Source organism: Crassostrea angulata, chromosome 4, assembly GCF_025612915.1.
Source record: "Crassostrea angulata isolate pt1a10 chromosome 4, ASM2561291v2, whole genome shotgun sequence".
NCBI lineage: Eukaryota > Metazoa > Mollusca > Bivalvia > Ostreida > Ostreidae > Magallana > Magallana angulata.
The window spans coordinates 43,325,433-43,541,654 of NC_069114.1; the positions used below are offsets into that span (position 1 = coordinate 43,325,433).

Here is a 216,222-nt window from a genome sequence, read left to right on the forward strand (position 1 = left end):
TTTATTTTTCCTGGTTATACAGGAAAATAATACTCTTCAAAACTATCTTTTACAATATACTAACACTGAATAATAAAAAGGCCCAAGTACAATATACTAACACTGAATAATAAAAAGGCTCGAGTACAATATACTAACACTGAATAATAAAAAGGCTCAAGTACAATATACTAACACTGAATAATAAAAAAGCCCAAGTACAATATACTAACACTGAATAATAAAAAGGCTCAAGTAAATGCCAGGTTTGAATATTTAGTTTTTACCCAGCGTTTCTTTTTTCAAAACGACAATGAATGCATGCATGTATGTTCTAAACCTTTCTCCCACATTGATTTATACTTATCATTTACTACATGTAATTGTCTGTTACCTTTATGAAAGAACCTTAGTTTTTCTTGGTACCTAGCCAGCAGATTGGGTTCCAAAACCTGGTGTACTGTATGTGCCGGTCAGACAGTAATGCGTGACTGAGATCAATTTGTGTGGTTGATTAATGCTAAATGAAATCAATATCTAACACTTCTATATAGCGTGTCATTTTTGTTGCGAAATTTATTAAATATACATAGGAGATGTATCATTTACTTATTCTGTAGTACCAGGGGAATATTTGCAACAAATATTACATGTACGTCTTCTGTGTATCCAAACTAAACCTATCCAAGCCAATGTCCGTATCCTCAATCATAGCTTAACCATCAGTAGTAAAGGTTTTTTTAATTCTGAAAGAATAGAAGTTAATTTTGCCTGAACGTAATAAGGGAGGGAATCCCGAGGTAAGCTGATGGTGTCAACTAACTCTCTCTCTCTCTCTCTCTCTCTCTCTCTCTCTCTCTCTCTCTCTCTCTCTCTCTCTCTCACACACACACACACACACAGCTGCCGTCTTTTTTTTTTTACTAATATCTCTCATGTATTAAATAACTGTTTTGATATCCTAGAATAGTATTACTTATTAATTATTCATAAATATCACATAAAAAATACTCTTTTTAATCGGAATTTTGCAAGAGCAAAGGTATGCAACGACAGGTAAAGAATGTTCCGTTCTACCTTATACCAAACTGGATTTTGAACTATGTTATGGATGTAGATACAAAACTAACATATCATGACAACTCATAAATTGTATTTTTACACCTTTGATAGTATGACACTTGAACGTCAATGCAGTTATACATGTACCTGTGAGTGTAAGAGATTTCAGGTGGGTGCAATCACAGGCAGATTTACCTTGATTTATATTACATCATCAAAGAAACTGTCATGTACAAATTTAGATTTTAAAGAATCTGATTTTTGTGTAAAGGCGTAGCTATTTATAAGTCTGGAGTGCAGTACTGGTAACCTTTGCTGAAATATGTGTGACGATAAGGCGTTGCATTGTTTATAAAGTACTAGTACTCACCACTACGACATTGCAGGACATAACTTGTACCAAAACAACCAGAAAACCATAAAACAATTGAAATCACATGGATGGTCATTCGTCAACAAATGTACAAAACCGGCTTAGCTACGAAAGCCGAGAAGGATCATTCGAGATTCGAGATTCGAAATACGAGATTCGAAATACGAGATTCGAGATTCGAAATTCGAGATTCAATATCTAAATTAACCAATCAAATCATGGATCTGAAACCTGTATCCTAGCAACATCAAACTGTTCTAAATAAAGATCATTCGTACATGCTCTTTCCTACAAATTAATGTCTTAATAGCTCTTATATAGTGGTTATAAAATGGTTAAATTAACATTGATGAATTAACCCCACACAGTATAAACAATTAAATTAGAAATAACACTGTTGGCTTTGCGAATCTAAGTGGTTTTGTTTGCCTTGTATGTATTTCCCCCCGAACAATTTTAACCCGAAGTGTATTCGCCCCAACTGTGTAAAAATCGGCTCGCGAAGAAAGATCTGTTTAATCTAAATGTTTTAGCTATGAAACGAAACTCAATGAAATAATCGACATGTCAAAATATAGGTTATGATAAAGATTTAAACCTTAGAAGATATAATGATTTACAACCTCAAAGACAAAAATCCAGATAAGAATAGTGTATTGTAGGGTATGGCAATGCCATTGTCGGTATGAGAGAGAGAGAGAGAGACAGAGAGAGAGAGAGAGACAGACAGACAGACAGACAGACAGACAGACGGACGGACGGACGGACAGACAGACAGACAGACACAGAGAGAGTTTTGTAGTGTCAAATTCAGTTTGATTTAGAATTTGAAATTGATTTGATTTGTTACAAGCATATATAGAGAAAAGAGAGGAGGTAGCTAGGGTAGGGCAGACCAACTAGCAAGCTTTAATTTTAACGGTGTTAGCGCACCTGTGATTTGCATCGACACTCTCTCTCTCTCTCTCTCTCTCTCTCTCTCTCTCTCTCTCTCTCTCTCTCTCTCTCTCATCACCTAGCATTTCCTTTTCCGTGAGGGGGTTTGGGGTATTTGTGATGTCTTACATTAGCTAGCGAAAATGATTAAAAAAAACATGAAATTTTCTTTAAATTGTGTGCGGATGATGTACGCCAATAATCTGTTTTCAGTATATACATTTCATGAGGGGGGGGGGGGGGGGGGGGGCTATATAGTCCTAATTAATTTGTCAGTTATTCTGTCCCCACTTTGTTTTCTCTTCGTTTTCCAGGTTTTTTTTTATTTGGCTCGGCAAATTAATATAAATCTTTCTGTGTAGCTCCATAACGATGCACTGTAGATAATTATGAGTAGTTTTACTTTTGATAAACAGGTACATATCCGTACTTGATTTTTAATTTGACTCTTATAATCGGATTTAATATTCCAATAATTATAGGGTAGGAAAGAGTAGACGGGACTTTTTTGCGCATATCCTACTGTACCATTCATTCAACACAGATATTAGCACTCATCGAGTTCGACTTGCTTTCCTTTTCTTTCATCCACTGGATTTAAAGCTATTAATTTTTTGAAAATATTTTGAATTTATGGCCTGATTATATATAAATTAGAGCTGCGCTGGTGCATATATTTACCCAAATGGACCAAAATATAACCAAATGAATCTAAAAATTTTGACAAAATTAGTTTTAAACGTACGACTCTTTTTCAATTCTAATCGGGTATGTCCTTTAGAAAAATCTTGAACCACACACATTTTAGCAAATAAAACGCCAATTGTTTCATTTTTTTAAAGGGAGGGAGGTGGTGCCGGTAAAGGACATGTATTGCTTGTGGCAGTTGTGCTATACTCTCATTTGTTATAATAGGTAATACTACATATTGATATAAAATGAAAGTTTCCAATTACACTGTACATACATGTAGCTTCTATCACGCATTTTGACCCGTGCGATAGTTTAAAACAATGTTCAAAGCATTGAATGTAATTCAACCGATCATTTTTGAAATTTAATTTTGTGGATCCCCACCTGATACGTCCGCCTTCTTGTATATTAGAATTACATGTAGGTTGACCATATGTACACATTAACTTAATCGGCTATGTAATGGGACGATAACATTTTTTATCAATGTTTTTGCAGGATATGTAACAAATAACAGCCTATTTGTGGGTTTTTGCACTGATTATTTGAGATAATTTGCCGCCATCTTTTATGCATTCCACACACCACTCACAGTTTCTTTATTTGGTGTTCTGTGTGTATGGCGACAAATTGGTAAATTTGCACCACTCGCCCCTTGTAGCTTCACCCTGATTACATTTTATCTGGCTAAGTGTAATGTAGTAGTATATTAATACACATAACTTTGTTTGCAGTGCTTATTTACATCTTTAGAGATTTACTTACAAAAAAAGTAAACATTTGTATGACTTATATGTAATTATTGTCAATTTTGGTGCGGATGGGGGGGGGGGGGGTGAGGAAACTACAGAGAAACTTAACTTGGCTGTGAAACATATGCTTTTATTCTTTCTTGTTGATATATCAATGAATGAATTATAACAAAATATATGTACAACAATTAATTTTGAAATATTCATGCACAATCAAATAAAAGGTTTTACTGTTCTCTGCACAAGAAATCGGCAATGTGAACAAATTGGCACCCTATCATCCCTACCTTTAATTGTAGAGAGTAGGTATCCTTCTATATTGAAAACAATTCCAAAAGTAAGACTCATAATAAGTTGTTTACTGAGGAAAAGGAAAAAAAATTGTATTTATTAATAATTCCGTATGATGTGATAATATCTCAATGATTTGTTTATAATCATAGTACTAGTGTATCACTGTATGCATACATAAAAACGATAAGTAATGCTTATATTTATTAGTGAAACAGGACAGATTATTTTTATTTAGATTATTTAGATACATGAACTAATCTGCATGCGGGGATCTAGAAAGGAGGGGGTCAGGGGATCTGGACCCCCTCCTCGGGAAAATTGGAGCTTATCAAATTTACATAGTAAATTTTTTAAAAATTGGCCTAGGACCCCCTACAGAAAAAATTAGGTACGCTTATGAAGTTCTCTACCATAACCGCATTTTTACACAAAAGGGGTGAATAAACCCGGGTTTTAAACTATTACTGGTGGTGAAATACCTTAGGGTTCAAACGCATCAGGTGGAAATGCACCAGGGCAAACAAAATCACTTAGATCCGCGAAGCACACTGCATTATTACTAGTCTACTTAGATATTCTGTGTAAAAGTAAATACAAATAATTATTTAGTTAGGTAGGGAAAAGTGAACATAGCATTTATTTGTATATAAGAGCATGTACGTATGATTTTTATTTAGAACAGTTTGATGTCGCTAGGATACATATTTTCAGATCCTTGATTTGATTGGTTAATTTAGATATTGAATCTCGAATTTCGAATCTCGAATCTCGTATTTCGAATCTCGTATTTCGAATCTCGAATCTCGAATGATCCTTCTCGGCTTTCGTACTTAGCTGACACGGAACCATCAACATTAAAGCGACTGCGAGAAATTGTCGTGGAATGTCGAAAATTGATTTGGATACGATGGGTAACCAAAATTTTACTGCTGGGTTTTAAGTCAAATGAAATACAATAGAACACATTTTTGTTCATATTTGATTTACATACATTAAACTTTTTCTGCTTAAATATTATTTTTTACTCAAATATTTCCTATTTTGATTATGAAACTAAGGCAACTGTGCCACAGTATATGGTCTGTATCTCTATACAAATTACGGACTTATATCGCTTCATAATACCAACAACTGAACACAAGAATAGTCATGACTGTAAATAAATGTTCAAATTAATGTCTCACGTTCACGAAATTCGGTCTGACTCTCATCTGACCCCTGTGGTAAAAATATTAAAATGTAATTATTTTCTGGAATGTGATGTAATTCTTCAAGAAGTATACCATGGCGTACCGCGTGTCATGGTTTTGACAAAGAACGACATGTTAAAAAAGGTAGACTTTTCAAATCTCACAAAAATACCAATGATATATTGCCAAGCTTCTTGTATAGGTTTGCTTTCAACTGGAATTAAAAATACAGAAAATAGATTTTCTGTAATATTATTTAAATCTTTTATACCATCAATTGTAAACATATCTATAACATATAGGATACCACTTTTAATCCACGATTCTAGGAAAAGTGGTTTTTCCTTACATTTGATAAAATTATCTAACCACAAGTTTTCGGAGAGCTGATTTCGTGATACATGTGGGGATTTACATCCATTAAAACTACAGATAATTTCTTTGTAAAATTTTGGGAATTTTTTAGAACATTTAGATCATTTAGTTTAACAATATTGCTTCTCAACAAATATTCAAAATCTATTCCGTTAACTTTCAATATGTCTTCTATATATTTTCTAAAAGAACTTTTTTTTATTTTAGAGTCTTTTGATCCATCCCGCTTTTACACTTTTTAATTTACACTCTACATCTATAAGGCCAAGACCACCTTCATTTAATGATCTTACAAGTGATTTGCGTTTAATCCTCCCTCTTACCCCATAAAAAGTTATATATAATTATATTTAGTTTTTCTATGAGTTCAATATTTGGGTTTTCCAGAACAATAGTTTAGATACTATTAGAGAATTTATAACTGTGTAACGTTAACTTTCTAATTCGCCAGGAGTCTATGATTTTTTCTAATTCTTGAAGTTTATTCAACCAATTTTTCTCATCATTAGCTTCTTTGTCATGTCCATAGAAAATTCTAAGTGATTTAACTGGATTATTTGTCATTTTAATATCATCTACATATTGTAGCGAGTTTTTCAGAGACCCCAAAAGGATACCTTCTGTTTTTTCTATTTTCAATCTTGTACCGGACATTCTTCCAAAATTTCCTTTATTTTTATGTTTTTGAATGGAAACCTACAGTCATCTGCATGTTGTACACAGAAAATTGTTTGATTAGTTTTTCATTGTTAGTTAATAACAAATGCAATTGCGTTATCATAATATCATACCTGACCAACATAATTTGTTAGAATTTATTTCGAAAGAGATACATGGTTTTATTTCTAAAAAAATTATTTGTAATATTGACGTTTGCACAAGTATTAAAAACCTTCGCTATAAAACCTACATGTAAGTAAGCTTTCTTACATTTTAGACATTTTGGTTTCTATACCTTAATCAATAAGCAACATAATTAAACTTCCTGGTGAGTTCAGGATTATTTCAGGAAGAGAAGGAGAGTCAAGTGATAAAAAATGGATCTTGAAGGAGAGTTTTTTTTATTCTAAAGACGAGGCATTTAATTATAGTTCCTTTACAAAGTACTAGTAACCAAAAGTGAACTTCTGTGGTAACTTTTACGGTAAAGGGAATGTTAAGGGCACCATAATACAGTTAAGACATAGTTTTATGAAAACTGTTACGAAAAGTGTAAAAAAAAAAATCACGGTAGAAAAACCGGCACCAAAAGAGAGTCTGTGAGTCTGCTGTAATGGCTGGGATTATGAGGGTAACGAGATGCTAGGATAGTCTCCCTACAACGACGGGAAGCAATCAGTGTGTCTTTGTTCAGTCAGTATAAACACTATTCACTGTAATTATTGTAGAATATCGTTTGAAAATAAATAGTGTGTTCTTTGTGAACTGTAGGACCTTATTTTAGCCACTACAGGACTCGCTTTGTTTCCATCACTGCGATGAAGAAACGGCAATGAAAGTGCAAGCTATGTGAATTTTAAAATTCAATATCGACAAAATGGCGATTATTGATTTTGCATAATTAACTATTTTATCTCCATTACACAGAGACATTTTTGTTAAAATCTATGAATAATTCAGCAAATGATACTTTAAATCAATTGATAAGCTACTTGCAGTTCACGTTGAATTATGGATGACTTTTTAAAAGTGCAAAAGAGAGAAATACATTGCTTTCTTCGCCAGTTTTAGGTACATTTGTAAATTATCAGTACCAAATAAAATGATAACAGTTTTCAAAATATTGGCATTAGTCTAGATTTTGCACCTCTTTTGAACCATACTTTACGTTTGAAACTAACTATTGACGTTTTAAATAGAAGTCTGAAGTACACGCGATGCATTATGTTTTTTTACTAATACAAATTTTGTCTATGTAGAGGTTGTCGTGTATAAAATCCAGACACATTTAGATTTCATTAATATCTCAAGTTATTTTTGCAAAGATATTTCTTTTTTTATCCAGTGCGAATAGGTATAGCCCAAAATACTGCATTAAAAAAATTATGTATAGCATCTAGAACCATTCCAAAAATACTTTTGCAAAACAATAGCACTTGGTCTAATATATATATGATATTCAAATAGTCTGTATTTTTGTTTAAACTGCTAGTGGAAGACTGCAATTGTGTATAAATAGCATTTGGAAATATTCCAAAATTACCTTTGCAAAAGAGTTGCACTTGGTTTCCTAATGCATAGGTTTCGAGAAAGTATTCTATTATTATGATGTACTTTTTATTACTTTCAGAGGAATGATAATCTAAAAATGAAACCTACACAAAAACGTTTTAATTTGATCATGTTAAAATACAGATACCGAAAACCACATAATTTCTCAAATAAAAATAGTCATTTTTTTCAACAGCTATACCAATTAAATGTATGGTGGATCTGAAAGTGACATCGATGGATAGAACCAACCACTAATTCACGTAGATTTTACTTCCAAATTCGAAATACAATATGGACTATTGAAAAATGTATTTGGTCAAAAGTAAATAAATAAGATATCACGTATTGAGATTTTTTTTTGGGGGGGGGGGGGTTGTTAACATTTTTATCCTCTTGATTGCGATTATCTAAAAAAAAAAAGGTAAAAAGATATTGATTTATATATGGTTTATAATCCATTTTCAATACAGTTTTTTAAAATGCATCATAGCCGTGATAATGGGGAATAAAGGAATATTTTTTTCTTATACATAATCACAAGAAATTCCAAGTTCCTGATTCCATATAACTTAAATTCCTTATTCCCTTTTTCACGCCACTTCTTATAAACAAGCAAAAATCAATACATGTATCGGTAAAATACTCTCTCCAGGGTTGCCCTTTTTTAAGTTTGTTTTTGTTTTTTGTTGTTGTTTTTTTTTTCGTTTTTAGCTCACCTGAGCTGAAAGCTCAAGTGAGCTATTCTGATCACATTTTGTCTGTCGTCCGTCTGTCTGTCCGTCCGTCTGTCTGTCCGTCTGTCCATCTGTAAACTTTTCACATTTTCAACATCTCAAGAACCACTGGGCCAATTTCAACAAAACTTGGCTCTAAGCATCCTTAGCCTAAGGGATTCAAAGTTGTGAAAATTAAGGACCACGCCCTTTTGCAAAGGGAGATAATTAGGAATTTATGAAAATTTTCGAGAAATTTTCAAAAATCTTTTTCTCATGAACCATACGATCAGGAAAGCTGAAACTTGTGTGAAAGCATCTTCAGGTAGTGTAGATACAAAGTTGTGAAAATCATGACCCCCGAGGGTAGGGTGGGGCCACAATGGGGGGTCGAAGTTTAACCTAGGAATATATAAAGTAAATCATTAAAAATCTTCTTCTCAGAAACTAATCAGCCAGCAAAGCTGAAACTTATTTGGAAGCATCCTCAGGTAGTGTAGATACAAAGTTGTGAAAATTATGACCCCCGAGGGTAGGGTGAGGCCACAATGGGGGGACGAAGTTTAACATATAGAGTAAATCTTTAAAAATCTTCTTCTCAGAAACTAATCAGCCAGGGAAGCTGAAATTTGTATGGAAGCATCCTCAGGTAGTGTAGATAGAAAATTGTGAAAATCATGACCCCCGGGGGTAGGGTGGGGCCACAATGGGGGGTTGAAGTTTAACATAGGAATATATAGAGTAAATCTTTAAAAATCTTCTCATGAACCATACGATCAGGAAAGCTGAAACTTGTGTGAAAGCATCCTCAGGTAGTGTTGATACAAAGTTGTGAAAATTATGACCCCCGCGGGTAGGGTGGGCCCACCATTGGGGATCGAAGTTTTACATAGGAATATATAGAGTAAATCGTTAAAAATCTTCTTCTCAGAAACTAATCAGCCAGCAAAGCTGAAACTTGTGTGGAAGCATCCTCAGGTAGTTTAGATACAAAGTTGTGAAGTTTAACATATAAATATATAGAGTAAATCTTTAAAAATCTTCTTCTCAGAAACTAATAAGCCAGGAAAGCTCAAACTTGTGTGAAGGCATCCTCAGGTAGTGTAGATTCAAAGTTGTGAAAATTATGACCCCCGAGGGTAGGGTGGGGCCACAATGGGGGATCGAAGTTTTACATAGGAATATGTAGAGTAAATCTTTAAAAATCTTCTTTTCAGAAACTAATCAGCCAGCAAAGCTGAAACTTGTATTGAAGCATCCTCAGGTAGTGTAGATAGAAAGTTGTGAAATTCATGACCCCCGGGGATAGGGTGGGGCCCCAATGGGGGATCGAAGTTTTACATAGGAATATATAGAGTAAATCTTCTTCTCTTAAACTTATTTTTGAGAACTGCAATACTCAACATATGATATGACTATAAAATCATCCTGTTAGAAAAGAGACTGATGATTATAAACATAAGAATATCCAGGGAAAAAATGGATTTTATTTATACAGGATATGCATGTATTATTGTACAATGTACAGGTAGTTTGTATTATGACTCCATTAAGCTGATTTTATCAAACCTATTGTTCATCACGTGAGCGATGTGGCCCATGGGCCTCTATTTTTTTTTTTTTTTTTTCTTTTTTTGTATGTTGTTTGGTTGGTTTTTTTTTTTGGGGGGGGGGGATTTTTGCTTCTTTTTTTATCTTTTACCTCTGAATTCAGACGATGGTCATTCTTTTTCTTGTTCAAATCATTAAATCATTATCCATGTGTTTAACCAAACAATAAAATGCTTCCCCGCGCTTTATTTTTAAAATAAAATAATTTTCTATATAATACATGTACTCTAGTTTTAATCCCGATATTTAATCAGCAGTCCATATTATCACATTGACACTAAATTGATTTTGTGCATTTTTTTACGATGTCATTTTAAAGTATAGTAAATAAAATGATATCTTGATCATTTTCACACAATGAGAAATATCAGAATTATTGGATTTTTCAAAATTGTTAACACTTGGCTGACTGATTTATCTGCTTAGATTGCATTAGGCAAGAAAGTGTCTATTGGCGTCTTAAAGAATACAAATACACTAAACAAAGCACCTTGTCCTATACAGTACAGCTCACGAGTATCCCGACACCCACCGTGTAAAAAACACGATGGAAAACGGTCTGTGTCGCACCGTGCACACGGTGTGACACCGTGTATGTGTATTGGAAAAATCAAGAAAAAGCACCGTGTCGCACCGTGGCCGCCTGTGTAACTCCGTGGCCACTGTGTTACTCCGTGGATATCGTTACCTGAGACGTTGATAGATATAGCGTATGCTTAGAAATAAAGAAATTATGGCTAAACAAGGGTTGAAACATATACATCCTTTTCATATTTAAAAAAAAAAAAAGTCGACTTAAGTTGCACGGACCCAGAAAGTTGTCGAGGCTGTCAACGTGAAGTTAATTTTTTGTGATCTGAAAACTCGACGTAAATGGGTACCTTTTAATTCATTTGTTCTTAAATAAATTGAAATAAATTCACCAAAAATATTTAAATTGAAATCAATTTAATTCATCTTGTTTTTTTTCTTAACACACGTGATGTTGTAACTGACGATCCTATTAAAATGTCGGGAGCTTAAACGTCTTATTTCTGTTATCTGTAAACACTTTCTGATTTATTAATTAATTTACTGCCTTACTTTAAACCAATTAAAAATGAGAAATGAAAACATTTCAGACCATGTTTTTCTAAAAACATGTGCTGTTGATGTGCTATAGTAAATAACAACCCCATATTACCGGTGACTCGAATAATTTGGACTTCAGCTATTTATGTAGCAATAAATAAACAAAAAATCACTTTTATATTATAAATTATAGATAAATGCATGTACAAACTCTTGTTAAATTATATTCAAGCATTGTACATGTATTAAAAATATACCCGCATTTCATAAAATAATTTTCAACTTTATTTCCGTATAGTTCGTAATGGCCTCGTGATTTCACATGAAAAAATCTCACTCGTGCGATGTACGGAAGCTGATCAGATACACAGCATTGTCTTTCATCTTGGGTTCTATACACAACAGGTGTTATTGTCTGTCTCGTTAGGTGTCATTGGAATTTACAACTAACTGTGTGTATATTTGGACGTCTGAACAGGTGTACTCGAGATGCCGTTATTCACACCTTTCCGCGAACACCTGTTTGGTAACTCATCACAACCCGTCGTGTGTATGGTCTGAATATATCTTACTTCTACTTTGTTAGTTCAATGATTTTTCCTAATCTCTAACAAACAAAAAAATTGTCTGTAGATATGTACACAAACAACTACACGTAAAACTATCGGCGCGTGGATCCGGGGAACAATTCAGCAACTCTATAAATGCGGGAATTTCACAAAGTATTAACTTGCGATAAGAAATTATTTACCGGGTACACATACATGTATGTCCAAAAAAAACCTGATTGATTAAAAAGATGAATGAGATAATACCGGTAACTTTTTGCAAGCATTTAGAATAAACACAACTTTACTGATGTGAAATAGCGTCGAAATTTTAACGAAAAATCTTATTACATCGTGAACTTTACAAACTTTTAGTCATTGTGTTGAAATCGTTATTAAAACCATGGATCTAAAATAAATGAATTAAATTCATACAAATAAAACTCTTATAATTCTAAAATGATTGCACAAAAGTACACAGAGAGAGAGAGAGAGAGAGAGAGAGAGAGAGAGAGAGAGAGAGAGAGATTTTACAACTTAATATTCCAACCCTCATGCATGCAGTATAAAAATGCAGAAACTTAACATTTCAAACACTGAATACTTCATTGTTAAACATTTTTTCTATTTTGCGGACTTAAAAAAACAATAGAACGACATTTTTTCCATATCATGGAAGGAGCACGTGGTCTATCTCGCGGACTGATTTGATTGACAGGGATAGCACGTGGACCCTGACTGCATATATTCTATCGCAATTTAAGGGAAAAGGGTTCAATATAATGGAAACTATAAATCTAACTTATTACACTGAATTAAAAGTAAAATGTAATTATATTAAATAATACTGGTATTCTCTCTCTCTCTCTCTCTCTCTCTCTCTCTCTCTCTCTCTCTCTCTCTCTCTCTCTCTCTCTCTCTCTCTCTCTCTCTTATATGACGATCATTAAACAATCAAACAGCAATTATTGTAATACTGAGTAGTTTCTTGGAACACAAATAATTTCTAAACTCAAGTTGCTATAATGATGAAATAAAAAATTATCAAGTACCGATCCACGGATTCTTAGCGCTATGAATATGTACCGTGCGGTACTACATGGACAAGTACATCACACATATGTATAAAAGAAAGACAATTTGAAAATATATTAGATATAAAGCTGTATAATTATATTATTTAGAGAAAGTTCATTTGTTATCAACAACCCGTTAGATTTGTTATCGTTGAATAGAGTATACGTGAGAAAAGATCACAGTTATGGTTCTATGCACTATTGAAACTGCCAAACTACAGTAACTACGATTACTACTACGTTTAAAAACGGACTGAAACAAAAACTTATGGAACCTTTTATTTGAATTTTAAAACGGAAAAGAAAGTGTTAGTGTTTTAATTGATCAAACCTTTATGTGGGCGATATCGATTTTTAATATTAACAAAAATCAACCGTGTCAATCGCATGCGTCTGAAAATTGCGTGCATAAAAATTTTATTAATTTAATAAGTTATAAATGAGCAGTATCTAGTTTAAACAGTAATTTATCTTATCTGTGACAAGGACCAGTTTATAATTTAGAAAAAACCCAGAAAGCAGCTGTTCGTTTTCAAGCATATTTTGTTTTAATTATAGAGATATGGTTTTCATAAATTAAACATGCTAATGGCTATAAGTGTCTACTGCACGAAGACATTAAAGTTAAAACCTTCACAAAAACCCTGTAATAGAATTGTTAATTGAAATTTGGTAATCAGTTTCTAGGACGGAATTGTAATAAAATGCAATGAGTATGCTAAGTACTGTAACATGATACTGTGCATGTATCTGGAACACTAACAAATGACAAATTTTTCTTTCGCGTTATTTCTAAAAGGTAAGCCACTCCATCGCAAAAGAGATATATAACCCATTGCAACGTCTTGTAGACAACTAAATGTGCCAGGTATGAAAACTTCTTCAGTTGTTTTGTTTTCCCCTCTATAGAATGTAGATAGACAATGAAAATAAGAGTAAATTTCTTGTAGTAAGCAAAACTCAGATTTTCAAACAGTTTTATATTAGTATCTGTCTGAAATCAACAGTGTTACCGTCTGAATGTAAATGATGTTATCAAATAGGTTTTATTCTCCAGTCATATAGTTCAGTTTTCAAATTTATCATAAAAATAACTGCTTAAAGCAAATAATGCACTTGTAATGTTTACACTTGCCCTTTTAGCGCATTTGATGTGGCATATACCTCATTTTTCAAAATACGTGTATATACTGTTACTAAAACCATATGACTTTTATATCAATATAAAAAACCAACACTATACACATGTATAACATTGTTCATTTAGTTTATTTTTCAATAAATATATGTACAAAACATCACATGAGTTACACCTTAGTTAAAATAACCCTTGGCGTCGTTACCAAGGCGATACTGCATTGGACATTTCATGAACTGTTGATGCAATGATATCGTTATATAAAAACTCGTAAACCATGCATACAAAAAAATGACAAAGAAATAATCAAAGAAATAATGATAAGTTACTGTTACAATAATGTTATTCGCTAGAATGAGGTGATTGTGATGCAATTCAGAGAGTGTGGTAGAATACAATACACACAGAATACAGAGGGTTTTTGTGACAGCGACATTAACGAAAGACATTAATTAACATATTACGCGTGCGTATTAGGGACCAAAAAAGTAATGTTTCACTTAAATTGGCAAAACTTATTATAAGTTCGTCCGAGGAAGGCAATTAACGCTTAAACTTTTGTCATTACAATTAATCTTTATATCAAGTATACTTCGTCTTTAAAACTGAAATTATTCGACTCAAGTTTAATTCTAATGTCTACTTCAGGATTGTATTTCTTCTTTTCCATTGCACAACATTTTCAACTAATCGCACAAAAACTGAAAAACTGTCATCCAATAGTCTTTATTAAGATTTAATGGTGGTCAATTAAAGCCCCGCCCCACTTAGGTATCTTTCTACTGGTCTTTCATAACGAGGTAAACATTTTGTGTAAACTACGATCTGAAATATAAAAAAAAATATCCATATTAAAAATGAGTAGCCTTTTTTCAATCATAAACAATTGCAGGTAATCAGAGATATGCTTCTAATTTACAAAATGACTTAAACTACATATATCATATCTTAAGCCAAAATGATCAGATGGAACTGACGGGTTTTTTTTCTTTTTCAGATTTTTGATAAGAATTAATTCTAAGACAACTTAACCAGGAGGGGTGTACAGTCGTGGTCATTATTGGACTATACTGATCTTCTTAGAAAAAGATCTTTGTATGAAGATATAGAAAAGTATTCATTTTTTAAATCCAAAAAAATAAGGGGTTTTTTCTTCACTAAATAATGTTATGGCTAAAGAAAGCACGCCTACATCTCTAAGGTAGATTTAAAGGTTAATCTGTAGACAACCAAGCCTTCTTCTATAATAAAACGTTACTAAATATTTCACATAATCTATTACTTACATCTTTTAGCTGTCCTTTGAAATTTCCATATCGCTTACAATTGGCAAACACCATGGCATCCGGTCTTTTCTGGATGATTCCTATAGATCATAAGCAAAACAGTTGTAACCTTTGGAGAGTGTCTTAATTAATTTAATGTTTGCAAAAATCAACAACAATTACTCTATTCCATAGATTTTGAAAAATGAATCAGGGTTGTATTAATTATACGAATTCTAAGAAATGTCTATTTTTTTTTAATACACTGTATGTTATAATGTACTGTATTGCCCTATAATAATCACCCCTACGACAAAGAAATTCAAAGAGACAAACAAAACGACCCCCCCCCCCTCCCCCATCCCCACAGAATAAAAAAATCAGTGATAACAATGGTCAAATACAACCAAGATTAATACTATAAGTGATCCATTCAAATAAATTCACATACATGTACATACAAAGACGTTATTATTCATTGTAACGACATGCCGTATATATAGCGTAAACAATAAATGCCACTCATGACCAACTCCCCCCCCCCCCCCCCAAAAAAAAATAACCAAAACTTCTGAGATTCTGGCGCCATTTCCTGTATCTAAAGAGAGAGACGTTTTTAGCCACTTACCTGTCAGAGGTCTAGTTTTGATTTCATTGTTCACTCGTCCTATCATTGTACCATTTTCGTACCTAAAATATACATCGTTCCATTGGGTGGGCTGCAAAAGAGATTAAATGATTACTGCAGTGACTGGAACCTTGCACTATATATAGCGTGTTCAGAATTTTAAAAATCATATCCATTATCTCGCAGTATAAATTTACCACCTGAATTAAATATCTTTATTCATACGATTCATTACTGGCAGACATTCGTAGATATGATTATATTCCATTCATTTTCAATTACTGATATACCTGTAAAAATAAATACGTACGTTAATGTCAAAGGTCATGAAACGTTGACTTTCAATTTCGTATGTCTTTAAGAAGATGGTCGTGATGTTGGAGAAGCTGTTCAGAACGATGCCATATGATGGTTCATCTTCCCCCTCACAGTTGCTGACCAGTGTGTAGGGCTCTGCTCTGGGGCCAGGCTTGGGCTTAAATTTAAAGCTGATCTGTAACTTATCCCTGTAGTCGTAACTTTGGTATCGCCAAATGTACAAACGGTTGCTTCCGTCAAAGTACGCCGTGCCATCGGCTACGTCAACACCGTAGTAATCGACCGCGGCCCCGTTACCGGAAGTGTCACGCACGCCCCCTTGGAAACTAAGAGAGATGTCTGGTGTACAGACTCCGTCCCTCATTCTGCCCGCATTATATCCAACTACAACAAAAGATGGGAATTCACAGTCTTGTTACAGAAGTTTATGGTCAAATGACAAGTAAACTTTTATTTGCACGATGATCTTATAAAAGACGGCGTTTTAAGATATATATGTGTATCATTTTATATATTACCTGGCAGCATATTGGTGCAGCCGCAAGTTGTGACGTTGTAACCGGAACCAGGAGCACAGAGCCTTTGTTCCCACTTTCCATTAAGGTATTCTTCATACGTTGTTTCGTCCATCTTTCCTGCGGCTGTAAAATGGGCTCTCATGCGGCACTGAGTTTCGTGAAAAAATGTATATTCTTTCTCGTTTCTTTGGCTCCCTGGAATTACATTGGGATCTCTATCTACTATGCCCATTGCCATATCAAGCATTTCCGCGCCTTTGTCAGCCGTTGATTTGAGGTCGATAGCGTTTCCAAACTCCTGGAAATCTAGAACACCAGCATTATCCATAGGGTCCATATTCATATTGTCAGGCACCCGGAACTGCGAGTCAACTATCGGTTGTCTTGGGATAGACATTCCCATTGAGGGGACATTTCCCATGCCAGCATCGCCAACCTGAACAGAGCCCAAATTAGAGTTGAAAATTTGATTTACTGATTTAGACTGGGTACCAGGTGCGGGTTCTACCATTCGGTTTGAGTCGAAGGAAGGTATGTTATCAGCAAAATTAGAAGGAAGCCATTCTTTAACAACTTCCGATCCAGCCAATGAAAACTGGGGGTTACTTCCTCTTTGAACTGCCGGTGGTGGATCTAGAAATCCGCCAATCTGTTCCACTGGCTCCACAGGGATCTCCATTTGTCCCATAGTATCTTGGATTGCTGGTCCCATAGATTGGTCTATCGCTGCCATTTCTTGGTTAGTTGGTCCCATAGGTTGGTTTGGGATCTCCATGGGCTGATCCAGAAATCCGATAGGTTGTTCCTGTAATCCTATGGGTTGTTCCTGTAATCCTATGGGTTGCTCGATTAGATCGACTGGTGGTTCGTTATTCAACACTTCCACCGGCCTTGGAGGAGTATCAACCATGTCCAGAAGACCCTGCTTCCTCTTCTTGGGCTTTGGCGGGGGGTTGGGGGGTAAAAGTCCTCCGGATGGATTTGGTTCCATCAGTAAAGATGGATCGTTTGCCATGTTGTCAAAATTTCCCCCTTAAAATGAAGAAGAGGGAACAAGATTAAGAAAATAAATAGATAATAAACGATAATCAAAGTATTTATAGGCAATCACTCAAAACTTGAAAATGCGATGGAATAATAAGTGCAATGTTGATAACAAGCTAGAGAATCCAACTCCATATACATGTTATATTAGACAAAATTGGTTAGTAGTTAAAACCCCGGTGATATGCGCTGGTGTTCTGAAACAAAGACTTTTCGAAACAGCTAAGGATTTTTCCTCTTTTTGTGCAAATACTAGTAATTGCTTTCAAAAAAGTCACATCTAAGGTGCAAACTGAAACAAATTATTCTCTGAAACCGTAGAATTCTAAGCAAGAATGTCTGTTCGAACGCTCCTTCAAGCTCTTTCACCACAGTGCAGTGTTACCTTGACCGGGGCCAGCAGAGCCCGGACCTTGGGTGCCAATAACGTTTATAATAGTTGATTGCGCAGTCGTAAAGTCATCATTAACTGCACATGTGTATTCCCCACTATCAGACTCGCTAATACTTGGAAATCCGATAAAATTATCGTATATAATCAAATTAGAAAAGGTCGCATCGGATATAATGTCGCCATTTTTATACCACGTGACTCTGTCTCCCACATTCCATGGGACAGGGCAAACGAGATCGTAGAGTGTGCCCGCTGGAACCTGCACAACTTGTGTGCCTTCCGGTCCTGAAACAGGGATGTGTATTGATAGCAAAGAACAGTGCAGATGTGTAACAAAATTCTAATACTAGTAATGTCTGATTCAGGTCGCTAAAACATATGGGTTATTAGTTTAATCGGGCAATGAATGAGTCTTATTTGGGTCGATGTTACAGTACAATCTCGAGGAAGTTGAAATTTGACTTAATTAAATAATACAAGTAAACAGTGTAGGTATAAAGTCAATCCTGTATTGTCTAATGACGTCATCATGGCCTGTATGGAATAGACAAGTCTAGATGTTCCAAAATTACATCACGTGTTCACTGTCGTGAGGAGGGGGTCAAAATTTCATGTCACGAATGTTTTAAATTACTCGGTAGTTAAAGAGAGAACACTGACATTGTGATTTATTTGTTATTAAAATTGAAACATACTTTATAAAATGACAAGCCTCTCATATAGCCTCTTTGTATTAAAATTCGTTAATTATTCCAGTCACATTATAAGTCGCGTTGTTATATGGCTATTTGTTAATTTTCATGTGCTAAAGTTTTGAATATTTTTTTTTAACACTTGTACATGAATTGCGTTTTAATAAGAGTGTTTTTTTTTAGATTTCTTGTTGTTTCATTGTTCTCTTGAAACCGTAGAATTCTAAGCAAGAATGTCTGTTCGAACGCTCCTTCAAGCTCTTTCACCACAGTGCAGTGTTACCTTGACCGGGGCCAGCAGAGCCCGGACCTTGGGTGCCAATAACGTTTATAATAGTTGATTGCGCAGTCGTAAAGTCATCATTAACTGCACATGTGTATTCCCCACTATCAGACTCGCTAATACTTGGAAATCCGATAAAATTATCGTATATAATCAAATTAGAAAAGGTCGCATCGGATATAATGTCGCCATTTTTATACCACGTGACTATGTCTCCCACATTCGATGGGACAGGGCAAACGAGAGCGTAGAGTGTGCCCGCTGGAACCTGCACAACTTGTGTGCCTTCCGGTCCTGAAACAGGGATGTGTATTGATAGCAAAGAACAGTGCAGATGTGTAACAAAATTCTAATACTAGTAATGTCTGATTCAGGTCGCTAAAACACATGGGTTATTAGTTTAATCGGGCAATGAATGAGTCTTATTTGGGTCGATGTTACAGTACAATCTCGAGGAAGTTGAAATTTGACTTAATTAAATAATACAAGTAAACAGTGTAGGTATAAAGTCAATCCTGTATTGTCTAATGACGTCATCATGGCCTGTATGGAATAGACAAGTCTAGATGTTCCAAAATTACATCACGTGTTCACTGTCGTGAGGAGGGGGTCAAAATTTCATGTCACGAATGTTTTAAATTACTCGGTAGTTAAAGAGAGAACACTGACATTGTGATTTATTTGTTATTAAAATTGAAACATACTTTATAAAATGACAAGCCTCTCATATAGCCTCTTTGTATTAAAATTCGTTAATTATTCCAGTCACATTATAAGTCGTGTTGTTATTTGGCTATTTGTTAATGTTCATGCGCTAAAGTTTTGAATATTTTTTTTTTAACACTTGTACATGAATTGCGTTTTAATAAGAGTGTTTTTTTTTAAAGATTTCTTGTTGTTTCATTGTTCTCTTTCATTTATTTATTGTATCAGAAAATGAAATAATATGCGTTTATCGCTCCTACAGGGAAAAAAGTGAAAAAAGAGAAGTTGTCTTATAAAGCGTTTTGTTCCTTCGGTAATGTATTGTTAAACGTGACAGGCGTTGGAGACCTTCAGTTACAGTGATTAATTGAAACCTTAGTGTTCCTAATTAGTATTATTCAAATTATGCAATTAAAATTACGGATTGATCTGAAGGTATTGTCATAAATGCAATATATCTATCGAATCAGGGGCAGATGTCTTCACTTGTCAATCGTTTTCATGTGTGTCAAAGTCTGTCAAAATTCTATAAAATGTGTCAAACTTATGAGAGAAAAAATGAATGGTTTCTGTAATAATCAAGCGAGCTATTGTTTTGCATCTCTTATTAATTACGCCGCAAGACACAGAGTGGTATTGTGGCGAAGGCAATTTGAATACATCTTTTATTTATTACATGCCCTGCCTCTTTGTCTTAAGATGTTAGAAGGTATATTGCACTCATTGTCGTTTTCCAGAAAAAAAATTATTATTCAAACTTATGAAAGTTAAGTTTGTAATTTTTCGCGACTGTCCTTAATGATTAACTGCACCTGTTCTTTCCAAGAATTAATACTCATATTTTTTTTTCACTTAAGTCTAAACAATGAAAAAATCTTTAATTTAGCACACTTAGTGAATAGCAATGCGTGAGAAACTATTTCGGTGTGTAATGCGTTTATATATGCATGTGTATGCGTGCTGCTATGTGTGTACGTGTATTTTCAAACGTATGTGTATATACACTACATGTATATATACAACTTCTTGAATACCCTTTTAAATTATCGGTTATACAGAAAGATGATATGGCCTTGAACTTTTAAAGTCAATAGGTAAAAAAATAGTGAAATAAATGTCTACTTTTTTAAAAACGCAAATCGTTCCTTGAGCTTGAAAACGTAAACATCCCACAGGGTCAAATTAAATTTGCATATATAATGAATCTTTTGAGCGGAACTGTTAACAAATTTTTAATTCAAATAGATATATTGTCAATTTTGATCATTTCTATATTATGTTTTTAATTTACATTTTGTGCAATCACAGGCGTAATGTTTCATTTTTCCCCACAGGAAATATAATATAAGAAAGTACTTTGAATAATGGCGAATCTTGTCTTGATTCTTAGTTATCTATGTATTACAATGGGGAATTGGAGATGAAAACATATAACATACAATATTATCATTTGAAGTAAGATATTAAGTATCACACAAATTTAAACCAAACAATAAATTAACAATTAATAATCAAGGATTATTCCTCGATGTAAAACGTAAATGAGTAATCAACAAATAAAGTCATACATTTTGAAAAATGACACGAGTGGCTTTTTTCCAAAAGGCCGTTTTGATTTATTATTTAGAGACTAAACATACAGTGTTAAAAAAAACCAATCTTTTACCATCAATATGAATTACGAATGAAAATATTTAACATTTTAGAACAAAAAATCATTAAAACAACTTTTTCCCTAGAAGAAAAATATTTAAAAATTTGAACCTTAGAGAACGATTACGAGCTTTAAAACTCGTCAATAATTTAAGCATTTATTGAATTACCTTGTCCATAGGAGTATGATAAAAATCCGCAAAACAGAACTAGGAGTATCCCTCGCTTCATCTTTGGTTAAAGGAGTAGAGTCCGATTCCTGAGATATTCTCCGCTGACAACAGACCTGTAGAGACGGCTCGAGTCTCTTGCGTTGTGAATGACCGACTAGCGGCCTCAAAATATAAGTAATTTAGATCGTGTCATTCTAGCAGTGACAAGGTGCTTAAAATTCAACCATAGGGCGTGTTCAGAGATTTGCATTTGAATAATATGATAACCATCTTAAAACAATGATAATTCTTTGCCGACAGCTTAATGAAGTTGATTAAGACGCATGCTAATTATTCGCTGTAATGCGTACTAAATGCGTGGTGATTGGGGTGTTCGTACGGAACATGTAACCTGTCTTTGAGGTTTCCTGTCACAGCGTCATTTCTAACTTTTTTGCAACAAATAGACAAATTGTCATCGACCTCAACAGGATTTCGATGACATGTTATAGGTATATTTACATACTGTGTAGGATAAATAAACAGATTCAAGGATGTTTGGGCCACTGCCGCCCCTATAAGAAATAGTCTTATCTTGTTTTTTTTTAATTTTATGAATGAGACAATTCTTACGTGTATTCATTAATATATTCAGCAAAAAGGAAAACAAAGAGATTGATATACGTAAAAAGAGTTTTATGAGACTAACAGTCAATATAGGTTGACGAAATGATAAAAAAGAAACAAACCCAGCATCAACAATAGATTTTGTTGTCACAGTGATTTCCGATTGCGTGTACCATAGAAAGTTACTGGCTGTATGGTCAACAAATTAACCATCAGATCTACCTTAATTCATTATACTAAATTCTAAAGTATATATGATTTGTTCAGCTATAAACTATTATTAAGTAAGGAAAAATAAATAAATTTTACATTTTAAATTCGGGTATTTTACTATATCTTTATATAGAGCTCTAAAAATAGCATTTTTCGCCATCAAAATCACGTGTGCACGGCTGTTATAATTTTGTAAATTTATATTCCTTATAATCTACAAGTTTTACACAATTTTACTCATTTTATTATTGTCTACATTGTCCGATATATTTTCCTCGTCAAATGAAATTTTCTATTCAAATAATCACTAAAGGCGGTCATAACAGACATTGATGTAAAAGTTAGAAACTATTACATAAACATGTATGTACATGTAAGTATACATGTACCTATTTTCAAACACAAGATACTCTCGTTCCACCGTTTATCGGTTTTGTACAAAACTTTTTTTAAGTTCACGAAATACATGTATTCAAACTCGGGCAAGTTTACTTAAAACTACTAAGATCGTAATTTTTTTTACAGCATAAAAATAGTTGTACAAAAACAGTCGAATTGCTAATGAAACATTGTCATGTCTGGTGAGGAAAGTTCAGTAGAGATGTTAATTTATATCGATAATATATTCGGCTCATGTTTAAAACGCGTAAATTGTTTTTCTGAAGTAAAAAAAAAAAACTACAAGAAACCTGACAGATCTCAGTTGCCATTCTAAAAGTTAAGTCATAGTTGGCATTAAAACTAATGCATTTTGTGCAAGATTTATGTCTGTCCAATACTCCCTTGCCATCAGTAAGCGTTAAATAGAAAGGTATTTTTGCTTTATATTTTATGTCTTTCGTTGAAGAGTTGCCGTAAATTCTCCGTCTATTTCCAGCTTATACTCGTCATTATCACGTTAAGGAGCCTGTCTTATGTTCCACCTATAATAATGACACTTTAACAGGCATGGCTAGGTTTACAATGGATTTATTATACATCTATTTTTCGCAACACAGATTTTTTCAACGCGGTTTAAAGTCTACATTGCCACGTATTATCGTCGACTTCTATTCACATTCGAGGATCTGGGTACACCCCTTCCCCATAAAAATAAAATGTCAATTTCCAAAGCAAAGTTACTGGAAATAGGCCTCGCACCCCTCCCTCTTCCATCATCACATTTATCCCTTAGACCCCCCCCCCCCCCCCCCCGGATCCGCGCATGTATTTTACAAAAACCAAAGGCCACAATGTAACACATATAGTCAGTCGTGCATCAACTTGCAGTAGTCATTACGTGAAACATAATGACAAAATTAAATAAATTATCATTAATAACCAACGAAAATTAAACTCAAAACCACTGAGTGTCAATACTCTTTAGCCCCGAGAGAATTAATCTGAAACAAAAAATGCGCATAATTCAATTTCACGAAACCGGCAGTAATATTAATGACAATTTTTCATTTAAATTTCATTTAAATAGTTATGCCTTGATTTAAATGATTCAGCGAACAAACTCAAAAATGCTAGTTTCTCAATGCTTTTCATATACAACAAAAGCGATATGATTTCTATTTTCCAGAAACAGTTGCAAATTTAATGTATTGCAAAAGGCTGGAGGTCTGCATTGTATGTAAAAACTCCATACAAGGTATACAACGCTGTGTTTGGTTTGCTTGTTTGGATTTTAAAAAAAGATATTTACGCAATGTAATTAACCAGTATATTAAACTTTTGAGTAAAAAATTCACCAGCGTACAGAAAATGCGCATCAAACCAGAAGTCGAATTTAATTCATACATGTACATCTAGGGAAAGTGCATACAACAAGGTCTTGTTGGCATCATAGACTTTAGTACAACATTAATATACACTAAAAAAAAAATTAAATGCCATTTCTTTTATTTCTACCCTCTTTATTCATCTTCCTTTTATCTACATGGTGGGGTAACATCATACATGTAGAATTTCATTGTATTTTTTTCTCACATTATTATCTTAAAACATTTTGTGTGACAATGCAGTCTCTAATTTAAACATATTCTATTGAATAAATTCGATAGGATTGGACAGAATCTCTGTACTAAATGAAATAATTAGGCACGGTGCCTATGATTATAAGAACTTTCCATTAATACAAATATGAGACTCGTGCACGTGGTGTGTGTACGCATATTTTGCTTAAATCTCTTCGAGAATATAACTGAAATACTGTCCCATGACGACAGTAGATATTTGGGAAGGGACTGACCGGTTGGCAACCGGATCATTATGACAATGAGCAGGTTTTACATTGTGACTAGTGGGTGGCTGGTGATCTTTTGAAATCCGGGGAAGATCAGTGATTAAAACCACCCCCTAATGAGTGTGTAAGGAGAAGGGGGTGTTTTTAATCAGACTGTTTCCAGAGGCTTGTTGAAAACCATAGTGTATATAGTTTGTACTAAATAAAGAGAACGTCATGTACCCAATACTTGTACTTGTCAATGGACTGTCCATAGAGAAGGGCATATTTTACGATCTCTCTCTCTCTCTCTCTCTCTCTCTCTCTCTCTCTCTCTCTCTCTCTCTCTCAATAAATTCCTCACACAAGGAACCACCCCCTCCATCTCAAACCGTCTATCTTGTCAACAGACCGCTTTTAAATATAATGGCAGCAACCGTTTGAACAATGACCTCCGATATACGACTTAGCGCGATTAATAAATGGGAACTATTTTAATTAATGGATTTTTTTGGCGCTATATAGAAAAAATGTCATGTACACACGCAAACAGTTTGTAAGAAAAATCCCTGGTCATAAATGGTATATATTATACATAAATCATGGTTTCTGGTTTTTTTATTAAAATGTCTGGCGATCATAAATCAGAGTTTCTCATTCCACAACTGACGTAATTAAAATGTCTTACTTTAATTGTAAATGGGTCATTCTCAAAATATGCAGCCTTTTGTGTCAGTGTCAATTTAAAGGGGGAAAAATAATGTTCTGGGGAATATATACAGTACCATTGGATTTTAGAAACTTAAACCTATATTGTTGAACAAATTAATCGACAATTTTACTGCTTAAAGTATAAAAAAAATATTATTTGTTATGAGATTTCAGTGAATTTATGCTGTCATTAAATTTTTCCAACGTCTTTACCCTACAATATCTTCAATAATATTGATGTTTTATTCCAAAAATCACCGTTAATTTTCAAAACAACATTCATATTTTAATTTCTGCTATGCTCCTTAACAAGTTCTCTTTTAAAAACAATGAATTTGATGAGATATATGCTTGTACAAAAAATTTTTGTCATTGGTGTTACAAGGCAAATTATATAAAAATATCTTAAAATACATCAAGTAAATAATATTGTACTACAGTTGTAATCCCTCAGATCATAGTGACATCATTCCCTGCTACTAAAAAGATAAATGTATCAGTGATGACATCATTGTGATAAAAAATATGGCAGAAAATGTTAGTATGCTCCGAAAAATACAATGTAAACTGTGTCAGTGGGATAACGTGCTATTTAAGGTTTTCTATTATGAAAGAACAAACAAGTTTTTCACATAAATGATGAATGTTTATCACATTATAACATAGGCTATGTAGCTTTGTGCACTATCTGTTCTCTTTGGTCATACTGCTACATTTACTATGGATACATCAGTGGTATAACGGTCAGTGGTGTAACCAAAAATTGTTGTTACACCACTGAAAAAACTGTTACACCACATGACATTATTTAATTATTTTACTTTTCCTTCCATTTCATTTATATTTTGAGCATTTTGAACAATTGTTATTTATCAATTTTACAAGTTAGACACTGTCACAATAAAGAAAGCTTGACTATTTAATTGCAATTGTGTTTTCTTAATCTGGAAAATGGGACCTGTTACACCATTGACGTTATTTGAAACACCATTGACATTTTGTATGCTTTAATTATGTTTTACTCATTTAAATACTTGATTAAAAGATAAAAGTAAAAACAAATTTATTCTAATAAAGAAATGAAATTATCCACATTCTATTTTTATTAAAAAATCAAACTTTTTAATGACTTGTAGTGTATTATAAAATATGTTATTCCACTGACATTTCACATTCCCTATTATGTTATACTAAAATCTTTCAAATTCTTAAAGGTAACAAATGCTAGCTTAGCTTCAAGAAACATATAAAAACAAAGAGGAAGTGTATACGAGTTGTATGCATAGATTTTGGAGAAAATTGGAGAAATTTCAATATTATTATCCAAAATGTATGATTGATATTAGCTGGTATAGTATTGACATGTTGTTTGTGAGATTGATGAGCCAAAGAAAGTTCGAACTCGATACAAGGTAGATAAAAGTGTGTGGATGCCAATAGTATGAAATATAACATCAAAGAATGGGTGAATTCGTGTAAAAAAACATCTACATGCCGTTTTTGTGTCAGTTGTGTAACACTGATTATAAGTGGTGTAACAGTGTATCTCTCTTCAGATTATGAAAGAATGAGGTACGAAAACTTTTATTTAAGATCAAATTTATCATGTTTTAAATGCAATCAAAAATAGAGATTAGTTTATTTTACAAAATTTAATGCGCTTATCTCTTATTTATTATCGCTAGGTCATTGGTGTAACTTTAAGTCAGTGGTAAAACATAATAATCAGTGGTGTAACAAGTACATTTTTCTCCAAATAAATTTAACTGGCAATGATACATGTATATTTGAAAACACCACTGCATTTATAGTTATGTCTTTTTTATGCTCCATTAAAAGAAAAATCCAGTTGTGTTCTTTTTAATGCTCAAATTAAAAATTTGTTGAGTAACATCAAGACTTTGTCTCAAATGTTATGTTGGTCACTATGTAAATGTGTCAAATATTTTCTGTTATCTAATTCTGATAACTTTAAATGAAGTTTGTTGATATAAACTTTATGTCCATCATTTTAAAAGAATTATTTTATTTTATTTAAGAATTTTTTCCTATACAATATGCCTGTTACACCACTGACCAAATTTTTACAGTTCATTACATTTTAGTCTAATTATCAGCTAAATGGTAGATTCCAATGTTTGCAAATTTTTAGATGTTATACTTCATTGTTTGTTAAATGTGTTTTTTGCAATCAAAGTAATTTTTTCAGCAATAATTTTCTCATGTTTTACATTTTTCAAAAGTCTGCATATTTTGATAATGACCCAAATATTTTGACGAAACACAGTTTGAGGTAGTGTTCTTCTGACATATTTTGATTTTTTGATAAAAATATACATCACAATGCATATTTTTAATGCTAAAATTAAAATTTGTCAGAAGGACAGTAGCTCACTAAACCAAGATATGCATTTTAAGATACAACGCCACAAGATGGTGTTTAATTGTTTTGTTAAATTGTTTGAATCAATCGACTTGGTTGAATATCACCACAGCTAAGTGGGTAAGGTATCGGGCTTGTGGACCGCAAATCACGAGTTCGAATCCACATTGCACCGCTTTTTCTAGTTGAATAATTTTTTTTGAAAATAATACATTTTATCCAAAATTGCATATTTTTGTTATTTGACTGATATATTTCTTAAGCATCTATATCATGTTATGATGTACATGCTGTCTTTCAGGAATCAGGTAACTTTCTGGTGATTTGAGAAACTATTTCAAGGCGCAGTGAACCACCTTGCGATACCGTCGTGTTATTGGTGCATAGTAAATTATTTTGTATAAAACATAAACAAAACCCTGCAGTTATTTCTGTGCTTTATTAATTAATCAATAAATGTAGTAAATAAAATTATTCAATATCTTACGTTACGTACTTCTTTGAACTCCTGCGCCCAAGAGCTCATCCACATCCACATCGAAGCTTGCAGTCGAAATTCAGAATATTTCTGTAATCTGTCTTGATGATTATACATGTATTAACGATTTTCGATGTTATATGATTGATTTTTCTCCAATGCAGTGGCGTTTGAAGCAAATTCAAGTGGGTGGGTGGGAGGCTATCCTAATCATCAGAAATCTTGACAAGAAAAAAAAATCCACCAAAATCTCATGAAAATCCGTGGTGGTGGTGGTGGTGTTGGGGTGGGGGGGGGGTGGGGGGGGGGGTGGTATACCTATGCCTTAAAATTTCAATATCACTATTAATATTTCAATCTTTTTTAAGGTAAATTTTATTTAAGAACAGTTTTGTTTGCTGCGAGAAAAAGTTGGGGGGGGGGGCTGAAGCCTCCCTGATGCTATATGTTCCTTTAAGTGTTAGGTCTTACTTTGCCAAAAAGAAAGGGGGATATAAATATCATACAAAATATTTATCCAAACATAAAATTAAAAATATATATAAGGAATAAGGAATCATTTTTTGAGTATATTATGAGGTGATAATTTCGGTCGGGGCGTGATCAAATCCAATAAAGCCCGAGGGCTTTATGTTAGATTTGATCATGCCCCGACCGAAATTATCACCTCATAATATTCAAAGAATGATTCCTTATTACTTATATTTATATAATTTTAAGCCATATTACGATTAAATATTTAAATATGAATAAGGAAACCCCGCTGGCGCCTCAATTTGGCGTCATTTGTATTATGGGTTATATAGTACAAAATCGATACGTAGTGTTGTCAGAGTCAAAGACACTGGAAAATGTAAATATATAATTATAATGGTTGGAATATATTTCATTGCATCGACTTTTCCTGCCTAAACAATATGAGAAATAAATTGACTGTAATTAAAAGACGCGCCGCAGTTCTTAATCAAATTAACAATTTGACAAACAAATGTGGAAAAAATCACTACAAAGAATCATTTAACTTATAGCAGATAATAAGTTAGGCGGTCCGTTATTTGATATACATTTAGATATTGTTACTGCGTTTCTGCGGGATAGTTCTTTTTTAATAGAATTAATATTATGCTTATTTTTTATGAATTAAAAGTAAATTTGCATGTAGAAATATGTGTTATGCATTTTTAAAAAAAATCATAAACATTTTGTGTTTTACTCGTAAATGAAAAATAGGTCATACTTTGTGAATTGTCGTGTTTGGCGCGTTTTTATCGAGACTATAATCTATTCGGAAAATTTCGGAGTTCTTCATTCTTTTCAAAACAATGATCGGTATGCGGGACATACTAACGACCTGAAATACTAAAGACCTGAATGTCATTAAATTTGATATACATGATATATTTGAATTTCTATGTGCCGTGTCAAGTAAAATGACTTGTTGTGTATATATATTATATTTCCATGTAAAATGTGGTAGAAATATCATGAAATGACATCCATATCAATTAGTTACGCAAAAATATGACAGAAATGAAAATTTGAATTGACTGGAACATTTCTATTTTATCACGTGGTCCCTTGAAATCATATAAACAGTAACGAACTCGATTCTTTATGATAATAGTAAAATGTTAAACTTCAAAACAAGTTGCTGAAAGTATATTAAAATTTACCATTAAAATTAGTACAACCAACTCTTATTTTCTTCTTTGTGGTGTGTGGTTATGTAAACAACCAATGATTCATACAACAATTATATTTTTTGCGGCCCTTTTGACGCTTGCGTCAATATGATTTCTTGTTTAATTAATGTTGTAAATGTTGTCTGATGTATGGCTTCGTCTAAAATGTGCAAGTCCCGCGCACCTCCTTTCCCTAAAGAGCTCTTCCGGGAACATGGTCTATTGCTATGCGTATGGTTGCACTCATCGAAGTGATAATAACAAATCGAATTGTCATTTATTTCGATTTCCAACTGATGAAAAAGTAAGAAGAAAGTGGATAGATCTCTGCAGGTATGTTGACTTGAGTTTGATTTGCAAGAAGTATAAGGCTACGCCCATTAATACACGGAGGAAATTCGAACTTATAACTAAATACATTTGTCATGTTTGTAATTTATATATACTTATATTACTACTTGAAACAAATCAGTATATTCTGCAGGTTAAGATTAATTAATCCTAAGTTCTTACAATTCCGTGTTTTTATCACATTTTTAATTCGAAATTCCTCAATGATGAATATACATGAAAGTAAACCAGAGACAGCTGAGAGACATGAATAACGTGTTATTTATGTCTCTGGTAAAACATACTGACTCAGTCACCTGTACTCATATTATCTCAGACAGCTGTTAGACTCGACCTTGAATCCATGGATATTATTTTATCAATTATCTGATTTAGACGTGCTGATCGGAAATGGAACAACGGAGACAGGATATGTAGTTGCCACTTCAAAGATGGCTGCAAGGAAAATGGTCCTACAATATTTACTTACTATAAACTAAACACTCGAAAGAGGTTTGTATACTGTCTTAATTTATCTGATTTTTCATTTGGGTGATATTAATAAAGTGACTTTCCATATTAAAAATATGACAAAATTGCAGGAAAAAGTTGAAAGAAATTGAGGCTCCAGCTTCGGTGGAAACAAGTACATGTATCACTGTTGCTGATACATGTACATCTGGTACTTGTACATATCAGTCAGACAGAAATCCAGCCCTGGACCACACCTACTTTCATCCCTGTCCATTTTTCCAGTGTGCCTCCAGGACAATTGATTTTCATTGTAAGAGTTTCAACATTTTTTTCTAGTTTCTAAATGGTAACAGAAAAAAGGAACTCTAATTTCTTCTTAACATTACTTTTACTTGTTGTTTCCATTTATATAATAGTGTTGTGTTGTGCATGTACTATGCCTAAATAGTAGTCAGGGTTTGATACATAGTGCAAGAGCCTCCGGCTCGTGCACTATGTATCAAACCCTGACTACTTTTTAGGCATAGTTCATGCACAACACAACACTATTGTTATTATTATGCCGACTGTTGAATATAGTGATGTGCTTTGCTATAAGTAGCTGTGACGTTCGAGTGTTGACAAGTTCCTAAAAATTATCACCGGAAAAGCAAGAGTTTGTTGTTTTTTTACGTCAATAATGAAGTGTTTTTGGAAAAATGAATAATTTTAATTGCTTGATGTCAGTCGTATATATCTACGTTATATATATATAAATACCACTACTTATATTAACGGCTAATTTAGCGTAGCGGTATAACGCCTTGGATTTCAAGGTGGAATGATTTTAGCGTCGTGAGTTCGGATCCCACTATCGGCGCTTGAAAGATTTTCATTGAAAACATTTGCCGTGCTCTATTTTGGCATAGTATGCTTACGCTATTATATAAATCCTTTGATACTCTGCGAAAATAGATGAGTATTGAATATATAGTGACAAACTGACAGAAGGCATAATAATATTTGTTATTTATAATTACCATCATTGTTTTTGAACAGCAAAAATAAAAGAACTAGAAGATGAGATTCAACGCTTAGAACTAGAAGTGGTCAGATTGCAGAATACTGGGCATGCAATGTCTATTGATGCCATTAAAAATGACCAAGAAAAAGTGAGAGGGAGAGAGATATTTGACAATTCAGTATTGTGCTTATATCTTTTTAATGTAATTTAATGACTGTTTATTATTATTTTAAACAAGAAATTTTAGTCTGTCCCAAGATATTTATGCTGCACATTTGGACGATTTTTTAATAAAAATACACATACCTCTGAAATAAGTGCAATTGAAATCGATGAAAGGGAAAATTTCCAAGATAATTTCATTGACACATTATTATCTTTCACTCGGAAAAATTCACAGGAACGAAAACAGATTCCTTACAGAGATTTATAATGGGGAATGTTTACATCTTATCTCCATTCGAAATACACTCGGAATACATCGTGCAATTATTCTACGTTATCATCCAGGCTTGCTGCAATACAAAATCTGCTTAGACATCACATTTTAAGCATTTTATTGAAACCTGATAAGCTAACATGGGCATTTCGACTGAGAAATCTTGGAAATTTTTCATACTTTTGAATGAACATCATTTGAATCCTGAGGTATTTATAAATATCAAGCAATTAAGCCAAATGTGAATCCAGGATATCTTGGGACAGAGTATAAATTAAACTACATGCAGCAGCATAAAATCACAGAAATATATGAATATTTTTAAAATCAACTAAATAAGAAAACTGTTGTTTAAGTTGTGTTACCAACATTCATAGTAATTTTTATCTTAATTTTAGATGCTGATGTACACATCTTTTCCATATGATGTCTTTAAAATCATTGTTGGAGCACTTCAAAGATTTCAACAAGCAGGATGGAGTGTCTCAAATGTGAGTCTGGAAAATCAGGTTCTTATAACTCTTATGAAACTACGGTTAAATTTGAGAGACCTGGACTTGGCAGACAGATTTTGTATGAGCAGGGCTACAGTCTCCAACATTGTGAACACAATCATAAGTGCAATGCATGAAATCTTTTACAAGGGTATCATGGTTAGAATGTGCATGCCCAGTAAACTTATGTACAAGGTTTCCATGCCTAAATCATTTGAAGATTTTGGATCTGCAAAAACATCCATCGATTGTACACAGACAACCAAGGATAAGCCATCAGACTTTAATCAACAGGGTGCCTCTTTCAGTAACAACAAAAGCCAGCATACTATGAAAGCTTCGACTGGTGTGAATGTGTCATCTCTTTATCCTGGATATGTGTCTGAGGCAAATATTGTTGAACATTCCCATTTTCCAGATTACCTTGCTCCAGTTGATTTAATCCCTGCTGACATAGAAGACCAAATGCCATCTGGTGTTCATATTGAAATACCTCCATTTTTGGTAAACAAGACCCATTTTACTTGGAAAGAATCTGAACTGTGTTACAAAATTGCTCGACACAGAATGCATGTTGAAAGAGAAAAAGAGGATTTTAAGAAATACCAAATCTTAAACCACATTCCAGCTAACTACCAACCATTGTCTACCAAAATAATGCAACTGTGTGCTTGTCTTGTAAATCTTCAAGCACCTTTGCTCAAAGAGATTGTTTAAAACCTTTTGTCACTGTAAGGTGAGAGGCTGTGAAACTCATGGCTGACATTTTGTCGTAGATTTTACACTTTTATTCCTTGTTAAACATTCATTTTCTGTTTTAATATAATGATTGGACTTGTATATTTCATGTTTCTTCTCACATGGCATTGAAAAAGTGAATAAAATTTTATTGTTTCATTGCGACCATGCAAGTATATATACTACAATATGTTAAATGTACACCCACACAGGTAAGACCTGTACAGGGAAATATTTTAATCTTTTAAGAGATGTGCAGCTGTAGAAACAGGGGCCCTCTTTGCCTCTTGCGAGTTGCGTTAAGCTTTAGGGACGGTGTTGTTTCAAATTCTGTAAACATATCTTTTGCAAGTTATATTTTTAATTTACTAAATGGACTGGTTTAATCCTATTTTGTTGTTGCCAAGCTAAAAACAATTGTTTACACTTAAATTAATTCAAGTTTGATTGTACATGTTTTTTTCATGTGTTACCTGCAAGATCTATTACTAGTATTCATAATTATACAAGTTCAAGGTTATCACTAACATGACTAAATAAATGTTGCACTTATCGAAAAGACCCAGCTGGAGATCCAGTTCCAGTTCATATTTATTCAATGCCAACTCTTTATATGTCCATTTTCTGCACCTTTCTTTTCTGCATATGTATGATGTACTTAATATCTGTTACCAAACAAAAAGTTTATATTAACATCTTTCTTTTTAATAATTCAGTTAATAAATTGATTATAAAAAGTTAATAAATTTCAATTAATTACTGTTAATGTTCTTAAGTACGTTAGCTAAAAGATACAGCCAAATCGTCTCCTGTGAGACTTTTGAGTCAGAGAAGGTAAATTTACTTAAAAGGGCATTGGGTGGGAACCTATCTGGTTTGTTGTTTATTTTTTGTTGACAAAAAATGTTGGTCTAGTGAATGTTATCCAAATTTAAATATACACATCATAATGATGATAAAAGTGTTGAGGTTATGTATTAATACAGTACATGTATCTCCTTCTCGCTGATACAGACCTTATTTGTACCCCGCCCAAAACTGACTAGATTGGCCTATAACTCTTATCCATGTAGAAAATTGTATTTCATGGATGGATACAATAGTACATTATTTAAGATGCTGGGAACATGTCTAAAAGTTTTCACTCGGCATCAAAACAGGTCAATAAAGGATCAACAAATTCAGAGATTTTCCTCTTCCCAAGATTAATTATTTCCTACAATGAATCATGATAAAATTTAGGTACATGTAACCCTCAACATGATTTATAAAAGAAATATTAAGGTATTCAATGTATAACAACCACATTTTGTACCTAATAAATGAATGGTCCGATATTCTTAATCATGATATCATTTTGAAGGTGTTATCACAATATAATACTCCACCAAAATTTTTTACAAAATTTTGATTATGGTCCAACTAATTATATATATATATACACCTTGAATTTTGCATTGAAGTCTATGGGCAACATATGTTTTATAAAGATATTGTAAAAAGTAACTTATAATTTGTAAAACTCTTTTGGTTAATACCTGCATGAACTGCCTCTTTATTAAAATATGAAATAAAATGAATCATTTACCGCAGATATTTTGACGAAATCAAAATTTTCTTTTTTTCATCAAGGGGAGATAACTCTTTAAAAAAATTTAAGATGCAAAATGACCAGCTCCTTACATGTTGTCTGCTATGTGAATTTGGTTCATTTCACTCTCATAGTTATCTAGCAATACATATTTAAGTATATATAGTTTAAAATGATTCCAAATTATTCAATTTCTCTTCATTATACATTGAATACTTAAGTCCCATAATCTCATTTCTCAATATCCACAAAATGTAAAGTAAAAACAAATATCAATTTAATGATAATGAATACAATGTGCATTTCAAGGGGATATAATTAGGAATTATTGATAATTTTTGAGAAATTTTCAAAAATCTTCTCACAAACCATTTGGCCAGGAAAGCAGAAACTTGTGTAGAAGCATTCTCTGATAGTGTACATTCAAAGTTGTGAAAATCATAACCCCAGGTGTTAGTGTGGGGTTACAAGGGGGGTTCAACTTTTACAAAGCAATATATAGTATAAATATTTAAAAATCTTCTTCTCAGAAACTAATCAGCCGGGAAAGCTGAAACTTGTTGTGAAGCATCCTTAGGTAGTGTTGATTTAGAGGTGTGAAAATCATGACCCCCGGGATAGGGTAGGGCCACAATGGTGGTGGTGGGGGGGGGGGGGGTTCAAACTTTAAAATTTATCTTTTCAGATAATCAGCCAGGAAAGATTAAATTTATCTAATAGCATCCTCAGGTAGTGTAGATTCAAAGATGTGAAAATCATGATCCTCAGGGGCATAGTGGGGCCACAATGGGGGTTTAACTTTTAAATAGGAATATATAGAGTAAATACTTCAAAAATCCTCCCAGAAACTAATCAGTTGGGAAAGCTGAAACTTAAGTGGAAGTATCCTCAAGTAGGATATTAATAGATTCAAGGTTTGTTTAAATCATGATCCCACAGGGTAGGATGGTGTCACAACATTGGCAGGGGAAGCAAACATTTGTACATAATAATTTAAAGAGAAAAATCTTTAAAAAAATCTTTTTCTAAAACCCTTTGCCTTCAAAAGCTGTAACTTTACTGAAAGCAACCTCAGATAATGTAGAACAAATTCTTTCAAATCAAAATCTTGAGAAGTAGGGTGGGGCTAAATTGGGGATCCAATATTACAAAGGAACATTTTAACTATACATGTATTCACAAAAACTGAAATGTTATAATATATCGTTTTACTTAGATCTATATGCAAGCATTTTGACATGACATGTTGCTGATTATATACAACTGTTTAAAATTTGACCCCTAGCCCCTAGGGGATTGTTGGGTCTCGCAGGGTTTGATTTAGGTCTATATCTTATATATTAACAATTGTTAAGGATCTTTTTGAGAATTGCAATGCTCAACCGTTGATACGACTATAAAATCATGTTAGAAATGGGATTTGATTGTAAACATGAGAATATCTTGGGTGAAAAAAAAATGATTTTTATTTATACAGGATCTACATGTATTATACTACATTGTCCAGATAGTTTGTATTATTACTACATTAAGATGGTATGGGACATCTGTCGATATTAATGTGAATTAAAGTAGATTATAATTGAAATAGTTTCACCAGTGTAGAATTAACAAATTTTACAATATTTAACCAAAAATTAGCTTAAAAAATTACTTGGAGAAAAAAAATTGTGAAACCCCCAGCGGGATTCGAACTCATGACCTACAGATTCGTAGTAAACCCTCTAAACCAGGTAATTACACTTGATTTGATTGTTTTTTTCGATAAACAATATGTCACAACATGGAAGTGTCCCATACCACCTCAAGCAGATTTTATCATACCTATTGCTCCTCAGGTTAGCCATGTGGCCCATGGGCCTCTTGTTAATTTGTCTTAAGTTACAAGGTTTACATAGTCTATCTACACTATCAATTCCCTCAAATCTACCCTCTTCGATACATAGTTTGTGTAAGGAACACCTAAAAGAAGCTTATGCCTGTTTTAAGAGGCACATGTAGCTTAGGAAAGAGAGGTAACTCTCACATGCAAGTTGTTTTTAAACATAACATTAGAAAGCACACTTTGGTGAATTTGCTTACTGTGAGTTCCATTCCTGTAGGACACAGTCTCTCATTCTTTAGTTCAATTCCGACAGAAAGACCTTTGGATCTCCAGGTCCACCACTTAACCAAACGTCCCCAAAGCAAGGTGATTTAAGACCGATTTCAGTTTATAGACCTCAGTAAGTTTCGAGTTGAACGACTGCTGCACAAACCCAAATTTTAAAAGATCTCAGAACACTCTCATGGATATCTTGAAGTTTCCATATTTAGTATTTTCAGCCAGTATTTCACTGGTTTTATGTATATGACATAAAGAGGTACTCTTCCACATTCTCCACTAGCCATTACGTTAGTAGCTTTTCTGTTTATTCCTAATATCCATATACAGAAGTCACTCTGTACAGCTTCAGTCTCTTCGTTGATATCAGTTCCCCCGACTTCTGCTCCATATGTTAGAATAGGAACAATAATACTGTCTAAAAGGTTAAAGCACACTCTAGGTTCACAGTTATTCAGGATTTTCAATGAGTGTTTTAACATATGGAATGCTTTTCGTGCCCGTAATGCAAGTGACATACAGCACATAGACAGACAGATGGAAGCCGAACGAAATGTGATCAGAAAAGCTTACTTGAGCTTTCCGCTCAGGTGAGCTAAAAGTTCATCATTTTGGTCTTCCCAGCATAAAAGGAATAACTATAATGACATCAATAATAAATTAAACAACCTGTTCAGTGTTTTACTCCTTCATTTTAGTCCTGTCAACACCATTGCAATAATAAATAGTACTAGTAAACAAACATGCAGATATGTATAGAAGCATGCAGTTTATCAAAATACATGTCTACAGATGATCAAAACCTGCCAATGTTTTACCAGTCAGGGTTGTCTCTTAAAATTGAAGAAGGAAGAAAAATATAAGTAGATGGGGGTCTGGGGGTCTTGCTTATAGCTAGATTGTGTTTGAAATGCAATAATAGCTTGGTAATTAGGGCATTAGGGGGAGGGCAATTCCCCGCTTCCCATGTCTTGGAGACAACCCTGACCAGTGGTATTGAAGTTCAAGAAGACTGGCATATAAGGCGAGCAACAAAATGTATTAGGATGAATAAAATACTAAAAAATAAAGATACAAATATATCTGATAACTCTTTTTAAAATTCTTTACAATATTTGTAATATATGTTTATCAATTTGAACTTCATAAAGTATATCCATGTATTATTTTTGTAGAAATCCAAAGATTTTTATTTCATAGAGTTGGTTTGGGCTTCATATTACATACTAATTTCAATTAACAACATGGGGCCCTTCAGCCATATTGCTAACCTGAGCAACAATAAATATAATAAAATCAGCTTCATGGAATCAAGCCCCTTTTGAAACAGGATGATGTCATGAATAGTCATACCACATATTGAGCATCGCATTTCTAAAGATCTTTAACAAATAACCCATTGTTAAGCCCAAGAATTGTTCAGGGGCCACAGTCTAAACAATTAAGAATCAATACTATGTAAAAATGTTTTCACACAAGTAATGCCACATTTAAAAACATTTAAGCTTTTGAAAATAATTTTCATATAGAATTTGAATAAATCTTTATGTAATGACTGAAATAACACAGGGGTTAGGGCCAAAGATAACTATACAGGTATGTGCTTTTTAGTTTAAGAGTTTTACCTGGTATATTGTTCACAAATAGTTATAAACAGATTCAAAATAACAAAATTAAATTTGAAATAAATCCAATTGGCATTTGTGCCATCTTATTCTCACATATTCTCGATTATCGATATCGACGATATGATAAGCACTCAGTCACAATTTAATATTACAATAACTTATAAGCAAGATACAGGGCTCACAATCCTTTGTCATGTAAACAAGGCTTGTGCCCCTTTTTTTTTTACATGGGTTCTATATACCAGTAAAAAACTTTTTCAAGCTGTTTTTCTATCTTTTAATTCATTTTAAGCATAAATAAACAGTTCCCAACGTTTAACACATTCATTTTAGGTCTAAAACTGGAATTTTCACTTCAACATTCAAATGTAAACAAAAACTTTGTTAACACTGCAAGGAACTATAAGCTAGGTAACTCACTGATAACTCAAAGAATGACACTCAAATTTTGGTTGCCAATTAAAACATGCAGATAGCTAGTACATATATAAATTAAACTACTACAATGCCCTGCAAATTAAACCTGGATCAACTGCATTAAAATAAACAATTAAATGCTTTTACTGGAATTTCATGTGGGTATGAAGATATCATATAGATGAACCAGGTAATATACATGTATATATTTAATATATATATATAAATCACATTTACATTTCAATTACATTATTTATCTTGGATTGTATCAGAAATAAAATTGATATTCAATAAGTTAATCAATGCTTTTCAAATACATTTTTAAAATTGAAGTGATGTGGATATAAATGCATGGGTAGATAATTCTTAAACTGGTTAGAACTGGATAGTATATATTTCAGTTTCATCAATTTCTATTGGAGTGATTGGAGTGGAATCCAAACCTTTTTTAGGGGACAAGAGGGGAGGTGCTATTATTACTTTCCATTCTAGAATAACTTTGTGGTGCCTGTGCCCCAGGATTTTCAACAACAAATGTACTATAACTGTTTTTGCTTTGTACTTCACTGGCAGAACTTTTTTTGGGTAACCTTTTCAAAAGTTTTCTTTTGATTTGGGCATCCTCTTTGTGTTTAATATCAATGGAGTAAAACTTTTTCTCCTGCTTATCTTTGGCGTAAGTGTATTCATGACAGCTTTGATGAACATACAAAATTGTTGTATAACATGGCAGGATTCCAGATTTCCCCTTCACAGCATCACATTTTAGCAGATTGTGGAATCTGTTCTTGTATGATTCATCCTGTGCAAGGGACCCCATGTCTACCACAATTAATATAGCAACACATGTTTTTGCCTCTTCACTGAATCCTTCTAATATGTCTAAAGAAAAAAAAAAGAGAGGGAAAAAACAAAATAAAAAACCATGGTTTTACAAAAAGGAAGAATAATCTGACTTCACATGTGAAACTAAATAGGAGTAAAGGGCACTGTTATGAATCTTAGAAGATTATATTAGTTACTTCTGAGGTAGAGTTTTTCATGTTATAATTAAGTAAAGGGGGCCGGTCGGGGGATTCCATCTGAATTCAGTTTTCTAAATGTGCATTTAAGGAAAATGTTACTTTGCTGTAGGAAAAAAAGGGCCCCCCCCCCCCCACATACACACCGGCCATTTTATTAGTTCCTTTTGAGGTAGAGTATGTCGTGTTATAATTAAGTAAAGGGGGAACCCCCCCCCCCCCCCCCCCAAGCACACACACACATACACACCCCAATGCTACTTGCTTGCCTGAAGTATAAACATAAAAGATAACTTGTTAAAAAATTTTGTTACTAATGTCAAAATACAGACATTATTCTATGAATAATTTTACATCCTTCATATAGCCCTAATTTTGGTCTGGAGGTCAAGATTTTAACACATTAAAGTGAACATAATATGAAATAGCTTAATTTTCTTCACCTTTTCTAGACTTTTTTTGGTTTTTGAGAGGAATTTATGACTCCAATTCTACTTTCAGTTTTTTTTGTTTTGTTTTATTTTTTAAGAAATCTTTCCCTTTTAAAAAGTTGCAGCCCTATATTTAAGCAATTCTGATTCACATACACCTAAGGATGTTATTTTTTGTCAAAATTGATTGAAATTGGTCCTCGATCTGTCTCTTGGGAAGACTGAAAGAAAATCTAGAAAGTTTACAGACAAATAAACAAAAATGTGTAAGACAAATGATGATCAGTATAAAAGCTACAAGAGTTAAAAGCTCAGATAAGCTTAATAAAACTTACTCTGTCCAGGTTTAACATCATGTATGGTGGCAGTAACATAATCTTCTAGCAGTTTTTCCAAGAGGGGTAACTCTTCCTTCCAATCTTCATCATTAAAGGTATAGACCATCACTTTTCTGTTCTTCTCTGCAGGAATTCAATTGTTAAAGGTATATATACATGTATTATATATGCAGTTTGAAATGAAAATTTTAATAGAAAGAAATGTTTGCATTTTTCAATTAATTAAGCTACAAAAGTTATAAACTTTCTGAAAATTATACAGTTTAAATCAAACGCATTTAAAAGTATTAAATATAAATTCTAAATAATTTATTTACTGACCAGGTCGGTCAGTAAACGCCTAACTTTGAAGTATTCATAAGCACTTGATGCGACAAGCTAATTTTAGAATGTACACAAGATGTCAACGCGATAATGTAGTTGGTCTGATAGAAGTGGAATAATGTGTTTGCATGGAGAGGAAAGAAAATAAGAAGCCAATATGCCCAAACGGTCACTTGAGTAGCATATAACCCATACACAAACTTGTCAAGGAGTCTCATACATGCATTTAATTTAGTTTCATTCTGGAGAAGAAAGATTACAAATTTGTAATATTTAGACCACCTCCTGTCTGAAATCTTTCAAAAAGGACTATGAAACCTAAAATTTTATCAAAAAACTTGTAAGATCAAAATAGAGTGCATGACCTGTTATTGAAAAGTTGCAATACTAAAATCATTTTATATGTATCAGTGATTTTAGTTAGCCAATTATTACTTTACTCTTAACAAGTCTACTTATCTAAATGGAAAGTCTATTTAGAAAGTTAAAAAAAAAACTTTTTTTATTTCAAATGATAAAAAACTAGCATAACTCTTTTGATCATACAACTTCTTTATAATTACATTATATTCAATCATTAATTACTATTAAAATATGAACAAGCAAAGCATCACGTCTTTATTTAAAAATTTACTTAAAAACTCATTCCAAACGCTTTCACAATCTCTTAACTTTGATAGACAGGTCCATTCTTACTCTTTTCCATATTTGTGAAATTACTCCTTTCTTTCATTGAAATTCTGAGAATAAAATGATAAGACAAATATATCCCCCCCCCCCTCCCCCAGCTATATCCCTTGCCTTACATGTAGGTGATATGAAATATTACTAAAGATGACAGCTCAAATGCAATGTTTTTTTCCAATTATGCATTCAGTTTTTATTCTGTGTCAGTAGACGTTTTTGAAACATTATATATATTAACACCAAGTTAACATTTTGACCACACCCTGCTATAAGAATCCCTACCCTATACATTATATGAGTGTTTTGGCCTTGCCCTAGATTCAAATCCCAACATTGGGAGACATGAAATTTAAACTTTTGATAGACAGCTTTATTTTCTTTTTTTATATGCAGTCAATTTTTATTCAGTATCAGCTGAAGTAAATAAGATGATTTTTTAAACATTATTAAATGCATTAACACAATATGACTATTTTGCCCCTGCCCTAAGTCAAAACCCATACTCCAGGAGAAATGACATGATTTTGGTTGATAGCTTTCTGGTCTTCAAAATTATTAAGTAAGTTTTTCTTACAAATGTGTGGGAGTAGAGAAGAAGATTTTTAAACATTATATGTATTAACACTACATGGCCATACATGTATCCCCCCCCCCCAAGTCCTGAACCCCTGACCCAGGGGCCATGAATTTCACAATTACACAATTTTTTGCCCACATGTGTGGAAGTAAAGAATTAGATTCTCTAAGATTTAATACATTTTCACTATATGACTATATTGGCCCCGCCCTAGGGCCTAAACCCTTGTCCCAGGAGTCATGAATTTCACAATTTTGGTAGAGGGATTCATGGACATCATAACTATGCATGTAGTTTTTAGGTCACCTGAGTCACTCAGGTGACCTATTGCAATTGGTCTTCGTCCGTCGTCGTGTGTTAACAATTTTACATTTTTAACTTCTTCTTGAAAACTACCAGGCCAATCCTTACCATTTTTGGTGTGAAGCATCTCTATGGTAAGAAGAATCTAAATTGTGAAATTCATGGCTCTACCTCCCCTGGGGTGCCACGGGTGGGGCCAAATATGCAACATTAGGGGGGGCATAGTCATTTATTCTATCATGTATGTTCATTTTAACAAAATTAGAGAGAGACCCCAAACTCTCACTGCTTTCCCAGTTGCTACATGCCTGCCTTTAAGCAATTTTTTTAATGCAAATACTGTCTGTTTGGTGAATGGAAATTATTCACTTATTTTTAATATCTGCAATGTACACTACGTGAGATACCTTTTTTGTTTTGATTCTTGTGCAAATTTTTCAAATATTCTTGGTGAAAAAGTAAATTTACATCGGCTAATTTTTATCACTTCATTCTGAAAAAAATTTATCTTGAAAAAATTCTCGTACTGTTGAATAAACTGTATGTATGTATTTTCGAGATACACTATGACGTATTTCTTATTTAATATGTTCGTGTATTCTACATTTTGCAGATTAAAGGGAAAATGGTCGTGTTTGTACCTGTGTTAATTCTACATGTAACGTTAAATTCTAAGACAAGCGTGTGTTTGTGTATTACATGATTATGATTACATGATTACATGAATGACAAGATTATCAAATGTTAATTTACACTCAAAAAATGCACACGCGTTGTTTAAATAATTATTTGCTTTGTAAGCTAATTCTGTCCTGATACATATTTTCTTTTTAAAAAAACCCAGTCAATTAAACTATCAAGGGGGGGGGTGCTTTTTTCTTTTTCTTTTTTTTGGGGGGGGGGGGGGGGGGTTAACTAAATTATTATTGAAAACTGATATATATTTAAGTATTTATAAATTTTTAAAAATTTATACAATCAAATCAAAATACTGGTTTTAGGCATATTGTGTAAACTACCAACACATACACTTTTCTCTGGCAAACTGTTTAATGATTTATCACCACAAAAATCGATCTGTATGAATATATATGAAAAATAAGAATGGTTATAGAAGGTAAGGATAACCTAACTTAAGATGTTCCTAAGTTACCGTCGAGCTACATCTTAAGACGTGTTCTAAGTTGATCTTAGGATGTTCCAAACTTTTTTCCTAAGTCATATCTTAGGAACACACTTAGCTCATATCTTAGGAAAGTTTCCTGACAGATTTTTTAGTTTTCCGCCAAAATTATGGGTTTCATAGTTCTTTTTGAAAGATTTCAGGCAGGGAGGTGGTCGTCATTACAAATTTATAATTTTTCTACTCCAGAATGAAACCTAATTAATTAAATGCATATATGAGACTCCTCAACAAGTTTGCGTATGGGTTATATGCTACTCAGGTGACCGTTAAGGCCAATTGGCCTTTTGTTTACAAATATATATGGTAGTCGAGAAGAAGATTTTCTAAGATTTAATAGATTTTTACTATATGGTTATATTGGCCCCACCATAGAGCCTGACCCAGGGGCCATGAATTTCACAATTTTGAAAGAGGGCTTCATGGACATCATTATCATGCAATTAGTTTTTAACAAATATATATGGGAGTAGAGAGGAAGATTTTCTTAGAATTAATACATTTTAGCTACATGGCCATATTGGCCCCACTCTAGAGCCTGAACCCCTGACCAAGGGGCCATGAATTTCACAATTTTGGTAGAGGGCATCATGGACATCATAACCATGCAATAAGTTTTTAACAAATATATATGGGAGTAGAGAAGAAGATTTTTGAAGATTTAATATATTTTTACTATATGGCAATATTGGCCCAACCCTAGAGCCAGAACCCCTGACCCAGGGGCCATGAATTTCACAATTCTGAAAGAGGGCTTCATGGACATCATTATCATGCAATTAGTTTTTAGCAAATATATATGGGAGTTGAGAGGAAGTTTTTCTGAGAATTAATAAATTTTTACTATATGACCATATTGGCCCCACCCTAGAGCCTGAACCCCTGACCCAGGGGTCACGAATTTCACTATTTTGGTAGAGGGCTTCATGGACATCATAACCATGCAACCATGGTTCTACAGATCTACATGCCGATAGTCTTAAGTGTAGTTGTTTGTGTACATATTGAAAGACAATGCTGAGTATCTGGTCAGCATCAGTACCGGTACATATGTAACGCACGAGTGATATTTCATTCATGTTTAATCACGACGCCATTACCAGCTACAGTAAAACATGCTTATAACTTAGTGCAAGGGACAGGTAATTTTACTTCATTATAAGCAAAAATTTGATATATCCGTCAAATTTAAAGCATATGATATAGTCGTAGGAATGAAAATCATTTCGCTGGTAGCGTCAATTCATTATAAGCCTGTTCGCTATAACTGTGTTTTACTGTATACGTGAAATACAGTTGAAAGTTATTTTATTATATGCGGATATTTTTTTAGTACATGTACAATGCTTGACTATAATTTACAAAGAATTTGTACAAATATTTATCTATAATTTATTATATGAGAGTAATTTTTTGTTTACATTGATCTCAGTGTGTAATTAAGATTAGGTTATAACTTAATGCATTACCTTTGTGTGAATTAAAGATGGAGTATTTACTCTGCAGTGTGTAATTGCACCTTTTGTAAAATACCACAATAAATACAATAACTAGTAGAATCAATGGAACAGCTAATACGATGGGCATGATTAAACTGGATCCAGATTCTGTTAGAGTATTGATCTCTGAAAAAAAGAAGAAAAAACAGTGAGCAAGCTTATTACACCATGCTCAAACATTGCTTACCAAGACTACACAGAATAATTGGCCATGTACGCATTAAACAGGCATGTAGAATAAGGGGGGACTCTCACAGCAATAATTTTTTAAAAATTTACATATGAAAAAGTATATTAACATGGAGTTGCCCCCCTTATTTTTTTAAGGGGGAGCATGTAAATTTGAAATTTGAATTGAAAAGGAGGAAATTAACAGTGAAAGTAATGCTTTATGAGTTTTGTTCTCGCCTCCCCCCTCCCTCCAATCGACGGATTAGGAATTTTAATGATTTTGAGAGGTTTTCCATTTTTTTGTTTTTTCCCTGTCAAGATTTTTTGCCCCCCTTTCAAAAATGATGCTATTTGCCTGTTAAGTATAACAAATAACTAGTGGGTTTTGTTTTTCGTACTGTAAAAAAAATAAGTTTTCCCTTCAAAGCTGGTTTGTATTAAAAGCACTGTTGTGTGTTGATGTGTCATGTCCCAATAACACATTTGCTAACTGCATGGTGTCTGTTTAGTTAAATACAGTAACTAACCTTTCTTAAAAGGAAATGCCTGAAGAATGGAAACTCGCCCACTGTCATTTACAACACATTTTACAGCTCTCCCAAAATCTTCTTCAATCAAGTTTGAAATCCGCAGTTCGCATGTTTGTTTCAATCTGTAGTTACTGTAATAAAAGATTTCTCTCAAATCCTTGTTATCAAGCCAAATAGTAATAATTCATGATTGTAAGCAAAACATGAAATTAGTGTATAATAAGATCTAAATATCTACCTGTATTAACAGTAACTGTGTAATATTAATCTATGTAATGCAACCTTGCAAAAAATAATAAATACAAACCCTGCATGTAAGTTTAAGATCAAGACACAATTTAACAAAACTGATAAATTACAATTTAGTATAGTTTTGATTTTTAAAAGAAATAAAGATAATTTTTCTATTGATCTACGTATCAAAGAAAAAATTGACCGGAAAACTTCATTAATGCGCGTAGCACATCAATAGAAAAATTATTATCTTCATTTCTTATCATTTAATAACAGTTTTTCAAATAAAAAAATGTGAAGTGTCATTGATAAAAAATGTAAATACTGTAAATGAAGCGGCGCATATGAATACAAAACAACAACAGCAGCAATATTCAAGATGGATGTGCCTTCAGCTGATGCAGAGCTATTGAGCTGAATTTAATGGATTAAACACAAATAGTGAGTTAAAATCTGAACTGGCAAAATGGAAAACAAAAGGAAAATACATGCAATAGCTTGTGATATATTATTCACTGTGCAGAAAGATTCGTTATAAAACTGGTTTTCATGTGAGATCGCTGGAATATGCAACTGGACATAACCATCTAAGGAGAGGCGAACGTGGACGAAAATAGTTGATATGTCGACAAAGAATAGTATGTATAAGCGACTTTTGTAAATGTTGTGGTAATTAGATAGCCAGTGATGTACTTATCGCAAATCTTACACAGGTGTATTCGCTGCGAGTGATAAACTGATGCGTTGAGTGACGACACTATCGGGATTGCGAGTTGCAGTTATATAAACAAGCATTTTCATTGGCCGTTTTAGTACCCGCCCACCCATACCTGCTGACGTGGTATTTGTGTCGTTTCTGCAATAATTGACTAAGAGTTCTCACAATAATCGCATCTTCTTTTTTGGTGTAAACAATTGTCAAAAACACGTTCAATCCCCAATTCATTTTTAAATATAATACATACTTCATCGAAAAATTCAAATCCTTTTAGCTGTTAAACGCATCAATTTAAGATGAGGCTATATTTATTTTGTTGTAGCTTATTCCAAAGAATTCACAACAGATACTGACAATAAATATTACATAGCCTATATTGCATTTTGTTGAACTTTGACTGATAAATATGACACACTTAGAACTACAAGTGTGCATACCAAAAAATTGAATTTTACGGCATGTAAACGTGTTCAATTTTGGACTGATCTGTGATCAACATTATTTTGTAACTCACTTAGTCTTATAAACATTCACTTTATTATATGTTCTTCGATATTCATCACACAATATTTACTTCTGATGTTGACACTGACACGCTAATCGACCTCGGATTGTATAATTCACGTGCAGATCGAGTCGCCATTTTACAGTTTTCAATGTATATATACATACCACACGTCTTCATTTGCGGAGCTGTTGACGATGTTTCAAAGATTTCAGTACATATTTATTGTAAATAAAACAGTGAAGACATCTGCTGTAAAACGTCTAATGGATTTCACGGCGTGTTAACCCGAATTTTCCCGTGGATCTACATTTTGCAATAAGTTTATTATGAGGAAAAACAGTTCAGCTCATGCGATTTTCCATATATACAGTATATGGTTCATTATGAACGCTAACGTAAAATTTATTTGTTCACTAAACAGTTTCTGGCGATTTTTTTTCACAATGAACTGAATGACATTATTCGTAAGCGAAGTACAATCTTATTCTGTGACTGATAATCTATATGCGCCGATCCCTGCTTTTAGGGAACTTTTTCTTTTTCTCTTCATTAATATTTTACACATGTACGTGAACATCTCCCCGTTTGTTATCAAATAACTCTGTACGTAAATTTTTAACTTGCTAGTACAACTTTATGAGATGTTTTCTTTCTCCGACATATCTTTCCACGTGTTAGCATCATGTTCTCAACATGCATTTGATAAATGGGCGGGTCTATATAAATGCACCAATCAGAATCTTTATTTCAAATCACAATTGAAATACACACCGATTAGAAAGTGTCATCACTCAACGCAATGCTACATCGGTCGTAGCGAATACTTTCATGTAAGATTTGCGATAAATGGTATATCTGCCACTTGGAATGCGCCAAAGGAGTTGATGCATTACTCATAGCTTTGCTTAACGATGCTTATTCTGATGACCGATCATGTAAGTGTGTAAATTTAAAAATCATCGTTACCAAATTTGAACAACAGTGTTACCGTGAAAGTGTAGAGGCCAATATGTTCGTTATAATTATTCTGGAAAAGGAACAGCGTGCCTCGCGGTAATGTTGATTGATCTCAAGCAGACGAAACCATGAGATGACACTTAATTTTCTATTTTGTAAATCAAAAAATGTGTTTTGTTTATTTTTGAAGGTTAAACTTTCAAGTTTTTATGTTTATAAAGTTGTATTTTGTTTGATGACAATAAAACACAACTTTACATTTTGTTGACAGTGTTTATTTTGGAAATTCACGTTCTATAAATAGGGTTAGATCAGAACAGTTGAGAAAAGTAGATCCGGCAAAAATTTTATTGATGCAGGTATCAAAGAAATTTTTTGACCAATCAGAAGCGCCAATATCTCATCAAATGAATAAATATTAAATGATAAGGGTATATATACTGTATACAGGGAAATATTCGCCCTTGTTGCCAGCGAGCGGATATAAAACTGGGCGAATATTATCTTTAAAGACAGGAAGAAACTGTTTGCAAGTTTAGAAGGGCTAAAATTACACGGGGCAAAAATAACCCTGTATACAGTAGATGATGTGAACATCCAGAACATCAGCAATTGATCTTGACTGGGAATCGACAAGGAAAGTGAAATAGTTCTATGGCAATTAATGTACATGTATTTACACTGCTTGATCAATGAAGCCCAATGTGGCATCAGAATGTTAGCCCCTTAGCTGAAATTATGGTGTCTGATTACTAACTTTTATAAATGTTAAAGAGACATATTTTTTAAAAATCGTAACACCATTATAAAGATTTTTATTTATTATTTTTGAAAAATCTAAGGGCATGCTTGGTCAGATTTTGAATAGAAAAATTTCAAAATCTATTTTACCATTTCTATTTTTCATAAAGCTAAATTTTAGTGGTATTCTTAACAGGTAACAAGAATTTGAAAACCAGCTGTTAGTCATAATTCAATATGTAATTAAATGGCATAAAAAAGGGAAATGGGCAGCTCTTAAAGATGTTTATCTCTAGAACTACACTGTACAAATCTACATTCAATTTGGAATAATTTTATGTGAGCTTTCTGATGCAGTGTCATTTCAAACTTGTTGAATGAATGTTGATCTTGCATAAGGAAAGAAAAATATAGAATTTCAAGTTTTACAATACCTGACTGAACATCGCACATTGTGGTTTTTAATTTCAGTTGTCATGGTAACCGAGTGATGATCACTAAAGTTGTCACATGGGAAGTGTTGAGTGCAGGTGAACGTTGCTGAACCCCCCACATCAAGGTTCATCACATTCTCTGGCTCTATTGTTCTCGAATCTTCACAATCTATAATACATTTGGTAAAAGTTGCAAACCAACATACCATAAAAGCAAAACTTTCAGCAGTAATTCAATTACGCCAAAATTTTAGCATGAAAATTTTGATCACAAGATATTGAGTACTGTAGATTCCTTATTTTGAGCAAGTTCTTAATTCCGCGATCCAACAATTTTGCATCAAATTTCATTTTTCCTAATAGTTTACATCTTTCAGAAAAATAAAAGCAAGATTTTAAAATCTGCGAGATGTGCTTCTTGCGATTTTATGTGGATATTAATTCCTCACATTTAATGACAAATTTACAGTATTGCTGTCACGGTGTGTTTTGTATGTCTAACATTATCATCTCATGTCAGACCCGTATTTGTATCATAAATGCTTCCCTGTATGGAGACACATTTTTTAGGACATTAAGTCAAGGTTGTCCAGCTGCTATATTAGGGTACAGTATGCCAGGTTTGTCTAGGTTAGCCCATGTTTTACTTATAACAATGAAGGTGGCCCAGTGAGGTCAATGGAGCAACACATTAGTTTGATTGAATGATTGACTTAAAATCTACATTTAAGTTTCATGCATTGACATTATTTGCATTAAATAAGAAATGATCAGAGGTAAAATCTTATGAAACAACTCATTCATCTACTCTATTTACATACACTAAATAGTATGTTTGAAATGTATACAAAGAATGTACTTTGAGCATGTGCCTTGAGTTTAATGTGAAAGATAATCATGTTGGTTCTGTCATTCACATTTTGTTTATTATGGTCTGGACTTCTCTCAAAAGGGAGTGAACTCTAAATAGGATTACATGGCATTACCGGTACTCAAACTCATATGAACTTAAAGATTTCAAAGTTGTGGAGTTATGAAGCTACCACCGAATCTGATTATTTAACCCACTTCAAAAAGGTAAAATCCATTGAATGAATGAATAGGAAGTCACTTCATCTTACCATACATTTTGACAGCGTAAGATCCACATATGACAGTGGATCCATTAGTATGCTGGGATAGACAAGTGTAACTGGTGCCGTCTTTGGTAACCTTTTGCCAGAGAAGTATTTCATTTCGGTTGATCAGTTTAGGGCCCCATAAATCATTAGCACTCTGGACAATTGTCACATTGGCACTGGTGTGTTTAATCCATACGAGAGTCACATTTTGATTAGAAGAGCAGCCACAGCCAAGCTCTAGTTCTTCATATTTTTTAACAGGCTTCTCTACAACATCTGAATATGAAGATTTTTATTGTTAAAATTCTAAGTTTTAGATTACAACAACCAAGCCTAATTCATAGAGTTAATTCACCATGCAACACCACTACGCCTAAGAAAATTAATGAACAAAATGTTTTAGTTAATGATCAAATAATCAGCCCACACATCTTTTAAATTCCTCCTTGATTTTAAGCATACACTGTATGCATGTGCTATATTCAATGTATATACTATATATATATTCAGTATATATAAAGACAAGAGGCCCATGGGCCACATCGCTCACCTGAGGAACAATAGGTATGATAAAATCAGCTTAATGGAGTCATAATACAAACTATCTGGACAATGTACAATAATACATGTAGATCCTATATAAAATAAAATCCATTTTCCCCCCTGGATATTCTTATGTTTATAATCATTAGTCCCTTTTCTGACATGATGATTTTATAGTCATATCACATGTTGAGTATTGCAGTTCTCAAAAAGATCCTTAACAATTGTTTATATATGGGATACAAAGCTACATCAAACTCTGAACCTTCTTGTGAGGCCGAAGAATTGTCCTGGAGCCAAATTATAAAGAATCATCTGGATGATTAGTTTCTGAGAAGAAGATTTTAAAAGATTTACTCTATATATTCCTATGTAAAACTTTGACCCCCCCCCCCCCATTGTAGCCCCACCCTACACCCGGGGGTCATAATTTTCACAACTTTGAATCTACACTACCTGAGAATGCTTCCACACAGGTTTCAGCTTTCCTGGCTTTATGGTTTTTGAGAAGAAGATTTTTAAAGATTGACTCTATATATTCATATGTAAAACTTCAACCCCCCAATGTGGCCTCACCCTACCCCGGGGGTCATGATTTTCACAACTTTGAATCTACATTACCTGAGGATGCTTCATCACAAGTTTCAGCTTTATGGTTCTTGAGAAGAAGATTTTAGAAAATTTCTCATTAATTTCTAATTATCTCCCCTTGAAAAAGGGCGTAGCCCTTAATTTTCACAATATGAATTCCCTTTGCCTAAGGATGATTTGTGCCAAGTTTGATTGAAATTGGCCCAGTAGTTCTTGAAAAGATGTTGAAAATGTGAAAAATTTACGGACAGACGGACGACAGACAAAATGTGATCAGAAAAGCTCACTTGAGCTTTCAGCTCAGGTGAGCTAAAAATATGGTTAATGCAAAATCTCCCTCTGATCAAATTAAGCAGTAAGAGAAAGTTTCTCCAACATAGCAGCTTAACTGCAGGTCTATAGCTCTCAGTCTGACAAAATTCAGATGAAGAACCTAGGAGCTACAGTTTCTCAATTGCTAGAAAGTTGCAATTTACAGTGCAAAAAAACTAGATTTAGACTGATTTATCTGATTTCAGATTACAATTTGTACAAATATTTGATTCCAAAAATTTCCTTAAACATTTTACTACAGATATCATCACTCATCTGCCTCTTCTATTCCCTTAAACATCATCCCCTGAGCCCTGTAAAGTGAAGTATGGTAGATACATGTAAAAAAGGCAACTCTCGATCTGCATGTAAAGTTAACACATTACTTCATTTTCCTAGGTCATTTAGGGTGTTTATGAGAAAGTCTAAGCAACGGCATCAGTAGTAAATTGTCTGAAAAATCAAATGGCACTAACTATTCTCACACAATTTGCAAAAAACAAGTTTATCAGTTGAAAACTAGTGTACATTTTTGTGTGCAGTAAAATTCAATTTTTTACATGTAAGGATCAAACTTTAACTCTCAGGTCGTCCATCTAATTTTTTCAGACTGGGAGCTACAGACTTGCTGCTAATAGCAGCTTTGAAAGGTTAGCAGAGATAAAGCAGGGCATGAACAAAATTTAATGAAGCACAACCAAGAGTTACAAGCAAAATTAATGCATGACCAGTGCACACATGACATCATAGAGAAAGCAAAGTCAATTGATGAACATTTTGAAGATTTACAGCTATTCAGAGCATATATTGTTTATATATTGTGTTTGACAAATATTTATAATTGAAATGAAAATAACAGTGCACATGGCTGTAATACTGGTAGTAATACATGTATTATAAAAAATTACATTTACTATGCCTGACAAAGGAAAACAAGGCTCTTGAACTAGTTTCCCCAAAAGAGAATATGTTAATGAATTGATCGAGTCACAGGGGGAAATCCCTCATTGAGTAGTAACCGGTACATTCTCAGAATTATACTGGATATGTAAGAAAATACTTAAAATCTACAACACCATTCTTATGTAGTACTTAATTAATACAATGAAAGAGCTGTTCTGTGAGTGTGTACTTCTCAGAAGTTATAACATTGATGCAATTGATGCGTTGATATACTGCAGGGTAACTAAATTCGTCCTCTATTCAAAAGTTTGGGACAGCATGTACATAAGTATGGTCATTTATAAGCACAATATACGTGGGATTAATTTTTCTGTACATAATTCACATGATTGTGTTAATCATCGTTTTTCCATCTCAAATACAAGGAAAAAAAGTATTGAAAATTTTAAAAAAAAGGATATAATTTGGACGGTATGTTACCTATTGTTTTAACAGCCACTCCTTGGTAAACAAGCCAGATGAAATACAGCCACTTTCTCATCTGCTTAGTGGTGAATGGAGCCTGTCAATTTAATGTACGAAATCTTCAACTCTGCTCGATTTTTTTTAATCACCATTTCGTTAATTGCTTCTGTTCAAAACTGTTCACTGCCACTTTCTTCACTAAAAAATATAGAAATCAATATATTGTTGTACAGTAGTATTTTGAATTACCAACATTACATATACAGGTATAACAAATGATAGGAGATTACTAAATACCTAGTAACCTTTTGCGTGGAAATTTTGACAGCTTACATTCCAACAATGACTACAATTAAAACAAGTGAAAAGCTGTCAATGTGACAGCAAAACGGGTTTTCTTTTATGTGAACTGTATCCATTATCCATGTCAACCCTAAATTGATAAACGCTACCTACTGTATCCAGTGAAAGGGAGTACCCCATATGCAATATTTTGACAAAAAAATGATTAAGTTCAAAAGCTGGTACTTTTAACATACACGCCTCTGATATACATGTATGTACAATCTGCAAAAGAACAACTTCCTATCTTGAAAACTGTAGGAGGAGTTATCCATACAATGAGGGTACCCTTTTGGCAGCCGCCAACCCGCTATTTTCACCATTTTAATAACCAGATTTTTCCGGTTACAAATCATGCTCTTAAAAGACATAATGCAATTACTAAAAATATTATTAATCTAAAAGTATTGATATTTTTTTGTATTGTTTTAGAAATTTAAGCTGCTGATCCACTGCTTTTAATCAGGGTAATTTAAATACACATGTACTATAAACTCATAAATTACACATGATACAGACATTAATGCATTTTACTGTTATTATCTAGGAAAACTTTATAATCATGCATTTTAGAGAAATGAACTTTATTTTTGTTTTAACATTTAAACACATCAAAACATTGACTAACTTCAATCAGAAGCAAAGACCATATATAAAAACATCATTGAAAATGAAAATAAGAATTATACTTATATACAAACTGTTTCTCTTGCATTTTTAATGTCTGCTTCTCACAGATACATCGCTAGGTAACACTATTTTTTTTACGACTGTGATGTGAAGAGACTTAAGTTTTTTGGACACATTCAGGCTGGATTCACTGAGAATGACCTAAATCCACACAGGAATAAGAACAAGATATATGTGAGTCAATGCTCACTAGTAATACCCCCACTCTGATGTGAAAAACACGCAAAGTCAACATTTAGCAGAAAGTTGGCATCCAATTGTTACAAAAGTGTATTCCAATGTAATAATAATGTTATAAAAATAGTGTGCTAAAATATCAATTTCAAGCATCTGCAATTTATAGTTGCTGAGAAATCTTTGACGAAAAATTTAGGCTAAAAATAAACAAAGTCGTCATGTTACAGGAAGTTGATATCCAATTGGTACAAAAATATATGTTACGATATGGCATGCCTAATCAAATAGTGTTTTAAAATTTCAAGCACCTGCAATTTATAGTTGCTGAGAAATATTGGATGAAAATTTGTTTGAAAATTTAGGCTAAAAATAAATAATTGCAATTTGTTGTCATTTAACAGGAAACTGACGTTCGATTACAAAAATATATCCTAGGAAATGGCTTGCCTAATCTAATAGTGTTTTAAAATTTCAAGCATCTGCAGTGAATAGTTGCTGAGAAAAATTTTGTTATATATGGACAACCAGATATACATGTATATATGGTGAAGAATAATACAGTGAAGTCTAAAGTTATACAATGATGAAGGAAGGAAATTTTAAGTACTTTGTTAAACATGATCAAAAATTATATACCATTTTGTTTTGACTGCTGGTAGTGGTAGTAAATAATTTTACCCCTGCTCCAAAGGAGAAGGGGGTATACTATTTTGCCCTTGTGTGTCTGTTTGTCTGTCCATCCTTCTGTCTGTCTGTCTGTCTGTCATCTTGAATTCACAAGTTGTAGCCTCCATGTTCCTCAGATGATTGTTTTAAGTTTTTACATTCATTTTTTTTAACATCCTATTGAACAAACTTTAATCTACTGTGTTTATAGGAAGGTTTATGTAAAAAGATTGATATCAAAATATTGACCAGTTGTAAATTCAAGATTTAGACCTAGATAGTGTGATTTAACAAATATGCATGTCTTACAAATGACTCAGCACTTCCATTCATATAACAAGCAATAAATGTTTGCATCATATGGTAACTTTAAATTATGACTTTTATTCCCTTGTTAGACAAAAACAAGGAATAAAATTGCTTGAGAAATACAGCAACTTTCTATTCAAAGGTCCCACTTTTATCGTATTATCAGTTGTATGCGTGGCTGCCTCATACAGTACCGACCAGACCCAACTAAACAGAAGCAGACCCAAACCAAAACCTGGATCTGCTTTTTGTGTCCACTCAGAGTCTTCTATGGCAGACCCAGAGCTCACCCCCAGCAGAACCCAGGCTGACCCAGAGCACACCCAAAGTGGACATAGAAAGCAGACCCCAAATTTAGAAGCAAACCCTTAAATTGCAATAAAAAAATTACCAAATATGTTTCTACATCTTCATGTGTATTTTAAACATACAAGGGGCTTACAGGCAGATGGGTCTGCTCCACACTTCAGTGCATAAAACAGACCCCAAGAGCTGACCCCCTGTAAACCCAGAGCATTCCCCAAGCGGACGCAAATTTTCAATAACCTTTAAAAAAATTAATAAATTAACTGTGATCCTTTATCTAACATGTCTAAAAGAGCTTGTTCTGTAAGCACAATTACAAAAAAAAAAATGAAAAAAATCAAACAGAGCTACATTATTACAACTACAATGTACTAAAGAAAAGCAGGTGTGAGATGTACGGATATTCCAATTTTTTTTTAAACAATCAACCAAGATTGCATCATTTTTTCTGAACTTCATCATCAAAAATTTACACTATACTTTGTCCCGAGTTTTTGCTTCCACCACTTTTTGCTTGATATTTCAATAATAGTAAATACCTTTGTGCTCAAGCTACGTTCATCCACTAATATGAAAAATGTCCAGATTATCTGTTTTGAAACGCCCCCTCTACCGCTTAAGGTTTCAATACACATCCCAAAATTGAAAGTCTACGGAGATTTTGCATTGCATCAGCCATTATTAAGCCCGGATGATAACGTTAAAAAATTGCACGATGTATTCTGAGTGTATTCCGAATGGAGAAAAGATGTAAACATTTCCCATTATAAATCTCTGTAAGAAAATTGTTTTCGTTCCTGTGAAATTTTATGAGTGAAAAGGGATAATTGTTCAATGAAGATATCTTGGATATATTCCTTTTCATCGATTTCAATTGTATTTCTTTCACAGGTATGTGTATTTTTATTAAAAATCATCAAAAATTGATGGAAGCAATAACTTGGGACAGACTATAGTTATGCTGTAAACTAAAAATTGCATACAATACCCCCTTAAGGGAAACAAGAGATGTTTGTGAAACACTTATGCCCCCCTCCCTTGGAAACATCAACAAAGAAAATGAACGAAAACTGAAAATAAATAGAATTTTTCTACATCCAAGGGGAAAAATGCCGAAAAATGCTCTATCACACCCAAGATCAAACATGATCTAGATATTATTTAAATAAACCTATACACCAAATTTCATATCAATATGTGCAATCTCTGCGAAGAAAATGAGCGGAAACTGCAAATCTACGTCCAAGGGCCATAACTCTGTTGAAAATTGCTCGATTGTACCCAATATTGAACTTGACCTAGATATTATCATGATTAACCTGTATATCAAACTTCATTTCAATATGTTTATCCTCTGTAAAGAAAATGAACTGCAACTGTTGGTGGACCGACCGACACACATACTGACAGACAGACAGACAGACCGACAGCAGCAAAGCAAATATGCCCTCCCTTCTTCAAACATCTTCGCTAGCCAAGGGTTTTCGGTCCACTTTGCTCTCCATAAACCCTTGGCGGATTTCATTACGAAAACTCGGTGATGTGGTGGCGCTATCTAGCGAGCAACTTGAGTTGCGCCCCTTGCATATTTACATTTTAATCGAATTAAACAACAGGTTTTTTTTATACACTATGGCATTAATACAACTTAAAAACATGTTGACTACCGAATATCGGAACATAATTAAAGATGGGACCATGGGAAAGCACGGAATGTTTTATTGGTAGTGTTTTGTAAGGATCTGTACTGGGAGTGAAAAAGTCGCCGATTTATATGAAAGCTTTCATGCCATAAAACCCGGTATCTTTGTCGTGAATAATGTGAACCAAAAAAATAAAATAAAACAGAGCTCATTGAACCTTTATAAGCAATAACCATAAGCAAGAACGAATACACTAACAGGATAGGCAACTTCTACATTCGCCATGTTTACTTCCCATGCATTCACGCGAGCCTTGACAAGTTTGCAGCACTATGTAAAATCCCAGTAAAATATATAGGTTTTTAAAGCGATCTGGTTAGACCATCGTTGGGGAGGCACTGTACTCGAGAACTTGTGCCTCAACCAGGCTTGGGGTAATGCTAAATGTAATGGTAATGCATTGCAATGCATTACATGTTTTCAAAGTAATGCTAGTAATGTGTAATGCCTCAAAATTAGCATTACAAGTAATGCTAATGTAATGCATTACTTTTTAAAATCTAGTGTAATGCTGGCATTACATGGCATTACTTTGCATTACTATGCATATTTATTCATGTTCACTTTAAAAAATGTGATGAATAAATGAATAGTTGAAATTGAATTTGATTAAATTTATTTTTAAAGAAGAAAGAAACAATTCTAATTGAGAAAAAAATGTTTTAATTGTACATGTTTTATTAAAAAAGTTTTTTTAAAATTCATTTTTGAATTGTTTATATTACTAAAGATAACAGCACAATTTCATAACATTTTTATGAGTTTTGTTATTAAGAGTTTTTAATCATTTAAACAATTTACTCCAATTAGTTTGCACTTCAATAAGAAATGTGTCAACAACACACTATGCCCCCAGGATAATCTAAGTATCAAAACAATCTATTGTTATAAGAAGTGCTAAACACCCCTAATACCATTCCCTTCGCTATGTCACAATAGAATAGGAGACAAACATGCACCTTTAAAAGCAAAATGAATGCACTGTCCATCTATGATGAAAATCAATATCACTTCCAATATTATAACCCATTTGAAAATAATCTTACTTATTTTCTCTCTCTCTCTCTCTCTCTCTCTCTCTCTCTCTCTTGTATATTAATTACACTGTACTTTAGTTTGGACTGATAGAAAATACAAGATTTATGTATTTGATTTATTATTGCACTTAATATATCCTAAGATAAAGATCGTCAAACAGTATTTTCCAGTCCAAGCTTTGACTGCTCCTACAAAACATTTATTTAGTATAGCCCGGAAGATGGATGCATTTAAAAAATGAACCCTTTGAAACTTCGATCATAAAGTGCAACAGCAATCTTTTGTCTCCAAGTGTCCTCCGTAAAAAAGAAATATAATTAAAATATATTAAGAAATATAACTGGGAAAAAATCATCTGTTTATAAATTAATAAAATTAAGTGTCCAAAATTATAAAGATTTGTGTAATCTGGGGATATATCTATATTTAGCTTTTAAAAAACGCAACATTATTTCATAAATTGTTTTTTGTTATGCATGTTATCCTGTGTCTCTATTTCATATCTGATATTGTTTCATGCCAAATGTCTATAAATATCATTTTACTTATGTAATATATTGTTCATATTGCCACAATATGATTATATATTGAGCAAATAAAGAATGACTCTTGTTTATTCATTGAATTTGAACCTGATACTGAGCATGAAGCTGTATATATGCTAAAGAGTGTTGTATATTTGAAACATTTGCAAAAACTCTTTATTATCTTTACTTTAAAAAAAAGTAATGGTAATGCATTACTTTACTCATGTAATGGTAATGTAATGCATTACTTCAAGAAAATCAAGTAATGGTAATGGTAATTTAATACCCAAATTCATGAAGTAATGGTAATGTAATGCATTACTTTACAATGTAATTCGCCCCAAGCCTGGCCTCAACTTGTTAAAAGCACCGAATGTTTTACCAAAGATCACACATGTGTTTTCTTTTAAAGTTTATATTTACAAGCACTGCAATTGGGTCAGCTACTCGCAGCTGCAGCCAATCATAAAACGGAGCTTGTCACCGAGTTTTATGGGGAGCAAAGTGGACCGAAAACCCTTGGCTGGCGAAGATGTTCTTCAAAGGGGGGCATAAAAAAAAGTCAATTGAAGTTTTAGTGTGGTAAATCACTAATCCGCATATTTAATACCCACCTGTATTGTTTGACTTTACTCTACTTTACTTTACTTGACTTTTGACCTCACTACACCTTGAAATAGTTTCTCAAACTAGCAGGAAATTATTTGATTATGATAGAAAGCATGATGCATAAGAAGTATATGTGTCAAATAGGCGAAAAAATGTGCAATTTTAGATAAACAAGAGGCCAATTGGACTTATTGGTCACCTGAGTAGCATATAACCCATACACAAACTTGTCGAGGAGTCTCATATATGCATAGACATTAACACCTTTACATCCATTTTGGCCCTGCCCTAGAGTCAAAACCCATACTCCAGGGGACATGAAAATTAAATTTTCAGTAGAGGACTTCCTGGTAAACATAATTATAAGTCAGTTTTTTTTTTTTTTATACAGATGTGTGAGAATAAAGAAGAACATTTTCAAACATTATATGCATTTACACTATATTGCCATATTGCCATATTGTCCCCCACCCCATGTCCTGAGCCCCTGACCCAGGGGCCATAAATTTCACAGTTTAGGTAGAGGAGTTAGTTGACATCATAACCATGCATTCAGTTTTTTGCCCACATGCGTGGGAGTAGAGAAGAAGATTTTCTAAGATTTAATACATTTTTACTATTTGGCCATATTGGCCTTACCCTAAAGCCTAAACCCCTGACACAGGGACCATGAATTTCACAATTTTAGTAGAGGAATTCATGGACATCATAATCATGCAATTAGTTTCTAACAAATATATATGGGAGTAGAGAAGAAGATTTTCTAAGATTTAATACATTTTTACTATATGGCCATATTGGCCCCACCCTAGAGCCTGAACCCCTGACCCAGGGGCCATGAATTTCACAGTTATAGTAGAGGGCCTCATGGACATCATAACTATGCAACAAGTTTTTTCTTCACATGTGTGGGAGTAGAGAAAAAGATTTTTGAAAATTTGGCATTTTTGCATATTTGGCCCCACATGTGGTGCCCCGGGGTGGTAGAGCCATGAATTTCACAATTTAGATTCCTCTTACCAAAGTGATGTCTCACACCAAAAATGGTAACAATCAGCCTTGTAGTTTTTAAGAAGAAGTTAAAAATGTAAATTGTTAATGCACGACGCACGTCGCACGACAACGGACGAAAACGGATAGTAATAGGTCACCTGAGTTTACTCAGGTGACCTAAAAAAATGGGGTGATAATAATATAACCCTGTAAACAGTTACATTGGTATTTTAAAGTGAGCTATATCAATGAGATCATTACAGGCTTAATCAAATTAAAAACAAATTGACACAAGAAAAAGCTTGTCATGACATCATGTGCATGCAGTTCACTTAACTTTAAACTACTTACACTCAAACTTTATGAACATGACAATGATCTATTTGGCAGATTAAAACAGCTGCGTGTTTGTGAAAAGCCGTAACAGGAAGTAAAGAAAACTTTAAGATACTTAAGATTATATGTAATATTCAAACACATGCATACACTAAAATCATGAATTTACTATAATTTAATGTAAAAGCATCAATATCTGAGTTTTTTTCAATAAACAAAATGTAATGTGGGATCCCTGCATTGCGTTCCATATATATGCAGCTATAGGCACAACTAAAATACTCATTTCCTTTCAAAATCCTTCAAGTTCTATATACTTAACTAGACGCACATCATTGTGATGATGACAATGGGTCAAGCTATAGTATCAATAAAGCATGCATGTATACACATGATAGGTGATACTGGCAAAGTTTGACATTTCTATGCGTGGTAAACTATCACAATAATTTCAGTTATCATATTGGCATGGTTGATGTGCAGTTCTTGTAAATCAAACATATGTTCGAAACTAGACATATCATTAATTCTGTTTAAACTGTAACAAGTTCCCTACTATATAAAATTGACAAATATTCATAAATTAATTTATTCATAATTAACGCTGTATCGTTAGATGGCATTAAAAAAGATTCAGTTTTATAAAAAGTTATGACACTTACCAAGATCAAAGCTAGGCCTACTGTAAATTGTTTTCTTTTCCATAGATATTCAAGTACCGTGTGCATCAGTATTCGTAAGGTCATGTGAGTTCACGCGTTGTTTTATTTTACATCGGGATCGGTGTTTGTAGGTAAAGCAGGAAGAGCGGGAAACTCGAGTTGCAGCTGCTGTCAACTCATGAAAAATGTTTTATCATCAAAGTATTTTGAACAGAAGAGGTGGAGTTTTTGGAACAGTATGGTAAAGTTATACGTTTGAAATTGCATATAGTTTTATGATTTATTTAATTTTAAATCGGGTTTTATGCTTTTAAATATCGCTTGGTCGCCATTATTTAAACAATAAAAATTAATGCTTTCTTCGGTGATTCATGCGGGATATGAAGATGGCATCAAGAAAAAATATCTAACAAGGGTTAGCCTGTTAGGTAAATTTCTTATGCAATGAATGATGGCCACCTTCCTCATGTTCAGAACACGGCATGAATCATTTAAGAAAGCATTTTATTATTTATGTTTTATAAAATTACATCTTTCTTAACAAAATAATAAATTGATTGTTATAGTCTATCCCAAGATATTTATGCTGCACATTTGGACGATTTTTGATAAAAAAAAAAAAATACACATACCTGTGAAAGAAGTTCAACTTTCTTCAATTAACTTCATTTTCATTATCATTTTTCCCTCATAAGAATTCACAGGAATGAAAACAGATTTCCTACGGAGATTCATAATGGGGAATGTTGACATCTTTTCTCCATTCGGAAGTCTTTCAGAACACCTCGCACAATTTTTCAACGTAATCATCTGGGCTGAATTATGGCTGATGCAATGCAAAATCCTCATATACATGTAATATAGACATTTTTTTTTAATCTTGGGATTTGTTCTTACTATTGAAGGAACATTGTCTGAATCAAGAGGTATTTATGAATATCAAATAATATAAGAAAATATGCGGCAAAATTATCTTGGGACAGACTATAAAATTAAGTAAAATTACTGTAAATTAGTTATTGTTAATTTACACCAGCTTCAATATCAACATTTCAAGAAACAACCAAATCGTACGTCTTCTATGGGAATTCAAGGTGGCATGGGACATCTGTCGATATTGATGTAGATTAAAGTACATTATAATTCATATTAATTGAAATACTTTCACCGGATTAGAATTTTACGATATTATACAATATTTAACCAAAAAATTGCTCTTAAAAATATTTCGAGAGGTGAAAATTGTAAAACCCTGATGGGGATTCGAACTCATGACTTACAGATTTGTAGTAAACCCTCTAACCAACTGCGCTACGCTGTTAGATGACAATATTGGGAAAGAAACTACTTAATACATAATTACTCTTTATTTTATTGTTTATTTCAATAAACAATATGTCTCAACATGGAAGAGTCTCATACAACCCTAAGTTTGACATCATCATAAATAATTCATTCATTTAAATTGTATATATATATACATAATATATAACAGGTTGGCAGCCACCATAAAAGACGAACATGTATTAAAGAGAAGAGAAGTTTCAAGAGTTGATTTATGTAAAACCTGGTATGTATGAAAGGCCAACTCCATATACATTTAAATTTGTTTGAAATTTCTGGTATTGAAACTTATGATGTGATGCAATAGGGACTGGACTCAATAATTTTGGATGGCCATGTTTCTATTCCAAGTAAATATAGTTTGAATTCATACTGATGGTAGCTTATAGTAAGAGGAGCAATATCTTTAAGTTCTTGTTTATAGAAACAAAAAATGATTGCAATTCACAGAAGGGTCTTACTTCAAGTTATTTGTAGTTAGATACCTTCTGTTCTTATTTTTAAAAAAGTACCTGTGAATTTTTTGCTGCTTAAAACACAATAGCTTCAAACTGCATGACTGTTCTTAGCAAGAAATATATGATTTTTTCTAAATACACTACTTTAGTAAATCTGATGATTGTGCATTATACAAAATTCCTTGCACAAGTTTTGTTGTAGCAAGATTTGAGGATACAGAATTGACAATAACATGTACAAGATGTATGAATTTGATATTGTTTCCTGCATTCAGTGATGACATTTTGAACTACATAATGGTGAGGAAGCAGCCCTCGGTACCAGGACGGAGTCGCCCCAGGTTCTCCCTCTACCTCTCCGCCAAACTCATGTATGGATGTGTCAAGCTGTATAGAAAACAAACACAGTACTTACTGGGTTAGTAACCATGTTTTGTAGCTTCAACATACATCTATGTGGGTTTTTCTTTAAATGTTTTCAATTTTAATATTTACCATAGTTTTGTATATTAATATAATTTTAATTAATTATAATTTTATCTGTGAGATTTGATAGAGTAATAATCATTACAAATTATTATAAAGTTTGATCAAGTACTTCATGATGTTTCTTATATAAATGATTCAAACTTTATCAATCTTTTTAATTTAAATAAAAAATTTGCAGCTAGTATGTGTCATGATTCAAAATTTGTAAATTTAACATAATACGGTACATGTATTGATTTTTCAGAGGATATATCATCGTTTCTGGTGAAAGTAAGACTGGCAGTACACGTTGGTGAAAACATTGATCTGAATGTTGCCTGCAGGTATTTCTGGTAGCTTTGAAAAAGGAAACCTTTATTGTGATCTCTTAAAAAGCTTTAGATTTCAATATGATGAGAATATAATTTCAACCAGGTCTTGTAAGGCCAAAATAAAATTATGGTTTGTTTTGAATTGCCTCCTGCCTCATTGAAATACCCCCTTCTGGTAAAAGTTCATTAGCAAAAAACTTTTTTTTTTATATGAAGATTTCTTTTTTACCAATATTTAATAATTTAACCTTCAAGTTTAAAAAAAAAATCCTCCCTCCCTCCTGCAGGTCTAGAAACTCCCAGGCAGCAATTCCAAACAGACATAGTTTTAGGATAGCCTAAGCATGTGACTATCGGGATGTTTTTGTTTGTATTTAAGGAATGAATTCAATATTTATTTGTTTTATACGATATAAAATGGTTTGGGGCAGTTTACGCTTTATAAACCGCAAAAACCATTTTATATCGTATAAAATTAATAAATATTGAATTCATTCCTTATAATTTAATTTTTTTGATGTCAATTGTTGATAAAAACAGTCATTTGATCTATGAAATGACATCAAATTGTACAAAATTCAAACGTAACGTCAGGCGGATTGATACGTTTTTGACGTTAGTCTTATTATGACGTAGGCAACATTCTTTATACGATATAAACTAAAATTTTCAACCAATCAGATAGCGTGTTACAACCAGAATTAAATTATTCACAAATGAGTTGAATGTAACCTGGAAGTCTGAGAGAGTTATACCGCATTTTGAAAAATTTATATTGTAGACCAGAACTTGTGACTATGCCCGACTTTTTGTTGATGTCATTGGAAAAACAACCATTCTATGACCCATACTTTGGCAGAATAGACTATCGAGAGGTTCATTTAAGATGATTCTGATTTGTTTCCGATGTTTTGGAAGATTTTAATTAGAATTTACTAATACATGTACTGTGGTTTCATTAACATCAGGGCATCAGTTTTCATAGATTTAAACAATAATCTTAGATTAATTAGGACAGAAAAATTCTTAGATGTTATCATTACCAATATTTTTGTCACATTTCTTACTTTGATTTCTTGGATAAACTCAACAATTATAAGCTTACAAAAATAAGTGTTTATCAAATATTGATAGATCCACAGTATTGTTTAATGCCTTTTGTTCAAAATTATTTATCATTCTTTAGCCTTTACTTGTTTGCATTTTAATCATCATCATCATCTTCAAAATCTTTTTACCAATTCAACCAAATGGCATGGAGCACTTTGAGATAGGTTTTGCCTCATTACTAAAGAAGATAATGTAAATCAAGAATTCTTAGAGTATTGCATAAGCAATAACGGCATCTGTCCCCGACATGTACTCAATTTAAAAGGAATGTTGTTTTAAAAGCTAATTTTTTTTCGAGAAATTTCAATGGAAGGTGTTTTTCTTTAAGGATACCCAATCTCAATCAGGAAAAGCAAGTCATTGAAAATTGATATCATTTTCTGTTGATCAACCTTAATAAAACTCATTATAAAGCTACACAGCAAGTTTCAAATCAATCTCCTATATCATAACCAAAAAAGGCTGGAAAATGAATTTGGGACAGAATATGACTGACAGACAAATGTAAAGACAGCGATAAAGACTAGTCCCCTCTGGTTTTACCGATAAGGGACTATCAGTGATCGAAAGTAGAGATAGGTGTATTCAAAATCTTCTCCATTGTCTTGATTATGATCAGTACATGTCTTAAAGTTTTTATTAAAATTATTGCCACTTGCAATTGTCACGTGTAGATTATTATAAGTAGCTACAATCATATACATGACATTGTTGATGAGTTGAACAATGTGACTGTATTGTTTTAATCCATGTTTGATTTACATTTCAATTTCATTAAGATTTTTTAGGTCACCTGAGTCACTCAGGTGACCTATTGCAATTGGTCTTCGTCCGTCGTCGTGCGTTAACAATTTTACAATTTTAACTTCTTCTTGAAAACTACCAGGTCAATCGTTACCATTTTTGGTGTGAAGCATCTCTATGGTAAGAAGAATCTAAATTGTGAAATTCATGGCTTTACCACCCCTGGGGTGCCACGGGCGGGGCCAAATATGCAAAAAAAGCCAAATTTTCAAAAATCTTGTTCTCTACTCCCACGCATGTGAGGAAAAAACTGGTTGCATGGTTATGATGTCCATGAAGCCCTCTATCAAAATTGTGAAATTTATGGCCCCTGGGTCAGGGGTTCTGGCTCTAGGGTGGGGCCAATATGACCATATAGTAAAAATGTTTTAAATCTTGGAAAATCTTCTTCTCTACTACCATTTATATTTTTTGAAAACTAGATGCATGATTATGATGTCCATGAGGCCCTCTACCTAAATTGTGAAATTCATGACCCCTGGGTCAGGTGTTCAGGCTCTAGGGTGGGGCCAATATGGCCAAATAGTAAAAATGTATTAAATCTTAGAAAATCTTCTTCTCTACTATCATATATATTTGTTAAAAACTAAATGCATGGTTATAATGTCCATGAATCCCTCAACCTAAATTGTGAAATTCATGACCCCTTGGTCAGGGGTTCAGGCTCTAGGGTGGGGCCAATATGGTCAAATAGTAAAAATGTATTAAATCTTAGAAAATGTTCTTCTCTACTCCCATATATACCGGTATTTGTTAAAAACTAAATGCATGGTTATGATGTCCATGAGGCCCTCTATCAAAATTGTGAAATTCATGACCCCTGGGTCAGGGGTTCAGGCTCTAGGGTGGTGCCAATAGGACCAAATAGTAAAAATGTTTTAAATCTTAGAAAATCATCTTCTCTACTCCCATATATATTTTTTGAAAACTAAATGCATGGTTATGATGTCCATGAAGCCCTCTACTTAAATTGTGAAATTCATGACCCCTCGGTCAGGGGTTCAGGCTCTAGGGTGGGGCCAATATGGCCAAATAGTAAAAATGTTTTAAATCTTAGAAAATCTTCTTCTCTACTCCCATATATATTTGTTAAAAACTAAATGCATGGTTATGATGTCCATGAGGCCCTCTACCTAAATTGTGAAATTCATGACCCATGGGTCAGGTGTTCAGGCTCTAGGGTGGGGCCAATATGGCCAAATAGTGAAAATGTTTTAAATCTTAAAAAATCTTCTTCTCTACTCCCACACATGTGGGGAAAAAACTGAATACATGGTTATGATATCCCCAATCTCCTTTACCTAAATTGTGAAATTTATGGCCCCTGGGTCAGGGGTTCATGACATGAGGAGGGGGGGGGGGCAATATAGTGTTAATGCATATAATGTTTAAAAATCTTCTTCTCTATTCTCACACATCGGTATAAAAAAAACCACTGACTAATAATTATGTTTACCGGGAAGTCCTCTACTGAAATTTTAATTTTCATGTCCCCTCAAAGATGGGTTTTGACTCTGGGGCAGGGCCAAAATGGATGTATACCGGTAGATGTTAATGCATATAATGTTAAAAAAATATTTTCTTTACTCCCACACACCTGAAAGGAAAACTGAATTCATGATTTTGTAGACCAGATCTTTTAGTTTAGTTTAGTTTCACAGTTCTTTTTGAAATGTGGTCGTCATTACAAATTTATGATTTTTCTACTCCAGTATGAAACCTAATTAATTAGATGCATAGACTCCATGACAAGTTTGTGTATGGGATTTATGCTACTCAGGTGACCGTTAAGGCCAATTGGCCTCTTGTTTTGTTTAAAGACTTAAATTGTTTATTTCAGTTTCTTTAAAAGGCTTTTTAAGTTCCTTTCCATTCAGTTTTGCTTGACACTTGCTATTGGTTCACATAACTTATAGGCAACTATTGAAGCATTGGTACGTACATGTATATGTAATATGTCACTATTCTCAATCTGATCTGAAAATCAAGATTACTAGACAGCATCATTAACTCTGTATGGATAGAAAATTTTCTTGTTAATTAAGAACTTTAAAAAAGGTTTAAAAATGAATTGATAATGAATTTATGACCCCCATTTTTTTGTATTTTCTTTGGTATTTGGATAGGAAGGTAAAGATGCAGAAGAAATTTTGGCAGAGTTATCCTCCCCTAGCAGTGACTCCAGTGTAGAGAGAATGAGACATCGTAGAGAGTCGAGTGTATCATCAACAAAACAAATACATGTGGAACCGGAACAGAGTTTCATTAGATCCGGTGAGAACTCAACTAAAACATGTATCGTTAATCAACCAACATTTACATCAACTTTATTTCACTATTTACCACATTACCCATGATACACTAGTCAATTTTTGCAATTATTAAGAGGCATTTAGAATGACAGATTTGTGGAGAGAATTTTATGCCAGACAAATAAAAATGCATTATCTCACCAGGGGCTGTGCTACACAAGCTTTGCCTATACCTCTGTCAACGCCCTATAATGTAAAAACTGAAACAATGGGCAAAATGTATCAAAAATTGATGTATTTATATAATCTTTAATCTATAAATATGATTATAAATAATTCAGTTAAAATCTTTAATACTTTTATTTATTAATTTTTACTCCAAAGTATTTTGTGGAGGAAAAAAACAAAAAATCGTATCACATGATCTAGTTTGTCAGATGTTTAAAAGTTTTGAAAAATCAGTTTCCGCATGCTTATAATTTTTTGGTGAAGTTACACAAATCAGCAGCAAGCAATGTCATACCCTTTGATAATTTTAAACTTACGCACAAGTCAAGTTGATTTTACAGGAGAAATGAATCAACAATGCCATGAGCTTGCCATGCTTGTTTTATCATGTGACTATTTTTCTTGAGATGACAGAAGTGTAAGAGAAACTTGTGTAGCACAACCTCTGATGACAGAGTGATAAAAAATAGTAAACCTCGCAAAGTTTTCTTATGTGTAAAAATACTTCACATTACTTCAATTGCATTCAAGTACTGTAACTCAAGAAAGTGGGTTTTTTTTTTAACAAGAATGTATATCTAATTGGTTATGTAGGCATGCAATCTTTAACTTATTACTAAATCAAACTTCTAAAAATTTACTAATAAGAATTAGCATTATGACAAATTCTACATCTATTCACAGCTTTAGGCTCTCCACACACTGTGTCAAGTTTGGACCAAATTACCCTAAAAGATGTGGATATTCCCAACCTGCCTCAGGTGAGCTCCGTGACCAGTGTGCAGCTTCTGTTTAACGAAAATTTCTACTTTTTAAGTACCGGTATATGGATTAATTTGCATGATTTATTTAATCATGAAAAACTCCAAGAATAGTACAAGCTCAACACACCAGATTATTGTAAAATAAATTTTATATGAGTAGTTTATATAAGCAAATAAGAATTCCTGCATAAATTATTACCTGTGAACTGACATTGAACTTGCATGGTGTATATATAGGAAGAAGTATTATCTTTTGATCAAATTTTGGCTGAAAAAAAGTGTGTGTTATACACGCGACATTACGGTAGATACTAGTAGTACCTAGTTCTAATCTATGTATTTTTATCAAATTATACCCATGTGTATCATGATCAATCTTAAGTATATTTATGATAAATATAGGTACAAAATTCATGTATTGTAATTTATTCATATTGCTAATGAAAATTTGAAGTAAACCCAAAATATGAACAAAGAAAAGTTTAATTACATGCATTTACACTATACTTATGGCATTAAAGTTGAAATGATCTTCAAATATTTTCTATCACGTAATTTTAGATTGTTGAACAGACTGAGTTACCTGCACTTGATGAGCATAACATGCAAGCTCTCCTTGATGACTCTGTCAAATTACCAGTAGATGCTGTCCCACCAAATGACAGTACACTCTTCCAACCAGATGTTTCTGTTCCTATACTAGGCAAATAGTAGGAATAAATTTAAAACTAGTTGGATTGCAAATAGATTCAATTCTTTAAGTTGGTTAAAAATTATGTACTAGTAAATCACATTTATTTTTCTGACTTGAAATCAAATTTGACTATATGGTTTTAATTTGAACTGAAAAAAGACATGAAAATATTTGGTATAAGAGAAAGTAATCTTTATCAAAGCACTAACCCAAATCTAAGGTGTAGTGGTACTTCAAACTTCTTTGGCCATCACTTATTTTGAGAACAATTTTCAAAACAATGTCAGCAGTTTTAAGTGGGAGCCTGTGGCATATTTGATTTGAGAATTACATTCTCTTAACTCTTTACAGTTACCAACAATTTTATAAAAATGATATAAAAACCTTTTTATTTCTTTAATATGAAGGAGGGGTGAGTTATTTTTGCAATGGGAAATTACCTTTAAGAAATCGCTAGATAACTTATTTCATTCCAAAGAAGATGAAACTTATTATTATATCTTATCTCTAATTTGCAGCCCTGTGAAAGGATCAGAAGCCTTCATAAATCTCTCATCCCCTTCAAAAACCTTAGATGGAGGGAAAGAATTGGAGAAAGAAATGTTGTCCCCCAAGGAAAAAACCCCTCGGGGTCAGCTTGAGGATGTACTACCCGACGCCCCACCAGCACCCCGTGATCATCGGCCAAGGTCACCAGAGGTCACCATGCTGCCCCCCACAGAAGAGGAACCCCGCAGGTCATCCAGAAAGGTAATAATGGTGTCAAGGTCATCAGCTTTTATTTTGGGGAAAGGATCTTTTTGGTCAGTCATTGTGTGTTGGTTGTAAACTTTCTTCTCATTAATATATAGGCAATCATGACTTTTGTATGAAGCTTCTGTAGGAGAAATCAATTTCTATGTACATTCATCTAATAAATTTTTGCAAAATACATTTAATTTTTTTGCTTTGATATTACTGTATGCACATGTATAGATTATTACAATTTAGGCTCATGATTGTCTTCATTATTCGAAGTTTATTTATCAATATTAATTTACTTGTGTATACTGAAATTGTATAGAATTTCTTTTTCTTTAATTATTAGAGGCGGATTGATTTGTCTCTAGAGTTAGCTCCCTTGCCTCCAAGTCCCAGCGCTAGGAAGCGACGGAGACGTCATTTAGTTGTGGATGAAAATATCATGATATCCAAAGCAGAAATGAAAAGAAATCTTCAGACAGGAAGTGACTTATGCAAACCACTTGTAAGTTTAAAGGGGCATGGTCACAATTTTGGTAAAAAACTGTGGTCAAAAATTGTTTTTTTTTAAATTTTGCTGTTTATAATGCTTCAGTAAGGCATTTTTGATAGGCAACCAAAAGAACTGTGAATGCTAATGCCCATTTCCCGCCTACATTTTACATCCAAATATTTTGGAATTTCTGTCAGATATTCAAAAACACATTTATCTACTTAAAAGTATGATCAAATCCTAATTGAATTATATCGATATAAAATTTGTAGTTAAATTATTGATTTTGAAACAAAAGTTTTGCTTATGGGGGAATTAAAAAAATTTCATTGAAATCGGTCTCTAGGAGTGAGAAAAATATTAAAATATTATTTATATGTTTATAAAAATTTAATAGTAATCACATTTCTGTTTTCCTTTATTTTCTATTATGAAATGAGCTATTTTAACCCAAAATACAAAGTAATCTCTCTGTTTGACAAAATCATTCATATTCAATGAAAATATACATAAATGTATACTTTATTATTAAAAAATAACTTTAATTAGACAACTTTCAAAAAATGACTTTTAGTTCGGTAGCTAGACAATGCTATCGTTCGCAGTCCTTTGAGTGGCATTCATTGAATTATAGTTATATATTGAGTTATAGAACTTAAAATTCTTTGCATGTTGAAGTGAAAATTTCAGTTTTAGACCTAAAATGAATGATTTAAATGTGTAGAAACTGTTTATTTGTGCTTAGAATGTATTTTTAACTGGTATATGTAAACAAAAACAGGGCACAAGCCTTGTCTACATGACAAAGAAATGTGAGCCCTTTATCTTGCTTAAGACTCATCGACTGCCACCCAACTTTCATTTGATCATTAGAACTTTAATAAGGATTGTAAATAATAAAAACCCAAAAATAGAATTTGATCAAAATTGTGACCATGTCCCTTTAAAACCATGTATGTATTATTAAGGATATACATGTATTAAGAAGATAGAAAATTAGTGGACAAGATGTGTAAAATGCCAATACACGGACGGATAAGATGCTGAAAATTTAGAATGTCAATAAATCTGATATTTTTTAAAAAAAATATTCAAAACAATATATATTTAACATATCATCGATTTTGTAACACTTAAATGAATTCAATACTTGGAATATGTTGACTCAAACAGGCATATATGTAGCAAATCCTCCAAATAGTGTTATTTTTTAAAAAGTCAAAAATAGTGTTATTTTTAGGTCACCTGAATAAACTCAGGTGACCTATTGCTATTCGTTTTCGTCCGTCGTCGTGCGTTAACAATTATACATTTTTAACTTCTTCTTAAAAACTACCAGTCCAATTGTTACCATTTTTGATGTGAGGCATCTCTATGGGAAGAGGAATCTAAATTGTGAAATTCATGGCTTTACCAACCCTGGGTCACCACAGGTGGGGCCAAATATGCAAAAAAAAAGCCAAATTTTCAAAAATCCTCTTTTTTACTCCCACACATGTGAGGAAAAAACTGGTTGCATGGTTATGATGTCCAGGAAGCCCTCTACCAAAATTGTGAAATTCATGGCCCCTGGGTCAGGGGTTCTGGCTCTGGGTTGGGGCCAATATGGCCATATAGTAAAAATGTATTAAATCTTAGAAAATCTTCTCTACTCCCATATATATTTAATAAAAACTAAAAGCATGATTATGATGTCCATGAAGCCTTCCACCAAAATTGTGAAATTCATGACCCCTGTGTCAGGGGTTCAGGCTCTAGGGTGGGGGCAATATAGTAAAAATGTATTAAATCTTAAAAAATCTTCTTCTCTACTCCTATATAAATTTGTTAAAAACTAAATGCATGATTATGATGTCCATGAAGCCCTCCACCAAAATTGTGAAATTCATGACCCCTGGGTCAGGGGTTCAGGCTCTAGGGTGGGGCCAATATGGCCATAAAGTTAAATGTATTGAATCTTAGAAAATCTTCTTCTCTACTCCCATATATATTTGTTAAAAACAAAATGCATGATTATAATGTCCATGAAGCCCTCTACCAAAATTGTGAAATTCATGACCCCTGTGTCAGGGGTTCAGGCTCTAGGGTGGGGCCAATATGGCCATATAGTAAAAATGTTTTAAATCTCTAAAAATCTTTTTCTTTACTCCCACACATGTGGACAAAAAACTGAATACATGGTTATGATGTCCACTATCTCCTCTACCAAAATTGTGAAATTCATGGCTCCTGGGTCAGGGGTTCTGGACATTGGGGGGGGGGGTGCAATGTAGTGTTAATGCATACATGTATAATGTTCAAAATCTTCTCTATTCTCACACATCTATATGAAAAACTGACTTCATAATTATGTTTACCAGGAAGTCCTCTACTAAAATTTTTAATTTCATGTCCCCTGGAGTATGGGTTTTGATTCTAGGGCAGGACCAAAATGGATGTATAGGTGTTAATGCATATAATGTTTAAAAATTATCTTCTTTGCTCCCACACACCTGAAAGGAAAGGAATTCATGATTTTGTAGACCAGATCTTTAAGTTTTTCACCAAAATTATATGTTTCATAGTTCTTTTAGACAGATTTCAGGCAGGGAGGTGGTCGTCATTACAAATTTATAATTTTTCTACTCCAGAATGAAACCTTATTAAATGCATATATGAGACTCCTCAACAAGTTTGTGTATGGGTTATATGCTACTCAGGTGACCGTTAAGGCCAATTGGCCTCTTGTTTTTTCTTATCGTTTGTTAGATATATTAAAAACTGAATATAGTTAGAAATTGTGCGTTTGCAGACTCGTAATATGTAATATTTTTTAATAGATTATTTGGAAAAAAAATAAATTTTAAATTGTATTTTACGACGAAACTGAAAGGGTATTTGGGCTATCTTATTCCCTCATCTTCTTCAAGTTTTTGATTGATAAAAATTCAGGGTATTTACGAGATGAAAAATCTTTCTTTTTAATAAAATTATTGTCTATTGTAATAACTTTAATCCCATTAAAAATGTTATATATATGCCATTTTGCCCTAATACATTGTAAGAATAAATTTTTCAAAAATTTTCTTTTGATTGAAACAGAGAGTTCCGATAATCAAAAAGTCAGACTGCACCACTCTGTTCAATCAGCCGGGGAGTCGAGGTCTGAGGTGTGGTCCCCTCCTCACCATGTGGCAGCTGAACCTGAATCTAGGACTGTGGGAGACCCAGTCTGATGTAGAGACTCCATTTTGGACCGTTCCTACTATTTCTAGTGAGTGTACTGAATATATGTACAGTATTCAGATGTTATCTTTTTAGCTCACCTGAACCGAAGGTTAAGGTGGATCTCTACACCAAATAAGTGTAGGAGATTTTTGTTGCATGCATTTGTTACCTATACTAGGCACAGTATTCAACAATAATAGACCTCAAAATACAATACACTATTTTCTAGAGAATTTTTAAAATATAAGTCTGGTTCCAGATAACCCCTTATTTATCAAATTTTTAAACATTTCTGTTTTAAAATTCTTAAGAAAGTGAAATGTTATTAAGTTTAGAAATGAAAAACAAAAAAATAATGAATGAAGTTTGTATGATTTTTATTGGAATCCACATAAATATGAAACTAAAATATAAAAAAATTCTTTTAAGGCAAACTGCTGGACAAAATCCCACAAAAACCTGAAAATATAAACAATATTCGTTGGTGAATGGGATGAAGAAAAGAAATTGAATGAAATTGAAAAATTAAAGGAAATACTTAATTATTGCAAAAATCTTGGTATGAAAGATCCTGTTTAAGAGTTGTCTTTCTTTATTTTACATGGTCTCAAATATCTTGGGATCAATTTTTTAATTAATAAAAATCACGAAGAAAAATTAAAATAGGAACAAGTCTATGCTAAATATGTAGATTTAAGATAAGTAGTGCTTATGATAATGTTTGAAGCTGAAAAATTATATTTTTGATGAATGTATTATATATATTTAAAACAAAATATTAGTAGTTAATTATATTATAAATTGCCTTTTACTTTTTTATATACAATAGCAATTATAAACAACAACCATACGCATATTAATACATACATTAGATGTCTATAGTGATACACATGCATGTGTGGAAATGAAAAACATTCTCCTTTTCAGAATTCTGTCTTTCCCTCATTTGGCTTGCAAATCCGGGCTTCCACTGCTATTGCTGCCTAGCTGTATTTATTTTAATCAAAATACAGTAGTTTAATGTCAAAGTTTCAATGAAAGTCTTTTACTGCAAATGTTTTTTTTTAATTTGGGAAGTTAAGATCAATTCAAGAGATCGCACTACGGTACTTTCGTTTTATATTCATCATACATATATAGTTTAAATGAAAATTTGACATCTGCTTACCTTTATCGATAATCCGCCACATATGTATGACCGTCTGTTGCAGATGACATGACAAAAATGTACTGCCAATAGCAGCAGAGCAGGGAAACGGTATATTATTTAGATTCCACGTTTTCCGTACAAAACAGCTGATAATCAATGTTAGTGAAAAGCTTTAAACAGGAAGAAAATTGACATATTTTCTAAGCGTTTTGGTGATTCCATTCCTATCTCATCTCCTTAGTTAGAAGAGTTCGATTAAACGGTGTATAGCTATTTTGTACCACGACATAATGTTATCAATCCGGAACACAATGGCGTTTCGAACGGAAGTCAGACATGTTTTGACGATGTAGCCTTCCACCTTAAAGTGAGCTTTTCTGATTACATTGTCATCCGTTCATCTGTCTGTCCATCCATCCAACTGTCTGTAAACATTTCACTTTTTAGCTCACCTGAGCTGAAAGCTCAAGTGAGCTATTCTGATCACATTTTGTCTGTCGTCTGTCTGTCCGTCTGTCCGTCCGTCCGTCCGTCCGTAAACTTTTCACATTTTCAACATCTTCTCAAGAACTACTAGGCCAATTTCAACCAAACTTGGCACAAATCATCCTTAGGCAAAGGGAATTCAAAGTTGTGAAAATTAAGGGTCATACCCGTTTTCAAGGGGAGATAATTAGAAATTAATGAAAAATTTCGAGAAATTTTCAAAAATCTTCTTCTCAAGAACCAGAAAGCCAGGAAAGCTGAAACTTGTGTGGAAGCATCCTCAGGTAGTGTAGATTCAAAGTTGTGAAATTCATGACCCCCGGGGGTAGGGTGGGGCCACAATGGGGGGTCGAAGTTTTACATAGGTATATATAGAGTAAATCTTTAAAAATCTTCATCTCAGAAACTAAACAGCCAGGAAAGCTGAAACTTGTGTGGAAGCATCCTCAGGTAGTGTAGATTCAAAGTTGTGAAATTCATGACCCCCGGGGGTAGGGTGGGGCCACAATGGGGGGTCGAAGTTTTACATAGGTATATATAGAGTAAATCTTTAAAAATCTTCTTCTCAGAAACTAAACAGCCAGGAAAGCTGAAACTTGTGTGGAAGCATCCTCAGGTAGTGTAGATTCAAAGTTGTGAAATTCATGACCCCCAGGGGTAGGGTGGGGCCACAATGGGGGGTCGAAGTTTTACATAGGAATATATAGAGTAAATCTTTAAAAATCTTCTTCTCAGAAACTAAACAGCCAGGAAAGCTGAAACTTGTGTGGAAGCATCTTCAGGTAGTGTAGATTTAAAGTTGTGAAATTCATGACCCCCAGGGGTAGGGTGGGGCCACAATGGGGGGTCGAAGTTTTACATAGGTATATATAGAGTAAATCTTTAAAAATCATCTGCTCAGAAACTAAACAGCCAGGAAAGCTGAAACTTGTGTGGAAGCATCCTCAGGTAGTGTAGATTCAAAATTGTGAAATTCATGACCCCCAGGGGTAGGGTGGGGCCACAATGGGGGGTCGAAGTTTTACATAGGAATATATAGAGTAAATCTTTAAAAATCTTCTTCTCAGAAACTAAACAGCCAGGAAAGCTGAAACTTGTGTGGAAGCATCCTCAGGTAGTGTAGATTCAAAGTTGTGAAATTCATGACCCCCGGGGTAGGGTGGGGCCACAATGGGGGGGTCGAAGTTTTACATAGGAATATATAGAGTAAATCTTTAAAAATCATCTGCTCAGAAACTAAACAGCCAGGAAAGCTGAAACTTGTGTGGAAGCATCCTCAGGTAGTGTAGATTCAAAATTGTGAAATTCATGACCCCCAGGGGTAGGGTGGGGCCACATTGGGGGGGGGGTGTTAAAATTTTACATAGAAATATATAGAGTAAATCTTTGAAAATCTTCTTCTCAGAAACTAATCAGCCAGGAAAGGTGAAACTGTTGTTGAAGCATCCTCAGGTAGTGTAGATTCAAAGTTGTGAAAATCATGATCCCTGGGGGTAGGGTGGGGCACAATGGGGGGTCGAAGTTTTACATAGGAATATATAGAGTAAATCTTTAAAAATCTTCTTCTCAGAAACTAATCAGCCAGGAAAGTTGAAACTTGTGTGGAAGTATCCTCAGGTAGTGTAGATTCAAAGTTGTGAAAATCATGATCCCTGGGGGTAGTGTGAGGCCACATGGGGGGGGGGGGGGGGTGTTAAAGTTTTACATAGGAATATATAAAGTAAATCTTTAAAAATCTTCTTCTCAGAAACTAATCAGCAAGATGATTCTTTATCATTGTTAAAACTTTGGCTCCAGGACAATTCTTCGGCCTCACAAGAAGGTTCAGAGTTTGATGTAGCTAAATATCCCATATATAAACAATTGTAAAGGATCTTTTTGAGAACTGCAATACTCAACATGTGATATGACTATAGAATTGAAGCAGGCAGCTATTTTTTCATTAGAATCTTTTTGTATTACTGTATTGAGTTATTGCCCTTGATTTATTGATTCTTGATTATTTTAATTAATGCATCCACTGTTAACCAATTATTGTGATGATTATTTTTATACAATAATAAATATTCAATGTATATAAGTTGTTCTGCATAAGAAGTTTTGGGTAAGGCCAGATTATTTTGTTTATTTTTGATTTCCAATTTTTAGATACTATGAATTATTTTAGGTTGGCACATATTTAGGGACAGTGTCTGTTACATTTCGATTAGCGACTGTTTGGGGTTAAACTTGAACAGGTATGGATAGATTGAGTGTGTGAACATCCTTGCTCTATCTAATCTACGTGTTTTCTAACCTTCGATACAAAGTGTGCGGTCATTCCTGCCCTGTATCGCATTAATACAAGTGTGCAGTCATATCTGATTGTATTGGTGGTGGTAGCGGCGGAGCACTAATGTATGGTCATCCATGCTGGTGTTCAGGCCTTTCTAGCGCAAGTGTGCGGCACTTGCGGCACTCCCTGCTTGCGTTAGGTTGAGCTGTTGGTGCAAGTGTGCGGTCATCCCTGCTTGCGTAAACGTTGGTACCTGTTGAGTTGCGTAGGTGTGCCGTCATCCCTGCCTGCGTAACTTTCAGAGTCCCTATATATGTGCAGGAGCGGTGATTAAAGTCTGCTCTTGTAAATATTGGCAGCAATCAGGGCTATCCGAGTTCCAAGGGGGAAAAATGGATTTTATTTATACAGGATCTACATGTATTATTGTACATTGTCCAGATTGTTTGTTTTATGACTCCATGTAGCTGACTTTATCATACCTATTGTTCCTCAGGTGAGCGATGTGGCCCATGGGCCTCTTGTTTGACTTCTTTTCTAAAACCACTGGTCCAAATTTAACCAAACTTGGTACAAATCATCCTTATGGGAAGGGGATTGTATATTATTGAAATATCGGGCAAACCATTTTTTTAAAGGGAGATAATTGTAAAACTGTAGAAATAAGTTACGTGTTTTATAAAATCTTCTTCTCAAGAACCACTGCACCAGAAATGCCAATATTTACAAAAAAGCTTGTATACATAATGAATATTCTAAATGGTTATAACTATAACCCACTAACACTGGGGCCCAACTAGGGCTTCAAAGTTGAACATAAAAAGATGTAGAAAATTTGTAAAAATCTCCTCTTTATGCAAGCATCCTAAGATAGTATTGATTCTAACTTTTTAAAATCATTAGCCCTGTAATAATCCTTGGACCCCAAGAGGGGTTTAAAGTTTTTCATAGAAATATTCACTAGTAAAAAAACTGAAAAAGAATGACACAAGGAACTGTTGTTCATGTGAGCAATGTGGCCCATGAGCTTCTTGTTTAAATGATTGTTGTCTCTGATATAGTAAAGTGACAGTGGACTAACTTGATGCTCATTTCAATAAATGGTAATATTTTCTGTAAGAAAAGGTATACTTTTTTAACAGTTATTAGCTCACCGAGACGAAGTCAGGGGGAGCTTATGCTATACCCTCGGCGTCGGTGTCGGCGTCGGCGTCCGGACCTGGTTAAAGTTTTTGTTGCAGGTCCTGTATCTAAGCTATTACATGTCCTGTCTTCACCAAACTTGCATGGATGATGCATCTGGACCTACTTATGGACTTGAAAGACTTGGATGCTGAATCTGAGTACTAAATTTCAGATGCTGGAGGAGGTTAAGGTTGTTGGACCAGGTTAAAGTTTTTGCTGCAGATACAATGTTGTATCAAATTATAATGTATCATATGATACAATATCATATTATGTTTCAAAAATGATACAGTATCATACTATCTTATACAATATAATATCATGTTTCAATGTTATTATGTATTATGTAATATGATATTGTAATATAATACTATATTGTTTTATATATTATGATATTGTATTATGTGATCAAATACAAGAACGTATAACACAATACAATGTCATATCATACGTTACGATATCATATCTCATCATTGTTTATTATGGTATTTTATTGTATTATATGATATATGTTGTAAATATGATAGGATGCAATATTTAATTTTATATTATTGTATTGATTAACATATGAACATATGATTATCATACAATTTTTTAACAGATGATATACGATATTGTGTCAAAACAGAATCCATGAATATCCAAGATCATAAAGTATGATTTTCATTTAATATGATAAAGGTGGTCTCATAAAGGTGAAGTCTCATAAGGTTGATGTCTCGTCCCGGTGACCTTGTAATCTGTGATTACCTATGTTTAGATTTATATTAATATTCTCCTTGAGAAAAAAACATTGTGTAGATTAAAGATAGAGAAATATTAAAGTTGTAAAGCTTATATAGGTGGATTTTTTCTTTACTTAATGATAGTTTATAGCTATAAGACTCATATTTAAAACTTAAAGTATATCTGATTGGTTATTTATTGAAAATCTCGTCCTCATAGCAAAGACATTTTCAGTGGTCAAACTGGGAATCAATCAATAGGGTATTTCATATGACTGCATGGTTATTATTATATTAGTTCCGGTTGGGTTTTTTTGGTCATATAGAGTGTTATTACCCATCCATTTTCAAAACTATGCAGTGCCAGATAACCATCAGGCTGGGAAGCTTGCTGTTCCTCATTCTGTTTTGGAGTTAGTATCAAAGGAGTTGAATTCATGCGTACATAACTGTTTGATGATCCTTGTTTGAAGAAAATGCATTTGTTGTTTAGATATGCACTTGTTTTTTCCTTGTTCATCATGTTTACATTTCCTCATCCAAAATGCCTTTTGAGATTCGCATATTTTATCTTTTAATTAATAACATTGTAGAAATTATGTTGCTTTGTGTTTAGCAAATTTTTTGTGAACATGAGTGCAATTAAAGACAGTTACTATACCTGACTCTATTTTAACAAAAACTTCACAAGTATGACTGAAGTTAAAACTACCGTAAATTATTTTTAAAATGGGAAAGCAAATTAATACAATTTTCATTATTCATAAGATTGATATATATAACTTTTTTAGCTCACCTGAGCCAAAGGCTCAAGTGAGCTTTTCTGATCACAATTTGTCCGTTGTCTGTCGTTGTCGTCGTAGTCGTCGTCGTTGTTGTAAACTTTTCACATTTTCATCTTCTGCTCAAGAACCGCTGGGCAGATTTTAGCCAAATTTGGCATAAAGCACCACTAGTTAAAAGGGATTCAAGTTTGTTCAAATGAAGGGCCACGCCCTCTTTAAAGGGGAGATAATTGAGAATTATTGAAAATTTGTTGGTATTTTTCAAAAATCTTCTTCTCAAAAACTATTCGACCTGAAAAGCGTTAACTTGTGTGGAGGCATCCTCAGGTAGTGTAGATTCAAGTTTGTTCAAATCATAGTCCCTGGTGGTATGGTGGGGCCACAATGGGGGAATGGATTTTTACATAGGAATATATAGAGAAAATCTTTAAAAATCTTCTTCTCAAAAACTATTAGGCCAGAAAAGCTCAAATTAAAATGGGAGCATCTTCAGATAGTCTAGATTCAAGTTTGTTCAAATCATGGTCCCCGGGGGTAGGGTGGGGCCACAATGGGGGGATCAAATTTTACATTGGAATATATAGAGAAAATCTTTAATAATCTTCTCAAAAACTATTAGGCTAGAAAAGCTCAAATTAAAGTGGAAGCATCCTCAGGTAGTGTAGATTCAAGTTTGTTCAAATCATAGTCCTTGGTGGTATGGTGGGGCCACAATGGGGGAATGGATTTTTACATAGGAATATATAGAGAAAATCTTCTTCTCAAAAACTATTAGGCCAGGAAAGCTCAAATTAAAATGGAAGCATCCTCAGGAAGTGTAGATTCAAGTTTTTTTAAATCATGGTCCCCCGGGGTAGGGTGGGGCCACAAATAGGAGGATCATGTTTTACATAGGAATATATAGAGAAAATCTTTAAAAATCTTCTTCTCAAAAACTATTAGGACAGAAAAGCTCAAATTAAAATGAAAGCATCGTCAGGTAGTGTAGATTCAAGTTTGTTCAAATCAAAGTCCCTTGGGGAAAGGTGGGGCCACAATGGGGGGATCAAGTTTTACATAGGAATATATAAAGAAAATCTTTAAAAGTCTTCTTCTCAAAAAGTATTAGGTCAGAAAGGCTCAAATGAAAATGGGAGCATCGTCAGGTAGTGTAGATTCAAGTTTGTTCAAATCATGGTCCCTGTGGGTAGGATGGGGCCACAATTGGGGGATAAATTTTTACATAGGAATATATAGAGAAAATCTTTAAAAATCTTCTTCTCAAAAACTATTAGGCTAGAAAAGCTCAAATTGGCGTGTAACCATCCTTTGATAATGTAGATTCAAGTTTGTTCAAATCATGGTCCCTGGTGGTAGGGTGGGGCCACAATGGGGGATAAATTTTTATATATAGAGAAAATCTTTAAAAGTCTTTTTCTCAAAACTATTAGGCCAGGAAAGCCCAAATTTGAGTAGAAGCATCCCCAGATCGTATAGATTCAAGTTTGTTTAAATAATAGTGCAGGGTTAGAGTGAGGCCACAATGGAAGATGAATTTTTACATAGGAAATATATAGAGAAAATCTTTAAAAATCTTCTTTTTAAAGACTATTTGGCCAGAAAAGCTTAAACTTGTGTAGAGGCATCCTCGGGTAGTGTAAATTCAAGTTTGCAAAATCACAGTCCCTTGTGGTAGGGTGGGGCGTTGATGGCGGTTTGAATTTTTACATAGGAATATAAAGAGAAAATCTTTAAAAATACTCTGGGAAAGTTTTTGGTCCAAAACTCAGTACTTAGTGTGAAAGCACAGGTTATGCAGATTTAAGATTGATGAAACCATGATTCCCTAGAGAGAAGTGGGGCCACGAAATGGGGGGGGGGGGGGGTGTATAGGAATAGAATAAAAACTTCTTACAGGTACAACAACAAAAGGGGCTTGGTATAAACCAAAAAAAAAGAGGTGGATAAAAATTGGCAGATTTTCAATTTTTTTTAGCAAGATCTACTGTACTTAGTTGTCAAGATATTTTGATACTGTAATGCTAATTTGATCAGAATTAAGGCAATTGTTGCTCAGGTGAGCGATGTGGCCCCTGGGCCTCTTGTTACCAAAATCATGATTATTTTGTAATTTAGAAAATCAATTCTACGTGATGTTACGGCCAATATAAAAAGGTATCAACACAGCAAATCATGAAATTTAATGGCAATTGAATTATAGTAAAATTAAGTTGCTTTAGTTATAACGAAGTGCCACAGACAGGTAATGGTGCCTCGTTACAAGCATAGTTTGTTATATCAGCCAAGTTTGAATTTGATTAAAATCAGATCCTCGATGCTCCCATTTATATGATTTAGCTACATATGATATGTTGCTACGTAGCAACATGTCATATAAACGGGAGCATCGAGCATCTGATTTAAATCAGATTGAGCCAAGTTTACAACATATAATATAGTCACAGAGAATGAAAACAACTTTGATGTAAGTGTCAATTCATCATAAGTGTGTTTTACTGTATATACATTTACAGTATTATGGTATTTTTTTGAAGGAGATGAAACAGCTAGTCAAAGTAAGCGCTCCAGACGAGCTCTTTTGCCTGAGCCAGAGGAACCAAGACAGGAAACACACCTGGAAATTCCAGCTGTTCCCGAGATGATGGACCTATTGCCCCCACAAGCTGATGTCTCCACCCGTGAAGATAGGATGTCCCCTGAAAAACCAAGGGCAGATATAAGTGTAGGAGTGAGTGATATATTCAATGCAGGATTTTCTAATGGTTGCTTGTATTACAGTACATTTTTAATTCTTTTTAGCTCACCTGAGTCAAAGGCTCAAGTGAGCTTTTCTGATCACAATTTGTCTGTTGTCTGTCGTTGTCGTCGTCGTTGTAAACTTTTCACATTTTCATCTTCTTCTCAAGAACCACTGGGCAGATTTTAACCAAATTTTGCACAAAGCACCACTAGGTAAAGGGGATTCAAGTTTATTCAAATGAAGTTCCACGCCCTCTTTAAAGGGGAGATAATTGAGAATTATTGAAAATTTGTTGGTATTTTTCAAAAATCTTCTTCTCAAAAATTGTACGGCCTGAAAAGCTTAAACTTGTGTGGAGGCATCATCAGGTAGTGTAGATTCAAGTTTGTTCAAATCATGGACCCCGGGGGTAGGGAGGGGCCACAAGAGGGGGATCAAGTTTTACATAGCAATATATAGAGAAAATCTTTAAAAATCTTCTTCTTAAAAACTATTAGGCCAGGAAAGCTCAACTTTGAGCGGAAGCATCCTCAGATAATGTAGATTCAAGTTTGTTCAAATCATGGTCCCCGGGGGTAGGGTGGGGCCACAATAGGGGGATCATGTTTTACATAGGAATATATAGAGAAAATCTTTAAAAATCTTCTGCTCAAAAACTATTCAATCAGAAAAGCTCAAATTGAAATGGAAGCATCCTCAGGTAATGTAGATTCAAGTTTGTTCAAATCATAATCCCTGGGGGTAGGGTGGGGCAGGGTTTGACATTAAGTTTTTTACTTACTAGACCTGTCGGGCTACCTCAGCAATTTTTCACTAGCCCTGACTCTTTTACTACTAGCCCTGACCAATTTTGACAAAAATAAACTAGAAGTAATGACAAACATAAAATATTAAATACCTGTTTCTGTTTAATTGTATTGGTTTATCTTTACCAATAATGAATCATTCAAACACTATTTAAGATTTAATTTTATTCAAACTGTACTAATACAATTAAAGGAAGTGAACATGAAAAAATTATCAAGGGCTCAAATTTATCTGTTTGATGTGTATAATGATATCTGAAAACCGTTTAGACAGAGCTTTCCTCAGTAAAAAGATATACCACTTAGAATAACTAATTCTTGCAATCCATGAGCGCTGCCATATTGTTAAAATCATTACCTCCCTGCTGGGTTATCTCTAAGCATCTAAGAGAGGGCAGCACTGATGCTGCCGTCAGTGAGACACATTGCATTTTTACACACGTTTAGTAACAGAGATAAAATGCCATCATCAAAATGTGAATGGAAACTTGGAAAGGAATGTAAAGAGCTGCAGCTATATGTCATTTTAAACAGTGTATATGGAGGAAGATTTTGGATCTCAGAATGATGCATTCCCATCAGCAGTTAATGTGACATGTAACTAGAATGGAATGTCCGTGGATCAGTGTTATTGTGACCTAATTTTCATTGCACTCGGGAATTTCTTGTTTATGAGTTTGAACATTATGTGTGCTACATAAATGAGCACACAAGGTGCATTGCACAGCATCCTGACTTTTAAAAAGTGTCTTAGTCCTGTTATTCTTAAACAGCATAAACAGAACCGGCGTACATATCATCAAGATCTTATGTATAAAAAAAACAAATCAGAAAAATTTCCAGGGCATTTAAAGTAGATCCAGTGTTCTGTGACGTCACACATTTTTGTAAAACTTTGAATTCTATAAAAATTGTGCAAGATAGTTTTATTTATTTTATGTGAATATAATCACATGGATGTAATTAGAATTATTGGTAGGTTAAAGATATTTTCGCATTTAATTTTATACTAAATTTCCAAATTTTTATATATTTTATTTATGCAAAGGGGAAATAACTCTTTTTCTGACTTTTCTCTCAGTTGTATGTCTAAATGCTATAATTTTTCTTATTCCAACGATTAATTTTAAAATATTTTTGTAATTTCAGTTTTCTGATAAAGTTGACATTAAAATTAAACAAGAAAAACAAATTTCTGCCTACAAGATTTTACCTCTAACAGAAAAAAAAATACATTTTTCTAATGCTAAAATATACTTTAGTTTATGTTTATCTGGCATCTCAAAAAGTGTGATGACATGTATATTTTTTCTAACAATTGATGACATTTAAGTCTATTAAGTCGAAATCAGTTCAGTTTTTCAACTTTCCTCAGAGAATTTTACGAGTATGGAGCTACCTTAAATAAAAAGTAACGGTAAGAAACCCCACCAAGAAAATGAAATTACAATTTTATATTAATTTAAATTGAAATCTAAAAACAGCATTTAATTTATGTAAACACTGACTGCCACATCTCCGTACAAACATCTGGAATGTGATGGTCTTATATTTCACAAATTAATTTATCTATTCATTTTTTGTACAAATCATAAATAGTTATCAGAGGTTCATTTATAGAAATGTACTAAATCCTTGTCTTCTCATGACAGTACACAAAACTTTTCTTCACATCAAGGCATATTTTTTCTTTGTAACTTTTATCAACTCTGTACATAAACACTGGCCTAGTTCCAACGTTGACCCAGTCACCAGCAGCAATGTGGCTTATCTACGTCAGAGAACAGATGCATGCTGGGGAATAATAGATTACCTCCATAAACCTTTCACTGAGAGTGTTAAATTGATAAAATCTCTTGATAGAAATAAACAAAAAGGTAACAGACCTCATTTTTAGCTCACCTGAGCTGAAAGCTCAAGTGAGCTATTCTGATCACTTTTTGTCCGTCGTCCGTCCGTCCGTCTGTCTGTCCGTCTGTAAACTTTTTACATTTTGAACTTCTTCTCTAAAACCGCTTATCCAATTTCAACCAAATTTGGCACAAAGCATCCTTATGGGAGGGCGAATATAAATTGCAGAAATAAAAGTCAGATCTGTATTCAAAGCGGAGAAAACCTTGAAACTGTAAAAAAAGGGGGGTGCATTTTTAAAAAATCTTCTTCTCAAGAACTACTGATTCCAATTCAACGTTGTTTAGCATAAATTATCCTTATGGGAAGGAAAATATAAATTGCAAAAATTAAGGTCTAAATATGTTTCAAATCTGAGTTATTACGAAAATAATAATAAAGGAAAGGCGTGTTTCAATCAGTTTAATAGCTTCGGATTCGGCATTCGGTAAAATGGGTAGACAAGACTTGGCCTGGGAAAAACAAAAGATTGGCAGTTATTAATCTGCCAATCTCATTAAAATTTCAGGATATTTGATGGACCAGTATATTTGTATTTGCTGTAAATATTGCTGCAAAATAATGCGTATTTGGAATTGACGATTGCCGATCTGCCCCGGCTTTTATTTTGCCACGGCCCAGGTTTGCGTACCCATTTTACCAAGACTCGTATTCCATACATCTAAAACGAGGTTCTTTGTTTAAAGCAGCCATGACATTATACGAAAAAGGGTCGATCTGACTATGATGAATTTGCTTGTTGTGCAACAGTTCGCGAATGAAGGGAGAGTTTTGAAACATGCAAAATGTATTTGTGCCGATTTTGTGAAGTAAATTGAGGCTAAATATTTCAATGCGTTGACAGTTTTCACACATGACGTTGGTGTTAGCTTGTTCTGATTTTCGTTTCGTTTTCATTATTTATGCTTTGTAACCTGGGAACTATCGTCTGTATTTCGTGATTTTTACGTATCAAATCAAACAGAGACTTCGGTAAATCAAACAGTTAACTGTTTACCTGCGCAAATTAAGCAAAATCTGATGTATCAAAAAAGTACTGAAATACAATTCATTCTATCGGTAATTCGGCATTATATTTTGCGTAATGGTATATTAATGCAATAGGTTTTGTTGAGATGCTCGGCATTTTCTCGAGTTTATTCAGTTTAAATAGAGTTTGATATCGCTGTCGGAAATATGTAGGTATATACATCTACATGTATATATATGATTCATTTCGAAAAAATAAATTGTGTTCTTTATTTGTTATAGTGCATGTTTCTTGTGTTTTATATAATTGTTTACAATTTCTATTTACTAACCATATTTGAGTGTTAAGCTTCGAATTATAAGCAAGATACAGAGATTTGCTCACAATTCTATGTTTGTACACAGATCTTAAAAACTAAAGATTAAAAAACAAAAAAAAATGTCAATATTTATTAAGAAAATTTTCAAAGTCTCTTCTTCCAGAAACTAACTTTAACAACTTATTGCATTGTAAATTTAACCTTTTTTAGCTCACCTGAGCCAAAGTCTTCTCAAAAACTATTAGGCCAGGAAAGCTCAAATTTGAGTGGAAGCATCCTCAGATAGTGTAGATTCAAGTTTGTTCAAATCATGGTTCCCGGGGGTAGGGTGGGGCCACAATAGGGGGGTCATGTTTTACATAAGAATATATAGACTAAAATCTTTAAAAATCTTCTCAAAAACTATTAGGCCAGAAAAGTTCAAATTGAAATGAAAGCATCCTCAGGTAGTGTAGATTCAAGTTTGTTCAAATCATGATCCCCGGGGGTAGGGCCACAATTGGGAGATCAAGTTTTACATAGGAATATATTGAGAAAATCTTTTAAAAATCTTCTTCTCAAAAATATTTGGCCAAGAAATCTCAAATTGGCATGTAACCATCCTTAGGAAGTGTAGATTCAAGTTGTTCAAATCATGGTCCCTGGGGGTAGGGCGGGGTCACAATGGGGGATGAATTTTTATAGATAGAGAAAATCTTTAAAAGTCTTCTTCTCAAAATTATTAGGCCAGGAAAGCCCAAATTTGAGTGGAAGCATCCCCAGATCGTATAGATTCAAGTTTGTTTAAATAATAGTCCAGGGGTAGGGTGAGGCCACAATTGGGGATGAATTTTTACTTAGGAACATATAGAGAAAATCTTAAAAAATCTTAAAGAATTTTTGGCCAGAAAAGCTTAAACTTGTGTAGAGGCATCCTCGGGTAGTGTAAATTCAAGTTTGCAAAATCACAGTCCCTAGTGGTAGGGCGGGACCGTGATGGCGGTTTTAATTTTTACATAGGAATATTTAGAGAAAATCTTTAAAAATATTCTGGGAAAGGTTTTGGTCCAAAACTCAGTACTTAGTGTGAAAGCACAGGTTATGCAGATTTAAGTTTGATGAAACCATGATTCCCGAGAGAAGTGGAGCCACGAAATGGGGGGGGGGGGGGGTATTTAGGTTACCTGTAGGTACAACAACAAAAGGGGCTTGGAATTTACCAAAAAATAAGAGGTGGATAAAAATTAGCAGATTTTCAATTTTATTTAGCAAGATCTACTGTACTCAGTTGTGAAGATATTTTGATACTGTAATGCTAATTTGATCAGAATTATGGCAATTGTTGCTCAGGTGAGCGATGTGGCCCCTGGGCCTCTTGTTTTAAATTTAGGCTGTTATTGGCAGGATTAATACAGATGTAACTTTCTTAAATCTCTGCAAATGACAATGAATGAAATTTAAAGTGGATTAATATTTGCTTTTTGATAAAAGTTCATTGTAACTTAATATGCAGTAAATGAAATTTTCCATTCATTGACAATTAATATATTAGCACTCGTCTAAAATTAAATTACACATTTATTGATTTCTATACTTAGTGTTATTATAATTTTAAAAACCCCCATTTAATGCCCTATAATTTGAAAAACATCCCATAGTGTCATTAAATTTCAAAAATAAGGTTGCTGTATTATGACTTGTGAAGAAATTTACTGTCTGTTTACATTAATGTAAGCAAATTAATCTTTCTGTAGCATGAGCTCTCTTCCATGGAGATCCTAAGAGATGCCTCAGTGTCAATGGAGCGAAGTCTCCTTCAAGAGGACATAACTCCTGTCCAGCTCCAATTGTCAGCCAGAAGCAAAGATGATTCTTTCTCTGACAGATCATCTTCTAGGTATAATATTTATACCCCCCGCAAACAAAGTTTGGGGGGGTATATAGGAATCACCTTGTCCGTCCGTCCGTCTGTCTGTCTGTCCGTCTGTCTGTCCGTCTGTCTGTGCAATCGTGTCCGGTCCATATCTTTCTTATGGAGAAACATTGGATGTTCTTACTTCACACAAAGATTGCTTATGACCTAAGGGTGTGTCATGACCTTGACCCAAGGTCATTCGGGCAAGGTCAAGGTCACTGGCAGAAAAAGTGCAAATTTCGTGTCCGGTCCATATCTTTCTTATGGAGAAACATAGGAAGTTCTTACTTCACACAAAGATTGCTTATGATCTAAGGGTGTGTCATGACCTTGACCCAAGGTCATTCGGGCAAGGTCAAGGTCACTGGCAGAAAAAGTGTAAAATTCGTGTCCTGTCCATATCTTTCTTATGGGGAAACATTGGAAGTTCTTACTTCACACAAAGATTGCTTATGACCTAAGGGTGTGTCATGACCTTGACCCAAGGTCATTCGGGCAAGGTCAAGGTTACTGGCAGAAAAAAATGCAAAATTCGTGTCCGGTCCATATCTTTCTTATGGGGAAACATTGGAAGTTCTTTCTTCACACAAAGATTGCTTATGATAAAAGGGTGTGTCATGACCTTGGCCCAAGGTCAATTGAGAAAGTTCAAGGTCATTGTTTCAAAAAAGCTAAATTCTGTCTGTGTCATGTCTTAATTGTATTAATGGAAATATTAGAAGCTAAAAATTAACAGTTTTCAAAAATAAAGCAGTTGTTATTTATAGAAAATGGACAGTGAAATAGATTCATCCAATATTTTCTATAATAGCAAAAATACACGCGTTATGATTTTTTTCTTAGCGGGGGGTATCAATTGTGAGCTTGCTCACAGTAACTCTAGTTCTAACAAAAATCTGACATAAAAAAGAGTAACATTACCTGTTCTTCTACCATAATTTCAAGAGCTTGGTAAAGCACATATTAAATGGCTTTTTAGCTCACCGAGACGAAGTCAGAGGGAGCTTATGCTAAACCCTCGGCGTCGGCGTCCGGACGTGGTTAAAGCTTTTGTTGCAGGTCCTGTATCTAAGCTATTACGTGTCCTATCTTTACCAAACGTGCATGGATGATGCATCTGTACCTACTTATGGACTTGAAAGACTTGGATGCTGAATCTGAATCCTAAATTTCAGATGCTGGAGGAGGTTAAGGTTGTTGGACCAGGTTGAAGTTTTTGTTGCAGGTGCCCTTTGATAGCAATATCTAAGTTACTACAGGTCTGTACTTCACCAAACTTGCATGGGTGGTGTGTCTTATGATACTGATGCACCAGACAGGCTTGAGTGCTGAATCTGAGCTATAGGTTTCAGATGCTGGAGGAGGTTAAGGTTTTTAGAGCAGGTTAAAGTTTTTGTTGCAGGTGCCCTTTGATAGCAATATCTAAGTTACTGCTGGTCCGTACTTCACCAAACTTGCATTGATGGTGTGTCTTATGATACTGATGCACCAGGAAGGCTTGGATGCTGAATCTGAGCTATAGGTTACAGATGCTGAAGGAGGTTAAGGTTTTTAGAGCTGGTTAAAGTTTTTGTTGCAGGTGCCCTCTGATGATTATATCTTAGTTACTACTTGTCCTTACTTCACCAGACTTATGATACTGATGCACCAGACAGGCTTGAATGCTGAATCTGAGCCATAGGTTTCGGATGCTGGAGGAGGTTAAGGTTTTTAGAGTTGGTTAAAGTTTTTGAAACAAGTGCCCTCTGAATGTATTTATTGAAGGTATTACAACAAGTGTTTCGATCGAACACGTGTTTACCTGGTGTTTGTTATTGAAGACTAACCAATTTGATTGGTTATTATATTTATAGAAAACCTGTTCTACAGGTATTCTCGTAAGGTACGCACGATTTGATAAAGAATTGAGTTTTAAGTCATTCGAAGGCTCTCTCTCAGTGCAAGCAGACGTTTCCCCACCCGCCCGCCCTCAAAGATAGCCATAAATGTTTAGTTTTATGAAAAATATATATATTGCTAATATGTGTTGTTTTGTTTTTGTAGATAAAAAGAACACAAGAAAATTGATTTATATACATGTAATATTTAAACTGCACTTCTGAGAGCGCTTCTGCATCTATATACGTGTTGTTATTTATTTAATGAATTATTTATGTTCGTTTGAGTGTAAACGAATAAGAACATAATGATTATATCTTAGTTATTACTTGTCCTAACTACACCAGACTTCTATGGATGTTGCGTCTAATGATACTGATGCACCTGACGGGCTTGAATGCGGAGTCTGAGCCATAGGTTTCGGATGCTGGATATGGTTAAGTTTTTTGGAACAGGTCACATGTTTAATAGATAATAGTACTATTTCAAACTTGCATAGTTGATTAAACTGTAATATGAATGAATCACAGAGGAAGCTTCAGATGCAGAGCTTGATCTCCATTCTCAAGGATGCTAAAAAATATATCTTACTTATTACAGGTCCTAACTTCACCAAACTTGAATGGATGGTGTGTCTTATGATACAGATGCACCTGACAGGCATGGATGTTGAATCTGGGCCACAGATTGCGGATGCTGGAGCAGGTTAAGGTTTTAATTTCGAGTGCCCTCTGATGATGATATCTTAGTTATTACTGGTCCGAACTTCACCAAACTTGCATGGAGATGCGTCTTATGTTAACTGATGCACCTGACAGGCTTGAATGCTGAATCTGAGCCATAGGTTTCGGATGCTGGATGAGGTTTAGTTTTTTTGGAACAGGTCACATGTTTTATAGATGATAGCTTGCATAGTTGATTTAACTATATTATAAATGAAACGCAGAGGTTGCTTCAGATGCAGAGCCAGATCTCCATTATCAAGGATGCTAAAGAAATCTCCTACCTCACTCAAACCTGCTCGATAGATAGATGTGTTTGTTGATAAATGATATAACATGATTCCTATGATATAGTATTGTATGGTATTGTTTAATATGATACAATATAATATCATATGTAATATTATAAAAGGTTATATGATACAATATGATATTGTATCAGTTTTTTTGATATTTTATGTTATGATATTGTAACATGATATCGTTATGTATAGTATTGTATATCATGATACAATATTGTATAATATTATATTGTATTATTAATTTATTATTTTATCACATGATACTATTGCAAAATATAATATTGTATCCTATGATACAATATTGTATATTCTATAATATTGTATCATACAATATTGTATAATATGATATTAGTTTCTGTAATATAGAATTATATCACATGAAATTGTATAATATGATACTGTAATATTATTACTTATTAGGTTAGTTACTGACTCACTACGGAAATATATTGGGTTGATCAATCTCATAGATGGCGAGGCGAAGCCGAGCCGTCTATGAGATTGATCAACCCAATATATTTCCGTAGTGAGTCAGTAACTAACCTAATAAGTGTTTTGTTTTCCCTAGGACTATCAGGCGACATATTTATTAACAAATAGCGATGATCTACGCAAAGCCATGTACAAGATGCCTAACATCTCGTCCAATTTAACTCATTTAAACTCTTCAGAATTTTCAATCTCACCTTTCAAATTCTCTTTAAAAATCTTTGCTTCACCCATGTTTACTTACAATGTTTTGTTGTTATTCAATTTTAAATGTTTTCTCCCTTTCCTCTGCAGAGATTTGAGCAAATTTCGACGCTGTCATTTTATTCTGCTCCAGACAAAACAATGTGACGTCAATATTCTAAGGGCAACTACTCTAATTTTAAAGAATTTCAAAGGGCAACTACTCCAAATACTTTAAGAACTTACGGCATGTGGTTTATGTATTAAATACTATGAAATGTCGAAATTAGTAAGCAGAGGGTCGACCAATGACGGCCATATTGCCTAATATTATTTCTCACAGAACAAATATAGAGATATATGAGGCAATCACGTGTTATGTTTAAACCAATGAAAGTGTGACATTTCAGTCCGAGGAAAACAATATATTATATCGTATCATACAATATTGTATAATATGATATTGGTTTATAATATGATATATTATCACATCACATGAAATTGTATTGTATGATATTATAAAATATATTATTGTATCATATGATACAATATGTATAATATGATGTTGTATTATATATTTTACTTTATCACATAATATTGTATCATTTGATATGATACAATGTTGTATCAAATTATATTGTATCATATGATACAATATCATATTATGTTTCAAAAATGATACAGTATCATACAATATCATACTATATAATACAATATAATATCATATGTTTCAATGTTATGATGTATTATGTAATATGATATTGTAATATAATATTATATTGTTTTATATATTATGATATTGTATTATGTGATCAAATACAATAACATATAACACAATAGAATGTCTTATCATACGTTACAATATCATATCTCATCATTGTTTATTATGGTATTTTGTTGTATTATATGATATATGTTGTAAATATGATAGGATGCAATATTTAATTTTATTTTATTGTATTGATTAACATATAAACATATGATTATCATACAATTTTTTAACAGATGATGTACGATATTGTGTCAAAACAGAATCCATGAATATTCAAGATCATAAAGTATGATTTTCATTTAATATGATAAAGGTGGTCTCATAAAGGTGAAGTCTCAGTGAGCTTTGTAATCTGTGATTACCTATGTTTTTGCCATATCATGAAAAAGTTGTGTGTAAGGATTGGTATATTCAGAGCAGCTACTGCTTTTTCATTGTTTGTAGCCTCATGTGGATTTATTTATTTTCAGTCGAAGGAAGAGAAGCAGGTCGCGGGGATCTATTGAGGAGGAGGTGCTGGCCCCGCCCTCGGAGCCCTCTGTATCGGACACTCTCTCCCGGATAAACCTGAATCTGTCGGTGGTCCCTGAGGAGCCGGAGATTCCTATGATGGAGACACCTGTGTCAGTTTTCTCCAAGGTCTCACAGGCAGAGAGTAGATTGATCAGGTAGTTAGACTGACACGTAGCCATTTCATTACAGAGAATTTTATAGCTTGTTATTCTTGCATTTTGATTTAATGAAAATTTGTTTGGATACAATGTTTTATTTTAGATACAATACACATATGTAGAGTAGACTCTCACGGAATTTTCTTCTGTAGTTCTGTGCATAGATTGTCATTAAATGGCAGAGTACTTGATAAATGCTTGTTGTTATGCATGTATGTTTTTGAAAATCTCAGGATATACTTTTTACTGCCTTATCAACCCTTACCCAAGTAAAGAAGAATGTCACAGAATTGAATTCTTTCAAAGCTTTTTAAATGCATGCATGTATTGTATTATTAATACATTAATCTGGATATTGTCTTTTTACAGGCTTATCAACTCTTACACAAGTGAAGTAGACTACACTACATTTGAGGAGATCTGTCCTCCACATTTATATGACAGGAAACAAGCAGCCTCCTTGTTCAACGCCTTGTTACGTAAGTATCCTAGAGAAGTACATAAGTATCCTAAAGAGAGTTACATGAGTATCCTAGAGAGTTACACGAGTATCCTAGAGTTACATGGGTATCCTAAAAGTTATGCAAGTACCCAAGAGAGTGTTACATAAGTATTCTAGAGAGTTATCCAAGTATCCTAGAGAGTTAAGTTGGTATCCTAGAGAGTTATGCAAGTACCCTAGAGAGAGTTACATAAGTATCCTAGAGAGTTGCGTAGGTATCCTCGAGAGTTACGCAAGTACCCTAGAGAGAGTTACATATGTATCCTAGAGCTATGTGAGGATCCTAGAGAGTTACATAGAACCATTTTAACAAGGCTTTGGAGTTTCAGTAGGATGTCATATCTATTTCTTGCATAAAAACAAGTTAAAAAATATACTGGTTTCAAGCAAAATGTACACTGACTGCGTAGTTTCCACTCATAAGTCAGACAAATCCTGTTAATTTCAAAGAGCCATTGCTGAATCCCAGCGATGAAATAGACATACCTACATCATATTGCCGATTGACACAACTACCCAAAGTCCAAGCTCTTGTTAAAATGGTTCTAAGTACCCTAGAGAGTTACATGGGTATCTTTGAGAGTTACATGACCTAGAGATAAGTTTCATAGATGTAACAACTTCGTGTCTGCAAATCTAATCTTCTTGATTAAAAATGTCATACTTATCCACTGTTTTTTGTTTTTTTTATATAATTATATAAATGGAAATAGCCAGGTGTATCATGCATAGCAAAATCCTATAATTATGAAAAGCAATAATCTGATATCTGACATTCAAGGAAGTTTTATTTGTTATGCATTCAAAATCACCAAAGGGCATTTACCCTATTTGTTTTTATGTAAACATGTTTTTATCATTTTTAGCTCACCTGAGCTGAAAGCTCAAGTGAGCTATTCTGATCACATTTTGTCCGTCGTCCGTCTGTCCGTCTGTCTGTCTGTCCGTCTGTAAACTTTTTACATTTTGAACTTCTTCTCTAAATCCGCTTATCCAATTTCAACCAAATTTGGCACAAAGCATCCTTATGTGAGGGCGAATATAAATTGCAAAAATAAAAGTCCGATCTGTATTCAAAGCGGAGAAAACCTTGAAACTGTAGAAAAAGGGGGGTGCATTTTTAAAAATCTTCTTCTCAAGAACTACTGATTTCAATTCAACGTAGTTTAGCATAAATTATCCTTATGGGAAGGAAAATATAAATTGCAAAAATTAAGTGCTAATTCTGTTTCAAATCTGAGTTATTACGAAAATAATAATAAAGGAAATGCGTGTTTTAATCAGTTTAATAGCTTCGGGTTCGGCATCCGGTAATCCGGCATCCGGTAAAATGGGTAGGCAAGACTTGGTCTGGGCAAAACAAAGATTGGCAGTTATTAATCTGCCAATCTCATTAAAATTTCAGGATAATTGATGGACTAGTATATTTGTATTCGCTGTAAATATTGCTGCAAAATAATGCGTATTTGGAATTGACGATTGTCGATCTGCCTTGGCTTTTATTTTGCCACGGCCCATGGTTGCATACCCATTTTACCTAGACTCGTATTCCATACTTCTAAAACGAGGTTCTTTGTTTAAAGCAGCCATGACATTATACGAAAAAGGGTCGATCTGACTATGATGAATTCGCTTGTTGTGCAACAGTTTGCCGATTGTTGCCGATTTTGTGAAGTAAATTGAGGCTAAATATTTCAATGCGTTGACAGGTTTCACACATGACGTTGGTGTTAGCTTGTTCCGATTTTCGTTTCGTTTTCATTATTTCTGCTTGTAACCTGGGAACTATCGTCTGTATTATTTCGTGATTTTTACGTATCAAATCAAACAGAGACTTTGGTAAATCAAACAGTTAACTGTTTACCTGCGCAAGTTAAGCAAAATCTGATGTATCAAAATTAGTGAAATACAATTCATTCTATCGGTAATTCGATCGGCATTATCTTTTGCGTAATGGTAGATTAATGCAATAGGTTTTGTTGCGATGCTCGGCATTTTTTCGAGTTTATTCAGTTTAAATAAAGTTTGGCATTGCTGACGGAAATATGTAGGTATATACATGTATATATATGATTCATTTCGAAAAAATAAATTGTGTTCTTTATTTGTTATAGTGCATGTTTCTTGTGTTTAATTGTTTTCAATTTCTATTTACTAACCATATTTGAGTGTTAAGCTTCAAATTATAAGCAAGATACAGAGATTTGCTCACAATTCTATGTTTGTACACAGATCTTAAAAACTAAAGATTAAAAAAGTAAAAAAAATTGTCAATATTTATTAAGAAAATTTTCAAAGTTTGTTCGTTCAGAAACCAACTTTAACATCTTATTGTATTGTAAACTTGACATTTTTTCGTCATTATTACTCTTACTGTACATGTGATCCTTCACTGTGTTTGTGTACATTTGTATAAACTGATTTTGAACCTCAAATACTAGTGAACTGGTCTTGAGTGAATAAAAGAATATAAAATCTTAGGCCATTCTTTTTTTCCATTTTAAATGCTGAATAGGAAATACCAAGTTAAAAATCATAAGCTGAATGTAATAAACTCATGTGAACAAAATATGAATCAAACCTAGGAGAACTGTGAGCTCTGTATGTTGCTTATAATTCTACAATTGACGCTGAAATTTTGGTTGAACATTAGAAAATCTCTATGAATTAGAGTATGTTAAATACTTGTACAAACAAAATAAAAGAATGATACTAGTATTCTGTATATATCTACTCTCTGGGGCCCTCTCTTTATACAATAAATAATGTGAAAATATAGGGATTTGGAAGTTAACAACTTAACAGTATACCTCTATCAAATGTTTAGTTTTATATCTTGCGTAGAAATTTCTTATTCTGGTAAAAAATAGTATTTCATGAAGGTACAATGTCAAAGATTACATGTATACAAAAAAGTGTAAAATTCGAATACTTTACAATATTTATTTTTTGTTTTTCTACCGAGGGACCATATGGCACAATGTCTTTTGAACGCCCATTGTTGCTCAGGTGAGCGATGTGGCCCCATGGGCCTCTTGTTTTTAATTGTGTCAAAACATTTGATACTTGCATGAAATTTAGATTCAATTGTAACGGATTTACCAGATACATTCTTTACTTTTGATTTAATACTCTTATTCAGATTCATGTGCCAAAGGATGTGTATATGTTGAACAACGGAATCCCTATAAAGAAATCCTCATACAAAGAGGCCATGCATTCTGAAACAGAGACTTTTTTCAAATGACTGAGAGAGCATGAAGTGGCAGTTTATTTTGAACATGGTAGTTTATTCACATGTATTTAACAGAGAGGACATGTGACTTATAAAAGTCAATGCTTTAATGTACAACAAGAAGATGAGTGCATGAGTTCTAGACCCAGACATTCTTTAATCTAGTTGTGTTCCGGTTTGAGCAGCTAGTATAATATGATATCATGTGCAGGTTAATTAATTTTTTCCCCAATGTTAGATTTCCAAAGAGTTGTTATGTTGTATTAATGTTATTCCCAGTTGGATATTGCTATCTGATATTGTTGTTAATTGTTATTAATAATTAAGGATGACGATTCTGCTTAATAGTTTTAATGGTATAACAGTACTGATCAGACCCAACCTAACACCAAAGTAAACCCCAACTAAACCCCGGGTTTACTTTGGGTTTACTTTTTGAGAATTTGGGTCCACTTTGGGTTTTCTAGGGGTTTACTTTGGGTTTACATAACAATTGCATTTGGGGTCAACTGTACGCACTGATATGTGAAGCAGACCTGAATTTAATCTTACCATCTTACTGCCTGTAATTCCTGCCCCTTGTATATTCCGAAGACACGTGTAGCATCTGCTTTCTTGGGTATACTTCTGATCAGGGCTTACTCTCTTTATCCACTCTGGGTTTACTCTGGGTCAACTCTAGTAAACCCAGAAAGTAAACCCAAGGATTAGTTGGGGTTTACTTTCTGTTAAGTTGGGTCTGATTGGTACTGTACATATGGAGAAGTTTACTGATTTGTTGTTATAACTTGTTATTATGGTTGATTCCAAAATTGTTTTAAATTATGATGTACATTTTTTGCTTTTATTTATTTATTATTTTATTGAATTCTTGATCATCTTTATCCCATAAATCTGATTGATACCAATATGTATGTTACTGTGGTTTCATTAATATTTAAAGGTATCAATTTTCGTGGATAAAGTGAAAATCACAGTTTCAAGAAAACGTAAATTCGTGGCCAATGACCCTATCAATACAAGATGTTAAAAGAAATTGCACTTCAATGAACACTTAATTTCGTGGATCAACTTGATAACGAAATCCACAAAAATTGGTATTCAATGAATATCGATGAAACCACAGTACCTTAATGTTAAGTGAAAGAATGGAGCCAATCTGACTCATGTCAGTAAGTGTTAACATATTAATAGTGTCCGTGCGTGTTAATTCAAAACCATTTGAACCCTGAATTGGAAAGGATGGATCAAATACAGATTTTGATTTACTTCAAAATTTGGAAAAAAAACTAATTTAAAATGCAAATGATGAGCTAAGAATTAAAGTTTCTGAGTTCTAAGACAGTTGATCATGTTTACATTTATATATTGGACATTGATAGTTCATAGATTTTGATGCATTGTAATCTGACTATATTCATAATTCAGATCATTTGATCTGCTTACATGGATCATATTTCAGGGATTTGAAGAAACCTGATACTAAGAAAATCAAGTCTGAATGTTCACCCTTGTACTGGCAATTTCAAAATATTTATCTACTATGCCTTGGGTTACAAATGGCCAATGTTTAGTAAAATTATGAAATCAATCCAGTGTTTTCATTAAAGAAATCGCAATAAGGTCAATCTGGATTTGGAGAGAGTTTCCACAGACTGTCAGTACACGAAGGTCTCTATTTCACAACCTCTTTGTTGGAGAGAAAGCAGCCTGTTGAGTACCTAAACCATAATCAATATTTGTTTACTTTTTCTTAATTTTCCCTCATTGCATAGCAGAATAAGTACTTTTGTAGAATTTAACTGTACATCAAAAGGCTGTCAGAACATGATCTTCTATTGGCTTACTTTAGATTCTTGTTAATCTAAGATAGCAGATACATGTAAATGGACCTTTTTTATTATAGTTTAATTAAGTATGATGTGATTAACTTCTTACATGTACCACACATGTTCTTGTTCAAATTTGTTGGTATAATTTCTTTGTTGAAAAAATAAAGTTGATTGTTGATTTTCCTAAATATTTTTTCATTGAAAACTCTGTGACTCACCTGGAATCACCTGACTAAAGGTATGAGTTGTATTTTATGATTACCTGCTGGTTGTAAGTGATATTTTTGGCCATAAGTTAACATTTTGTGAAGAACAAATTCAAATAGTTTAGCTGTAAAATTAGAAAAAATTCCCTACATCTACAGAGTTCTTCTTCGTAAGGAGGTAAATATAGCCTAAAAATGGCCAGACCACCTAGTCCTCTTAACGGCTGAGTAGAGAAGAAGTATTTTCCCTGTTTATGTTCCCTCATCGTTCTGATGCTACACACTTACCTGGCCGAGTAGTTAACGAGAAGTTGCTAATGCCTTGCGGATAAAAACATTGAAAAAAATATCAGATGATGAACATAAAGGTAGCGTCTGAAATCAATATACAGAAACAAACAGGTTTGATAGTACATAGTCAATCCTCAGTATGAGCTTGCGATTTTCTCGAACTTACCTCGAGGCTTTGAAATTAACAACGACCACGCCTGTTTTATGCATTTCTAGAGGAATAATTTCTACCTTAAATGAAATAATATTTATGAAATTGCTTTTGTTGACAAAAAACAAAATGTTTAAGGTTCTGAAATACGCAGTGATCGCTACACCCTCTATCACTTCGATTTCACCGTTAATTTCCCGATTTTATACTTCAGCTATACTCATGCCCCAAAAAGTGGGGCCAATTTGATGATAATTCAATTTTTTTATATGTAAATTTGAGAAATATGTTAGCTAAGAGTAAAAAAGTTGAAGGGGGCTCATAATGTTACGTGCTCTTATTATTTCAAACACGGACTATAGAATATGTGACGCTGCTAGACGTATTTTATCTATGTTGAGGTAATGTACAATTCTTTGATTGATTCTTCGTTCAGTCATTGACACTGCGGTCCAACAGTGAGACCCCATGGTGGGTGCAAAGTTCTAGGGTGGACCTTTCACAAATCTTTTTACGAAGAACTTTAGTGCTACAATTTGTAATTTTACAAACTGTATATTTTTATAAACTGTTTATTTTTAATTTTTAAATCCATACCCCTATTCCACCCACAGCTCATAATATCAGGTGAGCTATATAGACCATAGGCTTGGTATTTTTACTAGCATTAAATTGTATAAGTTTTTGTCATCCAAGACAGAGGAGCATGGTAAAATACAGCCATCCTATTCCATTCTGATGTGCCTTTACAAATTACATACACCTTCACCAAAACGATTCTACGGCTTATTATAAAAATAATTTTGTGATACTAGTACACGGTTTGGATGCCATCCGATGTCGCTTGCTGTGAGTATTTACAGTACAAACCCTACCTCCTCATCCCACCCAACCCGTAAAAACACGTCTTTTGATTATACAAACTGACATTTCTGGTTTACATGGAATTTCATTTTCTTTCACTTACAGTTGAAAACGATGTATTTATTTATTTATTTTTTTGGTTGTTTAGAACCACAGGATTAGGTAAAATCTGGTTGAATATCCTAAGTATACAGACACATGATCACTTCTACACGTTATACAGACTTAATGAGTAACGTAGCTTCATAAAACCCATTAGAAAACGAAATTATTCGTTTTCGATCTTGCGTTGTCTCATTTTTCGCACATCTTTCAAATTATTAGTTTCCGTCAAAGGAGTTAGATTTTAATGTTTCATAGTAGGTTTTAACATAGCCATCTAACGAACACGAAATGGAATGTTAATGGGAATAATAGAGACATTCAAATCCGTTTTAGTAACAGGGTTTGATATTTATCTTCAGTTGTATTGACGTTAGCCTAACTTCTTTTTTTTAAAATCGCATTGGAGCTTTTTCTGTACGACAATGAAATGCAAAACGTTGGTAATATGTTTTCTCTGATTCTATAACCTAATTGATGTTTAATAGAAATTGCAATACCGATGATAATATTAACATTATATTTTGCACTGAATTTCACAGTTAATTGATTTTTCTCGTAATAAAAATCGCAATCACCCTTCTTTTTAATACACAAAACGGGTTTTATTATGTAGTTAGTATATTTTTTTCCATTACGATAACGGATTAAATATATTGTCATGTACTTGTGGCACTATGTAACGTGTTATTAATACCTTTTTATAGTAGAGTATCAATATTGATCCAATTACACGTGCATCATTTGTCACGTGTGTTGTACCGGGATAATAGATACTCAGTAAGGCTGGTGACTATTATAAACGTTCTTATTAAGCACAAGAGCTTTAATCATTATTAATTGTGTAATTGATTTTAGATTTTAGACCATGATACTGTTAAACGATGATATCACTGTCTAGTAGTTGAAATACGGTTAAATAAAACAGAATTGTTATTTCTTACGACGCAGTTCTGTACAACAATCCATTAGATTTGCAATTACAAAATGGCGTACTTTGAATGCACCAAATCAATGCAGAAATCTTGCAGAGCTTCACAAATAAAAAAAAATAGAAGTCCATTCTGTTGACGCGGTTTGCGTTTGCTTTTTTTACTGATCTGAGTATAATTTAAAGCAATATGAGCTGTACTATTTAGAACTTTATTTTGCTGTAAAAACCTGCTGGTATGATAAGTCTGCATATAGCTTAAACTTTTATGATAAATAAGACTTGAAAAAAAACATTATTTTTGTCAGAAGATTTATATTCAAAGGAATATATAGCAGATCAATTTTTGTACAGGACGACAATAATTCAATTTTGCTCCATTTAAGGCTTCTCAACGGCTTTTCCCAAAAAGATATGGTAAACAGAAATTTAAAAACCATGATTATTTTTGTCATTTTAGTAGAAAATAACATTTTCGTAAAAAAAAATTTCAACATGAAAATTGCAGCTCATATTGCTATAAACGCTATTGCTGTCGATCATTGGAGATACAAACAGTTTATTACTGACAATCACAGCATAAGGCAACTCCCTTTTTTGTTGTTTTGAAGGGATCTCTTCCCATACTTATCTGATTGACATGAGCGATACATGCAATTCTATAACCAGATGCAATGCATTATTGTTTTAATTTTCCATGAAAGATTTCAGAATTCTAATTGATATAAGTCTCAATGAGTTGATTGGAACGTTTTTTAGCTCATCTGAGCCAGAAGCTCAAGTAAGTTTTTCTAATCAAAATTTGTCCGTTGTCCGTCGTCGTTGTCGATGCCCGGCGTGTCTTTATCGGAAACCTTTTACAATTTCTTCTTCTCCAGATCCACTAAGCCAATTTCAACCAAACTTGACACAAAGCACCCCTGAGGAAAGGGCTTGCAAAGTTGTTCAAATGAAGGGCCAGGTCCTAATAAAAGTTTATAGATAATGAAGATTTGTTGGTATAGTTCTCATCAAAAACCAATCGGTCAGACAAGTTTGACCTTGTGTGGAAGCATCCCCAGGTAGTGTAGATTCAAGTTTGTTGAAATCATGATCCCCGGTGGTAGAGTAGGACCACAATTTTTACGTACCGGTACTAGTAGTAATATGCATTTTTATAGAAAAATCTTCAAAAATATTCTTATATAACGCTAATGGACTAGAACAGCTGTACAATTGCTTGTGTGAAATAATCCTTAGACAGTGTAGATTCAAATGATTTAAAATCATAATCATCAGGGTTAGGTTGGAGCCCCAATGAAGATCAAATTTTACGTAAAAGTATTTATCTTTAAAAATCTTTAGCATTTTTCAAAATTTTCTTCTTAAAAACTTCAGGTATAGTGTAGATTCAAGTTTGTTCAAATTATAATCCCCGAAGGTAATGTAGGCACTTAATTGGGGTCAAATTTTTACCAAGGAATGTATAGTACAAATTGCAAAAAATCTTCTTCTCAAATACCAATAGGCCAGACAAGCTGTAACTTGTGCGGAGGCATCCTAAGATTGTACAGTTTTAAGTTTATTCATAATATGATCCCAGGGGTAAGGGTTTAAGAATTTAGAAAGAAAATTCTTCGAAAATCTTTTTCAAAATTAAATGGCCAGAAATCTGTAACTTGTGTAGAGGCATCCTTAGGTAGCGCTAATACTAGTTGGTTAAAATCATTCTACCCGAGGGTACAATTGGGGTGTAATGGACAATAGGCAGGGATGGTGTTAGTGAATTTTAACATAAATTTGATTTATCTCAAAAACTCAAATGTTATAATAAATTTATATTGTATTATATGCAAGCATCTTTGTTGATTCTCAATTGTTAGACTGTAGCTTCTGGACAATTTTGGGGCCACACAAGGGGTTCAAAGTTTGATGTAGGTTTATATTTATATGAATAGTTGATCTTTTTTTATCTACTACATCTTGATCTTCTTTCAGAACTGCAATACTCAATATGTAATATAAGTATGAAATCATTCAGTTACGAAAGAGGCTAAGTGTTAAGCATGAGATTCTTGAATAATCTGTTCATGCAGAATCTGTTTTACTACAGTGTTCAGATATTTTGTATATGACTCCATTAAATCGATTTTATCACGGCTGTCGTTACTCAGGTAAGCGATGTGGCTCATGGGCCTCTTGTTTATTTTTATCTTTGTTATTTTAATTAGCAGTCCAACACCAAAAGTACGAGTTCTCAATTGATTCTGAGACTCCAGCCCCTTCGTTATGATAAAAATCTCAACTAATACCTTATTCAATTTGAAAAATATATATATATATTTATATATATATATATATATATATATATATATATATATATATATATATATATATATATATATATATATATATATATATATATATATATATATATATATATATATATATAGTCATAGAATTTGATAAATTATTTGATATACATGTATTTACTAACACATATGATACATGAAAATATTTTCTTTGAATTTGTTTTCCGGTTTTTTTTCATGGAATATTGTTACTTTTTACTACCAAACGCCAGCTGTGAATCGTGATTTTTAGTTTGTAAGTCACTACCGGTATACGGATTAGTCGATATCCTTAACCTTTCTCAGAACACTCGAAGTTCAATGGCCGGTTGGAGGAAGTAGAGGATTGAAAATGATTTTACCGATGAGTTTCAAGCAGAACTTACAGCTGATGTATGTGACAGTTTTAGATAATCAAAGATGGCGGTGTATTATATGGTCGAAAGTATAATGCATACATACCGATATATTTTTGATATGAGAAAAAAACATAACGTCAGGTGCCTGTAAGAAATCGTTATAAATTACATTAATATCACATGATTAAAAAATCGTTTGCGCCGCGTCTTAATACACAGTCTGCACTACATAAATAAAAAAATAATACGTGTCAAACGGCGTTAAATAGTTGCGACGGTGAGGCACACCCGGGATTTGAACTATTATACCAACTGATGAAAATAAGAGGAAAAACGTCAACATTTTTATTCGTATCAATGTAAAAAAAAGAAAGAAAAAGATCATTCTTTGAATTTCGTTGGGACATAAATACAGGTAGGTTCGTGACCAACCTGTCAAGTTGCAAACTTTTAATTTTGCAGTTGGGTGGCGGTAAATATAAAATTTACAATGAGATTACTGTGGCAGTATATACAAAATTTGCAAGAAGACAACCGTGGCAGTAAATACAAAATTTACTTTACAACAAGACAACTGTCGCAGTAAAAACAAAATTTACAACAAGACAATTGTGGCAGTAAATACAAAATTTACTTTACAACAAAACAACTGTGGCAGTAAATACAAAATTTACAGCAGTAAACACAAAATTTACTTTACAACAAGACAATTGTGGCAGTAAATACAAAATTTACAACAAGACAACTCAGTTGTCTTGTTGTAAATTTTGTATTTACTGCCACAGTTGAACTGTGGCAGTAAATACAAAATTTCTTTACAAAAAGGCAACTGTGATTTACAACATGACACTCTTTGAGGCGTTACGTGTTTTTATTACTGGACCAATCCGTATTCGTATCTACATGATAATGATGGCACAGCTACCGTGGTTTCATAATTATTCGTGGGTATCAATTTTGGTGGATTCAATGACAATCACAGTTTTAAGGATACATAAATTTGGGCCAATAATCCTATCAATACAAAATGTTACTAGAAACTGCACTTCAATGAATATATATTTCTGTGGATCAAAGTAACAACGAAATCCACAAAAATTTGTATTAATTAAACGAATGTTGATGAAACAATAGTATCCCAAAACACACATAATTAGCGCTGCCTATATCGTCCATCCTCTTAATTTTCCTTCCAGTTGCCTTAGGATTTGCTGAGATGGACAGGAGATTTCTTTCATATGAAATTTTCTTTCTCAATTAGATACTTTGATGAAGCATATATAAGGCTTATCACAAGATGAAGCTCTGCCATCCAGTCGATTGAATGTAAACTGAAAGGTCTGGAAAGGTGACGAATGGGATAGCTTTGCCATTCAGTCACTTTTCAGTTTCCTTCCATTCAGAATGGCAGAGATTCATCCTATGTATTAGATATATAATTAAAACAATTTTCTAATTCATGTTGAGAAAGAGATCGAGACATGTAATTGTATAATAAGAAATAAAACTCCATGCAATGTTAAGTGAAACACGATAGTAACCATCGTACAATATTTATTTAGAGGACATATTTATACGCACCCTTTCACATCCATCAATTGACAAGATATCTTGATAATTATAACCCTTTGTGTTGCTTGCATGCCTAACGGTTTACAAAGTGTGACTAATATAAACAAACCGTTGTACATGCTTTGTCAGTCTCCTTGTCGATCACACTCACCGTCAACTAAGCACTGATGTTTTTAACATAGGTGTATTGATTTTATCTTGCAGCATCATTTAAAAGGGCGATGTCGCACGTTTCTACCCGTCTTCCTCAGATCAGGCTTTGAGAATAACATGTACAGAACGTCTTCAATGAATTTATCGGGACCCAGCCTCGCCAATGCCTCGAGCACGCTGTCTTGGTATTTCTATGCAGAGACGGGCATTCTCGGGCTCGGAAGCTTGGTAGGAATCATCGGTAACGCACTGGTCATCAAAACGGCCTGCAGAGTAGAAACAAAATTCGCCCGCCAAATCATGACCTTGTTTTTCACCCTCGCCATAAGTGACGGTATTATCTCCGGGGTTAAGATACCTCTGCTCATCTCGCTCAAATTCAAGACTCCGAGAGACGTCCTTTTGACTCTGCGATACATATTTTTTGGATTAAACGCCATTTCTCAAATAACCCTTTGGAAACACTTTTTTGTTGGGTTTCAACGGTTTATGATTATGTATAGTTTTCCGTATTATCGAAAATACTTCACGTTTTCGACTACGGTTGCCATTGTTGTGTCTTTATGGTTAGTTCTGTGGATGTTGAATATTGTCCTACCAGTTTTGGCAGGTTTGAATGTAACCTTTACTAATATTTACTTTCGGCATTATTTTGACCGTTCTACACTTGAGATTGCATTATATGAAATTATTACTCTCGGGATTATAAGTATACTTCCGGTATGTTGTACAGTATTTTGTCATATTTGGATTGTTTTCAAAATTGTGAAATCTGGTCTCACTCATTTAGAAAACATTGAAGATAGTGCTACTTTTATTAGAATCAATATAACGTCTGTATTACGAACTATTTTGCTGCTTGTTTGCGTTTCGCCATTTTTGATCACTAAAATAATTGATCCAATTCACAAATCCGTCTCGATAACTGGTTTTCTTTGGACGGAGTACTTTTTCTGCGCTCATTCAGTTCTTAGTCCATTTCTAACACTTTGTGACTCAGATTTTAAAGATTCGTCCTCTTTCAAGAAGTCCACACGAAATCGATTAAGATCCGCCGGAAGTCTGCGAAGGAGTCGGAAGTTTGCTGCCAGTATTATCACGTCCGGGGATATGAAGACGGTCAAACATACGGAATGACCGAGACTGCGGACAAAGTCCCGGGAGGGCGCTGAATGCACTGAGTTGTGCTTTGAGTCTTTGAAAAAATATTCCTATCCGAGTTCACATTCATGTAAAATGCATGAATACGGTCGGCATGGAAAGCTTGGCATGTGTATGTTCCTTAAATCAAAGATAAAATCAAAACTCCATGGTGGACTCTTCTTAAATATATCTTATTATGTATCGTCAATATACTATTGTGCCGTGTTTTTATACTTATGTACGTATGTATTTTGATGGGCGCCTACATGAAGCAGCCACCCTGTTTACCGACCAGATCGTCATGATGAAACATTCATCATTTATTCATGTAAACGTTGGCATTAGGACCGTTCATCTGTTTATGGGTTTTTTTGTGAATATCTCATATCTTTGATATCATAACAGTTTTTGGAACATGTAAAATTGGTTTATATCGTTAAATGAATATGTGAAAATAAATTATGAGGCTTGATTTACTTTTTGTTCTCTTTCTCTAGCATTACAGATACAAAGAATAGAGGTAACTACATGTATCAATTAAGTTTAAGTTTGATAGTTTAAATCCACTATATGGATAGTTTACACATGGGGGATATAAGGTTCACTAGCTTGAAAAACTAATTTGATTTTTAATGCCAGCAGTAAAAATGTAAAACTAAATTCTAGTCTGGCGCCTTTCTATCTAACTTGACCGATGCTTACTTTATTGTTCTAGGGACTTTTTGCAGAAAACTTCTTTTCTTATACAATAATTAAAGACAGGAATCGGGATCACTCCTGGCTGTTGAATCTCTGTAAGATTTAGATTATCACTCGGGTAACTTATACTTATCTATTCTTATATTTTTATTAATTAACATGAATTTTGAAAGAATTGATATAAAACACATAACACAACGATAGAATAAACTCTAACAAAAGTGCCCACTTCAAAAAAAAAAAAGAGCCTGCAGTTTTGTAAAAATTCATATACAAGCATGATACACCATTGCCTTTAGTCTGTCTCAAGTGATTGCTTCCCTCACTTTTCATACCTGTCCACGAAGTTAAATTCATATCCATAAATAGGAAGAAATTCAAGAATTTTAATGGAAAAACCATACGTTTATAACCGGAGAAATTTAAATAAATAAAAAAAAACATCTTACGAAGACTCAAAATGGGAAATGTTTATCTTTTTTTTTCCAGTCGCAAGTATTCGGGACACCTTGAATATTTTTTTAACGTTATCGCCCAGAGTACTAAATGCTGTTTGCAATGCAAAATCCCCGTATATACTTTCTATTTTTAGTAGTGTATTGAAAGCAGTATAAGGGGGTTTCAGAACAGATAGTCTGGACATTTTTCATTCTAGTAAATGAATGTACATGTGGGTTGGGCACAAAGATTTTGGACAGTTTTATTGGGATTTATATTTTCTAAACTAAAAGTTTCTGAATGCTCTTTTTTTTATTCTTAAAAAGCATTTTTTTCCCGAAGTGAAATATGCTAAAAAACTTGTCAGTAATTTATATTCAACATATTGCCATTTGAAGGACTTTTTAAACTTGCGAATAAAGTAAAATAAATCATGAATATCATACGATTTTGTGATCCGTATTTGAATACCTTGAGATTTATTATTCATTAACAAAATTCAGAGTCTTCACTAGTTAATTTGTTTTTTGTGACGTGGGCTATCCCATGTTCCCAATATGTCCAACCATGTTTGATTTTGCATGCAGATACAGCTTTTCATTTCGTGTAAATGTTGACAAGGTATGTTTAATTTCAATATCATAACTGAAAATCAGTATTTTGTGACAAGACACTCTGTGGATTGGTTGACTGATTAGTACAATCATGTAAATTTAGTTGCAGGTCTGTAGCTCCAGGTCTAAAAAAATGGATGGAAGACCTGGGAGCTACTGTTCAATGCGTGTTAATAAGTTACAATTTAAGCCATCGATGATGAAATTTCAAAATTTGTGTATGAGGAAATTCGAGGAAACTCGGTATTTTGGGTAATTTTCATTTCATATCTGTCTTTTACTAAAATACACATTACACATTATACATTTCTTTACAGTCATTGTGTGATTTTAGAGAGATTATTGTTTTGGAGTATCTTAACTTGAAGTCCTTATTATAAACTTATCATAAACTCTGCCATCATTCATTGTTGAAATAAGTCCTGAATATTAAAGGCAATTTGATTTGCTTTGAAAAAAGTGTGAAAATCATGAAAAGAAAAGTAAGTAGCACCTGTATTACATACTCTCTAATGTATCTTACCCCATTATCAAAATATTTTTTTTCTAAAAAGTGTTTCCTTGTTAATTGTAATGTTTGGAGTTTACTATAAGTGGACATTTTATGTTTTTACATTGTATTGTCCTTACAAACCTGTGTCCAATTTTGAAGGATATCCTACCAAAATTCTTTTCTTCTTTTATCTTTTAGAATTTTGACAATTTTGTTTGATTTGAAACTTCTTAATTCTTGCGATTTTTTATTAGACCATTTTCAATTTCTAGCTTGGATAATTGTTTATTGACAAAATTGCGTAATTCTAGATTACAAAAATATCTTGTTGGTTTTTCTTAAATTCATTGCGCCCTTGATCTTATCTTCTTGATCTTCTTCATTTAATTTTGTTTTTATGTGCTAAAAGAGACTTTCCCCTTATTTCCATTCATAGTATTGGATTTTATCAATGTTACAAACAAGAACAGAATATTGTTTTTTTTTTTTTGTATCAATAATCTGTGTCTGCATTGTTTGTATATACATGTACATGTATTCTTTATCAGATGGAAGAGAATTGTTAACCTTCCACACATCCTCTGCCCTGTACAAAGTCTGTAGATTTTATATGTAATACTACCGGGAAGATAGCCGTTTTTATATTCAATAGTTTGTACGAAGGGAGATAATTCACTTTGATACATGTGAAAAAAAATCTAGTCTTGCTTATTTGATTGGATTTTCCCCTCCAAGTAAATCTTTTTAATTGTGGTTTTGCACATCTACATATATCACTTGAATTTAAGGATTTCATTTGATGAATTAATGTAGACCGAGCTTTTGGATTATTTTAAAAGTTTTTATAATTCATAGAATCGAAGTTTTTATCCATAGCAATATTGAAGTCACCATCCATAATAATATAGTGGTTATTTGAAGCTGTTTCAATTTTTACCTTATATCTTTATAAAATTGTGGATTTTCTTCATTTGGTCGATATACATTTACTTGCAAGTAGTTATCATTGTCTATAGTTACATCTAACGTAACACTGTCACAATAAGTGTCTGAAAATGCGTCATAAACTTTAAATTCAAAGTTGGTTTTAAAAAATGGCCACTCCACGGGTATTTGATCTATATGAACTAAAGTAAGCTTCAAAACCCCATGGTGTTTGTATCATTCTCTTATCCTCTTGTACAAAATGTGTATCTTGCAGGGAAAAATGTTATAGTTTTTGTTATGAAGGTAGCTAAACACATCTTTCTTTTTACTGCAGGCAGTTAATACATGTAGTTAGAATTTTTAGATAATTCATACTTTTATTATCCATTGTCAAACTTCTGACTTGTGTTGTTTTCTCAGCAATCATCATAAACAGAAAAAGAAGTCTTGGATATTAATGGGGGATTTCGTTATTAAATCTACAGTTGTACTTATAGAAAAATATGATGTTAGGATACCCTAGGTGTTAGGTTATATACTCATTACACTATGGCACAGACATTTTTAAAAAAATTAAATGGATAAAGTAAGACTTGATTTCTGAAGTCAGTATTTCTTAGTTTTCAAGCAACCATTCTCAACGATCATATAAATTTACACATACAATAATTTACCAACAATGGTAGAAAACAAAGTTTCCCAATGAATATCAGTTAAATTTTGTTTCGAAAGTGTTGGATATTTATTTCGATAAAAAAAACATATGAAATTGAAAGGTTTAACACATTTTGTGTTATTCTGTCAAACTGACTATTTATTGGTCAGTTCTGGGTGCCATGGCAACGGCCTTCCAAAAAATATTCCTTTTTTTAAAGTATTCTTAAGGACATTTGTTACAGCAATGGGCAAGGAAATAATTTATGCATTCATGATATCAAAGAAATTAAAATCTCTATCTTCACAAGATGATTGCGTTCGTGAAAAGCACTTAAGATTTCTCGTAAGATATTCTCAAGTTGAAATCTTACGCAAAACCTTAAGATTTTTTGTGAAAAGGGCTACTGTTTATATATGCTTATGCTATTCCGATTGCATGGATTAAACTGTGAACAATTTATATAACTTAAAAACTTACAAATATTCTAATCACTTCACACAGCTACACCTTGATTAAACTTATCCTTTTGTCTATGTTTTAAAATAATAATAAATTGAGACGCCACTGCCATCAAATTTTTAAAAAAAAAAAACCAACAAAAACAAAAAGATAACCAAAAATTAAATAAATAATCATTAAGCACAAAGATCATATTAAGAAAATCTTTTTAAGTAATAGCTGCTCCTTTTCTAGTTTGTAGTTCTATTTGGTCTGGACAAGTTATCCCTTTAATAAGCATCTTTCATGAATTCATAATAATAATTTTTATGAGGTATCTTATTATATTAAATATTGCCGTGTATCGATATTTGAAAGGAAAGAAGAGAGCTGTTGTCCTCTTTGACTGTACCTGTTAATATTTTCAAAGGCCTGTCAACAGTGTAAAAAATCGTATTTTTCTATAGAACTTCCATTACCGTAATCCGAAATTCTTATTTTACAAATACATTCCGCGAAAATAAATGATGATGGGGTATTCTTATTGACCCTATGTAATACCGGGTAGTTTAACGCTCTGCCACCTAGGGTATACGGTTTCGTGGGATTGTTTTAGGATGATGGCCTCCACATTACCACCCCACGACTCAAGGACATGAATCACCGTGTGTTTGCGTACAGAGGATCAAATAATCTCAAAGTAACCGCCTTACCTCAATAGTCATACTCAGAAAATGCACAAATCAAAGCATTTAGCTACAAAATGGGCAAATTCCATCGCTTATACATATCAGCGATATAAATGATAACGGACAATTGTTTAAGTTATACATTTCATCCGCTATATTCAATATCAATTTTTTAGGGGATGTATGAAACAAAAATTTCATGACCCCAATTAAATGGGAAAAAATGCAGATAAGTGAATTAAGTCTTTCTGTTGGTCCGTCTGCATGTCTGTCTGCATGTCTGTCTGTCTGCCTGTCTGTCTCTCTCTCTCTCTCTCTCTCTCTCTCTCTCTCTCTCTCTCTCTCTCTCTCTCTCTCTCTCTCTCTCTCTCTCTCTCTCTCTCTCTCTCTCTCTCTCTCTCAGAATAGGATGAAGGCCTAGACGTACTTGAACACATTTATGAATTCCAAACCGATGCTTTAAATTAAAATAATAATCAAAACGACAGCGTCATTTCTAAATGAAAACTCATATAAAACAAAAGAGTGTTGATCTCTGAAGCGGGCGATATCGGTATGTTCCCATATCTAGCTCGAACATCTGCAAAATGCAAAAGTGAAAAACGATTGATTTTACTTAACCTTTCATAAAAATAAGTTTTTTAATAGAAAACAGAAAACATCATAATTAATACCTTTCCTTTTTTCTGATCTCAGAGTAACGGCCGAGTGTTGACAGAGGGATTTTTATAAATATTTACAGGTGCTTTTAGGCAATTCAGTCCTCAGAAGAATCCCATATAATCCCAAATGATGACAAAATATTGGACATTATAATTCCACTAATATTAAATCTCTACGTCTAGGGTTTCTGATAGACCTCCTAGACGCTTGTTCAGCAAAGCGATTCTAAGTGGGGATCATCTACCGTCTTATTCGACGGATGTGTAAGTTTTTCGGGCTATTTCTCGTCTTTTTCTTTAAATATTTATAATTTTGTGCAGAATATTAACAAGGATTGAACCATAACGATGAAACAGCGAAAGGAGACCGGATGGTCAACAAATTATTTATCAGATCTGCCTTAAACTATTAAAAATAATATTTTTGGCCATACTTATTAAAGAAAAATCCATTAATTTGGATTGAAAGTTTCCTATTCATTTTCCTATATCTTCATTGAGAGCTCTTCATTTAAAGGAGATACATGTAGCTTTAAAATGGCCACGACCATTCAGTCCTCTTAAAATGTAGGAAATAATCTTTCCATCTATTTATTCGATTAAGTCTATTTAAAATATATTATTCTACACTTGGATAATAACCGGGTGAATTTTTTTGGTTCTATTCCTTTGGTTATCCCATGCTTCTTTAACACCATAACTGTACAAATAAAAACAATTAAATGCAGAAGTGGTCATCCATATCGCACATTGCTCCACGCCTATTTTGTGTTCTGTATAAATCAGATCTCGCCTTTATCTGGAGTTTGTTGAGCTTCCATTAGTCCCGTCACAATTAACGGCTTCACAACTCTAATTGACGCTTCTGCGATTATTTGCCTACTCAATGTAATTAGAGTTGTTGATTAACAAAATAAAAATCAACGAATAGTTCATGTAATCTGCATCTGGTTAAAGTAAGATGAAAGCCACAGCCTTCTAAATGTCGTAATCATGTGATAACAGGCCCGGGGTGAATGGAAGTTCCGCACAAATACTCGTAAAAAAAAAACATGGAATATCTGTTGGGAAGCTTCGCTTCTGTTAAAGTGACAAAGGTCAGAAAACGACATCATTAAAACTAATTTATGAACCTTTTAATGATAAATTATGAAGAGGTTTTGTTTTAAACGAAAGAAAAGTTAAGTTGTTACAGGTCACTTCGCACTGCTTTATCCTACTCACAGATAATTCATATCTTAATTTGAAGAAAAAAACTATCGGAATTTTGAAGGTATTACACGGGCAAATTCGGATAATTTTGAAGTATAAGTATGAATATAAAGGATATTTTCGATGTGGGTTTTAACATATTTCATTGTACATCACAATCCTAATTAATTATGTAAACTGAATTGATTAGCAAAGGACACAAATATATGATATTGCATGTATTTTATGTAGTTAGGAACTAATTAAATCAAAGTACAGAATATACTCATGGTATATGAAATTTCATATCAATCAAATAAAAAAAAATACATTAACTTTGGAAATATCTTACTTGTTTTTATTTTGTAATTATCATATGTGCATTTGAAATTTGTAACAAATATTGAATTTATGCGGTAGCCCCTCGAATCTTGAAAATGTACTCCTTCAACCAGTGTCCAGCGTGATATTTTAAGGTTAAAAATACGCTTTACGTTAACATTAATACTTTTGACGCAAAATACAGAATGAAATACATGTACGTCAGTATTTTAATATATATTCAACCTATTTTCTACACACTCTAAAGTCATAAACAAAAAGTTCTAAGGTGTTAATTTCATCGGCGGATAAATATGGAAAAGGATTACACGAATGTGTAAATCAACGCACACAACACTCTGTTGGTATAATTCAGCAAGATCACTGCGCTGGGATTGTGTGACGAGCATCAGCATTGAACATCAGCAGTCCGATTTTTCCGTAGACCTGGAAATCTTTTTTAGACTTGATTCATCCTGATATGCCAAAATTAGAGTATTATTATTTTGTGCACTCTTGAAATGAAAGAATACTAAGGAGTCTACTTGTTGACCAAAATTCATAGATGGATTACAGACAGCAGGTTTGATAGACACCATAAGGGTTGGGTAATTCTACAGCCACAGTTCCAAAAGCTCAATATAACTTTCACTCAAAATTACACTTTGAACATTAATAATGCACAACCTTCGGATTTGCGAAGGTGGGGTTACTTTTTTATGGGGAAACTACCAAATTACGACAAAACTTTACAGATATTATCAATATTGAAATTTCTGAACCCTATTGTACAGTCCTTTTATAGATAACATACATGCAATGCTATATATAAACTATCGTCCCTTTGTTTTACGTCGAGAGCTCTAACTATATTTATTTTACTTTTATTTTTTTTAAGGTAATGTTTGCGGTTACAGGGAGATAACTCACACATTTTCATTGTGACGTAACACCAACTACTCTTTAGTTCAGTTATGACGTCAAAATTTATATGACGTCATAGTTGATTTTACTTTTTTTTATTTGGCGGTTTTTTTTAGTTTCAATGACACAAGCATTTTATCAATTTCCACGAAAACGAAATCCGCATCATATGGTTTTGAATAGTGTTTTAGAAACATCAGATTACACATATTCTAAGATACGTTTTTCCTGAAATCGGTGGACTTGGAAAGGTTTCAAATACGATGTTTTCGTTTACAAAATAGTAGTCCAAAATTAAGACTTTTGTTGCATTTTATTCTATTATTAGATAGTTCATCAGAAATTAATAAAAGTGAATCATGATATTAATAGTGATATTATTTTCGAACATTTTAAGCATAAATAACCCCCATAATAGTCACATATAAAATGTGCATATTTTCACGAAATTGTTTACATTTCATCAAAATGAAAATTGGAAATCATGAACTTTGACCTTTTGTAGTTATAAAACGGGACGGGCAAAATTCATTTGAATTTCATGAGAAAATATACTTTAGTATAGTGAACAAAATGGTATGTAACTTTGGTACAACCTCTAAAAAATGCAAGCCGCAAACCTTACCTTAAATTATTTTTATTCATGCTCTATAGATAAAATTTGTATTGTAAACAAAGGTCAATGAATTTCTGATTTTCTTTCGTTTATATGTATGACTGTGTTTTAACAAAAACAAAGCATTGTCGTTGGTAGTGTTATATAATCTCAACCATATATTGGATTTTATTATCCTGCTTCTACTACATGTATATGAACAAAACATTAAGCTTGATTTACAAATTTTCTAAAAATAATTAATATCCTACTTGGATGCCACATGTTTATTAATTAATGATTATTACAAATCTTAAATCAGGATTGGTCCTGATTGAAATCACAATGTATTAATATTGTAAATAATTATATTTTGTAATTGATGAATAAAGCAAAGCAATGTACGTTTATGTATTATTATTATTATATAAAATTGTGTGCATTGTTCTTAATATTGTGTGTACTATACTTACAAATGTGTGTATTATACTTGATATTGTATGTCTTATACTTAATATTGTATATATTTTATCAAACATTGTGTGTATTACATGTATACTTAATATTTTGGCGTTCACCATTTTTACTTAATATTGCGTGTATTTTACTTTAAAAATGTTTGCCTTACATTTGATATTGCATGTAATGTATAATACTTAATGTTGTGTGAATATGAATGCTGTCAATCGTGATACAGAAATAGACTCCAAGATCGTCCAGGTCTCGACACAACTGTAATGGTCGCATTTAGAATGTCATTGATAAAAATGAATTCTGAAAATAAAATCGACGAAGTGCCTATTACACAAGCAGTAGGGCCCGTTATCTGATCCCAGATACTCCTCTCTGATCCTTCGTGCCGTAGAGTTCGGGATTCGTCGCTAAAAGGTTGGCACCGCCGATTGACCCCCCACTTCAGGAGATGATAATCTTTTGACATTGAGACACGGCACTCGCCATTTGGAATTGACTCGTTTAGACTTTTATCAAAGTGACACATGTACATACAACAAACCCTTAGTATCTTCACCCCTCCGATATTTGATAACCATCAAGAGTTTACTTCGAGTCTTGCTTTTTTAAAACCGGAAAACGGACGGCTGTGCTAATTTGAAAACAACACTTAGACGAGAGGGATTGACTGTTTGTCGAGATCCATTCATTATTGCAAGTTAGAAATATATACAAGGAAATTCTGTAAATTGTTTCCAAGATAAACTGTTTATATCACACGCTGTGTCTGTTGTGGTACAAACTCTTTACACTGTAAACAAATTAACCCCGAAAGGATTAGGACTTTAATCAACACTTACTAATCCATTACCGTTTCTACTTGTAAATTATACGCTCACTTTATTAAATACCAGCCTGTCTGCAGATTAACTTTCATCCCGCGGTCTTCAAATGGTTTATATTTATTTGAGTTTTTGACCAGAAGGGAAATGCAGAGCAGTTTCGATCCCGCTAAGTCTGGAAAGAGAAAAAAAAATGTTCCGTATCATGACGTTTTTGAAACTTTTTCACTCTTCTGGATTTTTGATTATTTTCCATCTTATCTCTCGCATTGTATAAAAGCCTTTTAGTGAAGCATGGAACCAATCCGGTCCGAGATAAACTAGAGGGGGCGTGGTGAACGTCACATGCAGAAAATAAATATCCAATACACAATGTGCTCTTAAAATATTGTGGGACATTATGTTATGATTTCAGCAGACTTTTTGTGAAACTACCACCAAGGTCAGACAATTTTCGGGAAAATATAAAATTCCAAAGATGCAAGGACACCATAACACACCTTTTACGATTGAGAATATTCTAAACGGACGAGTGTTTAAAAAGAGCGAAAACGGGAAAATTAAAAGTGAGGAAACTTATCCGGATGACGAGGTGAGACCAGGGACTGGACCGGGGGGTCCTGAGACTGATGAGGTGGACGTGGAGGGGTCAGACTCTGAATCGGAAGTGTCCTGTACCCCGGGGTCACTCACATTGTCAGACATAGATACTGACCGGGTACCCAGAGAAACAGAATCTGGTCATGATGAACAACTGATGAGTAAGTTTCGAAAATAAATGGAATAAAAATAGTTTTTTTATATAATTTAATTATGTAAATTTTTAAAAAAAAATCCTAATGTTTGTTTACTTTGTTGACCTTTTAAGCAGGCTAAGTGGCTAACAGATCTACCATCAAATTTTAGAGGTGATTTTTTAAAACCATATCTATTATTTAGTAAAGAAAAATTCAAACATTTTAGCCTTAACGTTACAATTTGAATTTATTTCTATTTTTTTTTGCACCCAGCCCGCTTAATTCCATCATATTCTATATTTTAAATGAAATAGGAACTTCATTAATATGTTTTCTATTGGTGTAAAAATGATCATATCAAATTAAGGTTAATACTTTTTTTTCATCAGATTGTGATAAAAAAGAACAAGACAGTTCACTCGTGAAACAAGTTATACCATGCAAGCCCCGGAAGAAACGGTCCAGAGCAGCTTTCTCACATGCGCAAGTTTTCGAGTTGGAGCGCCGCTTCCGGCACCAGCGCTATTTGTCCGGACCAGAAAGGGCCGATCTGGCCAATGCCCTGAAACTGACAGAAACACAGATAAAAATCTGGTTCCAAAACAGACGTTACAAAACAAAGCGGAGACAAATTCAAGAACAGTCGTGTTTAAACGCTGCCAAAAAGGCGGATGTGACTTTACTAATAAAGGACGGGAAACGGGTCCATGCTTCTCCGGATGCTCAGCAGAGATCTTTGATGTTTCCGTCACTTCCGCTGGGAGGTCCGCTAGATTATCGTTATTTTTACTTTGTGCAATAATTTTACTCAAGTTAACTTTTCGTTGGATGCTTATTCTGTGAATGTAGACTATATTCACGTACGGATGTCCGAACTGTGAGAAGTGACATTTGCATTCTTGGCAATTAGCTTTCAAAAAAATTCAATGTGTATTGGAATTTTTGTTCAACGTTGGTAGCTTCTCATTTCTCACAATAAAGTACTGTCTGGGTCTTTGAATGCGGTTCCGGAAATGAAACACGTATTTCATTGAGGCTCAGAAAAGACTTCTTAATTCCGTAATAAGTTAAGTGAAGTCTCGGAAATTAAATTAGAGCCACACGAAATGTCCGTACATTGTTATACTTTGTTACCTTTATGATTCTCGATAAAAATGAAAACCCTGAATTAATTTACGAGAACATTTGGAGAATGCATAAGAAAAAAATACACAGGATTTGCAAACCTGTTAAGAAATCAGAAGAAGAAAAAAGCCGATATGGATTTAATCAAGAGTCCATGGCGATTTTATTCATTCTATACTTGCCATGCCTATATATATATATATATATATATATATATATATATATATATATATATATATATATATATATATATATATATATATATATATATATATCCATCTCGGGGACACGTGATCTGTGCCTGTTAAGGTGTGTCTCCATCGATAAATATAATTATAAATGAGAAAGACAAATAGTATTTCTTTTTTATTGCGTTATCTTATTCATTCATTAAGCCTTTAGTTTGCAAAAAATGCGTATGGTATGAAAAATTACGTATATAGATTGCAAATTATGAGAATTGATAGATTTATGTCCTTGTCTGTAATAAAGAAAATGGAAAACCTGCAAGATGCATACTTATGTTTTCCTCACCTTGTCTTTATAATAGCAATATTTCATTTCCTCGCCAGATGTTTTTAAGCTTGTCTGGGGCTTTTTTCTCTTCCCCTTTGAAGAGTCAAGTGTAGGGTTTTTATTGATGAACAAGGGATGAATAGCAAATTAAATGTAACTGTAGTTACAATTTTTTAAAAATAAAACTATTCATTTTGTGTAGTTACAGATTTTTGAAAATAAGACTATTCATTTTTTAAGGCATAGATTAAAATAACAAACGGAACAGAATCGTCACAAAATAAATATTTTTGTTATGGAAAAAATATATATGTTGTAATTTTTGGAAAAATAATTTTAAATCAACTCATCAACCATGCATATTAATTAAATAGAAAATTATTATTATTTAGTATTAAAGCCCTAATATACGGTAAATAAGTCTGTGTTGATTTTAACCCACGGTCCTTTTATGATTTTCCTTTTATTGCGAAGATGAAAAAGGAATTTATTATAATTAAACCCTTACAAGAGAGAAAAGAACTGCTTTTTAAATGTCTATCATCTAGTAGAGTACCAAATCTCTTTCTTAAAAATGTGGTCAACTCACTTTCATTTTGTTAAATTCTAAAATTTTGGATCTTTTAAATCTTAATTTTTTACTATCAAATCTTGTACAATATCAGTTGAGAATATGTTTGTGTTGTTTCCTTTTGAGTCTGAAATCTGATGTTTCAAAAATGTTTTAGAACAACTCTTTTGTTTATCCAACTTAATTTAATTTTACAAAATAAAATAAAATCACCGATTTAATTTTTTAATAGAAATACCATACATGTATGGATTATTGTTATACCGTACAAGATGTTGAATAATACAAGCGATATATACTAAAACTCCAGTTTATCTATTCACCTTACCAGTTGAACAAGTAGAAACCAAAAAATGAGCGAGTAGTACTTTTATCTTGAAGGTACCCAGCCATGAAAGAATCATGAGAATGCTGCAACATGCTAACATATTTGCTTATCTCAATGAAGTTTGTTAAACAAAGAGCAATATGAAGTCTGATATAAAACTCCTTCAGATAAGGGTATCCAAAGTCATTTTGTCAGCGACAACAAGAGCTCTATTTTCTCCGTAACGTCACAGTCATGCCTTCCAGTTCCCAGCAGTTATCACCTATTAATTATTGATGTTAAACATATTGGCCACAAAGTGGCTCTTCGAAAAGGCACAGCTTGATTGATGGCATGTCGTAAAAATACTTGCATCCGTAAAGGAGGGTCATTATTGTAAAGTATGATGAAACAGGTTCGAGCTCGCATGAATATTTCTAAAATTTTCGTTTCCTAGAAACTTCCCTTGTCGCTAATATCATTTACCAGCATGAGTCTCTTGCCAAATGCATCATTTGAGCAGGAGGGTAAACAAAGTTTGGTAAAATTACAGGTGATATTAGAAACACATACTTTTAGGTGTCATTCAGTACTTAAACAGGAAAGTGCATTTTTTTTTCTAGCTATATTATTACTCAGAATCAGTTTCGACTTTTGATGCCAACACGTACCTAATTATTTGTGTCTTCCCGTCTGCTTTTCTCACCATCTACAATTGTGTATTTAGAACAGCATTTGATCACTTTAGATGTGTAGTTCCAAGCGTTTCAGGTGGCCCAAAACACCCAACTCGTATATTGGGAAAATATCTCTTATGAAACATGATTCACAATACCTACAAAGTATTGTTTATCATTAATTATCTTGACTGTTATAGATAAGTTTAACTTGATAAAGTCTAAACTTTTAATGTAACAATGTTATATGATATTTTTTTCAGATAAACCGAAAAAAGGTGTTTTCGTTGCAAGCATTCTAATATTTTATTAACAGAAATCTTCTTAGATCTGAGTGTTATTATTTGTTAATATTTTTTTTAATAAAAGATGCGACAAAAAACATGATACTTATATAAGAAAAATGTCAAACTTAAAAAAAAAAAAAATTTCATTTCTTTTTTGGTGTAGCATTGACTTTGGACAGTGATTTCTTATTCATGCTAGTTACTAAGTGCACAGGAGTGTATTCTAAAAGTCCTCAATTAAGTTCTGATATCACTGTCTGTATGATACTGTAGGCCGAAAATCTAACAGTACATGTAAGTATTTATAGATAAAATTAGGTCTCGATCCTTAAATCTGACCCCTCTATGACCCACATATGATATGATATTAAAGATATTAAAGCATTAGTCGAAGAATCCCTCTGTTTATATGAATTTATACATTTATCAAAGTTTTTTTTTAAAAATTGTGATATCTGGGGAAAAACCCCATTTAGCTTTGATAACCGTAATATTTTTCTTTCACATTTTTCTGTAATTTCTCTGTTAAAGCTCACCTGAGCTGAAAGTTCAAGTGAGCTTTTCTGATCACTTTTTGTCCGGCGTCCGTCTTTCTGTCTGTCCGTCTGTAAACTTTTAACATTTTTGACTTCTTCTCTAGAACCACTGGGCCAATTTCAACCAAACTTGGCTCATAGCATTATCAAACAAAGGGGATTCGCGTTTGCTAAAACTTAAAACGAGGACAACGTCTTTTTTTTAAGGGAGATAATTAAAAATTATTCAAAATTGGTTGGTATTATTTCAAAAATCTTCTTCTTAAAAACCAATTGACCAGAAAAGCTGTAACTTGTGTGGAAGCATTCTCAGGTAGTGTAGATTCAAATTTGTTCAATACATGATCCCCGGGAGTAGGGTAGGTCTACAATGGGGTCGATTTTTTTTTTTACATAGGAATACATAGAGATAATATTTTTTAAATCTTCCTCTCAAAAACCACATAAAAACAGATACATGTAATGTTACTTGTGTGGAAGCATACTCAGATATGTAAATTCAGCTTTGATCAAATCATGACCCCTAGGGTAGGATGGGGCCACAATAGGGGGGGGTCTTATTTTTACAGAGGAATTTATAGATAAAAACATTTAAAATCTTCCTCCCAAAAGCCATGCCGTCCGGTCATAAAAGCTGTACCTTGTGTGGAAACACCCTCAGATAGGATTCAATTTTGTTCAAATCATGATCAACAGGGGTAAAGTGGGGACACAATGAGAGGGTCAATTTTGTTATGACTTATGTGATTATGTGCCATTACTTACGTAAACTATAGAGCAGGTCGTTCTATGGACTTTAATAACAATAAAATAAGAGAAAATGAGTATTGAAATATCACTCAAATATATTACATGTATGTGATATCTAAAAAATATATACACAATTTCTTAAATATTTTTCCACTACAAATTCAATTCAGCAGAGAAAATTATAGTTTTGGTAGGCTGGTACATCAATAACCTTTCGCATTTATGACTTGGATATTCATCAAAATACAAATGTCGGTTTTGCAAAACGTATGTACATGTATATATAGCCCATCTTAGTAATGTTGGACCCCTTAAAATACCTCGTATAATAAAATACTTTTCCCAATACCTTATGATCAATTTTACAAATTATGAATTCCATTTTTCGCTCAAGATTTTTATAGTGTTCTATTTAAAATCAAACGCCCATTCTCTTGTGACCCATATCTGACTGATGGGGTTGGAATACATATGCATAAGCAATTTTTTTTTATATTATTCTTCCTGAGAAGTTACAAAATGCTAACAAAAATACATTATAAAGGATCAAACAAATAACTTGATCGGTTCGCTCCAGCTCTGGATCAGATGAAATAAATATCAATGTTCTCTTAATTTGATATAGCCTAAATTAAAAGTTGGACTGATGTTAATAGCTATTTTGTTTAAGAAGGTTATTTGATATATTTCAGTGCAGGGAGCAAAGTTTGTGGTGAGCCGTGTATTGTCAAGAAAACTGGAAGAGTTATCGATCCTGACACGTGCTTTGTCAGAAGTCTTCGACAGGCGCGGATCCAATTTTTTTCCCTCAAGATCCGGGTCTACACTCCCCCCCCCCTTCCCTCCTCAAACCGGAAAAATAATCTTTCCCTAGATTTACAAATGAGAGAGAGAGAGAGAGAGAGAGAGAGAGAGAGAGAGAGAGAGAGAGAGAGAGAGAGAGAGAGAGAGAGAGAGAGAGCGAGCTTTTTTTTAATTGTAAATTTATATAGAGACCTAAATGAATCAACTAACTAAATGGGCCCACGTTTCTAAAGTGGTCTATTCGGTCTAATAGATATATAGGGCAGAAAAGGGGTGACCACAATCCTCATACAGAATAAGGCATGTAGTTAATCCACAACGAATCGATCATGAATAGGATGTTTTAATTTTCATGGTTTACATTATCTTTCATGTGCATCGTTAGACCTCTTACCTCCCTTTGGACACAAACACTTTCAACGAAGAACTATATGTAGTTTGTATACTTACGTCTTTTAAATCATACACAATCAAGCCACTGGGTTCTGGTGAATAAGAATTCAAATTTTAGATAAATATATCAGAGATGAATACTTTAAAAAGATATGATGCTCATAAATTTCATAAAGATTATGTCACCTATTCCAAATTCTCAACCAAGAAGGAATTTTATTTTTGATTTATTGATAATTATGACACAATGAATAACATTTTCTAAAATATCATTACTGTATATCATTAAAAAATATCACAAAAAGATGGGGGAAAACAAGTTCAGTTACATGAGGCCACTAATAAATATTTTGCTTTAAAACAACAACTTCTTGTTGATATTTTAAACATAGCCATCATCAGCCCAGTGACAGATATACTCTTCCCGGCATCAAAAGAATTTCGGACATGTTCGGATTGTAAAAGGTTTTACAATAGCAGGCTATGTTAGGGTTTGCAAAAGGAAAAACTTGTTAACGACAGCGAAAAACTGTTTGATGTTTTATTGCTTAACAACAAAATCTGATGTTAAATTAAAATCTTTTACACCTGGTTAAAACTCATAAATAAAGCAATGTGCTAAAGGTAAAAAAAAAAGTGAAAAAAAACCCCAAAACAATTTGGTCTTAAAAATGTTTAATTAGCGTCGGTCGCATTCGTCCGTTAGCACTCGTCTAAGTGAAGATTGAAATCTTAGCTGTGCATTGTTTTCGATTGTTAGGATATGAGGCGCCCTGTTCTTTTTAAATGTGCACTAAGATCTAACAACTTTAAGGGATCGTGGTTTGCCTTTAAGAGAGAAGACCCTGACTGTGGTTTCAATACCTAATTCTGCCTTAGCTTCTATATTACATGCACTCGATTTTCCTTTACCGGTGATTCTTACATTTGTGCGTGAAATTGACTGTTTTAATAAGATATTGGCAGAAAAAGAGTTTTAAGTGTTTTCACACATACAAAAGGGTAATTTGTTTACACTGAGTTTAATACGTTTTATGAATTTGTATTTCTACTTGGAGTTGAATTTAAAGGCTGATACGGTTGATTGTTGAACGTAGACATTTAATAGCAGCTGAAATGACGTTGATGACAAAGGAATTATAATTCTGTTCAGACTACCCAAACCTTGGTCATGTAAGCTATCGACACAATCGAATCATCGGCATCGCTTGACACTCGTTCATTGAGAGTCCCCCACAAAATCTGCTCCCTTTGTTCTTGTTCAAAACTGGCGCGTTTCCGGTGAATGTCCGGTGCACCGGCGGGATTTAGGATGCCCAGCTATAACTCCTCAGAGGTTAGTATTTTTCAAGTATTCTTATATTATCATATCTAACCTCCTTCAATGGTTATGGGTTATCCCATCCATTTTATGTCCTGCAAATAGCAAAGATATCCATTCCCCTCTCTGATAGAAGAAAATCGAGAAAGAATTGAAAGTGTGTCCAACCTTTTGGAAAGTGGGGGTCCGTGTTAATTTGCAGAAGACGGAATATGGTACATCACTCAATTCTCGGTTTTCTTTCTTCTCTGATTTTAAATAATCCCAATTCAAAAAACCATTCCTTTTCTTATCAGAGAAAGCTTTCATGTTACCGTTTAGGATTCCAATCACTCTGTAGACTATTTAAAGTCAACTTGGTCAAGGAGATCTAACAAAAGAGCATTCTAACATTCTTTGGAACTCTTTTCTTCCTGGGAATTAACAGAATTCCAAAATGAAGGAAAACGGCTTGGAAGATAGCATGGTAGGAACTGTATAGTTTTCTCTTAAACAGGAAAGATTTTGGGGGGTTAGAAATCCTTCGAATAGTTAAATCAATTGGAAGGAATATTATTTGCCTGTTGTTAATTTGACCGTTTGTACCTCTGTTTTAAAAAAAATCTGTATCTAAAGGGTGTAGTTAGAGAAAGATTGCTAATACATGTAGCTGGAGGTATAATATTGTTAGCGTTACGTTAGAACCATTATAACAAGACCTTGGACTTTCAGTTGGACGTAGCTGTCTATTTCTTGCGTCAAGACAAGTTAAAATGACGCGGTTTCAAGCGAAATATGCACTGATTTCGTAGTCTTGCCTCAAAAGCCAGACAAATCTTGTCGATTTCAAAGAGCCAAGGCTGAGTGGCTAGCAATGAAATAGACAGGCCTACGTCACATTGCTGTTTGACACAACTACCCAAAGTCCAAGCTCTTGTTAAAATGGTTCTATTATGGTATGCAATGCTATGACGTAAACTTTGCTGTTCCGTTGAATTTTGTTTTAAGCATGCAGGTATAGGTTTTGAAATCCTTGGATTTCGAAACAAGTTTTACTGAGAAAACACGTGTTTGTCTACATAACGTAAACACTGCATCAGTTTAAAGCATGTTGTGTATCTCTATAAGCAGTAAACAGGCATGCATATTTCTTAAACACATTCGTTGAATAAGAAACCAACAGTAGCTTATTTAGACCAAGACTCCTTGAGCAGACCTGGCATTGAATCAAACAGGGGATGAATTTGGTAAGTAGTTAGCAAAACATATCTTTTAATCCTTTGTGTTATAGACAAAAGTCAGTTCTGCTATTGGCCAGTATATTGGATTTAAACTGTTCATTAATGCGATATAAGTAGGTGTTAAGTGGCTTATCCGAATAGCATTATAGGTCTACCATTCACTTACCTAGCATCGAGTTTTTAATGAACTCTCTTACAGTGAATGACATGGACAGTAACATATACAGTGACCCAGCACCGTGTCTCGTTTGACAGCAATCAGCTGTTTCTCGTCCCACCCTTTTCACCTTTCATACCCCCATTCTGATTTTTGTTGTGTCTGTTAACGTCATATTTATGAAATCGGTAAACAGTAAAGATCAATGGTTTAAAAGGGAAAGGTCAAGCTTTGTTGACCCGTTCGCCCCCCCCCCTTACTTATTTTCGATAGAAAATTTTGACAGCAGCATTTATAAATCTAAAGGCATCGTTGTTCTGTTGAAATTTGATTTGGTATTTGATTTATTCTTCGTGTACTCTTGGTCAAATTTTCTTGACATGAGTTTGCAGCTCGATATATGTTTCATCTAACTATTGAGTCTGTGCCCCCTATCAGAATGATCAGTAAGATTTTTTCTAGCCCCCGCCCCTTATGTTGGAACTGTGGTTACAAATTCACCTCTATCTGAATAAACAGGTTTAAAATACAATGCAGATTACGCACCCCTATCCCGTCGAATGATGATCAGGAAAGTCCATTGTTTCTTTATGAATTAATATTTGATGATTTTTGGTGCCGTTTCTATAACTCGGATCGGTTGACAGTTCTTATTCCAGTCTTCAAACTCACAGAACATGTGTCTTAATGTACTATCTGTAAAACTGATATAATGCCGAGATTATGAAAGAAAAATTAAGGTGGTCATTCAAATGTAATTCAATTAAGTTGAAAGTCGATCACTCTTATCAATTATTCATCTGATCAGCGTTATTTCTGGTCGCCATGTGCAATATAACGTACTGAAAAAAAATCAAGATAAGAATCGATACTTGTGCTTGCAATATTAAATGTAATTGCATTTTACGGAGCAATTACAGCAAACGTGTGCATTGCATAAGGGCTGTCTGTATTAACATACGATACATAGATATTAAACGATGTCTAGGAAGAAATGAACTGCCAAACTCTTATTAAACAGTGACATAATAGTATGAGACAGGACTTTTATTCTTGTATAATTCCAATCATTGAAAGACGTAAACAGAGCATACCCCCAGTGTTTTCTCGTATAATCTTCTTATTAAACTATTTTATCGAATTTGAGGACAAGGTCTTCGATTTGAAAAACACATCAACGCATTACAATTTTTCGTTGCATATCCGATGGAATTTAAAGACTTCCTGCATGTCAAAACTGATATCACCCCCTGCAATTATAGTTTGTTCACTTGATTTTTGCATCAGTTGGTACGACATGGAAATCTGAATGCTACTTATTAAGTAATTGTATTACGAAACGATTTGCGAAATTTTCAAAAAATACACTTTAGAGTTTTGGATGATCACAAATTTCTTTAATCGACTATTTTGTTTGATGACAATAAAATACCTCTTAAATAGTCCCAAAGCTGAAAAAAGTAAATCTCTATAAATGAATCATCCATTGTCGTTTTGAGCAATTTTTTAAAATTGGGACCTTTCAAACATCATTAATCATGTTCTACAAAAGATAAAAATCAGAATTACTCATAAGATATAAAAGTTTATTTTTCAAATAATTTTTTATGAGCTCGACGTCTCGCTCTTTAAAGAATTGACGGACCCACAAAAGGCATCGAATACTCACAATACACGTCTAAACTTTCACACGGAGTCCTTGTCTAAAACTACAATAAAATTTGGCAAAGATCGATACCTGAATAGTGAGACATTGAACGGAGCAACAGGATTTTTTGTTTATTATTATTCTGCATACAGGTGCATGCAAACACGTATAAAGTGAAAATTAAAGAACAGCGCGCTTTCACCAATTTCCATTGAGTTTTATTTATATAAATTAGCAAGCTATACGGCGTGCGTGCGATGTATTTGAAGTTAGGACCACACACTGTATGTAAAAGAAACCAAAATATTAGCAACATAACGTGAACATTAGTTAGGAATTTTAAAATTTTTGTTAAAAGTTGAATAGCATTTCAATCAGCTGCATTGAAGTGAGTGTCCTAGACTATACAGATCATATCGTAACGGTTATAGGAAAAGGACCTTGGCTAGCTTTCTGTTATAGAAAGACAAACTCTTTATTTACATGAAATCTACATAGCTTACGTCTTAATTGAAGTCCGTATTCTTGAGTGTAGTCAGGGAGAAAATCGGTTTCAATAAAAACCCGCTGCCGACCAAGATATGTAGATTTAATTGTTCTTTTCCGACTCCCGGTACCCGACAAAAGAAGTGAATCACTCAGCTCCGAATATCTGTCTTATCTCTAATTTGTTTTATTCGGTTTTGATCCATTATCGGTCCGAGTTTTGAAATAATACTTAATCGTTAGTTACGTTGCTTTGACCCTTGGTCACTTGGACAACCCGTTATATAGATACAAAGGACGGCAGCTTAGCCCGATTTCTCACCAAACTTCTAAGATCCCCTGGATGTACACAGTGACTCTATTATTATTTCCATATCTAATCCATTTAAACATCCAAATACATTAATCGGAGAGACCGTTTTAAATACACAGACAATAATACCGCTCAGAGGGTTACATATGCTAATCGCTGGCTCATGCAAGCTTACACAGAATCTTCTAATTCAGAAGTCAGTCTTTGGTCACTTGTGTTTGGGTATTAAGGGAGAGAGGCAGTGGTGTTTAACTCTTAGGATTGCGGATACATGCATCTATATTTGTAAACAATGGGTCGAAGCAGCAAAGAATCGCGATCGGGAAGTCTAAGTTCCGATAAAACTGAGGTATGTTCAGCGTAAAAACACAAGCTTCTTGTTTTTAGAATCTTGTTGTGGTACCTTTGCAGACCTAAGCTTGATGTTTAAGTCATGGTTACTAAAATATTTGTATCATTCCTTGTACATGATAAAAATATTAAATAAAAGTTTTCGCTAAGTGTTCGCTTTGTTTTACGAGAATCAATGAATGACAAGCAAAAAGGTCATAAGTTCTGCTAGAAATATTTATACATCAAAGAGATTGATTTTTCCGATTCTACGAAAATTACTTTCTATATATTCCCAACCTTATTTGGTCCGTAAACCTTTATACATATGTTTGTTGAATTAAAAGCAATATTCTGTCTGATACGTTTGATTAGAAAAGTTTTAGTTTAAGATTGTTTGATACAAATAAACTAAAATTGAATAAACATGTGAACTTAAGTCAGCTTGTGAGCTTTAATTTTTCGACGAATTAAATATATAGGAATACAAAAATAAAAGGAGTACAAGAGCGCTGCAGAGACATGTCGTAGTTAGGGCTAAGTTGGTATCAGTTCTCTTCATTCTATTGTCTTTTGATGTTTTAGAATCCTGCTAGATTTACCATTTACCGAGCTTAGTGTTTGGTCTAGGTCAATTACAAATGGATTATTGGACAATAGATAATGAATTGACTTACTCTTTAAATATTAAAGTCCCAAACATTGTTCCGTGAATCAAACAAAGGAATATTTTAATGAAAGAGCAACTTTTGAAATTGAAGAAATTTATACCAACCCGTGATCCATTTGGGAAAGAAAACACAATTAAAGTCATTTAATTTGAAAGATCAAATAGTCAAATTTTTCTGAGCGTTAGATATTGAGCCGAGTCACCGTATGCGGTGAATTTTGATTATATCAAACCACCAAAATTAAAACACCGATAGAGGGGGGCATAGGTAGATATTCCAAGGGACCTCGAATTTGACGTAATATCAGTTGCGGATATTTAAACGACGAAGCAGTAGCAGTTTGTCCACACATTAACAGACCCTCCGATCTTTTTGTGGGATGCATTCCTTTAAATACAAGTTTGTACCGGTAAGAAAAGACAGTCTTGGAGAAAGAAAAAGATCAGGAATTGATTTTTTCCTTCACCAGAAACTTAACGTGATGATTATATAATCATTGGCCGGGTAGCTCTTTCGTGACTGGTACCGCGCAAAAAGCCCCGACACATTTCTGATCAATTTGGTGGAATAGGGAATGCAGCTACCCGAAGGAAACCGCTCTGGATGTGGTTTTACAGACCATGTATTCTAAAGCATCTATTGATTTTTTCATTGTGTATTTAATTTTTGAGATACACATCAGTTTTAGCGTGTAAATGCAATATAGTTCCCCAAATATTGACATTTCATGGGTCTTGAAATGGAGACTAAATCTGTTTGTATATAAATAATAGATTTTTTCATTGAAGTTAATCAAAGTTTTATATGGAGCTTTAAGCATGCTTTCATGTACATAGAATATATATTTTTCTTCCTTCAACAGACGGAGAGCTCAAGTTCCGGTTCCGGGAGGATGGAGCGGATACGACCGGAGAGGACGCCGAGACAAAAAGTGCAGTCTGTGTGGCGCAACGTCCGCTGGGCCGAATCCTTCCCCGATGAATCTCTATCCATGGAATCTACAGAACTGACTCCAAACTTCGCCCTCCGGAGAATAGTGTTGCTTTTCGAGACCAAAAAATACGATGAATGCGCAACCCTCATCAGGCGATTAAATTGTGTTACTTTTGGAAATATTCTGCAAGAAGTTCCCATGGAAGTGCTATTAGACTCCATGCCGTTTAGTCTTTCTATTTTAGAGGCGCTATATGTGAAACTTTCTGAAACAACATTGGAAACATTTCCAAAGGATCAGTTGCATATGGACCTCTTGGTTAAAAGGATGGTTGCTTGTTTCGCTAGAATGTCCCAATCTGGCAACAGAGCAGAGAAAAATTGCAACAGTTACTACCCGTCCTGTAGAAACATTTTACGTGTCGTTTCATTTGTAGATCCAAATATAAAGCAACAGTTAAAGCAGAAAAAGAAAGCGTTGGACAGGTGTTTAAAACATATGGGTCAGCACGGCCTCGTCGAATCATCTTGCGGAAGTCTTATGAATCTACACGATTCGTTGAAACAGGAACTCGATAAAATTGTTTTTCAGTACAGGAATGCTTTACAAAAACTGGATGAGATGAGTTTATCGGCAAAGCACCCGACAAGCAGTTCCGTCACTTCCGGTAAGGCTCCTACCGAGGTCAGCCACCAGCGGCTGATGCAAATGACGCGATCGGACGTGCAAGTCAGGATTATCAAGAACAGGACCTTGTTCAACATTGTAGAGCCCGCGGTCACCAATCAGTGCTTGAAAAAACTGTTCCATATATTGGAAAAACGGATAGAATATGACAAAGTGGCACTGTTTCACGATACCGAACTCCGCAAGTACTGTGATAATATTTCTGACGACGCTTACATGTCGGTGGTGATGAAGCAGTTTTCACAAGGATATAGCATCGTTCTACAGCTGCTGAGGGAAGTGTCTGAACTCGATGAGGCGACCTCAGAGGACGATGGGGGCATGGTCTCCAGTGACGACGATATCATGACCCCCATAACCCGTATGGATAGGTCAAGGACGTTCAATGGGTTCACGCACGTCCTTCCACACAAAGCAAACGGTGGGTACAATTTGGTATTGATTATTATTAGCACTTGGCAAATTACATCTCTCTCTCTCTCTCTCTCTCTCTCTCTCTCTCTCTCTCTCTCTCTCTCTCTCTCTCTCTCTCTCTCTCTGTGCATGTATGTGTGCACTTGTGCAATAAAATATTCACTAAAATACATTTTGCACTATGCAATAGTGTTTGCAACATATGTCATCTATCGATCGATAGATAGATTGGATTTACCCTAAAAAATACATTATCGCGTTTCATTTTTTTTCACATAGAAATTAAATTCAAAAGTGTCACTGAATAAAATTAAATAATCTAGTAGTGAATCATTCATTGAGAGTAAGTACAGACAAATATATCGTAGATACAAAATGCTTAAGTAAGAAACTTTATGGGTAAAAACGAATTAAAGTGACCTCTTTCTTTGATAAGTATAACAATTTTTTTTTTACAAGAGCAAACATTTTAATTTAAACATTTTTACGCATAAATTGAATCAAGTGCATAATACGTAGAGTATATCTGAAAACATTGTGAAAGCCAAAATCCCATTGATGACATTCCGTAATTGTCAAGTAGAATAAAAATGGAAACTGTTAAACTCTTTGGAAGTTCTTAAAAACTGGTATGAAAATTAATTCAGAAGTGTCTCAACAAGAGATGAGTTCCTATAAGAAGAGTCTATTCACTCCTCCAAGAGAAAGCGAAGGGTTTGTGGCTTAGTCCACCGTACCGCAACTTATGTTCCAATTGTGTATTTAAGTGAGATTGTGCAAAGATGTACTGATTTTTGTTTGATTTAAGGGCTGGTTGGATATAATTAAAAAAATCTTTGATGTCTAAAATCGAAATAATCCTGACATTAATTCAACCAATTATCACTGTTTGGTTTGTTTGCAGTAGCATTAGTAACTGAAGCTGTTTCATTCTCGAGGATATGTATAAAATACTATGCGTTCCTTTAACATCATTTTTAAGAAAGATGATTTAAAATTCGAACACCCGGATGTCTCGAAGTATTTCCGTGGTCCCCTGAACTTCAAGATACCAATATTTACCTGTATATAATAATAGCGATTTTTTATAAAAAAAAAAGGCATATTAATTCTATGCTAGAATGCATATCAAGGACGAAGAATTTCCAAACGTATCTTTTGTTGTGTTCAGTAATCGGACTTCGATGAATGCTTACAGAGCCTGGTGCATAATGATGTATTTAAATTTATTTAAAGGTTCGTTAATCAGTAGGTGTCGTTTTACCATCCATAAATGTGTCTCAACTTATTCCGAATCTGTTAACATGTTTACTAAATTTGATAGAATTGCTTTATGCAAGTCATGCAAACATGCATTGTCTTTAAAGAAAGGATCCTCAGACAAAGCAATCATCGGGCACCCTGTTAAAATGTTTTTAGACGGTTGATAGTTTTTAAAGTTGCAAATACAGGTTGTCAGTTTAATTAGTGGTATGAATTCTATTATTAAAATTAAAGCATTGCTGCCCCCAAGCACTAAATTTAAAATAAAACGAAAAACGAGACCTACAATAAAGGTGATGGTTGCTTGAAAACAGCCAGACACCAAAACCCACCCCTCCAAAATGAAAAAAAAAACTCCAAACAAACAATATGCAAACAAACAGACCCTGCCCCAAATAAAGACCAGAAAAAAACATCAACGCTAGACCTTGTACCTTTAAGTTTGTGTGTGTTTGTAAAGTAACATATAACCATCTTGAATAAAACGATATGAAGCAGAATGCAATTAAAAAATAGTTATATATTTTAAGAGAGTGAATGGGGAGTTTGTTCCCCGAACTCTTAAAAAACTTAATTGATATGCTACAGTTACATGTATTTGTTACTTAAACACAAATAAGATTCTATATGTTAAGTAAAAAGATTTTATTTAAGTAACGCATAACCGATTCTTATTTTCTTTCGGTGTATGTTTCACAAGACAGTTCCCTTAGGGTTACACATTTTTTCCTTCGTCAATGTTGAATTTTCTAGAGAAAATGTACTATAGAAAGTTATAAACGTTGTATATTGTTATCCCGAAGCCAAATATTAACTTACAAAATGCGATTACTTGAATATATATGCATTTTCTCTTTTTTTAAATACATATAATAACGGCCATAAGAAGAACAAATAGTAGAAAATGAGAAATAAAATGCATATACCTCGGCCCGTTATATTTTATGATGTTAATAGTAAACATATAAGTTCCACGGGGTTCTAAGATTGACGATGTAATGGCAGTTTATCGAGGCAAAGCTTGAGTGTCCCTTCTTGGTAACCGTTGGCCTTCTCCGCGCTCCTAGATTATCGACCACTTCAATTGAGATGTTGCCTTTTTGTGTCTCCCCCAGGTGGTGAAAGAAAAGCTCATTACAGTGCGAATGAAAAGTGATATTACATAATCACGGAGAAGAGCGTTTTAACTCACGTCAAACGCCTTGATTTAGATACCCGTTGTATTTGCAGATTTGTAAATAAAGCGTGTTTTATATGCAGAGATTAGATTCTGAAGTGTCTTCATAAGTATTCATAAGTAAAATGAAGGATTTGTGTATGCATTTACACGAAATAGAGTTTCTTTGCATATATTATTCTTGGGGTGCTCGGGGGTATAAGTCGTTTAAGAAGAAGAACGATCCAATCTTTGAGTTTGTATAAATTTGACGTAATATTGGCAGATATTATAAATCTAATAAATTAAAGCCGTTTATTGGGGACAATGACTTTGACATATTGCCTGTACCTTGTCCGCACTTGGCGATATTCTGCTCTATATTTGATGAATTTGTCAAAACCTTCCGTCTTGCTCATTGCGCAGGAACAAAACACGACCGGAAGCCAATGTCTTCTGCTGCATGTAATTGAATAAATCGTCTGAGATAGCCATCAAGGTCGTTAGACCCATAGGAGCTTATCTCTTTCACACTTTGGCGACTTTATAAAGAAAAGCGGTTTAATGCCCCATTTGGTGTTTTAGCACGCTTGTAACTATATATCTATTAAGCATGTTTGAACTCGAGAGCATATATAATGCGCACACCGTATATATACGACAATTTAAAAGTACGATGTTATTTTAAATAGCAGTCTTTAAATGTACATCATTTTATTATCAGCGAACATTTATATCTGTATTGTTACAAAAACAACAACACATCCGATATAAACATATGGGACATGGATATTCTGATACCTTCCCCCCTCCTTAAAAATCTCACTAAACCATTAAAAATGTAAATGTTTTAGCATTCGATAATGATTAAGTGAGTGAGTAAGTAAGAAATAGTTTATTTTAGTGACATTGTGCATATAAGACATCTGTAATTATACAAAATATGTGTCAAAAATGAATAATTAAATTGGCATACAGTTCCAGGTATATTAAAGTGATTGACCGGTTAACATTTCGTGCCGTATTGTCTTTTTATGTATATTGTAGATTACTTAATTGTTTTCTTACAGCTGGTTGTTACCGTACATTTCAAGCAATACACATAAAAACGGAAACTGAGACTAATCCGTTTCAAATGACTAAATCTAATAAAACAGGTGAACCGTAAACTGATAAACGGTATAAACTGGAAAACTCCGAAATACGAAGAAATTATCGGACGAAGAATCTCTCCACTTCACGCGGGAAATACCTTTTGTTGTATCTATGTACATCTGTATATTTCATATGCAAATCTGTTTTTGTGTTTCTACAATATGATATGGGATATCATATTCAGGACGACTTTCAAAGTCATCTGGTACAGAGCATGATCAAACTGGGCCCGCACACACTATATATGAATCGATTGTTGGTATTTGGCTCGCGTGCTCTGGGACCCTGGGACCCTATATTCGGCTCGTACAACAATACAAGGTGTTGATTGATGCAGCGCTTGTTCTGTTCCGACATTGGTCACTACACGCGTGAGGACACGAATCCAGTTTTCCCTGTCGTGCAAGAATTGCAATTCTCCTCACTGCTCGGTGAATCAGAGGAACTTGTCCTGAACATTATTTTGGGTATTTTCACTTCTGTGATGGTGTCTAGAAACACCTTTTTGGACGATTAGAACCTTGATTTTGTCTTGTTAATAGGAAGATACCGGGCTCAAAAATGTTTCATATGAAAAAGCGAGATTATCAGACTTTGCCGTCAGGGTGTGCGGAAAAATTGTCGATGAGCTTGTGTTCAAAGCTTTGTTCTAACCCTAAACATGGACACAAAAAATCCCGTGAGTATTCGTATTTACTTCTGTTTCGTACCCTTAAAAATTTACGAATAATGATAATTACATAAAATTGTCGTTTAAAGTTTATTTTTAAATAGATGACAGTCTTTATTTAAAAAAAAACGCTTAATGACAAAAGAATAGAAAAGAAATGTTTTGTAATAAAGCTTGTCTCTGCATTCCTTGTTAGGAGTAGGATAGGGGAAAATCGCGCTGATTTAAAGCTGAAATGATTAAATATACTACATTGTCACAAAGAATGTTAAAGTGGAATCTTTAACAAAGACAGCCCGAAGTAGTGAAGGTTAGTCCGTCCTTGAAAAGGGAAAATTGGAAACAGTATACCTAGACTGTGGAAGATTTTAGATAAGTTGGGATAGAAATACATGTAGATTTCAAATTGTGATTGTTAAACCAATTTACGGCATCAGATGCACTCTCTATATTGGACGTTGAAATGATCATGGAAAAACACGTGATTCAGGTATAAGAAATAAATCGCCCTTAAAATGTAAAGTCATCTCTAGCTATCCGGTAATAAAATTCGAAAACGATGAACTCATATTGATCCACCAAACAAACAAACAAACGAAAAAAGCATCGCTATTTCCAATATTAAATTAACTCTGTTGCAAAAAAACAAAACAAAAAACAAAAACAACCCCCCCCCCCCAAAAAAAGAAAACCAACCAAAACGGTAGGGGTGACTCGTTCATGTACGTGCCTAAAAATGAATTTTTGTCAACAGACAAACAATGAAAATATAATACAAATGTTTTAATCTTCAAATACCCAAGACTAAGCAAACACTGGACTATAGTTATTATGAATATCGAAAACATTTACCGATTCAAGAAAGAAACGAGAAGGACATGTATCTAAATGGTCGATTTGAATTACCGTAATTCTATTAATTTATCATTATCAAAGCCGATGTAAACTTCTTCGAGTAGTTTATATATTTACCATTGATCAGGATACACAATAAATTTTATAGACACTAAAAAGCATTTTACAATGTTGAACATTTGTGATTAATACCTCTTGTAAAAGTGTACATTATAGAAAGCTTTATTACATATAATTTTTCTAGAAATTCCGCCTTTCAATTTGATGCACAATATGATTTATTATTATTATCAAAACTTTATGTGTTACACCGGTTGTTTTTTAATTACATCTAAAATTTTTTACAATTTACATATAACTACTACACCGTATTTAGTTCACAAAAACGAACAATGTAATAGAGAAATGTATTAAAAATGTATTATAATAGAACATTTTACATTTTGAAAGAAAAACATCGTGAATTCCAGGTTAAGAGTCCTCTCAAGGACAAATCATGTAGGCCCTTCCTTGTACAGCGTGTATGCAATGAAGCACAATGGCTTTAGAATTCATGTTTTCTCTGTTTTATTGTTGAATACAAGAATTAGTGTGGGCATGGTGGTGATAAGTGGATTTTGACGACACAAAGTACAAGTTATTCAAACAAATTAATTGAACAGGACCATGGAATTATTCCTGTTTATTGTTTATATTGTGATTTAGGCGAACAGGTGTATTCAGGTACAATATTGTACGCTAAAGAGCGATAACTGGGGAATATTACTTGACAGAGTGTATTTACAGAGTTACGGTTTTTTTTCATGTTAATAAATTAGTAATAACATTTTTCAGACGCACAAAAACATGTATTTAAATAGCAAGATATATATACAATATACATCAAGTTAAACACAAACAGTCTTACCATGTATGTCACATCTATGGTTTTTTTCTTTTACGTAAAGGTTTGCAAGTTTCTTTGATGACTTGCATCTCAATTCAAACGATACTAACTTTAATATATGTTTTACGCTACTTTCACTTTTGTTCATATCTTAAAAAAAGTAATTCAAGATATAGACGTCATTCATATTTTATTGATTTTTTGTTTGTAAATTTTAATCTATTTAGGAGGCAGTACAGGTTATAAGCGCATGCGTGGACGTAAGTTTATGTATTTGTATTTGGGGGAGCGTGTCTGGAATAATTTGTTGGTGCAGATGTGTGACACTGATTACTAATTAGTTTTATTAATTAGATATTTCGGGAAGACTCTGATTTACTACATTCTTGTAATAATGTTTAATCAGGCATGGGTATCTTTAACAAAATATTATTACCAACTTCAACCAACTAATGAAAAAATGTTTAAAAAGAACCCAATAACTTGCTGACTTGCATGACATATTGAACAGGTATAAAAGTTTTCTATAATTTTAAAGCTTTAACATATTAATTATTAATTTTCCTGTTCTAACCTATATGCACTGAGAGTATCTAAGAAATATTTCATGTTTTTATATTTTTAATTGTTATCGATTTCTGTAAATTTTTCAGGACTTCGTCCCTCCATCATTTCCGGTCCCTTTCCATGCAAACCGGAAACAGCGCCATCTAATGGACTCGTCAATGGACACGCTACAGTGGTTCCGTCCTCTCTGTCTTCCCTGACGTCAGTGTTTCTGACCAATGGCAGTCGACACAGCAATGGTTACTCGGACACGGTGGAAAAGTTAGAGCAGGAGGTCAACAATCTAAAAGTGGAGCTACAGAAAAGTCAAGAGGCAGTCAAAAAGCTGCAGGACAGAGAAAAACAGCTCCAAGAACGGTAAACATTTAAAAAGTACTGTAGCCATGGAAACGCTTACATCAAAATACTGACAGTAAATATGTACATGAATATGCAAGGCATGTTTGTAATTACTCTTATATTTAAAAGAACAAAGGCACAAAAAATACTTTGCTAAGATATTTTGAGACTACACAGATTTAAACATGTTTTTGATGAGTTATACACTCGTGTCGCTTCTTTCAAATTTGAAAGTAACCTGTGTGAGTCAATAAAATTTGAATGCGAATTTCAGGCTGTCCACAGAGGCACACAGTCTTTTTAATGGAGGTTTGAATGGTCACTTTGAGGATCTCTCACTGGCCAGTCGACCGTCGGAACTCGTCCGTCAATCGGACCACCAAAATGTCACAACTGACCTGTTGTGATGGGTTCTTTTAACATTTACCCCTTATGAAATCATATGGATGACTCTTTTTTTCCAATAAACAACAACAATATGAAAAAAAATAACAATAAATTTATCTACATATGTATAAAGAAATTATGAATCATAGTTCTCAACGGGCCTCCATAATCCCGTGCGTCTTTCTACCACGCTCCACCACTTTCCACCACGTTCCACCACGATCCACCACGCTCCACCACGATCCACCAAAATCCACCCCGTTCCCAGGTTAACAATAACTTAAGAATTATAAAATTGGTCACTGAGTTGTGGCAATAAAAATACAGAAAATGTAGGCAATCAGGTCTCGCAACGCCAGCGCTAACAAAATCCACACAGGCTACATGTTCCCTAGATCACACAGCAGGGGAGACACGAGAGACACACCCAAGTTCACACAGCAAGGGCTTAACATACACGAAAATACTGCTCGGCGTCCAGACCTCTTCTCACAAAAGTCAGCCCACACCCCATATATATAGTCATCAAAACTAACCAAACAAGTTTTACTACTCTAGATACTAAATATAGCGACATCCGGCAACACCCCTAATAAGCTTCTACGTAAACCTGCCAAACAGGTTCGAAGAGAATCCCAATCTAAACATAGTAACATCGAGAACGGAACAACCCAGTGACCAATAAAGCGTAAATAAATGAACGATAACTTAGATCTATAAACGATAACTCTTACATTAAATATAGTAGACAAATATAGAACCAATTAAAAAAAAATCATTGGCATAATGTCTATTGTGACAATACCTCCGATCCTAAGACACAAAATACCATTTTGTGAAAAACCTACTAAAAACTATGTACACACACTGCAAATTACATGTACTCTGGAAAAACACGACTGAGAAAATCAGCCCCAATATTATCCACACCTTTGATAACTTCTGTTCTGAAATTGAACGCCTGTAGAAAAAGAGACCATCTCATCAATCTACCGTTGGATGCCTTAATCTTCTGTAAATGTAACAATGGTCTATGGTCAGTCTCTAGAACAAATAATCTACCATATAAATATGGATGGAATTTCTTTAAAGCCCATACAATGGCGAGACACTCTTTCTCAACTACCGAATAACGCTGTTCTCTGTCTAGCAGTTTCCGGCTTGCATATGCAACAGGATATTTGCGTACGTCATGCTCCTGCATTAACACTGCGCCAATTCCATGGTTAGATGCGTCTGTTCTCAAGATAAATGGTTTCGTCAAATCTGGTAATCTGAGAATTGGACTAAAAAGTAACATGGATTTTAAACGTTTGAATGAATTTTCCTGTTCAGTTTTCCATTCAAATTTGTTTGGAACACCTTTCTTTGTTAGATCAGTTAAGGAAGCAGCAATTGTAGAAAAATTGGGAACAAATTTCCGATAATATCCTATCAGACCAAGGAAAGATCTAACCTGCTTCTTCGTTTCTGGTCTAGGTGCTTCTTCGATTGCTTCCAGTTTCTCGTTGGATGGTTGTATCGTCCCACCTCCAACAATATGGCCTAAATACTGTAGTCTTGTCTGCGCTATCTCACATTTCGATGGCTTGGCAGTCAACTTCGCCTTCCGTAGTCTATCCAACACCTTTTTAAGTTCTGCAATATGTTCTTCAAAAGTTTCTGTATGAATAAGAATGTCATCAACAAAACTGTCAGTGTGATCTAAACCTTTTAAAACTTTCCGCATGAGCCTATTAAAGGTTGCTGGACTATTAGACATCCCGAACGGCATTACCTTGAATCTGTATAGCCCATCTGGTGTTAAGAAAGATGTTAAATCTTTATCTTGTTCTTTCATAGGAATCTGCCAATACCCTTTACACAAATCGAGTTTAGAAAAGAAACGACTGTTACTGATTTTTGTCATAATTTCATCAGGATCTGGCATTGGTTCAGGGTCAAAAATGGTTACCTTATTCAAGTTACGAAAATCCACGCAGATTCTCTTGCTACCATCGGACTTCTTCGCAACGACAATCGAACTAGCGTAAGGTGACTCTGATGGTTCAATAATGTCCATATCGATCATATTCTGAATTTCCGCTCGAACTGCACTCCTAACTGCATACGGAATCTGATATGGTCTGTTCCTGATTGGTTCCTTCGTAGTTAGATGAACCTCATGCTGAATAAGGTCAGTCCTACCAGGTAAATCTGTCAAAACATCCTGAAATTCATTCAAAACAGTGTTTATGGTTGTAAGTTGATCTGATGCCAGTGAGCAATTTACCTTAACATCTGAAAATGATTCTGTCGCTTTCATGGGGAGAAGATGTAACAAATGTTCATTACTAGAATCCTCCGTCTCCTCTGATTCCAAAACAACACATGATGCAAGCGGTATTCTTGAGTCTGGAATTCGTTCTTCTCGAACATTATATTTCTTCAATAGATTCACATGAAATAAGCGAAGTCGTCCATTCATATCGATCTTGTAATCAGTTTGTCCTACCCTTTCGACAACTTTGAAAGGTCCTTTCCACTGCATTAAAAGTTTGTTATTATCAGTTGGAAGTAAAAGGAGAACGAAATCACCAACCTTGAAATATCGAGACTTTGCCTGTTTTTGATGAGTTATACACTCGTGTCGCTTCTTTCAAATTTGAAAGTAACCTGTGTGAGTCAATAAAATTTGAATGCGAATTTCAGGCTGTCCACAGAGGCACACAGTCTTTTTAATGGAGGTTTGAATGGTCACTTTGAGGATCTCTCACTGGCCAGTCGACCGTCGGAACTCGTCCGTCAATATGGCGACTTGTACAGCAGGATCCGAATGGACGCGTTAGATGCCCTGGATAGAATTGGGCAACTTGATGATCTCTCGGTTCTCAAAGAGAAGATACTATTCTCTGTGGTAGTGGTACGTGGGTCTTACGAAATTCCAATTGCAACTTCTCGGACCTTACCGGCGGATCAAAAAAAAAATGTTACGCTTGTCGGAAAGACCTGCCGAGAAGTTGCGATTGTGATGTTTCCTTTTGAGTTGAATGATCATAGATCTTTAAAACTTAATGTAAACGTAATATCAGTAATCGTATTCAATATATTCAACAGCTATCCTTTCGGGGAGCCCAACAAGCGGTTCATGAACTCAGGGGCAAGGTGCGACATTTGCTCAACCTTCCGCATCCCGACGCCCATAGAAACCAGTTTGATCCGCTCTGTAATCACATGGAGATCCAAGTTGCGCAATACCTATGCAAGACAGCAGGAAACTTTGACGTTTCGCTGACAATTGAGGTAGTACACGTGACTGTTTCAGGATTATTTCTTTCAATGAGAAACATATCAGTTACTCTGTTATGACACATGCATGACAGCAATTCTTTTAAGTTTAAACCATAAATTTAACAAAATATATATAATACATTGTATTGCAGTGCATCATACTTTTTTGCAATCGTCACTGCATGCACAAACAATTGTTGGACTTTGTATTTGTATCGTTTTGGGAAATGCTAGCCAAAAGACAAAAGAATCAATGTTTGCTCAATGCACGTCTTTCATCTGTCTGTATTATACATGTCCACATATGGAATATTTAATTATGTATTGTTTTACAGGAAGTTTGTTCACAAATCTACGCAACCTTGTACGACTACCCAGTGCTGAAGGATTGCCAAGGACTGAGGTCGTACGTCGCAGCATGTGTTCAGGTCGCCTGGGGTCTGTCGGTCCAGAATCCACCGTTCCTCATCATGTACGATGCACGGCAGTTTCATCCTGATTTGCACGTCCGGTTTCACACGTCCGACCCAGAGTCGGTTGCTATTAAAAACTTTTTGTGGCCTGCTCTTACGGAAGGATACAACGGACCTTGCGTCTACAAAGGCGTTGTAATCACGTGACACCGTTCGTTCTTCTCACAACTTCCGATTCACCGATTCTTCCGACAACAACGATAGTGCAACAATGATCAAAGTGCAAATAAGGATAAACATATGTGGACACGGTGACACATTCAGTCGTGATTTTGTTTTACATGTACGGTATGGCCTTGCCGTGTTTGAACTGCTCTCATGTACTGAATAGAAATCATTGAGGGAGTATTGCAATATACAATCGGCTCAAGATGGAAAAAGAAATGTAACATTTATATTTTTTTTCCATATTTCATGATGAATGCATTTTTTTGATATATTCCCATGAAAACAGTACGCAGGACAGCAATGGTTTTCATATAAAGTCATCTGCTTGTCATGTACAATATACCATGCATTTATTAAATATGTGCTTCAGAAAATGTCCCAGTATTATAAAAAAATGTATTTTTTGAATAAAAAAAACATTTGTTTTTTGTCATTGTTACGAACTGTTATATTAATTACTATCGACAGACGGTGAATGAAAAAAAGTAATAAACTTGCATCAGTTGTAAGAATATCAACTCTTCTACGCAGTCCCGTCACTTACATGTATATGCGTTCATATTTTACTTAACCTCCACGCTCTCAACTCAATGCTTAAAGAGCAAATCAATTCAAAAATATTTCTCTATTAGAATAATAAGGATACATTCATTTTTAATGAGTTCATAGGTTGTATCGTACTCTTTATTTGCGTTTGCAGATTTTTGTTGTTGTTGAAATATCAGATACATGAGTTTTTCATATCATTATTGAACAAGAAATAACCTATATATATCAACGGCCATATTGATACAACAAGGCGGTGTATTGCTTGTTGAAATCAGCTATACGTATACAATGTACATGAAGATTACAACAGTAACTTTTCTCTCCAAGACACAAATTATTTATTTAAAGTAATAAATAAAAATAAATAAATAAAAAGGAATTATTTAAATGCATCGAATTATTAATTATAGGCAAATATAAAAATACACATCTATATACAGGAATCAATGGTGTTGGGATTTCTCACCTTGTGAGCATGCTGTGAGGGGATTTCTGTTTTATTTCATATTCGGAATAATTCTCACATTAAGCATACCACCAATCCATTAATTTATCAGGCTTGCACTCGTCTTCTGGTATGCGATCCTCGTTTTAAAACATTTTGTTTAAAAGAGTTGGAAATAAAGTTGAAGTGTGTCCCGAATTTTTGAATGACAAATTATGATATTATTCTATACAAGTACTTAAAAGGGTGTCAGACCACTTGTATAAACAATTTATCTTTTAAAAAAAGTCAGATTTTCGGTGAATAAACTTTATTATGTTATAAATGCACATTAAATGCTCCTTTTACGTGTCATGAAACATATGATTCTAAAATCAACAAGCTACAATGTATCATTAAGAAGATACATAAAATATTCGTTTATGTTCCTTGATTCGTTATTTCTTCTTCTTTTTTTTACACAATCCCCCCCCCCCACCCACCCCCACCCAATGGTTTTAAAAGCAAATGTTTCATATGATCTATTTTGGAATGGGTGGACAGTAGTGCATCTCCTCTTTTAATTTTTTTTGACTAATTATGATTTTAAGTTACAGAGTCATAAAACTAAAATTTGATTTCATATTATAAAGAGATGTTAATGTATCATCTGGAAATTATTTCATAACTATGTTCATATCTCTAATTCAATATTGATATCGATACCTTGATCTTTTACTTTTTAGTTTGAAAATCCTAAAGAGTAATTTTTGAATTTCTGAGCGTCATCTTATTAGATTTTATAGCTAAAAAAGTTGAAGATGTTATCTGGAAATCTTTTCATACGTATATGACTTGAACTTGCATAAAACCTTAAACTTTGACCCTTTGACTTCAAACCATAGAGACATTTAACTCATGTATGAAGTCGTCAAAAGCTCAAGCATTTTTTAGGAAAAATATCGGGAACTAAATGCAATAGAGCAGACAGACACACAGACAGATTTCAATCAATATTCATAGCTTTTAGTCAGGGTGTATCAGTGTTTTTGTGAGAAAGTTATAATACAGGTATCAATATTTCTATACCTAACTAAACATCTACAAAGAGGAGATTCACCTGTTAGTTTACAATTTCTTCTATGACAGTATATAAAGGTTAAGAGTTGTAGTAAAATTTTAAATATGTGCATGTGTTTATATGTACATTATGTTCTCTGTCTCGCTTTATAGCGTGGGTGTTTATGAAAAAAATACATGACGTTAATAAATGAATTTTTAACCTTAAGTTGATTCATTCTCCTTTCAATTGTTCTAACAGTAAACTTACATCTGTTCATGATTTCGGGATCAAACGGTCAAGGGAGTCAGTGGGTCGTATAAACTGACCTGGCCGCCGTATATACTTACAAGGTAATTAGAATCTGGTGCAGACCTGTTGTTATATAGCCGACCTGTGGCTCTCAAGGGGGTGAATTATAACCATCAAGAGGTTTATTAAGTGAAAGAAAAACAGCATCATAAACTTAATCTAATCATTGACTTCTCCAGAATTCCTTTCCTGGGATAGTAGTATAAAGTTTCTTAACCAATCATATTTCATAAGTAGTTTTCTGACCGCCCCATTCCCTGTAAAAATTCTCATTTCTCCAAATTTATTTAAATTGTTTTTAACAGCGTGCGCTGCAAGGAGTGGAGGTTTTTGTTTCAGGTTAATGGAATGTTTATCAGTGTCATTTTACTAGAGGTCAGATTTCTGTACAATGCTACTACAAATGGGTGTGTGCTCATTGTTTCATGAGGGTGAATTTATTTCAGCAAGATGAAACGTTAGAAGTTCGATTAACTCAGAATTATACCAGTTTAAGTGACATAAGGAGACGTGAGGAGAATTGGATCTCGAAACAATGGCAACTCAACGGAAATTGAAATACAGCGTGTCCGATGCTAGTCGTCGTATGTACAAAATTGAAACAAACGGCATCTACCGAAAACTGGAGAATCCCTTGCCATCGGAGAGCCAGTTAAGACAACAAAGATTTGAGGAAAGACAACGGCCACTTAGTCAGATATTGGCCTCCAGTTCCTTCAGAGAAACTTTGGACAGGAACGCTTTTTCTAGAGGACAAAGTTTGAGCAATTTAAAAAAGTCGCGACAGAGAAATTCTTTGAACTTGCCTAATAGTTTTTCCTTGGATTTAGAATACGACGTGAATGCAAATGCAAAGACCGATCGCGGGGAATTTTCAAGTTCCGGAAATCTAAGTAAAGCATCCAGTTCCGGTAATTCCGCATTTGCGTTTGTTCCGGAAAAAGATATTATTTCTTTGTCCACTCGTTCAGAATTAAGCAGGAATTCCAATCCTGTGTTACCCTCTACAAGTACTTCCGGTCTCGCTTTTCCATCTGCAAAACGTGAGGAGTTTCACAAGTCCCGAAAGTCTTCATCATCGTCCTCTTCCTCATCTTCTTCTTCCACATCGAAGGCTTATTCGTTAAGATCACAATCAAGTGCTAAGGGAGAGGATCATTGGGACTCAAAGAATGCTAGGCATGAACATTCTGAGTCCAGTGAATCTGAAAACGAAGAGAGCAAATCAATCAGATCTCGTAAACTCTTGGAGAAGCGTCCTTCGTTTAAGGAAGTTTTTCCTGAAAAAGTGAATGAGGAATTTCTAAATAAAAACAAAGCTGACCCATCTAAAAGACAATCTTCTTTCTCTCGTTTGTGTTCTGCAGAGCAAGATACTAATCGTATTTTTGATTCTGATGTCAATATTCAAGGTACGGTCAAGAATGTTCCGTACAAAACTAAACCTCTGTTAAATACTAGTAAATCTTCGTCTACAGATTCAGAAGACTTGGAAGATTCAGACTATCTAAAACCCACGACTCAGGTATTCGATTCAAATGAATTCTTCCGACCTTCGAGTGACTTTGCATTTTCTGGGAATATAAAAAGACCAGAAACCCCGTCGTCGGGTTCTGAATTTTCCACCAAGGAAGGCGTTCATCATATTTTTGATTCTTCGGTTATATGCAAGGTTCCTGCAGTGCAGTTACGTCACATGTGTGAACCAGCCAAAGTAGTAGACGTACCACCAAAGAAATTCAAATTATCTTCATCTCCAGATAGTATTTCACAAAGTTCTCGAAGTGGCTCCGACCAGCAGTTGTACAGTGACAGTGATATAGAAAGAGAAATCACACTAGATAGGACTGTGTCTATAGAATCCGTACCCCCTCCATTACCCCTCAGTGAACCTCCTGAACTTTCCGAAAGCGGAAGCAGCGAGCACAGTTCCACAGATTCCGATCGTGACAGCTTACTGGAACTTATAGTTAACTCGTCAAAATCCGAAGATTTGGATGAAAATAAGGATTTTCACATTCCCGAATCTACAGACAAATTTGATGACCTTGTTCTGAATTCACCTAAATTACAAAATGTTGATGTGAATGGTGTGGTTGAGGTTCCTCTGAGCACAGACACTGTCGGTGATCTTGATGCGAGTTTGCCTAAGTTTGAAGAAGTTGACGATAACGTGACCGCTGAAATTGAAAGATTTAATTACCTTTTTTCAAACTCTCCTAAATCTAAAGACATCAAAGTAGATTTCTCCTCTGAGATAGTGCCATCTAATGATAACATTGAGCCAAAACCGAATGAGACTGGTGTGACTTTGACATCTAGTTTTCCTCTAGATATTGACAGCTGTGATGATTTCGGTGCTCAACCGCCAGAGAATTGCGATATTCATGCAAATGTGACTTCTAAGATTTCTTTCATTCCCGACAAGGTTTATGATTTAAAAGCAAGTTTGCCGAACAAAAAGGATTTTGAAGCAAATGTAGATGATGAAACTCCTGGTTCTCACATATCTGGTGATACTGATACGAATTCGTCACACTCTGAGGATAACGATTCTCAGTCCCCACTGAGTTCAGAAGACGTCGAAGGTGCTGGTGTGAGTACACCAAAAGCGGGAGAGTTAACTTTAAACATGGCGACTGGAATTTCTCCGAATGTAGAAGATACGATAGACTGGCCTGGTACAACGGTAACATATTACGGTCCAATCTACGCCAGCAATAACACACTCATTCTTCCAAACCAATCCGACCAAACCAACGTTGACCTAGTGAAATTGAAAGGTACCGCTTCAAATCGTACCAGTGAATACACTCACATGTGACTATTAATATAATCTGATTCTAGCTAAACATGTTTACCACATTCTGCTAGTAAAGCAATTCCTTTTTCTTTTGAAATACAATATTTATACCTGTAACAGACGTCTTATTCTTGTATTCGTTAGCAACATAATTTATTAAACATGTGTAATATAACCACATAAATTGTAAAATACGCTTATTAAAAGAAGTTATGACTTGATGAGAACATACACAAGTAAGCCTTTCAATACATTTCTAGACAATCACTACGACGAGGATTCTTCTAGCTCATCGAGTTCTTCTTCCTCGAACAAAAGTACATGTCGATCAGAGGATCATTCAAAATCTGAAATAGATGTAGAAAATCTCGATGAATCGAAAGACACCGAGAAGACAACGAAAGATCAGTCTTGTGGGAAGAAACAAAATGAGAAAGCAGAAGTTATTGAAGTCCTGGAATCGTCTTTCCAAAGTTGTTCAGAGACAACTCCACGGTCATCAGCGACAGATTCACACTCCTTAGAGACATCTTCACAACCTTTAGACATAGCCAATCCTCTTCCAGACGTCATAGACTTGGACCAATCGCCAAGCACCAACGCTGATGTAAACGAGGCTCTTGAAACTTTAGACAACATCATACTGGAAGTGTCTGCAGACACCTCTACAATGGAGTCCGAGACCAAGCAACATCAGGGCCACCTGGTGGTAGTTGCAATTGACTTTGGAACTACATACAGCGGCTACGCGTTCAGTTTTACCCGTGAACCATCTCACGTGTATATGATGAGGAAATGGGAGGGAGGGGATCCAGGGGTTGTCAATGAAAAGACTCCAACCAGCATTCTCCTGACACCTGATGGCCAGTTCCACTCATTTGGTTACAGTGCAAGGGATAACTACCACGACCTTGATCCTGAACAGGCGAGGTCATGGATGTACTTTGATAAATTCAAAATGATTCTTCACACCACTCCTGTAAGTATTTGCGGAATCCTTCATATCTTTAAAAAAAATCCCTAAAAATCTAGCATATTTTTTAACACATTAGAATTAGAGGCGTAGTATTCTTTTAACAAAAGCCCTCCACCCCCACCGACCCCCCCCTCCTTAAAAATAAACTAAAGTGTTTGAAAATTTTTCCAGGAATTAAGCAAGGATACATTGATCAAGGCCACTAATGGTAAACTCTATCCAGCACTGACTGTGTTTGGCCTGGCTCTGAAGTACTTCAAGGACCACGCCCTCCAGGAACTCAGCGACCAGTCAGGGATGAAGATACTGAACGAAGACGTCCGCTGGGTCATCAGTGTCCCCGCTATATGGAGGGCCTCAGCTAAACAGTTCATGAGACAAGCGGCCTATGAGGTAGAGCGCTGACAGCTTTGTCAGTCATATTACGAATCGCATTATTTGTTCCAGTTGAAAATACATATTAAATCTGCAAAAGACAGTATTTTTGGACATTGTAGACACATTGTCAACTTTATCGTTCTAGGCTGGACTAATTTCTCACGAAAGTCCAGATCAACTTCTCATATCACTAGAACCCGAGGCAGCGTCCATTTTCTGCCGGAAGTTAAAAATGTACCAGCTTGTTCCGGAACTTAACGAAGAAAAGACTATTCGGTCGCCTAAGTTTGCTTCAGAAGAGGCAATGGATATGAATCCTGCTTGTGAGACATTAAAGGAAGGTAAGATTTTATTCTTTATTTTTAGGTTATTTCTTTTGATATTGAAACATGTTATTTGTTTATTTCATATGTTGCATTGTATCTTATTTGTGCTCGACATGTCAACAAAAAGTACAATCTTCTCATGGTTAGCGAAGAAAAGTGTTTTTGAAAGCGCTGTAATATTTCTTGTTTTTTCATATAGAATCACATGCCTCAGAAATATTCTGGTATTGTCGCCCGAGAAGACATGTAATATATGTTATATAACATTTTTAAACAAATCAAAGTCGGGTTATCAGCATATTATTTAAAGCTGCTTGGTCCGATTTATTTTGTAATTACAGTATCAAAATTTGTTCCATACAAATCATTTATCTCAGAAAGTTATGGACTTTCTCCTATTTACACCAGTAGAATCAGTCTCCTTTCAAAGTTAGTAAATAAAAATAATTTCCCTTTGGGCAAACGAAAAAACAAACCAAAATGCATCACGGGAATGTTTAGAAAAGGAAACCGCTTGGTTTCGTCCCCCGAATGATTGGGGTTATTCAACCCGCATGCTATGCATCGATTGTAAAGAAAGCAGACTTTGGAAATATTAGCGAACAAAACGTACACATGTTTATTTGTAGTTTGTCTGATCATTTCGACCTTTATTTAGAGCGATGTCAAAGTCGTAATACAACCATTCCCGTCCCGTCGCCAGGGGTGAAATTTAACATGAGGCGAAATAACGCGGTACCTTTTAATGTCGTTTGTTTTGTTAGCAAATTTTGTACGTATTTTTCTTCATTGAAATTTGGCATAATTGACGGGTAAAACTACTGCAATGTCTATTATTATACATATATTAAGCATAGCCATCGTTTAAAAGCGTGCATAAAATTTGATATAAAATCGGACCAAGCAGCTTTAATTCACAAGGCAGAGGAAAAAATTTTAAAACACTAACGCTTGAGTGTATCACTTTTGTCGTATTTGCCGAATTTTTTTCATCAATTAACTAACGAGTTCATCTGAATTTAGATGAACAAACCGCAGACGTTGGCATGTTTAAAATTCGCGGATCTGTTTACGTTTGCTTAGCAACTGGCTCGTTGAATTTCGAACCCGACGTAATTAATATGCAGAGTTCTTGCACGCGATGGTGATATTACAGTTTCGGGAGGGCAATATAACTATTTCCTGTGAGATATAACTGTTTCCGGGAGGGCAATATAACTGTTTCCGGTGTGATTCAGCAATTTTCAGGGCATAGTAATAAAATTATTTCATTTGTGACATAACGATAAAACTTATTCAAAAATGGTATATAATTTGATAATCCCTTGCAATTGACAACTGTAGTAGAGAAGAGGTGTAGAATACTAACTCACTGTCTTGCCTATGAACGAGACCACAAATACCAAATCGAACACAAACGAATGTTAAGGACCACGTGATTTCTTTCCTGACTTATTAAAACAGATTTAGTTGCTTAAATTTTTAGGTTCTATCCTAAATAATAGAGAATGACAGTCACCTGCATGAGCTATGTAACATCATTCACTAGATTCCCCGTACTGTTTACGTATGAATCAGATCAGCTGTATCAGGTCGTCATGCGTCAATTTATAATTCCATGTATTCCTTAAGACATCTAGTTACATGTATATGTTGATTAATAGGTAAAGATGATATGTTGATTAATAGGTAAACCTCTGTGTATTTGAAAACAACAACAATTTAAGCCAGTATGTCACAAAATCATTAATTGGAATGCCTGGACACAATGTGTACGGTACAATCTGTGTTGCACGGTATATTCTGTGTTGCAGGAAGCCGGTACATGGTGGTAGACTGCGGGGGAGGCACGGTAGACATCACGGTACATCAGGTGGACAAAGGCGAGAAGTTGATTGAGCTGTACCGGGCCTCGGGTGGACCCTATGGATCTGTGGGTAAGGTTTAAAACGGACATGTTTTATGAAAACGTCTATTAGTACTGCTTGGAGCTGTTTTATGTCAAATGTGTATCATGAACATTCCACGACTTTCCATTCAAACATACAGTTGAGCCCCAGTTACCCAAACGCCAATAATGCAAATACTCTCATACAGAGTTTTCTTGAGCAATTTTTTTTACATACTTCATCAATCCGGACAATTTGTATAACGGTTTCAGAAAAAAGTTCCGCTGAATTACATATAAGTAATAAAAGAGCTGATTTAAACCAAAAGTTTCTGGTATGGAATTTGTACGTCAGAATGGCTAAGTTGTAAAATGAACAAAACTAATAATGATGCAACTGATGAAGTTTTTAAAACTGCTGCTAACAAAAACAATAAACGCAGACCGATTTATCAGTTGTTGCTTAGACATTTTATCGCTTCATACAAATTTATTATTTCTGGATGTTTGACGTTCTTTTGTAGGCATTGACATAGAGTTCGAACACGTCCTAGACAAGCTATTTGGTAAGGAACTGATGGAGCACTATCGACAGAAGTGCCCTATGGGCTGGGTGGACTTAATGGTGGCGTTTGAATCCAAGAAACGCTCCGCAAACCCTGACAAGTCCTCTTCACTCAATGTGTCTCTTCCTTTCTCCTTTATTGATTATTACAAAAGGCACAAGGTAAGTCTAATAAACCAGGCATAAAATTATACTATAGTCAGACTCAGAATGATTTTTTAGGTATCATTGGAAAATAAAACATTTTTAAACGGTTTGTTGGTTTTGTGGTGTTTGTTCTTACATTTTTGTATGTGTATTTTTCAAAGAAAATGTTTAATGAGTATATGGCTAATCGAAATATTATGTATAATTTCAGTGGTTTTCACTAGAATAATAAAATCTCAAAATTATATTCAACTTTTAATTCTGAAACAGTTTGGAAGTTTAGAGCACGCCATAAAGAAATTTGGGGACAAAGAGATCCAATGGTCACGTTTGGGCATGCTCCGACTTTCACCGGAAGCAATGCGGCGATTGTTCATTCCTACGATGGAGAAAATTAAACAGGCCATAGGAGATGTCTTAAATAATAGAGGAACGAGAGGTAGGATTTCTCCTTAGATTTTATTTTGTCACACTCGCTTTTTAAAAGTAGTCAAATAGTCTCCTTTGATGCAAACTGACACTTGTCTTTCCCTTCAGATCTACAGTACTTGTTCTTGGTCGGAGGTTTCTCTGAATCGCCGATTTTGCAACAAGAAATCAGGAGGGAATTTGGATCACTTTTAAAAGTTATTATTCCACAAGGAGTGGGACTCTCCATATTAAAAGGTATGTATGACTTTTGTATATCAAAAATTAAATTTTAGAAATAAAAACTCTTACAGTTTAAATATACTTACTTACTATTCTGCAGGTTCTGTGCAGTTCGGATTAGATCCGACAATTGTTCATGTGCGAAAGTCTCGAATGACTTATGGCGTAGGTGTATTAAACAAATTCAAAGAAGATCAACATCCAGCAGAAAAGAGAATGGTTGCTGGCGACACAGAGTGGTGCATGGATGTTTTTGATAAATACGTTTTGACCAATCAGCCCGTAGCACTTGGTGACGTAATTCTGCGAAGTTACAAACCGGCCAATCAAAATCAAAAGAAAATTCAACTCAGTATATATTTCACAGAAAATCCGAACACAAACTTTGTGACTGACGCGGGCGTCCAAAAGTGCGGCGTCCTTACTCTAGATCTTGAGGAGTCCTCTCAGACAAAGTTATCACGGCGGGAAATTCAAACTAGAATGATATTTGGTGAGACTGAGATTCGCCTTAGTGCCCTTGATGTGTGCACTGGTCGTCGTGTTCATGCCACTATTGACTTTCTTAGAAACTAGTTTATTTAATTTATCATTAAGTTATTTTAGTGAGTTTTGCTATTATATGAAATAAGATAGAGACATTATATATAGGTGTATAAGCATGGAGAGAATTTTTAACACTACCATTGCCTATAAACAGTTGGTATGACACAGCAATTTGCTGCAGGTCTTTTTCTTATTGTCGACGAAAAACGTTTGGATTGTTAGAATGATATTGTGCAACATTGTGCTCTGATAATAAGTGCATATTTCACTTGATGTATGTGTCTTTTTTAAACTTGTTTTGATGTGTAAACTAGATACATGTAGTTTAGTCATATCAAGATATCTCAGTCTTGTTAGATCCACTAAGACACTATTAAGAGTTCTCTAAAGGAATTTTCAAAATAATTATATCCATAACCCACATATATCCACACCCTGCTTTTGACTTTATTGTTAAAAGCAAAATATATGTAGCATAGTTAATATTAATGGACAAAATTTAATGTTATTTAGTGCATGAACAAACATTTTTAAATATTAAATATTTTCAAACATGTAATTGTTTTTATAACAGTTGGGAATTTTGAATTTTTGTTAAAAAAATTGGAAAATGTAAAAACTATTGAGATAGACAGCCCCCTCCCCTCCCTCTCTCTCTCTCTCTCTCTCTCTCTCTCTCTCTCTCTCTCTCTCTCTCTCTCTCTCTCTCTCAAATTAGTGTGTGGGTTGTAAAATTTTCTTGTCAAGGTTTTGCAGACTTAATCTCATAGTTATGTAGAAAGAAACCCCTTATTATTCATGATATGCAAATAGGATGTCACATTTCTCAGGTTTTTCAATTTATTTTGTTAATCCATAAAATAAACATGTAAAATAAACCAGAAGCAACAAGAAAACAAGGAGACAGAAATTCATAACACAAAGATCTATGGAAAGCTGATCCACAATAGAGCATTCAGATACATATTGATCACAAGTATACAATATAAGGACATAATTATGTTTAACATGGCACGTACAATTTTCATTGTATTTATCTCATCTGTAACATTATATATTTTATTTTTATATATGTACATGTACACATTATAAAGAGAATAAATCACTGCATAACAATGTAGCTGACAATCTTATAGTTGTTTTAGTGGAAATTTGAAAAAGTTTATCAATATTTTGACCCGGAATATGTGGAAATGTAGGTCAGTGTCCTCTATGAGGGTGCGGCCAGTCAGTGGCCTTAATAGAACTCTTATTTCACGTTTAATAGCTAAAAACAAGGCAAGGATGGTGTGGCCTCCCATGTTTTACAACTAAACCTTTATTAGAGTGCTGACACATTCAATTGCTTACACACAAAGTAACATGAATGCACGGAATTGTAAACAGGAATATTTCTTGTTAAACCTTTTCAATGATGAGTTTTAAAACAAACTTGCGATTGTAAACAACCATTTGTTTTATTTTAAAAGTGTTTCTATAGCAATTAAAGGGACGATAGAATCGACTTAAAAATTTTGTTGCATTGACCAGCTAAACAGAAATAGACAAAATGTAAACAATATAAATGTACATGTAGGTATTGAGTAGGTCAAAGCAACAACATCAATACCAAACATATATCAAACGGTATAGGAAATGAGAGTAACTAAAGGGCCGACAACAGAGCAAAACTAAACAAATAAAGACATTTAATTCACGAAAATATCACCCTGTGTTACGAAAATGTAGTACTGAATGTACTATGTAAATAATGCACTCTTATTCGACTCAATGCGTTGCGGTAAAATTAAGTGTGTTTGAACTGTGCTAGAAAAAAGAGTGAAGCATCTAAAAATTAAACAATTATACTCTTACAACTGTAAATAGGAAAAGAGTATTTTAAGGCTCTACAGTTACCCTTTTGGTAAATGTGCGTTTGTACCATACGAAAAAAATAGAAATCGCCATACATTTTTTTATAAATAAATTGATAACTGAACCATTCCTCGGAAAAACAGTGAAAACTTCCAAGATGTTTAAAATGGACCCTTTGAAGGATACCGCAACATGAAAATTAAAAGGGGTGTGGGGTCTACCACAGGAACCAACTTCGTTGTTTTTTGAGCGGCGCTTTTCCTTTTGGTTCGGGTTTCTCTGCCCTTCGCTGTGCGTCAACATCCTCTTGGACCAGACCACGTGGTAGCGCATGCTCAGACGAACCAACAGCAGGATGAGGATCCGGTTGCTTCTGGTTAATGATGCTCTGTTTGGATGGATAATAAACCCCCATCCGTGGCCCCCTCTGACCGGATGTGACGTGGGGCAGAGTTGTGTCTTTCCGTGGTTCTGTGCTGAGCGGGCTTGGTTTCTTAACAAACATGGACTTGCTAAACCGGTCATCCTTTAAAGAAAAAAAGAGTATAAAACCAATATATAGACCAGTAACCCTCGGCCGGTCTTGTTTACACTAACCGGTCACATTGTCAGTCAGTACACGCGGGGCTAGCGGCGGTTTTCAGACGATGTTTATTCATGTTCTAGCGTTAACAATTGTTTAATTAATTAAGAGCAATGATCACGAAATTTTGAAGAAATGGTAAACTATCATAAATCACGTTGGCGTCAGAATATAAGATGCGATCTGATGTTTCCAAATTCTCTTTCTCAGCATAAAAAGTATACGATCCGATATATCATTATATATATCAAAGGGCAAAAGTAATTTGTGGTTTCAATAACATCTTTGGAAATCCATGACCAGTCTCGCATACGCTTATGACCGTGGGCCAACTCTCATCTTTTCTCGTTTTTCATGAATATTCATTATTCTCAATCGATCACCAATAAAAAACGAAACCCTTTGCACTTGGGGAATAAATATGATGATTATGTTATTTAAACATGTCGTTGTTGATATATATTACAGCATAATGAGCAATAACAGGACTGGCGAGATTTCCTTTACGTGCTTGAATAAGACAATCAAAATAAAGCATGAATTATTCATGATAGCGAGAAAGTTGAATTAATTGGCCCGCGGTCCGTAAGCATATTCGAGACTGAACTTAGGTTAGGGGTTTCATGTCGAACGTTCCTTTGTGACAGACAAAATCGTTAATTTTGCCAAGTCGTTGCAGATATGAAGTACATATTACCTGTCCATTTAGAATACAGTAGTGTGTAGTATATTATGCAACTTTTGAAAAATCTGATTTTGAATGCACCGTGCGAAAAAAAAAATGATTTCCTAATAGTTTCACGCCTAATATCATATATCCCGTTGCTCTACTTTTGCAGCTAGTCGGTAATCTTTAATGGTTTATGTCGCATTGCTGACTTATAAAAGTCTTACATACTGTAATCAATGCACATTCTCCACAAGGGCATGACAAGAATATGCGTATAGAATAGGCTAATACAATGTACACGTATGTGTACGATGTTTGTACTAGGGACGGGTGCATTATGTCTAGGCTTTCTTAAATTCATAGGATGATTAATACTATTAATGATTTTCGTAATAATGTCTTGTTAAACATTACTCATTATGTTCATTATTGTCTAGGGAACTTTGTCGGTCCATAAAGACCATAATCAGACCAAAAATCTTGTATATAACGAATTGAAATGAAAATCGTGTTCGGGGTATAAAGTATTAGCGGCAATCACGTGATGCATTTTATCCAATGACAGAGTGACATTCTAGTCCGATGCAAAACATCTTCTTACCAGGGGACTGAGTTTGAATAACAAATACAGAGATGTTTTTTGAGCTATAAGCTATTATATTTTTTTTTTAAATCCAAATATATTATCTTAAAAATTTGAATATTTTTTTCTTTCTTTATTTCACGATAAAAAAAAACTCGTCACCCCCAAAAAGTTCAAGTCTAAAATTGGTCACGAGTCGACCATCCACGCAGCCTTCTTTTCGGGCCCTCGAGATCAATTCGATGTCCGAGATGTATTCGAATAATAAATTGCTTCATAAACATTATTGTAAAGTGTCTTTCTTTATGATAACCTTCATTTGTACGCTTGTCTGTATTATTGTTTGGCGATTGTGGTGCACCATTCAATGTTTACATTTTCCAGTATCTTTGTGCTAACACTATAACATTTAATCTTATTATGGATGAAAATTATGAAAAATAAGTAATAAGGAATCATTATTTTGAATATTATGAGGTGGTCAAAAACGGTCGTAGTGATTAAATCTATCATAAAACCCGTCGGACTTTATCGGATTTGATCACTCCCGACCGTATTTGATCACCTCATAACACTCAAATAATGATTTCTTATTCCAGAGACATTTATGTCTCTACTTATTCCTTAAATAATAAAATAATAAAGCAACAAGCGGCTATGTAGCATTGGAAACAAAGATCGTTTACCGTTGACTTAAGCATTTATTGGCGTCGTGTTATCAGCAGTTGTTGCCGAGTCATGAAATGCTCCTCAGAAACAAATCCAAGTGTTTTTATGATGCTTTTTAATTTGCCATCACTCATTTAATTAAGGAGGTATATTAATAATTAACTCAATAGGTCAATGAGGCGTATAAAAACCAAACCCTGTTGTTTTGTGCGGAATGATTCTAGAAGAGTATACATGTATCTACCATTCGTCTTTGCGACAAGTTTTCACTGAATTTATTGAATTTCATTTGTTTTCTTAATGCTCGTGCCTTTATGTAATATCTGATTTAAAGTCATTTCCAAGACAATCAAAAAAGTAAAGCAAAGACAAATCAATAACTCTTGCATCATTATTTAACATAGTTTAATAATTGGAACATCATTTATAAAATCATTCATGTGTTTCGTTTTTATGATTCAAAAATTGTAACAATAGCTCTTAAAAACAGGGCATGGGCATCAAAGAAGATTGTAAATGCATGTACTAGTAAATACTAATGATAATGATTTAAGTTTATATTTGTAGTTTCGAAAACATATACAAATACAGTAAAATTGAAATACATGTACTTTAAACAGTTTCATATGATTAAAAATTTGTAGAATTTGCCAAATTAAAATCTTGAAAGGACTTACATGTGAATACTAATAATCAATAAATACTTGCATCAAATAGGAATTCAAAATAAAATTTATACTATTTTGCATCTTTGCTTTGCTGGTTTACTAAACTTGCTCTAATAACATAGATTTATCTGAAAGCTTTCAATATAAGGCCTGAACAAGTCACTCATTTAGAGAAACAAACCATGCCTAAATTATACACTTACTGACAAGTCAAACATACCAATACCTTGTTAACACAACACCAAGTAGTTGGAGTTTATGAATGTACTTGTAAAAACAACTATAAAATTTAACTCCCAAACAAACAGTCACCATTTAACACTGCATATCTGTACAGTTACAATAACCAATCGCCTCATGCCATACCCCCCCCCCCCCCCCACCCACCTGCATCCAAATATTTTTGGCACTGAAAAATTTCATGTATATGCCACTAGGGACATTTCATTCCAAACTTCTTTATTACACTTTCACTTACAGATTTTTTTTCCTATAAATATAACAGTATACAGAGTCAAAGTTACAAGGCATTTACATCATCAATGTATTGAAATAAATATATTTAATTACAAGTTTCAAAGTTCAATTGTTTTAGAATTTTTTGAAATTCAATGACTACAGACCCTTTTATTAATTTAGAAACATACTGTGGGGTTACAGGGAGAATATGGCACTTGTTTATATATCACAGCTCTTATACTGTGCAGTAATAACACTCGTACTGTGCTATAATAGCACTCCTAATGTGCTATAATAGCACATATACTGTGCTACAACAGCACTGATAACATGCTATGATAGCACTTAGCACATACATGTAAGAGCATACAGTGACATCACTTCTCAAATGGTAATACTCAATTTCCTTTTTTCCTTTCTTATTTGTTCAATCTAGCCTGAACTAGCAAAACAACATCAACAAAATTAACCTACATATATATATATATATATATATATATATATATATATATATATATATATATATATATATATATATATATATATATATAATTCAATCTTTTAGGATAAAGAACAGAAAAGAAAATATTTGATATATATGTGTCTATACATACTAGTGCTAAATATATATACATATAGATGTGTGTGCAATTCACAGTGCTATGTAACAAACAAATACATATTAAATTCATAAATTAAACCAAGAAAAGTTCATGCATATTCAAAAAAGCCACAAATGTGAAAAAACAATTCATAAATGTGTGTGTATACTATAATAAAAAAAATCATACATCAACATTGTTGCAGCAAGCACTTTGTTAAAAACTCATGTAAATAAACTGCAAACAAACATTCATATAAATATACACATAAAAACCATTCCATGTTGTTACTACAAATAATTTCAGTCGTCTTTTGATACACCAGTAACATTGTAGATATACTTGACAGTGTTAGGACTGAGCTATCATTGGGACCCCCAACAAAACAATACCATATCCCTTTTAACTGTATATCAGCTAACTTTTTAACCTCGTTTTAATTTTAACCAGATCACATCCATTGTCAGTGGGTAGATCTACCGGTACATGTAAAATGGGACTCATTTGAATCTACATGCCCAACTTTTTTGTTGTTTTGGAAAACATAGCAAAAAAAAATAAAAATCACCCAATATACAGCAATACTCTTTGTTCAATACCTTATACCTCTTAATCTTAAATGTAAGCCCCTCAGCCTTAGTCCAAACTTAGTTCAATATTATTAAATGATTCGAAAATGCAACCTCACATTATTTCATCTGTAAGTTAATATGAAGTAGAACATGATTTCTAAAGAAAATATTTTTGGACATATAGGAAAAACTAATTGTGCTTTCTAAATAAGATATAAATAAAAACTTTAAAAAAAACAAAAAAACCCCACAAAATACTGAATTGAAAAAGGAAATGTTTCTATATCTACATTTTTGACTGCAGACAATGTCAATAATCTCTTTTTTAGGTAAAGGTGAAGTTAAAATGTACATCTTCTATCAAATGAATTTACACTCTACTTTTATTCTTTTTCTGTCACAAGCATGTATGAAGAACAACTACAGGTAACTAGAGAAAGCTCACAATACTTAAGGAACAGACAACTAAAAGACCACTACAAGTTTAAGAAAATTTCAGGATTTCTATTTTATTTTTTGTAGTATAAGGGATATTTATTACATGTAATTTGTACCCATAATTTTTTTAAAAATACATGAAATTCACACTGAGGAATGAACTACGCATATATTTACTTGGTTATAAAAACCAGGGGTGGGGGTGTGAGGTGGGTGGGGATAAATGCCCTGATTGACAGTTGAGGTGTTTAATTAGGGTGGAGGATCTAATTAGGAGATCTAGGTACAGTAAATGTACAAGTTCTAACTAGTGTATACAGTATAAAGGATTAAAGCTAAAGACAGAAAAATATCTAAAATATGTTTCTACATATTTAAAAACCTATGTGTACCTTTTTTACTTATTCATTATGTTACTGGTTTTAGAGTGAATTATTTTTGTTGAGTTTCAGGAAATAATTTTTTTTTTTTAAAAGCTTCTAATGATTTAAGCACAAAGTTTACTTCCTCTTTTTCCATCCTATTTATATTCCCCCAATGGTGTGAATCAGACTCAAACTTTATTTCCATACAACTACGTACAGGAACCTATTCTTTGATTTAAAAAAGAAATATTTAAAAATGTAATACATGATTAGTGGAGACCTTTGTTTTTTAGATGTAAAATACTCGGCACCTCAAGTCAACTGTCACAAACTTTTCCACATGTTACACAATAAAAGTTCACTTGCTGCGGACTCGTTGAAAAGTCCTTCTTAATCTACTGCCCTGTCGTTTGAGCACTGATTCAGCTGATTCTGGGGGTGGGGATACTATGGCCACTTCTTGGCTGTTCACAACATATGATACTGATGTTCCTTTCTAAGAAAAATATTTGCATATTTCAGAAGAAAAAAAATCTAGACCTTTCTAGTGCAAGGTCTCGGAGGTTGACTGCATAGACTTATTATTGCTTGATGTTGACAATCATTAATGTTTTTTTCATGTTTGCATGTCATTTTTTAAAAAGGCACATTAATCTGCTAATAATGTTCATACCCATGCAAAAATGAAATTGATTAATTAAAATCTATTTTGGACTTTTTGACATTAAAAAAAGGTCAATATCAACCTAATCCTTTTTAAGTGAGGAACATTTCAATTATTAAATATGTGGTTAATATTAGTAGAATGATACTAAAAAAAAAAGAAATTGTTTAAAGCTTTGGGAACATTAAAGAACAAATTTGAGGGATGATTTGGCAAATTGGCAGCATATGCGAGTTAGAATTATAATTTGGTTAATACATGTAATTATAATGTAATGAAAATCTGAAGTATTGCATTACATGAGGAGATGTAGGTCAATGTGGGGTATGGTGGGATATCAGGAAATGAAAGGTGCGATGAAATCCAAATATCCGTGAGTATTTGGCAAGACAAAAATCATTAAATCTTACGAATGTAAAAGCATTTCAATCACAAAAGTGAGCATAATTCTCTGGGGTCTTATACAAATTATTTTCGTTAAAAAAATTGTTCTTTGTGTCTTTTTTTTTTTTCAAAAGGATTTTTTTGTTTTGTGTACAATTAAAAATCATAAAAACAAAATAATTGTATATTCATTCCATGCATAAAAATCAGTGTAAATTCATACATATCTATAAAACAACCATTTAAAAATTTCACACACTATTAAATCTGGATTGAACAGAAACTGCTAAATTTCTAATAATTATATAATTTCCAATGTGATTGTGCTACAGATCAGTCATGCTAAACAGACAGTAGATTTTTCATGCTGAGGAGACATTGGTCCATGCTGTAATTAGTCATACCCATTTGTTCTGAGGGAAGACTTTGGTCACAGTGAGATCAACTTCGCTGGAATCTACAGTGTCACTTTTCCTGTGCGACTGAAAAACAATGAAAAAATAACATAATTGTAATTACGAAATGTTGAGAGAAATTGTATCTTCAAAACTAACATTTCATTCTGTATAAAATTTCACAAACAATGCTCTCACAAGTCTAAAACACCGAGTTTATTGGGAATTTAATAATGCAATCAATGGGACTGTGTGAAATATAAGGTATATTATAGAAGTTTTATGAAACTGAACATTTATCTAAATACACCAATGGATATAAATGGTTTACATGTTTATGCATGCTTATACATGTACTAAAAATGTATACATCCATATATATACATGTAAGTTTCATATACAGTATTTGTTTGAATTTTAATAGAAACAGTAAAAAGACAACAATTTACATTCTGATTAAAATGGGTGCCCCTTGAATTTCATTCAACATGGAGTTAAGGAGAATTTAAATGTCTTGATAGTAAACATGCTGATGGATGTTTATACTCATAAACTTTTCCTGATTAGAGAGGGTCAAGAGCAATATAGTCATAAACATTTATGACAACCGACAAACAATATGTCCTATCACTCCAGATCAGCCCCATCAAGTTTTGTGTTTCCTTTCACGCAGATAAAAAATCTAACTATTCAAATTTGAACTGAGTTCAGAACTTCTGTGTTATGTGGGTTATAAATCATTTAACTGTAGAAGTGACCAGATTTTATGCGGGGTAGGAATGCGGTGAAAGCAGCCCTGGCATCATAAAAGTCATCTATCCAAACATACACTGGGGGCAATAAATTTTTTGCTATCTTTCCAGGGTACTAGTAAAAATTATAAAATACTTGTCAAGTTTAATTATTATTGATAAACTTCTTCATAAATGGTTACAAACTTGATTTTGTTAAGGGTGGGGTAGAAAATACACAAAAAAGCACTGTTTGAATGAAACAAGCCTAGTAAATGCAGTTTCATAAAGACCACTGCACACAAAAATGACAATCTATTTAAGAAAACTTTTTAAATAGATTAATTATTCTTTATACATGTAAATACTGGAATTGATCTGTACACTTTCACACAGAGCAATAAGCTTGTGTACTAGGAAATTAGTATAAAGTTTATATGACTCACATTCCTTATCCACTAATTCAAATCCACAACTATGTTGCACAATCTTTATCCATTCAAAATGGATTTAAAGTTCAACCCTCAAAAACCAGCAATCTACCAAAAGTGGCCATCAAAAAAAATTAATTGACTTAATAGTACATGTACCTGGTATATGCATTATGTGTTCAGTTCAAGTCCTATCAATCATATTGCAACATGCAAAACTATTGGTATAAGACAAGTACATAAACACTTAGGAAACGATGCAGCGTCACTTCTCTACTTATTTATTTATCACTCATCAGTCACTCATGAATTAAAATACATGTACTTCTATATATCAGTATATTTCTGGTTTTACACAATTATTAAAGATACATGTACATGTACCCTATCTAGAGTTATATGATAATATCAAAGAATGAAATGGCATACATGTATGTACTAGCTGAATGTATTCTATTTTCACCGAGTTCTACTAGCTTGACATCTCACATCCATTATTGTTCTGAAGTCTGAAATTTGTCTACCCATCATTAGTTAATGAATAAGCTTTAGGGATGATATAAGTGAAAGTGATATTACAAATAGTACTCTGTACAAAGTGCATGTACAGACTAATATTGCTGGTGTCATGTCAAATTATATAATATCTAAACAACCAGTAGATGTTATGTGCCCTGTATTTTGTGAAAATGACAAATGAATGTGTTTGTTTAAAATTATTTTTTTATATTATTTTCGTAATTTTCGACTCCTTGTTGAATTTGTATTACATATAGTCAGCAAGATAAGTGTCTTGTCATACACTGCTAGCATTACACATGTTTACGCAAATCTCTGATTACATGATGTACATAATAAACAAAGCAAGATCTCTATACAATATCAAAGTAAGTTGAAAGGCAAGAACAAAGCTGCAGAGATTATTATACAATTATGTAGAGTGACGCAAGTGTATGTGTTTATACATCCAGCAATGCTTTGATAAGTAGCAAGGATTTTCATGTCCAAAATATTCCACACAACACCTATAAACAATTTCACAACACTTTAACACAGCACAAAATGTCAATCATCTGACATGATGAACAAAACTTCTAGAATTTAACACCCACTCACTACGTTGAATCACTACATAAAATTTGAGGGTTCAAAAGGTCAAGGTTAAAGTTAAATCAAGGTCATGCAATCTACAACACAGCATATAATGTGTAATACATGTTCAAACTGTCTTTTAATAAATGCTTCCCTTTTTGGATTTATACCATTAAAAGATACACGAAATAATTTCATGGATTTTCAGTTTAATTTATCACTGAAGTGTTAGGTTAGTTATTAGATGTATGAAAGTTAAATTTACAAAGAATGTTATTAACTTTACCATGATGGATTCCATCCCCTAACTCTGTGTAGATCACTATGTGTCACTATCCTTACACTTGTGCATTATCATAATGGTTACAGCCTACATATGGTATGTACATGTACTAGCTTCTGCAGAAATCAATATCTCATTCATCTTTATACAGGACTTGATATCAATTAAAAAGTTAATTGCTATAATTTGAAATCAGCTTTTGAGACTGAAAAGCAGGAATTCGTTGAAATAAAATTTTCATTTCCTTCAAATCATTCAAATGTTGTACATCTGTTCACATAATTAATGAAGAGACACTAATCAAAGAATGTTAAACTCCTAGCTAGGACATATTGCAGAGTTTAAGATGATGAAGTGTTGTTTGACTGAAGTTTTTCCTTAGCTGTTTTAAAGTGGTATAGTAAAACCACTTCAGTCAGGACAAACACAGTAGCAGAAGTTGAAATCCTCAAAATAGTTCATTTGATTATTCTGAATTTTAGAAATAATTTTTTTACTCCATTCCTCGTCATTCCATTAAAATAGTCTTGGATATCTAGATTACTCTGAATATGAGAATTAATCTGTTTAAATTTTTTTTTTTTTTTTTTTATAAAATACTGCACCCCTAGCCTGCCACCCTCCCCCTCTTCCCATCACTACAGATAGAATGAGGGTATACACAATAATGGGATAAATGTGATGAAGGATTACACAACTGCAGTAACTAAGGTGATGAGTGCCGAAAAAATTCACACACCATGAAACAACCTTGTTTTGTGATCATATCATTGTCTCATACATGTATAACCGAATTGTTGTCGCCGGATCCTGAAAAAACATGCAAGTGTATCTCAAAATCAAGCATGCAAAGAGAGAAATCTTTGTAGCATAGATATGTAATCATCATTCAAATGCAACACATCAAAATGCAATCCCATTACAAAATACATGTTTCTCTATGCATAATGGTATTATTTTGATTTGATATTTCAAAACTGATGATATGACATTTCTCAAAATGCATTTCAATATTCAGTCCTTGCACTCAATACATGGTTATTTAAAAATACTTGAAAATCATAAAATCAGGGTGTGTAAGGGGAGGGTGAGGGCATAAGAACCATCAGTGTCCCTGTAAAAATCCATCAATAAGTATGTACACTGTACTAGGAATATCAGAGGGAGCAACCCTATGTTAAACTATTCTATTCATGTATGTAAAAGCAAATAATATTTTTAAAAATGCCTAACTGATCCCAAAATAGTCACTATAATTTATTGTGCAAATCAACATTATAACCACAATCCATAAAATGGAAATTGATTTTATTTTAATACCTATGCAAGACTTTTTCACACAGAGTTAAAACTACATGTATCTTACATTTAACAAGTTACAAAGCTGAAGTCCAGGTATTTTTTTTCCTGTTATATACATTAATAAGGATGTAAAAGTTGGATACATGAAGCATAAACTTCATTATAAAGTTTTGCCATAGTTTATTATTGAATTCTCATAAATATCTTACTGTTTGGTTGGTGACCAGAGTCTCTATAGCTGCTATCCACTCTTGTACATCTTCTGGGGTGTCACACTGAAAGTAAAAATAGAGGCATGGACACACTGTACTAAGCTAACTTCTAGAAAGCAAAATCATATATCTTAAACATACATGAACCAACAATTTTTGAGAGCTGATTACTATAAAGGTTAATCAACTAAAATGTACCAACAATAAAGTTTGTTAATATTTTTACTGATGGATTGAATAGTGATAAAATATCTCTGTACTTGTGCATAAGATACATAAACATATTTTAACCCATCAACAATTTTCCTAATTATAAGGTACAATTTGTATTAATTATGACAGAAATAGTTTTATATAACCATATTTATTTTTAGAATTCATAATGTATTTGTGGTATAATAAGGGGTTTATAGTTTATTATTTTTATGAAGAAAGTAAATATACCGATACAATCTATACAAGCTCCTTATATTAAAGGGGCATGGTCACGATTTTGGTCAAATTTTATTTTTATGTTTTTATTATTTACAATGTTTTAGAAATGCATTTCTAATGATCAAATAAAATTTGAGAGTCATTCGTAGAGTTATAAGCAAGATACAGGGCTCATAATTCTTTGTCATGTTTACAAGGCTCATGCCAAAGGTCAAATATACCAGTAAAAAATCTTTTTCCTGCTTTTTTGTCTATCTTTTTATTCATTTTAAGCATAGATAAACAGTTCCTAACATTTAACACATTCGTTTTAGGTTTAAAACTGAAATTTTTCCTTCAACGTTCAAAATGTAAACAAACGCTTTTTTACATAGAGAAGAATTTCAAGCTCTGTAACTCGCTTATAACTCAACAAATGACACTCAAATTTCGGTCCCCTATTAAAAATGCCTTTCTGAAGCATTGTAAATATAAATCGGAAAAATAATTTTTGATCAAAATCGTGACCATGCCCCTTTTAAACCTCAACACATTGGTTCTCCTTTTAATTAGATCTTTCTATACCTTTAAGTTGAAATTTACAAATGGACAAATAAAGACTAAAATGTTGGTGCAATTGCTTTAAACTTGTTCTTATTTACCTGTATATAAAAAGTTCTTTTAGTTGTAACAACTTCAAATAGATTGTCCCTCATGCCAGGTGATCTGAAAAAGCAGCAATAGATGTGTTAATCAGAAGCTCTTAGTTCATTGTGATACTGATGACATCATAAGAAGCAGGGATGAAAGCTACATGTATCATACAAGTATCATCTTTCTTTGGCAGGCAATATGAGTACACTCATATATATGTATGAGTGTATCAAAGAGGAAACTTATTACAATTGTGCACCATATTGTTTATCAAAAGTACTATTATGTGTGACATTATATTTTAGATGTAGTTATAAGTGTACAGTCAATCTTCGTTACTTCAAACTAGATGGGACAGTTTAAAAACTTCAAGATATTCGAGTATTCAAGATATCAAGGGTAATATGATTAAAAAATAAGTCTTCGAGACTTAAAAATCAAAAAATCATCTCGACATATCCATTGTTTTGGAGATATCAGTGTTGAGATATTGAAGTTCAACTGTATATAGCTGCACAAAAGTATGCACAGCTTTTTATTAAATTGTATCTGCAGTATCCATCAAATAACTTCGATTATCACAGCTACAGTTTCTTTAGAAGATGGGAATTTTAAATTGGACTCTCTCTTTTTCATGCTTCTTAAATCTTTTCTCAAACTTACGTATTTGCTTTCCGTACATCTACGATGTCATTTTTTGAAATTAATCTTAAAGGTTCTTCTGACTGAAAGAGAAAGAAAGACTAATTAAAGGTACACTGCTTATTTATTAAAATATATTGTGTTTTCAATATGCAGCAGCTTTCATTAAGCTACCTGTTTGATTTCATGATTCTATATAGCCAGCTCACACATAGTGTATGACAACTGTTTGCTCCTTTCAAAGAAAGGCATAAAAATAGCCTTGAAGGCAAAGTTTAACAATTGTGTAATTTGAAACAAAGGATCACCATTCTTTTACTGAAACTACCTTCTTAAATAGTAAGTTCAAATTTTTAAACATTGAATATCTGTAATTGATACAAGTTCAAAAAGTTTAATATTTACCTGGTCATTACTGTAATATGCTAAGCTTTTGTCATTCACAACAAAATACCTCCTCTTCCAGTTTTTCCTCTAAATAAATAAGTTGTAAAATGTCAATTTTATCAAACACTCACTATTTGTTATTATAGAAATTCATTTTTAATTGCTTAAAGTCAAGACCTAGTAAATGATTTCATAGTGTCTTTTATTTGCTAGATCAATAATGACGTCATAATTGATTTCACATACGGGTATCTTTTTCTTGCCCGTACTTTAGGGAATAGGGTAGAAAATAAAACATTTCTTCACATTCCATTTGAAATCCTATTATAAGTAATCTAGATGACTACACTGTAAAAGTGGTTATTGTGCTGGTGGTTACTTACACATTTCCTATGGTCAAACAATAATCTTGGGTATTAAATATGCCGAAACTTGATTTACCACTCTAAAGTTTAAATTTTTTTTACAATATGTGCAGAGGTATTTCAAACGATTTTAGGCTTACAGCATAACTATAGTGTAAATTTACCCCATGTGTAAATACAGTATTTAGTTTAATATTTCTTTAAGGAAGAGTTCAAAAACATATCTGGCTTATACCTTATTCAGAGAGACTACCAAAAAAAACTTTCATTTACTAGATCTTGGCCATAAGATATTGATAAAAAAACCCAATTTTTCTCAACTTTAATTTTTTGTCAAAATATTTCAGTCCCAGTGAAATCGAAAGTGTACAAATAAACCTTAATAATGATTGGTAGATACTGACCACGCCTCCCTGTTTGACACAGTAACCTTTCTTGACTGCGTTCTGTGAACCAGCCACAATCCTGGTATTGTCATTGCTCTCCTCGCTCTCACTGGAGGGATTCGAGTCATTAGAGTTCTCATTCTGATTGGTTAAAAGAGAAAAAATAAAAAATTCAAAACCTTTTTTTTTTTAGTAAAGCCAGGCTACCTCTTACATCGAGAATCTCTTTTTTTTTCTTGGAACCAGAAATAAATACTTTAACTACAGGTTACTTCAGCTTTTAATTTTTTTTTTTTTTCAAATTTCCTATCCCACTGGACCAACACTTGTGTTGATCACAGTGCATTAGTCCAAATCTAAAATATACCAATCTCTTACTACTGAGCCAGTGTTTGTTTTGAGAAAATTGTCTTTTATTGTAATTGTAAAACCAAATATCTATAGACTTTACCGACCGTATCATTCTTACCAACTAATATGACCAAAGTACTCGTATTATCAAGAATTACAGAATAAAACCCTTCTTTTTTTTTATCCTGACCACTGCACCAAACATGGTGACAAAAATTGAATACCCTAATTGGAATTTTGATGGGGACTCCTCCAGCAATCTCTGTCTTGTAGCCTGCTTCAGGGTCATTTAGATGCTTGGATTCCTCTACAGGAACCTGAAACAAAAATTGTGAAATTTAAACATAATTGTAGATCCCTTTTTTATTAATGTACAGGTGACTCTCGATGGCTCCAAGTACATTAGATCAAGGTTAAACTTTGAGGGATCAAAAGTTTGAGTTGTTAAGAGTTTGGAATTTTCCGGGTTGACAGACAGGTTTTAAAGTTAGTTTTTATACAAAATGTGATGATTAAGCCATTTATTTTAGTGCACATGCTTATGCATGTGCTTTAGCAATGTTGTTGTCAGTTTTATATACAGATCTGGGTGTTTTAAAAACTTAACAGAAACAAATATTGAATAAAATCATGATATTTATTTATTTTATGCATCATATTATGACCAGATTGCTCAAAACTACTGCACTGCGAGGCAACTTGTCGTAAAACAGATAACCGAGTACATGTATTACCCACTGTACAGATTCTTCTCCAGATTGCTCAGTGGTACTACTCAGTTCTGTAAGAACTGTTCTATTCTGTAGTGTTCAGCAATAATCTTCATAATGACAATGATGCTGATAAGCATAATTTCTACACTTTTGTAATTCATTTAACCTTGACTATGGCTCAAAATTATCCTCTCGTCTCATAATTAATTTCTCTTTTTCACTGAGTCTCCAGACTATCATAAGACCGCCGGTATTAATTATAGATTAGAGAACGGTATGTCCTATAATCAATCATTTATCAACTTGCAGGACAAGTGTCACCTGAATAAACATCCCGTTACATGGGTCAGGCATCTAATGCCTGGAGCCATTTAAATGACCAAGTAAAGATGTCAATTGGGTAATTCTTGCTTATACATGGCCACTTTGAGGTATCGAGAGTAAAAAACAATAGATTATGAATAACGGGACTGCAGTTTGAGTTCAAGAAATCAAGAGTAAATATGCTTAGTTATACTGGGAAAAATATTAGGACTGGACACTCACTTCCAGCGAACAAGAACTTTGAGCGAACGAATTTTGAGCCATTAAGAGTTACCTGTAATTACCAACACATACTATCATTGTTGAAACAGAATTTTCCATTTAAACATTGAACGTTGATGCCTACTGTTGTCGGACACTTACTGTTATTTTACTGACGTTATTCAAGGCATACACCCATCCATGCATATCTTCAGCAGACTCTGCTTGTAGATATAACGCTTTGCCTGCATGATTAATCACTGAAAAATACCATTTCAAAACACTGGTCAAACATGGCTAGGTTTTAAACAAAATGTTAAATGAATTGAAATTCAAATGATTTAAGGCAATTCAGTAATTCAGGTAGCTCTTTCATTTACAGTGTATCATATATCATTATATATCTTTGTATTGCTATGTCATCTGGTACACAGCATTTACTCTGAAATAGTCTTCATGCTTTTTGCTTACGGTTAATAAGTCATGGAAACTATCAATTCACAGCATTCAATTTCCCTAGTTTTTAATCACAGAACTTCTCTGGTTTTATTGGAGTTGCTTTGCTAAATTCAAAGTTTGTTCACTTGGACTTATTTACCATCTACTGACTCTGCATTGTTGACTAATAAAGTTATGTATGGTATAATAATGTACCAATTTAATTACTTTTAGGACAATAGCAATTTAATGTCCCTCCCCCCCCCCCCAAAAAAAAATATTATTTCCCTCTACTTTGCCTTGGGAAATAGTTCAACTTGGTGTCTCAGGGGACAATTTACTTGCTATTGTCCTTTAAAGCCAGAAATATATTGCGTGCATTCGACTTACCAAAGCAGGAATTCAGTTTTGGTTTCTGTTTCTTGGAAACTTCACTAACCTGAAATAAAGATTGTTTTAATGTTTCAAAATTCTTGCAGTTTGCACCCATGGGCACCTAAAAAAAATTCAATGACTACCTGTACCTTGAGTTGTGGAATATTATCTTACCTTTGATATAACAGTAGTACTGATTTCCCCACATGGGTATTGCTGATCTGAAGCCAAATTCTGTAAATGCAAAACAAAATTATTTCATTTCTTTTTTTAACAAACGAACTTTTTAATGTAAATGTAGTAATTTAGATATGAAAGACATTCTTTTTTGGACAAATGTTTTGCAAAACAATATAGATGTGCAATTCACATGCATTTTTATATTTATAGGGAATAGTAAAAAAAAGAAAGGCATTTTGTGTTATATAGCAGTACATACATTAGGGTTATCAAGATAGTATTTCAACAACTCATCACGAGGTTCAAGAACAAAGTATCTCCTCTTCGAGTTGGTAGAGGACTCTTTTTCAAGGATGTTTAGAAATCCACAAGTCCTTCCTTGTTTGTCTTGGTATGGCATGGTATTATCCTGTCAAAAGAGGATGGGAAAATTATTTCCTAAGAATACAGTATACTAGTATACCTATCTTTCAAAGAGAAGCAAATCAATTATGTCAAGGTTTAAACCCCCAGGTGACACTCTTTTTACAAACAGTCTGTTGATTTACATCTATACATTATAATAAAGAAAATTTGAGTCCTGCAAGTCAATTTTAAATCTGTCAGGACAAATACTGGCAATCATGTACCCACCAGACCTAACCCAAGAGAGGGAACCCTAGCCAAATTTAAGATTAATTTTCTGTGGCAGTTACTAATACTTTTCGATAATAAAATTGAGTGCAAGTAAGCAAGTATGAACATAACTTTTCTGTTAAAAAGAGCAGTAAAGCCTATATGTGCCCATAGAATGTGTCTGTTTGAATTGTTTATAATGGAATTATAAGCAATCAAATAACTTGTTCCTAAAAACCAGTCTCCCATAATAAAATCTATTCAGATTGAATTCCTACCATAAGCAATAAGCCTACTACTTGTACAAAACAGGCTTACAAACACACAAGAATTTATGGAAAATTTGAACAACTTCTACAAATTCCTGTCAGTTGCCAGTTCTAGCCATTTCAATGAATGTTACAATTAATCACGCAAAATAAGGTGATGGTGAGAATAGAACCAGTATTCTGCCATTACAAAAATATAGAAAATTTTATGTTTGTAAGCAAATAGGAAATTAAATATAATATATTATATACACATTCATCTTCCTTCTGTCCAAAGGTATTCATTTGAAATTGTGAATGCCAATGACTGCACTGTTTCAGCCAAGTTTACAGGTGGATGTATTTTGTCATAATTTATAACATGCGAGTACCCATTATTGCCGAACAATACACAAGTTTCCTCTATTACTCTCTTCATGTAAGCTGTTATGTTAAAATTTCTAGGCAAATCTCTGCACTGTTCATGTAATTAATTTGAGGAATAATTTTTATTTCATTCTCATCAATATCTACTTACTTCTTACTAAAAATAAAAACCCTGTCCATGACCTTCGATTTAAAAGAAGTTCGAGTACCTATTATTGCCGCTCATATCTTTTCGCTATTTTCCAGTAATTAATCAGTAAAAATGTCAAAATTTTAAAAGAATCTAACAACATAAGATAAAATGTAAGAATATAACAAAAAAAATTCTATCATAAACGCAACTCAATCATATTATAAGCAATATTTTTTTTTCGATGTCCTTGCGGCCACCTGCAAAAAAACGGAGGAACATGTACTTCACATGTCTTGGGACAAATGATTAAAAATTATAGAAATGCATTTGTTATTAATTTTTTTAAAAAATAAGTCTTAGTGTGACCACTAAAAGAAATAACGTGTGTGAAAGTTAACAGCAGCGCCTCTGATTTACACCGCAGGTGCATATGGATAAATCTTGGATCCGCCTCAGGTTGCAAACAAAATGGCGTCTTACAAGCAAGCAAACGCTCAGATTTCTTTCTTAAATATTCTGTAGTAGAATTGGTATCTTGCTTATTTTTGTCAAATATCATAACACGGAGAGAAATATTCCTCGAATTTGGACCTAAACAAAAAAATGCCCTGTCATCAAAGTGGATTACAAGTCAAACATTCAGTGGCATGTGTCATTGCACGAATACAATTTAGATACATTTTTATAGGGGCAACTTTGTTAAGGTGAGTCCTGAGATGTTTGAAGTAAATTTTCTTCATTCCCAACTCTTATAGTGTCTTAAACATTCTATTTTTTATTTATTTTTGTTTGTAGCAAAAAACGACAAATAGATAGCGGAAATTTTGCTGTTTTTATAACAATCGGCAATAATGGGTACTCGGCAATAATGAGTACTTGCACGTTACCACTTTTAAAGTTTTGTAAAATGAAATGTGTAAACAGAAATTTTGAGTATTTGTACATTTACAAATAAAGTTATAAAATGTGGATTTCTTTGACAATAGGTTTTTCTGTATTTGAATTATATAGGAATATACCCCAAGTCAATTTCATTGCTTGATGTAGATAAAAATTTTAAGAGGAAACAGTTTTACTGAACAGTGTGGTAATAAACAAGTACTTCCTCGAATTGGCTGTAAAAGCTCAACTCAATATATTACTCAACCATTTCCCAAAAGATTAGACAACCTTCTTTTGCCTTTACAGAAACCTATGCTTATCAATTCCAGTAATCAATTTGGAATTTTACTTTATTAAGTCTGCAAGGTAACGAAGAAAACGTAAGAGAACAACGAAAATGTAAACAATCAACATTGGGAAAAATGTCCAAATGCTCTCACTAAGTGCCTTGAAGTATAAGCCACACTAAAATAAACAGAACACAACTAAATAGCAACCTTAAAACATATGCTTCAACCACACGCCATCCTAATTATTTGGTTGGTGAAGTTTCTCTGAAGCGTGAAACGAGGAAGTCAAACTGCTTCGCCATTTTATTGGAAACCGGAAGTGTGTGATAATGTAAGAAACCACAAACGATCGCTACCCGAGCTGATATGTTTAACGCCGCCTTCAAAATATCAAACCTAAGAGGAAGGGCGATAAAATCAAAACAAAAAATTTAAACAAGTGATTTTTATTTATTTACAGTTATTACAAATACTGCGAGTTTTCAAGCTACATGTAGACTGGGTATAACTGTCACCTGCCAATACTGAAGACAATTCCATTGAGTATTCGATATATAATCCATTATACGTGCCATGAACACTTCGTATTTCTTCAGATTGCATGATTCCTAATTGCAAACAATTAATGAAAAATAACATTTAAACTAGGGGTTTGTTTGGTTTTAGAAAACCCATCAATTTCTATCAAACCCGCTGGTGACGTTAAATTTAAAATTTGGGCAGCCTCTTGAATAAATAGCCTTAAAATACAGGAATATGTTTATGTCACATGAATGTGATATTTCATATTTTTTCTTCATTAAATCATACACCTATACCTAATAGCACACATTGTGAAGTATTAAATAGACCTTCAGTTTGTTAGTAGACATTTATGCGAAAAATAACGTCAGATGCCTTTTGTTAATTTCACTGAATAATTGATTAAGAAACGCATCTGCAATTTTTTTCTTATCCTTTGAGAATTTAAAATTCTTGATTTCAGTTTTCAAAAAGACTTTCATTCAATAGGAAATGTACATCATTTACCATCTTGCTTTTATCATAATGTTGTCTAACCACGGCTTCCTGATTGTCCCGATCCGCTGTGCAATGATGGAAAGTCTTCTTTATAATCTTAAAACATTCACATTTCTTGTCACAACAAGTTTTATGTACATGTATATAAAGGTTCACAATATATTCGATATGACACACGACCGATGAATATATCATTTAGTTTATAACATTTTCCCTTGCAGTTCTAACGTAAACACGTACTGCTGCACTCCTATTATAGTATTTCCTTGTTCTTGGGCTGAACTGATTTGTGTTTTTCAAACAACACACGGAATGACAGACTGTGCACTAATTTCCTACTTCCTTGTTGTAACGTATAGTACCTTACATCAAAAACTCTACGCAGCAGAGAGAGAGAGAGAGAGAAAGAGAGAGAGAGAGAGAGAGAGAGAGAGAGAGAGATTTATGCTACACGTAGCATCGTTTTTTACAAGGAGGGGGGGGGGGGCAAACTTTACCGAAATATTGAAAAAAAAATAATGAATAAAAATAAACTCTCTTCCCCAAAGTCTGCAAAAATTCTATTTAAAATTCTACCCGTCGGGGGTAGCGAAGAGTGATATTAAATTCAATATGTTTTAAAATTTGTTTGTTGCGAAACAAAGTGGCGCCCCCCCCCCCATTACTTACTGCCTGTATGATATATAAGAACATTTCCAAAGTTATTTCCTATGTTATACGTATTGGACTTTATTTTAAAATGAATACGCAAAGGTTAATTACATGGTTAATGCGATAATTTAGTAAATTTTATTTTTTAACTCTGTAACACATATATTGTATTATTGGAAGCATTGGAAAATACGAACAGCGTTATAAACGTTAGTTTTTTTCTCTCTTGAAATAGAGGGTTACATGTAAAATACATGTATGTGTCTGTTTCATTTGTTTTGAAAATTTTCTCCAAAAAATGTCTCACGTTTGAAATCAGGAATTATAGTGCAATTTAGGATATAGAAAAAGGAGTTCCGTGTGCTTTTAAATGTTCCGCGTGACCTACCAGGGTATTTAATTTTTTTGGTTTTCCTGTTTTGATATTAAAAAAACAAAATTGTAAAAATGGTAGAAATAAACAGAATATAAGAATAAATAAGAAAAACAATAATGTACTTTTCCAACACATTAACCCTTCCTTTAAAAATGCGTTTGACTTTGAGTTCTTGAGATCTTCATCAGTTACATTGTAGTTTTGCACGCGTGCTGAAATCCTTCACACATACAGACGACATGTACAGTAGGCAGCTGACAGTTGGCTGTCAGCAATTACAGTAAGAGGTTTGCATCGACAGTTAGCTGCATATCGTTTATATATGGAATTCCCAAAAGAAGTGATTTAAGTAAATTATGCATTTGCACAGCTGCAGTTTATTGTTTATTTCATTTATGGGTACATATAGAATGGTTATACATCTACATTGTTTATGCATGCACATGTATATGTAATATTATATTTATATATATTTCCGACGTGTGTAAAATGTTTGATTTAAATAAAATTGAACCATTATATATAAATATATGTCAACTTTTATATTTTTTTAATTGATAATTTTTTCATTACAATTAAACATTATGATAAAAGATAGATAACTCGTTTTGAGTAAAAAAAAAAAAAAAAAACCCAGAAAGTTTGAAAGTTTTTATCGTAAAATTAACAAACTATTAAAGTACATTGGAAAAATAGGATTGTTCGAAAACAAAAAAAACGAAATTGCTTTAGACATTGATAAATTTTTATCATAAAATAAAAAATTGAAAAAAACCCGATATTATGAGATTGTTACGTCACCTTTTATGAGGTTGCAATTACAACGTCATAGTTTGTCTACCCTTACAACCGAACAACATAAAAAGTGAAAAGTCGAGGTAAGTTGTGTTGGTTATCATCTGTTTTTACATTATAAATTTCACGTTTAAAATAAGAAGATGACATTTTTCTTTCTGTAGCATATTAGACACCAAGTTCGACCAAACTTGACCCAATAATTTTCGTTTTTTTCTCAAGCGACGTTTGCGATAGTTATGGATAGTTTTGACAAAGTTAACGATGGAGTGAACTCCAACAAGTGTGCAACTGATGACAATGTCAGAATGGTAAGGACATTATTCATTGATTTATCGAAACATGCTTTCATTTTTGTATAAATCGCCAGTTTTCCTTTATTTGCTGATAAAATAAATCCTTTTTCTCATTTTGATCAAATCTGATGTAATTGTATATATTTATTGTAAATATTAGATTATTATATTTTTGAAGTTAAATACTCTATAATATTAGTTGTTCCTGGCTTTACAGAATCTGATGAATTAAAGGAGTAAAACAATTGACGAGTGGATTCTCAAACGAAAGGAGGCGTGGAAGTTCCAGGAAGAGTTTCTTGTAAGTAACTATATATATAAATACAATCAGTCTGGCCGTCACATCGAACAAAACCTTCAATATCATACTATAAATAAAATATTGCACTTCTTAAATAGAAGAAAAAGTGTGAAAATTAGCGACATCAATCAACCAGACTTGTAAGCAGTTAGTTATCTTTATGGAAAGAAGACATGTATAATCATGTAAAAACTATATGCATTGTATTTTAAAATTGCTATTCAAGAAAAAAAAAATAACCAATGACAAATAAAATCTGAGAAGATCGGGAACAGAATTTTAAAAAAAAATCCTGCAAAGTAACGAATGTATGATACCGTGGGTATTTGTTTTGTGGCGAGCAGGGAGGTTAGGCTAATTAAAACAACAATGTGCATGTTTTTTGTTCCTTTTTTTAATTAAAAGGGGGAAGGGATTATTATAAAAGTCATTACTTGTCTTTTTTTTCTCCAATCAACCTCATTATTATAATATCTAAATGAATTGTTATGTAATACAATTTTTTCCTACATTGTAGAGGTCCCTGACAAACAAACCTACAAAGGACAGCCATGTATTTGATGATGTATTTATTTTATCAAAGAAGTCGAGAAAAATGAAAGAACTACACCAGGAATTGCTGGTATACATATGCATTGCAGGAACATTCAATTCATAAAAATATGTTTGCATCCTATCTACCGACTTCATATGTACACAAAAAGCCTTGGTTTTTTTTATTCTGAAAAAAAAATGTCTGTGCCAATTGCTCAAACTAACAATCATAAGAAATAATTTTGAAAACAACAATATATTTGACTATTCGTTGATGTTTAGTGCTACGTGTATTCCTAGTATTCCTTCTAATCTAAATACACGTGCTCATTGCTACAATGTTTATGTACTAAACAAATCGACACGTGTTATGATGGTTTGAGTATACATGGGAAATTATAAGTCTTAAAATCTTTCATTTTTACTTTCTATTGACAATTCCCACTGTATATTTTCACTCATGCAGGGAATGGTGGAGGCAAGAGAAAGACGAGAGGATGACAGTAGGATGCTTGTCCCCCGGAGAGTTTTTCTGTTTAACGTGGACATATTCAAAGACACCCAACAGGTAGAGAGAGACCATTCATTAGAAGTTACGCCCCTTTATTCCAATATTTAGAAATATTTTAATTGGAAAGGTTAACGTGCAAAAACATTTTAATTCGTTCAGAACATTATGATCAAAGAAGGTGTTGCAAATCAATGGGACTATTCTCTAACGTGGAAAGGACCTTTAACAGGTCGAGATCACTATATTTTGTGACGTCGGCATAAATTTGCATGCTAAATTAGCCATCTGTTTACTTTTATCGACAAACCAATCAGGTGAATGAGTTGCAAGGCATTGTGGGCTACTACAAGTTTTAGTGTATACAAAGCGTATTGAAAATATATACCATTCTGAATTGTCCTTTGGAAACTCATTTTGAATGATTTTTCAGAATTTATGAAATTAATATGGACAATTTTGTCTGAACTTCAATTTCTATGCTCACATTTAAAGGGACCTGGACACGATTTCAAATGAAAATTTTATTTTTTATTTCTATGTATAAAATAGTTTACTTTTGTATTTTGAATGATTCGCCAAAATTTGAATGTTAGAAGTTGCGTTATAAGCGAGATACAGAGGAAAAAAGTTGTTGATATATAAACAAAGCTCGAGTCTTATAAGTTTGTTTACAAATACTGTAAAGTAAAGATATTGCCATTTCTCTATCAAAATAACTTGTGGAAACAAGATAGACTGATTCAGTGGGTTCATAGATAATTTCATTACAACAAACAGCAACATTGGATTGAAACTTATACCAAAACAACCAATATGTGAACATTAACGGACTCGAGCTTTGTTTACAAAACAAAAAATTCTGCCCTCTGTAACTCGCTTGTAACTCGATACCTGACTTTTAAATTTTGTCAAAGCATTGAAAACATCTTTATAAACAATTCTAGACATAAAAAATTGAAAAAATAAATTTTGAAATTTTTGAGCTCAGATCGTGTCCAAGTCCCTTTAAAAAATATTGCATATGAGGACTTATATCAACCTATTTAAATACCCCATTGTCAATGTTTAAGAGAGAGGTATGTCCTATAGAATTAGAAGCAGTGAGTACCGTTTTTTCACGTGATATCCCATATTTAAGACAACAATATTAGAATCCGCGTTGATATTTTCTTCAGGGACATTCATCAGAATGCTTAACGGACAAAACACTATATGTTGCACAGCTTGCGCTTCTGCAGTTGTATATTTGTGCATTTCTACTACCTTGGCTATTCACGTATGTTAAAAACGTACAGTTACCTGTTTTTATTTCTAGTGCACAATGATAAAGTCACCAATACACAACTGTGCAGTTTTTTCTTATCAAAACCTGATTGTACTTGTATGCGTATGTTTGTCAGTCGTTTGATACTGATCATTTTTGAAGCAACAATTGATCAACTAAAACAACAGTATTTTTCAATGTGAGCATGGAACAAAGTTAACGGTACGTAATCTTTCCGTTTTTACCTTCTAAAGTAAAAATCAAGATGTACAAACATTCCGGCAAGCAATTAAATATTGTGAATAAAACAGACAAAAACCACGTGCGTCTGTTGAATCGTAAACACGTTGTAGACTGTCATGCATTGCAACTCATTCACTGGATTGGAGAATCTGTTTGACGAAAATACTGTCACGTGTTAAATAATGCTATCCATATAAGGTAGTGTACCCGACCTGTTTAAATATCCGTATCGCTTGAGAGCCACATCTAAATATAGACACATTACGTAGACGACTATATTTACATAGCTGGTATGTTCCGTACGGAGGCAAAATAAACAAACATTTTACGCGCATTTCCATCGAACACGGCAGTCACCAAATACAGTTCGAAAGATAACCATATTATACATGTTTTTTTCATTCGAATGATAACATATCTCAATTTGATATCTACTGTCCTGCGTGTTTTAAATATCATTCTTGGGATACATGAATAAATCTTATTCTGGCTCTTCAAAACCGTCAGGGTTGTAATTATAATCATCCTATGTTTCTATAGTATCTAAATAAACGCCAAGTCTAGTAAAAAAGTACAAATTTTTGCGTACATATTTTCAGTAACTTATTGCTTCATCACCGATTCAAACTTTCTAAAATGATTTTGTTTGCTTTTAACAACCTGTACATGTATCTTTAAAATCAGCATACCCGTTCATTTTATAACAAGGGTGAAAAATCAACTTTCTACATTGATGCATACTAAGTACATTGTTTTAAAATCTCTTGCATTGTTCAGAAGAAACTAAATGTTTTTCAAGTATATTACGGAGACTTCACACAGTAATGTTGAAAAAGAAAATAAGCAGGCATGCAAAATATTACATTAACAAGAGTTTAAATAATTTCATTCTGACACTCTAAAACTATCCCTATATATTACCTTTTCATGCGATTAAAAGAAATCAAATTTTAAAAAAAAAAATCCAACTTTTTCGGGGTTCGAACCCAGTCAAAAATGTAAGATGCGGTTTTAGTCTAATAGTATTTTAACAGCGTTACCACTCGACTAATCTAGCCATGGATTAATGAGGGAAAATTTTAATACGTCGTTTTTAGATTTCAAAGGTATTAATGATTTTTTCCAAAAGTCAGATTTATTGAAACAAAAATCGGAAATGGCAGTTTTCAAGAAATTGTCTTACTCTAAACCTTAAGATTAAATTAATTTTGTTTCAAGGAGGCATTTTTTCACAATGATGAGGATTTCCCTTTTATATAACGTGAATTTTGCCACATTTGTCTGTGTAACCATTTTCAAATTTATTTCATGGTCTTAAATAAGTTAGTACAAACTTTCCAAATAAAATTCTACACTGCTTTATATACAACGTTGCATGAAAAAAAGATTTACATCGAATTCTGTAACTTTTATTTTTTCTATTTTCTCTGCAACTCCTTTAGGGAAAATTAGCATAGGAACTGCAACACCTTCTTTCATTAACTAAAGCAATACCGGTATTTTATGTTCTGAACAAATGTTACATACATGTGCGCCTACAGGAACACACATGCGCGCGATTGCACAAACACACTGACGCTTCAAAAATAAAATGTGTAATATTTGTATTCACAGATTGAGGATTTTGAGAATACTGATACAGCTCCTCCAGACCCTGGTAATAGATTCTCTACTCTGGAAACTGATGGCTCCCAACAAGGGCCTGTAAAAGCAACTGACGCCAAGTATTCTTGTGAGGTATGTGTATTCTCATGTATGACATTTTTTTCTATTTTGACAAGTTATTAAATCAACATGTCTCTTATTTAAATGTAACTATTACTATTCGTTTTAAACCTTCTGGTTCGTTGTTTGATAGTGTCATACCTGACCCCCTCTAGATCCGTGCATGCATTTTACTATATGCAGTAGTAGAGGAACTGACATTACTTCTGACTAGACCATCAGAACGCGAGCGAGAAATTAACCACATCACGGAAACTAGTAATTCTTTTCCCATTTTTCAAAAAGGAAAGAGTTCATTTTGAAATACATGTATATCTCAGTAATGTATTTGTTGTCTTTTGTAGGTCAAACCCTCGAAACGCAATGGTGTTTTCAGTCGCTTGAAGAAATATTTTGGATTCTGATGAACATAATTACATTGTAAATCGAAGACGTTAAACTGGATGTCCTTTGCCGTCATATGATTATGAAAATCATCAGATCAAAAGAGAATTAAATTTGACTCCTTTATGAAGTTGCATGTTTTACAACAAAATTGGTGTCAAAAGTGTTATTGTTTCTTAAGTTACTATATCGTATAATTGTTTTCGTTATTAAATGAAGTTTAATATCAATACATGTAACGTGTTCCGTTTTTCAATACTAGTATTTAAAATATGCATTACGAAATAATTATGAAATCGTGATTAATATTGAGGTCACACCCATTATGACTTATTTATTTATACAAAAACATAATCAACAAAGAAGATGGGTGGATAAGGCGTGTAAAATGCCCATACGCGGTCGGACAGGCTACTAAAAAATCAAAGTATCAACAAATCTGATGGGTTTTTTTTAAATCATTTAAAACAATACATTTTTAACGAATCATTGATTTGTTCCCTGTAGGTATGTTCAATACTTGGAATATGTTGACTCAAACAGGCGTATACGTATCAACCCCTGCAAATATTGTCATTTTTTAGAACTTCAAGGCATTTTCTTTTATAGAGTGGGTCTGTGCTCCATATTTTTCTCATAGTCTAATTAAGGTCTAATGGAAAACAAACCGATTTCAATCAACAAAAACGTGGAGAGATGACCCACTAAACATTAAAAATATCATTTTGTATCCCAACAACTGAACATATTGAAAAAATAATACAAGTCCGGTAATTCGTGACCTTAGTCACACATAATATTTCAAAGCCGCCTTTGTTGTGTCTGAAATGGCTCAGTGGTTAGAGTACCTGGCATAAGCTAACCGTATATATCTAGGGTTTTTATGTTACGGGTTCGATACCACCAAAATTTCCGACAATATTTTTTTCTCTTATTTTTTGTTAAATGTATTAAAAACTGACTATAGTTAGAAACTTTGCTTTTGCAAAGTTGTATTATAATATATTTGAATAAATTTAATTGGGGAAAAATAAATTTAAAATTGTATTTCACTACTAAACCGAATGGGCATTTGCGCCATCTTATTACCCCATCTTCTTTGGAGAAAATATCTCTTCTTCTTAAAAACTGAAACAACAAAAGGGACTCAATGTTTAACACATATATATATATATATATATATATATATATATATATATATATATATATATATATATATATATATATATATATATATATATATATATATATATATATATATATATATATATAAAGAAAAATTAAAAATTTACAAATAGTATTGAATTTTGTATTCAATAAAATAAAGACCATTCATCAGGTTTACGGCTATTGTTGCTAGGATGAGCATTGTGGCCTTTGGGCCTCTTTATCGTAGCCTAATCATTAATGTATACGTTACATGTTTGGAGTTAACTATTATTGGCTGTTTCTAAGGGTGCTTTCCATTTAACTGGCATCGCCGGGTTTGCCGGTGTTGCCTTCGTTGCCGAGTGCTGGAACGCGCGTCGTCGTCTAGCGATTGTGGCAACGCAATATACTGTTGCCGATTAGGAAACAATATGGCGTCGAGATAATCATATTCTACAAAACCAGTATTTCTAAAACTGCAATTTGTCTTACTACATTGAAATACATTAAAACTAAAAATAGCCAAAATTTCTGGATTAAATCTATCTAAACCACTATATTAAAATAATAGACTCGAATTTTTGGGCTTTAATACCGAGAAATCGGAAGAGTACTGTCATTTGTTTTATACATTTTAAACATCATTGGTACTTGAAGATTACCAATTTGTTTTTATTTTTTCTCAATCAAGCTTCGCTAATTAATATTCAACGAAAATTCCTTTAAATAACCCGGAAACCATCTGGATATTTTGGATTTTACAATCTTGCGCATGCGCATTGCATTCAGATAAATCACAGGAGGCTCTTTAGTTTATATGTCCACAATATCACATTTGCATGGATAAACTCAGAAACGGTATTATAAATACATGTAAATTTCACCCCTGCGAATGTTATTGTCATTAAAATTTTAAATCATGTAGTTTTATTGGACCCTTTCAGTTTCGCAGTAACAATCGTGCCTCGTGTTTATAGTCTATTTTAGAGAATCTAGGTACTTGTAGTCAAATATAAATTATAGAGGTTTATTGATTTAAAACTTTATCTTCATTAATTGGTGGGTAAAATGTGTCCTAGAAATAAATGTGACAATACAAAAATAGTTTTTTTCTGCTCTTGCGACAATTAACATGCGTAGTAGACATCCCCCCTAAGAATTAATTTTTTCGATCCGCGCCTGACCTAGTAATAACACTAATAGTGAAACATACTGTACTATTTTATGCAGAATGTTCCTTGAAAATGGCTCGATATACTAAGTTTTTATGCAAAACATTCACCCATTATATTTTTAAAACATGGTATTGCACACCACAAGCATCAAACATGGCTATGAATTTATTAAGCAACCCAATGTTTATGTTATCAACCACTCTACACGTGGTTGAACACGAACGATAACTCTGATTCCAGTATCATCGTTTCATTTAAAAACCGCTAGATAATGAAATAAGACATACATCTTAAAAGATGGTGATGTTTTAACATAAATCAAAGTAGGATATGATATGAAAATCGACCAGTACTTACGTATTTTGAGAATATTATCCGAACACTTATACTTCCGCTCAAAATTTCACAGGAACTGAACAAATCTCGGTGAAGTCTCGTGGACTTTCATTCGAGCACCTCTGGATTTATTACATACTTAGCAACGATAAAGTAAACATTCCGAACACATTCGCAGGGGGTGAATTTTCATTGAAAATTTGTCATATATTCTGTTCATCAAAGGAAATACGGGAGATAACTCTAACTCAGTGCATTTAATATGAAAAATCCTGAGAGTTTCGAATGTCAAAATGTAATGGTGTGTAAATTCAAAGCAAGTAAAAACCGTTGGTGAAAAAGTGTTGAATTTTTTATTGATATGAATTAAATTTTTAGATGAGAGATATTAACAGTCTCAAAATGGTTTGTTATGAATAATTTAACTGTTATTTTCAATGCAGATTCATTAATTTTCTCCAAAATCGTTTCGGAGCGATTCTGCAATTTTTTGCTACATTACGGGTATATGGAAGGCATTTTAACTGTGGCGATGGCATGTCCCGAGACACAGTTAGATTATTCTAACTAAGCAGAGTGTAGTGAAATTAATAGCATTATTGTAGGCTTAACGCTTGATTATGTAAATGTAAACAATACGGTGTGTTGATGTATCTATTTCGTAAATGTCCAATATCATAATGCAATGTCAACCCGTGCACGCACGGGTCAAAGTCTAGTTTTAAGGTCAAGATCTAGTAAATGAAAGGTGCCTACAGGTTTATGAAATTCAAGATATGAATTCTTTTAATGATGCTTCATAACAATATCTTTGTTTCATAGGGTGTACCGGGGCTTAAATGTTTGGTAAACACAATGAAAAATCATGTTTTAAACAACCATTTTCTATGAAATATGAAGGATAAAAGTAACAAATCTCAGAGTTTTGTCCATTTTTGACTAATGAAATATATCTAGAATGCCTACAGTCTCTCCAAAAACGGCAATAAACAAGCTCTTGACCTCCTCTTTAAAATGATGTCAAATTGAAAATAAGTACCGGGATTACTTTTCACGTGATTAAATAAAGAATGTCAAAATATTGTTGTTTTTTTTTGCTACATAATTCCTTAAAAGCCGTAAAATACGGGAAAAGATTCATCAAGTCAATTATGACGTCATAATGGCTCTAGCACCAAAAAGACAGTCTGGAATTATTTACTAGATCCTGACCTTAAATACGTACATGTATAATATATTGTCCTGTAGTGTTAACAAAATTGGAAAGAAGTGATGACATAATTTTTTACTCTTGCAGATGTGCGGAACTTTATGATCATTATATTTATACTTTTTTTTTTAGTTTTTACATGAATGCTTTTAAAAATTTAATGCCCACACGGGCTCTGATTTTTCCGCAATACCCGCTACATCAATGTCCCGTTTGAGCCAAAAAGGAAAGCATTCTCTTGTTTAAATTAGATCAACCTCAGACAAAACTCAAGAAAGTAACATTATGTGTCTCGTTTTGTAACAAATGGAAAAAAAACCCACATTGCCAGAAAGAACGACTTTTATTGATGATTGCCATTTTATTTCACAAAAAGATATTAATGCATAACAGATTTAATATCACTGTCTTCGTAAGCTGTAGGTTTTTACCCACTTAAAAAGATGCATTGCGTCAAAAGATAATAACGCATCACAAAAATAGATGTTCCTATAACAAACACATTTTACTACGCGATGAAGTAAAGCAAATTATTAAGCTATGTATGGTGAAAAATGAAACTCTGTGGCTAACAAAGTTTTGAATGACAAAATATTAGAAGAATGATCACACTCTTTTCGCCTCCTACTCCTGAAGATCACGTCAAAGCCATCTTTCTTCGCATTCTATTGAAAATTGAGAAAAAAAAGATGGATACATGTATTTGATAACCGTTCCTAGAAAATTATTCATTAAAATCAGTTTGGTATTCTATTGTTATTTTTATACGTGTAATGTAGTTATTTTCCAATATGGATGGGTCGTGTCGCACAGTAATAAGTTACGCGTAGCGCGGTGTATGGTTCCACTCAATGTAATGTCTTAGTCGGGGAGAAAAGTACTCCCCCAAAAACCCTCATTATTTCAAATAAAGGATGTAATTAAAACAAATAGCATTCTAATACCAAGTAAAAGCCACGAGTCGCATTAGAGTGCTTGATTGGTTTTCTTAATGATCAGTTGAACCGCTCTTGAGAAAGTTTTGATTATACAGCGCTGGTGATAAATGAAGACAGCGGACACAAATCAGAACTAAACACAACGTGTTACCCCAACGAAGGGCCAGATAAACAGTCGTTAGAAACGTGCAACTAATGCTTATTACCGTCTTTAGCGGTAATACCGGCCCCCAAACGCAACATGAAATATTACCCTTTCAAATCTACCCTAGGCTTATTCTTCGTATGCATGAGGGAAAATATCACACATAGCAATTATTTGACTCTATATCCAGGATTTATTACCCATTCTTTTTAGGAGTGAACGAATAAAAGGAATTTTTATACGCAGTTTTCCTGTGGAGTTTTTCTTATTTCTTTTTGTATAATACGCACTTCTACTCTCAAATTCCACTGTCTTAGAATAAATCGACGCACTGAAAATATTGACACTGATCGCGCACTAACGACGTGCGGTAAGGGGATACTGGCTAATCAATTTCAACTATGTAATATATAGAACTTAGATCCCCCCTCTTTTTTTTTTTATCAAATTAAACTTCTCGAGTCTCTTTTAGCTGGCTTAGAAAGTCCGTGCGTATCGTAATCCAGAAATTCGGAGCAATATCAGTTTTCTTTCAATAAACTTCTCACAATTAGCTAAAAAATCCAATTATTATCTCAAATAAGGAGACAGAATGACATAATCGCGGTTTTCCGATCACAGAATCGTATTTCCCGTGTTGTCATTACTCGTGATAAGAACACATTACCGTCCACTCCTCATTTCTTGTATTCCTCTACATCCTCTTCGTTACACTTGTAATTATGGATCCTGTCAAAGCCCTCAAACTGGAGGTTACGGTACACCGTGGCCTTGACCCGGGGTCGTGAACTCGGAACCAAGTTCAAAGGGCAAATACATCTAATCTAAAATGAAAGTAGATTCATCTAATGATGGAACGTTGATCGTCGAAAAATATTCAATATGACAATATTAAAAATTACTCGAGTTGATTTGATAGTCAATGCTTACTATCTCATCTTCAAAAAGTCTTATGATATCTTTTGTTATTTTTTGTCAATCGTATAGCAATCTGATTAGCCATGAATGCCAACCCCCCCCCCCCCCCCCCCAAAAAAAAAAAAAAAAACAACAAAAAAAACAACAACAAAAAAACAAAACAAACAAACGCACACAATGACTGTGTTGGTACATCTTGCATCTTTAATCTTTAAGATCATCTTTCAGCCTCACCGGTACTTTATTTTGGTTGACAATTACATAGTACATACTTACGGCGTAGTAGGACTTGTCGTTGAAATCCATGGAGTCCACATACATACGTCTGGCCACCATGCCGGGTCTACAGCGGGGTAAGTCACGGACTGGCTCACAGAGGACCTCCCTGACGAACAACCAAATCAAAGATAAACACTTATGTATTGTAAACATTTTGAAACGTACTGGCTCACATACCCTAATCATATATATAAACACATACGTATTGTAAACATATTGTAACGTACTGGCTCACACAAACAAATAATAGATTTTAAACAACTTTGGACTTCAGATATTGAACTTTTTAAAAATATTTTTTTAAATCTCAAACCCTGAGTAAACGTAATCCTTAATATATATAGATAAATTGGTGTATTGGGATTTTACAGAGCAATGTGTAATGAAAGAACTCTGGAGACATTCCTTTGCCTTGCTGCATAGAATTTGATAGCGAACATTTAATACACTAGATGATACCCCGCGCAATCGCTGGATTTAACACTTTACACATTATTATCATATAATGCTTAATATGTTGAACCATATTTTTGTTCCTTTTTAGTATTATCTTTGTCCCATTTTTCTTTAAAATTGAAATAAAAAAACCAAACTGCATTGCAGATTTAGAGGAACGGACGGGGATAAAAAATCAGAACTTCAGATAAAAAAGACAGTTTTTAAAAAACGATCATTAGGGCGGGGGGGGGGGGGGGGCATCTCTAATAATAATTAAACATTTACGTAGAATACAATAATCTTTTCAACAAATTTATGTCTTAGGTTTACCTAACCAAGGTTTACATCTGTCGTGATATAAAAAAGTATAAAATTAAATTAAAACACGTTAGGTTATGCATTATTATCCATTTGCATACATATTTTTAACCAAACTTGTCAGGTCTAAAGTACCTGGCCGACATGTTAACTCGCCCTATATATAGGACCATGATGTCAATTAGTCAACCCGTTTCTGGGCAACCTGTTCTGGAAAGTTCTTTTCATTAATACTAAAATCGCATTAATTGTTCCATTTTATTTATTAAATTTTGTATTAATAGAAGTCCGATCCAAGGTACCTGCCCGCGATGCATGATGAACCCGTCCTACACTTTTCGTCAATTAGTCCATTCGCGTTCTTGGTTACCCCGTTCTGGAAAGTTCTCAAGCGAATGGGTATCAAAACTAAAATCGCCCACTAAAGAAACGAATTGACTCATTTTATTTATTCAACGTTTGTCAAATCTTAACTTTAATGTATTCTCTAAATAGGCTCACAGTAAATATATTCACTCTTTACGTTATCATTCAATAATATTTCATTGCAATTATATATTTTGATGCAAACTATCCCTGACTTGGATCCGCCAAAGCGTGTCCACCACCTTACTCTCATTTTTGCTATTTCGGGCTTGTTTATCGAAAATGAAAGTAGGTTTTTGATTAATTTCACAATAATAACTTATCAGTTAAAATTCAATTATACCTTACGGACAGCATCACGCATGTGTTGAAATACCAAAGGTGTAAGCAAGTACTCTGGTGCAGGCGTTTTATAGTTTATTTGCAAAATGCCTTAATTTATAAGTATAGATGTACGTTTGTTCAATAACTTAACTATTTTAGTAATATCAATTTCTATGTACTTTCCATTCTAAACTACCATACAGTTGTAAATTGTTATACTTGGTAAGAACCTCGTAAGTTGTAAGAACTTGTGTTTGAACCATTTGTTTATGCAATAAACTATGTTCAAACCAGCGAGTGAAATACTAATGATGTAGGAATTGCATTCTCACTGAATTTTTATATTTCTCTTCGGAATGATTTTGAAGTTGTTTGTATTTCATTTCTTTTTAGAAACGATTGCTGCATATACACCATGCTATTCAAATAATGTAAACCACTCTAAGAAATGCTACAAGTATGACTAATGAAATATATTTTGGGTGGTCCGAACCATCATTGGCAGCAGCACGTTTTGTATTGGACTATAAGAGGGGATTGTGAGTATTACAAACACATCATTAAGTTGAGGAGAATGCTGTTACTCCCTCAGTGAATACGTCGCTCTCTGTTTGTGGTTTTTGGTGTGTTTTGTTGATTCAACATGAATGGAAAGTAATCCCGTAATACTCGGAATGGAATTCCATTATGCATGGTCCAGAGTTCGCTCAATTAATGGAAGGTTCGGGAAGATGATGATATTTTTGGCATTGTTATCTGTGAGGCTTCAGCGTAAAGGTTTGTTGGATCCATTATGACAGAGACGAATCGTATATGAATATCAAACATGCCAGGACCCAATTACAGGGGGCTTACTCTTGGTCACAGTGACTATACGAGGGAAACCTTTACAAACAGGGCAATAGCCCATACGGGAATAGATCACGTCTAAATCCATTAGACCGCCATGAGATCATTTGAAAGGAGACCCCCGGATTCCTCTCTTCATGGATAAATTGCATTGTATCTGTAGTCAGCCTCTATTTATCAGATCTGGTTGGAAGAATGACCAGAGCCGCTGTTTACAATCTCTCCAATATTTTCTAATGATCTCAAGCTTCCCCGTTTCAATGGTTGTACTAATTTACCGATCGTTCGTACCAAATAAAGTTGTATATACTTCATAAAAATGAGGAAAAAAAATCATACACAAAGTATAGATATTTTGAATAAACTCATGCACTCTCCAGTATAGTAAGAGATATACTATTTCAAGAAATATCATAAGCTTTCTTGATCAAAACGCATATGCATCGATCGGAACCGGGGGGGGGGAGGTGTCAAGGGGTGAGCTTAGCCCCTCCCCCACTTTTTTAATACTTTTTTTATGACCACACCCATAATCCTTTTTTTTTCTTGTCAAGATTTCTGATAGGATCTACCCCCCCCCCCCCCCCCCACTTTCAATTTGCTTCCGACGCCACTGTAACCTTTTAAGAATTCAAAATGAGGAATCACAGAGCATGTGTTTTTGTCGCTCTTTTTATGTGATGAAGCAGTGATTGGTCCTCACGTGCTTTCGTAGGACAGGAACCAGGCTACATCGGGATGGTTCTCATTGATTGCTGGTTTTTAGACTTTTTTCTCAATTTCGTCTGCTTATTCGAATGTCTTCAATTACAAATATTTCAGAGGCGCGATTACTATCTTACTTTATAAGTGTCTTCGACCACACTGTGACTTTTACTTTTTATAATAGTACGATTTCAACCCATTGTGAGGCTGTTTAGATCGACAGTTTTTGGTGGCTACCTCTATCATAAATAGCACATGTACAATATTAATAGGTATATCATCGTCTACTGACTCTCAGGTCTACAGTTTGAATGCAGCAGGCGCTTTTGTTTTGATGAATAAAGATGAATTTTTAAACGCTAATTTTCTCCAAATTTGAATTTTTTTTCTGTCATGTTCAAGTCATTCTAGAATTACATAACACTAAGAAATGAAAAGTCTTGGCTTGTGTGCGACATTTTTCCCATTGGTGTGGAGAACGCTTAAACTGAAGGTTCGCGTCGGTTGACAATGGTTTTCTCGGGGTGTAAATTACCAGATGCTAACAAGGCCTGGTTATGGATAAGTATGTTTCCTATCATTCTCATGCAAGTATTGTTCTTGTTAATTGTTTATATTCTAAAATATTCATTTCAATTAAACAATCTTTGGTCAATAACGGCTAGCGTTTGTTGTCCTTTGATGTTATGTACTGTAATAGCTTTCCAAAACAGTGATAAAGTTTGAAGCCATTGTACCAAAAGACTCAACTAATGGATAAAAATTGTTTCTGAGAAATTATTTTTATTATCTCTCCATCTTTTTTCTGTTTGCACTCAGTGTATAGATAAAACAGAGGCTCAGTCTGCAAGTAAATACAATGCAAAGAAATCAGAAGTCATCTAAAGAACACAGCATCCATAGAAGGCCAATTCCGCATAGAGGGGATCAGGAACCAACCAGGCGGATAATCTTATAGATAGCACTTTGATTGTTTGATTGAAAATAAATGGGAAAAATTATTATTTTCTTTGCACCAATGAGTCCGGTTTCGTACATAATGTCTGTCGTATGGCGAAACAACGTAATGGTCTGATCGATTCTAACCCCTCCCCCTCTTGTTTTTGTCATCAAGGCTGTTCTCTTTGAAGCTTATAATCTCGGCTCTCTAGAGTACTCCAGCACTGTGCATTAAAAGAATGTCTTTTATTTCAAAGAGGATGCTTCAAAATAAACTGCTACTTGAAAGCAGTTTATCTCCACCGTTTTGTCATTTATAAAGATAAATGCAATCTGATGTGTTGTACAATGGAGTCGTATTAGTTTTCTTTTGATAAGAAGCACAAGTGATTTTGTGATGCAGCAGAATATGCTTTTTTATTGACAATTCTCAAGATGGCTTTATACACCTATTATAGTAAACAGGATCGGCCAAAACTGGAGTATTATTGAACGGTGGAGGATTACGTACAATAGCTCATGTTCTCATTGAATAAATCATTAGAGGAGTCGTTAGGCGAGTCCTTTCTACAGTGTAGACAGTGTTTGCATAATACATTAGTTGGAACACATTTTTAATGAAGAGAAAACCTGTTTTTTTAAAGCAAATTATGTAAATAGCACATACGTTTTCTTCTGATGTTAACCATGCATGCCACTTATATTAGACCCACAGTAAATCCCGGGGGGTTAAAATTGTTAAGTGTATAACAATAAAAAAGATATAAAACGGTGAATCAAGCGTCGGTTCTGATGAAGAAATACACCATTAAAGCTCCTATTCATGTCACACGAACAATGCCAAATACATTATACATGCATATAAATTCATAACACTCGTCAATGTTTTATCATTAATGAAGAAAAATGTTCACCGATTGTTTTTCATAAATTGTGATAAGTGCAATTTCTGATACAATATGTAGATATCAAATAAAGCCATCAATTAAACGATGCCATTGAATATACTGACTGTTGGGTTCGGCTCTGGTAGATCATATTCTCTCTGTTAAAAGGGCAAACCCGCGAGTTGTTGCAGAAACAATTGGTGATGTGTCGCCTCTCTGGTTCAACGCTCCCATCATCCATCATTCGGTCAAATTCGAACACGTTCCCGCACACTGCTAGAGGGGGGCATATCGGCGAGTTGGACCTCTGGAATAGTTTATAGTAAAGGTATCGGTCAACAGAATGTAAAAATGAAATTTTATCTAAAAGATTATTGCCATTAAAATTGCATAAGTTTTTACTTTTAATATCACAATTTGTTAAATGTTATATTGATATTGATTCCAGAACAAAACTTAATAATTAATAACGAAAACAAGGTTAGTGTCTGCAATATTAAATTTTCAAAAACACAAGTGCTGGATATCATTTTCACAAATCAAGATATTTGAAGTAAAAACAATACGCTTCTCAAATTAGTTTGTTTAAATTAAAAACAATAAAGTTCTAATTCAAATGTGTCCTAAATTACGTCACAATAGGGGACTCACGAAAAACAACAATACTATACATGTAGTCTGTCCCAAGTAATTGCTTCCATCAGCGTTTGATGTGATTTTTAAAATTAAAATTAACATACCTGTCAATGAAGTAGAATTCAAACCGATAAAAGGGGAAAAAATCCAAGATTTCTTTATCGATGCACATCTGTTACATTTGTTTATCCATTCGGAAGTATTCGGGACACCTTGCACAATTTTTTACGTTATCATCCGGGGTACTTTCATGTCTTTGGCAATGTAAAATCCGTAATCTTTCTATTTTTGGTTGTGCATTGAAACCTGAAGGGGTGGAGTGAGCGTTTCAAAACATTTAATATGGACTTTTTTCACTCTAGTGAATAGATGTAGTTTGGGCGAATAGGTATTTATGATTATCGAGATATTGAGCAGAAGGTGGTGGAAGCAGAAACTTCGGACAGAGATGTATTCACCGACCAAGAAGAATAATAAATATTCACCAGCTTATTCTTCGTTTCAATTTCTCAAAAACAATTAGCTTAGAGGAGTCGTCTTACATCTATCATCTACAACCGCGTAGACAATATCAATTGGCTAGAATGAGGAGTATATTTTTTTAATTTAATTTTAAAAAAGTTTTGAGAAATACATTCATAATCATGATATCATTTTGATGGTGTTGTCAAATAAATACTCCACCAAAGAAATTTTCAAAATATTAATTATGGTCCAACTAATTAAACCTTGAATTTTGTATTGAAGCCTATGGGCAACGTATGAATAAGATATTGTAAAAAGTAACTTAAAATTTGTAAAACTCTCTTGGTTAATACATGCATAAACTTTCTCTTGATTAAAATATGAATTAAAATGAATCATTTACCGCATATATTTTGACGAAATTAAAATTTTCTTTTTTCAACAAGGGGAGATTATTCTTTTAAAAATGTTAAGGACCAGTTTCTCATATGTTGTCAGTCATGTGAATTTGGTTCATTTCACTTTCATCGTTATCAAGTAATACATATTTAACTGGTTTAAAACGAGTCAAAATTGTTCAATATCCCTTCATTATACATTTAAAATCTTAAAATACTCTGTCTAAAATACAGAACACTTTTCTGGTTGTTTCCACATATATTAATTCACCTCATATTAATCTGATGTATAGAGACATTAAGTTTTTTTTATATAAACCGCTATTTTTTTCCTGCAACATGTTACTCAGGCTGCTATCTCTGCTACAATCTGCACTTTCATTCCTTCAATGTATTTTGTTCTTACCTATCACAAAGTATCGGATCAAGAATATTTTTTTACGAAATGATTACAAAATGACAATTATTTTATCACAATATCAAAAGATGTCAGACCATAAAAGAAAATGTTGAATTTTTAAGGAGCTGTGTGTTCAACAAATTACCCATCAGGTTTATCTTAAAGTGTCAGATAATTATGGATTATAGGCTATAAAATATAGTTTGGTAAAGAAAAAAGTCCATCATTTTAGCTTTGTTTGAATTTTGTCCTTTATCTTTATACAGGGCTTTTCTTCTTAAGGAAATAAATTATTATGTCTCAAAATGGATACAATTACCCCGCCCTCTTGAAATGTGAACCTTGAACTGGAGAATTATTTCAGATGTACATCTATTTACAGTGTGAAGATAGGAGACAAGTAATATAATACAACCCGAAATTAACCGTACATGTATATCACTTATAGTTTAGATACCAGGAAATAAAAATAGCGTCTGGATATTCCCTTTTGAAGAGAGGGCATACAATAATTAATAAATGATTTTTCACAACATGAAAGAGCAATCGTATCTTTCAAATCATTTTACGTTTTACAAGTTCGATGCTTTTTGATTAAAACTATTGGAAAAATTCACGACAGCCTTTTTTCAATATTTTTTTATTTTTTGTCAAAATTGACACGTGGCGTCAGTAACGATGGGACGTGTATTGAACACCATTGTTTGTTAATCTACTTTACAATAAACATCGCTGTAGGTGGTCGTTTCATGAGTTTCAGATGAAAACATTATTAAAAAGAAACCCCCACTAATAAAGCTATTTAGCCTTTGGCGGTCGCTTTCTGATGAGAGGTTTTAAGAATAATGAAAACAATTGCTAGTGAAATGAAACCTTATATGAACATCGACAGAAGCAGTCATTAGTTGTTTCGTGATGCTGTGTTTTTTTTTTTTTATAAGATCTGTAATGTTGTAAAAATTTACACGCCAGATCGGATTAAACGGGACAAGTAAAAAATACAACATGTACAACACCACAAACAATGGACTACAAGATATAACATTAGAGCTCAATTATACTCAATTCTAAAATAAAATATTTGTGTTTTACATGTACTATTACACATGCCAGATACATTATTTACACTGATTTGTGAAGTTTAATTTCGATAAAGAGAAATTTTTTGATTTTTAAATTTCAAAATGCTAATTACATGTATGTTAAAAAAATAATCAGTTTAAAAATGATCTCTGATAATCGACTAACAGTGATAAAATTTCACGTTCATTAACTTTTTTTTTATAAACTTCTTACCGTTATAAACACGTCTTTGCCGTCAGCAATGGTCAGAACCATAATCAAAGTTGTTGTCAAAACCAGAGAATACATCCTTAAGACGTTGTGGATGGAGATGACAGGTCAAATAGAAAAGCAGAGCACACACCGAGATATATACTTCACTGAAATGACTGAAATGACAGATAGCACGTGATTTCTATTACCAATACCACCACCCTACCGGCGTCGCTGCTGAGAATAGCTATATATGTATTGCTTGACTTTTACAGATCGATGACTAGAATGCCAAACTCTCAGAAAGCTGCTTGAGAGGGAGGAGGCACGGGGCCTACAGTTTGGTCCCCATAATGACGAAGCCTTATAATCATTAACGCCTCACGGCTTTGATGGTCCGTCAATTTTAGGAAACTCGAGATCGCCAAGTAATGGACATCGACATTAAGCGTGTTTATTATTATTTTTTTTAGATTTTAGTTAACGAACTTTAGTTCATTTAGTTGTAAGATACAGTGCGCTATAAATATCACAGTAAATTATTCAATGAAAGCTCAATTAAAAATATTTAGAACACATCTCTCTATGTATTGATGAATAGCCAGCTCCGAAACAATGATCAAAGAATGGTATAAAAGTTTTAAATCTGTAACCAGCAATATTGTATTATAAAGCAATGAAAATTTTAAAAAATACTAATAAACAAATATAATATCATAAAACCTTTCATAGTCGTATTCGTTGGAATATCGGTAACAGAACAGGAGTTCATATAATGTTAATTGATTTTACCCAACTCCAAACATCCTAAAGATGCACAAACCCGTAACGCGTATTCTCTACATGTATTGTACATGTCCAGTATATGATACATCAAACAAAGTGATCAAACAGACCCTTGCTTTTTGTACAAAATATTTTCGTAAAATTATTTTAATATAGTAAGCGCTGAATACCTTTTAAAATGATCAAATACCAAATGTATCAATCCCAATGGAAATAGGCCTGTTATAAATCTCACTTTTTAAAAATATTATAAATAGGAAATTGGTAAAGTTGATCGACAGGTGTCGCCTCACTAGATACATTCATTTGATCATTAATTACGTAATGTAATGTCCCGAGATTTTAATGCATGTCTAAATCGAAACTATCCACACAGAAGCATATAATTAAACGATCATAAGTCGTTAAAATGTCGTTATATTCTCATTGACATTAATGTAATGGTCCCGGGCCTTTGATAATCCACGTGGCCAAGTTTGTCTTTGACTCGGGGATCTATGGAGATTTTTCAGTCTATCATACTTTGGAATATAAAGAACTAGTCGGCAGTATACATGTATCAATAGATAATTTCCAATCTACCTATTTACAAATAATTAAAAACTGAAGTAATTTCATTTAGCAAGACTTTAAAAAAAATTGATTCATGTAAAATATCTACTGTACTTTAATCAAAATTGACTAATTCATGTATTAACTAAAATGAAACATTTGGCACAATGAAAACCACATGCATTTTGTTTGGTTATAAAATTAATGTTATTTCAAATCACACGTTTCTAAAGAACTCTTTCATGTCCTTAGGTAGAATAAAGCTATAAAATGGTAATTGATCATGATTTTATAATCTAACCAGCCCCGCCCCCTACATATAAATCTACAGTAAGTTTAGAGTTCAACGAGAAATCGGCTAGATAACAAATTATATTTTTTAATGTTTTTAATTTTACATTTACATGATGAAATTAAAGTAAAAAATGGCATACAAACTTAAGGTTAAATCGTTGCCAACACCACATACATAATAAAAAAATTCTTATAATTATGTGGTTCTAGGCTTTTCTCCGGTTGCCAACCTATAAATCTATTATCTTATTATACTCTGAAGATGACTTCACCAGCACTGATTATGTATAGCTAGTTATATCAAATGTAATTTTGTTCATTAAAGGAACAGCTGTGTTCGTGTAAGATAACACCAGATACGGATAATTGAAAGAAAATGATTCCGGATAGGTCCTTCGTTTAATAAAGCACACTGTTATTCTATTATTAAAAATCTGTAATTAGATATCAATACTACGAAATTTCTCATAGGACAAACAACATGGGCATAAACCAGTGAAATTAAAAGCCAAATGATCCAATAACATGAACTCCCGACGTTTTGGGTTCTTCTGATTTAATAGAGTGAAATGTAATTTTACAGAAAGAACACCACTGCCAGATAAAACATTGCTAACCGCCGTTAATTTTCATCGACAAGGGGCGTTCGAATGGATTTCCAGCCGAACAATTTCTCAACCCCAGCGTTGCTCTAAAGTTACCTAGATGGCGCCCACGATAGCAAGATGAAACTTTCTGCAATGTATTTGATGCCTACTCTAAATTTCATTAACATATGTATAAATCTTTTCTCGAGAACCAATTCGATAATTAGAAATGAACGTATGCAATCAGTATCCCCTTAGCGTTAATTGACAATTTGCATATAGACAGATGTGGTCGTTTGGTCCGCTGGTGTTACGACCACATAGGTCATAAATTGGTCATCATTTGTTGATGGAATGGAAGCATTTAATGTTGGGTTCTTATACTGTGTTTGGTCAATTATGATTAGTCTAACAAAGTATTTTTTAATTTAGATAATGCTAAACAATTTATTCCAAATGTAAGCAATAATAAATCACCCCCCTCCAAAAAAAAAAAAAAACCAAAAAAAAACCCCCAAATCAAATCATATCTAAATTCAAAATTTAATCAGATCTTAATAGATCTGATTAAACTAATGTTTAGAACAAGATTTAAATAATTTTGTTGCTGATTAAACAGAGAAAATATTTAACATGTTGCGTAGAAGTAAAAAATAATCAAAGCCGTGAAAGTTGAAACCACGCGGAAGTCTGATACGCGAATAATGTGATCAGAAAGGGAACATCTTACAAATGCAATAGGACTTTGACCGATAAACAATAACGTATAATGCTTATCATCATCAACCTGTATGTTATCTTATAGGGGCATAGTACATATTACATACATTGTAGGTATATAATTTTTACGGATTCTATTCGAAAAAAAGAAACATGTCTTAGAAATAAGCTCTTAACGTTTATCAAAACCTCGCAGATATTTAAAGAAATATATATTTACCCTCACCAATCAATTCAGTGTGAAGTGTTATGTGCAGCAAGGTGCATGTAAGAAGCTTGTTCAGAGTACAAGAACTCAAGTGCATGTTTTAAGAACCATGAGTAGATGAATCATCATCTGTATTATTTTTTAAGCTACTAAGGAATCATATATTAATAGTGCTGTCAGTGGTACGTAAATAGTGCAAGGATTTCATCGATTCGTGTTTTCTACTCATGGTTTGAGAAATGACAACTGAATGACAATTCACTTTGCAAGTGTGAAAAACTCGAACGCACCTCTCTTCTTCCATAGTGGTATAGCATGCAGTGTGGTCAACATTAGAAGTACTAAATTATTTATAGCTATAAATTAGTAATTTTTAACTATGTATTTCATTTAAAAATTCCATGTAAAATAAATGAAAATTGCTTTTTCCAAATGTTTGGGTAATTATATCAACCATGCGGATGGACGTATTAGTATCAGATACACAGTGTTAATGTTTGTTCATTATTACAGAAACGTAATCGAAAATGTCAAATCTGACACGCTGCCAATAAAGTGAAGCCATGATACTCAATGTAATAACACGTATCCTATTTAGATATCAACCATTGCATATTCTGTCAGCTGTTTATGACGGTCAAGCTTAACATTCAAATAAAATTTTGCATTTGTTGAGTGTTTATTCTTTCCTTATTCTTTTTTTAAAGAATCGTGAACCTTACATACTACGATATATGATAAAAATGCAATATTGCATAACTGTTACAAGATTACGTACCGTTTATAGTAGCAGCAATTTCTGTTGTGTAGTGTAGCGCTTAGAGTCGCCAAATCTCTTGAATGAACGCCTGTGGATGTCGTGTGTCGTGGGAGCGGAAATTGAGAAGAGTTCGGGCCGCGCTACATCAAGTCCTTCCGCCGCACTACTTTGATTGTTTTCGGAGACGTTTAGCAATAGCTGGTCATTTTACGGGATGAAGGAAATGAGTCGGCGGGAGAGGTTTGCATTAATGTAAACGGGTCGTAAAAAGGAGCATTTGGGTCGAAATCAATGCTTTCTATTTCATTCCTTGGCTTTTAATTTTTTGTATCTCTGATGAACATTTTACGTGACTCGTTAAAATATCTAAAAGATAATATTAAAAAAGATATGGTTTTCCAATTTTGATAATATGCATTAAATTTATATTTAATATAAATTTAATGCATTTTATCAAAATAAAAAAAATATGCGATTGTTTTTTCAGTTCAGAAGTACATCATATTTTTTAAAAGACTTAATTTTTATTAAAAAGAGCAAACTTTCACGTGCTTGCATCTGTATTCGCGTAGCTATTGTAACAGTATACAATATATCGGTCTGATCCTTCTAAAAAAATTTTTATAGTGATTTTATTTATTGCTATAATTTTAAAAGATGACTTTGGCAGAAAAATGGTAAAACAATGTCATTAGCATTAGTAAGCTGGATGTCTCGAGATAAAAACGCGAATTTGCTATTAAATTAAAACCTTTTTTCTTTACACGGCATTTCGACACTTACAATAATTATTGGGTATTCTTTTGTTTAGCATGATATCCGTTTACTTATGATAAATCCTGACTGCATACTATTTTTACAAGTTAGCACAGGCGTTAGGTTTGCACTTTTTTTTTTTTTTTAATCAATGAACATAGTTCGTAGAAGGAATACTGTATTATAATACATCTACACAACTGCAGGAATATTTGATTGAAACTTGAAACAGTTCATGTAATATTATTTCAGAACATTGTTTTGGGGCTTTCTATTCTCTGAGAACATCTAGTTGTTTTACTTTATGATGCCAAATCAATCAATGTCTGAAACAGTTAGATTTCGGTACCATTACAGGAGGCGCTACATGCGATATTGCATTCAATCTCAACAAATAACTGATTGGTCAATTGCACTCCCCTTTTGCTAAACGTTTCTCTTTGGAGTTTAAGCATTGTCTTTGAAATTCCAGTTTGCTCATACAGAAAAAAATATTGTTTCTTTCCATGCAGAAGGAAAGAAATAAAAAAAGCTGGATTTCTATAAAGAGTTAAAACAAATAAAAAGCGCTATTGATTTCGCTAAAACGCCAAAACAAAGGGAACACGATCAGCATCTGTAAAATGACTTGATTTCCATAAATAACTCATTAGATATGATTGTTAACACAGTCTAAATAAACACCAAAATAACAACAATGAATATCATAATATCATTTTTAAAGTTTTAAACTAACTTTTAGACTTGATTGTACAAGAAAACTGGGATAAAATAGACTTTTAAGATCAATTCTATGTAAGAATCAAAGATTTATAAAAGGGTCTGGCCACGCATAGTCACCAATTTTCCTTATATTGCATACATTGACACTCCTAAAAATAGCAAAAAAAGTTGGGGTGGGGGGGGGGGGGAGAGGGCTAACCCCCCCCCCCCCCCCCCCGAATAGTCCGGGTACCGACGCTACGCAGTTATGTGTTTTCCTTCATATTTGTAAGTAATTTAAGACAAAATCCATTTTATATCACTTTTTGTAGTAGATATAGTTATGTTGAAAGTACTAGTTAGCAAATCTTCGAAAATAGATCACTGAAGCGTTGAAGCGAGGGCTGTGTCAAAATTGTTCGGACCGGAAGTATTTGATAAAGCATCACCCGTTTGATATAGCAAAGGTTTATCACACGGGTAATATACACCACATGTATGAGATAAAATGCATATATGCATGTATGTAGTTTGTTATCATTTTGATGTTCTGTATAAAGTATGCATTTTTGGATGACACATTTTGTAATCAGAAACTTGCACACATTTCAAGTAAATTGTTTTTTAAAAATATAAAAACAGACCGCTAAACGATTTAATGTAATTGTACTTTTCTGATTTCTAATATATACTACTTGTAAAAAATCAAATATAATGTATAATAAACACAACTCGATTTGTCTGTGAAGTGCTGTTTAGTTCATTGCACCTTATGGTATCAAATCGATAAGAGAAAAATCCCATATTTTTCAAATATATTTTTAAATTATCTTAACTTGAATTTGTTTTAATAAATTTAAAATTAAACCATTCACAAAATAAATAAAATTGCAAGTAGCGCATGTTCCGAGTTTGGAAAAAAATGCACATATAGTATATTAAACGTTCATTTGTAATCGATGTCATTTTTTTTTTAGTGATTATCATAAAATAAAAATGAATTCTTCGAATGCCTCGATATGTTATAATTCATTTGTATGTACATTAGCACGATGCACTCCTTTGATGTGTTATTTTATGCTTGCCCTCATACATTAGTGTAACATAAAAGATCTTGCTTTTCTCTTTAACCGAAAGAAAAAAATGCTTTCTTTCCTGTATTACATGTTTGCTAGTAATATACATGTACAGACATGTATTTATACTGTTCACAGAGATTAAATTGCCAAATATTTGCGATAACTGGGATATCCAGGTCAGAATTTGGAGTTATCTTTCTTGTTTGTGTTACATTGTCGGCATTTCCCGAACAGGGCCTTACAGGGGAGGAGTTTGCAAGTACATTTTACGATGGAGTACAACTATTTAGGTCGCTCTGGACTTCGTGTTTCTAATATTTGTCTTGGAACAATGACATTTGGCAAAGAACGGGTAAGAATCTGGATATTGCAGAGTTTTTTTAAATTTTCGTTGGTGTATGGATTGTCATTTATGTCATAAAAACTAACGAATGCATTTAAAGATAGATATACACAGTATGAATAAAGTTAGCCCCTTCGGTATGTTCGTTATTTATTCTTAATAAAATTAATTGGAGGCTGGCTCTACTCGGAGCGCAATCATGTTGTACATGTATTTATATACATTTTTTCCTTCTATTCCTGAATATATACATGTAGATATTGTTCTTTAAATTCCATTTATTCTTTTGTATGTTACCACTTTAGACCTGGTAAGTCTCCGTATTTTGAGAGTAGAAGGCAGTGGATGTGAAATACCATGTATTAAAAAACTTTAAATATTACTATTAGAGATGGAATTATCAAAAAGCATATTTATACTACATTTAATGACGGGTATTAAAACTCATAGAGAAAACTCAGAGCAACTCCTCCCTATTTTCCTTCGTGAGTTGTGACGTGATGAACGTTTGTTTGAGTGTTTGTAAATGTCAAAGTCCCTTGGTTTACGATGCTTTGATAAAGAACAATCCTCTGCTTGGACATTGTCTCGGAACGATGACATTTGGCAAAGAACGGGTAAGAATCTGGATATTACAGACGTTTTAAAAATTTTCGCCGGCGTATGGATAGGCATTTGAAAGTGTCAAAGTTCCTTCATTTACGATGCTTTGATGGAGAACGATCCTCTGCATGCACACGTATTAATTTTGATATGTTTGCAAATCAAATGTTACTTATGTTAACATGCATACCAAGGGCCACGCGTCTCTTGATTGATGAGGGTTATGTAATCCAAATTGATATTCATCCATATAGGTGGATGCAGCATTATCTCACGAAATACTTGACAAGTTCGTTTCACTGGGAGGGAACTTCATCGACACTGCGAACGTATACAGCATTGGGATATCTGAAAGCATTATTGGACAATGGCTGATCAAGTAAGTCAGGCATAAATATTCATGTACATGTATCTCTAAATTTGACGTATGAATTCATGAATCAAGATTTAAAAGAAAATGTGGGACATCTATAGGAGAGAACTTTCACCTTACCCCTAAAACTATGGGCGGCGAAAAGGGTAAAAAAGTCGCAAAACGAACAACTTATTTTTAAGGTGGAATGACACACCTTGAAAAAAGTCACTCAAATTAACAGTAAATTTTATGATTATGTAAGATATCATGATAAATAAACTGTACAGATATATGTTCCTATATGACTAAGGAAACGCGCTGATAGAAACCTTTATAAAATAGACAAAAGCGAGAAGACTTAGTAATTGCCACCAAAGTCAGAGGAACGATGGGAGACAATGTGAACAATGTAGGGCTAGGGAGAAAACACATTCTACAGAGCTGTGAGGAGAGCCTCAAGCGACTTCAGACAGACTACATCGACCTGTATCAGGTAAATCTACACACGTGTAATGGTAACGAAGACATACATACATGTATGTGTAAGGTATTGTTAGACTTACAATTATGTGTATAAGGTTATGGGAGACATACACAAGACCACATTGTTTTACGTGTGTGTACGCTAACGGGAGACACGCCCTCAGATTCAATGTTAATGTTCCACTTGGTTTAATACTACATATAACCAATAATACCAAGTTTATTTCCGAAGACCTATAGTTAATATTTCAAACACTTCCTCATTAACAACAAGAACAAACTTACTAATTCACGTTATCATGGTCACTCCCATCATCGATAGATCCACTGCTGGGACGATGCTGTCCCCCCTGAGGAATGGCTGGGGGCCCTGAGGGACCTGGTCAGTGCCGGCAAGGTGCGCTATGTGGGTGTGTCCAACGTGTGTGGATGGCAGCTACAGAAAGCCGTGGACCTCTGTAAATACGAGAAATACCCACCCATTATTTCTCTTCAGGTATGTGAAATTGTACCACGGTTATACGACTATTGTGGATCAGGTAATATATATAACACACTGTCACAAACCATTACCTTCACTGTGCACACGATTTTGAAAATTGTACAAACGATTTTCAACATTTTTAAAGTAGAATTTTAACGATAGAGTACTTATTCCACTTTTGAAAATATTACAGCAACAGTATAACTTACTTTGCCGACATCCGGAGTTTGAGGAGTTCCAGGTCTGCAAAAATGAAGGGGTTGGTGTCTTACCATGGAGCCCATTGAAGGGGTAACTTAATGCCAGCTTGTCAAAATTGTGTTAGGGCACAATGTGGTAACAAATACAGTTGTTTATTAGTCAAACTTAATCTTATATCTCCATCTGAATGGAATTGAAAGATTAACATCTCGAACACCATTTTACACTGAAAACATTTGTAACACCAAGATTTATAAGTTTCTTCAAAACGTATTACAGAGGACTTCTGACTGGTAAATACAAGCGTGGAGTCAAACCTGATAAGTCTGAGGGGAGGGTGGGCGTTATAGCCCAGGACGAATCAAAAGCCGTGCAGTCCGCGCCTGCATGGAGTCAATATGACAACAACGAAGAATATTGGAAACTGATGGAGGCCTTGGGAAAATGTGCCAAAGAAACTGGTATCTTCTTATTTGTTTATTTTGGTTATTTATTTTCCCCATAAAATATGCTCAATTCCAAAAAAAAAACCACTGAATGCCATTCTAGAAACATCGTCCAGGTCTATCTTTTAGCAAATTCCGATGATTTAATAATTACATCAAGTAACATAAAATATTTAATCAATTTTCAAGGAAAAACAATTCCACAGGTGGCTATTAAATGGCTACTTCAAAAAGATGTGGTTCCATCAGTAATAATTGGAGCCACTTCAGTCAAACAGTTGGAAGACAACATTGGGGCAGCTTCAAACTGGCGACTCTCCAAAGAACAGGTGCTCGTTTTACACAATGAATTTTAAATGTGACAATTTTTATCAATAGCTAAATAAACATGTATATATAATATTCTTACACGATGTACGTTATGTTGTTTCAAATATAAAAAGCGATTACAGATGGAGGTTTTCTTAAATTTACATGTAGGTGCATTCATTACTGAATATCGGAATTTTAGATATCAAGTTTGGTGTAAACTTAAATGTTGGTTCTTTGATTTTCTGTTTCGTCAGTGAAAATTAATGTTGCTTATATGATAATTATTACCTTTGACAGATGGACGAAATTGACAGTCTTTCCCAGCCAGATATTCCCTATCCGTATGAGATGTCATGGCGCTTCAACAAAATTAGAATCAATCCATTTTTCCCACAGGCTTACGTACAAAATAAACTGTAAATAATCGACGACATCGTCCGGTGTACGCATTGATCATACTTAAGTTTTCAAAATGATGTGGCATTGGCACAAAACATCGTTTTGAATCAAATCATGATATAAAACTAGAGCCGAGCTCGTTGCAAAGCAACGAGTAGGTCTTCCGTCGCAACTTTGTGTCGCGAAAGGATTGTCCATCAGTCTCATTAAAATACCTCCTTCTCCTGACACTTGTCAGAGCCTGACAGACCCTGTATTGATAAAAGGTCATCTTTACATGACAATTTCTTCTTACGAATTACAGCTTTAGAAAATTGATTGGAACTCTTCAAATGGAGACAAAAAAAATTAATTCATACCTGTTTTCTATGTAACCTCTAGATTGCGTATTGCACTACTCATTAAACAGATAAAGGCATATCTTTGCTAAGTATGTGTTTATTTAATTTGTATGCAAATGTGGAGGTCAAGTGGGTATAGTCTGTTATTGATACAGGTCTATCAGAACCTGGCGAGTGTAAGGAGAAGGGAAATGGTTTTTAATTATACTGGATTATCAATATGATAATAGTAAGTTCAAGAAATCGAAAACGAGACTCAATTTCAAAGTATTATTTTCATACCAGGCAAGTTCTTCGTTTAACTTACTTCAAGTTTAGGATAACTTTAAAAAGTACATTATTTATGTACATGTATATAATTAATTTAATTATAATAAAAGTGTGGATGTGGCGGTGGGGGAAATGACCCAAAAATCAATTTTCTAAGCGTTAACTTAAGGGATATTTTGGTTGAGAGAAAGGGGGCATTGCTCCCACTGGACCATCTAAAAGGTACTGTTAGCAAGCTCACAAATGATATCCCCGCTAAGAAAGAAGTCATTACTCACGTATTTCTCTATTAGAGAATAATGGATGGTTCGTTTTCTTTAATAAGTGAGTCAGACAAGGCAGGGTATATTTACAGGTCACAAGTAATCTTTATGACAAACTCTAGCTTTTACTCATTTCCATTAATACAAGATATGACACATGTTTAATATGACTTTGAACTTGCGCAACTGACCCTGGGTCAAGTTCATGACACATCATCGGTCATCAGGAATCTTTACATGAAATAGAAACTCCCAATGTTTCTCCTTAAATGACTTAGGAACAAATCATTACACACCCTCAGGTCATAAGCAATCTTTGTGTGAAGTAAGAAATTCCAAAGTGGACCGGAAACAAATTTTGCACTTTTCCTACCAGTGACCTTTACTTTGTCCAAATGACCTTGGGTTTAGGTCATGAAGCTTCGTCAGTTAACGAGTATTATTTGTATGAAGTAAGAACACTTCCAATGTTTCTCCATCAGAAAGATATAGACCGGACACGACGTACGGACGGACAAGGTGATTTTTATTCAACCCCCCCCCCCCAAATTTTTTTCGTGGGGTTTAAAAATCTTTTTCGCCCGTTTTGTGCGGCACAAAAAAGACCTATATTTTTCAATTATTTCTATCATATCACATATAAATATACATGTAAATGTATGATTTGTATGCACATTTGAGTTCTTCTCATCATCGTCGGAAAGGATAAGAAACCCTTGGGGTCCAATAATGTCTTTTCATGGGCATTTGTCAATTTGCATCACTAAATGATTTCCAAGCGGTAATAAGCTATCAAAGCTATTGAGATGTTACATGTAGATATTGAATTTCTATAGATTTAAATTTAAGGTTAGGAAAAACAACACTTTTTTATACAGTAAAAAAAAAATCTAAAATAGCTTTATGTACGCGTACACATAAATAAGAAGATGTAGCGAAAGCTATAAAGACTTTATTTCTTCTGTTCTAGACTTTTTCAGAGTTAACAAGCTACAAGTTAACAATCTCCCATTTTGACAAGCTAGATTAAAAATAAAATATTCAGCTGAGTTTTAATCTGCATTACAACCTCATATTACACAACTTCAATGATTTTTTTTATCAATGTGCATATAACAATAAGTAAAATCCCCAAGAACAAATATCTATCGCAATTAAATGCATACATTTTTGGGAGGCAGAAAAGTCGCTATATTATAGTCTGCAAGTCAATTGAACTACTACAATTATTTCAAAGAAATAAGAAACTGTCGACACTTGCAGTACTCTGATGATTTAATGACGATCGACCGACTTTATTGCTTAATGTAGTCGTATATCATTACTTCTAATCCTGAGAACAAATTTTATTTAATATTTGACTTAAAACTGTTAACTTATAAAACCAGAGACATAAATAACTTTTTAAGTTATTTAAGTCTCTGATAATATATATTTTATTCTGTTCATAACTATAGAAGTTTAGCGTGTTCAACAGGTTAATTTTTTAGCCACATTCTCAGATTACGATATCGCACCTTTAATGTGAGGTTGATTGACATCGAATATTTAAACACTTATTGTTTAACAATTGACCGCTGCATTGAAAGCATCCTTCCAAATGTTACTCAATTATTTATCAATTGCTGATCTGCAGCCCAGGGGCAATATTCTAGGCTATGTGCGCTGACGCGACACGAGATTTTCGGTCGCACGTGGAGCGGATTCATTTGACTTAGCATAGACTGACCGAATAAACACACGGGTGGGAAGGTGACATACATTGAGGAGAAAAATGTACACATGTTAAGCAGTCGCCAAAAATGGGTCTTCGCCACATTTTGAAAAACAAAAATCCCTTGCACTGTGATCATGAAACCGATAAAATCTAAACAAATCTTGTTTAAAAACTCATGTGAACATTCTAAAAATAATCACTAAATCCCTCAATTCTATCGTGTCAGCCTCTACCGCCAATCGCAACTTCTCGGGCCTTTCTGGCAAGCTCGGAAAAACACTTCGAATGTATTACCTAGGCGTCCATGACGACCCCCCCCCCCCCCTTTTTTAAAACTTGATATAATTACAACACATTTTATGATCTGTTGAGATGTGAGCTATATTTCATTAAAGGTATCAATATACACTAAAATATAACACAGAAACGACATACAAAACTTCTTGCCGATACTTATTTTAATGGGAAGCGACTCCATTTTGTATAATATTCTAACATCCGGTGATGTTAATACATTCGAGGTGTTTTTCCAAACTTGCCAGAAAGGCCAGAGAAGTTGCAATTGCCTCTACTGCATGTGTTAATTTGATATTTGATTTTTTTTATCCTGCCTTGAACGCTTGGAGACTGTTTCATTTTCTTAATTCGGCTAAATAATGCTTCCAATTTTGAGCGCGCTCTCTCTCTCTCTCCTTCTCTCTCATTTTATGTGCAACCTTATGAAGACGCCAACTACTTTCTACGATATCTATAAAACCTCTCAGCAGTATCTAGCGGAAATATTCGTGGGTAAATAAAAAAAATCTTAAATTGAAACACAAGTCAATCTTACATGTACCGGTCAAAATCTCGAATAAACAAATAGTTGGAATCGTACAAAATATCAATAAACATGCACGTGTGATCAAGTACATGCAGAAGAACACGAGCTACCGCGGATAACTTGTCCACTCGCGCGGGATCTCCTTGGCTATGTTCTAGGGGTGATCATTTGAAGGTTTAATCTTTGTGGTTTTTCGTTGTTTATCTATAACATTATAGTACATGTATAGTTTTTAGAACATTTTAGAATTACAAATTCACTATTGATTTATGTCTGATGATGTTTCTGATTTGGAACAATATCGCTTTTATCAATTTTTAGAGGGGCTTCTCAATTCACATTCTAATGTTTCATTCAATAAATTGAAGGTGAACAAAAAGAACATAAAATTGAAACAGTTCTTGTATATATATCTTGTTATTAGATAACCGCTGACCTCTAGGTAGTGCAGCCGCGACCGATTTCCTCGGCCGCGGATGAGGGATCGGATTACTTACGTGAAGTTAAAACACACATAAAAAGCTCAGAACCCAGGAAGATTTACAATGTTTGCAGTATGATGAATAAACTCTAATTAAAATAAGTTTTTTTCCCCTTTAATCCCACAGTTGATCTATCTGTCTGATACTGCTTCAGTTCGAGTTTATGATTAAACAGAACGATTTCTTATTCTATCGTTTAATTCAAATTAAGAAGAGTAAGCTTTAATGTCATTGTGTACGATTCTTGTGTTTGCTGCTAAGTAAAATCACATATGACAGACGCGATTCTTGTGTATTAGATAACAGCTGACCGCTAGGTAGTCCAGCCGCGACCTTGGCGATCGAATATCTCGGCTGCGGGCGAGATGGGTTATGTAATGACGCACACAACTAAGAATTTAGGTCGATTTGAATTGCTTGCAGTAAAATGACTCAAATCCATTTCATGGAAGTTATTTTTTTTTAAAATCTAGTTTATGTATCTCACTAGATAAGAAAAAGAACGTTTATATTTTCTCGTTTTTGTTTTTCTTAACGGTTGTCCACTATAGGACCTAAACAGAGGTTACTCCAAAAAAAAAAGGCTGTAAGAAAAACATGTACACGTATACTTTTTAGACACTTTTTCAAATGAATCAAAGCATCCCGTATATGCTGGAACACTTTCAGCTGTTAATATATGTACGTTATTCGCACGAAGACGATTCGCTTACTTGCCAAATGAATACAGGTACATGTTAACAAGACAAGCTTTTTACACTCATAATACGCATTACCGGTACAAAATAGTTTTGTAACGATATTGATAACACAATAATGAACAACTTTTCTATCGACAGCTATAGCGAAATATTAACCATTTTTGAGTTATAAAGCGAAGACTTTTAAGTGCTCTAGACCCCTAATTTAAGGGGCCAGCCCTTTTTCAATGGTGTCAAGTGAAAGCCCTTGACATTTTGCACATATTTTGTTCTATATGTGTTTAGAGAAAATTTTAAACTAAAGAGCTACATAACAAAAACACAACAAAAAATCAGCATTTTTTGAAACACAAATTCAAATTAATTTTTTGAAACTTTAAAGGAGGAAAATTGTAAAAACAAAACTCGGAGGACAACGTTCAAACTCTCTATTTTGAAGATTTGTGACTTTGTAACACAGGCTGTGAGCGGTTTCAGAGCCTTTGCGTGCACAAGAATGCCTATATTTTGGGGAAAAAGGGGAATAACTCGGTACCGGAAGTGTCGATATCAACGATTTTCCATAGATATTGAGAAATAGTAACTACCAATAAGCTCTGCAAATTTGAACTTTATAGGACAACAAACAAGCAAGATATTTGAGTTTTAAAAAACGTCTAGAAAAAAAAGAATAAAAAGAATTACCAACAGAATCAGTACAAGGTCTTCCGTTGAAAACGGAAGACCTTAATGATGATAATCGTAGAATTGTTTTTAAGATTCATTAAATTTGATTACATTGATGGCCAATATTGAGAACAGATAAATACTTTTGTTGGAATTAAAGCAAAATACTTATACATCATGTATATTTGTATGTATTTTTTTGGACGGAAAATGACAAGTCTTGTGGAATACAATAATTGATATTACATGTTAAAACTATCCTTTGAGAATTATGAAATTAACTTCGTTTATTATTTTGACTCTGATTAGTCGATACAATTTAATGATTTAATATTTTTGTTTTTTTGAAAACTTTTGCATTAATGAGTTTTCTTTCCAAATATTCTTTCGATGCATGCAGGCGTCACCAAAATTTTGAGAATAATAAGAGAGAAAAGGAATTGTTTGTATGGCCCTGTGATACATAACGCAAGCGTTAGTTTTTAGCAAGCGCAGGATTTTGTTGCATCAATGTACTAAAATGAGTCACATAAGGTTTAATTTAACACGATTACCAAAAAATCAGCTGCCTTCTTAGTCATGTTTTAAAGAACATTCATGACAATGACAATGAACTTTATTCTCATAACTGAACTTACAGTGTAGAGAAAATACTTATTTACAGTATGTACAAACTACAATAGAGATAATAGATGAGAATCATTGGTACAGGCATGATGAAGGGATAACAGACATAATTTAACCAAGAGAGCTAACTCTCTCAAATATAGTATCTAATAGTTTACAAATATTGGTAAGTTGGTTTATGTTTGTGACATTAGACAGTGTTTTAAATTTTACAACACTTGGATTTGTTATGAAATAATTTGGTAAACATATAACCCTTGAATTGGATATATATACATAAGTACATTCAGCGTTGTCGTAGCTAGGGTCAAAATATTTTTAAGCTGGGGTCTGGGTGGCGCAATCCCCAGAGGCTAAGCACATTTTTCAATGAAAGAAAAAGTTAGCGAACTCGCATATCAAACGCTCTCACATTACATGACAATGGTACACAAATTTGGCAGGGTATGCATTTGATACATCATTAATTTGATTTTAAAACGAGTTTAACTCCCAAAATAATCACATCAAAACTTTCTGCAAGAATACACATTTTATTAACACCAACAACATTCTTTAAGAACAGTCTCACATATCCCACGCTCTCACATAACATGATAAAAGAGAGGGTATGCATTGAATACATATAAGATGTTTTTTTTTTATTAAAAACTAGCTTAACTCCCAAAAATCATCACATCAAAACTTTCTGCAAGAATACTCATCTATTAACAACAACAAAATTCTTAACAAGAAAAGAGAGTTTAAAAGTGCCCAAAAAATAAATAAATAATGGAATCGGAATTTTCCGGTGATATGCACATCTGCACGTTATGTCCTAAATACATAACATGTTTAAATAAACAAATCAACAGATACAAAAAAATCAAGAAAACAGATAAATCTAAAAAACTAATTCAGATGTTTTTTTTAAATACTGACAACACGCTGAAAGTGGGACGTTTGAATAGATTACGTAGATATTTTTTTTTTTTTACCATTGGTGCAATATTTCTCGAGCAATATAATACCTGGCACATGTCCAATTAGGGATTAAAAGCTGTCATTTACGGTTACTATGTTTTGATTGTTTTAGTACTGTATCAACTTACTTAAATAAAAAAGTTATGTAATTTGGGCAATTACCTTTATAAATGCCCAATATTACTATTAAATATATCGTTTTTGAGTTTTCTTTATTTTTATGGTTTTATGGTTCTTGGTTATAATACAATACTTTTCTTTCTACTTAAACTGTCCTCCGAAAAAGGAGTGTTGCCTTTTTAATTTCATTTTGCTACAGAATGGAGCGCTGATCAGTCGATTGATGAATGGTGACCGTTATATTTGTGAATTCGTAGAATCTAGCTAGATTTAAATTTTGAACTTACGACTCAGTCAATATTAATATTTCGAAAAGTGTAATACTGCAGGTATAAACACAAGTTCAGAATGCTTCCTGAAAAGTTGCG

General features: G+C 33.6%; 11 protein-coding genes and 2 long non-coding RNA genes across 21 annotated transcripts; 7 read left to right on the forward strand and 6 right to left on the reverse strand.

The window, feature by feature from the left end:
* Positions 1-14,137: 14,137 nt before the first annotated feature.
* On the reverse strand, positions 14,138-21,859 carry LOC128182044 (asparagine-rich protein-like). 2 transcript variants are annotated; one of them, XM_052850647.1, is made up of 7 exons: positions 21,696-21,859; positions 18,184-18,477; positions 16,755-17,786; positions 16,229-16,620; positions 15,919-16,009; positions 15,312-15,391; positions 14,138-14,850 (listed from the first exon to the last, which is right to left on the reverse strand). In XM_052850647.1, the coding sequence occupies exons 1-7, from the start codon at positions 21,754-21,756 to the stop codon at positions 14,776-14,778; spliced, it is 2,025 nt and encodes a 674-aa protein (XP_052706607.1). In that variant the 5' UTR covers positions 21,757-21,859; the 3' UTR covers positions 14,138-14,775. The 2 variants fall into 2 exon arrangements, with proteins under 2 accessions (XP_052706607.1, XP_052706608.1); XM_052850648.1 differs by lacking the exon at positions 18,184-18,477 and having other exon boundaries at positions 21,696-21,858.
* Positions 21,860-30,152: 8,293 nt separating this feature from the next.
* Positions 30,153-38,011, forward strand: LOC128179591 (uncharacterized). The gene is made up of 5 exons (XM_052847052.1): positions 30,153-30,313; positions 30,707-30,823; positions 30,913-31,094; positions 31,823-31,935; positions 32,625-38,011. Exons 1-5 carry the CDS (start codon positions 30,195-30,197, stop codon positions 33,435-33,437), a joined length of 1,344 nt encoding a protein of 447 aa, XP_052703012.1. The 5' UTR covers positions 30,153-30,194; the 3' UTR covers positions 33,438-38,011.
* Positions 38,012-39,043: 1,032 nt separating this feature from the next.
* Positions 39,044-62,245, reverse strand: LOC128179590 (uncharacterized). 3 transcript variants are annotated; one of them, XM_052847048.1, is made up of 8 exons: positions 62,149-62,245; positions 53,806-53,988; positions 50,977-51,252; positions 49,856-50,024; positions 46,261-46,394; positions 45,533-45,688; positions 40,987-41,112; positions 39,044-40,080 (listed from the first exon to the last, which is right to left on the reverse strand). In XM_052847048.1, the coding sequence occupies exons 2-8, from the start codon at positions 53,864-53,866 to the stop codon at positions 39,647-39,649; spliced, it is 1,356 nt and encodes a 451-aa protein (XP_052703008.1). In that variant the 5' UTR covers positions 53,867-53,988; positions 62,149-62,245; the 3' UTR covers positions 39,044-39,646. The 3 variants fall into 3 exon arrangements, with proteins under 3 accessions (XP_052703008.1, XP_052703010.1, XP_052703011.1); XM_052847050.1 differs by lacking the exon at positions 62,149-62,245 and adding an exon at positions 61,502-61,569; XM_052847051.1 differs by lacking the exon at positions 62,149-62,245 and adding an exon at positions 54,846-54,956.
* On the forward strand, positions 62,242-99,443 carry LOC128179592 (meiotic recombination protein REC8 homolog). The gene is made up of 16 exons (XM_052847053.1): positions 62,242-62,389; positions 63,644-63,718; positions 64,226-64,368; positions 64,684-64,762; positions 65,532-65,625; positions 68,791-68,938; positions 69,829-69,905; positions 70,470-70,618; positions 71,121-71,352; positions 71,690-71,848; positions 74,918-75,089; positions 84,184-84,377; positions 90,129-90,271; positions 95,106-95,303; positions 95,676-95,785; positions 98,951-99,443. The coding sequence occupies exons 1-16, from the start codon at positions 62,334-62,336 to the stop codon at positions 99,031-99,033; spliced, it is 2,112 nt and encodes a 703-aa protein (XP_052703013.1). The 5' UTR covers positions 62,242-62,333; the 3' UTR covers positions 99,034-99,443.
* On the reverse strand, positions 75,404-76,554 carry LOC128179593 (uncharacterized). Its single transcript, XR_008243104.1, has 3 exons — positions 76,212-76,554; positions 75,911-76,030; positions 75,404-75,502 (listed from the first exon to the last, which is right to left on the reverse strand). It is a non-coding gene; the product is annotated as an uncharacterized LOC128179593 (long non-coding RNA).
* An 18,976-nt stretch (positions 99,444-118,419) lies between the features above and the next one.
* Positions 118,420-120,990, forward strand: LOC128181198 (homeobox protein Nkx-3.2-like). Its single transcript, XM_052849503.1, has 2 exons — positions 118,420-119,682; positions 120,048-120,990. Exons 1-2 carry the CDS (start codon positions 119,400-119,402, stop codon positions 120,458-120,460), a joined length of 696 nt encoding a protein of 231 aa, XP_052705463.1. The 5' UTR covers positions 118,420-119,399; the 3' UTR covers positions 120,461-120,990.
* A 9,897-nt stretch (positions 120,991-130,887) lies between these two features.
* Positions 130,888-145,409, forward strand: LOC128181265 (uncharacterized). The gene is made up of 7 exons (XM_052849604.1): positions 130,888-131,118; positions 132,633-133,812; positions 140,018-140,050; positions 140,444-140,714; positions 143,775-143,985; positions 144,180-144,365; positions 144,689-145,409. Exons 1-7 carry the CDS (start codon positions 131,062-131,064, stop codon positions 144,971-144,973), a joined length of 2,223 nt encoding a protein of 740 aa, XP_052705564.1. The 5' UTR covers positions 130,888-131,061; the 3' UTR covers positions 144,974-145,409.
* LOC128181266 (uncharacterized) lies at positions 142,019-143,314 on the reverse strand. Its single transcript, XR_008243301.1, has 3 exons — positions 143,038-143,314; positions 142,540-142,745; positions 142,019-142,369 (listed from the first exon to the last, which is right to left on the reverse strand). It is a non-coding gene; the product is annotated as an uncharacterized LOC128181266 (long non-coding RNA).
* A 2,262-nt stretch (positions 145,410-147,671) lies between the features above and the next one.
* LOC128179645 (uncharacterized) lies at positions 147,672-156,739 on the forward strand. The gene is made up of 9 exons (XM_052847147.1): positions 147,672-150,122; positions 150,403-151,121; positions 151,290-151,511; positions 151,642-151,837; positions 153,637-153,759; positions 154,235-154,437; positions 154,693-154,861; positions 154,960-155,088; positions 155,174-156,739. The coding sequence occupies exons 1-9, from the start codon at positions 147,875-147,877 to the stop codon at positions 155,647-155,649; spliced, it is 4,485 nt and encodes a 1,494-aa protein (XP_052703107.1). The 5' UTR covers positions 147,672-147,874; the 3' UTR covers positions 155,650-156,739.
* On the reverse strand, positions 156,324-177,864 carry LOC128179646 (pleckstrin homology domain-containing family A member 2-like). 5 transcript variants are annotated; one of them, XM_052847148.1, is made up of 13 exons: positions 177,591-177,864; positions 174,266-174,415; positions 174,001-174,060; positions 173,842-173,890; positions 173,176-173,273; positions 172,000-172,092; positions 171,443-171,565; positions 170,692-170,760; positions 170,308-170,369; positions 169,653-169,716; positions 168,574-168,639; positions 164,535-164,612; positions 156,324-157,999 (listed from the first exon to the last, which is right to left on the reverse strand). In XM_052847148.1, exons 1-13 carry the CDS (start codon positions 177,774-177,776, stop codon positions 157,691-157,693), a joined length of 1,407 nt encoding a protein of 468 aa, XP_052703108.1. In that variant the 5' UTR covers positions 177,777-177,864; the 3' UTR covers positions 156,324-157,690. The 5 variants fall into 5 exon arrangements, with proteins under 5 accessions (XP_052703108.1, XP_052703110.1, XP_052703109.1 ...); XM_052847150.1 differs by lacking the exon at positions 177,591-177,864 and adding an exon at positions 176,769-176,881 and having other exon boundaries at positions 156,328-157,999; XM_052847149.1 differs by lacking the exon at positions 156,324-157,999 and adding an exon at positions 162,521-163,578 and having other exon boundaries at positions 177,591-177,859.
* Positions 177,865-179,642: 1,778 nt separating this feature from the next.
* On the forward strand, positions 179,643-184,850 carry LOC128182279 (uncharacterized). The gene is made up of 5 exons (XM_052850868.1): positions 179,643-179,714; positions 180,518-180,622; positions 181,001-181,102; positions 184,167-184,289; positions 184,622-184,850. Exons 1-5 carry the CDS (start codon positions 179,643-179,645, stop codon positions 184,679-184,681), a joined length of 462 nt encoding a protein of 153 aa, XP_052706828.1. The 3' UTR covers positions 184,682-184,850.
* Positions 184,851-188,855: 4,005 nt separating this feature from the next.
* Positions 188,856-202,892, reverse strand: LOC128182486 (uncharacterized). The gene is made up of 6 exons (XM_052851121.1): positions 202,737-202,892; positions 198,833-198,987; positions 195,763-195,944; positions 190,809-190,917; positions 190,282-190,438; positions 188,856-189,196 (listed from the first exon to the last, which is right to left on the reverse strand). The coding sequence occupies exons 2-5, from the start codon at positions 198,905-198,907 to the stop codon at positions 190,292-190,294; spliced, it is 513 nt and encodes a 170-aa protein (XP_052707081.1). The 5' UTR covers positions 198,908-198,987; positions 202,737-202,892; the 3' UTR covers positions 188,856-189,196; positions 190,282-190,291.
* Positions 202,893-205,455: 2,563 nt separating this feature from the next.
* On the forward strand, positions 205,456-214,322 carry LOC128181135 (1-deoxyxylulose-5-phosphate synthase YajO-like). 2 transcript variants are annotated; one of them, XM_052849406.1, is made up of 9 exons: positions 205,456-205,607; positions 206,456-206,580; positions 206,899-207,049; positions 207,362-207,535; positions 207,717-207,814; positions 208,004-208,185; positions 208,360-208,499; positions 208,780-209,004; positions 214,207-214,322. In XM_052849406.1, exons 1-8 carry the CDS (start codon positions 205,527-205,529, stop codon positions 208,900-208,902), a joined length of 1,074 nt encoding a protein of 357 aa, XP_052705366.1. In that variant the 5' UTR covers positions 205,456-205,526; the 3' UTR covers positions 208,903-209,004; positions 214,207-214,322. The 2 variants fall into 2 exon arrangements, with proteins under 2 accessions (XP_052705366.1, XP_052705365.1); XM_052849405.1 differs by lacking the exon at positions 205,456-205,607 and adding an exon at positions 206,087-206,215.
* The last annotated feature ends 1,900 nt before the right edge of the window (positions 214,323-216,222 follow it).

Coding starts and splice junctions, on each gene's coding strand:
- LOC128179590 (XM_052847048.1), bottom strand. CDS start 53,866: ATGAGAAAGTGGCTGTATTTCATCTGGCTTGTTTACCAAGGAGTGGCT. Junction 46,395..49,855: donor AATGTGCGATGTTCAGTCAG/GTATTGTAAAAC, acceptor CTTTTATTACAG/TAACTACAGATTGAAACAAA. Junction 41,113..45,532: donor CATCTTTAATTCACACAAAG/GTAATGCATTAA, acceptor GAATTCCTGCAG/AGAAGAACAGAAAAGTGATG.
- LOC128182279 (XM_052850868.1), top strand. CDS start 179,643: ATGGATAGTTTTGACAAAGTTAACGATGGAGTGAACTCCAACAAGTGT. Junction 180,623..181,000: donor AACTACACCAGGAATTGCTG/GTATACATATGC, acceptor TCACTCATGCAG/GGAATGGTGGAGGCAAGAGA. Junction 181,103..184,166: donor TATTCAAAGACACCCAACAG/GTAGAGAGAGAC, acceptor TTGTATTCACAG/ATTGAGGATTTTGAGAATAC.
- LOC128179592 (XM_052847053.1), top strand. CDS start 62,334: ATGTTTTATCATCAAAGTATTTTGAACAGAAGAGGTGGAGTTTTTGGA. Junction 69,906..70,469: donor ATATTCCCAACCTGCCTCAG/GTGAGCTCCGTG, acceptor ACGTAATTTTAG/ATTGTTGAACAGACTGAGTT. Junction 71,849..74,917: donor GTGACTTATGCAAACCACTT/GTAAGTTTAAAG, acceptor TGATTGAAACAG/AGAGTTCCGATAATCAAAAA.
- LOC128179646 (XM_052847148.1), bottom strand. CDS start 177,776: ATGATATATTCATCGGTCGTGTGTCATATCGAATATATTGTGAACCTT. Junction 174,416..177,590: donor ATTATGATAAAAGCAAGATG/GTAAATGATGTA, acceptor CTCTTTTGACAG/GATAATACCATGCCATACCA. Junction 170,761..171,442: donor GTGTCAAACAGGGAGGCGTG/GTCAGTATCTAC, acceptor TTATTTATTTAG/AGGAAAAACTGGAAGAGGAG.
- LOC128179591 (XM_052847052.1), top strand. CDS start 30,195: ATGGTCTATTGCTATGCGTATGGTTGCACTCATCGAAGTGATAATAAC. Junction 30,314..30,706: donor AAGTGGATAGATCTCTGCAG/GTATGTTGACTT, acceptor TATCTGATTTAG/ACGTGCTGATCGGAAATGGA. Junction 30,824..30,912: donor AAACTAAACACTCGAAAGAG/GTTTGTATACTG, acceptor ACAAAATTGCAG/GAAAAAGTTGAAAGAAATTG.
- LOC128179645 (XM_052847147.1), top strand. CDS start 147,875: ATGGCAACTCAACGGAAATTGAAATACAGCGTGTCCGATGCTAGTCGT. Junction 151,122..151,289: donor TGATTCTTCACACCACTCCT/GTAAGTATTTGC, acceptor AAATTTTTCCAG/GAATTAAGCAAGGATACATT. Junction 154,862..154,959: donor AAATAATAGAGGAACGAGAG/GTAGGATTTCTC, acceptor CTTTCCCTTCAG/ATCTACAGTACTTGTTCTTG.
- LOC128182044 (XM_052850647.1), bottom strand. CDS start 21,756: ATGAAGCGAGGGATACTCCTAGTTCTGTTTTGCGGATTTTTATCATAC. Junction 18,478..21,695: donor ATCATACTCCTATGGACAAG/GTAATTCAATAA, acceptor TCCCTGTTTCAG/GACCGGAAGGCACACAAGTT. Junction 15,392..15,918: donor CAAAACTAGACCTCTGACAG/GTAAGTGGCTAA, acceptor TATGATCTATAG/GAATCATCCAGAAAAGACCG.
- LOC128182486 (XM_052851121.1), bottom strand. CDS start 198,907: ATGTATTCTCTGGTTTTGACAACAACTTTGATTATGGTTCTGACCATT. Junction 190,918..195,762: donor TACCAGAGCCGAACCCAACA/GTCAGTATATTC, acceptor GTTGTTCGTCAG/GGAGGTCCTCTGTGAGCCAG. Junction 190,439..190,808: donor ACGACAAGTCCTACTACGCC/GTAAGTATGTAC, acceptor CTTTCATTTTAG/ATTAGATGTATTTGCCCTTT.
- LOC128181265 (XM_052849604.1), top strand. CDS start 131,062: ATGGGTCGAAGCAGCAAAGAATCGCGATCGGGAAGTCTAAGTTCCGAT. Junction 133,813..140,017: donor CCTTCCACACAAAGCAAACG/GTGGGTACAATT, acceptor TAATCTATTTAG/GAGGCAGTACAGGTTATAAG. Junction 140,715..143,774: donor GAAAAACAGCTCCAAGAACG/GTAAACATTTAA, acceptor TGCGAATTTCAG/GCTGTCCACAGAGGCACACA.
- LOC128181198 (XM_052849503.1), top strand. CDS start 119,400: ATGCAAGGACACCATAACACACCTTTTACGATTGAGAATATTCTAAAC. Junction 119,683..120,047: donor TCATGATGAACAACTGATGA/GTAAGTTTCGAA, acceptor TTTTTTCATCAG/ATTGTGATAAAAAAGAACAA.
- LOC128181135 (XM_052849405.1), top strand. CDS start 206,099: ATGAACGTTTGTTTGAGTGTTTGTAAATGTCAAAGTCCCTTGGTTTAC. Junction 206,216..206,455: donor TGACATTTGGCAAAGAACGG/GTAAGAATCTGG, acceptor TCATCCATATAG/GTGGATGCAGCATTATCTCA. Junction 208,186..208,359: donor AAAATGTGCCAAAGAAACTG/GTATCTTCTTAT, acceptor TCAATTTTCAAG/GAAAAACAATTCCACAGGTG.